General features: G+C 39.4%; 1 protein-coding gene across 1 annotated transcript; it reads right to left on the bottom strand.

The window, feature by feature from the left end:
- Positions 1-24,254: 24,254 nt before the first annotated feature.
- COL14A1 (collagen type XIV alpha 1 chain) lies at positions 24,255-220,207 on the bottom strand. Its single transcript, XM_004580703.4, has 48 exons — positions 220,103-220,207; positions 207,672-207,796; positions 197,213-197,329; positions 193,706-193,849; positions 188,632-188,718; positions 164,305-164,460; positions 163,270-163,389; positions 161,950-162,114; positions 156,516-156,677; positions 152,348-152,499; positions 151,131-151,260; positions 149,335-149,480; positions 145,837-145,966; positions 143,283-143,422; positions 138,158-138,284; positions 136,445-136,584; positions 135,844-135,976; positions 134,174-134,233; positions 132,545-132,696; positions 127,028-127,157; positions 123,843-123,965; positions 121,452-121,601; positions 118,114-118,230; positions 109,812-109,958; positions 105,879-105,935; positions 102,057-102,196; positions 101,350-101,473; positions 101,020-101,163; positions 99,175-99,339; positions 98,582-98,620; positions 98,279-98,417; positions 94,909-95,051; positions 92,697-92,806; positions 88,773-88,931; positions 80,771-80,848; positions 78,448-78,534; positions 73,441-73,494; positions 69,498-69,593; positions 68,339-68,392; positions 67,923-67,976; positions 59,171-59,224; positions 58,602-58,673; positions 50,785-50,820; positions 49,708-49,774; positions 46,095-46,283; positions 28,283-28,360; positions 26,597-26,752; positions 24,255-25,103 (listed from the first exon to the last, which is right to left on the bottom strand). Exons 2-48 carry the CDS (start codon positions 207,757-207,759, stop codon positions 25,024-25,026), a joined length of 5,391 nt encoding a protein of 1,796 aa, XP_004580760.2. The 5' UTR covers positions 207,760-207,796; positions 220,103-220,207; the 3' UTR covers positions 24,255-25,023.
- Between the last annotated feature and the right edge of the window lie 26,062 nt (positions 220,208-246,269).

Here is a 246,269-nt window from a genome sequence, read left to right on the forward strand (position 1 = left end):
TAGTTTATCCAAAACACAAAGAAAAGAGGACTACAGGACAGTGGGCTGAAAGTTTGTAGGTGAGGCATGTTACAATACAAGATGACGTTGAGGAAAAGCTTGAGTATCGTGGCACAGTACGTTAAGCTGCCTCCTGCGATGCCAGCATCCTACTACATGAGCACCAGTTCAATTACTCGCAGTTCTCTGCTAATGCACCTGGGAAAGCAATAGAAGGTAACCCGGATGCTTGGATCCCTGTACCTACATGAGACCCGCAGGACTTTCCAGGCTCTTAGTTCGGCCCAACCCTGGCTTGATTAGGTCGTACAGGGAGTGAACTGGTAAATGGAACCTCTCTCGGTTTTTCCCTTTCTCTGTAACTCTGCCTTTCAAATAAACAAAAAAATCTCAAATAAAATCTGAAAAGAAAAATTTATTTGAAAGAGTTACAGAGAGGAGAGGTCCCCATTTGCTGGCTCGCTCCTCCAGTGGCTGTTGAGAGCGGAGCTGAGCCATTCAGGAGGTAGGCGCTGCTTCCAGGCCTGGGGAAAATAAGTATTTGTCACTATAGTTGACCCTTACCAGGAATTTTGAACTATGTGGATGCACTTATGTGTGTACTTTCTAATGGAAAATTGGAGGAACAATTTGAGAAAAAAATCAGAATAATTGTTTAGCTTGGAAGTATTGAAAAGTTAACCAAAAATTAGGTAATGTCCATAAATACCTAAGGTTCACAAATTACTCCCATAAAGTAGACACAAATATATTATTAAAAAGTTGATTTTTTTCAAAACTTTTGAAGCACACACAGAGCATACATAAAGCCACTGCACGTGACAGATGTAAATAAATGTAAATATGCAATATTTAGTCATAACTGCATAAAATTAACAGTATATCTATTATACTATGGTAGTAAATTCCTAGACTTCCTATAGCAATTACTGTAAGCTCAAATATAATGGGCACCCACTTAAAATGCCATGAGACACTAACATCTCCATTGGTGACATCTGTCCCTCAGTAAGCTACCTATCACAGTAAAAAAATATATATATATCTTTCCCATTTCTTATGTATTTTTCACTGTATGTAGTACATACTACACACAAAAACATGTAGTGATTGTTACTGAGGCTTCCAATTAGCAGCAGACTGGTAGGTGCTGAATTTGGAGGGAATCAAAAGTAATGTTTGCACTTGCCAATTCGGGGTGTAGATGGGTCAGCATCCCTAACACCAATCTTGCTCTAAAGTAGATTCTATTTTTAATGCTGGGCAACTAAAATTCTTCCCTCAAGTCTTTGAAAACTTTGAAATAATTACGGGCATGTGGCGAAAAATAAGTGCTCTTTTCGGAAGTATTTGGACATCTATACTTCTGGAACCAGACTCAGAAAAAGCGTTGCACCTTAACTGGAAAACCACATGACAGCTGCTAACACCCCTCTCGTAGTTGGTCTAATTCTTTGACTCTCCTACACAGACTTTTCCCTTTGCATTAAATATCATGGACCTGGGAGTTTTGCCCTAAACACCATATGATTCTTCTTAATGATCTGTACATATGTGCCACCGGTTCTTGGCATTATAATGATTTCTGCAGATATTTCTATGCAAATGTGCTTGCTGAAGTGTAGGCTCATCTGTCAATTTCTACAATTGGACATCTCCTAAGCTCGTCAAATGTTGCAGGAAAAGCAACCACTTCTGTCTATGTTTCTTGCACAAGTCATAAATTTGAGATACATTTTTAAGTTTCTCCTTTAAATCTGTAGAAGTCAATATCCATCACTGCTAATAAACATGGCACATTGAAACAGCACACTGTTGTTTTAAAAGTTTTTATTTTTTATTTACTTGAAAGCCAGAGAGAGAAACAGACTTCCCATGATTCACTCCTGAAATGTTGGAAACACCCAGGGCGGAGACAGGCTGAAGTCAGGAATTGGGGATTCAATCCAGACCTCCCATGTGGACAACAGCAACCCAAGGACTTGAGCTGTCGGTGGCTAGCTCCCAGGCTGTGCAATAGCAGGAGGGAGCTGGAATTGAAAGCAGAGCCTGGAGCTTGAATCCAGGTACTCCGATAAGGCATGTCCTAAGCAGCATCTTAACCAGGCCCACCCCTGGCCCTTGCTACTGTACTCCTCTGTAGTTGCTGTGGCCAATCATGAGAGCTCTCCTAGTTCCCCTAACAGGCCTGCCCCCCGCCCTTCTACTGTGCTCCTCTCTAGGAGCTACAGCCTAGCATGGGAGCTCTCCCAGTTCCCCTACCAGGGCTGCCCCCGGCCCTTCTGTGCTTCTCTGTAGGAGCTACAGCCTAGCGTGGGAACTCTCCCAGTTCCCCTACCAGGCCCGCCCCCGGCCCTTCTGTGCTCCTCTGTAGGAGCTACAGCCTAGCATGGGAACTCTCCTAGTTCCCCTACCAGGCCCACCCCCAGCCCTGAATTTCATTTGTGCCAGTGGGTGCCACAGTCCTGCTTAGCATGTTCCCCACCCCACCCCAGTATTAACCTTTGCATGTGCCGATGGGCGCTGCAGCTTGACCAAGCTGAGCCTCCTTCCAGCTGCAGCTCTTGCAAGTATCAGGTAGGTTCCTTTCAGGTGAATTCCGTGGTTTAGTCTGGCCTAGCCCATCACCACCCTCAGCTTTCCATGCAAACTGTTGAATGCTGCAATCACATAGAGGTGGACACACAAGTCCCTTACAAATACTGTCTCCAGACCAGATCTGGTTCTATCACATTCTGGTGGATGTTACAGCCAACCGTTCCCTGCATTCGCCGCATATCTGAAAAAAAAAAATAGGCAACTGTTCTGGCATACAGGTATGGTTAACACAAATTTGGCATTATCCAGGCCCAGAGTGCCCGTCAGCTATTGTCTACCCTTCTCTAGCAGTTTAATACTTGACTAGGTACAAGACAACATTGGCAATTGATTTCCAGCTTCATTCTAAAAACATGTATGTACTGTGTCTGGAACAAGAAGCTCCTTGGGAATCAATGAAGTCCATTTGATGTGTGGTGTGCGTTAGCTCTGTTTGAGTTTCTTTCTAGTCAATCTGTCCATTGATGACACTGGAGTGTTGACATCCCCACTATTATTGTACTGGAGTCTCCCTTTAGATCCACTACCAATTTTCTACATAGTCAGGTGTACATAAACATTTATTATACTCCTTGTTGCACATGCAGTCCTATTTTTACACTGCCCATTCTGGTCATTCTTAATTTTTAACATTTGCAAAAAAAAAAAAATTTCAGCATTCTTTTTATTAATGCTTGAAAACAGTGCAGCTCTCTTCTATTGAGCCTTCTTCCACCATGTCTCGTACATCTCAGTTCTCCCCAGGCATCCTTAGATATTTTCCTCCATAATGTTTCTGTTGCCTGTTTGTATATGCTTCATTACTATTTCCTTGTTGTGTTATAATCATGTATTGTTTCACTGGCAAGCTGCGATTGTAGAGGGCAGAGGCTGCGTCCTATCTTTTCCACCTCTCCAATACTTAGCACAGTGCCTGGATCTTAGAAACATCTGCAAGAGTACTTAGGACCAAGCAGCTTCACAATAAAAGCTGCATTAATGATAATACCTTTGTTAGGTTTGTTAATGATAGCTAATGTAATTAAAAAAAAAAACATTTCTGAGCTGTTACAATCAAGGGATTCAGGATAAGTCTTTCAGCTTTCCCAGAGTCATTTAAGACCCCAAACACCTTCCATCCTTAAGGCTCAGCCTCCCAAAGGACCTTGAAATTCTGTTTATTCAGATTGCAAATGAAAAAAAGCAACAAGTGGAGGAGAAAATGACACTTAACCCCCTGACTGCCAGGTAGCATATCTCATTGATGAGAACATGTCGTGTTGCCATACAGAGGAGTCCCAAAATTGTGAATCTAATATATACCCACGAAGAGGAGAGACTAAATTTGGCAATAGATTTCCAACTACAGTACAACAGCAAGTAGAGTTCAGACGTAGCAGCCAATATGAAATTCTCTATGACGTGGATATGACCACATCTGTATTAGTACCAGTGTTAAAGAGATGAGAACACTAACCCTTGTGTTAAGGAAAACTGTTGGAGCCACAGCTACAACCCAATATTGGTACTTAGTGAGCAACAAACCTGGTGTTTGAGTCCACTCCACATACATCTGGTTTTGCTGCAGTCAGTACATGTTCTAATAAAAACATGTACATGTGCCTATAGCCATATGACAGGAATCATTAGCAATTCTGCTGCAAAGCTGTTGGATTGATGGGAGCTGAGTTGTTGATCACTGCAGCACTCCTCGGCACTCCTCATTCTTGAAAGCTGTTTTTACCCACATAGGTACAGATCCAATTGCTTCAGAATGCAGCCATAGTTATGGCTGGCAGGTAGATATTTCAGGAGAAGGCAAGTAGACTTCTTTAAAGCCAGAGAATGCCAACAAAGTGATATTACTACATGAACAGAAAGTTGTGGCTTTGCGCAGTCTCAGGTTACGACTTTGCTGGTTTAATAAAACAGGTTCACACATGAGAATGGCAGGAAAGAGAAAACCTGTGTGCCCACTGCAAGAATATCAACAGAGAATGGAGATACAGGTTGCAGGAATTTTACTGTGGTATCCAAATCTGATAGCTCGAATGTTAGGAAAATGAACTTGTGAAGTTAAATCCTTACAGTTCAAGGCCCAATGTGAGTATGTGTATGGAAAAAGGTAAAGTAAAAACATGAATTTCTACAAAACCGATTTCCTTTCTTCAGATGCATCCATTCAGGATTTCAGCACATTGAAGTAACAATGACTTTTCACCATGAATCATTATTGATTTTGTGACATGACTTTTAGTAACCAGGAGAGATTTATGAGGGCTCACTATATTTGTGCCACATAATAATACACTGAAAACTGGAAATTCATGCCTTCAGTAAGTTTGTTTTTGTGTCTTACTCATTATTTTTGCTTTGTTCCCTGTTTATTTTATATTCAAATATGTTTTTACTGCTCTGAATATAATTAGTTGTGGATTTTACCACCTTTATTTTTTTTAAATCAGTAAGATAAATGAAATAAAACATATATGGCTATTCATGACAACATTTTTATTACATAGTAAGATAGAAAAAATATCTAACAGTAAGCTTCATGTAAAGTTCTACCCAAAGTAAGCAAATTCTGGTAGTGTTTTGTTGCTCTTACTCTAAAGTTAAAGTTGTCATTGACATTATTTCAAAATGTCAACAGCCCATTTTTCTTCACACTCATTCCATGGCACTCATTAGTATGATATTACAAAAGCAATGTATTATTTTGTAAAGTTAAAATTTATCATAAAATCTTATTTTATGAGCAAAGCTTCCTGATGGCAAAATATTTTACTGGAAATATTTTTTAAACAATAACAAAAGAGTAAACACTGAAATTGAAGTGAAAAGACCATATTGTAGCAAAGGTATCTATAATCCCATACCAGGATATAATCACAGTTAGCATCTGGAATCCATTCATTTTAATGTTTCAATAAGAATAGAGGAATGGGTAAAAATTACATAGATTGCTGCACAATTAATTTTCTCATTTAATATTTTATATTTGAGTATCTAGTCACTTGAATTTCTAGGTAAATTAGATAGTTTTACAAATGTATTCATTTGCTTAGTTTGCTAATAGCTATTCTACAGTGTATGGAATAGCTAGAACTTTGTGGCAAAAGTTCTTTATACTTAATAGCTTGTCTAACACATATGAACCTTTTCCACCAGGATTTCCAATGTCACATCAAATTAAAATGAGAAGTTAAACATTTTTAGCCAAATATTTTGGTTCATACCTTGGAAACCCTTATTCTGATTTTGAACAGTCTGTTTTTTTTGAGGATAGACCCAATATGTTTAAGCCCAGAATGGCTGTCACAGCCTGAATTAATCAGATAAAGTCCTGTGCCCTGTTCTTATCCTCCTTAAAACTGTATCTTCTGCTGCTAATCTTATTCTGGAAAAGGCAGAGAAATCTCAAACATATGAAAATTGATTTCTCTCCTTGCTCAAGGTTTATATTAAAAAAAATCACTCATTCCATTCTCCCAAACTTTTGTTTTTAATTTTGTATTTGTGAGGGAAAGTGATAAAGTGAGCTCTATTCTCTAGTGTCTGGTTCACTGTGGAATACCTACAAGAGCAGAGGCTGTGCTTGGGTTGAAGCTAAGGATTCAGCCTAGGCCTCTGTGATGCATGATGGGACCCCACTCTTGGTCCATCATGTCTGTGCCCCAGGGTGTGCATTAGCAGGAATTGCTGCCAGGCACTGGCACCGGGCTTCAGACGCAGGCTTCTTTGGTTTTTATTTTTTCCCCCAAGAGTGGTCATTTTTTAATGTAATTTTTAATTCATTAACAGTTTCAATGTGAGATCTAAATACATTTTTAAGAACATAATATTCTGTTCATCCCTTCCTCTCACTCTTTCCTTTTTCTAAATTGAGATAACATTTTAAAATTTGTATTACAGTAAAAAAGGCCTATACTTCAATATATAGGAAATTTACCAAGTCAAATCAAAAGGAACCGAGATTAGTAGGAATATAGGCAATGGCGAAGAATAATAATTGAATGGAAGAAATGACCATTTTGCCCATATGGTGAACTTTAAAATAATAATTCTTTTAACATTGATTTAATTTTATTGGAAAAGCAAATTTAGAAAAAGACCTTCCATCCACTTGTTCACTCCCCAAAGAGCCGAGCTGATTTGATCCAAATCCAGGAGCCAGTACCTCTTCAAAATCTTCATGTGGGTGCAGGGTCCCAAGGCTTTGGGCCCGCCTCTATTGCTTACTCAGGCCATTTGTAGGGAGCTGGATCAAAAGCAGAGAAGCTGGAAATGAACTGGCACTCATGTAGGATTCCAGCACTTGCAGACAGAGGATTAGTCAATTCAGGCACCACACCAGTCCATCAGAACAATTCTTTACCATTGATTTCATTGACATTTAAATAATGTTTTACAAAACTGTATTTGCAGCAGTACTGAAACATGGATATATCTTGTGTGTGCTTGACAATACAGGGTTTGGCACAGTCTGTTGCACACACTGGTAGTTGTAATTGCCATGTCACTTCTAGCTCCAGCCCTGTCTTCTGTGCAAATCAATGAGTGTTGGAGTTCATCCCAATCCTGCCCACCACACACTTGGCCCTAATGCAAACCAGTGGGAGCTGCAGCCTAGTCAGAGCAACCGCAACAACCCCTACTAGGCATGCCCCTGCCCTGTTTCCTATGCTTGCCAGTATGTACAGTAGACTGGTCCAGTCTGTACACCATCCCATTCAGCTCTTATGGATATTTCTTTTGTTTAAATATTAACTCACATAAAAAGAACATGTGGTATTTATCTTTTTGGATTTGGTTTATTTTACTCAACAGGATTGTCCTCCAATTGTGTCCATTTTGCTGAAAATTTTATAATTCCATTATTTTTATAACTGAATAACATTCCATTGTGTGTATATGATATTTAACATTTTTATTAGGATAAAGAACAGATTGAAAGATGACAGCCACACTTTGCTCATTCCTGTGCTCCACACTAATAACTCTCACTTCACCCTCCCCTTGATTTTCGCAAAGATAATCTTGTAGTGATAGGCTTCAATTGCCACTAATCCTGATATTCAACAAGTAAAGAGTAGGAAGACCAAGCCACTGGAGTATAAACATGGCCTAAAAATGGCAACCAAATCCCAGTGACCATTTCATTCCTATACATTTGTATTCCATATTAGTTGCATTATATGAGAGAAAACATGATCCTGTGGATTTTAGACTGGTTTATTTCACTAAACATAATGGTTTCCACTTTCATCAATTTTGTGGCAAAAGACAGGAGTTCATTCTTTTCTAGAGATGAGTATTATTCCATGGTGTATGTATAACACATTTTTTCTATCCAGTTATCAGTTGATAGATACCTGGGTTCATTCAATATTGCAGCTATTGTAAATTCAGCTGTAACTAATATGGGGTTACCAATGACTGTTTCATATGCTGACTTCATTTCATTTGGCTAAATTCCCAGGAGTGGGCTAACTGGGTCATATGGCAGATTTATTTTCAGATATCTGGTGAATCTCCATGCTGTCTCTATAATGGTTATATAAGTTTTTATTCCCACTAATAGTAGTTAGGGTACATTTTCCCCTGTATCTTCACTAGCATTTGTTGTTTTTTAATCTTTTTTTGTATAATAGCCATTATTTTAAAAATGAGAGGTGAAACCTCATTGTGGTTTTTATTTGCATTTCCCTGACGGCTAGTGATTGTAGGCATTTTTCCATGTATCTGTTAGCCATTTTTATTTCATCTTTTCCACACTGCTTGTCTGTGTCCTTTGCCTGTTCTTAACTAATTGTTTAGTTGATGTTGAGATCCCTGAGCTTGAATCGATTCTGGATATTAACCCTTTATGAGTTGCATAATTTGCAAATATTTTCTCCCATTCTGCCAGCTCCTTCTTCACTTAAATGAATGTTTTCTTTACAGTGCACGGCCTTTTTAGCTTCATGTAATCCCATTTGTCTATGTTCACCTTTAGTGGTTGTGCTTCTGGGAACTTTCCAGAAAGTCTTTGCCCATACTAACATTTTGTAGAGTTTCCCTAACATTTTCCTCTAGATGTTTGATGGTATTGGGTCATAACTATTGACATTTGGTTGATTTTGATAGAGATTTCTGCATGAGGTATAGAGTTCCTGATGATACCTCTGAAAACCCAAAACCAATTTTCCCAGAACCTTTATTTTTAAGAAACTGTGCTTTCTCCAAAGATTGTTCTCAGATCATTTGTCAAGGGTTAGTTGGCTACAGATGTGTTAATTAATGTCTTGAGTTTGTTCTGTTCCGTTGGTCTATATGTCTATTTTTGTGCTAATGCCAGGCTGTTTTAATTATATCTGCATTGTAGTATGTCTTACCTGCTGGTAGCATGATGCCTCTGTTTTGTTTATTTAGGATTGTTTTAGTTAACCAGGGTCTTTTTATGTTTTCAGATGAATTTTATAATAGTTTTTTGCCCTTAGATCTAAGAAGAATACTGTATGTGTTGTAATTGGGATTGCATTGAATCTAAATATTTCTTACAGTTGTCTGAACATTTTGATTCTGTTCTTCCAATCCACAGAAATAGAAGATTTCTCCACTCTTTTTGTGTATCTTCTATTTCTTTAATGTTTTGTTATTTTCATTGTATAGATCTTTCACCTCTTTGGTGAAATTTATTCCAACATTTTTTTTTTTAATTGGCAGCTATGGTGAACGAGACAAATCTTAGAAGTTGTATCTCACCTATGGGCTTCTCTGTGTAGAAGGCTACTGATATTTTGTGTGATGATTTTATATCTTGCAAGTTTACCAAATCCCCGTATTAGTTCCAAGAAGAGTTCAGTAAAGGCTTTTGGATCTCCTAAATATAGAATCACATCATTTGCAAACAGATAATTTGACTTCTTCCCTTCCAATTTGTATCTCTTTTATTTCTTTTTCTTGCCTTGCTCTGACTAGATCTCCCAGAACTGTACTGAATGTAATGCTGAACGTGGTTATGCTTTCTAGTTCTGGCTCTTAGCAGAGATCGTGCCACATTTTCCATGTTCAGTATAATGCTGGCTGTGGTTTCGCTGTATATGGCCTTGATTATGTTGAGCAATATTACTTCTGTATCAAATTAAGAATTTCATCCTGAAAGGGTTTTGTATTTTATCAAGTGGTTTCTCTGCATCTATTAAGGTAATCATATGGTTTGTTTTGCTTTGTTAAAGATTTATTTCATTTTTATTGGAAAGTCAGATATACAGAGAGGAAGATCTTCTGTCCATTGATTCACTCCCCAGGCGGCCACAATAGCTGGAGCTGCACCAATCCAAAGCCAGGATCCAGGATCCTCCTCTGTGTCTTCCACAAGGGTGCAGAGTCCCAAAGCTTTGGACTGACCACAACTGCTTTCCAAACCACAGGCTGGGAGCTGAATGGGAAACAGAGCTATCCAAATTAGAACTGGAGTCCATATGAGATCCCCGCACATGCAAGGCAAGGACTTTAGCTGCTAGGCTACCGTGCTGGGCCCATCATATGGTTTTTATCTTTAGTTTGTTAAAGTGGTGTATTGACATTTATGGCTTCATGTATGTTGAATGAGTGGTGTCCTATATACCAGGAATAAATCATATTTGGTCTAGGTGAATAATCTTTCTGAAGTGTTGTTGGATTTCATTAGCTGTTTTGTTGATGGTTTTGTATCTGTTCTTCAGGAACATTGGTCTGTAATTCTTTCTTCACTGTATCGTATTTCTTTGGTTATGGAATTAAGGTGATGCTGACCTCTTAGGAGTTTGGAAAGATGGCCTCCCTTCCAATTGTTCTGCACAACGTGAAGAATTGGAATTGGTTCTAAAAGTCTGCAATGAATGCATCCAGTCTTGAGCTTTGCTTTGTTGGGGTGGTTTTAATTATTGATTCAATCTGTCATGATTATTGATCTGTTTAGATTTTCCTATTGGTATTTTTAAGTGTCCAGAAATCCATTTCTCCTAGAAGTTCTAATTTGGCATAAAGCTGTTTTTGTAATTCCCAGTTATTCTTTTTATTTCTGTGTTAACCATTGTGAAATCTAATTTTATTGTCAGATTTTATTGATTTAATATTCTCCATGATTTCTGCTTGATTTTGGCCACTGGGGCATCGATTTTATTTATTTTTTTAAAGCCCGTTCTTCATTTAACTGATCTTTATTGCCTTTTCCTCTTAAATTTGTTTATTCTCTATTTTCCCTGCTGATTTGGGGTGTGACTTGTTGTTTCTTTGATCTTTGTGATATATTGATACATCATTTACTTGGTGTCTTTTTAATTTCTTGAATGTAGGCACTAATTGCTTTTGATATTCATTTGATATTCATTTCCAGAAGCTGCTTATTTTTTAATTTTGGTATAAACAACTACTTATTCAGGGTTTTGTTGTTCTACATATTGTGCCATTTCTAAAGATTCTGCATATTTCCAGTTTGATTCCGTTTTTGCTCAGAACAGATACATGGTATGATTTTAATCTCTTTTTAATTTGCTGACACTTGCCTTATGGACTAGTATATGGTCTGTTCTAGAGAGAATAACTTGTAATACTAATATATATATCAACTGTGGGATGAAATTCTCTGTAGATACCAGGTCCATGGGGCCCATAGTTGAGACAACCTCTGTTTTCTGGTTTCTGTCTTGTTGATCTGTGCAGTGATGAAACTGGGGTGTTGAAGTCCCCATTAGCAGTATTGTATTGGAATCTGTTCTTTTAGCTCCCTTAATGATTCTTGAAATAGCCAGGCATCCTGACATGGAGTACAGATATATATGCTACAATCATATCTTTCTATTGAATTGATCCTTACTGATTACATAATGTCCTTTTTTGTTGCTTCTGACAGATTTTGTATCAATCATTTTCTTATGCACCTACACCTCAAACCTCACATTGCTAATCAGGCCCACATGGTATGCATTCCTCTCAACTATATGATCATTGTTAAAAATACAAATTTTAAGAAACAATTTATTAAGATACTAGGATGGTTACACCTCTGATTTTTTTTCTGTTAGCCAAGAATATCTTTTTCTATCCTTTAAGTCTCTGTGAATTCTTAATTTCTAATATTTTGATTTGATTTTTCTTCAAAGTTTCTCTCACAGGAAGTGTTCATTCATGTCATATATAGATTTTCATAATTCCTACATTTGCTTCTCAATGTTTTTGAGTAATATTATGGTCATTTTAAAAAATCCTTTTTTTAGGTACTTCCTCAATCTCTTAATCTTTGTGTTCTAAGATTGTGGTGGCATTGTGTTCCTGGGAGAAGTTATATTTTCTTCCTAATTCATCTTGCTGATGTGTCTGTGTAATGTTAGGCATTTCAGTAAGGTCTTGTGGGCTTTCTTCTCTGACAGTTTTTATCTTTTAACTGTGGCTTAATGCAGTAACTATTCCTTTAGTGTATATCTAAGGACGCATGTTGACTGTGGGCAGCGGTCACTACTCAGTGCTCCCGTGTGGGCTGAGAGGACGACCCCTGGGCCGGCCATGGCAGATGGCCTCTTTCATCTGCACAGGGGAGGCAAAGATCAGGACTGTTGCTGTGAAAACCACCTCCCCTCTACTCTTTCAAGATAATTTGCATTTGAAGTTATGCTGTAGTAGCTGTGTCCCCCACCCATGTTAGCGTAAGAGATCTGCGCAGTGCTCTCTGCTCCCTGGGATCCAGCAAACAAACTGCACTCTACCATTCAGCAAGAGAATTTATCCAGTTTTTTGCATGTCAGATGCTGACAGTCACAGGGTGCTGAGTGACCACTCCATGAGACTGCCCCAGCCCTGGCAAGCAGGCTGTTTTGGGAAAGTTACCTGTTTGGCTAAGCTACTTGATTTGGATGCTCGCTCCTCAGTCCCTAGGTAGTTTCTCAGTCTCTAATGAGTGCATGGCTCTTTGCCCAGTGGCTGATCCAGTCTCTAAATCAGTGGGGGACACTGATCTGTTTTCTTGATGGAACCAGCAAGATATGCTCGCTTTGGAGGTAAGCCTCTGGAGAAGCAGGCTTGCACACACACAAACGCAGGGGTGCTGAGGTTGCCACTGTTGCTGTGTATTCTTGTGATCTCAGTAGGAAAAACTGTGCTGGCTGATAGGGGTGCCTGCCAAGATGGTCAGCGAGTCTGGGCACTTCATAACGTTACAGAGGAGAGAACATGTACTCCACCCCACACTGACCAGCTGGGATCTCATTCCTGCATCTTGGCCCTCACGTGAACCTGGAGTCTGTGTGATCCTGTAGGTTTTTATATCAGGCAATGTCAATGTATCTGCCCCAGCTCCCACTGTTGCACCCCTATTTCACAGCCACACCATCTCTGGGGCTTCGTGGTGTTTTGGTGTCTTCTGCACCATTCCTCCACTGTATGCTTTACCTCTCTCCAGGAGTGCACCTTGTCCTTCACTCTCACAATCCCTCCCCAGCCAAAACCAGCATGTCTTTTCCCTATTCAGCCACCTGGGAAAACCCCAGTATTTGTCTTTGGGGGACTGGCTTATTTCGTTGTTTACAGCTGGATCTGTTTTTGTGGCAAAAAAGATTTCACTCTTTTATGGCGAAGTAGTATTCCGTGGTGTAAATATAATATTCTCTTTATCCAGTCATCAGTTGGTGAATATCTGGGTTGATTTCACATCTTAGCTATTGTGAATTGAGCTGCTATACACATATGCTGACTTCAATTCATTGGGATCAATTTCCAGGACTGCTGGGTGATATAGCAAATCTATTTTCAAATCTCTGAAAAATCTCCAAACCATCTTCCAGAATGGTTGCATTAGTTTACATTCCTGCCATTGGCGGATTTGGGTACCTTTTCCCCACATCCTCGTCAGCATTAATTGCTTTTGGATTTGGGAATAACAGCCATTCAAAAAGGGGAGAAGTGAAACCTTATTGTGGTTTAATATCTGCATTTTCCTGATACATAGTGACTGTATTTTTTTTTTACATATTTGGCCATTTGAATTTCATCCTTTGAAAAGATTATTTTGTTGTTGAGTTTCTTTAGCTTCATATAGATTCTGGGCATTAATCACCTATCAGCTACATAGCTTATAAATATTTCTTCCCATTCTGTACTGTGTCCCTTCACTTTGATGAGGTTTCTTATGCAGGACAGAAGCTTCTTAGCTTCATGGAATCCTGTTTTTGCCTGTGCTTTTCCAAGAAGTCTCTGTCAGTGCCAATGTTTTACAATTTCCTTGATGTTTTCTCTAGCAATTTGATAGTATCCAAGCATGGATTTTACATTCTTGATGCATTTTGAGCTTTTGTATCAAGAATAAGGTAGTGGTCTTAATCATATTTTTGCATGTACTGATCCAATTTTCCCAATAGCATTTTTATAAAGATCCTTTTCTTTCTGTATATTGCATTCAGTAGTATGGATATTTGTTAAGATTTACTTATTTTTTACTTGAAAGAGGTAGAGATCTTCCATCTGCTGGTTCACTCCCCAAAAAGCTACACTGCCCAGAGCTAAGCCAATTTAAAACTGGGAACCAGGAGCTTCTTGAATGTCCCATGTGGAGTAGCAACCAAGCCCTTAGGCTATCCTCTGCTGCCTACCGAGTCCATAAGCAGGGAGCTGGATCAAAAGTGGAGCATCCAGGTCTTGAACCAGCACCCATATGCAAATGGCATGCCAGCACTGCAGGCAGAGGATTAGTGTGCTAAGCCTCTGAGCTAGCCCCAGGATAGTATGGACGTTTGATTATGGTAAGTTTCCAATACTTGTACCTGGAAAACTCTTCCTTTTGTTTTTCCCAATATTCATTATAATGACATTTTACATGCTAGGGTAGAATTACTCTAAGGTATTTAATTTTTTGGACCTACAGGGAAGGGTACTGATCTTGCTAGTTCTTTCTCAGCCATGTCATTTTCTGTGCATATGAGAGGTATTTATTTTTCTGTGTTGATTTTATATGTTGCAACTTTACCAAACTCATGAGTTCCAACAATCTCTAAGTAGAGTTTTTGTTTCCCAATGTATGAGATCATGACATCTGCACAAAGGGATAGCTTGCTTTCTGTCTTGCTGATTTGTGTTCCTTTGGTTTCTTTTTCTTGCCTAAGAACTATATTTAATATAGTTCCCAAACTATATTAAATAGCAATGGTGAAAGTGAACATTCTTGTCCGGTTCTGGATCTTAGCGGAAATGCTTCCACTTTTCCCCAATTCAGGATGTTGCTGGTTGTGGGTTTGTCCTATATGGCCGTGATTGTGTTAAACAAATAGGTGCTGTAAGGAACATTCCTTAAGGTTTTATCATAAAAATATATTGTATTTTCTTGAATGCTTTTTTCTGTATCTATTGAGATAATAGTAAGGTTTTTTATTCAAGTTGTTAATGTGCTTTATGTTGATTTGTGTGTATTGACTCATCCCTGCATATCAGGGATAACTCCCACCTGTTGCAGGTGAATGATCTTTCTGATGTCTTGTTGGATTTGATTTGCTTGTATTTGTGAGGATTTTTGCATCTATGTTCATCAGCAGTGTTGGCCTACAATTGTTTATTTTTCTGGTTTTGGAATTAAGGTGATGCTGGCCTCCTGGAAGAAGTTTCAGAACATTTCCTCTTTTTCAGTTGTTTTGAATAATTTAAGAATTGGAATTCTATAATGGTCTGGTAGAATTCAGCAGTGAAGCCATCTAATCTTGGATTTTGGTGGGGGTAATCTGTTACTGATTGATTCAATCTTGGTCATGGTTTTTCATCTATTTGGGTTTTCTAGATCATGGCTCAATTTTGTTAACTATTAGTTCAAAAAAAATCTATCAGGTATTTGTTGGCAAATAGCTTTTTTAAAATTGATTACATATTTTGTGACACAGTTTCATAGGCTCTGGGATTCCCCCAACCCCTCCCCAAACCCTCCCCCCATGGTGGATCCCTCCACCTTGTTGCATTATTACACATCAAATTCAGTCAAGATTCTTTCATTGCAGGCATATACCAAGCATAGAGTCCTGCATCTTATTGTCCAGATACATTCAACAGTTTCTTGGGGAGACCATCTCTGGTCTGAAGGCTGAGCTGGCAGAATATCGTCCCAATCAATTAAAAGCCCCAACATAACATCAACAACAATTTACAACATTATGGAATTAATTGACATGGTGTTGAGTAACCAGTATGTTTTTTTAAATTTATTTTATTATATTTTTTACAATCTTTACACAATTAATTACGGTAAAAAGGTTCAGGGGCTGTAGGAAAGTGGGTAAGACAATTATGTCCATATTGTTTCCTTCTTGTATCTGAGGTGAAGGGGAATATTGAGGGAGAAGCCCCACCCAGTTTCCCACCCACCCCAAGTCCCGGATGTGGGGCATGCTCTGAGATACTTGCTCGAGTGGTTTTAATAGTTTAACAGTTATGAATCGCTGCGAGTTTCGCCATTTTTCCCACGAGGAGTAACCAATATGTTAAAAAAATGCAGGTTATTAACCACATCCTGTGACTATTTCATTGACATTTCAATTTTAATTTATATACAACCGACTTCAGTACACCTTGAAATAGCTATAGGGTACTATTCAGCTGTCTTTTGTCTATTTTCATTTTAGTATTTAGCAGTTTATAGTGTTGAAGCATAAATTTGGCAGATTTTAGGGTAGTCTAAACTGGCTTATAACTCTAACAAGGCATATGTCAACAGTTCAAGTGCAGAACAGTTTTAGGAGGGGTGTGCAGAGAAATCTTCAATGCCTTAGTGAGGAGTAACTAATCTTTGTGTCCCACCTAGTAAGGTATGTGTGAGTCCACGCTGACCATTTCCTATCTGGTTCTAAGCCTTCCTTGTTCTCTGTCTATTCTAATTTTTTTTGTTAGGGGTGGGGCTCAGGAGCGACCCTGATGGTCATTGCAAGACAGGGTGGAGACCCAAAGTTAGGACCAGAGAAAGCTCATTTCCCGAGTTCCGGAGGAAGTTTACTGTGCTTCTGTTTGTGCAGATCCCTCAGGGTTCCTGGCTGTTGTTCTGATGCCCTTGGATCCTGCGAGGAAGGATTTGGGCTTCTTCCATTCCATGTGGTAGATCCAAACTGGAGTGAATGACCTCAGAGTTCTCAGCCTCAGAATGCACTCCAATTCCCCGTGGTCTCCTTGGCAGTTGGAATGTAATCCTTGGTGCCCATACTGATAGTCCTTGGTGAGGATCTGGGAGTCTTCAGGGTTGGGATACAAGCCTCCTCCTGTCCACCTGCTCCACTCTGGGGTTCCCCCCTGCTCTGTGCATATGAACTCCTGTTAAGAAGTTGTCAGGATCGCTCTTGATTTCCCCTGTATGTCTTTGTAGTTGGCAAATAGCTTTTTGCAGTCATCCCTGGTGATTCCTCTTATTCTTATATTTGTTGTAATATCCTTTTTATCTTGTGTTGATTTGTGTTATCTTTTTCATTAGTTGGGCCAATGGTGTATCAACCTGTTCATTTTGTTGAAAAACCAGCTCCTCATTTCACTAATCTTTTGCCTCATTTTTTTGTTTCAATTTTCTTTGTTCTTTAATTTTCTTTCCTACAATAATCTTAGGTTTTGTTTATTTTTCTAGGTCCTTGAGATTAATTGATAGATCATAACTGATGCCTCTCTAATTCCTTGATGTAGGCACTCATTGCTATGAAAACTTCCCTCTTAACACTCCTTTGGATGTTGAGGAACATTGATAAGTTTTGATTTTTCCCTGGAGTGTATGAGTCCAGAGAGGTGGAATGTTCTTAGATTCCTTCCTATTTCTCCAGGTACATTCCAGTGGCACCAAGAGATTTTGGATGAACTGGTAGTTCTGGTATTGCAGAGTATAATGTGGTCAATTCCAAGATCTCCCAGGGTAAGAGTTGCTTTGTTTTGTTTTTATGGGCTTTCCTGATGAAGTCCCAGCAGCTAAAGTGAATACCCTGGCTCATGTAGAATGCATGAACATAGCTCTTGGACTAATTCTCCAAAACTGCCAGAGTTGCAGAATGCAGGTGATCTGTATTTCATCCCATGTGCTTCCTGTATTCTGGCTGTGATGCTGGTAGGAATAGAAGAACATACTGTGTAGGCTTTATTGTTACCATCCCTGCCTGCTCTATGTGGGGGGGGGAGGGGGAGGGGGAGGGCAACAAGTCTTCACTGCTCCCAGCCTGGCAGCTGCTGAGAGCCCAGTCAACGCTCCAGGCTGAAGTAAAGATCAGTGGGTGTACCTTTGTGAAGTGTCTGCCCATTTCCCGTGCCCATTTCTTGAGTGGGTTGTTTGTTTTGACATTTTGGTTGTTTTGTAGCTCTTTGTATATTCTGGATATTAGCCCTCTATCACCTATGTCGTGTGCGAAGATCTTCTCCCATTCTGTGGGTTGCCTTTTTACTTTGTTGATTGTTTCTCTAGCTGTACAGAAGCTTCTTAGTTTGATGAGGTCCCAATTGTTTATTTTGGTCTTGATTTCTACTGCATCTGGAGTCTTTTTTAGGAAGTGAGGGCCTACCCCTAAGTGTTCCAGTGTGTTTCCAACATTTTCTTCCAAAAGTTTGAAGGTTTCTGGATGTAGGTTTAGATCTGTTATCCATTTAGATCTGATCTTAGTGTATGGTGAGAGATGTGGATCTATTTTTTTGTTTCTGCAGGCTATCAACCAGTTGTCCCAGCAGCATTTATTGAACAGACCTTCCCATTTGCCTGGGTTGTCGTTTGTCTTTTTGTCAAAGATTATTTGGCTGTATCTGTGTGGGTTTCCTTCTGGCGTTTCTATTCTGCTCCATTGATCTTCCTCTCTATCTTTGTGCCAGTACCACGCTGTTTTGATAACCACTGCCCTATAGTATGTCCAGAGGGCAAATAAACATATGAAAAAATGCTCAAGTTCCCTGGCAATAAGGGAAATCCAAATTAAAACATCAATGAGGTACCACCTAACGCCAGTAAGACTGGCCCACATGAATAAAAGCACCAACGACACTTGTTGGCGAGGTTGCGGGGAAAAGGGAACCCTACTCCACTGCTGGTGGGGCTGCAGGCTGGTACAGCCTCTATGGAAATCAGTATGGAGAATATTCAAACAACTCAAATTCAACATACCGTATGATCCAGCAATAGCACTCCTAGGAATATATCCAGAACACTTGTTCTATGAGAAACCAACATGCACTCCTATGTTCATAGCAGCACAATCAGTAATTGCAAAAACATGGAAACAACCAAAATGCCCATCAAAAGAGGATTGGATAAGAAAGCTATGGTTCATCTACTCCATGGAATACTACTCAGCTATTAAAAAAAACAAAATGCAGTTCTTTGTGGCCAAATGGGCCAAACTGGAAACCATAATGCTAAGGGAAATGAGCCAATCCCAAAAGGTTAAATACCACATGTTTGCCTTAATTTAAGATGATATGATGTTATGTATAACATGTTATGTTTTGAATGTTATATGTTGTGTATAAACTAAAATTGAAGTATAGGTGAGGTGGTCACAGAAGGTGGCTGGGAACCCGCATTTACTTTTAACATATTGGTTACTCATTACTATGTCAATTAATTCCATAATGATGTAAATTTTTGCTGATGGTATGTTGGAGCTTTCAATTGACTGGGATGATACTCTGCTGGCTCTGTCATCAGACCAGAGAGGGTATACCTAGGAAGCCGTTGAACTTGACGGGACAATAAGATGCTGGACTCTATGTTTGGTATACGCTTGCAATGGGGAAATCTCAACTGAACTTGAACTGTGGTTATGCAGCAAGGTGGAGGAATCCACCATGGTGGGAGGGTTTGGGGAGGGGTGGGGAGAACCCAAGTATCTATGTAACTGTGTCACATAATACAATGTAATTACTGAAGTTAAATAATAAATAATTTAAAAAAAAAAAAAAAGATCAGTGGGTGTAAAGCTGTGAGCAATGGGGCCCACAGTGACTGCTTACTACCTTCATGTTTTAGGATGGCAACTCAGCTAGCAGCAGGCTGTGCTATGTGTCTGGATGAAATGGTGTTTTCTTCTCTAAGCGTGTCCTTAAAGGTCTTTTTCTTTTCAATCCTTTGCCAAATGTTTTTTTCTTTTAGTTAGACCTTCCTTTTCATAACTTAGAGCAGCTTAACTTAGTGGCTATACCCTGTTCAGTCATCTTGGTCAGGACACCGGCCTCTGGATTAGTATATTAGATGCCTGCCACCTACACTTAATCATGAAGTCGTTCTGCCTTCCTCATGTCATTACCTCGTATCCCAATCTGCATTAAGTTCTGGCCACAATATTTTCTCGGAAATACTCAGAGCTGACTCTTCCTCCTCTTTGCCTGCTGCTCTGATGGAATCCAGGAGCTTATCATTTGCAACACAGGAAGCACAGTATATTCAGGAAAAGGGTCACAAATTTGGGAAATGAACCAATGAACTGAAATCCCTGCTTTGTCTCTTCTGTGTGTCAAACTAGCTATACTTGAAGATAACCACTGGATTTCCTTTTCCTGTGGCAGAAATCTGTACATCTTAGCAAGGGGGAGTTCTTCTACAGTTATAAAAACTATTTGCTCCAATTTATAGCAGAAACTTAGAGACTGTCTGTGACATTCTGATCATTTTTCCTTCTCTAGCAATCTAATATAAGCCTAAACTCGAGGCAAATGTAATTTAAATTTTTATGGGTGTGTCTATCCATGTCTGGAGTGGTGGACAAGTATGTAGATGTATGGAGTGAATACCTTCAAAGTAGCTCATATTTAAGTTTTGCTTGCTGCAGTTGTTTATGGCCAATCAGAGTCCAATCTTAAATGAAGATTTTCATAATATACAATTCAGAAGTTGTAGAATCTGGCATGATGAACTTCTGCATCATTCCATTCTCTTCTGGCTGGGACATTACTCATCCTTGTGTGTAGTCTTTCAATGCTGTGTACTTGCGCTATAGTCATTTGTAGCTAGCTTGCCTTTAGGTTGATTTGTAGTAGCACAATGCTTTGTAAATTTGATACTTTGTGTAATTCAGGAATCTAGTGGAGATATTGGAACGCATTCCTCAGATGGGGGACAACTGTGGAGGAAAACAATTTAAATGTTTCCTTCACATTCTACCACATTTAACAGGTATGAGCTTGAAAGTTTCCATAGAAGCTGTCTCACAAGTTTGCTGCCTTATATCTAAATAGAACTCTTCCTACTATAAGCAGAATACATGATTTGACTCCAGTTATAAATTGAATTGTTAGAATGAAATACTTAATAGTATTCTACAGTCATTAATGGAACATAATGTGACAGTCCAGAAGTTAGACCCAACTAGAAAATGGAACTCTGTTGTCATGGTTGTCAAAGAATATTAAATTTGCTCAAACCAGAAAGAAAATTCATTATGCATGTTACAACTAGTTCATTGTTATTTTAGTTTGGGAAATATTGAGAGGAACTATTTAATCATAATTAATAAAAATTAGGAATAACCAAGTAGAATTTTTGGAAACAAAAAAAATGAAAGAGGAATAGGATTAAAAAACATGCATTCCCCAACTGTTGTTCTTGCCCTCAAACCATATTCTCTAGTCTTGAAATTCTCCCTGCATACTAAGTCAAACTCTTCCAGCTTGCCTATATGACACCTTATAATCAGTTTATCTCCAGACTGAACTCTTCAGATTCCCTGCCCCAAATCTCTAACTCCTATAGGAATATGTTCCTCTCCACTGACTCAGTTGCTTGTGCCAGAAGCCTGGTTATCCTTGCTACTCTCCTGTCTGAACTTCTAGTTGATTAATAAGCACTGAAATCAATCATTCCAGTAGCTTAGGTGGTCTTACACTATCATGTGTCACAACATGAGCGTAACAAATGCTCTGTCATCTGCCCATTCTCCTCTGCTTTCTCCCCAAGCAGTGCTTCTCAAGCTGTAGCCACTGCTTACCTGTGGTGCTCAGTTGGACAAAAATCTAGGTATCTGTTCTCAGATAAGTGAAATAGAAATTTTGCCATAAGTTCTCAGAGTGTAGGAACTTTGACATAAGATTGAGTTCAGGAATCTGCACATTAATAGGCTTATTTCCTTCCTCTTTTTACATTAGAATCTAAGAATTTGCCATTAAAATTTGACAAACACTCATATGGGAGGCAGGCAGGTTCAAAAGTGAAGAGTAGATACCATGAGCCAGATTGTCTAGCTTTTAATTTGAGCTAGGACTTTGGACAAATAACTATTCTACACTTCTCCTTGCTGAGGAAATAGTGAATTAGCTTTTGAGTGTTGTGAGGAACAAATGAATAAAACTGATAATGGTAGCTTATACTGATTCTCACCAATATATCTGGTTCTCATACTGATTCTCACCAGTATATCTGGTTCTCTTGTTTCCTAGGACCTGAGCAAGTTATATGGCCTTGCTCCCACAAAACTAAATGTGATGTATTTAGTCCAAAGAAATAGAGTGGAGGTAATGTAGTCACTTATGAAGAAATCTCAGGGAGGTGATTCTGCAGGTTCCCTCTCTGCCCTGCCAGTCATGGGAGTGCATATAGATACGGGAATGTCCAAGAAGAGAGAGTATAGAGCCCTGAGACAAGACAGAGTGGACAACTACCCTGCTCTTATATAAGAGAAATAAGTAATATTGCTCCAACCTCCTGGAATGTTAGATTGTTGGGTTATTGTTAGCAGTGACAGCCTCGCCCAACATAACCAGCACAATTTTAAAGTTCTTAGAGTTGGCGTGATGCAATTGCTTCATGACTTCAAATCTTGTAACATGTTTTGAGGAGGAGAAAGTTCCCCTTCACTAACTTAATCCTGTCAGCTCAGGACACTGAGGTGAGAGTCCTTTGATTGCTTCTAATGGAGTTTAATTAATGCAGTACATATAGCCTGAATTACTTTGCTCTCCAGCCTCATCTTTTTCACTTTTCTGCCGTTTCAGTTCCTTGAACTTGACAAACAGCCATCTTGACAAAGAGCCTTTGCACTTTATAGTCTGTTGGCTTGAATTCTCCTCCCACACCTTTTGCCATTTGCATGTGTTGGCGTTACTGTCGAGTCTTTGGAGAGGCTTTATTTTGTCCATCCATTGTGAAGTAGATGCTCCTTTGCATCCCTTGCTTATCTTACCCCTGGCTCATGACTTGTTCTGGGTATTTCATGTTATTCATCAGCATTTGTAATTGTGCCCTCATTTCTGTTTCCTCAGCACCAGGAAGGGAACTGCAAAACGAAGCCCCACTTCTCTTTTAGTCTCAGAACTGTAAGAATCCCTGGGACATGGCTGTATAAGATGCCGAGGGATGGCTTTGCGGAAAGAGTAATAGGAATGACAGGATTGTCTGAATGATAAAATATCCCCAAAATGATCATGCTTAAAAGAAATGAATTTCTAAAACAAAACCTTATCAGTTTTGAAAAATAGTCTACACTATAAATTAAGATAAACATCTTGCTGCCAAGTAAGCAACTCAGTAAAAATTCACATTAAACTCAGCTTCTATTACAGCAACACATCATAAACACATCAACCCAGACTGACTTGCACTTTTTATTTTGGACACTTCACCCTAAAAATCTGAGATTTGATCCAACTAATGACACACCCCAGACTAATGAAACTTTCCTGTACTGTAAACAAATTTAGGTCATCAAGTAAAATCAAAACCAAGTGTATCTGTACAATTCAGTGATGTAGAGAGTTTTGAGTGGGACACTGCTAGTGTTTGGTTTTAGGGGAAAAAAAAATCTAAGACATAGAAAATCTAAGGCATAGAATGTCTTCTCTATATGTACTTGTTAAATATCACAGACTGAAATCCAAAACACCGAGTGACCAAGCAAACTCCAGACATTTAAGTGAGAGGAATTCTCTGGTGCGATTCTGGGTCAAGCCAGCTTGATCAGTTTCATGTAAGGTTTCCTCTTCATCAGCACTGTTGCCTGCAAGGGGAATCATATGCCATAACTGAAAGAAATTGGCTATCAGTTTCTCTATTACCAAATCTTTTCATTCCCTTTTAAAAAAAAAAATCCCTGGGATTTCCAAAGTCATGCGAGTAGACCCTCTTGTTTGAACCCCTTGGTTGAAGAGCTCTTCTTCCGCCTTTGCGGTGAGAACACTGAGAGAAGACGAGGAGAGTTGAGAGGAAGAGGGTCCCAGAGCCTGGTGATCACACGCTTGCTGCTCACAAGCTTTTTCCTTCTTCAGAAGGAATCCACCTTCTGGCTGCAAAATACCCCCCATTCCTACATTTTAAAATTAGGAAGAAAAGGATTTGTGGTTCTCTTTAATTTCTATTTTCATCCGGCAAATGATAGAACTCAAATATTTCTAAAATATCCAGATATTTCTTTTGTGTGTAACAGACTGTAACCTTTAGGCTATAATTTATCTATTAGCTTCGACTTCATTTTATTTTTGCTTTCTAGAGATTTTCAGGCGCTTCTGGATACCTGGGGAAAACATTTAGCCGTAGTTGTATTTTTGTCCTGCTACTGCTCTGTGGCAGGTTACAACAAAATTCTACTAGTCCTAGTCCCAAATTATTTCTTAAGTTTCCTACTACGCTCAGAGTGAAAGAGTCAAAGTTTGAATATGTGCATAACTAGACAAGCGAAAGTTGCTTTTCTTTGACTAGAAAATTAAGACTAGAAAAATTTTTATACATGCAATAAAAAAGAACCCAAATATGTTTTACATTTTATTTGCTTACAAAAAGAATAAAAATTGGTTTGCAGTTATCTTCATGTACAAAGTAATCCCTGTAGACAAGGAGAGGCAAGGCCTGGAACATATGGCTGGACAAATCATTCATTAAAAGTGGATCACTTCTTCATCAGTGCTGGTGGAAGTCATTGTTTTGCATCAGACAAAAACTGGAAAACTATCTACATTTTAAATCACCAAATTCATAAAGATTACATTGTGACACTTTTGGATACCCGTGAAACCAGTTACCAAGCAATCTCAGAGAAGGATAGATTAAGCAAGAGGTAGTTTCTCCAATAATACCCCCCCTTATTTCCCCTTATCCAGATCATTTCCAAAAGTTGTGGAGTAGAGGATATAATCTGAATCTCACTGAATTCCTTCTCTACTTGAATCCCATTTTCCTCTAATAGATTCTCACTTGTCTTGTTCGTTTCATCACTTGAGAGAAAGATCTGAAGGGTCAATTTTACTTTTCCCAATTCCTTTTTGAGCAGTCTTCTCTGGAAAGCAGTTTTGATCTGGGACGTCATTGAAATCACAAAGGGCAAACATCTCAATGGTGCTATAGATTAGGGTGATTTGTTTTTTTTTTTTTTATTTTTTGGTGAGTCTCTTCTTTGGAAAATTTTATTAAGACTGCTAAAATGAGTCCTCCCCAAGTTGCATACAAACCAAATAACAACAGTTTCTTGAAAAACGTTCCTTGAGAGCTTCTAATGTAGGACTTCAAAGGTCTCCTGTGGCCGGTCAGATTCCTGGGGCCCACAGTCCCATGGCTTCTTCCTCGTCTTGCACAGGGGTGAATTCTGGCTGATCCGGATGGGAAGCTAAGGAGGAAAAGCAGGGGGGTGGGGACATGATAGGACCCAGACACCATGAATTGGTAGCCTCCCCCCCTGTGAGTCCTTAGAAATGTGGATTTGGTCAGTAAATACAGAAATCCCCTGTTTGGCTGCTTGGGTAGAAAGCAGTAGCTGCCTTAACCCGCCACCCAGCTTGTACCTTCCCTGTGGGCTCTCCGAAGATTAGTAACAGGGAGAAAGAAATGTTAGAGGAATTGTTTGAAAACCAGAACCAAAGCCAACTGCTTACTTACAAAAAACTGTAGACACTCAGAAGAATTTTAAGAGAAAAATAAAATTATAAACAATCTCATGTTAGAAGCCCATCACCAGGGGAGATCAGGAAGGAGAGGTGTCTGGTGAGGAACAGAGAGCAGGAATGTCAGTGCCTATCAAGCTTATGTGGGAACAGGAGAGATGAGAAGGCACATTTGAGTTAAACTTACAGAGCCTTCAGAAAGGGGAATTTGGGACAAATTGCTGGAACACAATCAAGCTTCTATTCTCTAGCTGTCATAGAGCAGTTTCTATTTCAATGAACATACGTGACTTGGTTAAGATTGTGATTGCTGCATTGTGTCTGGAGCAGGGAGAAGAGACTTGGTCATGGAAAAGCAGGGGAGGCAGAAAAGCAGAGTGGCCATTGTTAGGGATAGCTGCTCAATGGTAATGGTGCTCAATGGGACAATTCCACATCCACAGCCAAATGCCCAAGCTGACATAACCCAAGTAAAGGAGTTTCACTTCAGTGCTGGTAATCATTGTAAGGGATCAGATCTTAATACAGGACAGGAGGATTTGAGAAAGCAGGGAGGGGGGAAGATGAACACAGAAAAACACATCAGCAAAATTTTGACCAACGTCTCTGGTAAAATTTCTCTTGAGGCAAAAAAAAGTCAACTCATTGACTAATAAGTTAATTGCTCCCCATAGCAGTCTGTGAAGAGCTCCCTGGATGCTTCTAAGAGTGACTTCTAAGGGTCCCACTGCACACCAGCATGCAAATTGTAGTGGTTCTTCTGAAGCATATATGTTGAGAACCTCTGAGGCAAGGGACTTTCATGGCCACTTTGGTTCTCTTTCAAACTATCTCTTACCACCTAAGAGGTGGCAAAATGTGACCCACAATCATGTAGGGGGCTGGCCCATCATGGAGGAAGGTTGCCACAACAGTGAACTTTTATAATATTTCATGGCCACACCATAATAGTAACATAGAATAGGGGTACCCAGAGAGTGTTTGATCATGTCCCTTACATGATCAAACATGAACTCTCAAGCCAAGTCTACGGGAACCCTAAATCTGTTACTTAAAATAAAAACTTAGAGGAAATTTCAAAGAAGTAATCTGTAGGGTAAATTTAAGGAGATGCCTCTGGTTAAAGATAGTAAATAGCTCAATCTCCATTTACCTCTGTACTTTTCGCTACTAACCATAGTAACATACTTCTCAGAGCCCTCCAAAGGCTAGGACTTACCTCCCACGCCATAAGCAGAGCATGAAGAAGGGTCACAATATCCAGGCTGACCAGAAGGACCTTGAGGCCCAGGAACCCCCAGATGACCAGGTGGACCCCTTGGTCCAGGAGAGCCAGGGGGTCCTGGGCTACCTGGCCGACTCTCTCCTGAAGGTCCTACAAAGCACATACAAATGAGAATGGTTGGCCTTTTACCACAGCAGGTTTAGTCTTGAAACCACACAAAAGTAAACGAGTAGTAACAGGAAGCAACTGTACATACTGTGTCTCTTAGGATAATCTGCCTTTTCTCAATTGCTTTTCTTAATCTTTACATTTTCTCTAAACCCATTCTGTGGGCAGAGGATCATTTCTGAAATCATACATTCTTCTTGAGGTCAATGCTACTGATCAGCTAAGGAAACTGGGAAGTTTCAGATGTGTTCTTTCCTGTCATCTTTGAGGTGTCACAGTGAAAGGATTCTCTGAACTAATGGTCTTTGTAGAGTTTTTCTCAAACAATTCCTTATGGGCAGTTTATACACACATACATGCTCAAAGCAAACTTCATTAATCAGAATAGTCATGTAAATTAGTATTGATTTAGGGCCCCAGACAATTAGAATAAATTAATCTGAGTATGAAAGAAATTATCCTGGAGGAAACCAACAGTCTGAAGGCAGATCCAACATGAAATCCAGGATTTCTTCAGGCTAGGTTCCATCAGTCGAGAAGTTAGGAAGTTTTTTAGGCTAATTTTGCAAAAATTTTAAGTTCTTTGGGATATGCTTGTTTGGTTTTTGGCCTAGAGTCTAATCGGACATTCTTCAACTAGAAATGAAATTGTTCATGGATAACTGAAATGAAAAGAACGAATTCCCCCTTACATTTGTATAGTGTAATGTCTAATTCCATTCAATCAACACTCACCAAAAATGCATTCTATTCTAATGCACATGCTAGATCAAGTCTCATAATCTATACTTATGAAAGTATTTATACTCAAACACACCTCTTGCATTAAGTATCTCTTAGAAGTATTCTTTTGATTCTGTGTGATGAAGATTAATCTTATTTAACAGGATTATAAATTTCAGTCTCAAACATCAAAATTGATCATCTAGGGATCATTTAAAAGGCACATAATAATGTGCAGGAAACTTCAAACTTCCACAAAGTCCACTCAGTAATAGTACCATGACAGAAGCTCTCAGTGCTCGCCAAATAACCATGTTGGCACCAGGTTTCATGTGTCCCGTGCAATTCATGTGAGGATGTGACTGGCAACAACCCATGGATAATGAATGAAATGACCTATAACTCTCTTTGCAAAGAAAGTTAAGACTGGTTTGCTCCCCCTACCTTTCTGTGGGAGGCTCTATGACCCACTAAGGAGGACACGTTACACACATAACATGTAAGTGTGCAATGAAGCTTGAGTGTGCCAATCCAGTAAGAGTGTGGGATTTGCTAATATAACATTAGCAATCCTATTTTAACTCCTGCAGCCAATAAGACACCCAGAATATTTGATAACTTTGGGGGATTTTAAATTGGGAGAATTGTTACTAACAAAATGGCCAATCAAGGAAAGGAAAGACAGCCAAACAGATCTCTAGGACAGAATAGGGCCATTCTTCTTATCTGCAACATCCGGGAATTCAAAAGTCTGTACCCTGCAGTTTCTTGTTAGGTGGGAAGACGTACCTGCTGGTCCAGGGGGCCCTCTTGGACCCTGAGTTCCAATGCCTGGATTTCCTTTTTCTCCTTTAATACCAGTTAGACCTGTTCAAGAAAAAGAAGAACATTTTCTTATAAAATAAGATCAGGCTGGCTAATTATGTTGTTTACTAGGTTTCAAAAGTTCTTATTTTCTGAAAACAGTTAAATGGGTTAAATAGGGTTATGAATATCATGGGACTTTTAAATTCTGACTCTGGTAGCTTCTGCAAAGTCACATTCAGAAGACGGGCTCTGCCTTGAGCCTACTGTGTGTGTGTGTGTGTGTGTATGTGTGTGTGTGCTGACAAACAGCAGATACATATATATACATACATATATATATGTATTTTTATTTTTTGCTGTCAGTTTATCTTTGTCTTTCCTACTGAAGTATCCTAGACTGCCGGGAATTGACCTGAGTCTGCACATGGCAGTCCATTCGGCATATGCAGTTGGCACTCCACATGTAACAACAGAAATCACAAATGAATACATCTCACATTTTCCTTTTGGTCCACCCTGTAATGTATCTGCAAGAGGTATGAATTATAATTAGGCAGCAGAATTTTGAAGAGCCTGAGTTTCCATTAGAAACTTGGAAGCTTCAGGAAAGCCTGTGTTTGATTTGGCTGATTCAGCTCCATAAAAATCTAAACCTATTTGTGTTTCTTTCCCATTGAGCAGCCTTCTTTCCAGATAATTTACAGTAGTATTAACAAATGACGCAGCTTCAAAGGCAAAAGACAAAATCCCAATATCTCATCATGTGACAGGTCCTCTTACAGGATCACCTAGAAAACGGGAACGTGTATTGAATTGACTCTTAACCCAAGACAGGGTTCATCAGAGTAGGGTCCAGCTTATCCTGCCTCATATCCTAGACAGTCTCAGCTGTTTTAAATATGCAGAATGCTTAGAGCAGAATACAGAAGTGCTTCTGTTAAGTACAGATGCTGAGAAATGATGACACATTAGAATCACCTTAAGGAAAATGTAAGTGAGAATAGCCCATTTGATGGATTTTAGGCACACAATAGATTAAAAATTTTAAATTACAAAGAACTTCTCCCCCTCCTTATAATATTCACTGTGGACAAACTAGAAGACACAAGAAACAAGATTCCAGTACTCAAAAACAGCCACAGTTATCATCTTGGCTATAACTTCCAGAAAGAAAGGTGTTGATACAACATTCTGGGGAAATGAGCAGGTCACGGATTTTGTGTTGTTTTTCACATGTTTCACATAAAATGTGCCTTCTACAGTTCCGCTATTGTCATTACTTTAGTAGCCAGTTACTGGGATCAAGATGTAACAAAATCTTTGAGCGCTAGGGGACACCATTTTCCTTGATAGCCAGTTTAGACTGCTCCAGCCACTGGTATATTTCCCAAACTAGTCCTGGTTCACGTACACTGGTGGTGTTACCACTATTCCTGTGACTTCCTATTAAGACGTGACTTTTTGCTTCACACCAGTGGGGAAGACAGCAAGTTCTTAAAAATACATTTTCATATGAGTGTTTAAATCACACAGGTAACTCTGACTAAACATTTCATGCTCTTTCTAATCAAACTGTTTAGATAGAAAACTTTTAGTTCAGAAGCTATTAGAGACAGCACGTTTCCTCATAGGTACTTCCGCCCTGGCCAATGCTTGTGTCCTAGTGATTTTACAAATATCTTTTTCTGTTAGAACTGGCATCACATGGTGGGTGATGTAGCAGCAGTTAAGTTACTGTTTGGGTCAGCTGTGTCCCAAATTAGAGTGCCTGGTTGGAGTGCAGACTATTGTAAATGCAATCCAACTTCCTGCTAATGTGCATCCTGAGAAACAGCAGATGGACAATTCAAGATCCTGTGAGAGGACTCGGGTTCCTATAACCCCGGCTAGAGAACATTCTGGATTCCTAACTTCAGTCAGGCCTGGCCTCAGAGCTGCTGGATGCCTTTAAGGAGCGAAACCAGTGGACAGGAGATCTCTCTCTCTTTGCCTTTCAAATAAAATAAAAACAAATAAAAATTTAGGAATTGGTACCACATTCCTGTAGGGAACCACTAATACGAATTAAAGCATAACAAAATACACCGATGACTAAGAGCAGGCTGCTCCTAATTAACCACACAGTGACACAGAGGCCTCTCTCGACCTCATGCTGCACAGCTGTCCCTACCAGGACAGCCTGCCAGCTGATCCCCCACCAGTACAACAAGAATTAGGCGGCTCAGGAGATCCATGAAAGTCTCCTTGAATAACTCTGTAGGCTTACCAACTTACCCCTTGATTATTCGTCAGAAAGCAGAGGATGGAGATTGGGGAGTCAGAAATCTTATTTTTCACTATTTAAAATAAGAGGCTTTTGCTAGGCCCTTCATATGCATCAAAAAGGAAACAAAATATAAAGACACAAGGCTGTATTAGCAGATAATTTTAGATTTTGTTCTTGAAATTATAACATGTTACAAACTACATGTAGGCTAATGTACTAACAGCTGCCCATATGTTCATAAATGGTTCTAATACTGAAGGAGTATTCATGTCTATGTTAGCTTAACTTGGCTGTAGATCTTTAGTTGAAATGAAAACCATGTTGAAAATTAGTGTTTAAGCTGAAAATTAAAGACTGAGAGCCCTCTAATCTCTGAAAAGCAAACTTAGATTTTTTTTTTTGATGAATATTTCTTGAAACACTATTAGGTTAAAACATCAGCCTATGATTGTTCATTAGATGCCTAAGGCAACCGAGCCACGGCAGAAAGTCATTCTTCACAAATGAAAAAAAAGTTCTTATCTATCGTAACACTTTCCTTGCAAAGCCCCAAGCTGGTGCCATTTGTTGCTAAGATGGAGTCCCCAAAGATGGGTGCTATCAGCCTTTCCATAAAGACATTAAGTCTCATAGGCCCATGGGACTCCCAGGGAAGGGGTATTGCTTCCTGAAATACCTTCCTGAAATACCATTCCTAAACTACTACTCACCATTCAGGACACACTCCAAACTTCTTTAGAGCTACAATTAGCAGTGCCACAGTAGATTCATGAAAGATTATTCACCCCACTCTTCATTATATCCTCAACATTTATATAGTGTCTTCCACATAGCATCCAATAGACAAATATTTGTTGCATGAACAGATGATTGAACCAATGATGTCTGATTTCATAGTATTTGATATCATACTATTTGTACCTACTTAGGTACCACCTATCTCTCAACATTGCTAATTCTTATGCCCATCAGCCTCAAAGCTATAAAGATATGGCCTGCAGATCAGTGTATTTATAACTCTAGCATCAAATGCAAGGAAAGTCTGAGAATTAATAGGTGGCCAAGCAAATACATGAAGGCTAGCTAATGAACAAATGCCTAGACCAATACTTAGCTGCTGTGAGCAAGCATGACCTTTAAAAGCCCAAAAGACACATCATCATGGACTTAAGCTTTGTTTTCACTTTTCCTTCCTGGGTTATGTGAACACTGCTTTTTAAACAAGTTCCATGGAGGTACCAAGTGTTAGTGCATTTTAGAGATACATAAAAGGTTCTGTGACTGTTTTCCACAAGTATAATTAATATAAACAAAGATGTAACTTACCCAAAATAAGACTCAATGAAAATTAAAATGCACTTAGTTTTCTATGGAGTTACCACAATTTTTTTTTGCTATCAATACCCCCTCCTTCATTGCTATCAATGGGAGTCTCATTGGAAACCTTTTCAGCTCACCTAATTCCCTTTCCATGGATTAACAGACCTTCCAATATTTTTTTTTTTTGATCCACAAAATCAGGGACCTGTTGATGATTTTCCTTTGAATTCACAGTGTCAGCCGCATATTAAGCAGTTAAGAAGTATCTAGCAAATGTACAAATGACAGATATCAAGTTTGATTGTGAACTTTGACAAAGCAGGAAAGTGACTCTCAGTATAGCAGCTATGCCTGTACATTATACCTCACTAGAATTTTAATCCCAAATACTTTGGAAGTACAAACTCATTTAGTTTTCATAAGAACTATGAGGGTAAGCACTACTATTAACCTTGGGTGAGGACTGGGATATAGAAGCCAGTTCAATGATCAGTCAAAATTTCATCCCAGGTTGATTGGCATGGAAGTATCTATTAATTAACCATTGCACTTGCTGCTTCTTCATCCTAAGCCATACAACAGGCTCTTGTCTTTTCTGCTGTAGCTGCAGTTCCGGAACTGCCTGCCAAATCGGACTGCACTGCATGTTTTCCCTGGCCTCATGCTCAACCCCAGGTTTCCTCAGCCACTTCCCCTGATTGCACACTTGCCCTTTATTGTGCAACACTGGGGGGTGGTTGATTTTAAGGGAATGAATCTTGCTCTCACTGGGAACACATATCCAGGGACTGATCCCTGGTTGTCTGTTTCCTGTTATTTGGCCTGTTGGCCTTAAGGTTGGAAGATTTTGCTCATTTCTATGGTTCTCTGGCCACACCAAGCACTCCCGATTCTGGAAGCTCATGCTATTCCTTTTTGATCTCAGACATGCAGAGGAACTCGCAGGATTTATAGCCAGGAAGATATGCAAGGTCTGGGGAATGCTTTCATTGTAATTGTACCAAGAAGTTGCAGAGTCCATGGAACAAGGCTTCAGCTGTGTTATTGTCTGTTGCCTGGGAAATGCTGGCAACGAAATCAGGTATAGTCTGTTCTTAATTGACTGCATGATTGAATCCCTACTAGGTGCAAAATACTGAATTTTCTATCTAGCTAGAGGAAGGTAGACAAACTGGAATCAACATAAGTATTCCATAGTTTTTCCATGCCTTGTTCTTTCTGCACAGTTGGTACATAGGACTATAGTGAACCACCATGTGAAGATCTAGGTTTTGTATTCAGGTGCCAAGGCTGGGGAGGATGTATTGTTCTAAATGTAAACTGTCCTTGCAATTAATGACTATGGGTCGTTCTATTGCTTTCTTCATGTGATAACTGGATGCCTACTATGCCTCTGTAATTCAGGGTTCAGAATAGGAAACATGAATGACCCTAAGTCCTTCAGGCTCAGAGGACTTAACGTAGTGCCTGGATATTATTAGCGACAGAAGGGCTTATTAGGAGCCAAGTAAAGATTCAACTCAAATTAATAGCAGGAAGCCACTATCATCCCAAGAAGGGTGACAGTAAGAGCAAAAATTGGTGTGTTTGGAGCTCAGAGTGTGGCATTCTGTTAAGACACAGAAGGGAAAAATCGTTTAATAGGAGCAGGTGCCAAGGCAGGGGTGGGGTGTAGCCATAAATGGAACTGCAGAAGTGGCATGGGTGGGCTGAAGGCAGAAACAGCTTCTTTTTTTTTGCAATCTCCAATCTGCCTTAATGCCTTCCTTTGGCTGATCCTGACTAGGAGCAGAGGCCAAAGGGCTTGGACACATAGCAACACACAAGCAAACACAGGGAGAAGGGCAAACCAACCACTGCCTGGCCTAGTCCCAGTAGACCTGAGAATCAAGAGCCAAAAATGCATTTCCTGCTTATACTAGATCATCATGTAGGAGGGAAAGCAGATGGACCAAAAGGACTTATGAAGTGGCATAAGAACAGCTCTATGAACGTGAGAGCACAGCACCCAGGCTTCCAGGAGGAATCAAGGTGTTCCGTTATAGCTGACCCTGAAATGAAGTCATGAAGCGTGGGCATTAACTGTGTGGAGAAGCAGCAGATGGGATTGTGGCAGATGGACACACATGTGAACTAGGGCCCACCTGAGGAACTAGGAACAGTTTGGTATGTCTTGGCCGCTTCATGTTGGGAGTAGACAAACACAAGGATAGCCTTGAGCAGCTCATTACAAGCTTTATGTTACAGTTTGGATGTGGCATGGGCTATCTTCAATGCATATTATCTGTTTTTCTTTCATAACTTGGTACTGTCCTTCTTAAAAGAAACTGTAGATGTTTAGGCTTCAGGCCTCATGAAACCTGGGTCCACTCCTGCCAGGTGCTACGACACAGTATATTTGCATTAAGGCAGAGTGGGGTCCTACAGAGCTCAACTCCAAAGATACACTGTATTAGTCTCATATAAAAGCAAGAAGGAAAGGTACTGAATCATCAGGTGGTCACTGGAATGCATCAACCAAACCAAGCTCAGATTTTTCTCTGTTTCCATGAGACAAGACAGTATGGGCAAAGGGCTCTATTTTTACTTTATACGTTTAAATTTGGGCAGTGACAAGGAGAAAGGATGTGCAGCAGTGCGAGAAGAGGTATAAGAGGACAACAGAACGGGGAACAGAAGAGAGGGAAAATAAGTGGGGTGCATGGTTGTCACTGCTCACCAACCCACCATACCTTACCAGAAGAAGATGTGGTACAGAAGAGAATAGCGGTGACATCAGAATCCCAACTTTCATTCCAGGGGCTTTGCTACTGATGCCATAATGTCTCAGGTACATAAAAACTTTAGTTCAAATGTCAATCTATTCCTTCAAGCTCCAAAACAGTGATTGTTCCTTCTCAAATATCATGGTTTCTAGTGCCAATTTAAAAAAATTGTGAATTATTCAAAATTAGTAGAAAATGCATCAATTTCTCTGACTTAAATATAGACATTTCAGATTACATAATATTCAATCAATGGGATTTCAACTGGAGCATGGTATTGGTTCCTTGCAGAACTGAAAGAATGTGATGCCCCTGAGCCTTAATGGAAGTGAGCTCTGTGAGGACCCTAGAGTAGGCAACACCTAGAGACTGCCAAGAGAAATGTCCAACAAACCATCCTAAGTGATAAACATGAAGGACCCAATATTAAGATAAATACATGTAGAGCCAGCATGTGGCACATCATATTAAGCCAATACTTGCAATACAGGCATCCCAGATGGGTTCAGCTGTTCTACTTCCAAATTCAGCTCTCTGCTAATCTTCTTGGGAAAACAATGAAAGATGGCCCAAGCACCCACACTCCTGCAACCCACATGAGACACACAGATAGAATTCCAGACTCCTGGCATCAGCCTGGCCCAGGCCTGGCTGTTCAATCATCTGGAGAGTGAGCCAACAGATGGAAGATCCATCTCTCCCTCGATAACTCAAATAACTTCTTAAAAAGAAATATAAGTACATATAATACTTAATACCATCATCATGTTCAGTATTCTACAAAAATATTTTCCAGTAGGTGCTACTCTTATATTTCCCTCTACAGTGCCCACATATGGCGCTGAATGACTTTGAAGGATGCAAGAGCAAAAAAACACAGCTAAATGGTGAAAACAGGGCAGACACAGAGTGAGCCAAGTGTCTCCAAATCCCCTCATTTTTCAGCACTCCAGAAATGACCTTGCTTAGAAATCACTCTAATGGATTAAACTGTCACTGTGCTTGCATTCCAAATCCTAATGGCATTGGCTTGAGGGTGACTGTAAATACACCTTCACAAATTTATTGATATACCTGCCTCCAAACTGTACACTCCCTAGCTCCTCTGTCCTTGAGCATGGACTTGACTCAGACAGAACAGTACTACCAGAGTGGTGAAAGCAAAAGTTTGCATCTTAGGCTAGGTCAGATAACATGTCCTGAATTCCTCCTCCTCCCTTTCTTTAATATCTCATCTCTGCCTTTGAAGAAAGTAGCTGCTATGTTCTGACAACACTCACGCTCTCCTGTTGAGAAAACTCAGCCCTCTGTCAATGGCCAGACAAGCCCCGTGACTCCTGCCACGTTCCGGCAATGGCAACATCTGGAAGCTTGCCCTCTATCCCTCCTACTCAAACATTCCAGATTGTACAGCCTTAGATGACAAAGGCCACTGAGCCAGTGACATCCAATGAATTCTCAAATCTCTGGCCTGCAGAGACCACATATGCTTACTGGTTTAAGCTAATAAAGTTTAAGGTAACTTGTTACATAGCAACAGATCACAGGTAGAATTTCTCTCTGCAAACATGTTCCAATGTAAAGAGTCACTGTGTAATAGGATAAAGGTGACGATAACATACAATGTAATGACAAGAAGAAAGTTCAGTAATTGCCAAAGCCCTACTTGAGCTCATTAGATTTTAAGAAATATTTCCATCAAATCTTCAAGGAAAAGCCTTATTCAAATTGGACTTAGAGGAAAACAATTTCTCTCAGAAAATGAGAGGCATGGGGGAAGCGAAAAAAAAGGACAGCAGAACTCAGCAGAATTTAAAAGCAATGGAGAGAAAGAACATATGTGTCACAGGACTATCAACCGCAACGCAAAGTCACATGGAGGACTTGCAAATATTTAAGCCACAGCAGCAAATCATGATAAAAACTCCCCAGTACTGTAGCTTTAATCCAGCTGACCAGTCCTGTTCATGTCATTTTCCATGGGGCATTAAGACATGAACAGGACTGACCCTCACTACTGTGGTATTCCTGAATCAGAGCTGCTGTTTTTATTGATACCTTAACAATCTTCTGTCACATCAGCTCCCACAGCTCCTTTGAACCACAGAAATATGGAGCCCAAGAACCCAGCTTCTCTTTCCAGGCTTTAAACCCATTCGGGTCTTAGTTTTCCCCAGACATCTGAGCCCCTGGACTCCAGCACAATCTCAGTATCAGGAATGCAGGCTTGGCTGGCACTCAGGTGTAACTCCACCCTGCCCTGCCTTTGCTGAGTATCCAAAGGGTCAGTTATTTATCTGTGTTGACTGAGCAAGATTCATTCCTTTTCTACTTGTGTTTGTTTCATGGAATTCTGCTTGCCAGTGAGCCTTTTTGTGGCCAAGAAGTGAGGATGAGATAATTCCCATTTATTTGCATAATGTCAATGTGTATTTGTTAGCTCAGACCTTCATTCAACAGGGAGAAATGTAGATTAACATAAATCTCTCTAATGGCAGTCTGAGGTAGGAATTGGAGACTTCACAGGACTCTTACAGTAAAGTTCAAATTCTTCTAAAAATTGTATCTTTTTAAAGATTTAACAATTTAACCTTACACTGTATTCATTGCAGGTGTAGATATTATATGTACTTCAGACACATTTTTCCTTAAATTAGAATATTAGTATCTTGTAGCAGGATTTTATAATGGTTGTAAAAAAAGGTCATATTTTGTAGATGGCATAGTTCAGTGAATACAATATTTGTGACTATAGAATATGACATCTGAATGTGACATCTTCAGATTTTTATATTCTTTCTATATATTAACTTCCACTTAAGAAAAAGATATGTGGAATTTCTGTGTCTGGTTTATTTCACTTTCTCTTACACAGACCCCCAGGGTGTTGGCTGAATCCTTTGGCCTCTGTCTAGTCTTCTCTTGTTCTAGGCTCTGTCTCCTTCCTCACCCAGCTCCAATTTTATTATTCCTCTACTGTTGTTCAGAGCAATGGTCCTCCTTTGTTATGCTAGAAAGTCACCGTTTCGTATCTGCTACTTACGTGTGAAGACTGGTTTTATTTATTACTTACGAAGTTCATTTTAAAGCAGTGATAGCATTGTTGTGAAAAATCATCAGATGTCTCACAGAGTTAAGAATCATGATTTGAAGCCCTTCTCACTCAGTATCTGTGCATGCGCTATTGCTCCCTTGGCCTACAATGTTCACCCTTAACTCTCACACTCCACTAACCATTCAGGTATCAGCTAAAGTAGGACTGACTTCATAGACTATTTTGCTTTCTGTGCTCATATATCATCTTGCACTTATTCAAAGAATTTATCACAACTGAAATGAAACTATTCATGTATTGGTTGTTTAGTCTCTTATCCTTCCAAACTGAAAGGTACCATGAAAGTCAGGTAAAAGGTATATTACTTCTCACTCTGTTGTCAACAGCCAGCTCCATGCCTAACATACTGTCAATGTAATGTGGGTGGTGAGTCAGTGAGTGAATGAAGATTTGGAGAGATTATGTTTTGGTTCTAAGTAGTCAAGATTGTATATGTCATAAGTAGTAAGGCAGAGATACTACATAGGATTGAGGCCCCAAACCACATTCTGTTCATCTCATGTCTCATCATGTCACTTCCAGCTAAAACAGTATCATACACAAGTAAGGTGAAAATGGTTTCTCTTCTAAAACACCAGAAGTTAAACAGAATTGAATTGCATCATTGCAGGTTTCTCTCCTCTTTGCTACCAGGGTGAGATACTCTAATACAAGTATAATGTTTAAAGGTACATCCAAAGTGCTGGAGTCATGAGCAGTTTCTCTGTAGATAACCCCTGTTTTTGGACCCCTTATACAGCCTGCATCCATGCTGAAATCATAGAAGGTCAAGTGTCAAAATGTATCACAAGGAAAATATTTTTAACACAACCAAATTTACCCCAATGGAAAATGTTTTTATCTCATTCATGTTTATCCAGTGGATCACCCAGATTTACTGGGTCACTTGCCAAATCCAAAGGCTATCCAAAAATACAGTAAGATGGAGTACACAAGGAGCTTGCAAACATTCTAGATAATTCAACAAGCCACATGTTTTAGATTTGGTTAAGAATCACCCAGAAAAAGAGAGTTCAGTTTCTGCACAGCCCTTGTCTGTCCTTTGTGACACACCCATCAAATGACTGAGGGCAGCAATTCAGATTAGAGCAAGCACAGATATTATGGAATTAAACAGATCTGGATTTGAATTCTAGACTGCTTATTGTTCCATTATGTGACCTTGGACAATTAATGTTCAGTGCAACCATAGTTTCCACACAGGGAAAAGGGAACGAAGCCTGCTCCCCTAAGATTATTAAAAGATTTGCATGACATACTTGGTAACTGACATGTACTAGCTGCCCAAGAAACACTAACACACTTTGTTATCCAAGTCCACATGACAACACAACTTATTTGGTACCTAATTCATTTCACATTTGCCATCTCTGAAGTCTTACACACAATGTTTTGTATTCCTTCTTTGTTCTAATTAAGTCTTCTTTTTTAATCAGACAAGTTAAGACTAAACACAATTAGCAGATTCATTTGGTGCTTAATAAGTGAAATCCATAAACAGCAGTATTGTCTCATATACTGCCAAGCAAAGGCTTTATATAAACTCAATATTAAATAACTTCCCACTTAATGTACAAAAATCAGCTAGACATGAATCCCCTCTGCTATGGATGCACAACATCTAAATGAGAAAGTTTGGCAGGGTCTGATCCAATAATTTTAGTAAAATCATGAAAGCTGAAGGAGTCAATGATGACACCAAAACAATTTCTAGTTCTTATCCTGTAAATAAGGAACCTTAATTGTATGAACTGTAAATGAAGTAAAGATGAAACAAATCATCTAAGAATGACATACAGTGGCCAAAATTAGAAATAGTTATTAAGGGGACCTAAGCTGGAATGCTATGGTTAGAGAGTAAGTTTAACTCAGAAGAGACAGAACTTGAGCAATGCTTAAGCATTAGACTTGAATTCTGAAATTATGTGAAGTTAACCTGAAGACTTGGTAGTGTCTAATGGGAAGAGGTGACCAAGAAGTAGCCCATGGCTACATTATTTTAACATAAACCAACAGTGACAGGAAGCAGGTAAGAAATTGGTCTGCATTTCAGTGTTACGCTACACATGTCAAATCTCTTAAATGTACACACCAATAATTATAGAGATAACCACAAGTTGGGGCTCAAGTTTTAGATAGAAAGCTTCAGATAGCAAACATTTCTAAAACCTGAACATTATGGTCAACAGGAAATCACTGAACGTCTAAGAATTTTCTTTGTATTGTATTCTGCAAGAGTTAATTAGAATCCTGTCATCCACATAAATTTGCAAAGAACATATTGTGGAAATTTTAAAGTAAATGGGTTAAATAAGAACAGACAGGACACAGTCTTCTGACAGGTAAGAAGGAAAGTTGTGAAAATCATGCTATATCTAGTACACAGAGAATATTTTTTCTTCTGCTTCCTAAGATGTATATACTTTAACTCCACCTTTATCATAAATGACAAAGATATTATGGCAGAACAGTGTTTTTGTAATGGAAGTAATTAATTATCCTCCCTTTCAGGAAAATGAAAAGCACAAAATGACAGTATCTTGTTTTCCCTTAGTTACATGTGCATATTACATGTATACTATACAATATATATTACATATATACTGTATCATGATGTAAAATATACCTTTACTATGTATCATCTTTTTAAAAGTTTGAGGTATCTGGACGATCCAGAAATGACTGAATAGGGGATAGCCACACTAACCTAGGCTGTTCTGGGATATGAAATGAATGAAGGACTGGGTTTCCAGAAGCTGGACAAATTTTTGGCAAAGATGTTAAAGAAAAGCAGTGGATGCTCGATGGGATGCCAGGCCAGAGCTTGTCAAGAGCAGTAGCCATCAGCAAGCCTCAGCTCACCACCAAACTCAAGTGAGAGACACTGTGGAAAAAGAGCAGATACCGAGAAAGGGGAGGGCAGACCGCATGGCCAGAGTCACCGGCTGCATTGCCTGGTGTACAATTTCACTGACCACACTAATTCTGGGTCCAGGCAGGAGGCAGAACAAGGGAAGCATCCTGGCAAGTTGTCGTGAGGAAGGAGCATACCCATTTTTCTAATTCTCCTACAAAGCGCCTTGACTGGCAGTAAGAAGCTACTGTTTTAAAGACGACCTGGTCTTGCTGGGAACAACTGCTGCTGTGGGACAAGTTAAGGCTCAGCAGCTTCAGTGGCCTTGGCATGCACCTGGCTTCTTCACAGGCACACAGCTTAGGAGGTTCTATCAAAAGGATAAATCTGCATTCCCCGCTGACTCTGGGACAGTGGCCTGGCAGTGGGCAGCACCTGCATCTGGGAATTGGAAGCACATACACATCCTGATATCCCATGAGTCCTCAGGGGAGATGTGATAGTGTATGCTGGGAAGGCAGAGTACTCAGGGGTAGTGGGTCCTGGAGATGCCTCTGCTCTCCTTGACTGAGACACACTCATGGGGCTGAAGGGAGCGTCAGTCAGCACCACGTGAGCACATCAAAAGATACACACCTCACCCAACAAAGACACAGATGTGCTGAGAGAGACACACTTTACCAACAAAGATACAGAATAAACATGAAAGATACTCCATACCAACTGAAAGAAAAAAATCAAACAGATTTTAATACAAAACCATTGGAAGATAAACAATGGCATTATATAATGATAAAGAATCGATTCAACAAGAAGAGGCTTGAGTAAATATGCACCTAATGCCAGGGCACCTGACTATTTAAGACAACTGTGAAAAAATATAGAGGGAGACATAAATTCTAATATAATAATGGAGGATTTCAACACTCCACTATCATCAATAGACACATTGACTAGAGAGAAAGCCAACGAAACAACAGCGTTAATCTATCCATGAACCCAAATGGTCTTAACTGGCACACAGAATACATACATAGTATATAGCACTTCATCCCACAGACACAGAGGCACACCTTTTTTCTGGTCACGGAACCTACTCTAGGAAACAAAACAGGCTAGGCATAAAGCACATTCAAAAACCAAAGCAACCAGATTTCTTTTCTGACCATTAGGGAAAGCAGCTAGAAATCAGCAACTCAAGAAATTATAAAATAGGTGAATACATGAAGACCGACTAGCATGCTACCACACACACAGTGGGTCATCAAAGTAACCAAAAGGGAAACCAAAAACTTCCTGAAAACAAATGAAGATGACAGCAAAACACATCTAAACTTAATTGAGGTCCCAGCACAGTAGTGTAGCAGCTCAAGTCCTCACCTTGCATGCAAAAGGATCCCATATGGGCATCGGTTCTAACCCCAGCCAACCCGCTTCCCATCCAGCTCCCTGCTTGTTGCCTGGGACAGCAGTGGAGGGCGACCCAAAGCAGAAAGGTCAACAAATGTACATTGAATTCTCTCAGCACCATGTGCAAAAGTATCATTCATGATCTGAAACACACCTCTTACAAAAATCTACAATCAATCAAGGATCTAAATCTATGACCATAAAAATACTTAGCAAAAAATACTAGTGACATTTCACAAATACAGGCATGGGCAAAGACTTCTTGGAAAAACTCCCAGAAGCAGGCAATTTAAGCAAAAATAAGTAAATGGGATTATAAGAAGCTTCTTCACTGCCAAGAAAACTGTCAACAAAGTAAAGAAGCAGCCAGCAGAATGGGAGAAAAAAGTTGCAACTGCACAGCTGAAAGAGGATTGACAAGCAGAATCTACAAAGAGCTGGAGAGCCTCAACAACGACAACAAAAAATGCAGTTAGGAAATGAAGAAGGAAAGACATAGATACTTTTAAAAGAATCAAAATTCAAATGGCCAACAGACATGAAAAAATGATCTCTTGCTATCAGGAAACAAAGCCTTGGTGAACGTTTCACCTTCACCAAGATATCAGACAGCGACGAATGTTGGTGAGGATGTGGGTGAAAAGCACCCTAATCCACTGTTGGTAGGCATGTGAACTAGTGCAGTCTTTATGGAAGAAAGTACAGAGATTCTTCAGAAATCTGAAACTAGGTCTACCAAATGACCCAGCCATCCAACATCTGGGAATTTATCCAAAACAAATGAAATTAGCATGCCAGAGGTATCTGTACTCCTATGTTTATAATAGTTCATGAACAAGTAGCTAAGTTATGGAATCAACTCAGATGTCCACCAATTGATGACTCGATAAATCAAGTGTGGTATCTATACACTGTAGAATACTTTTCAGGCATAGAAACAAGAAATCTCATATTTTACAACTAAATAGATCCAATTTGAAACCATTATGCTTAGTCAAACAAGTCAGTCTCAGAAAGAAAAACATGTTTTCACTGATCTTTGATGATAACACAGTACGAAAAAGATGTAATCTATACAAGTGAGACCCTGGGTTTTACTGTTTACAGACTCTGTCTATCCTCCTGAGACTAGTAGTTTTTCATACTTTCTATGCATTGATATCTTTACTAAATATAGTTTGAGAGTGGAAAGTGAAGTGAAAATAGGTAAAAGAAAATGAGAGGTGTTGAATGTAGGCAGAAGGAAGGGTGGAGAAATATCTTGTGAAATAAATAAAATTTGTTCACATTATAAAAATGTTTTGGAAAAAATGCTTTCATAGAGGAGGCAGTACTGCTGATGGAAAATTAGCTAAATGAAATGGAGTCATGCATTCTTTCAAAAAGATTCATGAGAGACTTATAGGAAGCCTCAGAAAAATTGAAGTTTGCCTAAGGCCTCTGCCAGGGTCCACAACATATCCGCATTTCTCTTTGTCATTCTGTCCTAACTTTCTGTATCGTCTAGGAGTAATACCTGATTTTACTCATTATAAATAAAATCCTTTTATTACATTCCAATGATTGTATTCTACACAGAGGGTACAAACATCGTGTCTGGTTTTATATCTCATCCTGCTATTGGCTAACCTTGATCATCTTGTTCATCTTGATATTAGCATTATACATCCTTGTATACAAAAGTAAGGGATGACTAAGGAACCTTCTGGATTAAAAGTCTAATGTTTGGGAGCTAGCATATAGATACAGTGAGCTAAGTTGCTGTCTGCAATGACTTCACTTCTGCTTCAGCTCCCTGCCGATGTACCTGGAAAAGCATCAGAAGTAGGCCCCAGCAGTTGGGTTCTGCCAATTAACATGGAAGACATGATGGCTTTCCAGGTTCCTGGGTCTGGCCTGGTCATTGAAGCTATCTAGGTAATTAATGAGCAGATAAAATCTCTCCCTCTCTCTCTCACACCCCCTCTCTCCCTCCATTCTTTCCTTCTCTCTCCCTTTTTAACTCCGCCTCTCCCTATTGGTTTCCCTTTCTGTCTGCCTTTCAAATAAATATCTTCCAAAATTTTTGTTTTTGCTTGTAACACAAACATTTTCCAATTTTATCCTATGATAAAGAATTTGGTTCATGAAGCTAAGAACAAAACATCACCACCCACCTTTTGGTAATGAATCCTGGGTGTAACTAAACTACTTCCCTGGGAATAAAGAGTTGATTGGATGGTGGCCTATAAACTCCAGTTTACAGTCTTGACACCACATTCCCTAGTTGTTAGTCACTGAAAGCACATGTCCCCATGCTTCCAGGACACTTAGGACTTTATTTCATCCTTTCTGGACTTCAAAAGGTTTGTGGAAAATGATGATTATGAAACGATGCATGGATTTCTAAATGTTTTTGCAGCAAAAAAAAAAACTTACATTCTAATTCTGTTTCCACAAGAGTTTTTTTCAATTACCCATATATTTACGAAACAGGATTTGGATGTGTCTACTATAGTCTCCAGGAACATACACATCATTATGCATTTAAGAAAATTATACCATGGAAATTCATGCTTGCAGTGGTTTTCTGGCCCACTGTTTGAGAACTCCCAGGTGATTTTCCCTGCGCTAATCATTCAAATGGTCTCTGAGAACAAGACATACTTGGTCTGGCAAGAAGAGGACAGACACATACAAAAAGAACAAAGACAACTTATGACTTGCTGGGAGTGACGCAGGTGCTGGCTCTGTCCTCCCTGAATCACAATTTCTCCATCACCAGCATGATCACAGAGTGCCCTGCTGACATAAGTGGCCACCTTCCAGGTTGGCTAGATCTTTGGTATATTGCTTTAAAATGATGTCAATCTCTGTGCCCTAATGTAGGAAAAAATCATTCAGAAGGAAAAAAAGTAGAGTTGGATCATAAATAATTTACTGAGTTCATATTAATTCAAAGCATTGTGCAAAGAAAGAGGAGTTATCTGAGACTTGAACTAAGAGTAACATGTATGACAAACAACAAAAGGAAATTTCCAAACAGGGAAAAGAATATACACATACAAATATGGAGGCAGAAATGCACATGGATCAAGAATGAACGTGAATTACTGTTTTTATAATATACACTTTATATCCCAGGTTTTATATGCTACCCATCTCACAAAAGGAACATGACCCAAAGGTATACAGGCGATAATTAACTTGACCACAACTGTATTCTAGAAATTGTGTTTTTAAAAGTTCTTTTAAAAAATTATCCCTTTCTCATCACTTTCCTCAGGGTTAATATGGAACTCTAACTTCACATATCTCTTATCTACTAGATTTGGAGATTTAGGTTAATGACAGAAACCAGACAAAATTCAGACAGCAAAATCCTAATCCTCATCCCTTCCCACCATAATCAACTATGTAAACACTATCAAAAAGAAAATTTAAAAACAAAGGTTTACCATTTTATCCAAGACACATGGATGATGACAGAAAAGGCAAAGTAGGATTTCTATTTCAGTCAAAGTTTAGCAGAAAAAACAAAACACTAGCCCAGGAAACTCCTAAGCCATCCATCTGCATCATAGAGCAGTGAACCACGAACAGTATTTGAATTCCAAGGTTAGAGCTGACATAGTCTGCATTAGGATATGTGAACTATATGTCCATGACTCAAGACTCCTCTCAGAACTGCCACGGACTGTTGCTCAGAATGAGCATTGCACAAAAAACATCAAATCCACATACCAAATGAGCTCTCACACTATGTGATGCCATGTTTTCCCAGAGTGGGAATTCATTCCCCAGTTCTTTCATGTGGAAGAAGCATTCTGTCTGAACTGGTCTGTCTAGAGGGAATGTTCTTCTATCAGTTCAAAAGCCTTTGTGTGGAGTGTGGAAGTTTCTGACTCCCCTCTGTTCTATAAGCAGACGCAATTTTGTCAAACATGTTGAACACTGTTCTTTTCTCAACCTTGGGGATAGATAAGATACAGAAACTGTTGGTGGAGAAGACAAAGCATTATGGCTAGGCAATGTCTCATGACACTCGTTTCAAGCAATGCTGCTATAGGAGTGACCCAGCTTACCTCGCTCTCCTGGGGTCCCCGGCATGCCTGCGCTTCCTGGAAAGCCTGGTGAGCCCGGTGGCCCCTGTTCTCCAGGCGTTCCAGGTGAACCTGGTCTTCCAGGCTCCCCAGGAGGGCCCTGGATGGTCCGGATGGATGAGGAGTGGCTGGGAATCTGGTTGAGAATGGCTGTGTACCTGGACATGTGACCTGAGGCATGAAGCATAAAGATAGCCTTCAAAAAGCTGTCATGAAAAGGGAGCCCTGGGGGTTATGGTTTGTTAAGGCTTTGGATAATTCCATCAGACACCCACCAAGGGAAAAACACGCCCCTCTGAAATATGTTGATTTCCAACTTCACATTTTTTTTTACATTTTACTTTGGACGACATTAGCTGCTGGATTTTATTCAAAACACATCTCATGTATTTGGAATTCTGCAACCCACGTCAGCATCTCAATAAACACCATTGAGCAGAAGTCATTTATTTTATTTTTGCCCCTAACATTTATCTGACCACTGAACCTTGACCCAACTTCACTCTTCTCTAGAAATTTTTCCCAAATTCTTTTTTTTTTTTCCCTAAGTCATAGAGCCTGCTCCCCCCTCTTGTCACAAATCCCCAGACAAGCACTCTGTCTCAACTCATCTCAGCTGCCAAGCTTTTCTTTTAGGAACATTTACTTGGGGCCCAGCTGCAGAAAAGTTTTGAAAAAAAAAAAAGGTTCTCAATACCATAACTTATTAACTCAATTATGCCTCGAAAATGTATTTTAATAATTTAGGAGTACAGATTCATAAAATGATATTATGATACCTCATTTTTCCAACATCATCATCAGGATATTTTTCTCAAGTGAATTTTCTAGGTGATTTAATTTATATGTTTGCAAATATTTAAATGAAAACTAGGTACAGACATTTTCCCTAGCAATTAAATTGCAAGTTAAGATAGCCATATTAGACATCATCAGTAAGTTTGGGTTTCATTCTGGCCTCTGGCCCCCAATTCCAGCTTCCTGCTAATACAGGCCTAAGGAGGGAGCACCAATGGTTTACATGATTATGCTCATGTCATTCACATGGCCGACTGAGTTCCCGGCTTGTCACTTTGAACTTGGCCCAGTTCTGGTTGCAGTAGGCACTTGGGGAATGAACCCAGAGACGGATGAACACTTTTTCTTTCTTGATTTAAATTAAAAAAAAAAAATCAAAGCAAAATGGCAGCCATGTTTTGAGGAACCATTTCTAGAATATATTTTCACTGCATTCTTAAACATTAGAATATGATAAAGTAGGATCCCCTCCTAAGGTCTTGAAGCCATGAGCAGCCATGTTCATGGCTTTCTGGGCAGGTAAAACATTTCTAACTGCTTTACACCTTCTCTTTCAACAAGGGGGGGATCTTTTATCATTTGCCAGGTGGTCAGCAGTTTGATCTTGTAATTTTCCATCAGCCCTTTTTCCTAATTTCTCTGAAAGCCAGATGACTGAGCGTGTAAGAAAGTCATAGGCTAGCCAATTAATCAAGTCCTGAGGGACACCCCAAGGAACAAAATAAGCACGGAGAAAACCAAAGCAAACATGGGAAACATGGTTGAGGTGTGCAAAACACAATCTCTTAATGGATTGGATGCAATATTTTCCACTTCCTTCCCTATTCTAAAAATTTGAGATTTCTTGTCTTACTTCCTCATTCTACCTCCAAGAAGTCAGTTACAAGAATCTGAGAATTCTTAAGGGGAAAAACTCAACTGTGAGCTTCAATTTTTAGGCATGTTTTAATTATACTCAAGTTTTACATTCTATAGTGCACTAAGAAAATATGAAATCTCCCTCCTGTTGGTGTCCGTGAGTCAGAAGATTTAACCCTTATATTCTCTTAAAATAATAATCCATTTATTTGCACAGTGCACTTGAAATGAGAAACTTATAAAATAATCTAAGATACAGGCCAGATTTGGATGAATTATACTACAAAAAGACCAATGTTCAATTTCCCTTTTATAACTCATTCTATATTTGTAGATTCTATATTGAAATTAATTAGTATCATTTAAGTGACGAATTATCTCCAATACTTACATTTCATTTGGACAACACATATAACGTAAAATGACAGGGGACATTACCACTGTTGTGTGACAACAGGAGGTTTGTATTTGGTTTTCCCTGAGACTGTATCTTAAGGGTGACATTTAGATTTAACTTCAGATCAATGATTAGAATTTTGAGTCCAATCCACAGTGCCTTCTTAGACTCTGACAGCCATCCCCTGACCTAATTCCCTTCCTTCCTTTGTTGAAATAAATACAAGCCTGAAGCTGACAAGGAGGCTATCCAGGTAGAATCAGCCCTCATTAGCTTTGGAGAGGGCACTTGGGCTGGAGGAGTGGACAACAGAGCTGGGCCAGGGCTGGATAGGTTTGAGAAGAATATTTCATGTCTACTGGCTATAGATCTTCACACTGAACTTTATTTGAAAAAAGAAAACTCACAGTAGAAAACTTCTGGTTAGATTGTTGAGAACAAATAAATAGTCAGTAACCCTGGCAGAAAACATTCAAAATGGAGAGCATCTAAGCAGATGACCAGCAATCAGTCATCTAAGCACAATGGTGTTAAAATGTTCAAGATTAAAATGGAGAAAAGGGACAGTCACCATATGTAGTGTGCTCCAATATAATTTTTGATACAAAATCCAAGTGTCATGTGTTTTATCAGACTTCACATCAAGACTGTGCCAACATATGTGAGAATGTATGTATTTTGTCCTAAAGTCTAAAGAATAAATGGAAGGACTGTAGACTAAAACAGATGTGAAATGAATTTTAAAAGAAGATAGTGACTTAAATATTGTGAGTCTATTTAGCCATTTGGCCCAGCTATTAAGCCACTAACAGGATGCTTGATCCCCATGTGTGTACCTGGGTTTGTGTCCTACCTCTGGCACTTCATTCCAGCTTTGTACTAATATCCAGGATGCAGCAGGAATGACTTGGATACTTCCACATGGAAAGCCTACGTTGGGTTTCCAGCTTCTGGCTTCTGCCCTCTGGCCCTTTTAGTCTTTTCTGGGTGAGCTGGCAGATGGTAATTCTGTCTCTTTGCCTCTCTCTCCAGTATATATACCATATATATATTGGAGAATTGGATATATATATATTTTATATATATACAGAGATTATATATATATATTTATATTTAAATCTACAACTGTCTTTTTGAAGAAAAAATGAAAATAAATCTTGCACGTTAATAGACATCAATGTCATGTGTCATTTTTGAAGGTAGTTTCTGAAGACATAGTCTAGAAACACCCAAGTGCACATCATTTGAGAAAATTATTTGGAGAGGGGAAAGAAGAGAAGGTGTGCTCCAGTCAGTCAGGTTAAATCTACATAGGTAAGCTGATAGTTCTAAGGTGGTACAGGAATCTAGCTTCTGTACCATCAGTGGCAAGCTATGGAATAAAATGCAACAGTCCTTTGATGGGTTAGCAACAGATAATCATCAAGCTTACACATTCACATCAAGACAAGGCTTCAAAGGACCTTAGTCCTATACTCATGGGAAAGGCAAACTCCCGTTGGGACATAAGGGAGCCACGCAGCACAGCCACAGTGCACTTACTCTGGATGAGCTGTTCACATACTTGACGTGCCACTGCTCTCACCATGGCTTGAGACTGCAGGTCACCCTGGAAGAGAAGACAGAACACACACTCCTGACTCTCGGCCACAGGCCTGGCCACGTAGCCAGACTTCGGGGGTGTGGCTCTGACTTGAACCCATGGAACCCATCAGGGCCCTTTGACTCCTCACAGCAGACAGAATGGACCACCATGTTGCATGCATAAAAGTAGGCAATTGAACAGTCATGGCTTGAGATTCTCAAGGGTCTTATTCAGATGAAAAAAGTGTATGGATTTCTAGTCCTAAATTCTAAAAAAAAATTAATAGTTTTGAAACCAACCCATATATATTTTATGCTTCATTTATAACTCTTTTGAGCTTATAAAATTTAGCACTTTCTCAAGCAGTGGCTCATTTAATAGCAATAACAACTCTGAGGAAAGATGTTAAATCCACTTTTTATAGCTGAATGGTGTGCAACTCATTGCCCCAGGTTTAACAGAGGTAACCCAATGAGCCTAGAAAATGTGCTGCTTATATTACAGCCAATAACACACTTTTGTTAGCAGCTGCACCACTTCTTAAAGGATACAAAAGGCTCCAAAATACACTAACTGAAATTTGGAGGTCAATTCGGTTATTCTATTCCTGTCATTGTCTTCCTGTGTGGCATGAAGGGGCCACCAGGAAAAACATGACTCCTATCCTACTGTTTGGCACTTGGGAAAAGCTTGAACTTTCTGTTGCCCTCACCTCCATACAATCCCCTTCTCAAATTCACTTTGTGAATTGCATTGGTTCACTTCTCCTCACTTTGTCCTTAAGAAGCCAAGTCTAGTGCCATGGAGTGGACCGTAGCAGAAAAGCAATAGAAAATAGAAACTAGCTCTTCTGACTTCAAGGCCATACAGCATTTTCCACTGAGAAATATGCTCACATTCAATAAGGCAGGAGGAAAATGAGGAATGGCAAACATCAATGAATAACCATGGCAGGAAGTTAGCCTTTCACTGGCCTATGCATTGGACCGTGAGCAACCAACTGCAGCCAGTGACCAGACCCACAGGACACTTACTCGTTCTCCTCGCTCTCCTTTGGGCCCAGGGACACCCTAGAAATGATAAAATCATCACATTACTTTACAGAGCTGAGAGAATCATGCATCTTATTTTACTAAGACCTTTTTCTTATTGTAGCAATTCTGCAACAGAAATAGTTACTCCACAACAGGCATAAGACAGAAAAGAACCCATAACCTGACAGAAATTAACTCCTTTGAGCATTTCAGTCTTTTTATACAGATAAATTAGAATCATGCAGTATTGCTGTGTAACCCATATCTCTTTACTGAATATGTCCTTTATCTTTTGCCACACTTCAATATGCTCTACAACCACTTTGTGCCTTATTTCACATATCTCATTGAAACATTATTTCAATTTAAAGGAATATTTGTAAAAGAAAGAAAAGCTCTCTCAGCCCAAAGAAATCAAGAGATGAAATCACTGAAATTCCAAAATTCACTCTGCTGCCTGTCCTGCATGACAGCATACCACTCTCCCTAGTTCTCTCAGTTCAAGAACTTGTAGTTACATGAACACTCAGCAGAATTATTATTTTATAATGTGGCTTCACTACTGCTAGCTTCATGGCAAATCTTACTTTAAAAATTTACTTAAGAAAAGACATTTGCAGTGCCTGTTTAATAAATATTGCATTCATGACATAAAACGTCTTCAGAAGAATTGCATGTTTTATTTCCACTTGGGCAAAGTTCATTATTAAATAAAACTTTATAGTTACTACTCCAAGAAAAAGTGAATGAACTTTGCACATGGAATGTGTTACACCATCTGTTAGTCTGTCATCAGTTACTATAATCTCAACATGTCTACCAAAAATCTGAGTTCCCCCAATTTCTATTCTGTCAACAGTTACCCAAACTCAAAATTCTGGATTTATTCCATGACAATGTAAGAAAACTGGCTACCCAGGAAAAAAATATCATGATTTCCAGCATTTTCTGACTTCAGATTTATAAATATTGCTACCACTGCTGGTGTCCATCTACGATGGCTTTGTCTTCAATGATGGAGGTGGGAAGGGGAGAGAAGCACACAGCTGATTCTCTTGAATAGGTACAAGCAGACACTCCTAGCACCTTTGCCTTGCTACTCCTTCATGTCTTCAAGTACGTAACACACAGTATCTCTTTTTTTTTTTCATTTCCCTGCACTGTACTTCCTTTCATATTCATCCCTTCTATTCCAGCAATCCAGGTAACTACCATTGCCATCTCCTATCAGGGCACTTGCATGCAACAACCTTCCAACTGTTCTTAGTGACTGACATCTCAGGTAGTCCATGCCAGTCTACCCTGTTGAGACCCACTGCCCTCATCTCCCTCCAATCCCATTCGCATGCACTCGAGAAAGCTCAGTGACTACTCACTGATGGCAACCTTTCCGTTATTCAGGATCACTCAGTGGTTCTCAGACATTCATGTGACAGTCAAACTCCTGGCATTCAAACTATTTTGTGACTTAGAACCTCCCTTCACCTACCCTTCAAAATTATACTTTCTCATTTTTACAGAACTGGTTTACTCAGCATATAAAAATGTGGAAATGTTACAGTATTAAAGATATATTTTGTTAATTAAATATCAACAGAGAAACAGTCTAATGAAGTATGTACCTTGAGCATATAATATTTGACGTTGAATTTTATTGTTATACATTTTAACTTCAAATCAATGAGTGGATTTTTCTTCTCTAGTAGGGGAATAGGTTCCTAAAATGGAGAACCATAACTTGTGTTTTATTTTTTCCAAACCCCCTAGCCAATTTCTTAAAAGTGCCAAACATTAATTCCAACATGGAACTGAAATATTTATTACAAAACTAAGACTACCATTTGCTTGCTTTGGCCTTGGGCTTCCTTTTGCTTTATTACTAAAATGAAAATATTAACTAACTTCAACTAGAAGTATACACATACTTCAAAACATTTTTTGAATTAAAAGATATTTATACAAAAGTAAAACTTTCACATTTGTACATATTTTCTTTGTAATATTGTGCATGAATTTTTGGAGGATTTCTCACACTAATCTATCCTTTTTGTGACTCATGGTAATTTTTTTCAGGTTATAAATGAAACCATAACCACAGACTTTTGTTTAAAAACACACTGTGTATACACATAATGATAGAATCTTGATGTCAGGTATATGTTGCCAACTTTAAAATGCTTTCAAATTTGTGTATATTTGGAAATACTCAACCTAATACTAATATTATAGGGAATGTGATCTGAAAAGAAAGTTCACATTTAAATGGCTTTAAGATGAGACCAAAATATATTAAACAATCTTATGGGGTCCTTTCCAAAGCTCATTGTCATCCATGATATGGTCACTGCTGGAGCAGGGATAACAAGATAAAGAATAATACAGAGGCTGGTCTTACTAGGGAAAGATTCTCACTTGAACAGAGAATAAGTTCTACAAGACTAAGTCTATGTCAAATTTGTGGGCTGCTGTATCCCAGTTCCCTAGGCAATGCCTGGGACATGGCAGGCATTCAGAAAAATGTGTTAACTGAATGAATGGATGGATGAATTTCAGGTCAACTCTGGGTAACAAGCCAATTTGTGCTTCTTTTAGCTACACTTATTGAAAAGAAAGGAAAAAAGTATTTAACACATATCCAAGAAACGGGCCTCCAGAGCACTAGAAAAATTATTCTGTTAAAAAAAACCAACAAAACAATTTACATTACAAAAAATTTCTGCAAAAATAAGATTTACATAGCACTCTCCCTCTGTCAGACTAAATTCTCATTGCAACTAAATGTACTGGCCACACCCCCTTCCCTCATTCGTTAGACCCCACAAATGGACAACTACCAAATAAGGCAGTCATGTCCACTGGTAGGTACAAATAGAGATAAACATTACTCCTGATACTACTAATTCAATCCTTAACAGGAGCTGCTTTTCAAGTACTGGATGCAAAACAAAACCAAAAATCAGTCACTGAAATTTTAAAAAAAAGCCATATTTTTAATATAATGAAAAAGCTGAAAATACTAAGAGTTAATATTTAATTAAGCTGCTTTCCCCACACATCAAGCATGATTCTTGGTGCTTCTGCCTTGTTAAATCCAATGATTCCCTTTTATCAAAACTTTTTTTTAAAAAAAATCAGGTTCTTTTTTTTTTTTAAGATTTATTTTATTTTTATTACAAAGTCAGATATACTGAGAGGAGGAGAGATAGAGAGGAAGTGGAGCCGCCGGGATTAGAACCAGCGGCCATATGGGATCAAGGCGAGGACCTTAGCCACTAGGCCACGCTGCCGAGCCCTATCAAAACTTTTTAAAAATCTTTCATTTTTACCTAAATGCTCAGAGAAAAGAGACAGGGAGACATGTTTCCTGTGCTGATTCACTGCCCACCTTCTGAAAATGCAATGGCTGAGCCAGGCTAAGTCTTGGAGCCTGGAACTCAATCTGGTTCTTTCTTCTCAAGTATGTAAGCCATTCCCAGGGTGTGTGCTAGCAGGAACTAAATGGAAACAGAGTAGCCAGGACTTGAACCATGTATTTTAACAAGGAATACAGGTTTTCCAAATGGTGTCTTGGACAATGTGCCAGATGTAACACCCAAATCAACCTTTATAACAGCCCTGTAAGATACTTCATAATACTCCTACAAGATTTGTTCATATATTCCTTGCAACAAATAGATAATATATTTTACAGATTAAGAAAATGCTGCAGTGAGAAGTTAAACTGCTTGTCCAAAGTCACACAATAACAGTAGAATCTGAACCCAAGAGTGGGCTTCAGAACTTGTACACCTTGGAGAACATGCCACTCTACTGGGAGATGACTGTTAAATGTGCCAGCCAGAGTCTCCTACTCCAATGAAGATGTTTTTTTCCTAATTAAAACAGAACAAGTTCAAGGCAACATGCCATCCCACAAAACTACTGTTAGCAATTCAAAATTAGGTTTTAAACTGGAGTCATATTTTAAAATACATTGTATCCTAAATGTTTTCCTTTCTGTGCCAATACACTTCTGACATTTCCATCTAACATTTGTTATACTGTCCTGTTTGAAAATCTTTCAAATTTAGATAATGAAGACACAGTGCTGACAGACGAAGTGATGGGGCAGCGGCAGCCATCGGCAGTTGGGCATGATGTGCCTAGTTGAGCCTGAGGAGATTCCTCATACTCAGGCTCATGGTGGATTTTCTTGAACAGCTAAAGGGCACAACCAGGAGAACTTGGGGAAAGGTTTTTCTTTTTCTTCCAATCTCTTTGGACATTTCTCCCTTGATTTTTACAAAGCAAAACTTAAAAAAAAACCAGAAACCCAACAAACCCTTATTGCTAGACCCCAGGAACATCCAGCCTCCTTGAGCTGTGGCTGCACAACTCCATCCTTTCAACTTGGGGTTCTTTCAGCCCCTTTTGCTCTTCAACCCATACACTCTGCCCCCACACTCACTTTCATGGCAAATTTCTTGTCTCTCCCTTAAAAGCATTTCATACTTTCAGCCTTTTATTATAGTTTCTGATATGGAGCCACCATTCTATCTAGAGTTTTCCACAATCGTGGAAACATGTCTAGAGTATCACATGTAGAACCCATGGATCCTACATCTAACATAACGCTCTTTAAGTGGCATCACACCACTCCTGTCTACTTATGTGGAAATTAAGATGCACTGTGTGCTGGCAGGAGGCTGCTTTTTCTTTCACAGCCTTCTTAATGCATCTTCCCAGCAATGAACATGGCACTGCATTCAAGCCCGTGCTTAAAACCCAGGCAGGAATTAGGACATCAGCTGCAGCACGGCAGATTCTACCCAAGCAGTCAGCAGCTAAAGGGAGAAGGCATGAAACAAGCATTATTGGCACCGGCTTTAGCAAACACATGCCAGTTTCCACTGGTGCAATCTGTCCCACTTGGTCTCTTTTTCTCCTGCCTTCCTAGACAGACATTCATGGGAAATTAATCAAGCCCTGAATACTAGGGTACCAAGTGTGCTTTAATAGTCACACAGGTCTGGCCGCCAGCAGGCAACTGGGAGCTGTCAGTCAAAAGACAAGGACAAGTCAGGTCTGAACAGCTCAGAGAACGAGTTGCTTCTGCTCGGAAATTCCCAAATCTACCTTGGTGTGCCCACTCAGTGCCAAAAGCACAATGATATTTGTCTGTGACAGAGCTGCTATTTAGCTTGGGACCTCTTCAAAAGCCCTTTTCTGCTGATCCATAATCAGAAGTGTTATTAGTAAATGTTTTATTTGTGAAGAAATGTATTAGCATTCATGTATGTATTGTTTTTAGAGTATAATCCAGGGGTACAAAAAGCCAGGTGTCTAAGCAGGTGGTATCACAGTCAAGGTGCTCCTGGTCTCCCTCAGTCCCTAAATACTGCATTTTGACTGCTCAAGCCCCCAGAGCCTGCTGTTCCTTCTTGAGCTCCTCCCATTCCATCCGTCTTAGATCAAGCTCCACCCATGACTTGCCCTTTCTTCATTTGGATTAAGGAAAACTAATTGTAGGTGACACATCTAAAATTCCAAAAAAATGAAGTGACTTCTTGCACAAAAAAAAAATGTTTATTATACAAAGAACTTAGACCAAGGTGGGGTTTTTATTGTTTTTTTTTGTTTGTTTTGCATTTTCTTGTTTTACATTATGGTGCCTCGAAGACTTTTAGCATAGTAAAATCTCCTGTGATTTGCACAAAGTTAACCTGCATAACCACTGACACTTTTTAGAACCTTTTGTTCTATAATTGACATTTTTCATCTCTATCTCCCAAGAATACATCCTGGGAAGCTGACCGAAGAAGTAGAGTGTAGAATAGCTTAGAAGCAAATAATGAAACAATCATGTTATTTTTGGTAACCCATATTAATCTGATTTTAAAAGAGGAAATATGTGTTTTTGAACAGTGACAATGTAGCTAGAATTGAGCATGCAGTTTTGTAAAGTGATGATTGGCATTATATAGCATTGGAATATTAAACAGTGTTATATAGTAATACTACATGGTTTTATTACAATATATGTTTGCACAATTTGGGCTACATTTGATAGAATCAAGGTGCATTTTTTGCACATATCTTGTGTGTATGTGTGCATGCCTTATGAATGATAGCTTAGAGAAGAATCTAAGGATGGAAGAGATTTTTGTTTCTTTTTTAAGATCTATTTGAAAGGCAGATGTAAAGAGAGAGAAGAAACAGAGAGGAAGCTTCCATCCACTGGGTCACTCCCCAAATGGCTTCAAGGGTCAACACTGGATTTGTCCAAACCAGAAGCCTGGAGTTCCTTCTGGGTCTCCCATGTGTGTGCAGGGGCCCAAAGACTTGGCTCATTTTCCATGCACTCCCAGGGAGCTGGATGGGAACTGAAGCAGCCGGAACTTGAACTAGTGCCAACATGCCAGGATGCTGGCTTAACCCACTAAGTCACAGAGCCCACCCCAAGGAAGGATTGGTTTTATTTTAAAAAGTTGCAAGATTAAACATTAACAAGTCTATCTCAGTGGCTACAGAAAACAAGGAAATCTTTCCATTGTCTATGTTTCTACTGTGTCTATGGTTACTGAATAGGCAGAAAAAATGTTCTTTCCCACTGCAAATATTAATGCCCCCATCCCCAGAACCTGTAGACGTGTTGCTTTTCCTTGCACCTAAAAGAGTTTTACAAATGTGAAGGATTTGGAGGAGATTATCAGATATGTAGTAGGCCTGAAAATAAACACACAGGTCCTTAAAAGCATGACCCATTGCTGTAATCAGAGATGGATGTGCCTGTGGAAGAACTGGTGGAGAAACACAGTATCACCGACTTTGCACAAACCAGTAATTGTAAATATCCCCATTCTCTCAAGCCTCCAAACAAAAAATCACACCCTGCTTTCCCAAAACAGTGAGATCGAGCCACAGAACTTCCGATCCACAGAACTTTCAGATAGTAATTCATGCTGTGATAAGCTACTGAGATTTTGCTAATTGGTTAAACAGCAATGGAGAGGTAATTAATTGCCTTCTTCTATGCTCATCCATCATATCTCACTCTCCCACATTCTCAGCATGTTTGCCGTAAATGCCTTTGCTTCTCTCAATTATTTTAGTTTGATGTGCATCAATTTAGGAACCACCTGTACTATCAGAATGCCCATTAATACTTTCTTATAGAAGAAGCCCACAAGTCACAAACGATGCTAACTGCCTCCTGAATCCAAGTAACCTTATCACCCCATTGTACAGATGTACAACAGGCCTAAACAAAGTCTTTGTTTTTCTTTCATCTTCCCCCTGCCTTGTCCCACTGACCCCCTTACGACTGCATTTAAACAGCAGCCTGCAGGACCAAACGTTCAGACACATAGATGACAGGTCTCCTTTATTGTGTTTTCATTCATGCCTTGGGTCACTAATGTGTGAGTGTGTATTTTAATGGCCAATTTGGTCTTTTGGTGCAGAATTTAAAAAACTTTTCCATTATCATAAATTTCTCATACTCAATATGTTCTTTCCTTGGAAGTCAGTCATGATTGACACAGCTCCTATACCCAATTCTAAAATCTGCTCAGCTAAAAGAGAGAACATCACAAACAATGAAACCTGTATAAGCAAACACATGATTGATTACTGTGTTAGGACAATCTGATGTTAGCCACTGTATATACAGTCTTACACTAATTTTCATCTTAAGAGCTTCTCTGCTTTCCTTCATGAAGTCCCATATGGTTTAATACTGAATAAACACGCCACCAATAGAGAAGCTGATAAACCTTAACACATAGGAGATGTAGTAACTGACATGCATTCTGACCAGCTACTGCTGCAATACTTACAGGTGGCCCCAGGGCGCCTTGTGGCCCTGTACTTCCAGTGATTCCTGGGACTCCGGGGGCTCCAGGAATGCCCTACAACAGAGGCAGGAAAGTGGAACAAGCTGAGGACTCACACATTCTCCTTCTTATTAATGGCATCCAGCTTTCACAAAACAACAAATACCATCACTACACTCTTTCCTTTTGTCACCAGGATTCCAGGAGTGATGGAGCTTTCCTATTCCCAACTACCAAACATAGAAGGAAGGTTTGTTTTTGCTTGTTTATTTTTGTTTTTTTTTTAAGTCTGCACATTATTAGGTACAGTTATTTCAAATTCAAGATCTTCCTGTGTCTGATAAATCCAGATCCATGCAGGTGATCTTATGGGGAAAAATGGCTCAGAGATAGAAAAACTGAGCATATTATTTCTTCTTGCAGTTTTGGGGAAGGCTCTGTACCAAGTAAAAAATCGTTGCACTATAGCAAATTTGGCTGCTGAGGAAAAGTCCAGTAACCAAAACAATCTTCCCAAAGAAATGAAATGATTTAAAACAAAGTATGACCCAGCAATTTCTGGAAATACTCACAATTGGCCCTGGTGGTCCTGGAGGGCCAGATGAGCCATCCTTTCCAGGAAAGCCCTGTGGAAAAGAAACAGTGTGTCAACCAAACAGTGGCATTCCCTGGCCTTCTGAGCAGGTTCTCCTAATTCCTTTTGGTATTTGAGGGGACAAGTCCTGCCACTTGGTTTGGATGGCCAAGGATTCACTGCTGTTAAACTCTTGTTGATAATTGTACCTGGCAAGATTTTCGTGTCTGTTGGCTCCATGAAATTGTCCAGTGTAAGAATTTTAAGTGTAAGAAATGCAACTCTCACACTTGAACAGGAACTTGTTTCCCAAAGGTGTTTTTTAATTGAATCTAGGATAGCAAAGGAGAAGGAAACTGATTCTTAGTCATGCATGATTGGACAGAAAGATGAACTAGTGTCTTTTACCGTTTGAGAGAGTTTGGGGCAAGGAATCCTTATTATCAAAAGCTATACCACATTAGGGGTACTCTACCATGTCAAACCATGAGACTCTTCAGGAACAGGCTGGAGAACTGAGGGAACTTCCTGCCATAGTGACTGGGATTGGACTTTGTATGGATTTGTTGAATGTCTGTTCCTGGGCTTACAAATCGCTACATGTTGGCTTCCCATTCCATGTTGGAATCATTTAAGACAGAAAGTAAAAGCTGTCTTTACAAAGTCTTCCTAAATTATTAAATAGGTGTGTTATTTTAATGTGAGCATTAAAAATATGTAATAGCTAGAATAACTCACTTTTAAATGGCTATAATTCTTAATTGTGAATACTGGCTTTTTCAATTCAGTTAATATATGAGAGATCTTTCAATATAACTTTTGTAAGAGATTCAAAAAATTCTGTTTTAACAATCACCTTCTACTAGACAGAGAAAGAGATCTTTCACCATAGGAGTTTTCTTCTTCTGGAATAATCATTTCCCAGCTCAAACCGACTCAAACCATATTCTCCCAGCTGATGGTTTCATGTCATCATGGCAGCTGACTTATTATAAAAGAAAATTGGAAGTATCTTGCTATCTCTGGCCATGTGAGATCTTCTGCCATATTACTGTAGCAAGAAAGTCCTCAACAGATGCAACCTCTCAGACTTGGATTTCGCCACTTCCAAAACCATACAGTGATAATTTTGTCTTGTAGATGAATTACCATATCTCAGGCATTTTCTTATAGCAGCATGAGACTGATTAACAGGCCTAACACAATGGTCTCCACATGTACACAACACTCAATACCAGGAGATTGCCTTCTGTGAGTAAGCAGGTAAGCTCTTACAAAGGCAGGGCTCACACCTTAGCTCATTGCTGTATCTCAGGATAAGTTACAATGGAGAAAGCTTTTTATTATAACAGCAACAAATGTGGTGAAAATTGTTGTGAAATGACTTCATTTTACCATGCAAAATCACTAGTGCTGAATTCTAGTTTTGTGACTCAGTTTAACTGTAAGTAATGTTTAAACAGTATTTTCAATATATTAAAAATGCATTTGCATTTATCAAAAATTTCCTATGTATGATTTGCATTCAAGCAGCTAATCTCAGAAAATGTATGTTTGTGGATTAATCATCCTCATAAAAATTTTAAAAAAACTTTAAGGAATGCAGATTGAATATTGAGAAATTGATTTAAAATAGCATACACTCAAAACAGCATAACACAAAAATTCATTGAAGATAAATGAATACATTTTTTAAAGCTCATAAAAAAGCCACCCACAAACAGGGAGATTTTATCACGTGAATAACTGTGGGCATTTGTTTCCTTTTCACTATTCCCACATGAAAATATTAATACAGATCCACAGCCCACATTAAAAATAATTTTATTGCTATAAAACTCAAAAGGATTTTTATAATTTTCTTGTGAAAACATTTGTCTATGAGTAATATTGAGTTTTTGGCTACTATGGTTTAGAAGCAAAACAAAATTTAATCTACAATTTCCCTGCAGAATCACTAATATTTGAATGAACATTAAATGTAACCAGGACTTAAACTGGCAAAGCATATTGCTTTACAGACATTTAATAAACACTGATCCATCCCTGTTTTTCAGTTTCTTTTCCAAATGCTACAGTAAATACATATGATAGATGCTGTTGCTCCCAAGTCTTAAGGAGTCTTGTGTAAGTTCTTAAATGTATATTCCAGGCATTGTGCCTCTTGTACCCAAGAATGAAATCCCCCTTCTCACAACTAGTGTTGAACTGAAACTAAAGTCAGAGCTAACATGAAACAACAAGCACAACTAGAGACCCAGCTGTTCATCACCCGTGGCTTCTTTGACGTTTACAATGGTAAATCATGGGAAACAGCATTAAGATTCTAGAACACAGACACTTGTGAAGGTTCTTCAATCAGTGCATGCACTTGTGGTTTCAATGGGATCCATAAGAAGCTGGCATCTAATGAGTTATTTGAAAGGGGACAGACACAAACAAGAGGCCTAGAAAGATGCTTCAAGAAGTCCATGCAGCACCTGTGGCATGGCCTGGACCTGCTGAGGTCAGGACAGTGTGGCAGGCGGCCCCAAGAAATAAGGCTGCACTTGGAGCAAAGAATGAAGAACAACCATCACATTAAGAGGCCAAGCAGCAAAAACCACAGGCTCGCACACTGGCTCCCAGTGGAGACCCAAGATTAAAACCAACGCACAATACCAAGTGTGGTTGCCAGAGAATTTTAAGTGACACAAAACCCAAAAATGTATATTTAAATATATATATTACAACACACACATACAAGATTTATAAGAGGTATTGATTTTACACACAACTTAAATGGACATATAACATTGATGTTTGTAATTTTAGTCTACAATGATAAGAGAATTAAACTTAAGTTAGCAATATTCTGTCATATTACTCTGCCACAGAATACACCTTCTACAACATAGGAAGGGTCTTTTAGAAGTTCATAGAAAATGCATATCATGAAAAAACTAGGCATGGATTTCATTTTTTCCTTTTTCACCAAAAGACAAAATTTAGACTTAATTTCATTTTTCCAGAAAATTCTGAAGTTCTCTTGCTATGTAGCAATTCTGCAACCTAGCTAGTTATCAGACTCCAAGTTTTCTTAAAATGTACATTTTCAAGTTATGCTTAAAATCTTTAGTATCTATATTTCTAAGAATGGATCCAGGCATTTGTATTAATATGAAAAGAGAAAACACCAAACTACAAGCTGTTGGTTTGAGTTGTGGGTTTGCCGTCTATACCTGACCTGATTTTGAAGCGTACAGCATTGGAGCCAAGAGTGCAACACAGATGTCACTGTGCCTGTTACAGCTGTGTCCCAAGAACACCACAACCACAGCGAGGGATAACCTGAACCAAAATGTAAGTCACTGTCCTCTTTCAAAAGGGCGCAGATGCCCCAAGTTCCAGGTAAAGGTGCAAAGCGATCAAACAAAAAATTCTATGGGTAGAGTGTCAATATTTACTTCATCAAGAAATGGAGATCCTTCTACTCAAAATAATGCATGAAACGCTTGGAGTGTCAAGGACCACTTTTGAATAAATATCTCGTTTGTGGAAGACTTTTCTCATAGCCACAAGATCCCACAGCAATCTTTATTAACCTGATTTTGTAGACAGTGTGCAGTGTTGGAGTCACGGAGATGAATTAGGATTCTAGCTCCACCACCTTCTGTGTGGTGTTGCTCAGCTCCTTCAATTTCAAATTCCAGGAAACAGGGCTTCATATTCCTGGGAAGTCTGATGTTAAAAAGTGGACATGCATAAAGCACACATTCAGCGCAAATGGCAGCGGTTGCTGCTCCATTACCATCACCTGCCAACGGCAGCAATGGCATGTGCTATCACAGACTGTGGGTGACTGAGAATGTTTCCCTGGGGTTTTATGAAAAACCTTGCAAATCCACAAAGAAGAAATTTTACTGCTTCTCTTCTTTCTAAATGAAGAAGATGCTGAAAGAAGAAATGTCGTGGACCTTAAGATTTCACAAAACATCGGTTAGGTGGATTTTTAATCACTACCTAGTAAGTTAAATCTAGACAGCAGAGTCAAGTTCAGTTTGTCAAATCTATATTTTTAAGTGCAACTGACCTTTGATGAGATAGAACATTTATCATAGTGTGGCCTCTGTGCATCTGGATATAAACAAGCATGTTTCAAGTGCCTTAGCAGGCAGAACTCATTTGCTTTTTCTTTAGAGAAATCTTCATTTCTTTTCAATCTCCCAGGATATCAAGTATAGCCATTACAAGCTATACAATATTCTGGCTCACTAAGATCTCCCTAAAAATAGTGATTATTATTAATGCTACCTTAAAATGAACTTTTTGTAGGAATAGTTTAAAAGGATTAATCTTCACAGCAAACTTATGAAATCAACTTTTTTCATACTTTACTGCTAAGGGAAGTGGAGCTTAGAAACATTTATTGACCCAATATCACACATCCAGGGGTCAAGCTCAGGTCTGCCTAGCAGCAAAGTGTAGGCTATTCACCACAGGCCAACTTGCATCTAATGACCTTCCAAGTTCAGCAGAATTCAGATGCAGAAATGTGTTTATAGTACTTCAGCTTTTACCACTGAGAAAGGAAGGCTGTGGTTATGGCATAGGGCAGTTCCTTGGGGGAAGGAAACGCTCTAAATTAAATTTACTTGAATCTTAAAAATGAATGTGTTCTGCACCATGAGCCACTACTATCTTCCAGATGTTATAGAAGTATACCTCATTTCCATTTTTACTTCTTGTCTCTTTGGCTTTTTATATAATTGTATTCAGAATTGGAAAACAATTAATTCAATCATTTCTAGCTGGAGCAGTCGAAGAATACTGGTGGTCTTGGACATAAGTGATCCTCAACCAACCAAAAAAAAGCTGTTTTTTCCCTTTTTGTTTATTTTGTCTTCAACTTTTACTATCACTTTATAATGTGTCTACAGTTTCTCTAAGACATGGATGTCTACTCAAGATAAGAACTTCATTTCCATCACAGGAGTTTAAAAACTCACCACCTAGGCCCTGAGCTCAGAGATACCAAGGACAGAAGGAAAAAGAGGCAAGAGGGAGGTGGCAAGGTTTACAGCTGGGATGGGGATGCTTGGGGCAGGAAGGATTAGACCAGAATGATTTTGGTTGGAATAGCTCAGAATAAAAAGTAGTTTTGATGACACACGTTTATTGTCAAATCTGCATGTCCACTGTTGGGTTTTAAAGTATGGTCCTCACCCATTGTAAAACTAGAGGTGAGGGCCCAGTATGGTAGCCTAGCGGCTAAAGTCCTCAACTTGTGTGTGCTGGGGTTTCGTATGGGTGCCGGCTCTAATCCCGGCAGCCCCACTTCCCATCCAGCTCCCTGCTTGTGGCCTGGGAAGGCAGTCGAGGACGGCCCAAAGCCTTGGAACTCTGCACCCACATGGAAGACCCGGAAGCAGCTCTGGGCCGCTGGCTTTGGATCAGCGCAGCTCCAGCTGTTGTGACCACTTGGGGAGTTTGCTAGAGGACAGAAGATCTTCCTCTCTGTCCCTCCTCCTCTCTGTATATCTGACTAGTAAAAATACAGTAAATCTTTTAAAAAAAAATAGAGGGGAAATCAATGGGGGTGAGGGAAGCGGGGGAGGAGGACAAGAAATCCCAGAGCTTATCGAACTGTATCGTAAAACAATGAAAAAATAATAAAAAATATAAAACAAAACAAAAATTGTGGTCCTGCACAGTGATTCCTTGGCTCCCCAGGAGGAATTGAAACTGGCTCAGTGTAAGTCCAGCTTTTTCTGGACTTGTTTATGGCCTCAGGCCCAGAACTGAGTAAGAGCTAACTCTAAGAGTCCTAAGTTCCCCTGGGAAAATCCAGAATAAGCTAGAGACATCAGATTAGGAGGTATTTTGTCTTTTATTTTTCATTATAATTACTATTATTACTTTTTGTTGAGCTCTCCCTTCCAGTCTAAATTCACTGGCATGGTCTTCGGGAAAGAAATGTTAACCTTCCCCCGTCCCACTGATGCTGCTGGGTTTGGGCTATCGACTCTCAGTGGACAATGAGAGAAGACAAACAGCCAAAGGAAGAAGCACCAGCACGGAATGGTAACCTCACTCACCTCTTCCTGGGATTCTGAGACGCTAGAAGCAGGGATTGGACATCCTCACACATACTCGCTGCATCTTTCCCTGCCTAGAATAGGCTTTACTCACCCAAGGTGAGGGGAAATGTGGACACAGCATCAAGAGACTTCACGCTCAATGTGAAGGAAAAACCTAACCTGCTTTCCTGATTCCCTGGAATGCTAAGCTTAACTCGGGAGTTTTCTGGAAGTGGCTACCCAGGTGTTTTAACAGTGTCTCTTCATCCAGTGTTTGTTCCCAGGCTCGTTTATGGCATGGCAAATAGTAATATTGGTTTTGTTATGTTTTTCTGAATGTAGTTTGCCTTTTGGAATGCCTGAAGCCAAACTGGAATAATCATGTGTACCCTTGCTTCTCTTTCAGGAGCACCAGCTCTCCCACTAACTAAAGAGACCTGCACCTCCAGTGGAGTCGTCCTGTGCAATATCCCCACTTGCCTCTCTCCACTTAAGTAGGTCCTGGCCTTCCAACCACATAGTCCCACTAAGCAAATATCTAGCTGATTTAGATTTTCACTATCATAATGCCCCTAGATCACTTGACTCAACAGATCCGAACTGGTGAAATAACTTTTCAGCCAGACCCTGCCTTTCTTTGTTCCGACTGTCTCAGAGGAGAGCCTGTTGTTTGCCCTGCCCTAGGGAATGATCATGCTCTTGCCCCACTGCATCTGTCCATCTCACCTGGGTAAATGGTCTGCAAATTGCCTTCCTAATTTTTGGAATATTCTCCTCATCTGGATTCTTCACTACAAGTAATAAGGGACAACCCTTTCATAAATCATGGCACACTGTATGTGATCTGTTAGAATATGGCTGAATATGTATTTCTTTTCTCCAATGAGGCAGCCATGTGGTGCCATTCCAGGAACGAGCATCATTGTGTTTTACTCCATGTGTTTTACTCCCATTGAGTTGTACAGTAGAATGGCATTGCTCTCAAATATTTTTCTAAAACAATCATCACAGGATTCATAAAAAAACTGCTGTAAGGAATTGGTATCCTCTAAATTCAGCTTAAAAAAGAAAGCAACTTTCCATCCCAGAAGTTTTCAAAGGAATCAGATACCCCTGACCATTTATTACTTACTGGAAGAGAAGGAAATATAAGACCTAAATAGTGATATCTGGTCAGTTTATCACAGCTCCACCACTTATACTCATATAGGAGAACAGAACACATTTAGAAGAATAACAAAAAAAAATACATAAAGCTTGCTGGTATGTTGGTTATAAAAAAAGTATTCTAAAACCAAATGATCCAAACATGAATTCAACATGTTTGCTTTTGGAGTTCTTTGCCAAGACTGGGCTCCACGCATAGATAAATCAAACAAACCCACTAAACCAATCTTCAGAATTGCCATTTTCAGAATGCCAGGAATCACAAAAGAATTTAGGTGTGTAACCACACAGGATCTTGACTGAAGCCCATGGCCAAAAAGCATAAATACCTCTACATACTCTTTCCATATGTACAAGAATTGTATAATGACCTAACTTTTATAGAAAGGAAAAAAAGCCCTCTTCAAATGCATTTACCTAACCATGTTTTGCAGGCAAATTCCATTTGATAAAATCCACACTGAGATTTTAAGCAAGTTAAAGTCCGGTGTAAAAGCAAGCAAAGAAAGAAAAGAGAATTTAAGATCCCACATCTACACTTCTATAGATAAATAATTCATGTTCCTAAGTGGTATAGTCACCCTGAACTAAAGATAACCTTGCTTGAATAGCAAAATGAGTCCTTCAGGCAAGTGTTGCTGCTCTGGTGGTTACACTGCACTAGAAACCCCAGGCAATGCCAACTGTGTATCCTTAATCGAAAGCGATCTAAGTGGTTGTCACCCTGTATAACCCAGTCTTTCTAAATCAGTGATGCTTTAACAAAAATCAGCTTTTGTCTTCCTTTCTAAAAGTTCAGTGATATACACTACTGCCTGCAGGATATGCTCAAAATCCTCAGCAGAAAAACAGATGCTTTCAGTGAATTTGTGTTCACTTTTCCAGTTTCATCTCAAGTCTTCTCGCGTCTAAGAAGCACACACACACACACACACACACACACACACACAAGACCATCAACAACACTGGAAATGCACTTCTACTTCATTGTATATCATACACTCTGCTTAGAAAAGCTTTCCTTCCCTTGTGTTCTTGGCTACCTTCTACCTTTCAGTTAGAAGCCCTCTGGCATCTTCCAGTACTGGCTCTGTTGTCCAGCCTTTGTGTTCTCATAGGGCTCTGCCCCCCAAGGTTAGCCAGTAATAGAGTTTCTCATTTAGTCTTATTTCCTCTCAGTACAACTGTGCTGACTAAACACCGGATGCTAACTTATCCATCCCTGACTATCTTTATGACTTATTTTATTGCTAATGACTTTAACAGGTGAAAAGACTTGATAACTGAAATATGCCTCATAAATGGAAATTTCTGTGTGAAGATATTAATTTTACTTAAACTGTAATTAAAGTAATTCTTGATTTCCTTTAAATCTGTGCCTTAAGAATATAAAAGGGTTGGAAAAGAATCTAATGCAATGTCCAATCTGACTAATGTACAGGGAATTTGCGAATGGCAGAGTGACTTGGTTAGAAGCTTACTTTGCTAAGAACCAATCAGAACAACTCCTGGGCAAGTCCTTACCCTTGGGCCTGGTGAGCCATCACGCCCAGGTGAGCCAATGCCTCCTGGCATACCCTAGGTAGAAGAGAAAGAATCAGATTTGCAGAAATATGTCACTATCACTCACTTCCCTGAATAAGGTCAAGGTATCCAAACAAACATAGCAGCACAACGGTGGCCCTAGGTGATTTAGAAATCAGCCCTGGAAATTATTTCTGGAAGAGAAGTTTAGCATCATCCCCCAGGCCTCTTCCAGGGAGCGGCAATGTGAGGTTCAGGAAGAGCTTAAAAGGTAACTTAATTCAGGCCAAGTCTTCAGCACTCAAACACCTTGTTACCCAAATCATAGAAACTTCAGAAGCTACAGCCTCCCCACTTCCACCCTCACTTGGCTAAACTAGAGCTGAGACTGTCAGACCGAAAAATAAAAATATTACCTGTGGGCCTGGAAAGCCAGTATCTCCTTTCTCTCCTTTTTCACCTGGCATTCCCTGAATATCCAAAAATAGAGAGTTAATTTCACATAACGAAACTCTTAGTCATTTATTTCCCACTTCTAACGTTAGGATATTTTCAACGTTAAATTGCTTTCACACTGACATCCAAATAGAGCATATTTCACTGCGCACACACACTATGCCATTTATGTAAACATTCCTATGAAGCTGAACATTTATAGCCAGAATAATTTCAACATGGAACATACAGTCCAATATTGCTAAACAAATATTTCAAATCAGGAGAAAAGTTGAAATTTTCATATATCTTATTATTTGGATTTTAAAATCTCATACCTAAATAGATTTAATTTTGTTTGGGCTGGAAAAATGTGAAAAGAATTTAATAATGGAAAAACAAACACAAAACCTCAACATATATGCATTATTTGTATTCATGATTATAGAAATTCACACAATAATGCTTTCTAAAGTGCAAAAGTAATTTTGTAGAGAGATACTTTTCTGCTAAGGACAAAAGCTCCACCTGCAGAAAAAATACCAAAAAATGTTTTGACAAGAAACTGGCTTATTCAATTATTAGCTAAAAACATAATTTTATGCTTTAAATATAGATGTCTATGGTGAAATGAAGGAGGACCATGAATTGAGTTACGCTGTCTTCAATGGTACAAAATAGCTCTTCAAAGAAATGTAACCATTTAACACACACCATCTAAATCAAAACTTTTATAACTGCACTGCACTGTGATGCCTGCTGTAATAAGGCTTATAAATAAATGGCTTTCTAAAAAACATCCAAAATTACTTTCGGTGTAACATTTGTTACAGTCCCCTTGTTATCACATCTATCCAGAATTTAGCGAAACAGAACAAGCTACAAAGTAAGCTGTATTTTTTTTCTACAGACATAAAGCTTGTGAGCGACTCCTCTATCCTGCACATGTACCTATTTTAAGAGAACACCAACACTGAATAAGAAAAGGCAGCTAAGGAATACAACTAAAGAAACTCTCAAGTCAATCATTACTTTGAAAGGTATTGAGGCAGATATGGAACAGAAGACAAAAGTTCCTTTATTTTTTCAAACTCATGGAAAAATAGACAAAATACTTCTGAATGTTCACATGCAACTCACAGGCATTCCTTGGATGGATAAGCCGCTGGGTCCTTGAGGTCCAGGAGGACCCTGCGGGCCTGGGGGACCTGTTTCACCTCGAGGTCCATCTGGGCCCTGGCACACAAGAGAGAAAAGTCATTGTAGAAATCAGCTAAACTCTAGGATGCCAAGAAGATATTTCTGCTTAGGGCACTTGGAGTTTATTTCCTTATACAGTTTTTACTAATACAAGAAACATGCAAAGGATAGCAAGACACGAAGCCCCAAATGATTCCCCTTGCAGCAGGATGTCATCAGTGAGCAGACATACAGTGAGTGCGCCAATCACTACTTTTTGCTTGTTGCTCTAAATGAGAAGGCTGTGCCAACTACGTGAGTAATTAGATCCCCCACATTTCATAACAAATCTAAAAGGTGTAGGTGCCTCAAGACCACCCTCCTGGTCTGTGCAGTTTTAACCACCCCTCAAATGTAGTGTGTTCTATCCATCATCACCACAATCAACTACCAACCTCAGGAGCACTCCTCCGCATTGACCGAGAGAACTGTGTACCCAGCCTCCATTTACTAGCTCGCTTGAAATGGCCTCCACCCCTTCTCTCCTCAGCATCTGCTGAACGATCTGCTCCAGGCTCGCTATTACTTCCTTTCTGTTCTTTTTCAGGACAAAGTATCCCTTTCACTTCTGTACCCTTTCTGTGGTTTGGACTTTATTGTTGAAACAATGCCACTGGTATAATCTTACACAATTTAACTTACCTTCAACCTCCTCTTTTCATCTCATTCTGTGAATCAAATTAAAGCTATGTTTTATGGCATTAAAATCAACACTTGGAAATTGTCTTACTAAACTGACATAAACATGTATAGTTACATGGTATCTTTGATGGTTTGGTACATGTACACATTGAATAATATTAACCCAATAATATATAGATTATCAAGCATTTACAATTAATTTGCAGTAAGCATCCAAGATACTTTCTTCTGGATTTTTTTGGAAACATTTACTACATAATTACTATCTCCAGGCACCCTACTGTGCAGAGAATACCACAACTTCTTTCTCATATCTAACTGCAACTCGATGTCTGTTTTCCAAGCTTACTCTGCCCTCTTTTCCCTGTACTTGCTGACCTCTGATAACTACTGTAATACTCTCAAGTTTCAGCAGATCAACATTTCTAGATTGCACATTTGGATGACTTTTGTCTGACTTTTCCAATTTAACCTAATGACCTCCAGCTCTATCCAAGGTGACTCAAACACTGTTATTTCCTCTTTCATGGCTGTGTACTATTCCACACAATATTACATTCTCTTTATCCATTAATTAATTGATGGACATTTAGGCTGTTTCCATTTCTTGGCTATTGTGAATAGTGCTGCAAAAACTAAGGGCACGCAAATGTGTCTTTGACATATTAATTTAATTCCCTTTAGATATATTGGGTGAGTATCATCACTGGCATGAACTTGGAGAATCCACTACTTTGGACAAAGAATACAGAAGAAAAATCAAGATAAGTAAGGATAAATTAAGAAAGAAGATGAATACCTCATAAAATTAAATAAATGAGGGAAATTATCTGGAAATGTGCATTGTTTAGCAGTCAGCTAAGATCTAGGTTGAATTTTGGTAGCTGACGGCATGGTCTTAGGTCACGTTATTAAGGAAAACTTGTGGACAGAGTGAAAGGGAAATACGATAAATATCATTTGAAAATCACATAAGAGGGCGAAAAAGAGAAGCACTGGATATACTCCAAAATGAGAAAGGCTAGGAAGTGAAGACAATAAGGTGTAACGGGTAGCAGTGTAGAATGGGCCAAAAGAAGAGAAGTACTCAAACAATAAGATGTCTAATTGTGACAGATGTTATAGCTGTCACAAGTTAATACAGGAATTAAACTGCAGCCAATGGAACTGGTAACGAGCAGAACTGTGGTGACTTCTAGCTAACTGTAATGACAGGAATTTCTCAGGGTTTCTTGGGGACGATAGATCATGTGGGCTGAGAATTATTTGGGAGGTGAAGAAGTAGAAACACTAAATAGCAACTATTCCTAGAAGCATGGCTTAAGAGTAGAGGAGATGGAGGTAGCTAGATTTTTTTAAAGTATGAAGGAGGAAATGAAGAGGCAACTTATTAACATTATTTAACATTTATAATGGTTTAATATATAGATTATATCTGATTAAGGAACTGAGATGAGTATTAGGATAAAAAGTAGGTGGTCTTTTTATTTCATAAAATACGAGGGAAAAAATGATGTGTAGAAGCCGGTTGCATGGTTGCTTTGTGTATCCAAATTCTTGTTTTCTATTTGCTGTAACAAAACTTTCAAAATACATATTGCTGCTTCCAGTATCAATAATGTAGTTTATCAGTTCACACACTATTGATATCAGCGCATACATTAACATCCAACAAAAATTTTCAAAACTATCACATCCTTTTTGGTTAGTAAATCAAAAATATCATATATAAATAAGTGCAGCAATCTTGTGGAAATGGATATTTGAAAAAATGGATCAATTTGGGGGACACCAGAAATCTAGGAACTAAATTTTCTGCATAATTAGAATCATCATTTAGAAAAACAATATGATCATGCTGACAGCTAGAATAAGGAAGTCAGAAACTACAGGAGCTCACAGGCACTGCCCTTGTCAGAAACCAAAGACCACAGGCAGCCCTGCTTGACAAGAGGCCCCCAATCACAAACCTTCAGCACCATGAGTGCTGGAGCCAAGTAAGGTTCATCAATTGTGTCTCAGAACACAGAAAACAATGATCAAAACAGCAGAAAACTTATGAGCTGAGTGTTGAACTAATACCTGCTTAACTATCTTCAACCTTCTTTAAGTTACTTTTTTATCTTCCTATTTGTTCCTACTTTGCTTCATCTCTCTCCAGGTATAGAGTAACAAGTTTTTAATGTTTTTTTTTTTCCCATGAGTAAATATGCAAATCTAAGAAGTAGCCACATTGAAGCAGTAAGTCCAAGAAGGTTGGAGAAGAGACCAGGTGAAACAACCTGATGGAGATGGGCAAGCACGGAATGGAAGACTTTGAATGCCATGCCAAAGAAGATGAACTTTGTTCTCTTGACAATAGCAGATAACTACGTCTTCTGAAGAGTTTGAAATGACCCAGCCTAGACTGTAAAGAAATTAATCTGGGGACAGATGTGAAAAATCAGCAAGTCACGCCACTAGAGACAGGAGACCATTAAAAGATTTGCCAAAACTCAGATAGAAGAGGCTGAGGCCTGAACTCAATTAGTGGCTGGGATTCTGCCAGCCCTCAGATGCCTGTGTGCAATGCAGAAAAACGTGTCTTGGCATGGCTTAGCATGACCTGGTCCTCTCGGATGCTGCCCTTGTTCAAACTGGACCACTATATTGCATGGTTTGGGTCAGTGACGATGGGAAGCAAAGATTCAACCTTGATTATACAGAGTTGCAAAGCAGAAGCAAGAATCCAAAACCTGAGAAATTACGTGGCAGGGGGCTGATACTAACCTGTGAATCTGTAGGATTCCGCTAAAGACACATTGTTGTTGCAGATAGAGCAAGAGGAGAAATGTACCAGAGAAAGAATGATCCTGGAAAGGAGGCAACCTAGAACACTGACATGCTTTTTGAACCCAGAAAAACGTTTCTATTTTGAAACATTCTCTTTTGATTTAAAAGGACATCTTCAAATATAAGGAGAAAGGGTGCCACGTGACTTGCATTAGATTATAAGAAGCTTTACGTTGCAACAGTGGAATAAATCATAATTAGTTCCAAAATGATGATGAGTTTTAGAGGGGGAGAGGGTGTTAAGAGGGTAAGAGTAAGGGTGAAAGGAGGAAGGGAGGAGGAACAGGAGGAGACGGAGGGGAAGCAGGAACGGAGGGAGAGCAAGACGGGAGAGGGAGCGGGAGGGGAAGAAAGGAAGAGGCGGCCGTACCTTTGGGCCTTGTTCACCTTGCTGACCCTTTGGTCCCCGGAGTCCTGGACCACCCTGGCAAACAGATGTTAGGGATTAGCTCAAAGGAAACTCTCAAAACAGTGTATTTCATTCATTTTCCTTAATCATATGGATTATGTCATTATTACTATGAAACCCACATATTCTGTAATGATATGCGCGTGTACACCATCACAGTCCTTAGCTGGAAATCTGCCACCAGGCTTCCATCTTGCCTGTAGATGAGCTCATAATCTGAGAGAGCTTTCTATGCCAAATCCCTTCAAAGCTTGAGAAATTAACGGATGTATATATTTTAGTAATTATGTAAGACTTTGATGATTAATGGATGCAGAAAATAAAATATGCAGTTGCTCTAACATTGGCTATGATTTTCCACATAACTTGGAAATTAAATTATACAACTACATTTTAAAAGACATATTAAAGTAGCAAAGGTTATTTTTGCTACACAGAAATGGTTAATATTTCTGAAATTTCAGTCAAAATTTCCTCAAAATTTTAATTCACCACCTACTTTAGTATTCAACAGTTCTCTTTACCTAGGCTTATTAACACATACATAGAACATGCCTAAGCCATTTGCATATATGCTTAATGTGTCAAAGCATGCATATATGTTTATACACACACATTCTGAACATTTTGATTATTTCACTTAAACACATTTTAAAAGAAAATGAGCATTACAGCAAATGGATGAAAATATCACTCACTGAAGAAATGAGGTCACCTTTGATATACTATATATAATTTTACCAAATTTAGTTACATTTTAAAGTCTGTGAGCCAGTAGTGTGCTCATAAAAGGAGATGAACAAGTGTTGGGAGGGCCGCAAAAAGAACAGGTAGAATTTCTCCTTCACCTGCAGAGCAGGGTTGAAAACGGGTATGATTTTGTGTATTTCCAGTAGAAAACTTACATCACTTGGGAAAACACTGGGTCAAGGTATCCTTATGATTTCTTCCAACTTATTTGAATCACTTAAAGTTACTCCCTGTTAGTTATATTCTCATCTTTCATATTTATTAAATGCAACTATAAAATTAGTTTATTTATTGCAAGTGTATAAAAACTATTATTGTGGTTTTATTCGATGTGTATAGTTTACATACATGGTGTCATGCATAATTCCAATTTTTAAGCTTAACTGTTGCAGTTGTCCAAATTTTAGATATATAACAATTTATTAAGTTGTTCTGTCTTTGGAAATTCAAGTGGTTTCCTTCGCATTTTTTTGGCGTTCAAACAAATCTCATCTTTATACGTTCCTTAAAGTTGAAGTTTTAATGTTTCTTAATAGAAGACACCAAGAAGTAGAATTATAAGTGAAATGTGATGGGTACGCAGGTGTATTACCAATTATACTCAAACTTGCCTTGTAAGTTATATACCTGCCGATGATTTGAGAGTCAATGTTGATAAGATGCTGGACTCTCTGCCATTGTCCACACCTACAATGTCAGGATGCACTTAACTAGCAGAATGATGGACTTGTGACTCTTTTTGAAAGACTACACTACTGTAATCAAAGAGAGGGGAAATCAGTAGGAGGAGGAAAATTGGGAGGGATGAAAGGGGAAATCCCTGATTCTATGCAATTGTATCAATCAAACAAAAAGAGTCAACATCAGATACTATCAACCTACATTTTTACCACTTTGTCAGAAAAACCCCCTTAGTCTGATTTTAATTTTCCTGGACATTACTGTTTGCTTATTTGTTGTAACTTTAGTACATTTTTGTTGAACCTTCATGTGAGTATTGTTTATGTACTTAATCCAGTTTTTTACAAGGGCTCATTGTTTTTGTCCTTAATGGCTAGAACGTTTTCATGTTTGAGTACTGTAATTTTGCTGTGTGTTTCATGTAATTAATCACAGATGCTGCATGTATTTTTCACCACTGTATGAAATACTAAGGCCCCATAGAGCCTTTTCTGACCCCTTTGTTGGTTTTATATCTGATGTTACTTTCCACATTCCTCTTTCCAGCCAGGAGAGGTTGTGCTAATCTGTTTTTGGTCACTTTGGTCGAGAAGCATCAAGCCTACGAAAGGCAATATGGCAAGCTAGAAGGACTTCAGGTCCTGGGGGAAGTTATTCACCAGTCTCATCTGCCCTCATTTGTTTCTAAACATTTTACTGAGCAAACCATCAATGCCCTAAGAGTGTACATTACTGTTTCAGTCAACTTTTCTGTTCCTTGCAGCCTAGTGCTTTCCAGTTAACCTACTTGTCTGTCTGTCACAACTCATTTGTCTGTCACAATTTTTAAATCTTAAATGTGCATCTTAAATGACCTGTGTCTGTCTAATGGAATGTTGTACTCCAATGGGACTGTCTCCCAGGTATGCATGCCTGAGGCACCCATTTTCAAAGCCAGGGAGAATTTTATATTATTATTTCTCCTTCTTATCCTTGGCTCTCATCTCTGAGTACACCACTAGAATTCAACAAACACGGCTGGGCTAAAAACATCCACACTTTTAATAAGTCAGTCAAAGGAAATGCATATGGTTCTTTTCCCCATGTCTTCCGTTTTAAAGGACTTCTATGGTTGTACTGGCTCATCCTATTTTGTGAATGGTTGAATGAGAATATATTAAAAAATTATGTTCCATCACCGGGTAGGACTTACTGCATATTGTTTGTGATATCATATCTTAAATAATGTTACACTTTATATAGAAATATTTGAAAAACTTCTATAGTTCTCTCTTATTTTACATCTTGTCCCCCCCCACAACCTAGAATTGAACACCTTTTTTTCATTTTTCTTCTCTCTTTTCTCATTAGAGTTTCACTCTTAGGTCATAAATAAATAAATATTCTATGAGTCGCTCTAGCAGCACTGTAGATGAAAGAAACTTCAAAACCCTCCAGCTACAAACAATTATTAGTGCTACTTAAAATAAACATAATTGTAATTAAGAGCTGAATCCTTAAGTACCAGGAACAAAGAAGAAACAAAACACTACAGCAGGCACGAACAAGGAGGTTGCCCTTGGGGAGGAGGAGGAGGAGGAGGATGGTTGAGGCTTGCTGTGAAGCTTATGCCCACAAGCCCATGCAAAGCCTTGCAAAGTGCACCTACACCCACGGCAGGCAGGGAAAGGACTGGCTCTGAAATATTCTTTGAAAACAAGAAACTTGGGGCTCAGTGGTGTGGCCTAGTGGCTAAGGTCCTCGCCTTGACCCCATATGGCCGCTGGTTCTAATCCCGGCAGCTCCACTTCCTCTCTGTCTCTCCTCCTCTCAGTGTATCAGACTTTGTAATAAAAATAAATCTTTAAAAAAAAAAAAGAAACTTGAAAAGCCACCTTCTAAAGGACATAGAAGGAAATAATGGCTCACTATGTGGCAGATGACCAAATGCACAGTGAGTATTTTCAGCTATGAATCCGCAAACTTTCAATATTATGAAGAGAACCCTCTAACACTTTTCATGCATCAGTAGTATGCCTTATGAATGTTGACTGCCACACTGCCATGTTGGAGATTCTATTTTTAGCAAATATTCCAGATAATCAAACCAAGCAATACCTTTGTAAGCTATAGCATGTTATACTGCTTGTTACTATTCCGAAGTTGGAAGGAAAAATTTAGCACCCATTTGAAAATGTTTTCAAGTTCTAGGCTAAACTGCATGTGACACTCTACGTTTGATTAAACTTTTGCAACACACAGAGCATATGCAGGCATATTATCTTCCTTAACCCACTTGATACCTGTAGGTCCTAGCACTATGTGTTTTTACATGACAAAGTTCATGGTCGTTTAGTAGCCTGCCTAGTGTTATGATTTATATGTAATGTTTCTACCATTATTCTGATCTGCTTCAGTGGGATAGAGCCTTATTATTATTATTATTTTCTTTAAAATTAGGCATTACATCCAACACCTGAAAAAATGATCAATGTGTCAGAGAAATTTTGAAACATATTTCAAATACACCCAGCAAGTGCTCAGAAGAATGCATTAACAGGTGAAGGGAAATTATGTCTGAAGAGTTGACGTGGTGTGACTGTTCACACTTCAAGCGAGCTGTCATCACAGGTTCTGTGCCGTGTGGGCACTAGCCATGTGGCTGCTGCTGGCCCGTGACCACACAAGGCCAGGCCAGGCCTGAGAACGTTCCTCCACGTGGTCTGGGTTCCTTGACTTGCCCACAATATTCTCCTTGTTTGGTCTTTCTGCCTTGACACATTTGCCATTTCCTGCTTAACACCCACATTTTAAAGAAACAATGTAAGTCCAAATTAACAAGAAAGAAATTAAACACTTAAACATGAAAAAATGAATCATGTTAAAGACCCAGACAGTGCAATTGTTCACTGTTAATATTTTACAGAAGTGTTCTCTCTTTCTCTTTCCTTTCTTCCTTCTCATCCTCCCTCCTTCTTGGCTTTTCTCTTCTTCTCACATAAAATTGACAGAAAATGTACAAGAGTGACCGTTTCATGCTCAGGTGGATATTATTCCTGCTGAATCAGAAAACCCCTTTCATATACACAAGTGCTGATACAGAATGGGCAGGGGCCATAGGTATAAGCAGAGGTCCAGTGTTTGCAACAAGCATTGTAGCAGTACACCACAAGACCTTTAAGGAAGGACCCAAGTACACAGCATCGGGAGAGACGGTCTGCCTGCTGAGGGAAAAGTCTCCAGTAGTCTCTGAGAGTCCTCAGCTAATTCACTGAACATCTCTTCACCTCACTTAGCTTACAGGATTTGGTGTGTATAATAGCCATTTAAAATGGGTTTTAAAAAGAACATGGAAACACAGCTCAAAGATCGGTTTATTTTGAAGAAAAAAAAATTGAAATCCACACGTGCAGTCCTATCCTTCAATTCCATTTCTGCACCAACTTTCCAAAGTACTCTCTCACACTGCGATGATGCTAGGTGCAAGAAATGATGGCCACTAACGGGATTAAATTACATCTGCCACCCCCCCCCCTTCCCGCAGGGTGGCAGACTTACCGGTGGACCTGCTGGTCCCAGGGCCATTTCGTTGGCTTCCGAACAGGAGCAGGAATGAGGAAGATCTGGGCAGGATTCTTCATCTCTCTGCAAAGGGAAAAATAAAGTGTGAATGCCAAGGCAATTCAGACATGCTGCTATGGACTCCACAAGCTTTTTTATTTAAAACATTTTAAAATGTTTTAGTCTAGAAAGGTAATGATAGTCATTTGCGATCAAAAATTTTTTTTTTTTTGGATCGTTGTAGTCACTGTTTATCAAAGGATGTTGTCAAAAGCAGCTTGAGATCGAAGTGAGTGAAAAGAAAATCAACAGTGGGTCCCAGGTATTCCTGGTTACTATTCAATTCAGTTGGAATAATAGTATCCTATAAATAAAAGTCTCCGAACTTTATGCTACAATATTTTGTTTCAAAGGATAAAAGAAAACCTACTGGTTTGCTAAATCAAAACAACTATATTCAAACAAAGAAATGAGGCGAAACAAAACCAGTGTTTAAACAAATCATCAATTTCCTGTGACAATTTCATCAACTGCTTACATCCTGTGGCTGGAAAGAAGACAGGCACATGGTCAAGCTAAAGCTTTGAGGTAAGGATATTGGTTTTTTCTTTCTAGGAGAACTGGGTTGTTACATGACATTACCAGACAGATGACTGATGCCAGGATAAGCGTATCTGAGTTACTGGAATGCAAAGGAGCTGCTGAACAATTCATAAACATCCTATTTGGAACATCAGCAAAATGAACTCGCCTTGGGCTTTAAAAAAAATCTATAAAATTTTGAGAGTCCATCTGTGTCCTTGGATAGACAGAAAATGAGCTTCATAATTAAAGACTTGGTGGGAACAAAAACGGTTAGAGCTGAAGAGAATATAGGTGATAGTGAAATGACTAAACTGAAAAAAATCCGAATGCTTGTCTGTACATGTTGGACCATAGCCCAAGATTTCAGTTCAGTCCCTCAGCTCATGTATCTGACCAACTGAAATGAAATGAAAGCTTAGGCATGTCTGAAAGATACTCAAAGCAAAGCTGACATCTACCCTCTTGACTACAGAACCCAATGGTTTTGCCATTGCTGCGAACTGTGTCTGCCTACTATGGAATTCATACGTCCTCAGTGTCCTTTCCAAGACAAGTGACCATATTGTTGCTTGATACAACAGAGAATTCAGCACTTTTTCCCTTCTGATTTCCAGTCTATCTGTGCTAATCTCACAAGAAATTTTTTGTAACGAAGTAAGAGTATGGACATTGCTTCCCTCTGAATGTTGGCTGTCGAGATTTACTGCTTGTAGTAGATGCTGTGATCTGTGTAATAGTCTCAGACTTTACAAAGGCTTCTCTAGGCTTCTGCTCCATGTTCAATTACTAAGACAGATCTTCAGCCCGGGCATGACAGCATCATCATATCAGCTCAATTTCTCTAAGAATCCTATAGTCTGAATCTGCTTTTCTGTTATTATATAGAGTGAGACGGCCCCACAATTCACACTTTGTACTAATGAGAAGAGATGTAATTTTTTAGCAGCATCACATAGCTTATAGGAATTATAACTATAGTTCCAAAATTTCATGCCATCATTCCCTAGGGAATTATAATGCACTCCTAGGGACAATGCGACTGTTTTAAAAACTCAACAGAGACAGCAGTGTTTCGCATCCATTAGATATCACACGAATGACCAGCTCAAGGCATTTTCAGTTTTAACATCAGATTTTAAAACACTTTATTGTGATGATGCACAACATTAGTACACCTAGTTTTGTTTTTGTGTGTTGCTTTTTTGTTTTTAAGAATGCTATGATAAAAAAAAATAAAGTATGGGGAAAAGCAAGGTGGAAAAGGAAGGGAAGAGAAATCCAATTTAATTTCAAAATGTAAGACGTGCTGTGGCATCTTATTTGCACACACAACCCCATTAGTAACTAATTATAGAAAAGAAAAAAAGCATATTTTTATTTAAATTCACATGTATTGCTTTTTCACACAATGATTGAGTTGCTAAGACAAATATCCAATCCAATTTTCTAGTGTGATGATTTCACACATGGAGCTTCTTTTGCCCTGGAGATAGCATAAAATCTTGTAGACCCTGAGGGCTTTGTGAATTATGACAAGGAGGTCACACCATGTGGGAGTGTGTGTGCTTGTGTGTGTGTGGCTGGCTTTTGGTTTCAGACATACCACCTTCTTAACATTGTCCTAGTTTTAATTACTCACAAGATGAATGATTTCTGAATGCTGAGACACAGCATCTCCATTTCATAGATAAATGACATTTATCATAAATTTTGATAAAGGCAGAAGAATTCTTACCAAGCCTGGAAGTTCACAGCATTTGTCTTGATTGGCCCATGATGTAGAACAAACAATATCAAACATCTGCAGCTGGAACTGAGATCAAAAAAGAAAATTGTCATCCACTACATGAGAGATATGTGAATTATTATTTGTAATGAATATTATATAATACATGGAACACCAATACATTAATGTTTGTTATAAATTTTAAGTGACTCCTGCAATATCAAAGTAATTTTATTTTTCAAATACACAGTGATCTACAATTTTGTCTCTAATTAATCTCTCATTCAAATCCCCTTCCATGTCACAATGTTTGTCTGTTGGTGCTACACAGAGTAGGATCTTGGATGCTCTGGGAAAGCTGTCACAGCTATCCACAAAAGCACCTGTTATCACACAACGCCCCATCTTCTCTGCATCACACTCTACCATACAGCACAACTGTTTGCATGAGTATTGTCTCTTACTTAAACTCTTCCAAGGACAGGGAGAGACGCAGGGAACGCTTTTCGACAGACATCACATGTGGCATATAACAATATTGATGGGAGCCTTGTTGAATCAATTCTTTCTCCATTCATTTCTGTGCATACTTGCAAATTTTTAGTGCACAATGTAAACCAGATCCTGTTACAGTCCCGGAAGACGTTACAGACAGATATGCAGGCACATAGCCACTGCAAACAATGAATGTCATGCTGGGACAGATTCACATTTGGCATTGTGAGAAAATGAGGACGCATGTTTTCATTTATGGTATTGATTATTCTATAAATTTTTGGACAGATTTATTCCATCCCTGAATGTGATTGATATTTCAATGTATGTTTTGAAATGTATGTGTTAAAATATCATAAAAACATTAAAAGCTAACACTAGTTTAATGGCCCAACCAGATATTATTTCCTGTATCATTTTCAAATACTAAGTTTCATCAAACACTTGAAAATATTATTCTTACTAAGTTAGTCCCTAAAAAACAATTATCATAGATTTTCTTTTATATGTAATAGGTAATCTAAAACATATAAAAAATTCTAAAGAGTGAAGTGGAAACCTTTGATTTGATTGTTGTCTTTACCCATTGCTAAATCTCATGTGGAACTCTAATCTTTTTACTCTTTACTTTTTGAATATTATAGCTAACAGGGCATCAAGCCTGTGATTATAGAGTAGAAAGAAATTATGTTTTTGCAAAAATTAAAGAAAAAAGGAAGGAAAAGGAGGAATTAGGAGGACTGTGGGAAGTAGAAATGGAAGGAGGGTAGTATTGTAGCTATGCAATACGTGAAACCAGTTATCTTTGTGTTAGTAAAAAATAAATTTTACCAGCTACAGAGCTGAGATAAAAAGAAATTCTGCTAATTTTTGAATTTTTAACCTTCCTCCAGCAGAGGCTGGGTCCCCGGATGCCTTACTTGCCTCCCGCTCTTGACCACGGTGAGAGGCCCAGAGAGTGCAAGTGAAAGGAGCTGCTGAAATGTGCACAGCACCGCAAGCGGCTCTGACAGGTGTTTCAGTCAGGATAGTCAAGAATTTCTCAGCTTATTGCAGCATTAGCTCCAATAAACAAAATAATCTTTGAGCACTGAAAGCTGATGCCAAGTCCGTAAGTCAAGGTATCTCATCTTCTTGATGCTATTGAGGCATCTAAGGGTTCTGTGTGCAAAAACTTGTGCCTAGCTCAATGCTTTGATTTGTGTAAATATTTTAAATTCTCTCCTAACAAGGATGGGGTACTTGGGTCTGGGTAGGGCAAGCACACAACCAAGTTATAATCCATAAAATTTGCATTTTAAAAATTTGGAACATGTTTTTATTTACAAAAAAGGAATAAACCTCATGTATTTCATATATATTAGTTTTAAGATCATAAAGATACTTCTTACCATACCCTCCCTCCCTCCCTGTTTTCTTATATTTTAACTTTTGTAATGGCATACAAAAGTTAAAAAATATAAGAATAAATAAAGAATTCCACAAATAGTAAATAGAAAATATACTGTTCCTCAGGAGTGTGGACAGGGACTATAAGCAATGATCAAATCTCAGAATGTCAATTTTGCTCACATAAGTACATACTTTGTACTGAGGTGCCACAAAAGAAATGATTTGGGGGGTTGGGGTATTAGTTTATTAGTTTATTTCACTAAGCATAATGGTCTCCAGTGGCATAAGTGGTTAAAACATTTTCAAAAGTAAACTGCAGAAGAGTTGTATAAATAGCAATATCAAGAAACATTTTAAAGAGCATAAGGACTAAGAGATAATGAGGCTACACTCCTGGAGTATAGTCATTGATGAGCTATTTTAAATAAATTATTTCATATCAGAATCTCAGTTTTCCTATATGTATGGATTGATATAATAACAGCATGTTGAATATCCCTGATCCAGAAATCTGAAATTAGAATATTTTAGAACCCCACAGGACACAACAGCAGAGTTAGAGTTGGTGTGAATAAACATTTTCATGCATAGTCCTTTCATATATTATATGAACATATATATTATATATACCACATACCTGTTGTATTTATGTATGTGTGTGTATGTGTGTGTTGCAAAGATACCAAAGAAGAAGAAACAAAATGAAAGTGGTGGTATTGAAGATAAAAATAGAATAGTACTTGTTTCCACAGGAATAATCTTAGATATATAATGTTACAATGGAAAATAATTTCAGCAAATAATATAAACAGGAAGCAATCTGTTAAAAACCTGTACATGACAGGAAGCATCTTAAGCATTTTACATGTCATTTAATTCTCAGAATACCACCATCTGAGGTTGGAAAATCGTATTGTTCTCTATACAGCACAGGAACGGGGAGGCAAAACTCAAATAATTTAATCATGTGCTGAAAGCTCAGTTCTGGTTGGGATTGGAACAGTAGATCTCATTTTCTTGTGGTTTATTTTGCAACAAAAAGATCCTTGGTCTACTGTTTAAACTCTAAATAGTCCTAACTTTTCAATGACATTTCATCGGGGGACATTCATTAAATAGTCCCATTATGACAGCATTAGATAGATTCAGCTAAGTCTGAAAATCAGTCATCCATTAAGAAAGTCTCCATTTATGAATAGAGCTCTCAGTGTAAAAATATTTTCATGAATGCAAAGAGTTACTTCAAGCAAAGGTCTTTCCCTACTTCAGTAAGCACTAGGCTTTCTGGAAGTTTTTCAAATAAACATTCACTTCCTAGTCACCTGTAGCAGCACAGTGTCTATATACAGATCTTAAGCCAGATCCTTGCCCTCTCCGGTTACTGGATTATCAGCTCAGTGCATTTGTTTACGGGACTAAATGTCTGCTGAGTACAGAGTGAAGCCAATACTAACACCTAAGGAATGAGACGTGGGTTGCCTTTCTTTTGCGAGTGCTATGAAGTCAGCAGCTTGCTTGTTAAGCACAAAAAAAATTATTCATAATTGTTTTGAATTTTAATATTTTAGATTCCTCAGTTTTTATTTAGAGGCTTCTTTTCCCAGATATTTCTGGAGAATGACTCTAGCTTTTATTATAAAGCAATGGCATATTTGTACAAAATAGACAAGAGGCAGTACAGAGATGGTATATCCAAATGTCTCATATCTGAAATTTCTTAAGAGACAAAACAATGTGATCCCAAATACATATTTCAAGTAACTAATGCAAGATGCAGCCCTTTTCTACTTTTGTGATATTTTTCCTTTGCAAATAATTGAAAAAGGTAAAAGATGTTTGGGGGGTGGCACAGTTTTGTTTCGATAAATGGAAGCAGTGAGGATGAGTTGTATAAAATCCTACCGTTTTAATGATCTCCAAGAAAATATGCAGCCAATTACAAGTGCTCATTTTTCATTTTTGGACATTTTTGCCTGGGTGTTCCACAAAAGGCAAGTCATTTGGGGTCAAATGTTAACATGAAAATAAGATTAAAATATTTGTCAGTGGTTGTCATTTTGATCTGTGAATGCAAATTAAAATGTCTCCCTGGCTCATATTCCACGTAATACCATTTTTCTCCCCTGATTTTTTCGATATTGTAGCTTAGATCATCATTTTAAGTCAAGTTCTATTAGAATTCATACAAACATTTATAAATTTCTCCATTGCACAATAATCCTATACAAAGAGTGGGCAGACAAGCCATCTTATTCTTTCAGCCTGGTGTGTACTTTCTATGGACTCCATCTCAGAACTAAGAGTAACCAAGATATTGAACATGAGCATTTTCATTTGTTCTTTGTCAATTTGCTGAATTTAAAGGAAACCATGAGGATAGTAATTAGGTCAAAGTTTATCACTGTCGACCTGTTGCACTTTGGGGCTGTAATTCAAGGAGCAATGAACAGAGTAGGTGGCCATTACAGATTGCAGTCTATGAAACTCAGAAACCGACCCAAGGCAACAAAGTGCTGCATTTAGAGGCAGAAGTCAGGTTTGGTCTCTCTTCTCACTACCCTGACTTTCTGAAAGCAGAATCCTCCCTAACTTCATGTCTCAGTTTCTGCATTCACAGAGAGGATGATACATCATCTTTTCTGGATTAAAATTATGAAAGTAGGTTATTTACCATTTTAATTTTAAGGATTAAAAGATACAGTCCCTGTGAAAATGTACTATCACAGATGCTTTGATAACTTATTTTGTGGGATCATTGACTAGCTGTTGAGTTCTATGCAAACGCTTTAATTGAATGACTAAGATTATAAGCCACCCCACAGCAAAACTTGTACTCTTCTTTTTGAGCAGCAGAGAGCTAAATAAAGGCCAATTATATAACTACTTGAGGTTAGATTGGAAGAAGAAATACGGTAAGACATGAACCTATGTCAAAAGTTGAACAGTTTTCTACAATCATTTTTCAGTCATCAAAACAGATGAGGAAACTTCTTACTAGGAAAAAGTTTGAAAAGACAGAGCACAGAGCTTAAGCTTCTTTCCACGTGTGTTGTCACGGCTGTTACATCTGCTTATGAATTTAGTCTCACAGAGAACTTTCACTACCTATAAAATCTTCCACTGCTGAACACAAGTTATTTTTATTAAGATTGTGAATAATTTCAATACAGTAGTTACTGTGTCCTTATATCCATTAATCTTTCTTCCATTCAACTACTGTTTAAAAAGTATGTATTTTCTCTACATACTGGAACTTTAGAATCTTCCACCATCTGGAAATTCCACTGTGGAATTTGGCAGGTAATGTTGAGCTATAAGCTACTAATCTCTCTCAGATGATAATTACTCCTTCTGGAATAATAGAAAATCACACATCCCTTGTTGCTGGGCATTTGAGTACAGGTATAGGCATATAATTCTATACACATAAATATATATACACATATGATATACACACAGATACACACACACACACACATATATATATATTCTGTGATTTTCAAACTAAAAACTAAAGAAAGAATCAGGTAATACCCCACATCTGAATTTTCAACCACATTCTTGAGATCTAACTTAACATCATCCATTTTAACATAATCAAATTCTTCAGTAAGTGGGTAGACTGAAAAATCTATACAGTAATCCTTTGTAGACATTTGAATTTCTAACAAAAGCTATGACTTTTTCCCCCCTCCCACATTACAAAGACTTCTTTAATAACTAACTTTTATAAACTGCCCTTTGTCAACTACTGGTTGGAAGTCACTACAGTGGCTGCTCTGTTTAACTGCTTTCCCTTCATGGTTAAGAAAAAGGCATGGCATCAAGGTGAAGGAACTCACCATAGGGGAGGGGTCTGGGGTGAAGGGGGGAGAATCCCAGTACCTATGAAATTGTTTCATGTAATACAATGTAATTAATGAATAAATGAATAGAAAAAAAAAAGAAAAAGGCGTGACCATCACTATGCCTGAAACCTGCAGGCACCTTTGCTTACAGAAAATAATGCTTTGACACTTAACTGGTCACATATTTGGTGACTATGGTATATAATTTTAAATATAATTATAATCATTATACAAATTATAGCTATAAAATGTAAACTAACTACGGTTAAAAGAATATATGATACACATTATTGGATTATTGACAGTATTACACATTAAATACAACAAAGTTTTAAGAAAAGACATGACACAATTAAAATGGACAGTGTTCTATTTAATTTCTGCCCAGTGTTTCTTCCACAAGAGATTTTCTTATTCTCAGTAATGCTAAACGAACTTAAAGAACTCACTCTGGACACGGGAATTTATTGGACATTGTGGTATAGCATTGTAGCAGTGGATTCCAGTGAAGAATATGACAATGGCTTGTATTTCTGGATAATTTATTCTGTGGCTAAAAGGGTGAAATGTGGATATATGAAAGTATAAGAAAATAACGTGTGACTAGCTGTAATCAAATGTTGAAAGCCTATAAAAGGTTAAATAGTTTGTGGAAGGTATTATTGACTTCCTATAATAGTAAACGTTCATAATTGAATCCCTGCTAGGTGTCAGAGATTTTATATGTATATTTAAAAAAATGTATATATAATGACTACTAAGTGATCTGCGTCCAGAATCTAATACACCTAGAAACGTGCACTTACTTCATATTCTGTTTTCAAACACCTAATACATAGTTCTTCCTGGCAAATTAGGAATAAAAGAACTTTCAAAGCCACTTCAAAGCTAAGCATCAAACTAACTTATCTGCCTATCAAAGTGTGAATGCATCAATCATTTCCTACATACCTAGGTGCTTTTAAATTTTATTTTAATTGTTTTTTTAATTTTATTTCAAAATCCACTGCTGCATAGAACAGTCCCTTTTCCTGGATTCCAGTTTGGGTGCCTTCCACAATACGAGTTGTCAAAAAATAAACACATGAGTTCTATTGCTACCACAAAGACACATAACGCAAAAGTCACACTTACTCTCTAGGACTCTGTATTAGTGAATAAAGGGAGTGGATGTTCCTGGAGTAGTAGGATTAGAGTCGTGCTCCTTGAAGGGATTATTGGAAGGTAGGAACACCTACCATTTCAATACTTTTTTTTCCATTTAATCAGCATGGGTTCATTTTAACATTATTTATTCACTTGAAACAATATCAGATTTCATTTACACAAAGTGATCTGCAGCATAAATGGATTTTGAAAACCACCGGATCTTTTTGAGGTCCCATACAGCCAGCTAGTTCTACAAATCTTTGAAAGCTGAAGACTGAAACACTGATTCATAATCAACTTGATTTATGGAACAGAGCTTGTTCCATAAAAATGCAGAGAATAATCACAATTATCAACAAGAATAAAAGGCTACTAATTATAGAATGACTCAAATTAGAAAATGAAATTAATTAGCTGTGAAAGCATGGTGTTAAAAAATACTGTATATACACTATTCTTTTTTAGTGGGTGAAGAATTCATTTATTAGCCCATGGGAAGTCTCCTAGACTTAAATTCCATGTTTTAAAATGAAAAAAAAAACAAAAACAGAGTATCTTACAAAGATTTGTCACTTCAATAAGTGTTAACTTTTAAAAGGTGAACGTCACATTAGTCATAGCAAACAACCCAGTAGGAAAATGTTGAGGTCTTCCAAACTGTAGTTGTGTGTCAACTTACTAAATAAGACAGTCACAAGTATTGTGTGGATTTGTGTTTGCTTGTATAAAATATTGATTAACTGTATTAATAAAGTTTAATTCCCACTAACAAAAGCATCTAATGAACATTTCACTATTAAAAATCAAAACTAGGGAGAGTATGGGTGCGGAAGTATCAGTAAGCTCTTAAATCAGGATTGTGCTGCACAAGTGAAATTTGTCCACTTCGTATCAACACATAAAAATGTATTTAGAATATAAAACAGTGCAATTCCTGAAGCATTCTCTTTTTTAATACAGTAGAATCCTACTGCTAAGAGCTTTGCAGGTACATGTTTTAGATATTATCAATTGTCTGCTTATAAATCTGGGCACCAGCCACTTAGCCATTCCTCTAACAAACATTTCCCTGGAAAGTAGCTTAAAATACATTCCATCAGAATCACAGAGCTTGTCTGTCCACTTACTGATGCAGAGTTTCCATTTGGTCCTCTTGATCTAACCATTCTCCCAAGCACCTCCACACCGTCTGCTGTGACGTTGGCCGACACGTTTATTGCCTTTTCACCCACTTCTTTGCAGTCAATAACCACTTTGGCCAAAGTCTTGCTGACAACAACATGAAGCTGAATAATAATAAGAAGTTTCAACATGTAGCAATCAGAAAGAAACATCAACTAAATTTATATAACTTAGTCATCACTAAAAATACAAAGGAGAAGGGTAGTTTGTCACCATATATTTTAGGGAGGAAAATTTTGACTTGTGCCACCTGCATGATAGTCCCTCACTGAAGGACCACCCTATTTTTATTTAATAGTTTACTTGTGTTTAATGTTGTACTTGAAAGTTACAGAGGGAGAGGGTGAGACAGAAAGAAGCGGAGGGAGAAAGAGACAGATCTACATACTGATTTGCTCCCCAAATGGCTGCAACAGCTGGAGCTAGCCATTCTGAAGCCAACAGCTTCATCCAGATTTTCCACATGCTTGCAGGGCCCAAACACTTGGCTCATTTTTCTGCTTCTTTCCTGGCACACTGACAGGAATCTTGATTGGAAATAGAGCATCCAGGACTTGAAGTGGTGCACATATTGGATCTTGGTGCTACATGCTGTGGCTTAACATGCTATGCCACAGTACCAGCCACAATAATTTTCTTCAAGACTGCTTTGTAGGGATTCATGCTAATCTAGCCATCCCCTAAAATAGTAACATCTTTTTAATCATTGGCTTGCCATGCTAGTTATGGGTTTTCTAAATACACCTTAAAATAAGCACAAATTTATTCAAATTTAAAAATACTTTGATACCAAAAGTCATGCAAGGTGCAGCCTTAGATTAGTTGTCAAACCACGAATCAAAGAGATTTCTTAATTTAGGATGCAGAGAGATAAGTAGGAATCAGGGTAAAGCAAGAATGTTGTCTGGTGATTTAAGACCAAATAATTAAAGTCCTTTGAATCAGTGTATGATGTAATTTTCACTAACATTTCAAGAATCTGGAAAGCCATGGTCATATTATCAGGAGTCTATATATTCCTTCTATGAACTTATAAAATTGGTGATACATTTATGTTACCGTCAGAGGAAAGAATATTATAAATGGACCAAATAAATACATTGTACCCAAGTTGTGCCACAACAGTGTAGCAATTACAAGTATATCTTAATTTTGATGGAATTTGCTTCATGAGAACTACTTCCTTGGGGCAGGCTAGTGAATTCAAAAAGGAGTAAAACTAATAGGTATATGATTTCACTTGAAGTGAAAGGTAGACGAAGTTACAAATGCTTTCTTAGGTAGTCTTCCATGCACGCACACACACGAAGTAATGGGCAATACAAGTCAAGGCTTTAAGTCATAGCAGCTAACATTGTTTTCACATTAGAAGCACTGGCTGGCGGGTTTTCATATTGAAATAGTTATAATTCATTCTTGCTAGCTTTATTCAATATTTTTGTTTCATTGTTGCATGAGATGGAAACATATAGATTTCTATAAAATTTTCTTAATAATTTAAGTTATATCACAATAAAATAAATCAAATCAGGTCTCCCTCACAGAAGAGCTAAGTAGAGAAGTAGTGCTGGAGAAAATTCTACCACATTCCTTGCTTCTGATTAACTTCTTTATTATGAAGAGTAAGATTTGACTTTTTTGTGTCTTTGAGCCTTGGGACACTTTTTATTATTATAAATCCCAGAACTTTGGAAGCTGCCTGTTATGAAATCATGCTTTAAAAACTGTCCCCATGTGGAATTTATTCACACATTTTAAACACAATAAAGCAAAACAAAATATGTTGTGCTTTACAAAAACACACATTATAGTTTTCAAAGATCTTCGTTCAGTTGTTCTTAAAGGCCCCTTCATATAATTAATCATTGCTTCTGAAGAGACTGAGCCACACTTCACACCCACATACAAAGCTAGAGCCAATTAAAAATCAATGAGTTGATAAGTCTATGAATTTGTGTTTACAAATTACACTTGCATTGGTTTTTCCATTAGGAGATCAACCTTAAAGGAGTTTATTCCATGCTAAGAATTTTTTTTCCTCTTCTGATTTTTTTAGCTTTGTTAACCAAGGAAAATCTCTTCACATAGCATAACACCTTGGAGGTATTACAGTTTTAAAAAATATTTATGTTACTTATTTGAAAGGACAGTTGCAGAAAGAGTGTGTGTGTGTGTGTGTGTGTGTGTGTGTGTGTGTGTGTGTGTTTCATCTGCTGGTTCATTCCTTAGATAACCACAGTGCCTGAACCTGAGGCATGGGGAAACCAGCAGCCAGGAGCTTCTCCCAAGTCTCTCATGGGAGTGGTCCTTATTTTTCTTTGCTAACTTTTTCAGTTCTTCTAGGACATAAGCTTCTCTTTTAGGAAGAGAAACTTAATGTTCACCAAAGACTCATGGTATTCTCTAAAATGAGAATTACAAGCTCAAGACTGAATCATACAAAAAGATGACAGTGCTTCTTTTAACACTTGTGAAATTTCAAGTACTTTTCATCTCCCCTGTAATTTTTCATGATTATTTTACAACAGACTCTGCATAACTAAGAAAAGAATCATGCCAAGACAGACTTGTTAAGTCAATGCTAGTAAGTGCAACAGCTGCCAATAAGACCATGTTGAGTCATGAACAGTTTTTCAGATATCTTTACCTCTGCTAGTACGGTCTAAAAAAATAGGGGAATAAAGTTTTCTAATGGAATTTTTGTTAAATACTGAAGTGCTCTGCAGTTACAGTATTCAAACAGAGTATACCTAAGGTGTATCACTCAGATCTGATCATGTTCTAGGTCCTAAGACTATGATGCCACATTTTCCCTCTAGGGCAAGGAAAGCCTAATTCAGGAGCAAGTTCCTTCAGAACCACCGGGCAACGCGTCGCCCATCCTGGAGACTGGGTGCTGCATTTTGTAACTACCTACAAAGGAAACACATCTACCCCACAAAGTGTTCCCTGAGAAATCAGTGTTCCAGTGTGGAGATCTGCTGTAGTGCTAAGTTACTGAAATTAAAACAAGCCAGGTTAGACTTAGCTGTTTTCCCCAGGATAACTTACAGGCTAGCATTGATAGGTTGTCTATTTATTTTATAAAACTATAAAATCAGTTCTATGTCTCTTCACCTTTGAACAAGATTTGACTGATTTCAGATATTTAGGTAGACACATGACGGAATAAATGAGCAACAATCCATGCGGGAACACACAATCCCACCATCTTCCCTTACATTGTTGCTCCAAAGGAGAACCTGAACTACCTCTACCAAAATCTCCTTGGGTGTCTGCTATAAAAATACATTTCAGAAGTGTGACTCAGAACTACCCAATTAGAATCTCTGGGAATTTTTAAGAAGTTCCAACTATAGCAATTCTTCTTTTAAAAATTACATTATCTTGTTTATATTTTTCTCCAAATAGTAATTCTTTTTTAATGGGAAAGATTTCTTTTTAAAGATTTATTTATTTTTATTAGAAAGTCAGATGTACAGAGAGGAGGAGAGACAGAGAGGAAGATCTTCCATCCGATGATTCACTCCCCAAGCGGCCACAATGGATGGAGCTGAGCCGATCTGAAGCCAGGAGCCTGGAGACTCTTCCAGGTCTCCCATGTAGGTGCAGAGTCCCAAAGCTTTGGGCCATCCTCAACTGCTTTCCCCGGCCACAAGCAGGGAGTTGGATGGGAAGTGGGGCTGCTGGGGTAGGAAGCGGCACCCATATGTGATTCTGGTGCACGCAAATTGAGGACTTTAGCCCCTAGATTACCACGCTGGGCCCTCCAAATAGTAATTCTTATTGCCACTGAAATTTGAATTTAAACTCTATTGGGCTTTTCACAGCAATAAATAAATTATATACATACACAAGACATTACTAACCTTATGAAAGCTTCCATAGAAAATTTTCTTAATTTCAGGTCCTTCAAAAGTAACTGTTTGAAAATCTCCAGTGTAGTCATAGTTGAAGTAAGTTAGAGTTTTCCCACCATCTAGTCAAAGAAAAGTAAAAACATTTTACGAAGAATGGAAAATCAGTGGGTGATTGTTGTCCCCCTAAATTTTATCCCTAGGCTAAACTAATGCACCCACTGGCTGGTTGTGTTTAACAGAGATAGACAATGAAGCGATCCCTGATCTGAGTTCTTTCAGGCCTTTCAATGGCTGCATTATCTAATTTAACTGCATGCATGTGATGGTGACAAGAACCCCAACACACACTTTATTTTCATTACTCTCTTGGCAAGACCCATAAAAACTGGAAGTTCAGACAAGGGGAAATAAAGTTGATCAAGTCTTAAGAAATTGAAATCAGGCTGTTTGCCTTATTAACTCACTGCAATGATTAACTGTCCCAAGGCAGGCAACTTTAATCACCTAAAATATGTCATCTATGATGAACACAGCATTCTTGGGCCTAATTTCTTATAAGGAACATTTTATTTTGAATAAACAGAAACATTTTCCTCAGTACCTTATTCCTATGATACAATTCTTTACTTTGTATTCAAAAGAAACAAGTTAATTTTCAAGATCTATTGATTTATGTAAAACAGCTAGAGGAGGTAAGGAACACAGAGAGACAGAGACACAGAGAGATGCAGAGAAGCAGAGGCAAAGAGAGAAAACTTTCCATCTGATGGTTCATTCTCCAGATGGCCACAAAGATCAAAGATGGGCAGATGCAAGCCAGGAACCAAGAACTTCATCTGAGTTCCTGCATGGATGCAGGGGCCATCTCCCATTCTTTTGCCAAGCTCATTTTTCAGGGAGCTGGATCAAAAGTGGAGCAGCTGGGATACAAACTAGCACCCACACGAGATGCTTGCTGGTACTGCACGCAGCAGCTTCACTTGCTATGTCACAAAACCAGTCCCAGGAACTAGTCAGTATCAATCAAAAGTGAAAACATATATATATATATATATATTATTGAGTTATATATATATATATATATATATATGTACGTATATATTGAGTTAATGACTTATGTCTTCTTAATCATCAGTTTTCTCCTAGTTTTGAATTAAACACTAAACATGTTTACAATATCCTATTTAGTTGATGACTGATTCCCATATATTGAAAAGTCCCCTTGCAAATACTCCTTTGGAAATAGGTTTAAAGCACTTGCCTTATCCAAATATTTGGAGTAGGCAGCTAGCAATAGTGTTTCAATTTTGAAATATAGCTTCACTGGAATGCTAAACTGAAATAAATTCAAAAGACTAAATAATGGCAACTGAAAACTTGATGGTCTTCTTAAGAGACCATCATGTGCAATATCTAAGAGCCTAATTTTGAGATGCTTCCTTCATAAGTTCTTCCTCAACATTCCAAACTCCAAAGACTGAGGCTTCCCTGGCTTTAGGTTTCATCTCTTGCTAGACTCACATTTTTGATGATTCTACCCAGAATCGTGGCTTAGAGATCACACACACACACACACACTATTTCCAAATGTATCCCAGAATTCTTCCTGATATCCTGTTAACAACCTGACATCTCTGGAATAGGAAACAGGCATCTGCTAGATGTCATATCTGTTGGTACCATTCCCTTACACTCCTATCGATCATCTTTGCTCTTCCTCTGTAAACATTCTTTCTTCATGTTGCTTACCGCTGTATTGCACAGCCCAATTATGGAACTAAAGGAATAATGTTCTATGGATTAGTGAACAAATGAATCAGCTATTTAATTAATTGTGTAGGGACAGTTTAGTGGCACAGCAGATAAAACGCTAACACCAGCATCACCTATGGATGGCAGTCTGAGTCCCGACTGTTCTCTTTCTGACTTGGCGCTCTGCTAACATGCCTAAGAAAGCATCAGAGGGCAGCTCAAGGACACTGGCCTCTGCATCGACGTGGGAGACCTGGCTCAGCTCCAGCCCATTTGAGGCATGAACCTGTAGATGGAAGACCTCCCTGTTGGTCTCTCCCTCTCTGTACTTCTGCAGTCTTGAAAGAAATGTAGTGCTTACACATTGTACAAGATTAGTGAGTTCCTCTGCAACACACATGACACTTGAGATGCCATATCACACATACATACTTTCCAGTGCAAACATTATATAAATAAATATACTTACTATCTAAAATGATCCCAACTAACGGATCAGAGTTTTTATTTAAAATTTCCCAAAGAGCAAAGGGCTCCTGTGGTGTGTCAGGAAGAATCCGGAAGAGAAAACTGATTGTGTAGTCAGAGGGTAGGCCTTCTGGGTGCAAATACCTGAAAATATCAAGAAAATCATGTCTCACTGTGTCCTTGCTCAGAATTAATTTCTCTGATAATAAAACAATAAACTTTAGTTATTCAACATTCAGGAAAAAAATCAGAAAAGAAAACCACCTTAATCTCAATTAGATTGATGTTGTTGGTATAGCGTACATTTTCTCCCAGGCTTTGTTAAGTGCTTGCCTTTGACCTAGATTTTCTTAGCATTATTTAATATATAATTGCTTTCTTAGGTACTTGAAGAACATGATATTTAATGGCTGCACAGCCTTTTCTGGTTGGATACAATACTTCTTGTTGGACATTTATCAATAGTTTTAATGTAATAACTAATGTGTAACTATAACCATTCTGTAAAGCACTCCATGAGCCTTTCAGGATCTTTGTCTTGACTGTAAGAGAAGTGGAGAATCACTAACAGATTCTGGCATGACATCATCTGATGTAAAAATCATTCTGAGTGCTGCTGCTGCTTGTAGAATAGACTAGAAGAGGGTAACGGCTGAAGCAGAATGGCTAACGAGGAAGCTGCTACAACAACAAGATAAGGAAGCAATGGTGGTAGGGCCAATGGTAGTAATGGCAGTGGAGGCCATGAGATGGTACAGAGGAGAGGATTTCTTCGTAGATTGGACATGGGACAAGGCAGAAAGAGAAGTCAGGGTGTTTGCCTGAGAAAGTAAAAAGTGTTGCCATTGATTAGTATGGAAAAGATTGTAAGTAAAGCTAGAGAGAGGACCAGAGATTAAATGTTGAATACTTATAGGCTTTCAATTGCCCCCTGGACACCACGTAGAAAAGCCTAGGAAGAAACCGGATATGTGGGTCCAGACTTGAAGAAATAAGCCTGTGCAAGAAATAAACATTTAGGAATCTTTGGAAAACAGATAGTGGTTGACATTATGATGCCACAAAGATCAATATGATATGAATACAGAGAAAGCAAGCAGAGCAAAGAGCAAGAGACCAACCCTGAAAATGAACAGTCAACACAGGGAGAAAGTCAACAAACAGCATGTCCTAGGACCCGGTGAGGGAGTGAATCCAGAAGTGATCTGCCGATCCCAAGTGATGAAGACATGTCAAGGAAGGTAAGACCTGGGAACTGATGGCCGCATTAACCAAGGTGAACAGTATGACGGACTGGATGAGTGTTTCAGTGATACCAGAAGGCGAGATGTTAGCAATCCTTACTTTAGGCTAGGGTTCCAGGTGATATTTTAAGATACCCATTTTCATAGCCATCACAAGATAGTATGAAAAAGACCTGCTACAAGGGAGCACTGGACTAGGGGTTGTTCTAAAACTACACATGTATTTTGTAATATGAATACACATTTTTAAAGAAAAGGGAGCTATACCTACAAGAAGAAATATTTTAATTATTAGAAAAAAAGCATCTAAATATGATGTTGATGGGAATATAAACGAGTGCAATCATTGTGGAAGACAGTATGCCTATCCCTCAGAAATCTGAATATCAACCTATGAGACACAGCCATCCCATTACTGGGATATGAAATCAGCATATTAAAGTATTATCTGTACCCCCATGTATATAGCAACTCAATTCACAATAGCCAAAATATGAAATCAACCTAGATATCCATTAACATTCACTTGTTGGGCTGTTTATTTAGTGGAGGATTGATTTTTGTGATTAAATTGAAAGTATACCAACACTAAATTTAAGTGAAAAATAAGAAAAGAGGAAGAGGTGGGAAATTTCATTATATGTCAGTTTTAAAACTATATGCATAACATACATGAGGTATGTTTTCTTTATCTAAATAAGTTTATTAAATCAAATTAAAGATCTAATGAAATAAAAGGAATAGTGTAAATGAAGGTCTGGCATATATTATCTTCATAACTTGGTGATATGCATAAGACATTTCATTATTAACTGATCAAAAAAATTAAACTCCTTTATTTTACTAAAACAGTCTTATATAAACAAGTCTTACATAAATTATTTGATATGCAATAGTGGCTACAGTAAAACAAAACCTAAAGAAATTAATAGAAAAGCTGAACTTATTCCTCATAATACACACAGAAGAATTTTGAAAATAGGCTAATCTTCCATAAATAAAATTTCTGAATATAGAAAAAACATTGTTTGATAAATTGAAAAGTTGAAATTAAATTTCTAATAGTATCTCCCATTTTTCTGTGTCACAATACATCATAATACAAACACCCTGAAAACACTTCCCATGAAATACCAATGGCATTTTAATATAAAAACATTTTTTGAATGTGGGGAGACAGCATTGTGGTGTTGAGCCACCACAGCTTATGATACCATCATCCCATTTTGGAGTGCTAATTTGAGTGCCAGCAGCTCTGGTTCCATTCTAGCTTCCTGCCAATACACTTGTGAAAGGAATGGATGATGGGTCAAATTCTTGGGGCTGTGCCATTCACATGGTGGACCTGGATGAACTCTAGGTTCCTATTTTATCCTGGACCAGTCCCAGCCATTGGGGGAGTGAATCAAAGGACAGAAAATCTCTCTGTGTCTCTATTCATTTGCACTCTACCTTTCAAGTAAAGAAGTCTTCACAGTAGACAAAAGCAAGTGTTGATTGGGAGGCTAGCATACCTGAGGTCTGAGGGATGACCCCTACAGCAGGACCTCTAGGCCCTTAGAAATCTACTCAGTCACAGAAAACCACCCCATGGAGACCCCTCTGCCCTGTGGACTAGCTGCAATGTGGCTAACTAATGTGACCTTCACATAAATTTGACACTGCTCTTTGACTCTCTAGGGTTGCTGTGACTTCTCTAGGGTAGTCAACTGAATTGTGGCACTAGTGTGAAAAGGTCCAGGGCCTGGCCAGACTGGACGATCTAATACAAACCTAGTTCTTTGTGCTCCAGTTTAACCCTTCCTAAAACTGAGATAACAACCAATGCACACAGTTGTTTAAGGCTTGAGTGACTGACATACAGAACCATTTAGAACAGCATCTGATGTGTTGTAGTGTTGTATAAATATAAATTACATTTATATGTTTTCTCTAATTAATAATGTTACAATTCTGCTAATGCTACGTGTACATCTAGCATTTTTAAAATACAATTACATAAACCTCTGCACTAAACACCATGGAAATTCCACCAGGAGTCATTACAGCGTATTTTTAATTGTGACCATTTTCATTCTGAGATTCAATGAGCAAATGATAACTTTAACATCTTACAACACAACCTACTTGGTTGGCTGGGAAACCAGGGCATCTTTATGGAGATGGTAACAAGGATACACATTGAAGGTACCAGGCTCCATAGAAACCCCTTCCACCAATGAAAAATCCTTTTCAACCAAACCAAACATTTCCATCATCTTAAATCCTGAAAGAGAAAAGCGAGACAACAATAAACTGACACTTCAGGGTTTTACATTCCAAGACTTTTTTCTAGAAAGAATTTAAAAACAAAAATAAAAGTAGAAACATGGACCTCACATTGGAGCTATGTAATATATTTTTACTTGGAAACATTGAGATGGTGCGTACCTGCAAGATCAATGCCATCCTTGTGCAACAGTGGGCAGGCTGGAAAACACAACAAACAAGGGACATGGCTAATTCAAATACTTTCCAAGCATATTCTCATCCTGTGAGAAGGAAACTAACAGACTTTCTGGAGGTCTTGTGGAGGGACTGCACATCTGATGTGGCTTTCCGTGGTTTCATAAATATGAAAATGCTCTAAAGTAGTCCCTTGCTAAAGACAACACGCGACAGCTTTGCTCTCCCTTCTGTGGCCTATCAATGTCAGTGGCTGTCACTGACAGCACCTTCCAAAAGACAACACACCCTAATTCATTTCCCAATACATTTCTGAAAACATTTGCCTCCATGTTTAAGCCCAGTTGCCTGTAAACGTATCCTCTCCTCTGATTAGAGAAAGTCTCTATCAACTTAAAACTAAGCGAGGCGGACAGCAGGTTTACTCCCAATGTTCAACGTTATAAAACTTCATGTCTGCTTCATAAACAGCTCAGGAAGTCAATATTTCTTTCTCAGATGAACATCAGCCTCATTTCACCAGTGGTGAGTTTAAGCCTTTACACAACAGGATTAAATGCAAATTCCAAAGAACTAACTTGCTGATGCAGTTTCGCAGACAAAAGTAATTAATTCATCTTCAATTTTCTTAAAGGCATCAAAGTCGTCCACAAAGAAGACATGGCGCGCACTGGGCTTGCTGCCAATGCTAACCAGCTCCGAGTAATCTGCATCAGCCACACCAATGGCAAAAATGTTGTAGCCTGTGGCAGAAGAGGAAGACATTTCTGATTACTTTAAATCACACAAAATACAAATATTGCATTATCAGACAGGTTCAAATGCTGAAAAGTGTTTATTTAGGAAGGCTTGTGGGGGTGTATAATTCATTCTTTACAGTTCATTAAAATTCTATACACACTCAGTTCATTATGTGATAACTATGCTATCATTCCTCAAAGAAATTTTCCATTTTAAAAACACTCAAAAAGGCCAATGACCCAAACACTGCTCGAGCCCAAGCAGTTCCTTTGTAAATAGCATTTCTACTGTTTGCATATTTTCATTGAGATGGAGAAACTAAGTGTACCTCAGTTTTTATCTAACATTTACTGTAAATCCATGCATATTTCAAGCAGTTTGCACTTTTATCTTCTTTTGACATTTTAAATCAATTGTGTTTTTACGTACATTTTAAAATTTTTATTATAAAAGTAACAGATTTTACGTATTCCATATGTGCAGCTGACGACAACCACTCTTCCCCCTCCCTGCTCCCTGCCCCAATGCTTCTCTCTCCCTTTCCTCTCTTCGCAATGTTTGCACGGTCATCATTTTAATTCTGTTTATAGTCACAGAGTTAATTTGGATTAATCATAATGTTCAAAAAGTAAAAAGACTACAAGAACACATATCCACTGTAGTATCAACACAGGCTAAAAAAATCACAATTCTACCCCAAAAGAACTGTCTTATCCCTGCACTTTTTTGTGTGTTCTGTATCAGTAGCCACAATTCAGAGAAAACAGAAGTCTCTTTGAGATTGGCTGATTCCTGTAAGCATAATGGTTTCCAGTTGCAACCATTTTGTTGCAAAAGATCTCATCACTTTCATTGCTGAGCAGTATTTCACATCTCAGTTTTTATGTTTGTGCGGTTATTTTTAGTTTTCAGAAACAGAAATGAAGAAGTTAATTGACCTGGCAACCTCAGTTAAGTCAGCCTTCAACACTTGGCAAATAAATATTAAATGACTATTTCCCGGGTGTATATTTTTTTAAGATTTATTTATTTTTATTGGAAAGTCAGATTTACAGACTGAAGGAGAAACAGAGAGGAAGATCTGTCTGCTGGTTCACTCCCCAAGCAGCTGCAACAGTCAGTGTCAAACCAATCCAAAGCCAGGAGCCTTGAGCCTCCTCGGGTTCTCTCATAGGAGTACAGGGTCCCAAGGCTCTGGGCTGTCCTCCGCTGCTTTCCCACATCACAAGCAGAGAGCGGGAAGGGAAGTGGAGCAGCCATGATATGAACCAGCGCCCATTTGGGATCCCAGGCATGTAAGGCAAGGATTTTGGCCACTAGGCTACAGTGCCAGGCCCAGGCATATCACAGTCTCACAAGAGGCCTGTGGGAATCCCTATTTTACAGGTTCTACAGTGAGTTCCTTTCCCTGGTCGCTTATATTAAGTTTTGCAATTAATTGATGGTGATCCTTAACATCAGGCATCCTGTATATAATAAGGGTGTGAGAGAGGATGATAAATTTTCTCTGATAAAGCAAAGTAATTACACATTGATAAACAGAGGTTTTAAAAAAATTACATTGTTCATTTAAAATTTAAAAATTTAGAAACATTAAGAAGTGCCAATGCAGCCTGCAAGTTGGTGTTCAGGAAACAACAGCGTTATTAGTAATTACTATTGTTTGTAAACATAAAACTTACCATCTTCTTGCATCTCTTTGGAGATTTTGTTCACATCATCTTGTGATCTTCCATCAGTTATAACCACAATAACCTTTGGGATTCCTCTTCTTGTACCAGATTCTGTGCTGAACAGGGTATCTCGAACATGCTTAATTGCTTTTCCTGAAATGAAGAAAGGCAACAGTTCAATTTCATTTCCACCATACCCTCCCTACTACCTGTTTTTGTCTTTAAGAAACAATTCTTAAAGAATCTTCTTTTAAAAACATCTGCATCTAAAACATCATGTCAGTAGTTAATAGCAGTCATTACTCGGGACTCAAGCTGTTTTTTTTTTTTTAATCTCACCTGTTTTTGTGTTTCCCCCTTTATATGAGATACGCTTGATTGCATCAAGAAGAGTCTCTTTCGTTTGATAAGCATTTAGTTTAAATTCGGTTCTGGGGTCATCAGTGAACTGAACCATTGCGACCTAGAAAGATAAATGGAATCATTTCTACATTTGCAGACTTCTGCTGGGTCAGAGGAAAACTACACCACAAAATCACCTGCGATTTAATTTCTTCCTTGATACATTCTGCATTCCCATGGGTTAAATTTCCTCACAAGTTACTTATCAAATTTGAAAACAACTAGGATTTTTTCCATTAAGTCTCTCTTAAGAAATACATGTAGTATATGTGTTACACATGTATATAATACATATACTAGACCTCCATATAAAATGCATGTTTAAATATACTTAAATATATTTAAACACACATATATACACACACATATATATATATTTTTATACACACACACATATTTAAATCTCTAAGGCATATGGGACTTCAACCACCTCATTTGACAGATGATAAGCAGCTGTCTAACTTCATTTAATCCGTACTCAGTGAAGTACTTCCAAGGGTAGGCTTTTATCCATCCTGCATTCAGAATTGAATCCAATCATTATTATTCTTTATCATATCTCCTGAGAAGGAGCCATAATAAGAGCTGAAGAAATAAGGTTTAACTGCATAAGAATGAATTAATGGTTGCTCTACTCGACTTGCCTGAGTTCCATCTGCCCCAATTTTGTCCAATGCTCCTACTGTGCTATAGAGAAAGTTGATGATCTTATTGAAATTATCATCTCCGATGCTCCAGGACCCATCCACCATAAACACCAGGTCTGCCTTGGCAGCTTTGCATACTGGAAGACGAAGAATAAACTTTAAATTGGAGAAAAGGGGAAATAGAGTAGTTACTGCATCAATAAAACAGATCATGTTTTTCCTCTGTAACTAAGGCTGTCTTTCGAAAGAAAGGTATGAAGCTGTTTATTGCAAACTCTTGCTCTCCATGCTTCTACACTAACATTTCCCTTCCACACTCCAGGTTCCTGTATAGGACTAAAATGCTTCTATCAGGCATGGGAAAGTACACGGCAAAAAGTGCATTAATTCCAGCCCCAAAGAGTGAAAATGAGCTAATCATAGGTTGTGGTTAGGACTTGCTTTTTTTTTTTTTTAAACATACTGGTTACTCAAAACCATGTCAATTCCATAATATTGCAAATTGCTGTTGATGTTATATTGGGACTCTTAATTGACTGGGAGGATATTCTACCAGCTCTAACTTCGGACCAGAAATGGTCTCCCCAAGAAACCACCTTCACAGAAGGTGGTTAAGAACTTGCATTTACTTTTGCCATATTGGTTACTCATTACTATGTCAATTAATTCCATAATGATGTAAATTTTTGCTGATGGTATGTTGGAGCTTTTAATTGATCGGGATGATACTCTGCTGGCTCTGTCTTCAGAACAGAGAGGGTATACCTAAGAAGCCGTTGAACTTGACTGGACAATAAGATGCTGGACTCTATGTTTGGTATATGCTTGCAATGGGGGAACCTCAACTGAACTTGAACTGTGGTTATGCAACAAGGTGGAGGAATCCACCATGGTGGGAGGGTTTGGGGAGGGGTGGGGAGAATCCAAGTACCTATGAAACTGTGTTATATAATACAATGTAATTAATGAACTAAAAATAATAAATAAATTTAAAAAAAAGAAACTGTTCAACCCATCTGGACAATAAGTAGCTGGACTCTATGCTTGGTATATGTTTGCAAGGAAAGAATCTTGATTGAATTTGAACTGTAATACTGCATCAAGGTGGAGGAATCCACCAGGGGGGAGGGGAGGGGGAGGGTTGGGGGGATTCCCAGAGCCTATGAAACTGTCACATAATGCAAAATAATTAATAAAAAAAAACGAAAATGAGGGAATGGGAGACAGTGGAACTAAAGAATTTAGAGACGACAGCAAGAACAAAGCCTGTCTGCTGCCTACTAAATGAAGAACAGCCAAGTTGCCACACTGCACACCCTGTCCTCTGTCTTCTCAGTCAGCCAGTTAATTTCACAGACCTTCCCTGAGAAGGAAGACAAGTAAAACAACAGAAATAGATTAATCTATAATTTGATATGCATTTGGGCTGAGGCCTCAGGCAAATTTTAATTCTACACTTGCTCAAACATTGTCTATTCCTTTCTGCTGCACCCATTGGTACATGTCAGTAAATGTATACTCATGCTAGCCAGCGAAGCTCTTAGTAGGCACTAACAGAGAAAAATGCAATCGGCCTACTCTATCGAAAGCATTTTTTTAAAAGTCCATTTTCACTATCATGGGCTGTCTCAGATTATCTGTACCTCTCCCTCCCCTCATTAGTGCAAATCACTGTTTTCATGAAGACACAAACAATTTAGTCTTCAATAATCTGAATTGTTCCATCTTAGGCTAGTTGCACACAAAGATTCTATAACACGCCTTCGTCTTTTCTTCCACACACTCACACACACACACACACACTCTCACGGTGTTTATCTTATTAAAAACAATTTTGCTCTCGTACTAGCTGTTTATAATATGAAACACACCATCTCCAACTAAAACACAGCGCAAACTGCGGGATTTTAAGGACCTGTTTAGGTTATTTTCTTGAGTTCTGCAATTTACACAATTTTACAAACTTGTAGTTTGAATTTAAAACTAAAAGGAATCACAGAATTTGCTAATTTGAAGTTCATTAAAAAAAAATGAAGTCCTCTATTTCCAAGGAATGATTGAGTAAAATTAGGCTTCAGCTTCAGAAAGAGTGAAATCATTTACCAATGCACTCAAAATTAAAACATTGCAGGGTAGACCACAGAAAAGAAGGAATACATCAATATGCATGAAAAAATTACCTCTTGCACACAAAGCTTGGTTTTTAATTTTCTTCCTTAAATTTTCCCTACTTTTTAGTTTAACATTTAGTAAACATTCAGCATTACTGTAATAAGATTTATAAGATTTTAAATTAAATAAACTCAGGGAAAAGAAAGTACAAAATGAATAGTGCGTTCAAGTTGCAAAGGCTCCACTTTATAAACCACCACAAAGAAAATTTCAGAATCTACATTTTTTTGCTTTGCTAATATTTATTCACATAGGCCTTTCCAAATCACCTAGGAGGCCCAAGAGAATTCACGAATGTCTAGAGAACGGTATTCAAGTTCAGCTATAAAAATATTCTGACCACTGAACATTCTCATAAATTCATCAATTCAGATTGTTTTCAGTGTCAATATTGAGAAAAACCAAATTCTTAGAATACAGATGGCTGGATATTAATATGAAAGAAGAGTTTGGCATTCTAGGTAGTGTGAACATAATTAAAAAATATGCTGGGCAGCGTAGAATGTGCCTGGAGAATCTTCAGTTGTACAACTTTGTCGTCACACAACACAGTCTGGAGAAAACTGCCAACATCGGTTGACTACAGAACACTCGGCATGCCACAGCAGCAGAAAGTTTACACTGTCTCATTGTCTCTGCTTCTCTAACAAGTCACTCTGACTCTGCTGACTACAGCTCCTGTACAAATGACACGGCGTACATTCACTTACATCCATGGATGTAGGAAGCAATATATACATGCTCTCCCCAGTTCAGCCTTTCCATTCCAGATCTCACTACCATGATACGCATTTCTCTTCCCATGCCATGTCCTAACTCCTGATTCTGGATTATAAATCAATTTACAACTCTATGCTAACGAAGATTAGGATATGTGCCATACTGAAATATCTAGAGTTCCCACATTGTACACTTGGATTACTTTATGAGTATTTTTCATCTCCTTGTTTATCTCTAAAACCCATTCCTCAAAATGTAGCTTAAATTCCTCCTCCTTTATAAGCCATTTGCCTTTGACAGCCTTAACTATTTTCATTTCTGTGCCACCACAGCACAATCTCTTGTTCACTCTCTTTAGTAATCAAATAGGAAAGTACCCAATTCTCTTGTAAAATTGAAAATAAGCAGAGAGTAGTAACCATGACTCATGGAAGAACGCTGAAAATGAATTGTAGCACTAATAAATGTCCATTCACAGAACAAGAAAGAACAAACTACTTTGTTGGGAGGCATTTTAAAAGTTACTCTCACAGCTTGGATAAAAAAAAGTTGTAAGAAACTATTGTGATGACAGAAAGAACAAATGGAAGGGGCATTTCAAAGGGATACTGGAAAACCATTACTCTTGATTGCTGAATTATAAACTGGATTTTCATCCAATTATGCAACTATTCTCTCTTGGTGAACTTAGTACTCTGATACTGTCAATACTAATCCATTACATTTTAAAAGCAACTGTATGCATACAAAATTCATTTTCTGTGGTTAATTCTTTCAAATGATCACTTTATGGCTTGGCAAGCATCAGTGATACCAGACTATAATTAGCACAATAATCACTTATTAGTAATGCTCAATTAAAAGCCCAGAGAAAGCAGCAGAAGCCACAAAGCTGGAATCACATTATTACTATATGATTATTTTTACCTTCTTTCGCTGGTGGAATTGTTGGAGGAAATGTTGGTGGCTCAGTTGGAAGGGATTCTGCAAAGGAAAGAAATGACATCAATTACCACCTCATCTCTGAGGAAGTAACTTTCAGCGGAGTCAATGATTTTGATAATGTTCCGCTTTGAGAATTTAATGATGACTATAATTCAACCACAGCCCATGGAAGCCAACTCCATCCATCCTCAGACTAAAGAGCTGAAATGCCATTTTGCCACGATTCAGTTTATTCAGCAGGAGTGAATGCAATCAAACTGTCAAGTACAAAGTGGTTTTGATACTGATTTAAGGCAGGAATCCTGTCAACCCGTTTCAAATTTAGTGTCTGGCTGCTTTTATACATACAATTGACTTCATTCTCATTCTGCCTAATCAAGGTTGACCATCAATCCTTGCTCAATGGCATTTCCCCTCTTCCCAGCATGTCTCCCAAAGGAATGTTGGCTACCAGTAGACTCTGATTCACTTTCTAGTCTGCTTGCACCGTATCTGGAAGATGTCTTAGAAGTCTTGCAGTTCTGAAGGCCAAATGTAAACATCATCAGGATAAATTTGCTTAAATATTTTCAACCTGAGTGATGAGGGTTGAGATGTCTACATATTGTAGAGGTGTCTGCACAGTTTGGCTACTGGAAATCATGGTGTTACTAGGTAAAAATATTTTTATGTGTTCACTAATTGTTGTTATTTGATACTAAAGATTCAATTACAAACTGAGAAATTTCTACTCATACTCCAAGTTTAATATACTGGAAATCCTTCTGCTAATCAGAACCATTCACAAGAGGAGTGTCCAACCTCAACAGACAGCAAGCACCACTTAGCCAGCCTGATTGTGTGTCCAGAATATTACTGAGGGAATCTTCTTGTTGGTAAGAAGTTTAGATGAAGGGAATTTTAAGATCTGTTCCAACTCTAAAACCGAAAATAAAATCATTTGAATAAAATAATTTATCTTTTAAAAAGTGCAGTAACAATATTAACAGTGCTAGGAAAAGCAGCTAATTCTTATTCAAAATAGGAGAATATCATAACATGAGCTCATTTGTAAAATATAGAATACAAACACACACACACACACAAAATTAGAATTTCTTGAAGGAAACCAGGGTGGTAGAAATACATATTTCCAGAAAGGAAAAATGAATAAAGAGAAAAAAGACAAAAGCACTTAATACAGTTATGTTTTACATCTATGTCACTATTACTTATGCAGATAATCCTTTGAAGCTAAAAAGGTTCAAAAGTAAAAATCTGAGAAATACAAGCAATAAAACTTTCTTCTAAACTGAGATTTTATTTGTTTTAAAATATGTGCAAGTAGTAGTTCTTTATAAATGTGCATGTTTTTTAATGCGGACAATTGAGGCATATCTACAGTTTGGTCAATGAATCTTCAGTGTGTGGTTATGGCAGAGAAATGAAGTTTGGGCAGATCCTCTGGACCAATCTTTTGGGTGCAAAGAATCACCATGAATGGTTGACACATGTTTTTATCTGTTGCGTGGCATACAGATGGTCTCCATCTTCAGCTGTGTGAGGGGCTGTGACACACAAGTAAAAACATTCTTGCTCTGCGTTACTTCAGAAGGTTGGAATAGAGTCAATGGGCAGAAGACAGATGTTTCCAACATAAGGGAAACATTTACATCAGAGCTATCCAAATTGGAATTAACCTAGGTTTGCAATCGATAGTTATGGGGGTAAGATTAGGGGAATTTGTAGTATACCAGGAATTGTAAACCTGAATGTTTTCACAGGTCATATAATCAAAGGACTTAAGCAAAATAGCAAACCTGAAAGCTTGTGCACAACAGTTAATTTGCTCTAATAGTTTGGCACTATGAAGACAGGTGGGCTCTGTATTGCAAAATAGTTTGAATTTTCAAAAAAACACTAGAAGTTGAAATTAAAAAGTATGAATCAGAGCAAACATAGCTAATCGTGAGACCTAGCTCCATCAGCTTGTGATTTCTAAGATAATAAAGGTGATGACAAGAATATCTATTCAATAAAATTCAACTTGAAGAAAACCTCCTTAATAACAAATTTTTTTCATTGGATCTTTTCTGTTATTACTGGAGGTAAAATGGCAGATATTTACAATTAGTTAGAAATAAAAAGATGCTCAGAGACATTTAATTTCCCAGGACTACATTGCTAAAGAGAAGAATAAGAGCTCCAATAAAACCTGCTTCACTCTAATAGATCTTGTATAACCAGGCCCCTATATCACTTCATCATTATATGATATATATACAAATTGGAATTCTAATCAGCAATAAAAATAAGCAAATCACTGATACTATCTATAGTATGGATAGGCATCTAACAAATATAAAAGATTACATATTGAATTTTCATTTTAATATTTATAATGCATTGCTATTTATTTGTAGGTGAGTGAGAAAGACAGGCAGACAGAGGGAGAGAGTGATATGTTCCACCTGCTTGTACATTCCCCACATGGCTGCAGTAACAGTGCTGAGCCAGACCAAAGCCAACAGCTAGGAACTTATTCTTGGTCTCCTGCATGGGTTCACAGGCTTAAGCACTAGGGTAATCTTCTACCTGTACACATATGGAATGCTGATATGGCAGTGCAGGCTTAACTATGCTACAGTGTTAGCCCAACTTATTTCCTTGTTTATTCAATGCCCAGAAAATGCAAGTATATGATAAAATAAAGTATATTACCTTGGGCAGAAAATGAGGAAACAAAAATGACTGAAGAAGTGCTAAAGTTATCTTTGAGATGATGGAAACATTTGAAAATTGGATTATAGTAATCATTACATACTTACTTTTTAAATTATATAAAAATTATTGGATTGTATTTGTGAGATGGTATTTAAATTTCAAAATATGTAAAATACACTTCAGAAGTATACATAAAGTGTTGACTTTCATGCTCTTGAAGTCTTCATATTACAAAAAAATTACTATTGTCTCATTGTGTTTTTGAAAGTCCTATGTTGATTTTTTTCCCTGCATGTGCCAAAGAGGCTAAAATCTGTCAGGTCCTGAGCAGGGATCTGGATCAGAAGTGAAGCAGGTGGGACAGGAACCAGTGCCCATAAGGAGGTCAGCACCCACAGGCAGAGGGACTTGCTCCGAATGCCACCGCAAGGCTCTCAGGTAGCTGTTTCTAAGAGCCACATACATGGTAAAAGAGATAGCCAGAGAAGACCATTACCCATATACAACTGAGTCACAAGTCCTCAAAGATAACAAGTTCCAGATACTGAGTACAATACACTAGGTCCCAAAGATTCACCACAATTCAAATCATTCGACATGTGTCTCCTCCAGATCAGGAATCCTTAATTAAAAGTCATTCCAAGAAGTTAACATCCTCCCTGCACTTTAGAACATGTGAAAAAGTGCTCTGTTTCCATCTTACACTTTGCCTTTCCCTAGGGTGTATCAGATCTGCAGCCAAGCTGGAACAAAAGCACAAGAGCCTCTTAAGCTGGCAGCAACTCTCGGGTCGGTCAGTTGGAACATCTTGGCCCCATTCCCACCCTCATGGCTGGGGTAACATGCCATTGCTTTACTGGCAGGACCCAGTCCTTCAATTCCATTTCACACTCCGCAAAACACAAATGTTCCTTATGGATATGGGGTCACAATAGAAGTCATTATTTCAAGTCTTCTGTCATCACACACTCATATAACCCCTTGGAAACATACATAGAGGGTGGTAAAAACTAAGTCGTTGATGACATCAGTGAGCCACATGCAATGAACTCTGGGGGTGAATAAGGGAAGAAAAACGTGTATTACATATCTTCCTGTGTAGAATCAAGTCATATTCCTCTGCATGGAATAATATATTTAAATTGAAACAGGAGGCTGATGAAACAATTTGCCTGTGGAGAGGCCGATCAGGATGGGATACCCTTGACTTACGTGTTTTTTCCATTATGCTCACGCCAGGTCCCTCAAGCTCTTGGAGCTTCGTGTAAATGCTGATTTTATATTCTGAATCAGGCTGAAGTCCATAGAAACAGTGCCTGGTTGTCCCTCCACCCACAGTGGATTCTTGCTTTTGTGTATCTATGATAGAAACAAAACACAAAACACAGATACTTTGGAAAGTTTTGAAAACAGCCATCAGCAGCTGATTTGCCTCTAAAATTCTTAGTATGTGTGGTGTATATCAAGTAACTCCATAGTAAATTATGCTTTTGTGAATTATACTGTTTTTTCCAAAGTTAATATAACCACTTTTAGTTAAGAATCATGTTTAATGTGCATAAAAATACAACTTACTATTAAAATACTCCTGTGAACTCTACTGAATAAAAAACTATCAATGATCATAACTATGAATACATATTTTTAAACTCTGCGTTGGACAACTGTGGAATTAATATTTTAAAATCTGAATTGCCCTTAGCACAATTCTCTGAAATACAGTAAAATAATGATAAAAAGACATGGAGGAATCCGTGCTTTGGGTACCATGCAACCTGCTGTCATCCAACAAGATGCCTTTCTAGCCTGAGGACAAGACTAGAAAGCTGCAAAACACAGCATCCGGGTAAGCCTCATGCATTCAGTCTAGGAGTTAGGGCTCTTGGGTGTCAAAAGTTTCACCCATGGGCTCAGATATTTTTCAAAGCTGCCACACGTTCAGGCAAGAGCTTGGAGCAGTCCTGGGACAATCAGGGAGTCTCTGCTCTGTCTAATGTCCTCCTTAAACCCTGAGTATTAACTCACACCTATGATTTCTTCCATTTACACAGGAAACACCTGGTGATATCAGAAGAAGTCCATGGATTTTCCTGAATCCACTCTGAAATTTCTTTTCTATTCCTTTAAAGTGATAATTGAGAAAACAGAATATGGTGCTGAAGTGGTTTAGGGTTAGAACTGTCTCCCAATTACTGGCCCCAAGGTTCTTCTTATTCTACCAAGGAGATACATCAGTGATAGCCAATCCCATGAAGCATCTCTCTGTTATTTTCTGCATTATGACAGAATCACAAGGAACTCTAGGAGTCTAACTCTCAGTTCCTTTCTTCATTCCCACAACCACAGCAAAGCTACTGTCCTTCTCCTGGCAGAGTTTGTGCCAGCCCTTGAGCCTAGAGATGTTGGATTTTCACACCACCTCCAGTGGAGACTGTGTGAGAAATCACCAGGCTGAGACAGAAGCTTCAAGGAAGGATGCCTCCTGGATTTGGCTGCATCTCTAGTGGTCTTTGTGTTCCTCGCTGTACTCTCTTCGCTCTTATCTTTATGGCTGGAATAATGCTATTTATGCATGGCGAAGGCTCAATATACCTTTATAGTACTATGAAGCCTTCTGACGGGAGATTGGACAAGGATTGCAAGCAGTACGGAATAAAAACTATCAGATCATTAGCTTTAATAAACCTACCTGGGACTATTTTTGAGGATTCCTAAAAGATTATAGTAGAGATCTATGGAAAATAAAAACCATACAGGAAGAAAAACTATGAAAAACAGACAGGTTAATATTAAAATCAATGTAAGGCACAAGGCACAATGAGAGCTAACCGCCTAATGATTAAAACTGCAACTGGTGCCAAACCGCATCCAGAAACAATCTTTTCTCAACATCCCCACTTACCTCCCTGGAATAATTATTTGTAGAAATGTAACCACATGAATAAACAAAGAAAATGTCCCTTCGCAATCATCTATTGTATATAAGTTGCTGCCTTGCTTTTGCAAAATGCACTCAGATACAACTGCCTTGAGTTGTCGTGTCTGTCACTCGCTGAATTTTGCCCACCATCCCCAGGGTCCTGTTCTGTCAGACTGATTGCTCCCAGCCAAGCCGGTCCGTCGCAGGATTGATTACAATCATTTGTGGAAGGCTTACTAGACATCAGGTGCTGTTTGTTTTTTTCAATGTTAACAACAACAAAGATGATAATACCCAATCTTGAATGAGTGTTCATCACATGCGAAGAAAGTCTAAGGATTTTATCTGTACTAGCTCATTTGGTCCCTACAACCTTCGCAAATCATCCTCAATCTAGAGCCCAGACTGAAAGTCAGAAAAATTGTAACTTTCCACTTGGCAGAACTGAGATTTGATTGTCAAATTCTAATTCCTCGTCAGAGAAAGTGTGTTATAAATTCCACTAACACATTAAAATGCAACCGTTTGAGAGCTGCTAAGTGTGTAGTAAACATACAAACACGACAGCCAGTGATGGGAAGTGCTAGGACTCGACTTCATCACTCTGTTGGACACGGCTACCTTGGGAGGCTTTAACTACAGATGATTCTCAGGGAGGCTTCGTCATAGGCATACATTTTTAAAGTTTTTTTTTTTCCAACAAGGGATGCATGTGGCTGAAAGGCAGTCTCACTACCACGAAAAACATAAAAGTTCACATTTCTTCCCACACTTATCTTCCTTCGGTCCATCAGTTACATCTGTTTAGGCAAAGGCCTATGGAGTTTTGCTTTTTGGAGACTTAAAATTTGTTTTAAAAACTACGTGGCTCAATGTGGACTTGTCCTGAATATATTTTCAAATACATTCACAACAAGGAAATGGATTTGTGCATATTTTTGGTTTTACTTGTATATAAACAGAAGATGGGGTGATTATTTTATCTACAAAGTAATTTAGATTTCCAGTTTTCTAATGTGCCTGGGAAATGTGCTAATGGGAAAAAAGAAAACGTCATGATTCTTGGTGAAAAAATGATATTCTTCAAATACTTGTACTTATACATAAGTACAAGAGGTACAAAAGGTATATTGGGTCTTATACATAAGTACTTATACATACATGGTTACAAGAAACTATTCTGTTAAATGATATTTGTGAAGATGTCTATTAAAATAACCGAACACAGGCATGATGCCTCATTTGGCTATTCCTCTACCTGCAGGCGCAGGTATCCCATATTGGTGCAACTTTGTGTCCTGGATGCTCCACTTCCCATCCAGCTCCTTGCTTGTGGCTTGGGCAAGCAACAGAAGAAATTTCAAAGCCTTTGTACCCTGCACCCACAAGGGAGATCTAAAAGAAGCTTCTAGCTCCTGGCTCCAGTCTTTGGGTTGGCTCGGCTCTGGCCGATATGACCGTTTCTGGGATGGAAGATCTTTCTCTCCTCTGTGTAAATCTGCCTTTCCAATGAAAATAAACTAAAATAAAAATAACCCAATACAAATGTTTAAGGAGATAGAAATGCTAATTATCCTGGGTTTTTTACACATACGTGTATCAAAGTATCATACTATATCCCATAGATATGAATAAGCAATATGTGCCATTTAAAAAGTTAAACAAAAATCATAATACATAAAAACATAACATTTATTTTTCAAATGAAAAAACGTCAAGTTTTTAACTACTGTGAAAATATGCTATCTAGTTAGATTTTAATCTATATTTTGATACATATAAAAACAATGTTTCTATAATATGCATAATAGAATACATTTCCCACTTCTGTCTGTAGATGAATACTTAAAAATATAATTAAATTCAAGATGCTTGTTAAACGCCATTCATTTATTTCAGTTTTCAATGCGATCTTTGTAATATTTATTAATACATTTGTTTGGAATGAAACACTGTCTTCCTTCATCAAACCTTTGTCATACCAGGTGGTAGGTAGGGTGTTGGGGAGCTCATGCTTTGCAGGAAGAGAAGTTCAACAGCAAGCAAGCGCTGTGCTCCACCTGTCTGCTTTGCTACGGTCCCGCTCCCTCGGTGCCCAGGCTCACAGTCCTGCAGTGACTGTAGCTTTCTCACCTTTCCCCAGAATCACAGCCGCTCCAAGGCCTGTGTGCCACTCCCTGACATGCAGGCCCCAAATCCTACACATGCATCAGACCATTGCTGCAGATTCTAGCCACTCTCCAGGAACTGATTCTAGAAACGGCTTTTCTGTTATTTCCTATTTCCTATGGATACCCATCCTTTCTGAAATGCTTGAAAATACTGTATTTTATTGCTAAAAATAAATACATAAATCTTACAAACCATTGGAAAACTGAAAAAGGCATGATAAAATTAATGGCAAGCAGTATCAGTTTGGTTCCCAATACTAAGAATGAAGGGTCACATGAGTGGAGTATATCCATGCTGCTTTTGGCTTGTGCATTTCAGGTCTAATGGCACTGCCTTAAAGAAAAATATTAAAGTTTTTCAAATGATGACTAATACCTTCAGATGTATTAGGGTCTGGTGCGATAGCCTATCTGATAAAGTTCTCGCCTTAAACATGCACAGGACCCCATATGGGGACCAGTTCTAATCCTGTCGGCCCTGCTTCCCATCCAGCACCCTGCTTGTGGCCTGGGAAAGCAGTTGAGATGACCCAAAGCTTTGGAATCCTGCACCCACGTGGGAGACATGGAAGAAGCTCCTGGCTCCTGGCTTCGTATTGGCTCAGCTCCTGCCATTGTAGCCACTTGGGATGCAAACTATTGGACAGAAGATCTTCCTCTCTGTCTCTGTTCCTCTCTGTATATCTGCCTTTCCAATAAAAATAAACAAATACATCTTAAAAAAATGCAAAAACCAGCCAAGGCAAGGAACAGAACTCAACAGCCTTTGTAGAACTAATGGGGCTCGGACAGGGTTTTCACTCAGCCATGATAAACCAAAACTCTCTCACTGCAGTCTGTCCTGAAATTAACCAGAAGTCTTTCATTTAATTTGGCAAGTGGATGGCTGACTCAAAGGAATATTTTATTTCAGTTTCTCTTGAGAGGAGTTAGTCCTTCTGGTATTCTTAATTTTTTTCCTTCTTAGCCATAAAGATGTCATAATATTTGCATGGGCAGAGGACATCTGTTGTTTTTGCCTGTCTTGCATCTAATCCCTCTTGCTTTGGATCCATTTCCTCCCACTCATGGTCTTGGGCGTTAGAGAAGATTGAATTTCACCACCATCACCACCACCACCACCACCAATACCAGATACATGGATGGAAGGCAATCCGCTCCAATCAGTCCATTTCTTTCATGCCCATGAACTCAATGACAGATGTAAGGGCATGTGACCTGAACCAAGCCAACATGACTCAATTCCTGGATCTCTCTGGGAACTATTGAGAAAGAGAAAACTCACTTTTCCATAAAAACTGTTAAGCTGGAAACTGGAAAGATACACTTCTGGCCCTGACTAGAGCTCACTCAGAGTCTATTTGAGAATCAAAGCCCAAGACAGCAGAAAAAGATGCAGCACAGCTTTTTCTCAATGATGCTGCTTCAATACTTTCGACCACCGGTGCCTGAATTTGGATACTTTAGGACTTTTTAAATACAGAAGCCAGTAAATTGACCTTTTTGATTAAGTTCCTCTTATCTGGGTTTCTGTGACAGACTGGCCACTTGATCCACAAAACCTTGGACATCTGTAAGTACTGCCTTAGCCTCAAATGAATTAATTTCAGAGAAACTGAAGCAGAGAGGAAAGTTGTCCAGCAGTGTGGTTACATGGAGAGTTCCCCACTAGTTCCAGCTTAGAATGAAACACACATGATCAGGATATGAGAAATACAACTTTATGGAACAAACCACTGGAAAGAATTGCCCATCCAACTGTAGAAACTTGGCAGACATATTCAAAAACTGGTCACCCTAGGATAAAGCATTTCTTTAGCACAAAGAGGCACTGGGTCCCATTTCTCCCCAGTGTCTCCTCTGATGAAACTAGAGAAATTTCTGCTGAGACCACTTGTGCAATCAATGGAAGCTAGGACAGAGCCAACCCACCTGGGGCTGCCCAAAAGGATGCACATTGTACCACAAGCCCTTCAATGAGAGTAAATCAGGATGATAACCACATGTCTCAATAAAGAAAAGCAGCCTACCTCCTGCCTAGTATGAGTAGAAACACCTTGCTTTGAGCCAAATTATGTAAACTCAAATACCTCATCATGTTTGCTACTACCAGCTCCCCTCATTCCCTCACCAAGCGTCCCTTTTTGTCCATTAGAATCTGTTGCTGAAAAGTGATATTCAACAAACTGGGGGATTGCGATGTGGGCTAACTTTGCTTATTAATCTTTAGCTATAAATCTTGGTGACAAATAAATTGAATGATATTTTTATCCCTCTTGTTTGAGACCAGAGAGGTTCAGTTGAAATATTCTGGCAGCTTGATAGCAATACTGAGGGGATGCAGGTTTGCTGGACTTGAGGGTATAAAGCAAATATGGGTTCATAGGGTTTTTCTTGATATTTAAATATCTTGGTTTCAAAAAAGAGCTTACTTCAGTGTTTGGTTACCAGATCCATTTTTATCACACATAACAATCACATTCCATGGTATGAATCCCAAACCTGCAGTGGATATCTGACAGAGCAGCCACTTGAGATGGCTGCATCTTCCATCAGAACGCCTGTGCTCCAGTCTGGCTTCTGCCTGAGTTCTTACTTCTTACACATGCGCACTCGGAGAGGTAACAGGTGATGACTCAAGGACGTGGAGCCCTGCCACCCTCTTGACAGTACTGGATTGAATGTCAAACCCTACTTGGTGTGGGCATCGGGCATTTGAGAAATAAACTGCCAAATGGGAATGCTTGCTTCTCTCTCTGCCCCCACCTTTCAAATAAAACAAATTTTAAAATGTTAAATATCAATTATGCTTTGTAAATATTAAACTATAAAATGCATGAATCAAAATTATCACTTGTAACTAATTTCACTGATAAAGCCATATTCTAATACATCTTTATGTCAATCTACATTTAACAATAGTAAACGTCTATATCAAGAGGCCCATGTGCCTTATTTCATGTTCTTAAGTGAAAAATAAACATCAAATTATTATGGGTTACTTTGGGACTGTGATTATCACATTTTTTAAAAAGGTAACATATACCACTATTTTCCACATGAAAGTATGACTATAAAGAAACATGAAACATATGAAGATTTTATAGTTGTTTCTCACATAGTTGCATATTTTTCCTCTACTTCTGCTTCAGTATTCCATAAATCATAAATAATGCAACCATAAAAATCCATATGACCTGTTGTAACTTCTCTTCGTTGGTGTTTCTTCTGGATTACAGCCACTCCCATGTATCTAATTTATGTCATGTTCCAGGGACTCTTACCTTAGTGGATCAAGGATGTAATGGCATTGAAAGGCTATCAAGACAGTATCTTATCCAGGGTTGGTAGGAATTTCTTCCAATGCATTACTCCTATGTCAACTCATTCATGTTCTATAGTGGTATGCACTCAGCATTCTCCTAAACTGTGCATTACACTTTAAGAGTTGGATCAAAAGGTGAGATTTACAGATTTTTAATATATTATGGGTTACTAAACCCAGTCCTATCCAGGCCCCCCAAATTAACTTCTCCTTCTTTTCATTAACTGAGCAAACTAAGATTATTTGTCCAGAAAAAATTGGCTATGTTTTAAACAATTTTACTGCCAAGTTTGTAAGATTAAAAAATATTTTTAGATTATTTAGTTTCTTATAATCTCCACAAAACAACAAATAGTTTATATTCTCTACTGTTTATACAAATCAGATCAAAGTGTTTTTCATCATTTGAGTAGTCTCTCAGTTGATAATGTAACATGAGGATTAACAAGCCTAGAAACTCACTTTTGGGTCATCAGCTTTCTGTGGTTGTTTTTACTATTTTTAATCATGACAAGGAGGAATCTTTCATGTCTGAACCTTGGAACAAACTGTAGACATGCCTGAGAACTGTGTTGTTCAATGATCTGTTCATGAGGGCAGAGATATATTGTACCTGATCCAAAAGGAAAGTATGTTGTTCAAACAAAAAGGTATAACTACACTAAAAAAAAACCCACATTCAATACAGCTAATACCCAGAAAGCGAATGCCAAGATCATGGCATTGTGGCAGTGTAATGTATGTTAATCTTGGCTATTTGGATGCAACCACCAGCAGCAGCTCCCATTTGTAAGGCACTCTTTCTGTGCAAAAACACTGTTACAAGTTCTTCACAAGACCTATCTTACCTGAATCCTTATGAACCTTCACACAGTAGCTCTATAGTTAACACTAGCTCTTGTATGAGAAAACAGTTTCAGAAATGTTGTTATCCATCTACATAGTCAATTTAATCACACATACAGTTTGATCCCACTATACAAAACTCTTCAATGAAAAATTTCATATCCAGTGGTAGCTATGTGTTATTCAAAATTATTTGCATAGAACCAATCATATTAGTGCTTGACAGAAACACATGTAAAATACTGTACTTACCCTGGAGAGATTCTAGAACTACCCGGTAGGCTGTGGCATGACGTTGCACCTGCCACTGGGCACACAAGCTGGTCATTTCAATTTGGTTGGCTTGGAGATCAGTGATACCCAAGAACACTGTAATGAAATACAAACATAACTGCAGAAAATGCCACAAATGTTCTCAAATTAGATTCTTTGACAGTAAAATTACACTCAAAGCTTTACACCACAGGAAGTGAGAAATCCATTCACTCCCAAAGGTTAGTGTGTAAAGGGTAGCCATTTTATGATCTGAGAAAACAGGTTGCAAAACATCATTAATGGTATTGTCTGTCTGATACCTATAAATGAAAAGGGGGATACAAATGTTCCCAGTAAAAAGATCAGATGCAAGAGTTATTTTTTAAGATTTTATTTTTTATTGGGAAGTCAGATATACAGAGAGGAACAAGAGACAGAGGAAGATCTTTCATCCAATGATTCACTTCCCAAGTGGCTGCACAGCTGGAGTTGCACCGACCTGAAGCCAGGAGCTCTTCTGGGTCTCCCACATGGGTGTAGGGTCCCAAAACTTTGGGCTGCCCTCCACTGGCTTCCCAGGCCACAAGCAGGGACCTCGATGGGAAGTGGGGCTGCTGAGATTTGAACTGGCGCCCATAGGGGACTCCAGCATGCAAGGTGAGGACTTTAACTGCTAGACTTTCACACTGGGCCCAAGTATGAGTTATTTTTAATCCTCCATATTTACTATCTTTTCTAAACATTTTGCAATATATAAGTTCACAATAAAATCTGTATTCATCAGGCCCAGCGTGATAGCGTAATGGTTAAGGTCCTTGCCTTGAATGCGCCAGCATCCCATATGGGCACTGGATCTAATCCCGGGGGCTCCACTTCCCATCCAGCTCCCTGCTTGTGGCCTGGGAAAGCAGTCAAGAACGGCCCAAAGCCTTGGGACCCTGCACCCATGTGGGAGACCCAGAAGAGCTCCTGGCTCCTGGCTTTGGGTTGGTGCAGCACCGGCCATTGTGGTCACTTGGGGAGTGAACTATCAGATGGAAGACCTTCCTCTCTGTCTCTCCTCCTCTCTGTACATCTGCTTTTCCAATAAAATAAATAAATGTTTAAAAAAATCTATATTCATGAACACATTGCATAGTCATGACTTGAAAGGAAAAACAAAGCAAATGCAATGGAATTATTGTATTTTCCAAGGCCAACTCTTCAAAACATGACTGACTTTGAATGAAAACTTTCAAAAATTAAAATTAAATTGTTTATACAGACAACACAAATTATTTAAAACTGTATAAATTGTTATTAATCTTAGAACACCATGACATGAAAACACAGTTATTTATGAAACAAAAAATATTGCTTCTCCAAGACAAGGGAGAAGTAGCTATCTGCTGTTCATTATTTAGATTCCAGTGAAAGAGCAGAAAACTAGTTTCCTTTATTACTTTGAACTTCCAAACATACTATGTTTCATAGTGAATTTATGAAACACCTTATAATTATTATTTCAACACAGTAAAAATTACATTGTCCAGTCATAATTTGACAATTAAAGAGCCAAATGATGAACAACAGCCTTTCTCTCCCCACAGAAAAAACAAAATCAACAATGATCTTTATATGATTATAGCTATGTTAAATTTAGAAAACTTTAATTTGTTTAACATTGTGTGAGATTATTGCATATAGAAGAAAGAAAATAGTAAATTCACTGAGTTTTTTACTTTGAGGGTAAAAATACAAAATAATTCAAGATTCTAAATCTTTTAAAACAGGTGTGCAATGCCCCACATGTGTGTTAAGGAAAAGGGAGAGAATGAAAAAAAAAGGCAGATAGAGAGCAAAATAACAAAGGCAGAAAGATTACATTTAAAAATCAGAGACATAAAAAGTGGCAGGGACAGACAATTTTACCAGGAATAAAGATAAAGCGGAGAAGAAAGAGGAGAAGGGGGTAGAAATGTGCAGTTTGATATTATAAGGACGGAAAGACTGGGTCTGTAATAGGACAACAGAGGGAAGTACTTGCAGGTTACGTGGTAGCCAGAGCAGTGTCTTATGAACAGCTAAGTTCAAGCTCAGACCCACACGCCAGGTCTTCCTTGGTTTTTTGAACACAGAGAGCGCTTCTTTTGAGATGAAATGTGTCCAGTATCCAGTACTGAGATCTCAAGATACCTCCTAAAAGGAGTTTTGGGAAGAGTCCTGCAATGAAAGAGCCTTCATCCAGGGTGACTTGGGGTCTGTTTAGTGAATGCCTATTCTTGCCAGGTAACATTTATGAGTTTAATTATTTGATTTAGGAGGAGGATGAGATACAGGCCAAGGGTAATAGGCATAATTATTACAATAATAACAGCGGTTGCCATATGGTAGACACTTGATATACCTTATCCTTTTCATCTTCAGAATCAGCCTAAAACATGATTAGCAGTATCTTCATTTAGTGTTAAGGAAGCTTGAGATTAGAAAAGTTAAGTAGTTTGCCGAAGGCCATAGCTAATAAGCAGCAGATTTAAAGTTTACTCTTTTGATTTTACCATCGCTATCATTCTTAAATGTGAAGCAGTCATTTTTGATAGCTATCAAGTCCAAACGTTTTTATGTTGGTAATTTATGCATTATCTTTAATGTGTACTAAACATTTTGGTTTGTGTTGAGGGTAAACACATGGGCTGAAACCTACTTAAAACTGTAAGATGGTTAAAAGAAATTTAAACAGATGGTGTAGTGATATAATAAACCTCAGGAATATGAAACACACACTTCTGAAATCTGGAAAACATTGCATTATTCCTCCAGTAACAGAGAACATTTTACGTCGAGGAGAATTCCCAGATGCTGTGCAGACAGCAAGAAAGCCTCTAAGGAAGGGAATCTTCCGAGTGGTGTGCTATGGACTTTGGATGCATGCATGCATGGATGGATACACACACACACACACACACACACACGCGAGCACGCGATTATCCAGGGTGGGGCAATGACTTTGAAAAATGTCAATTTCTCTGGACACAAACTCTGGCTGGTATTGATGCCAAGTCAGACTATAGGGTGTTTGGAAAATTTCACCTAATTTAAAAATGCCAACAAAGATTTTTCCAGGAGGAAATCTTCTAGAGACCAGGTGCTAACCTACAGCCTGCCAAACAAGCTTCTGAACTACCCTGAGCGAAAAACACATTGTACATCTTTTTTCCATGCAACAGTATCCATAACATGCACCACTGAGAAAACGAAAAAGCAGTGGCCAAACTGAAGGAGCAGCTGAGTAATGTGTGGTAATGAAAATAAAGCAGCAAAGCCACACACAGGGCTGATGCAGGTGCATGTCTTACATGTTTTCACCACGCCTGTCAGAGCATCACTGAAGCCTGAAGCCTGGGAGGCAAATATCTTCACGTTGTAGTCCATTCCGCTAAGGAGGTTGGTGATAAGAATGGTGTTGATGTCTGCTCCCACAAACGTTTCCAAGGTTGGGCCAGGGACTGCAGAAGAAAGAGTACATGTGGAAGGTACAACACAACACAGGAGGAAAGGAAAGCACTCCTGGAGAGAATGATATTCCCTCAGCTCCTTTGTGGCTGCCCAGGTTTGTAGAACAAGTCAACATCAGCACTGAGGTTGGAATCTAATCTTACCCAAAGCTGAATCTGTGACATGCTTGATCCCAGCCAATAGCTTATGTTTGGGAACCTACTCTTTTTTTCCAAATATTGTTTTCTCGCTCCTGTGCTTATTTGAAGAAGCTAATCCACCTTGCAATCCACCATCTACCATATTGTGAGCTACTGTGTTACAAGACAACAGAGCATCTACCTAACAAGGAAATAACTGTAAATAGTTTCTTTACAGGTACCCAACTTTGTCCTCGACAGGCATGCAACGGGCAGTATCAGCAAGTTGTGTGCTAGACACCAGATTGCCACACAGGGAACCAGTTGGAATTATCACAATAGTTTCGCCTACTGTTTTAGGTGGATGAGACTGGTATTTTAAGGCCATTTGTTATCTCTGTTTTAGGCCTTTACCTTTTCTCCCCTGTTTTAACCCAGGCAGATTGAATCAAACATCATAACATCCATTGCTAAATTAATCATTTAAAAAACACATTGCTAAGTTCTACATACATTTATTTACCTTCTGTCTGTTCCCATATATGCCACTCCTTCAACAGCCTTCACTTAGTGATAAGTTCCTAAAATCCTTATCATTTCCTTCCAGAAGCCTCTTTTGACAGTCTTTAGTTCCTTGTATCATAGCTGTGTCATCTCTGCAGGAATATTCCCATCCTCCAAACAAGAAGTGCAAGGCTCCCTGAATGCTTTTCCTACTCAGCCTAGAACAGCACTTGTCAGTCTCAGCATTGCTCGTGAGTGGGTTAGTACTGTAAACTGAAGTGTAGGCTGTTTACCAATACTCAGTAGAGGCCAAGGGCAAGACCCTGCTTCTCCCATCCAGTTGTGATAACAACAACAAAAAAAAGAACAAACACTCTCCAACGGGGAGCAAACCACACTAATTGCGATGCCAGAAACCCACAGCAAAGTTATTTGTGATGAGCAAACCTGATAAATATTCATAAAACAACCCAAGGAGCAAATTTGATAATGATATCTTGCCAATGAACACACGCTCCAAACCTAAAATCAAAGAATCAAAACCATTGGTAATGGGCCTCAGGAAATGAAGCTGGAACAGGCTAATACACCCATGGTCCATTCTTGCTATTTCTTTGAAAGGATTTGTAAGCTGACTGTTTGGAGAATGTCGGTGGGGCTGCTTTGGCTGGGTTGGCCTGAAGACAACAGCACTTGGATAAGGCAACACACGGAAAAGGCTGAAAAGTATCACACGGAAAAGTATCTGAGAGGAAGTCTCAGATACTACGTTAAGACTAACGGAGTCCTAGAAAGAAGAAAGCAGCTTCCAAAAGCCAAAAAGATTTTTTTTTCAATTTTCCTAATTCAAACTACTTGAGAACACCTTTTGTGCTCACCAACCAGCATTTTAAATCAAGTGCAGGTCTAGAAAACTGAGAAGGCCCTTGCAACAGTCATTTTAGTTTCCTCTTTAGTTTCATGAGAAGCCCACACACCGGGAAATAATACTGTAGAAGGCGCTAACACACAATGTTCCTCCTCACAGGTCTAGCAACCAATAGCACAATCACCCCCAACTGACATCACTCTTCTACCTTCAAGATGCTCTGATGAGGCAGTCAAGAAGAGTAGATCTCCTTATCAATTTGACTATAAGGCTGGAGGAAAACTTTTAGTACCTTGACTATTCACCCACATAGTTCCCACAAGGAGTCAGAGAATAATGGCATTTTCCCAATCAATATGAGACAGACGAGAAATGCAAAATTACAAATGACAAATGATCAGCGATCATATACCCCTTGAGCCGTAACACCTATTCTTACAGAGTCTAGATCCCCTTACACTGGTCACTCAGGAAGGCTGTGAGGAGCTCACATGAGCACCAAGTTCACAGTGCCTTCTGCTCCGTTGCTTCCTAAGCCAGCTCACAGTCTCACCATGCTGACAATACCTATCTGACATTGACCCCACTAGAAAGACTCTTTCCCAAAACAGATAAAAGGTCCTCTTTACACCTTCAAATGATGAAAGAGCATGCACTGAATGAAAACTGGAACAATTCATTTCAAATGGCATTTTAGCTCCACACTCATGGCACTGGTCATTCATGAAAGCATCACTTACCACTGACAGGTTTGTAGACGATCCGATAGCCCTTCACAGGAGAAGGTGGAGGGTCCCAGGTGATCCGCAAGCGATTGTACCATTCCTCAGAGACCCTTAGGTTTTGAGGACCAGAGGGTGGCACTGAGCAGGAAAGAAAAATAAGAGTCCATGTGGTTTTCTCCTTTTATAGCATACACAGTTTCCAACAAAAGCAATGTAATTTTTCTCAGGGGTAAAGTTAAAATTCACCAAAATACACAGTAAGCCCCAGAGAGCTTGGGGATGTTTGAAATATTAAACACATGGAAACTAATTCCTCAAAACAAAACACTTTTCTCTGAAATGCATAAGCTGATTGAATTTCCTGCATTTTCTTCATTTTAAGTGAAATTAAATTGAATAGTTTACTAAAATGTCCTGCCAACATGCCATTCTTTCCCACTATCAAAGTGTACCTGTAGAGTAGCATTGCAACTGGTGCTCACACATATTAATGATTATTAACACACTCAAGGCCCTGATTTTGTTTTGTTTTCATCTTCATATGACCTACTTTATTTGAAATGTTATATTATCATTTGTTTATTTTATTAGAACATTCATTTAGCGAGGACTTTTCTAAATTATCACACGTATTGCCAGGTATCACTTTGTTAATAGAATTTAGTTGTGTGCATCACTGCTTAAAAATGTGCAGCATGTCAGGCTGTCATTTAGTGTAGCAGTTAACACACCTTCTGGGATGCCCATGTCCCATGCCAGACTGGCTGCATTAGATTCAAAGCTACACTATTGATTCTAGCATCCTGCCAGTACCATACTGGGAGGCAGCAAGTGGTAGCTGAAGGGACTGGGGTCATATTACCTTTGCGGGAGAACTGAAGTGATGGCCACATTCCCCTCTTTGGCTTACCCCAGATGCAGCTTTTTCGGCTAATTAGCAAATGAGCTAGCAAATGGGAGAGTTTTCTCTCTGCTTCCCCCTCCAATGCCTCTCAAGTATATGAAAAAAAAAAAAAAACCAGAAAGTAGGCCAATCATACTTTGACTTCTGAAGTGTGAATTAAACCCTTTTTCCATAGTAGCAGTCTTTGTTTATGTGAGGTAAATACTGCTATATTTTCTTATTCAATCAGTGTTTACATCTGTGGTTTCCAAGTTAGACATTCCAATGTTTGAATCAAATCAAGATGCTGATGTGCTGCCATGTTGATAGTCACACTGTACACAGTGTGTGTAAGAATCCAAAGTAGAGGTCAAGTCAGGGTGTGAGTGTCCTGGGGAAGGCAGAACAAGAGGACGGTCTCCGGCAGCTCTACTCTGCCCTTTCCCTCTCTTTCCCACATAGTCCCTAGGAAATGATTAAAGAAACTCTGAGAGATCACAATGCCTTTGGTGACCTTGAACAAAATGTTCAAGTTTGGTGGGATCCTGGGCAGGGGCACATGAAGCACGTGCAGGGTAAAGAGGAGACATCCGCATTGTTAAACAAAGACGCGATACCTGTGGGCTCGGCTGAACAGAAACTTAAATACGTGCACAGACTTAGTTGAGAATGCCACACTGAGGTGACCAGTTACATAACCCAGCCTTTGACACCATTCCATACTTAGTCCCATGTAACCCTTTGCTAATTACAGTGGATTAGTGATTTTTTAATCTCTTTTCATGGAGAGGTAGACTCTATGGCCATTTGAATCTGTGACTTGACTAGTAAGCCATAGTAGAAATGACACCACTGATTTTCAGTAAAGCCCCATTTTAAATACTTAGAGCTTTTGCTGGAGTTTCCAGTAAGAAATATGACTATTCTGCCTCAGCGAAAACACAAAGATGTTCTGAGGCTGATGGACACAGAACAAGCTGGGTACAGTCATTTACCATCCCTCCAACATGCCAGTCACGGGAATAGTTGACTTGGGCCTGTTTCACCAATATAGGACCCAGACGAGTGATGCCAGGTTGTGCTATCAGTGCCATGTGGAGAATAGTAACCCAGCAATCTGATCTAATTTCCTGCTTCACATAATTTGGAAATACAACAAAATGTTCAAATGATTTTAAGCCGGTACGTTTTTGAGCAGTCTTTTTGCAAGGACAGACAATCACTAACAGACAACGAAGACCTTATTTCTAACAAGGAGTTTTCATGAATACGCCTCATCTGATGAGCCAGGGCAACTCATCATCAACAAGCATTTTATGATGCTGCATGTATGCATTTACTGTTGCAGGAGATTGGCACATAGACGTGAACAGCCTAGGTAAGGTCCCAGGCTCTCCTGATGTTTGCCATCCAGGAATGGAAAACATGAAGCGCAAACACATAACAAGAAAATATTAGATAGTAAATTATGCCTTGACATGACCAAAAGCTAATCAGACAACTAATCAAACCAGAGCCATGTCAGACAGTAAGAGCTACTTTGCACAAACTGATCAGAAAAGGTTGAGGGGGTGACACTGAGACAAGAATGACAAGAAAAGGCCAGGCATGCAAACATCTGGAACAGGAAATTCTATCTCGAGTGTATCTTGAACTATCCCTGAGTGTGCAAGGCCTAAGGCAGAGACAACCTTAGAATCCCCAATGAAGCACAGACAGACAGGAACAGTGGTGGAGTTGGTGTAGGTGCAGGGGTTATACGGAAGTGAAAGCAGAGATCAGCAGATCTTTGTGTATCATGCACATTGCACAGATACAGTAGGTCCATGGGAAGGAGATCAGATTACTTGAGTATGCAGGAAGCTATTGGAAAACCTGAACAGAAGGGGTGCTGTGAGATGACTATAATTTGAAAATCTTTTTGGGCTGCCGAAGGCAGGAAGGAACAGAAACAGCAAGACCTGACAGGAGGGCCAGGTACCCAGCTTGGTGAGAAAGTGTGGCCTGGAGTGGGGTGGACTCCCTAGATGTGGAAAGGAGGAGAGCTTTGCAGAACTTACTTCAGTGAATCAACAGGATTTGTAATGGCTTAGATGCCAGAGGAAAAAGATGTAGCTGCTTTTCAAGTCTTAACTTTCACACACAAGGAACCAGAAGCCCAGAGCAGTTAAGCCACTTGCCTAAAGTCATAAAGGATTTTCAGATTTTCAGCTTCCACATCTCTTTGTTCATCTACATATGTCAGTGTGCATTTCAAAGCACAAGCTTTCCCCAGGCCCGAATCAGCCCTTATGCAACGGGAGGCGGCTTCACTTACAGGTTTTCCCTGGAGCAGAGACGCTGACACCTTCTCCATCGGTGTACATGGGAGTCACAGTGACTTTGTATTCCGTATTTGGAAGCAGGGGCTTCAAAAGCAGACTATTCTGCCTTCCAGGCACCATGACCTGATGGGACAGTGAAGGATATGCTCTTAGTAAGACACTCTGTTCCCACTGATGGATTGGTGGAGCACAACTGGAGGCATTTGGAAATAACCAGATACAGAGATGTGCTTGGAGAGTGAGGAGAGATGAGAGGCCATTCATGCAAAAGCGTTTCTCTTTCAAGCTCCCCTCTTCCTAACCCTAATCTATAACCACTAATTCAGAGCACTTGAATTTCAAGCTCTTAAGATTCTGAGGAATATTCTTCCCCCATCATCTTTGCAGCATTTGCAAAGGAGCCAAAAGAGGGAATAATGGCCTATTTGGCTAGTGGCTGTGTGTAGGCTTGGATTGTTCCCTCTATAATCCAGCCTACTAGTTATCAGTTTTCATTCAACTTCTTTTTTGCAAAGGCACAGCCAGCCTTGCAACTTTTCCTTCTTCAGAGATAACCTGCACCCATCATCTTATTCTTATCATTAAGAAGAATGGATGGCAGCCAAGAACAAGAAAGCCACACACTGAAGCCAAGCTATCCAAGCCAAAGCGTATTTCCCAGCAATGCTAAAAAAAACCATCATAGCTCTTTTATTTCTGAAAGGAGATGTCATCCTTAGTCTGGAATCACCTCCATCCCTCTGTCAATAGAAGGCTGCCAAAAACACAATGTGGCTGCAGGATGGACACTGCACATGTTGGATGCGAGGCACCATGTGGCACAGCAAAGAGAATTCATGCCCCTCAAAGAAGCCACATGCTCTCCTTGCTGACACCACACATGCTCAACGCTGGCACATCTTGGGGCCATTTAATGAACTTAGTTGTGGCTTGGAAAAAAAATGCTAAGATATGAGAACTCAAATGGGTTGAAGGCAGCCACAAGAGGACAGCTGGAGAGGTTTAGCCTGGAAGGCTGGGTAAAATGCCAGCAGGCCCAGGGCGGTGCTACTTCCAAATGAAGGAAGGAAAGGATAAATCATGGAATAAGCCCTAGAAAGCCTCCAGATGAACCCAGTAACAGCTGTTGCTAAGATATCCCTAAGCCCCAAAGAGCAATTTTCATAGGAAAGCTGGTGATCTGAATTAGGTGACTTTGTATTTAATTACCCTAATCTTTGCACCAGGTCTTGGGAGTGGGAGTTCCACAAAGGAGCTCTGCCATATCTAGGATGAGTCTGACATCCCAGGCTCCAAGGACCTGTGAAAGCATCGTGGCTGCCCAACCTTACACCTCCCCAGCAGTGTGTTTCCTGGGTGTGCCTCTTCTGAGCATCGCTGCTCTGCAGCACAGCACCCACAGTTGCTTTCCAAGCTGTCTAGAAACCACCCAGGTCGATGTTCTGTAACCCAGGTCATCTCACACTGAGAAGCACAGGGTCTTGGAACCACTCACATCTACATTTCGTCTAAGGAATGCTGGAAGGCAGGGTGATCATTTCAGAGCAGTCATTCAGCTTGCCAAGAAGTAGTTGCTGTGGTTTAGACTAATAGCCCTCATTTACCTAGCAATTATGATGCACCAGATGCTGCTGTAACTATTCCAATATAATAATTCACTTAATCTTTGCTAACAAGGTTTTCCAGGTAAGGGATAGCATTACACTGGATTTACAAATGGGGAAACTTAGTTTCAGTTTCTCAGTAATAGTTCATTGTTTTAACTTGTGCTCTGTAGGACTACACTGCACAAGCCCTTGACCCTAAGCAGACTCATTCCCCAGAGTAATCTCCTCTTGTGTATGCAGAGTTGTTCTTGCTTGGTCTCTGCCTGCTTGGACTAAAAACAAATGCTACAGGTCACAGCAGATGGTGGTTTAATGTAAAATAAGTCTATAAAAGATGCTGATGATTAAATGGGATACAAATATACCCAATGTTTTCCTTTTTTTTTTTTCTCAAAAATGCATCTTCTCATCTGGCCCTATTATTATCCAGAGCTCTCTGGATCCTGAGTCACATCCAATAAGCTGCTCCCTCTAGCAGAAAGGGGATCCTTCATGTCTCACAGGGTTCCTAGCTGGAACAATTCTGTTTCTAGACTCTCAAACTATCTGCTGTGTTTACATTGGTATTGTCATGCTAAGTCTACTCCATCACAGACTGGAACTTTGCAGAAAATACAATTCAACTCAATTCCTCCCAAAAGTAACCAGTTTGCACACATATTTAAGCAGAATTCAGAGTCCATCTTTTGAAATATTATGCAAGTTGTCTGTTTCAAATCCTTCAAAAACGCATTCTTGGAAACATGTGGCATATTTATATCCAGAAAACACATGAATACTGTACTTATCCCAATTGTAGAAGTAAATTTTAATTCATCTTCCTTTTCATATATTAAAGCTGAACTCTGATCTGCAAAATGCTCATCAAAAGGGACTTAAAAGGTAATTTGTTACAAAATATTTTTAAATTTTTGTATATTTTCTTCATAACATTTTCTATAAATTCATGAAGACCACTCCTAGCTATGCCATTCTTTAACTACAATGATATATGTATTCTTGGCTCATGTAAATTTAATCAGATTTCCTTTTTAAGAAAATTTGGGAAAAAAAATGTCATTTTTCTAATCTGAACACATTTCCACTTTTGAATTTTTTATATAAGGGTATTTCAAAAGGTTCACAGAAAAAGAGGTAAATGATGTTTACTTCAGTACAAAAAAGGTTGAGATCTATACAGAAGTTCTTCATACTTTGCCTTTTCCATGTGCTCTGTGAAGATCCCAGCCTGCATTTTTAGCCAGGTGCCTTTCACTGCTGGGCACCATTATTCAAAAACATCCTTTGCAGGCCCGACACAACAGCATAATGGTTAAGGTCCTCGCCTTGAACGTGCCAGGATCCCATATGGATGCAGGTTCTAATCCCGGTAGCCCCACTTCCCATCCAGCTCCCTGCCTGTGGCCTGGGAAAGCAGTGGAGGATGTCCCAAGACTTTGGGAGACCCGGAGGAAGCTCCTGGCTTCGGATTGGCACAGCACAAGTTGTTGTGGCCACTTGGGGAGTGAGCCATCAGATGGAAGAGCTTCCTCTCTGTCTCTCCTCTCTGTATATCTGCCTTTCCAATAAAAAATTAATAAATCTTAAAAAAAAATCCTTTGGTCCATGTGATTTCAGGTCGCTGGGATCTTACAGTAGGCTGGACTACAGCTGCCTGCCCTACCTTAGTTGCACTATCCAAGTTTTTGTGTGTTCCATTTTCTTACTCTAATAATATAGTACATTGCATTTGTATAGCATTGATACTTCATGAAACAGATACAAATGCTCAACTGAGTCCCTGAGCAAGTACTTGTAAGCTAAGTATGCACAAATCCAATTTAATGAGCTTGGTATTTAAGGAATTTTACAGTATTTTTCTGCATATCACAAAAGATAAGCTCACTTCTGTAAACAACCACTAAATTTATCAATATTTTTCATTTTTCACTAAAGTTTATTTAACTGGGGCAGACCAGTTAAGCCTTTTGATTTTTTTTTTCCCCCTCTATCTAGGTATTTCACAAACACAGAGTATCTAAGTGTTTTAAAAGCAAACAGTGTGAAGGGAAAAAATTAGTAAAGGGCAAATTATCTAGAGAAAACCCAAAGAAAATGTTATTATTATTTTACCGTAGAGCTTTGTGAAATGAGATTAATTTGTTGGTCTTTCCAAATTAACAAAAATACTTCACCAAGAAGCTTAATGTGTTTCTTGGGAAGCGTAAAAATGAAAAAGCAGTAACAAAAATAAACTCGCACTCTGGGAAGTTTTCACAGTTCTTATTTTCAAGAACTGAATTACCATATGAGGCTATTAACAGGGCAAATAAAATATTTCAAGCTATGTCCTTAACTACCATCCCTAGGCATGGCTTGAATCCCTTTTTGAACTGGCGCATCATGAATGATTTACAATGTACAGTCGGAGTGATTTCCGAAGCCCATCTGTGCTGCCCTCCTGCCCTGTACATTTCCCCACCACTCTCAGACCACTGTCTTGGATCGTCATGCTGTCCACAGTGGATGTGACTACGTTTGGGATCAACCCTTGTTCTTCACCATTTCTTTTCTCACCCAGAAATAAAGGATGTTCCTCAGCAGGCTGGGCTTGGGTAATGGTTTACATAAGCACATCAATAGCAGCTTCCACCCAAAACCTTATAAATAAAGAAGTGAACAAAAGGATATTTTGGATTCATGATGAATTTGAGACTTCCTTTCTAATGTGGCAAAAAAAAAAAAAAATGCAGTGGAGCACAAGAAATGCAAATAATGCAATTTAAAAAAAAAAAAAACTTATTCCCTACTAAAAAGAAAAAAAATATTGTGGAAGAAAACTGGAGTTCTCTAGCTCGAATGAAAACATATCTAGGGAAAAACACTCAGGTTCTGGACTAAAGGAACTGCTACAGTACAAAAAAGAAAGACTATGGAAAGGCTGTAATTAAGCATATACGGAACCTAAAGAAAACTCAACTTGTAGATATATAAATCCCTGAAGACAGACTCCATGATTAAGTCAGAAATGACTATAGATCTCAAGATGAATTTATGTTGGTGAAAAAAAATGTGACTAGTCTTTAAAAAAAAGTTCATGGAAAATGTATACTATTATTTAAAAATATGCATGGATTTCAAATTTTCTCTACATAAAATGAACTTAATTCTTTGCTGAAAGGTAAAGAGAGATTGAAAATGATTCTCTTTCAGCTTACCCCCAAAAGGCCTGAAATAGCCGTGGCTGAGCCAGGAGCCATGAGCTCTATCTGGATGTCCTTCAAGGATGGCATCTTTTGCCATCCCAAGGTACCATCTTTTGCCATCCCAAGTTACACATTAGCAGGTGGCTGGAACTGAGAGTGTAGCTGAGACTTGAACCCAGGGACTTGGATATGAGTGGGCATGCCAAGAGGTATCTCTGCTAAATGCCCACTCCATATATTTAACTGCACACATTCAATGCATTTCCAAGAAGTTTTTTTTTTAAAGTAGTGTCTTGTTCATGGATGCCATTATATTAGGAACTTTACATAAAAAACCTTTTCTCTGTGTGTTTTGCTCAAGAGCTTTTCATAAAGTTCCCACAAACCAAATAGTTGTTAACTACAGGTATAATTGTATATATGCACATACAGACATAAGTGTGTTAGAGCTCATTCATAACTCAACTTTATTATGTAACAGGTGGTGAAGGCAGCAGAAGCAATGATGGAGGGGAGGCTCAGAGTCTTGATCTAACTCCAGTTTTGGAGCTAGAAAGGTCATCAAGAAATGAGCATTGAAAGTTGGATTAACAAGAGCATTAGTTTCTAGAAATGGCAGAGAAAACAGAAAATAGTAGCAAAAAACCTTTGCCAATAGCCTTGTTAGGTCTGTTAGGAAAGTCTGTGGGGTTTTCTAGATAGCTGAACTCATACAGACCGTTCCTACCACTTCTTCCGCAGGATCCCCTTGAGCAGTCAGGTAGGTCACCCTAAACTGTTCCACATTGCTGTCAGAAATGTCCCATTTTACCCGCAGGCTAGAAGTAGTCTCCTCATCTACAACCAGGTTTCTGATTCCTGTCTGGAAAACTGAAACACAACCAAGGATTAAAAACTTTTAACTCATCATATTCCAAACATTGAATGGAAGCCCCACAAGCAGCAAGAACAGCTCAACTCTAATGACTCCTGAGAGTCATGACAGATAAGTTCAAGACCACAGACCCCCTCAGAGCCCTGAGTTCTGTACATATTCATACATTTGCAAGGAGCACTGAGTGCAGGTAACTGGACTAGCAAGCCAGCACAGAAAGTCCAAAAGGAAGGATGGTCCTGTGAACCTTACACTAGCGCTTTGCTAAGGAGACAGATTGGCTCAGCCGGGTTGTACAATCCCATACCCAACATGCATCTCATCCACCTGACCTCTATCTTAATAATTGCCACACAAGCACAAATCTATCTCACACAACCTAACTTTATTCATTTGGTCCACGTGGCTACTTTCTCTGATGCTTGCCTAAACTTCTTTGAGTTCTGTAGTACATTCGTTCTCATCTTCTCGGATGACTACTCCCTCCTTTTTTTTTTCCCATTTTTTCCCCTCTCCCCTCTGCCCTCACTTCCTCTCTTTTTGTCTATCTTTACTGAAACTCTATCTCTTCATTCATTTGCTCAGAAAACACTCGTTGAATTTATCCTATATGTCAAATCCTATTAGGTCTTGGAGATATCCAGTGGTTTTCTCTCTACAAAAACAGCAAAAGTGCCACAGAGGACATAAGAGACTGCCATTCACCTGGAAAAATGGTTGGGGGGAGGTTTGCTGGCAGTGGTAATGGGGGAGGACTTTTCATATTCAAGGTAAGGAGTTCTGGGGCAACTTAAGAAAATGAGGAATGCATAAGAAATATGGCTGAGATTAGAAAGGAAGGCCAGAATCAAACAGGAAGGCTTCAGAAAGTTATGAGAAGAAGCCTTTAGGGCACAGAGCAAACCTCAATAAAGATTAATTGAAACATGAGTGAATGAATGGAGAGCCATTGAAGTTTGTCAGGTAAGGAAATAACTGATGGAATCAAGTGATGAAATCTGAGAATTGGCAGGTGTACCTCAGTGGAGGGCAAAGCTGGGCTCACAGAGGAAATAGCTGATGAAGGAAGAACAATAGAGCAGCCACGTTTCAATTACCGTAGAAAGGCACAGAAACTGAGATATGAATAATCATCAACAGAGAGCAAGAGAAGTCACTTGATAAAGCAGAGGCCTAAGACCTATGGGGAAGTGGGTGTGGTAGCTGAATTAACATCCTTTGAAAGCTGAATGCCAGTCCAAGACAAGAATGGAAATGGTCAAGAGAGGTAACAGCAAGATTCATGACTTAATTTAAGGACTGGAATTTAAAGATGGGGAGGATCCAAGAAAATTACTTATAAATCTGCCAGAGAAGGAGAGGTGAGCACTGCTCAAAGGAAAAAATATAAAAAGAATTAAGCTGGTCTAACACAACCTCTGCTTAAACCAAACCTTGTATTTGTTAGAAATATCCACTCCCATGTGTACTTACCTGAAGTCACAGAACTGGTAGGTACTATGGTTGTAGCTGGTTCTGTCCAAAAGCTATCAACTATAAGAAAAAAAAATCATTACTTTCAAATTCTGTAAAGATAGAGATAATGACAAATATGAGCAGAGTTGTTTACACTTTCAAGATAAACCACACCTTTATAATGACACCTGCTTTCCACAATAAGCTTCACTGGGGATGGAAGAGTGTAAAAGTGTACTCTAGGCAAAGCAGACATATTTGTTCCCAAGAGAAGGAAACTGAAACTCAACAGTGTTTAAGTGTCTCATCTCAGATACTAAACTTCATAAGAGCATTTACACCTACAAAATTGTGAAACCTCTCAGCTACTTTGAAATAAGGTATAACCACAATAATTAAAGGAAATTAAACAGTGCCTTAGACCAAGTTGTCAAAGGGCTGCTAAACAAGACCACCAAGGAATCATGTGCTTGGGCAAGAGGTGCTTTTTTATTTTTCTTAAGAAGATAGGACTACAGTGAAATGGAGTATTTGTGGTGTTCTGTCCAGATGCAACACTGACTGCCAATGGCTCACATCTCTGGAAAATGCGTCACTTGAGATCATAACTTCTGTCAGAGCATAGCTCACATCCAGTGACTGGAGATGCAGAGGTGCCAAGGCCCAATCCTTTGGCCTCAGTTTGGGACAACTCAGAAGGACTATCTCAGCTCTACAGCTCCAAGGAGGCTTTGCTGAAGGTTCGGGTTCCGCTTCTCCCTATGCCCCATCCTGTTGTCCTCAGTTCCTTGTGTAAGTATCTCCCAACTGCACCCTTCAATAAACCTTCTGAGTGCAATATTCTGTCTCAGAATCAGATTCCAAGGAACCCATTCGAAGTCAAGCTAAATTGTGGTTAATATCTCCTATTTTAAAAATGAAGGGATGAACAAATTAGTGAGTAAACTCTACACAAGGTTTTAGAAGCAAGATCAACCTAGAAAATTCCAGAAACTCTTGGACAAGCTGGCTCAAGTTGGTTTGCCAATATACACATTTATAAGTTGTCCCATGCATCCACATGTACATCATCCAATGAGCATAATGTAGTTAAAAGGTGCCCAGTAGGGGACAGTTTTATGGTATGGAAGTTACGCCACTGTTTCCAATGCAGGTATCCCATACTGAAGCAACAAGTCAATTACTGGCTGCTCCACTTCTGGACCAACTCCTGCTCACATGCCCGGGAAAGCAGCGGACAAAGTTCCAAGTGCTGGGCTCTACCACTCACACAGGGGACCTGGGTGAAATTTCTGGCTCCTGGCTTCAGCTTGGCCCAGCCCAGGCTATGGCAGTAAATGGAAGCTTTCTTCCTCTATGTCTGCCTGTCTGTCTCTGTCTCTTCCTTTCCTATAAAAAAAAATATTTTAAAATCAGAACATACAGTACTGACTATTATGACTTTTAAAAAAATCATAATATGATTTTTAAAAAGATATGGTCCCATCCCTCACAATGATGATAGGGTAGATGCTAAGATGCTTCAAATCCCAACTGGTATGTGAAGACATAGCAACAATTCCAGAGGGGAAAGAGGAATTTCTGTAGCCAGGGATCAGGCTGATGATGAAGGACCCAGTGGGGTGCTGAGGGTGCCAGAACACATGGGAAACATTTCTGAAGCCTGTCATTGGCAGGCTGAAACTTACGGGTGGTCCCTACAGCAGTCACCACCTCGCTCTCACTTCCATCATCAAGCACAGCCAACAGTGAAACTTCATACTCAGTGCCGGGCTCCAAGCCTTCAATCACGTGCGAGTCCTGTTCTTCCCTTAGGATGACCTGAAAAATGTTTGGTGCTTAGTAACTAGGTTTACTTGGATCAAAAGAATGAAAGTAATGTCCAAAAATACAGAAGTAAAAACTATAATCCTTAGTGTAAGAAGTTTTCAAATTTAAAGGACTCCAGGGTGGTTGATGTCAATTTGTAAAACATTTTATTCCTTTTGATTCCTCCAGCAAAAAAAAATTATTAGAATTGAAAATTAACACTGTGAAAATTTGCCAGATGTTATTTGTGAAAGTTAAAGACTCTGAAAGTATGTATAATATAGAATTATGTTTTAACAACATTGAAGTTTAACTTCAGAAAAAAATTGACATTTATAAAGCTTCACATCTTGCAACATATCATCTACTCCTGGGATTACTAATTTGCTTTAAAATCAGAGCTACTTCAGTACCTCAGTAGGCATTCATTTCCAGGTCGCCGTCTCAGGATTTACAGTCAGTATGTTCCAGAGAACTCACCTCTTGGGTCTTTCCACCATAGACTGGAATCCACATTAACTTGTGCTGCCCCTCATCAGCTGAGAGGGGATGCCAGGTCACTCTGAAACTATCTGTCGTCACCTCATCGATTTCCAAGTATTGCTGGGCTGGAACTTCCTCTGTAATCCAAGGAAGGAGAATCCGGGAAATGACAAGGTGAGAAAGCCAAAGCGCAAATGGTCCCCGAGAGGCTAAGGGAGAGAGGACTCCAGGACCTCTTGCTTTAGGAAAGGACATAGAAGGAAGGAACGCACAGATGGGCTCAGGGCAGCATCGCGTTTGCTTCCAGCACTCCCCAGCAACAGAAATGACAAAAGCCATGGAATCACAGACATTCAAAGTCTTTTAAGAGTTTCCAAACTTTTTAAAAAATCTTATTTACTTGTTAAAGAGAGCAAGCAAACATACTCTCATATGCTAGCTTGTTTCCCAATGGCTCACAACAACAGCAACAGGGCAGGGCTGAAGTCAGGAGCTAGCAACTCAGTCTGGGTGTCATGAGTGCCTGGAACAGTCACTTGAGCCATCACCTGCTGACTTAGCAAGAAGCTGCAGTCAGGAGCCAGAGGCAGACATCAAATTCAGGCACCGGAGGTGGTACACTGGCTTCTCGCCTGGCAATTTAACCGCCAGGCCAAATGTCCACCCTACTTTCCAAAAGTTTTAACTTCTCTCTACAGCTTTTTTCACTAACCATAAAAAGAATGTCACACTATTTTTCAAAGAAGTTATTTTCCAAGTACCTTGAGGAAATTAACAAATGGTGCCTGAGAAGCCTGAGAAATGCTACCTTTTAGCTTTATTTGCTTTAGCAGTAAATGTTCCCTAGAAATAAATTAGTTGTTGCTGAAGAACTTTTATCCTTTTAACTTGTTCACACCGCTGTCATCAGCAGTAAAATGTAATTTATCAAGCCTTCCACTGTCACAACTTACATGTTTCTGAAATGTACAATACAAAGCTTAATACATCCAAAGTAAATGTTCAAGTCCCTCATTTTTATTTTTCAAGATCAGAGGTTTTAACATTTTACCAGGACACTGAGAATTCCAAGGAGAGTCAGCCCTCAGGAAATTTTAGGAAAATTACTGAACTTTTTTCTGCAAACACTATGTCTCCATCCAGCTTTTTAACTCTCTCCAAATTGCCATCTCATTTCCTCAATGTAGGGGTAAATTTGTATATAAGTGCAGGTCATGAAAAGTTCAGAAAACAGAAGCATTTCTCGTCTAAGCATCAACAACAGCTTCTATTTATTGAGTGATGATTGGGTACATTCAGAAAATGAAGATAATGTATTCTTGCCTGATGTTGCAGAGATTGTAGGTTTCAGGAAAATGCATTATTGGATGCAGATTGATGTATTAGGTTAAAAAGAAACTTGTAACTTCATATGCACACTCATGAATAGAAGATGTAATCATCTCGCATTAATAAATAAAAAGATACTAGATTAGGAGAACAATGGACATATCTTAAAACCTGTGATCTTTTGAATGTAGAAGTGCTGTCTCTGTTGCTTACTATGATAGAAAATAAGCCAGCACACATATTTTCCAATTGTTCACTTGTTAATAGCAAAAATAAAAATTACAGTGAAATGCTTTCAAAATCCCAGTGAGCAACGGTGTTTCAGGTTCTGATTTCAATACAGTTGCTTTGGAAACCCTTTCAGATTATCATGAGGCTCACCAGTGGTAAAACTTCCAGTCAGGGGCTCCGACTGCCCTTCTTCGTACATGGAGAAAATGGCTATAGCATACTCCGTGAGGGGCGTCAGGCCTTTCAGAGGGAAAGTAGTAACAGGATCCACCTCCACCTGCAGAGAGTAGACACAGCTGTTACATCTGATGCTTGTAAGTGAAGCATTGTTTCCTTATTGTCTGCAGTTTATATGGCTGGCAAATAAATACTGCCACCAAACTGTTGCGACACCAGTCAGTTTCCATCTCTACACATTTCTAATCCTGCACCCTTAACACATTACCTCCCAGTTAACTCTCTGGGTAACTTTGCCACCAATATCATCTCCTTGACCAAAGTATATGCAATGTTACTAGCAGATGTAAAGAACTTGAAGGTTTTTCAGCTACATCTGCTAAGGAAAGCCAGTTCTTGGTCTCAGCTAAGCAGTATGCATAACTTCCTATAAGCGCTGGAAAGTTGAGTGGAAACACAGAAGGAATGTGAGAGTAGCAATGCTACAGAAAATGGTACATATTTGAAATATGCTTGCAACTTCTTTTTTAAAGACTTATTTATTTTTATTGGAAAATCAGATATACAGAGAGGAGGAGAGACAGAGAAAGATCTTCTGTTCATTGATTCACTCCCCCAAGTGGCAACAATGGCCAGAGCTGTGCTGATCCGAAGTCAGGAGCCAGGAGCTTGTTCCAGGTCTCCCATGTGAGTGCAGTGTCCCAAAGCTTTGAGTTGTCCTTGACTGCTTTCCTAGGCCACAGGCAGGGAGCTGGATGGGAAGTCGGGCTGCCGTGATTAGATCTGGTGGGATCCTGGCACATGCAAGGCAAGGACTTGAACCCCTAGGCTACCACTTTGGGCCCAGGCTTGCAACTTCTAAGGAGAGATGTGTTGGAGGATAACATGGACCAATCTCTCTAGTGCACATATGAGATGAAGTCCTATGCGTGAGTAAAAATCAGAAGTACAAGGGTTGAAAAGGGAACTTAACAACATTGAACAGACTTTGAAGAAGAAAACCACAAATTGAGAGGCAAAGAAGACAGAATCTAGAAGGCAGCGTACTGATCAAAGTCGCCTGCGAGGGAAAGGAAGAACAGACACAGCTTTCTCACTGGGAGGTGGGGTGCTAGGTAAAGGAGCTGCCGCAAACAAAGAGTATATTGTGGACCATATAAAGGGCACCCACACCGAATGCTTCACATACCTTCTTAATTACTCCTCACAGAAACTTCTAATAATTTCCTGTAACACACATGGGGTCTAGGGATCCCTTTGAAAACTGGAATAATTATGCTTACCTGAGAAAAGATTCTCCCCAAATAGGTCCCAATTAAAATGTTTCCAAGAGGCATTTTGGAGCAATATCAATAAGATCTCTTATTTACAATACTATCAGTGACTAATCTTGATGCTATCAAAGTGAGGAGGAAGATGACTAACTCACTGGCTGTGTTGGCTCATGGCAGTCAAAGAAACCTTTACCAAACTATAAATGTCATTTTCCTACTTGAAATGTGCTATCATCTGTTTTTTTAAGTAAATAGAATTAATAAGAGCAAAGATACAGGCATCAGAAAGCATTTAAAAAAAATAAAAAGACACTGTAAACTGACAGCCATTTCATAAGCACCATATGTCTTTAAGATATCTGATCAAAACAGTATAAACCAATGTGGAGAGGGCCCTGTACTTTGGATGCCTGTATCCATACTGGAGTACAAATTCAAATCCTAGCTACTCTGCTTCCAATCCAGCATCTTGCTAACCTGGAAAGGCACAGGATGATGGCCCAAGGAGTTGGGTTCTCTCCTGCCATTTGGTGGACCCAGGTGGAGTTACAGGCTTTAGCCTGGCCCAGTTACAGCTGTTGCAGGAATCTGGGAGTGAACCACTGCATGAAAGATACCTTTTTCTTTCTGTTATTCTGCCTTTCAAATAAAAACAAAACTAAGCCCTTACTTTTTGAAGAGAAAAAAATAATACAACCCTAATGAGAACAGCTTCCATTTTATCATATTTCAGCCCTGAGCCATTTGGCTAAAAAGGACCAACCCAGCCCAAACCCTTTCACCCCAGCTAAGGTCCAGACATGGAAGTGATGTCATCTTGGGAGTTCCAGCCTAGCCAAGCTCCAAAAAGAATGCAAGAGTCACCCTAGCTGACACCACATGGCTAAGGTCTGCTCAAATTGCACAATGATGAGCTGCTATTTTAAGCTGTGTGTGGGTTTACACAGCAATAATTACTGAAACTATGCTCTCTTCCTCTGAATCAAGAATCTATACCATTCTAAGATACCCTTAGCTCTTACCATTACCCTAGTCTAAGCACTGCCTGCATGTTCCGTACGCATTAACTGATTTAATCCTTTATATACCTTGTATTACCCTAACTCACAGATAAGAGCTTAAGTAGCCTGCCCAAGAATACCATGACTGTGTGTTTTACCTAGTTTACTTATTAAAGCATTAATCTGACACTTAACACATTTTATATTATTTCAGCATCGATTATTTTATTTCACCAAATAAAGAGTTACAAGTACCTTTTGGTCTTTATTATCATAGTTTATTAGTTCTGGAAATGAGCTTCTTTTTCTGGGTAGTATTTTTTAAGACACAGAATTCAAAGAAAGGGTAACAAATGACCATGACTTCATTGTCATGTAATCAATTTTGAGAATCAATTTTCAAAGAAAATCAAACAGCTTAACTTCAGCCTAATTTGGGGAAGGAATAGTGAGAAAGTCCTTGATGAGAGCTAAGGGATTTGAGCTTTGCCCCGGGCTCAGCTTCTGAGTCATGACTGCTGGGAACTGGCCTCTAGCCTCTGAGTCCAACACTGTGGTCTTTGCATTTGTAAAACTAAAATGACAGCCCTTTAACTCCATGATGTCTGCACACCTCCCCAATCCTTTTCCCTACATGCTATGCAAGATGGCTTCCGTCCTTAACTTGACAAGGCATGCTTTGCCATAAGGAATGCATAAAACCCTCACTGTAGAATCAGTTCCTTGCTCATGGTATGTGCTCAACAAGTGTTAGCTTCCATTATTATTATTATTATTATTATTATTATTATTATTATTACCACCTTCCTCATCATAACCACACCACTGCCTGTATCATCAACATTTCTGTGTTTGATTTTATGTTTATTCTTTGGTCTTCATAAAGTTGGAGAGAGCAGTAATACAGCAAAGATAAAGAGAAGGAGGAACGTGAGAAAAAGAGGAAGGAAAGCAAAAAAAACCCATTGTGTGCAATGCCAAAGGTTTAACCATTCATTATATGTATGCACAAAGTAGATTTAGGAGATACATAAATGTTCATTCCATGATATTCTGGAGATTTCCTAGGAATCACACTGATGTATTACTCCAAAATAGAGGCTTATTAAGTTCATAAAGTTAAATATCTGATAGGAATATCCAAACTTAAAATCATATGCTCTGAAATTAGGTCAAGTAATACTCCAGTTAAATAAAAACATTTATTTAGCAACCTCAAGACTCCTTCATGAGCAAGAACTTAAAATAAAACACACACAGGCAAAAGTTGGATTTAGATATGGGGCAAAAGGAAGGTGGGGAGTATTAGTTATGACCATTAGAGTGGAGGCACCATGCTGAATTCCGATGTCTTACCAAGAGGGGAGAACCAGAAGACACACACACGTCTACTCCCAGTCCCTCAGCACATGATACCCAGTACCACCCTGAAGTCGGCCGGAAAAAGACCATCCCCAGATGTGGCTCCCAGCTTGTACGTTCAGAGACATGAGCCCAAATAAATTGCTGTATTTAGTCATATCTAGTTTGTTATTCTGACAGAAAATGGACTATTACAGCGCAAAGTCCCAAAGATGAGAACATTCTTGTGAATCTCCTGTCTTAAGAAGAGAAAAAGAGGGGAAAGTGTCTTTGCTATACATTTGATGGCATGCTCCCTCATTTATCCACCTCCTTGCCAACTTCACTGTAAACTATAGGAAATTATTCTGTGACTGGTAACAACGAGGGCCCTCTAACTTGGCTTTTTTTCCCCTTGTTTTACCGTTCTAACTCCCTTCTTCAGAAACAAAATGAGTTCTTCACAACTGTTTTCGCTGGGAATTTAGGAAAGTCTAATAAAATGTATTAAACAGTGTTTTTGCATGTTGACAAATGTACACTATTATCCATTCATTATAGGGAGACATTCTGTAAAGTATCGGTTGGCTTTAATTGCACAAAAGTTCACCTCAGCATACAAAATACCTAAGTTATTTGTTCAGAAAATAGAAATGATGTGATTCAACATATTTCTTTCTTATTCATACCTTCCCAAATCGAGATAAGAAAGCGCTAAAATAACCTTGCTATCTTGCTAAAACATTTCCAAGAATTTCTGAAGGTATTAGGCACTTCATGCATGATACTCTATCTTCAACAGTTTTAATAACCTTTATCATTTGAAAGTATTTCCTACACAAAACTTGAACTATAGTTTAATTTAGGCTTTTTTAGCAAGGGTTTTTCAGACGCCAGTTTACTCAAAAATGGAAAAGCGGGCAACACAGATGTTATTTTAATTGATATTTCTATTAACACACAATCTCCAACCCCCTTCCAGAGTGGCAGAGCCTCTGAGTATTTTCCAAAGATGACCACACCAATGTGTGTCTCCCACTCTGTATCATTCTCTTAGCAGGGCACGGATGTGCTACCTACTATGGGTAAGATTTACTTACTCCCCAGCACGACCCTGGGCAGAGGCTGACTCTCCTGCTACAGCGGGAGGTGACAATGACAAGACACCTCTGATGCCTAGGTCAACTCCTCTGCAGCTACATACTGGAGGGCTCATGTGATGTGCCTAGCTGCAGGTTCAGCCTTCTGCTGCATATCCCAGTTACTCCAGCCTCTCCAGATTAGCATCAGACACATGAGAAAGAAGGCACTGACATCACACCAGCTCAGTCACTTTCTGCAACTCAGGACTCATCTCCAGACCCACATAAACTGAGAAAGAAAATAAGCCATGTTCTTAAAGCCACTAGGTTTGGGGATGAGTATTTCTATAGTTACACAATCACCCAAAAAACCATTCTTTATCCCACTTCCACCACCTACCTCATTGATTTCAGTGCCATCTGCGTTGTTATACACGATTCTGTAGCCAGAGATCTTCCTTGAGGCTGGGTCCCAGGATAGCCGGGCACTGTTTGAGCCAATATTGGAGATTCTCAGGTTTCTTGGTGGACTTAATGGCACTTTGCAAGAAAGGAAATAGAAAAAAATTAAATGTTTAAATGACATACATAGAAAAATGATCAGAAACACATTTTTAGCTCAACTATTTACAGATAAAAAATCTCACCCAGGTAATCATTTTGAAATGAACTGAATAGCAAATAGTCACAAAAATTAATAAACTAACAAAACACTTTTCTTATAAGAATGAATAATAGCGATAAATCAGACATGCCTAGAAATAAATAAGATTTAGGCAAACTTTCTGTGCCTTGTCATCTCTGGTTCATCCTGTCATTACAGCCTGAGGTAAGTAATTAACCTAACAGAGTAAGACACAAGGTCATCAGAAATCCGGTCTTAGCCATCCCATCGCATGTTCTTCTGACTCCCTGTCTCCCTCCCGGCCTTACTTTCTTTTGCACTGAACACTTTGTTTCCTGCTTCTTTCACCTAATAGGTCACCATCTCAAAAGGTTAGGAAATTTGGTTAGATTAGATTGCCGTGTTTATCTGGCAAGTAATAAATATTTATTGAATGAACTAGTAAATACTTTTCCTGGATAAATAACAGTGGGTGGCTTTGTGAAACTAAAAAATAAATCATTGGCTGCTTCTTTAAAATGACATAGACAAGCATGGGTGGTTTTGCAGATTCCTGTCAATTCCTTATTTTTTGAGCTTCTTCAATGATGCACTTATGATTCTATAATTGCTAAAAGGCTCCTAAAATTTTGTGATCAAAATAATGGATTATAGCAAAAATAATTATTAATACTGAGTGTATCCCATAAGTCTGATACACGTGATCTCATTAGAGCTTGGCATTTGGCAGGAAGGATGAAGCTGCAATTATCCCCATTATATTAATGACAAAATGTAGGTAACTTGGCCAAAGTCAAAGTTAATAAAATCAGAGAATAGGTAAGAATTTAATCCAGGAATTTCAATAACAGAAAAGTATCTGAAAACTTCAATTACCATGAAACTTATATTATGCTTTTCCAAGTAGAAAGGTAAAGAAAAAAGCATTGTAAGCATTTCACTTGGTTGCAACATCCACAGTCTACCTGGATTGGGTTATGTCTAAAAAGACCACTGACAGAGCCAGTTTTTTAAAAAGACTCCTTTACTTATTTGAAGAAACAACATAAAGAGAGAGAGAGAGAGAGAGAGAGAGAGAGATCGCTCTTCAATCCATTGGTTCATTCCCTAGGTGGCTACAACAGCCAGATCCCTGCCAGGCAAAAGCTGGGAACCAGCAATTCCATCCTGGTCCTCCCACATGAGTGGCAGGAGCCCAAGTACATAGATAGTTTTTCCACAGCTTTCCCAAGAACACTGACAGGAAGCTGAAAGGAAGCAGAACAGGAGGGATGTGAATCCACCTTCTGACCCAGGATGCCAGCATTGCACCACAACACTGATCCTAAAGCTGTCTTTTAATGGGGTGTGGTACGTATCACTGGTATGCCAGAGTAGCTTTTCATCTGCAATGCACATTTTAAAAGGAGATACTACACAATTATAACAATTATATATAACTTAAAATATTATACAATTCTAACATTCTACCCAAATTAGCATTCTCCATAAAAATTTACTCAGCCTTTAAAGAACTGTGACTGGTGTGGTGACTCAGTAGGTTGAGCTATTGCTTGCAATGCCAGCCATCATACTAGAATGCTGGTCCAGCTGCTCCATATCCAATTCAGTCTCCTTCTAATCCGCCTGAGAAAGCATCAGATGAAAGCCCAAGTATTTGGGTCCCTGTCACCAAGTGGGAGATCTGACTGGGGTTTCAGGCTTTTGGCTTCACCTGGGCATAACCCTGGTCATTACAGCCATTTTGGGATGAACTAGCACATGGAAAATTTCTCTGTATCTCTGAGGCTCCTTCTCTCCCTGTAATTACTTTAAATAAATAAGTCTTAAAATTGAAAAAAATTATTATAATAGTAACAGACTCAGATAAGGACAGCAAAGATATTTTAAGAGAAGTTATTCATTTTGATCCAAATGGGAAACAGATACTGAGTAATGTGTGCTAAGTACTTTCACATGTACTGCTCTATTTAATCTTACATCAACCGCATGCCATAACATCACTGTCCCACTTTTTCCAAACCCAGAGATGCATCCCTAGGCCTACTTCAGTGTAGCTTGAGCTCAGATTCTCAGCTGCTACAAGGCCAGGTGCTAAGCTCCTCACTGCACATTCTGCTCTAACATTTGGGTTTAGACAAAGACCACGTTGGGACCATCTGCAGAGTACTAAGGTTCGTTTGCAGCATCATGTCCCTCCTAAGAAGACAGGACAAAAAAGATACTTCCTGCACTGAAGAAACATGGTTTCTTAAGATACACTGAGCTAACATTCCAATGGGCACTAGCATTTGCAATGTGGGGTCTCAGCTGTCACTGCTCTGCTCACACGTGGTTTCCTGTCCCGTCACTGGGTCGCTGGCTTCTTCTCCAAACATGGCATACACCGTGACTGTATACTCCGTATTGGGTGACAATCCACTCAATTCAATATCTGTGTACGTCTCTCCAATTTTCATCTGAAAAGGACACACAGCGTTAGCACACTTGTCAATATATCCATCATGCATGGGCACAAAAGCGATCAGAGGTGAGGCTGCATGGCATAAAACTCCTTACAACCCCTTCATCAACAAGCATCAGGCAGGATTTATTTTTAATTGTCTCCTGTTGTTTATTAAGAAAATACGATGAGCCACAGACAACAGAGCATGCTGTACTGGGATAACTCTTACCATCTGAACAAACAGTAGCTGCAGCCAGAATTGGTGGCAAGTGTATGGTCACAAAAAAAAAAAAGTGTGGATGGAAATGAATCAGAAATCTGCCTAGAGTGTGAGCTCCGGGCCCACATCCTGGCGGCAAGGACAAGTAGGCATATGACACCCAGTGCTTTGGCTGGGTGCCCAGTGCTGCTTCAAGTTCAGCTGGGCTGCGCCAGTTTCCTGCCCATTCAACAAGGGGCTTATTCAGTTAGAAGACAAATCCTTGATGGTGTAAGTTATACCTAGGTTGCAACTTGATGTTTTGATCTGGGGATAACTTTTCTGACCCTAGCAGTTGGTCAGTCCATGAAAATTGTCAGTTGTGTGGCACCCACAGGCCAACAATGTACAGGCAGAATAAATTCTGTTTGTTGACATTTTACTATGGCCACGGACCTGAATGGATGCTTTCTTGTAATATGTTTTCCATATCCATATCTAAACAATGGCATGTATCCTCAACATGAAGAAATACTTCAAAATATTCTCTCAAGCAGCTGTGCCAAATGGCATGAACAACAGCAGTGTGGGAGTGCAGGTTTCGCACAGGTTCACTAATGTAGGATCTTAATCAGACAACACTAAATTTTTGTTAATCTGTTGGTTATGCACTAAGTATTTTCTCAAATTTGTATTCTCCTGTTTCCTAGCAGATGGTCTCTAACACCATTTTTAAATCTTTTCAGGCAAAATATTAGAACCAAACTAGTAAGTTAACCCAGACCTGAGAACGCAGGATGTCTGCCACATGTTCTCTGGCCTTGGCTTCCAGATTCACTGTATTTTTTACCATAAAGATTTGGTTATGGAAGCAGATTGGACATTTAAATACCATGAAGCCTCTCCTAGCTATCTTACCTGCCCAGTGTAGATACTTTTTTAATTCCTTAACTGTCTGTGTATTATAGTAATTGCCTCCCATTACAAGTGAGCAATAATGGGCCCAGCATGGTAGCCTAGTGACTAAAGTCTGAGGACTTCATCCCTTGCATGTGCCGGGATACCACATGGGCACTGGGTCCATATCCAGTTTGCATCCAGCTCCTTGCTTATGGCCTGGGAAAGCAGTCGAGGACAACCCAAAGCCTTGGGATCCTGCACCTGCATGGGAGACTCAGAAGAAGCTCTGGGCTCCTGACTTCAGATTGACTCAGCACCAGCCATTGCAGCCACTTGAGGAGTGAATCAGCAGATGGAAGATCTTCCTCTCTATCTCTCCTCCTCTCTGCATATCTGCCCTTCCAATAAAAATACAATCTTAAAAAAAAGCGAGAAATAAATCATGTGAAAATCAAGGATTCATCAATTATAATGGAATAAATGCCAAATATTCACATCATTGAGATCTGTTAACCTCTGAAATGAGTAACAAAAATTAATTCAATGTATATGGGGGAATAGGTGTTTATAAAATGAATATAGCAAAATTCATTACATAAAATTTCTCTAGGGCCAGGCATTGTAGTCCAATGGGCTAAGCCACCCTTGCGTTGCCAGCATCCCTGTATTGACACATCAACTGGAATCTTAGTTAGTCAGTCTCTGTGTCAGCTCCCTGCTAATGTGCCTGAGAGTTAGCACTTGAGGGCTTGCATGTATAGACCCAAGTCACTCATGTGGAAGACCTGAGTGGAATTCCTGGCCCTTAGCTTGGCTTGACCCAACCCCGGCTCTTCAGGTCCTTCATGGGTAAACCAGCTCATGGAAGATCTTTTTCTCTCTGTCCCTGCATCTGCCTTTCAAATAAGATAAAAACAAATAAGCTGTTATCAAAATTCTCCAATTTGCATGCCCTTGTAAAGGAAACTTCACTTACAGAAATTAATCCTAAGAAAAAAATGTTAGGAACATTCACAAAATATGTATTTACAAAACAAACTATCCAAATGTTCCATGACAATTTAATAAATATGATCTGCATAACACTGGAATACTATGTTGATACTAGTGATTATACAAGACAATCTTTAGTGGTCTAGAAAAACTATTCATCATAAATAAAATGCAAATAATGGGCCACAAAATCTTTCCATCTATTGCATCAAAAATATATCAGGGAGAAAATAAGTATTGGGTCTAGCACTTAAGATATCAGGTAATGGGGCTGGTACCATGGCGCAGTAGGCTAAGCCGATGCCTGCAGCACTGGCATCCATATGACAGCCAGTTCTGGTTCTGGCTGCCTCACTTCTCATCCAGTTCCCTGCTTATGGCCTGGGAAAGCAGTGGAGGATGGCCCAAAGCCTTGGGACCCTGTGCCCCTGTGGGAGACCCACTGGTTTGGCACTGGTTCATATTCGGCAACTGTAGCCGTTCGGGAGTGAATCAGAAGGAACATCTCTCTCTTTCCTCTGTGTAATTCTGTCACTCAAGTGAAATAAATTTTTTTTTAAAAATTCAGGTAATTCATCCTAAGCCCAAATCAGAACATCCAGATTTGGTTTCCAGTGCCAGTTTCCCTGCCCAAGCTTCTTGCTGGTGTGTACCACGGGAAGCAGCGGCGATGGGTTCAGTAGTTGGATTCCTACCTCCCTTTTGGGAGACCTGCATACTGAGTTCCCCATTCCTGACTTTGGTCCCAGGATCTTGTGGACATCCGTGGAGTGAATCAGCAGTAAAGATAGTTCTCTCTCTTAACTAAGTAAGTAAATGTTAAAGTACACTGAGAAAAACTAATAATCCCTAGGTGATGTTTTTGTGATCAAAACTTTCTAAATTACATATATTACATTTGTAAAACTTTTTTCTTTTATTTGAAAGGTACAGTTACAGAGAGAGAGAGAGAGAGAGAAAGAAAGAAAGAATCTCTCATCTGCCAATTCCAGTCCCCAAATGGCCTCAATGGCTGAGACTGTGCCACAACAAAACTAGAAGCCCCGAGTTTCTTCCAAGGCTTCCACTTGTGTGCAGGGCCACATTTCAAGTGTCATTTTCTCCTGCTTCCCCAGGTGCCTTAGCAGAGAGCTGGATGGGAGTGAAGCAATTGGGACATGAATTGGTGCCCATATGGGACGTCAGCATTGCAGGTGGAGGATTAATATGCCTGCCCCGTACACTCCATTTTTAGAGTAATACATTTTAAAGTCAGAGATTCCAGGACTAGAGTAGGAAGCACAGGTTACCTCCTTTTCATCTCCAGCCAGACCTTCTGTGAGAGGAGCATAGAGGATTAGGTAGCCCGAAGCTCCAGGCACCGCAGCCCATTTGACCCGTAGACTGTTCTCAGTCACATCATACAGCTCAAGTTCAGAAGCCATGGGTAAAGCAACTGAAAAAAAAAAAAGATTTTTTGAAAGACATTCAGACACTTGTAAATGCCCTTGAGGAAAAAAAAAGGAATAATCAAGAAGTAAAACTGACCATTTTTGAGGTGTACAGTTAAAGGGATTAGAGATAAATTGTGAATTATTGCCAGTAAAACAAAAGAGCCTTTGTTGTTTTCAATCACAAAGCTTGGCTTTTCAAAGCATGGCCCTGCCTGATTGCCTTAGCAAAACGTCAACTTCAGAAACTTGTAGCTCTTGGTATATATTTCTGTTGAAGTACCACAGCACTTCACTGCCCTAACTTGTACACTTTGTATCCTCCACCCTTAGCCAGACTAAAGCAACCTTGAAAGTAGAAATTGTCACAAAAGCATATATACAAAGTAAGGGTATTGACACCTGCTCCCAGATTCCTGCCAGGGATAAACCCACCATGCATACAGTGATTGGGGCAGGGGACTGCACATTGTTGCTCTGCTGTTGGTGCTGGCTGTAAAGAAGGCACATTTTTAACATCAATTTTTCATTGATACTAGCGAATTATAGGAACTCAATGTTTGAAAAAATGGTTATCTTTTCTTAAGATTATTTTTATAGGGTCTGACACAATGGCTCAGTAGCTAAATCTGTGTCTGCCTTGCAAACTCTGGGATTCTGTATGTGCAGTGCCGGTTCATGTCCTGGCTGTTCTACTTCCCATCCAGCTCCCATGTGGGGAGTAAAAAAGTGGATGGAAGATCTTTCTGTCTCTGCTTCCATCTGTATATCTGCCTTTCCAATAAAAATAAATAAATCTTTAGAAAAAAAAAGATTATCACTTATGGGTGCCAACTCCTGTCTAGCTGTCCCATTTCCAATCCAGTTTTGTCCTTATGGCTTAGGAAAAGCAGAAGTTGGCCCAAATGTTTCCACCCATCCACATGGGAGATTTACTGGCTATTGACTTCTGCCTGGCCCAGTTGCTGTCTACTGTAGACTTCTGGGGAGTGAACAAGAAAATACAAAGGATTTACGTAAGTATGTATGTTTGTCTCTTACTCTGACTTACAAAATAAATAAAAATTTTTAAAAAATCATCTCTTGTGATTGTGTGAATATGTATATGTGTTTCATGATAATGGCCAGGGGGGATATTCTTACTATAAAAAATGGGCTGCAAATGATATTAACAATGAATGTATAAAGATACTTCAAAACTGGGAAAAATGGAACTAGAAGATGGTTATTTGGTGCAAGAATTTAAAGCCCATGCACAGATGAACACATTTTCCATGAATTACTGAAGATGCCTTATAAATGCCATCTGATTTCACTGGTGTGTTATTGAACAAAAAGGCTACAGACTTCCTGCACAATTCTTCCAATATATTCAAGTGTAGCAACAGTTGGTAAATTAATGAGCATATTTTGTACTCTCAATCACCAAGTTCTGTCTCTCCTAAATATATCAGAGATTTAGGACATCCTTCTCAACACACAACACCTGCAAAAACTGAGCTGTAGCAGACAGGAACCCAGGAAGCTTCACAGCAACTTGCTATGAAGTTGATGCAGGATGTCCATCCACACAAACTTAGTGGAATTCCAGCTTAGCAGAAGGCCACGTAAGCAGTGCTACTCATTGTCAGACTATGGTAAAATTCAATACATACGTGTAGTTTCACTTCCCCGGAGGCCTTCACTAGCCGCGTGGGCATATACTGCAAAGACTGCAATCTGATATTCGGTGAATGACATCAAATTTTTCAACACTGTGGAAGATGCACTTCCGTCCACCACAACCTATTTAAAGGACAATTTGAAGAATGAGACTATAGAACATCTCAAAGGTAGAAAAGAAGCTGAAAAGCTAAGTAATCTTCAGGAAAAACATTTCATTACAAATTTCTTATTTGGGTCCCACCCTCCTTTCCTTGAATATGAAGTGGTCTGCATTTCATGGGATACTTTCAGAAATTCTTATTAATTTATATCTTTTGGTCCCTGTCTAACTATTATCCCATTAATAACAATAGAAGCAGTATTTTTCCATGGAGGTTTGGGAAGCACTATAAAAATGATTGTTACAGAAAGATAGAAGCGTTGGAATCACCCTCACTTACTTTGTCTGGGTCCAAAAGATTTAAAAGTCTCTGATCCACTTCTCTAACACTTTACTAAAAAACAAACCATAAATCTTTCTATAATAGAGAAGAAAATTGTGAAACATGCTGAGGTCAATCAGAGGTTAGAATAACAAAATTAAGGGGATTCCATCGTGTTCTCATACATTCTCTGTGAAAAGCTGTATCAAAGGTAGGAACTGGGTGGAATCCAGTCATCTGGCAATAGGATTTCTCTTCTGTGTTGGCCAAACCATGAAAAATGTTGGCCACACCATCACCTTATTATGGCTCTTCCATTACATTAATCTCTCCAACTGTCCAGGAAACTCCAAGCCCTGGAGAACTCCAGTGCATTTATAGGACCACACCATTTGGAACACACAGACTTCAGTTAAGCAGAAAGCTCAGACCACTCCCAAGTAGAAAGAATGCAAAACTAGCAAAAGAGAGCCTGGCCAGTAACTCGTTAAGGAGACCTTTGGCTTCAGAGCTCATTAATTATAAACAGCAAATGGGTCATGTTAGAAATGTCTATTGGGCAGTTCTGAGGGTTTTTTGATGTAGACATGAGAGGAGCTGTAGTAACCACAACCTGGAGAGTTCAGAGAACTATATGGACACGTGGAAATGTATTTCAGTCAAGCCATGTAAAATATTGTTGACAGAACAATCTCTTTATGTATACATTTCCATCTTGTTCTCTCTACTGTGGAAGATGTGACAGAATGAAAAGAATGGTTTGAAATACTGTGGCTCCTTCTTACCTCCTCTGGTTTTCCACCCCTGGTAGGATAATACACAACCCTGTATCTTTGCACTTTTCCTGGGGCATGAGTCCAGTTAACCATAAAGCTGCTGGCAGTCACTTCAGAAGTAATCAACTCTGTAGGTGGCCCAATGGTGGTAAGCGCTGAGGCTAAATTAAGGAAACACATCAAATAAATCTCTTTCCCAAAGTTATTTCTTATGAACCTAAGATATTCCAGTTGTCAAAAGGGACTACCAGTTATTAGCTGTCTTTAATATTTTTATATTTAGAGAAGTTCATTCGCTTACTCATTCTCACCTTTGTTCACACAAATCCTTGCTTGGATATTAAGTGTCAGGCAGATTCTGAGGCTATAAACTTAGGTAGGACACAGATCAACTCCAGGAAACTTTCTTCAATTGCAGATAAGCTTAGTGAACACTTAAAGCAACACTAATTTGGCATCTGTGTATGGTAATCTACTGAGATCTTTTTTAAGTCTCATATGATTTCAATGGTTACTATCACTGTTCATATTCTATAGAGGAAAGAACAGTAGAAAAAAATCTAAAACAGAGCCTGTATTGTGTAAAATAATAATGACAATAAAAAATAGAAGAGAATAAAGACAAAAATAAAACAGAAACATCCAAAAGAAAGATAAATTGAGTTGTTTCTTAGAGCTCAAGATAAAGAAAGGAGGATAATCAGAAGAATAATGGAGAAAGAGGAAGAGGTTGGAGGAGCAAAGCCCTAATCTGAAAAAATAAAACAGAAACAACAGAAAATGCAAAAATTACCCATACATCAAGAAAGAGAAGGTATCATTGAACTTGCATTAATAAAAGGATTAGTAACAATGATAGGAGGAAGTCACACACTCATTCTGCAAGTTCAATGAAAAAGGTAAATTCATTGTAAAAGACAACAGATTTATATGACCTGAAGAGAAATCAAGCAAACAACTCTGTGAAGAATGGGCAAAGGAAACGAACAAACATTTTCCAGAAGAACAAATTCAAAAGACTGACAGACATACAAAAAATCATCAGGGGCCCAGCACAGTGGCCTAGAGGCTAAAGTCCTCGCCTTGAATGTGCCAGGATCCCATATGGGTGCTGGGTGCCGGTTTTAATCCCAGCAGCTCCACTTCCCATCCAGCTCCCTGCTTGTGGCCTGGGAAAGCAGTTGAGGCTGGCTCAATGCCTTGGGACACTGCATTTGCATGGGAGGACCTGGAGAAAGTTCCTGGCTCCTTGCTTCAGATCAGCACAGCACCGGCCGTTGCGTTCACTTGGGGAGTGAATCATTGGACAGAAGATCGTCCTCTCTGTCTCTCTTCCTCTCTGTATATCTGACTTTGCAATAAAAATACATACATACTTCAAAAATTATCAGGCTCTGTAGCTACTAGTACAATACAAATAAAAACCACATTGAGGTTCCATCTAACTCCAGTGAGATTGGCCTACTCAGAAATCTACTAACAACACCTGTTGCATTAATGTGGGAAGAAAGGTAACCTCCTTTAGTTGGTGGGAGTGTAGGCTAGTACAGCCACTACAGAAATCAGTGTGGAGAGTGTTGAGGCAAAAGAAAATTGATCTACCATATAATCCAGCTATCCCATTCCTGCAAATATGTTCAAAGGAAACAAAATCTGCATATAAGAAAATGATTTGTAATGCTATATTTACAGCAGCATAATCTACAATAGCGAAGATATGGAAACAACCACATACCTGTCAGAAGAGGAACGGATAAAGGAACTGTGGTACATCTACTCTATGGAATATACTACTCAGCCATTAAAAAGAATGAAATTTACATTTACAACCAAATGATCCTAAGTAGAGACAGTGATACTTAATGAAATAAGCCGATCTCAAAAGAACAAGTATCATATGTTCTCTCTGATATGATATAACCTTTATGCAAAATCAAGATCCACACATATAGCGGTAAAAATACATGTAGATAGTAGATACAGTCAAGTAGAGGAATTGCATAATAGAAACCACCATATCGAGAAGTGAGGATACATTGCAGTATGCATCTCTACTTCTGAATAAAAGAAGGATTCCCAATGAAACTGTTAAATGTATCCTGACAGTAGGATGCCGGACTGTCATTTTCTGCACTCATATTTGTTATTGGAACACTTACAGGGAAGAATGATGGACTTGTTACTGTCGAAGGACTAAAGTATTGCTGTAAGATAGGGAAAATCAGTGGGGGGATAGTGAAGGTAGGAGAGGAAATCCATGAGCCTAAGAACTGTATCATGAGAAATAAAAATTTTTAAAAAATCATCATAAAGCAAAGTTTTCCCCCACAATGGAGAGTAAGGCAGCAATATTCATTCTATACAGTTTTATTCAGTATGTGCTAGAAATCCTATACTATGTGATAAGCAAAACAAGGAATATAAGGCACAGAGATTAAACAGCAATGAAGCAAGCCATCCTATTTGCATATGATGTGATTTTCTACAAACAAAATCTCAAATTACTAGTTTAAGTAGTGAGTTTAGGTAAAATCACAGTACACAAGCAATGAACATATATGCACTGTAATTAAAATACAACACAATGAAACTATTTCAAAATAAAATTAGGTAAGTATGAATTCATAAAACTTGTATAAGAGTTGTATCATGAGAACTTAAAATGCTGATGAAAAATCAAATAAGGATCTAAATCAGCAAAGAGATCCACTGTGTTCATGGACTGGGGAAATCAACATGGTAAAAATCAGTTCTCTTCAACTTTGTATTTCACACTCTATGTAATGCAATCCCTACTGAATTCCAACAAATTCTTATTTTCTGAAAATAAAGATTTTTTCTAACACTTACCAAAAAAGTAAGGGAACTAGAAGAGCAAAATCAATCTAAAAGCAACGATCAAATGAGAGAACTCAAGTCTACCCAATTTTGAGATTTACTATGAAGCTACAATAAATCAAAATGGCATGATATTGAAGAAAACCAGATACACAGGCCCGATAAAACAAAATAGAAAACCAGAACTAAACTCACACAATTAAGCCCAATACTTGACAATAAAAAAAAATACAAATTTGAAGAAAAGACATGAGCAGACATTTCACACAACAGGATATACAAATATAAAAGAAGCATGTGAAAAAAATACCAATGTAATTCATCACATATGAAATGAAAAATTAAAGACACAATGTTAAAAAAGTTAAAAACCTCAAAATGATATCTAACCATATGTCAATCAAAATGACTAAAACAAAAACACCTGTATACCAACAAATGATGGCAACAGATGGAAACTGAATTATTCACAACATCATTAATAGGAATACATAATGTTATAACTTTGCTGAGAAATAATTTGGCAGTTTCTTAATGAAAACCAAATTAAACACGCGACGAAGATATGATCCAACCACTGTAATCCTGGGCATTATTCCAGGGTAATGAGAACGTTTGTTCATATAAGAACTCACAGAAGCTTTATGCATAATGGCCCAAAATTTGAAACAACAGGAATGCACTTCAATAAGTGAGTGGTTAAACAACTTGTGTCACACCCACACCATGGAACATGATACATGCAAGACTTCGAATGCATCTCCAGGAAATTTATCTCGCATATAAAGCCAATCACTAAAAGTGATATAATTCCATTCTCATAATATATTTTAAACAACAACAAAAAGATGGAAAGCAGATTAGTGATTTCCGGGGTTTAGGGAGAAGGTGAAGGAGGAATATCAGCAGGAATGACTATCCAAAGGCAATGATGAGGGGTTTTTGTAGGATGGAAATGTTTCATATCTTGGCTACAGCAAGTTCCGAGTCACAATACTGTGACACAGTTTTGCAAGATATTACTGTACGGGCAACATCTAGTAAGCCTAGTAAGAGCATACTGGCTCTAACTTATTTCTTACAACTGTATATAAATATATCACAAAATCAACTAAAATTTTAAGAGTAATGGCCTACATGTAATTCAATTGAAGTAACACCATTTCAAGAATCCACATCTCACCCCAAAAGGTCTGCCAATGAACTCCTTTTTCCACTTGGATGACTCAGATCTTAGGAGAAAAAGGAGCCTTTAGAAAGCCGTGGTGCATGGGAGTAGGAACATCCCTAGTGCGCAACGGGGCCACACCCACCAGGCTGCTGCCTGTCACATGTTCACCTTTGATCTCTCGGTCCTGTTCTTCCACCCTGGAGCACACCGTCCTCGTTAGACTCTCCACCACGGTGTGCATCAGGTCGAATTCCGCCACGTTGTACACGTGAGTGCTGTCTGGTTCAGAGGCGATCTCTTGCAGTTCGTTCACATCCGCGTTTTTCACCCCTGGTGTTGAAAAGCGCAAGCAGGATGGTCACATTCAGACCTCACCAGGAAGAGCACCTGCAGGGGGCTCGACCCAACCCACCCCGTTTCCACTGCACCCCAAGCTTCTGCTGCCTGCCTAGATTTCCAATGCGGAGTTCAAATATAAACAATGAAATTTTATTTTACAAAGGCATGTATGAAACACATCAATGAAATGAAAACTACAGTTACGTCTTCTATTACGTAACAACAGTTCTGATTTTTAACAAGTTAAGCAAATAAATATAAAATAGAACAAAAAGGAAACATCAAGAATATGCAGCAGGAACAAAGCCCAAGCCACTGTGGGCCTGCATCGGAATCAGTGGCCCTCGGGCCTCCCAGCTCAGAGGCTGCTTCAGTTGCCCTCTCTCTCCTACCAACAGACATGTCAGTCTAGCATTTTGTCAAACACACCTGCTAATTGAAAGAGATGCGTTTCAAATCAGATTGCTTGGAGCAAGATTGCTTACATTTTTATTGGATTATAGCGTAGAGAGACAGCAACAAGCAGCCAGAGAACTTCCCTCTGCTGATTTATTCCCCCCAACTACCCACGACAGCTGGGGCAGGATCAACTCCAAGAACTAGGAGCGCATCCGTGTCTGCCATGTGGGTGGCAAGGGTCCAAGCACTTGTGCCATTGGAGCATTAAGCAGGAAGCTATCAGAACCAAAGCTGGGGCTCAAACCCAAATCATCTGTTACAGAACAGGCGTGTCTCAAGCAGAGTCTTAAGCAATTGCCAAATACACCAATTGCTTTTTAAATGTTGGCTTCAGGGCCTGGCGCGGTAGCCTAGAAGCTAAATACTTGCCTTGCACATGCCGGAATCCCATAAGGGCGCTGGTTCTAATCCCTGAAGCCCAGCTCCCTGTTTGTGGCCTAGCAAACTGGTTGAGGACTGCCAAACGTCTTGGGATCCTGAACCCGCGTGGGAGACCCAGAAGAGTTCCCGGCTCCTGACTTCAGATTGGCTCAGTTCTAGCAAGTTGTGACCACTTGGGCAGTGAATCAATGGACAGAAGATCTTCCTCTCTGTCTCTCCTCCTCTCTGTATATCTGACTTTGCAGTAAAAATAAACAATTTTTTTAAAGTTGGCTTCAGAAATCTGTAAAAGATTAAATACTGGGTCTGGCACAGTAGCCTAGTGGCTGGATCCTCGCCTTGCATGTGCCAGGATCCCATCTGGATGCAGATTCAAATTCCAGGTGCTCCACTTTCCTTCCAGCTCCCTGCCAGTGGCCTAGGAAAGAAGTTGAGGACAGCCCAAAGCCTTGGGATTGTGCACCCACGTGGGAGACCCAGAGGAAGCTCCTGGCTTCGGACTGGCACAGCTCCAGCCCTTGCAAGTGTTTGGGGAATGAGCCACTGGATGGAGGATCTTTCTTTCCATAAATCTTCCATTCAAATAAAAATAAACATACCTGTAAAAATTAAACATTCCTTTTTCTCTGTACGTCTTGATAGGATGACTTGATAAAGCTAAGTTCTTCAATGAACATGTCAGGAGCCATCATAATCAGTATTCTATCAACAACTCAGCTTTGCGTTTCAATCAGATGAACTTACTTAAATTGAGAGAAGCAAGACATTCTCTCTCTCTCTCTCTCTCTCTCTCTCTCTCTCACACACACACACACACACACACACATCTTATACCATTAATCCAAAGAAAGTTTAGAAAAAAATTTTAACATATTGAAATATAGTTTTTGTCAAACAAGCACCTCAATTCTAATGCATGCAAGGAGGTGCTGGTCCTTGCACAGGACCTAAGAAATTCCATCGCTACAGCTCATGCATGGTGCTGGGTGTCTGAAATAGAGCAACAAGCAGAGCAAACGGCCAACCATGGGTGCCAAAAGCTAGTGTGCTTCTCAGGCTCCAAGCACTGTAGTAAGAATTTTACACACATTTTACATACATTTAATCCTCGTGGCCAACACTATGAGCTTGACACTGTTGTTTCTGCCACTTTACAGAGGAGTAAACTTGCAGAGAGGTTAATAAACTGGCTCAAGGATGGTCAGTTACTCGGTGTGTAGCTGTGATTATCCTATATCCGGTTGCCTCTTACAAGACTGTACATTAAAATATGTCAATATTTACCAATGAAATCAGATTACAAAAGAGAGGCCAAAGGCAAAGTAGATTTCCCTTTTCCAAGCCTGAGCAAACAAGGAGGATTTAACAAAAATTGTTTCATTTCAATCATCTGAGGGTATGAAAAGGAGGTACTATAGAAGGAAGAGAGATTGCCTGGGGCCACAGGAATTACTTCTTAAAAGCCAGTTAATTTAACTTCCAACCTCAACTTACTGAGTAACAAAGCATTAGTTGTCTTTGAAATGTTTGCTTTAGAAAGTTATAAGATAGTAAATGTGGCCGATTTTTCAGGTTATTTCCAGCGAAAAAGCCAAATCATTTCTCAAAGAATTCACTTAAACTTTTGTTTAAATCCATTCATTATTAAAAAGAGCAGAGCAAAGCGGGGAAACATACAAGTTAATCTCTCCAGTCACTTAAACTTTCTACAGACATTTCCTTTTTGAATAAAAAAATAAAAATAACAGAATCCACTGCTTCTTGCCTGAAGGACTTGTACACTGGCATCTAAAACACACATCTGAAGCAAGTTAACACTGAGGGCATGCTGTGGCAGAAACCTTCATGTCCCTGCTTCTTCATGGCTCTCACTCATGTCAGAGTATTCTAGGAAACAGTCCCAAATCAATCTAAATATCTCTCTTCCTTCCTCCCTCCCTTCCTCCCCTAATCCTTGCTCTCTCCATCTCTCCCGATTTCTCCCTGTCTCCCTCTCCCCATCTTTCTTTCATTCCCTCTTCTCCCATCACTCATATTCTCTTCCTTCCAAATAGAACGGTTTAGCTGTTGCAACTGCATGGAAATAAACAAACACCACCACTTTGAAGGATTTGGTAAGGATTTTGCCTGACTCATCTTTGTATCCTTCCGCCCAACACAATGCTTGGCACACAGTATATAAACATATAGTTGGACAATGCCTCCTGTAGAGTACATACAGAGTAGCGAAACTAGGAGTGGGTCAGAGGAATCCCCCATTGGCAGCTCTGAAAGCTGTGCTGTTAAACCACAGGGTAAGAAATGCTGAAGTCAAGCCAATGTGACCGAGGTTCCCAGAGGAGTTCAGATTCAACAGTGAAATGAGCATATGGTTAAAATCATTTAGTTTACTGTATATTTAGGTTCCAGGGGTCTTCTGGTAAACATGGCAAATATTTATCAGTCAGCTTTCAGCTTTGATTTGTAGTGTTTGCCAATTTATTTTTAGTATATATAACCCACTCTGACATTTTAAACTACCAATGTGAGGTCAAGGACACAGATGTGGGAAGAAATGTGCAAACTTGGCCCTGGCCATCTGTTATGAGCAGGATCCTGCACATCAGTAAGATGCCATATGGACCTCCCAAACACACACACACACACACAATTAACAAGGTGATAATTTACCAAAGTGTGAACAGAACATCATTTTCCACCCTGCATTTCTTTGTCTTCTATTCTATGAAACATGCCTCAGTAATAACTATATAACATAATACATTTGACTAGCAATAATGTATGCCACTCGCAGGTCTGAATTAGAAACACTTTGAAATTTAATATTAAGAATTTTAGTTCATGAATTTTTTAGTTCATAATTAGTTCATAAATTCTCTAAACTATTCAACAACTGGAATTGAATACTCATTGGAAACCTGGCACGTGATGAGCATGAACTGCTCAGAGAAGCTGCGAGAATAAAGAGAAAGAGATGGAAGAACACATAGTAAGATCTTCCAATAGGTTTACCAGCAGCTCTCAACCCTGAAGAACATTTTTTTCAAGTACAGAACTGGATATTCCAGATTCCCAGGGCCCTTCTCCTTGGATATTCCAATTTCACATGACAGTAGCAGGACCTCGGAATCTGTACTTTTTCTATGGGCACCAGCATGTGCCTCCCATGTGGCATGTGATTCCAACAAGGACAGTGTATTCTCCTGATGGATAAAAAGTCTCATAGGCAGTTTACAAACACAGGACTGCACACCATTATTGATAAATTACAGAAAGAAATGCATGTAAGGGACTAAAGACTGATAGCAAATAAAATAATGCAATACACATAACAATGAAAACGGACCATGTTGTAGTGTTCTATGGGAATCAGATTTTTTCTTGACATTCTGTTTATCTCTTACCAAGCAGGTTTTCCTATTCCTTAAGAAAATATAAAAATGTATCTAAGAGCAAAGTTGCATGATGTAAATATTTTGCATTTATTCTAATATGTGTTACATACCTACTTATATATCTTTATCCACAAGAATGATAGTTTAAATAAGTTGGGAGGAGGGAATATGGGGAGGGTATAGGGAAAATCCCAGAGGCTATCGAAGTATACCATAAAATTAAAAATAAAATAGAAGAGAGGAACAAAAAGAATGATAGCTTACAGAGTTGGGGTCAAATAAATAAAATACATATCTAGAATTTTATCATTTCTTGAAACACCTTCACGTCCCTAATTCCTTGAAAATACTAAGTTGCTTTACTCCTGTATGATCAGAAAATATATAGCTATACAGTGAGGCTAAGGAAAAAACACCATTATTACTTAAATGGTAAACAGTTATATATGTGACACACAGTAATATACGTAAATGCAGTTAAACATATAAACAGTTATGCATGTAAACGCACAGTTAGCATCATTCCTTTTAAATTTTAACCTGACGAAGCTAGGCTCAGATCACAATGCTGGCTGCAGTGTCGGGACAAAGCGAATGCTCAGTTCTAACTATTCGCTGAGATACACTGTTAGCAACTGTGTTATCTCTGGCTCTACGTGACTGAAGTATGATCATAAAGAATACATGCCTAATCTCTACTTCCAGATCAAAGATGGACTCCCAATGAAACTATTAGCTGTATCTTGACAATGGGAGGCTGGACTCTCTACCATTGTCCATGCCCGCAATGATGAACATGTGACTGTTTATGAAGAGCTTTGCCATAATAATAATATAGGGGAATTTAGTGGGGGAAGGGAACATAGTGAGGGGTGGGGCTTCTCCCTCAATATCCCCCTTTACCTCAGATACAAGAAGGAAACAATATGGACATAATAATCTTACCCACTTCCCTATAGCCCCTCAACCTTTTTACCGTAATTAACTATGTAAAGATTGTCAAAAAAAAAAAAAAAAAGAATACGTGCCTATAGCAAACAGCTCTACTCCGGAATCACGAAGGTTTCTGGATGGTGGAATAATATCATCTTGGGATTTTCCATCTGTGATTAAAATTCCAATTTTGGGTACTCCAGTCCTTGATCCTGCTTGTGGCTTGAAGCTATTTTCAAAAATGTAGTTCAAAGCAAGTCCTAGGATAAAACAAGAAAAAATAAACATTAACCAACCATCTCTAATTAAAAAAAAAAAAAACTTCTAACTGTAAAATGAAACCGCAAGATGGGTAACTTACTGAGCTAAAAGACTTTTTATTAGATGAGAATCTTTATTTCTATAATGACCTTGTATTTGATAAAAATCCATCAGAATACAACTAATTAATGCATCATTACTGAAACTAACATTCATAATGAACACTGGATTCATGTCCAACAGATGTTAATAGATTATATATACACAAAAATCTAAATTTTTCTACTTAGGAATGAAGAATAATTCCCCACCCAAGGAGATACTGTCCCCAAAACTTTTCATCTCTCTCCTTCTCTCTCCCCTTCTCCCCCCGCCACCTCTCTCTCTCCTAATAGTGGAAGAATTATAATTATATTCCTGCATTTTGAGTGTGATGCTTTTCACCACAAAATATAAGAAATGCTGCAATACTGTTACAAGATATGCATTTACATTTAACGACCTTTTCTCTGTGTTAGCAAAAATTTAATCGATCACATCAACACAGCAAAGCATTTTTCAAGATCTCAGTGGTTCACCAGAAGTGTGTAAGACCATCTATATTGTTTGAGTTGAGCATCTATATCGTTACCTACAGAAGTCAATACACAATTTGTGTGAGGTTTAAAATCTGTACAGACTCCTTAAGACTATGCCATGGATAATTATATGTAAATCTCCTTAGTTTCATAAAAAAAATTATGGTGAGTACAAGATCCATATTTTCATGGTAATAAGTAATTACAAAAAAGGGCAAAGAAAATATTTCTATGGAAATAAGGCAAAAATTTGTTTTCATTTCAATGGCAGATTGGCCGGAAAGGAAAACAGAGGAAGATAAATGCACCGACCAACTTTAGACAGTGACTAAGGCTGCTGGCCCCGTGGATTCCTGCATGGTCTAGGCCAACCATGTTTTCCAAGGGTGTTAGATTCATACCATGAAGAAATGAGATACCCACTGTTGAACTCTTAATGCTGAAGTTAGAAGAAGTGCTCCCTAAGAATTGAAGGCACAATTAATATATTCAATCTTTAAAAATGGGAAAGAAAGAAATATACAACTATTGTTGGACAAGCTTATGTTGCTAAAAATGTACACTGTGCAAACATACCTGTGAGGGTATTTCCTCCCTTGTAGGGCAGGTTTCGGACTGCTTCAATCACCTCATCTTTCGTACTGAAGGCGTTCAAGTGCCATTCTATCCGAGGGTCTCCGCTGTACTGTGCAAGACCTGGAAAAGATCAGTAAGAAATCCCACCACAAGTGAGCAGTTCCTCAAAGACTTAATGGGCTCGGGCAAGAAACAAGAATGATGAAGGGACCCTAATATTTGTTTATGGCCCAGCCATGTTCTTACAAAAAGATTTTCTGACATCAGTTAACGAAGTCAGATTGTGTCTAGCTGAGGATAAGCAGAATGCACTGTTGGAAGGCTTCAAAAACCGTGTGAAAATTCAATTAGAAGGTAATGTGCATTTTCCAAGAGATTTAACCCTGTTTACATGTCCTAAACTGTTCTAGAAGTGAGCACCCAATTGGGTACTTGGCATCAAAATAAAGTCTTAATGATGTCTGCAGATAAAAAGCCTAGGTTTGTTTGCTATTGTTTTATTTTCACAGAAATTCTTTTCCTCAACAGTTATTTAAGAGCTAAACTAAAAGACTTTATATAATAAAAGCATATTATTTATTTTTCATAATACTGGCCAAAGATTTAGAACTTCTTTCGTGTTTTGAATTGGCTTGTATTAATTTGGCAAAGAGAATCCTGAACTCTAGAACTATTTCCAATTTTCAATTTCTGTAGTTCAAGATTTTCCTGGACCCAGTTGTTCCTTCTTTTAAAGAAGTACTCTGTGACAAATCCTTAACCCAACTATAACTTTAAACATTGCATTATTATTATCAACAAAGAATATTTTGCTTTTCAGAAAATTAAGTGTATTCAATAATTAATTGGATGCCAGTGTCATAACAAAGGCAAATGGGGATAATTTTTTTTAATTCATACATGGGCTTTGGAGAGCATCAGTATAAATGATTAATACTTCTGAAAGTCACTTTATAAAAGTTTGGAAAAGCCTTTAGAAGCTTTGCAGCTATTTTATATTCACAGCTGACTGTCGCTGCTAGTAAGAGGATGTACCGACTCGTGTCTTCTCTGAGCCCACATTGAATGCTGTCACCAGGTTTTCCAAGAAAAGCCGAACCAGTCTGAAGTTGAATCTTCCAATACTCCACGAACCATCAACCAGGATTACAATGTCAGCAATAGCTGGAGACTCACACACAAATTTCACTTCTGCAAAGCACAAACCAATAAAGCCCATGTGTTACAGCTGGAAGTTTTGAGAGAATGAGGCTATTTTTGCATCTTTCAGAAAATGTAGTGCTAAAAATACAATAAAGCTGCCATTAATACATCCAACTTCTTCTAACCTTTCCCTTAAATGCATTTTCACTAGCAAAAAAAAAAAATTGTAGTAGTCACTGGCATCAAAATCAGAGCTCTGGAAACAGTTAGCAAAAATACTGGCAGGTTCACACCATCCTGGCAAATCAGCCCTCTGCATGTTTTACAAAGCAGTGTCTATCCAAAAACATCCGCATGTGACTGTCACCTGCGGATTCTTTCCAGGAAAGGTCTTAGCAAAGCCGGTGTGGGTCAGGCAGCCTAGATGGGCAGCTGGCCAGGAGGCAGAGAGGCGGCTCTCCTGCGGTGATAAGCCCACGCTACAGGAACTGATAGAAGAGAAACAGGCTTCTCAAATTCAAGGAGAAATCAGGGCCACGTGTTTTACCTAACAAAGCTCCACAGACCTGTGCTCAAGTGGGAGTGGTGTTGGAAAGAAGACCATCGAGAGTCTTCAACGGTCTCCCCATGTTCAAAAACCACTTGTGTCTTCTGTCTATGTATGAGGTTTGCACTAAGGGTCATTTCAGTAACTGATTTTTTTCAAATTTTTTTTTTAAATTTTATGGTACATTTATGTAGAGTCTGGGATCCCTCCCTAAGTTCCCACCCCGTCCACTGACTGATTTTCCCCATAATTAAGACTCAAGAGAAGGACCTCAGTGGTTGCAGCTGTGTCACATAAACTTCACCAATGATGTACCCATGTGCACTGATGCTGGGGGAATGCTGAGGGCACGTGGTTAACTCCCCTCCCCTCAAAGCAGGGAGGATGCCCGATCCACTAGTTCTATTCACATGGAATCCCTTCATGAATACTGGAATAGCAGAAATCAATGCGTGAAAATTGAATATTCTTAGAAAATTTTAAGAGTCTTTCAAAGTGCCACAGGTTTTCTAATGTCTTCAGTAACACTGTTTTATATTCTAGTTTGTACTTGCACAGGGCTGTCATTTGTAGAATTTTGATGCTGCGACTGGAGGTCATAGGTGCATACGTATGCTTCTGGCATCCACTTTAATTTCTTGCAGACCCAAAAACCCTAGTTTTATTTTTACTATTAATATGAAAACACAAAATATCCGGAGTATTATTTATATAATGAAAACCAAAATACAGACATGCTCATAAATCAAATACATTTAGAACTTAAGATGTTTGTACTATTGTGGTTTACATAGGCCATTTCATATAATGTGCCTCTCTATATAACTTACCATAGTTTGCTTAAACGATCTTGGTTTTATTTTTCCAGACAAAAATATTCGAGGGTATACCTAGATGCTTTCACCAGATGGAGACAAACGCATTTGCCAATGAGATAGTACAGTCCTCATTGTGAAAGCTCAACAGTGCATCTTAATTAAACATCCACACATTGCGTTTTCGGCACCAAATTCCTCTTTAAGAACCAAACACCAAGCCATTAGTTTCTGATTTTGCAATCAGCCCTACTGTAACACTAAGGAAAACTCCGAAACAAAACAGGGCAAGGAGGCATGGTATAGAAATTATTTTGGTTTTTGGACATGACCAAGGAAAATCAAAGTCTGATTATACTTTCTTCTTTGGTTTTCATGGAGAAAAGTTACCCTCAGATGGAGACTAGGTTTTTTTTTTTTTCCTTTTGCTCTCTGCCAAAGCTACTGGAAATATTATTTTACTTTTTAGTTTGGAAACAACAAAGAAGGGATCTTAGAAAGGGAATACTTTAAAGGGGAAATGGAACCAGTATTTTTTAAGAAATGATTTTCAGCAAAAATAGTATTTATTAAGTTCATTTAGATAATAAATGACTTGGGGATATAAATTCTAATGAGTAAATATAACATAAATTAACTAAATTAAAAGGCTGAAAACTACAATTTAAACAGTAACTCATTAAAAAATACCTTAAAGAAAATCAAGATAAGTGACAACTTGGAGAAAACATATATAATATTTAAAAGATGAAGCAATTAATGCTGAATGAATATATAAAATATCATGAGTAAACCCATTAGAGGACAGATGATACATATGGCTAATAAATGAATGAGGAAACATTTAAATTAGTGTATGCAGAAATAAAAACTGAGGTCACAGAAGACAGAATTTATATTCATTCAACTGGCCAAGATTAATAAGTCTAACACTATTTATAATTGCCCTGAACACAATGAAATACATAGGCATTCTTAAAAAATAAAGGCATGTACATGATCATTGTACTAAAAATCACAAATTGTATAAGAGCAACAAGGAATTTAAATAGAGAAATGTGCTCTAATCATGGACTACAAGACTCAACATAATGAGATTTTTTATTATTACCAATTTGATCAATAGGTTTGTTATGTTCCCCATATTATCTCGAGTAGGCTTTTGCTTAGGTACATGTTTATTCTTTCTTTAAGATTTATTTATTTTGGGCCCAGTGTGGTGGCCTAGAGGCTAAAATCCTCGCCTTGAACACGCCCCGGGATCCCATATGGGCGCCGGTTTTAATCCTGGCAGCTCCACTTCCCATCCAGCTCCCTGCCTATGGCCTGGGAAAACAGTCGAGGACGGCCCAAAGCCTTGAGACCCTGCACCCTTGTGGGTGACCTGGAAGAAGCTCCTGGCTCCTGGCTCCGGATTGGCACAGCACTGGCCGTTGCAGCCACTTGGGGAGTGAATCATTGGACTGAAGATCTTCCTCCCTGTCTCCTCTCCTCTCTGTATATCTGACTTTGTAATAAAAATAAATAAATGTTTTTTTAAAGATTTATTTATTTTTATTGGAAAGAATTTGTAGAGAAAAGGAAAGACAAAGATCTTCCATGCACTGGTTCACTTTCCAAATGACCACAATGGCTGGAGCCAAGCTGATCTGAGGCCAGGTGCCCTTCCGGGTCCCCACACAGGTGCAAGGTACCAACGCTTTGGGCCATCTTCCACTACTTGCCCACGTCATAAGCAGAGAGTTGGATAGCAAGTGAAGCAGCCAGGATGCAAACTGGGGCCCATATGGGATCCTGGTGCTTGCAAGGGGAGGATGAGCAAATTCTGCATTTGTGTCAGGCCCAGATATATGCTTATTGTAAAATTAGTGAAAAATGCAAATTCTGAAATCACAAGAACCAGAATCTTTGTACCCAACATTTAGAACACCAAATAGCATTAGTAGTACTATTGTGTGGTATTTTAGAGGGCTAGACAGATACACATCAATAAAAATGACAGAAACCGCAAAGATTAATAAAATATTCTCAACTGATTTCAGACGAAAGCATTGTTAGAGATGATGCTGGGAAAACTGGAAGTGCATGAACAACAAAACCATCTCCACCGAAGCCTCATACTTCATACCAAAGTAAATTAAAACTGGACAGTGAACTTTAATGTAAAACACGAAGTTACAACAATGCAGCAAAAACAGCATAAAATCTTTTAAATTTAGCGCAAAGCATTCTTAGAACTGTCTCAGAGTAAAACAGGGCCTGGCACGGTGACCTTGTGGCTAAATTCCTCGCCTGGAACATGCCCCGGGATCCCATATGGGCGCTGGTTCTAATCCCGGCAGCTTCACTTCCCATCCAGCTCCCTGCCTGTGGCCTGGGAGAGCAGTCGAGGACGGCCCAAAGCCTTGGGACCCTGCACCCACGTGGGTGACCTGGAAAAAGTTCCTGGCCTTTGACTCTGGATCGGCACAGCACCAGCCGTTGCGGCTCACTTGGGGAGCGAATCATCAGATGGAAGATGTTCCTCTCTCTCTCCTCCTCTCTGTAAATCTGACTTTGCAATAAAAATAAATATTTAAAAAAAGAAAGTAAAACATAAAAGAAAAAAGTTAAACATAAAATGAAAAGTTGATAAACTGGACCTCATAAAATAAAATATTTTTGCTGTGCAAAACCTCATATAACGAAGATAAAAAGACAAGCTATGGACCAGTACAAATATTTATCAGCTGTATCTCCAACAAAAGGCTAATATAAAGAATATATAAAGAGCTTCATAATAAAAAATCAAATTAGAAAATGAGCAAGACATATAAACAGATCTTTTAACTAAGAAGACAGACAGCTAACAAATAAAACACATAAAAACATATCCAAACATCATGAGCCACCAGGGAAATTAAACCCACAAGGAGACAGCTCAATACTGCTGTAAGAAAAACTAAAACAGCAAGAATTGGTAAATATGTGTAGAAATGGATTCATTCTTACATTGCTGGTAGAATCAGGGCAGGCAAGCTGGGTGACCTGGTCAGCAGTGGACCTCCTGAATGGCATGAGTGCCTCTGGAAGCCTCGAGCTCAGGGATATGTCATAGGCATGTAGTCTGAGCACAGAAAACAGGATGCAAGACCACCTTTGGGAGTGACTTCAGAGAAAGGATGCAGGACATAACCAGCCCATGAAAGGTAAGACAATTGGCTTCCCCAATCCAACAGAAGACATCAAGTACCTCCTAAAGGGTGTAAAGAACAGCAGTGGCACCACACTTCAGGCCAAGTTCTACAAAGAGCATCTAGGCCTGTAGATAAGGAAGCCAACAATATCCTAGAGAAATCATGATGATGTTGGGGACACCACCACAACCACTGAAAGGGAAGATTCCAGCCAACTTCAAAAATCCACTGGATGAGGGTAGGAATTGAAACAACTGTGCAGCAACCTTAAAGCTGTAGGCTGCACCTCCCCAACAGTATGTCAATCTTAACCATCTTCCACTGAAGTAAAACCACGCCAACAAAGGCCCCTGAGATGCCATGAAGAAAGGACCTCTGGGGCCTGGCACAATAGACTAGTGGCTAAAGTCTTCACCTTGCATGTGTCAGGATCCTATATAGGTGCCAATTCATATCCCTGCTGCTCTATTTCCCTTCCAGATTTCTACTTGTGGCCTAAGAAAGCAGTCGAGGACAGCCTAAACCCTTGGGACCCTGTACACTCATGGGAGACCAGGAAGAATCTCCTGGCTCCTTGATTCGGATCAACTCAGCACTGACCATTGCAGATGGAACCAGAAGATGAAAGATCTTTCTGTCTGCAAATCTGACGCTCCAATAAGAACAAACCTTTAAAAAAAAGAGAGAGACAACCTCTGTCCCCCGGCACTAACGCAGTATAACAGGGAGTGATCACTCTCCTGACCCTCCGACACACATTTCTCTCCCCCCGATCTACCCCGACCCTCTCCATCTCAACCATTGGCCCACAATCCCCTCACCTCCATAATGAACATTACAAATTTTTTAATATTGTAAAAATAACTTCCATAAAAATGTACTCATGTGTAGTCCTGCAAAGAGAACAGGCACACACATATTTCCCCACAGCCAAACCAACAGTGAGTTTGTCTTTTATTATCTGCAACAAGTATCGTGTATTTTGAGACAGTGTGTATCTACTCTATTGTACATTAATAATAAAATTAATACTTCTCTTACTGTTTTTAGAGGTTTGGGAGAGAACTATGGCGCCAAGGACTAGTGATTCCAACTGGGCAAGCAGGAAGAAAGGAAGCATCGTTCTTCAAAGCCACAGCAGGGCATCATCATGGGGATCTGCATACACGGATACTCTGAATGCACAAGCATACACATGTGACCAAACTGTAAAGACTTAGCTGTGTTCATAGCTGGGCAGATGCAAGCCCTGTGCTCACACACTTAGACACAAATACACAAAGAAGTGCACGCAAAAGTTTGGTATTATGAATAAAACAGTAGATTACATCAATATGAGTATCCTAGGAAGACGGTGATCTATGGTTTTGTAAAACGTAAGTATTGAGGAAAACTGGGTAAAAAGCATGCAGGATTTCTGCTATTCCTGATAACTTCATGTGATCCAACACTCCCCTCAAAAGTCAACCAAAAAGCATAAAGAATAAAAAGTAGAAAGTCTAATAATACCAAGCATGGGAAAAGAGATTTTCAGGATTTCTCATACCTTGCTGGCAAAATGCAAATTATTGTAAATTCTTGGCAACATATTGTTGGAATTTTTCATTAAAGTTGGTGACTTAGGAGAAGGAGAACTTAGGGAGGGAAATGGGAAATCTCAGAGCCTATGGAACTGTATCATGAAACAAAATAAATAAAATATAAAAGTTGACAATAAAAGAACTTGAAAAACAGCACTACTCATGACAACAAAAAGGCAGAAATAATCAAACATCTGTCCATATGACAATGAACAAGAAACTTTGACACAAAACAAAATACTGTACAAGAGTAAAAATAAGTGCAGCAATGAAATGCAGGAACTCAAATGAATCCTCAACATACTGAAATTTGATGGGTAGAAATACCTGATGAACACATTTGTTCAAAAGTGTCGCATACACTTAGCAAGATCTTGAAGAAGTAAAAATGAAAAATACAAAGACACTTTTTATAAATGTCTATAGTTGCCAAGACCAATGTACAAAGAAAATCAAAGCCGTGACAGAAATTAGGATTGAAGGTTGTAATTCTGAGGGGTGAAGGAAACAAAGGACCCTAAGATGGCCAAGATGTCCATTGAATTTGGAGAGGGAGAAAGGTTTGCATATTTCCGGATACTTTATAGATAACCAAAGCAAGAAAAAATTCTATGAAGGTTGTAGAAAATATTATCTAGAAAAACAGCTTTATCATAAATGTGAATACCAAGCACCTTAAATACAAGCTATCATTCAGCATGTTTTATTTGAAAATAATATTCATGTCCTTTTTTCTAATGTATTAATTATATCAGCAGAAATATGCCCTGTTGAAGGATTTCAGAAGTTAAATCTTGCGTTGGTTTTGCATTTCAAAGTCTGAGCTTTCTTTCAAGAGGAGTATACACTCACTTGAAAACCGGGAAAATGGTCTTTATTCCAAATGCCCTAGTTTTTAGCTCTAAAATACACCCAAATGCACTGAGCCCTCATGGCTATTTCCAATTGTAACATACACAAAGGCAGTGTGTCCTGCTCCAAGAAGGTTTGGTGTAGGCAGAAGTTTCTATTTATAAAGTAATGTTGGTCAACAGAATCGCCAGAGCCAGAAGCAGAGATGTTCAACTACCTGGACAAAGAGGCACGTGAAGTGCAATAAATACACAGCATGAAGCATAATCCCAGTTGTTACCATCTTTTAAGAGATAACTTCATCATTTTACTAAAATCAGCCCCAATTTGAAACCAAAGACAAATGTCACTTTCCACTGGCAGTCAACATTATCTACTTCACTATTCTCAAATGAAGAAACACTAATCAGAAGAAAAAAATCAGTATTTCAGTTGTATGTGTGCAACAAATCTGGGAGGTAAAGGATTAAGTGATAGAAAATAAATTCAAACGCACCTAATTTAAATCCCGACTAAATGAGAATAAGGATATGATCTGTAATTTTCCTTAATTTTCTTAATTAAGCTTATTTTGTCTCCTTTTTGTCTCCAACAGTTTTTAAAGTGAAAGCATGTGAAAATGTTGAATATTTAGGGTTTTTCAGATGATTATACCGCTGTAAACAGTGCTTTAATCAATATCCTAGTAAAAAAAATTTTGCATACATTGAAAAAGAAATCAAGCAAAGAGGTGCAGAAAATGACATCTTCAACTGCATTTTAATTCTGTTCAAATTCACATGGCCTCTCTAAAATGCAACTCTAAGCAAATGAATGCAATTCAGAGGAAGTATACCTTATGTGATGTGTATCACACAGCCAACAACATTGTGACATTAAACAAAATCAGAGGGAGTGATTACACAATGCCAGGAAGAACAGAATACATGCTGTCCAACGCCTTTGTGAACTACAGGAGGCTGCGGCCCGGGAGAACAAAAGACTCCTTTTCACAGCCTGTTTGGAAGTTAAGAACATCACTGTATTAAATGGTCTGTCCTCCACACTTCTCTACTGCCTTCATTCAGGGAAACAGGCCCACTGATAGTAGACAGGATGACATAAAAGGGCTCTGTGATTTGCCCAGATTGTCACACAGCTAAGAAGTGGTAAGCCTAGGAGTTGCCATAGTCTTGGCACATAAACACACGACTATACTAACTCAAGGGAAGCGCTTTACACTCCAGAGACACAGAAGGTAGGATAAAGCAGCCTCTACTACAAGGTGACATCTCCACTGGGTTTGTCCCAGTGTACTTTTCAGTAGCAATAAAATGACCAGCTATCTCAGTTTGCCCAGACCAGAAAGTTTCATGGGAGTATTAAACCTGACATAGTCCTGAATAAACCAGGATAAGTTGATTACTGCAACAGTATCCAAATTGTCCACAGTAAGCTAGCTGTTTATACACATACCTTTATTCATTGAGAGCTTTGTTTCTGCCCAAAGTATGCACTTGGTAGTGAAGCATTCCATGTAAAATGCCATCTTTTATTGACAATTTCACATGAATTTAATGTAAGTGACATCATAAAAAACTCTAAACTTGTATTTATGAATTGGTAGTATGCAACAGAATGAACAGAATCCACTTACTAAATGCATCTAGTTAGTGCTTACTGTATACCAAGCACTACCAGAAGCAGAATAAAGTTCCTGCCTTCTGACAGCCTACATTCTCAGTAAGAAGCAGGATGTCACAAAATAAGCTCCAATTTTTAAAAGTGCTTTATAAAAACAATCATATAATGGGCCAGCACAATGGCTTAATAGGCTAATTCCTTACTTTTCAGTGCCAGTATCCCACATGCATACTGGTTCAATTCCAGTTGCTGCTCTTCCTTTCTGGCCTGGAAAAGTAGAGGAATATGGCTCCAGTCCTTGGGCTCCTGTACCCATGAGAAACCTGAAGGAATCCCCCGACTCCTGGCTTCAGATAGGCTTAGCTCCAGCCATTTAGCCATTTGGGGAGTGAACCAGAGGTTGGAAGATTTTTTCCATCTTTCATTATCTCTGTAAACCTGCCCTTTCAATAAAAAAAGTGATTTTTTCAAAAAGTAACTATGTGTAAGCTGTGTGGTACTTTAATAAGATATTACCAAATTGATAGTTTTTCTTTTAAATCATATTATTGCTTTTGTCCAAATGGTATTAATATTAAAGGTCAAACTATGGTTTATACACTAACGTTCACAATGTACTTTGCTGAAAGATATTCACCAATAGTTAATGAACGTGCCGAAAGAGGAACTGTCAGAAGGTACTTTCTGCCAGGTAAACTCCTACTCCTCCGACCCTGTCAATCTTCCCCCATTACTGAGATGGGACTCCTTACTTGCCACTCCATTGCCTCTGCATTTGCACACGATTTGTTGTCCTAATCATCGGGGGTGTAAACATTCACTTCCATTTCTATCTCCACCACTACACCATGAACAACTTGAGGAGTGAAAGCTTTCACGTCTTAGTCCCTTTGTTCCTGCTTACTTCCTGGCATTCAAACAGCCCATGGGGAAAAATGCATTAATATATAAGTACACTCTGGTGGAAAATACTTTTAAAACCCATTCATAGATTTTTTTCATAACACGCATTTTTATATTCACTTTTTGAAGATTCTGCCTGCATGGATTTTCAAATCTTTTTTAAAACTTCTCTTTTCATTTTCTAGAAATGTTTTAAGTACCCTCTCATATCAATGAATGTGAAGTAAGCGGAATTGTATTATGAAAAATGAATTCCTCTTCTCAAATAACTGATACGTCTCCCTCAGCACATTACAGAAATGAGCCATGCCAGCCCAATTACTGTGGTCTCTCCCCCTACCCCAGCACACTCACACACTGGGAAGGCAGAGAACAGTTATTTAAAAACCAGGGAGATCCTATCAGAGTTGCCTGTCTTCCCTGATATTTTCTCAAAGCTGGAGGCAAGGGTGAATGAAAGGGGAGTGTGTACTACTTTTACTCACACTGTCTCAACATGCAGACAGAAAACCTCACAAGGGTTTCACCACAACTGCTCTAGGATTCATTTGGTGGCTTCGAATTAGTTTCTTCTATGCCAGTAGCAAAATACCTAGCTATGCCATTCATTCATCGAGACATCTGAAGGAAAATTGTGGTCACAGAATGATTTTTCATTTAAGTTGCCTGTGAGGTTAAACTCAAGTTTCCAAGAGTGAAAGAAAATCCTAGGAGTCTAGAGCAGTAAAATTTTGGGCAACTTGCTGTTATTAAGTACAGATGGGCTCCAGCAGCATCACTGATTTACTTGAGACAGAGCTCTTCTCCACTGGTTCACTTCCCAAATGTCCATTATGGCTGGGGTAAAACCCAGGAGCCAGAAACTCAATCCAGGTTGGTGGTGTGGGTGGCAGGAACTGACCTTCCCAAACCATTAGCAGGAAACTGGAGTCATTATTTGGAACTAGGACTCAAATCCAGACAACCTGCCATGGAATCCTGGCATCTATCTGCTAGGCTTAATAGTTCCTAGAGGGTTTTGGGTTTTTTTAGTAGCCAATATCATTTTATATTTTCTGAAAGGGCTTTTCAATACGCTGACACATTCTGATTCTCATAGTATTCCCATGAGAAAGCATTATTGTCTCTATTTGCACAGAGAACCAGCAACAGACTCACTGCTTAGCAGCAGTGGCAGGATCTGATGTCGGCCCATCTAAATGTGTGCCTCCAGATGCCTTTTCCCACGTTGCAGGCTATCACACGCTAGTACAGATGTCTTTAGTGAATGCAGCAAGGTCAGTCACTGTAATAAAACCTCTAAGATAGTTCATCTAGTGGAACTGAAATAAGGGGCTCATGTCTGATGTGGTTTTTGCTTGCTTTTTAAAATTGTGTTTAGAGTTCACACTAATCAGAGTGAGTTTAATCCTCATGCAAGCCCATCTTAGCCAAGAAATACCTTTTCAAGCAACCTAACTAGGTGACGACCATATCTAGAAATAACACTCCCACCTTCTCTGTTCCTGGCTCTCATCTTTCCATATGGAATGTCCTATTCAGGAAATACATAATGTGCTGGCTGGTTTTCATTTCTTTGTACATGTATGTGTGTGTTTGTACAGTAACTTTATTGGGTCGCTATGGCCCACAAAGCTGGCCAAATATTGTTCTACATATGTCTGACTAGTTTAGGAATGATATTTGTCTTTTTTTATAAAGATTTATTTATTTTTATCACAAAGTCAGATACACAGAGAGGAGAGACAGAGAGGAAGATCTTCCATCCAATGATTCACTCCCCAAGTGAGCCGCAACAGCCGGTGCTGCGCCAGTCTAGAGCCAAAGGCCAGGAACCTTTTTCCGGGTCTCCCATGTGGGTGCAGGGTCCCAAAGCTTTGGACCGTCCTCGACTGCTCTCCCAAGCCACAAGCAGGGAGCTGGATGGGAAGTGGAGCTGCCGGGATCAGAACCGGCGCCCACGTGGGATCCTGGGGCGTGTCCAAGGCGAGACTTAACCACCAGGCCACCACGCTGGGCCCAACAATGATATTTGTCTTAACAGACTGGACAAGGCAAAATGTCCACTTTACAATGGGTTCACTAGAATAATTAAAGACAACAGAGGGGTTGGCACCCCCTAGTAGGTTAAACCTCGCCAGTGATGCCGGTATCCCATATGGGTGCAGATTTGAGTCCCAAGGGCTCCACAACTAATCTAGCTTCCTGTTAATTTGCCTGAGAATACAGCAATATAGCACAAGTCCATGGGCCCCTTCACCCATTTGGGAAATTCGAAAGAAGCCCCAGGTTCCTCATTTCAGGCCAGTTCAGCTCCAGCTGATAAGGCTACCCGGAAAGTGAACCAAGGCAAAGGAGATTCTATCTCTCTCTCTCTCCCCCCTTCCTCCCTCTCTGTGTCTGTGTGCACATTTGTGTGTGTGTGTGTGTGTGTGTGTGCGCGCGCGCCTCCTTCTCTTTGTAAAACTTCCTTTCAAATAAAATACATACATCTGTGTTAAAAAGACAATGAACAGAAAGAATGAGTTGAGGCTAAAAAAAAATCTTGTATGCATATACTATGAAATACTATTTGGCCATAAAAAAGAATGAAATCTTGTCTTTTGCAACTAAATTAATCCAATTGGAAACCATTACATTTAATGAAATAGCCAATCTCACAAGACAAATATGTACTTTTCCTGATCTGTGAAAACTAATACAGAGTACAGAAATGACAATCTATATGAGTGAGATGGCATCTTGAGATTTGATTATTGTTCACAGCCTCTATCTAGTCTCCCGAGGAATAAGATAGTAGGCTGATCATTTCTTCTACTTGCTACATGTTGATATGTTGCCTCATAGGGCGCTAAGGCTGTGACTGTGAAATGAGGAGAAAACATGCCATCATAAAAATCAGGGGAAACCTCAAAGTTTCTTTTGAGATCTCCCCAGTCGAAATGGCAGACTTAGAACCCTAACCAAGAAAAGACAGGAGAACAAGTCAATCAACCACCTCAACTATATGTTGGCAGCGAAATACTGGGCAGAGACTCTATGATGGACTATGTCAATCAGTGGGTGCTTCGACGACCTCATTGCGCTTGGAGTGGCGAGACTGGCAGCAATTCATAACCGGTGAACTATCAAACCACTTGAGCAAGACCCTCAGAGCATGCCCCACATCAGGGACCTGGGGTGGGTGGGAAACTGGGTGGGGCTTCTCCCTCAATATCCCCCTTTACCTCAGATACATGAAGGCAACAATATGGAAATAATAGTCTTACCCACTTTCCTATAGCCCTTGAACCATTTTACCCTAATTAACTATGTAAAGATTGTCAAAAATCAAAAATGAAAAAAATTTTTAAAAATCAGGAGGAAAAGTGAGGAAGGAGGAGGGTGGGTGAGAGAGGCAGGCAGGTTAGGGTGCAAGCTGTATCATGAAATATATGAAATCTGTTCACTTTATAGAAGTAAAATTTTAAGAAATTTAAAGATGAATAAGAAAAAATTCTGTGTGCCTGACTGCCTTGAGCTGGGCCAACAGCTTCATCCACTTTCCAGAATGGAACTAAACATCAGCTCAGTTGAAGGCTTTGAGTCTTCAAGTTTTTTACCTGAAACTTACACAACTCTCCTGCTTTTTGAGCCTTAAGTCCTGAGTCTTTAGTCTGCATAATCATGTGATCCATTTTTTTTATAATACATCTTCCTCTACATGTAAGCTTTCTATTTAAGTCCTGTATGAATTGCATAAGGTACGAATTCTCACATCATAAAGAACCATTCATTAACCAGGGAGGCTAAGAAGTTTGCCTACTGACACTTAAAACACGTGGAAAAGCTGAATAGAAATCCAGGACTGACAGCGAAATCTTAATCACTAAGCTGTTATGTTACATAAACCCTATCTCAGAACAGAAATATTGTGAGGAAGCCAGGAAAGGAGAGAATGAGCAAGGGTTGGTGGCAGGGAAGATGGAGGCAAGAAGCAAAGGAGGGAGGCAGGGGTTTCCCTTCCTAAAATTAATTGCAAAGGAACCTCAAATATCCTCTTAATTGGTTGAATTACATAGCGCTTAAAGGGACATTACTTTTTATGATGATTTTTCCTATCTGCCAAATTAAGCATAAATTAACTGCACTTTTCAAAGATCACCATCATTTAACTTTGTTGATCTATCCATATTAATTAATTTCTTATCATATCCTCAGGGGAGGAGAAATCACCAAGACTTATGATTAAATGCAGCATGAAATCAAAGCCATACTCATCTGTCCTATATCTGACTTGAGAAGAATAACATGTCAACTCACAGGAATGTGGAGCCCAAACTTTGTACCACTGCCAAAGAACATTTCAGATGTCCCTCAAAGCCATGCAGCTTGACAGCAACTGACAATCCTGCAACCACATTTATCCCACTCCTCTTTGGCTCTTCAAGGACTGGAAGATAACGTGGCAGCTGTCTGCCAAAGTTGGAAGGGCTGTCCTATAGAAGAGGGATTATAACTTCTGTGTGCCAACAAGGAATGTGCAAGGTGACAGATTTTTAATTCAATTACAGATAGGATGTCCACAGACAATAGTAAGATCTCTGTTAGTAAGTGAAAATACAAAACAGCCCTTCATACAAGGACCAAGGAAAATCAGCAGCCACCTTTCCTGGTGGAACTACATGGTTCTTGGAAGGACTCCCAACACTATGGTCAAGTTTTTCCTTCACACACCTATCAGACTCGCTCTAAACTACTGGCTGTTCTTTTCAAAGTTCTCCATAATTCCACTCCAGTAAGCCGTCCATACTTGTTTCTTGCTGTATCCTCAGCCACTTTCCTCTCCTGGCAATGTCATCTCTGACCTTTGACTCAATCTTATACTCCCACCTCTATCTTTTCTTATGCATATTTTGCAAATTCTACCTGCCACAATGCAAGAGTTGTACAAGTGTTTCTTACTCTGAAAATATGCAAGATTTATACAGCTTGTTTTAAATATTTTTTTGTTCAGCTATCTAAGCTGCTATCTGATTTTCTTGAGTCAACTGATACAAACCCAAGGAGAAATGTATCATATTCCCACTTAGCTTTAGCTATGCTACAGTAAATACAGAATTCTGTGATAGGTTTACTTTGGTTGTTTTAAACAATTCTAATCAGAATACAACTCAATCATCCCTGTTGCTGCAATTTATTAACAAAGATATCCTGACCCTCTGCCATTTTTAAAGTCAAAACATGTGCTCTATTTGATGCCAAAAGTCAGTCCTGCATGTATTGAAACAAGATGTTTAGCAAAATATTCTCAGACAAGAAAGTGGTACCAATCAGACAAGTTCAAGCACTCCTATAAGACAGACCCTGACAAATTCAGTAACAGTCCTCAATGCTATAAGGAGCTGATTTTTAAAAATGATCCTTTAAATCCTTTTCCAAAAATATACTATCTCTATACCAAAATTTAAAAAAATATCTTAATGATATTTGGAAATTTCTTTCAAATAGAATAATTTTTTTTAAAGATTTGGTTTTCTTGGGAAAGCAGAATTACTATGAGAAGGAAAGACAGAGAAAAGATCTGTTCACTGCTTCACTTTCGATTTGACCACCATGGCCAGAGCTGCTTCTGGGTCTCCCATGTGGGTGCAAAGTCCCAAAGCTTTGGGCTATCTTCTACTGCTTCCCCAGGCCACAAGCAGGGAGCTGAATGAAAAGTGGTGCAGTCAGGACATGAACTGGTGCCATATGGGATTCTAGTGCTTGCAAGGTAAAGAACGTACTCACTAGGCCATCGCGTCAGGCCCAGATAGAACAATTCTTACTGCTCAAGAATGCACAGGATGGGAATGATTAACTGTTAGGAATTCAGATTAAGGGGAAATATGTCAGCATTCTTTAACACTGTCCTAGCATGGCATTGAAAGAAGTAGGGGGAAAGTGGAGGTCTATTGGTAGCAGATAACGCCAGGAATGTGCAGGTGCAGCAACAGGTACAGACTACTATCCAGATGTTCGACAATCATTTTATGAATAACTGCTTCTGCCATTCATTTCTGGAAAACTGCTGGATGCATAAACCATGACGCTTGTCATCGAGTAAAAACAGGCATCTTTCTGCTTTACTAACAACTTTAAGTAAGACAGAATTTTATTCTCCTTGGGAATTTTAATCCCTTTCCTTGCGTCTAAAACACGCAAAAATTGTTCCACAATTGTTGAACATCTACAAATGATCTTTGAAACGATCATAGCACAACGTGCTTTAATTTCAATTTGCCTCTAATAATTTAAAGTCGCTTCATTCAATGTAAGACACTATTGGGTTCTGTATGTTAATATTTCCCTTTAGAAAAGGCATCCAGAAGTATCACTATGCTCCCAAATCTATATTGTTGAAATGTGAGAAATTTGTTCACATTATGTAAATAAGTTATAAAGATGAAGAAGGCATCAAAAAAGAAAAGAGACCAGCACAATGGCTCAACTTGCCAATTCTCCATCTCCTTTATCCTATACTATCTCATACGAATACAGTTCATTTCCTGGCTGCTCCATTTCCACTCCACACGACCCTGCTAATGGTCTGGAAGAGCAGTGTAAAATGGCCCAAGTCCTTGGGAAACTGCACCCATTGCAAGACCTGCAAGAAGCTCCTGGCTCCTGAATGTGGATCAGCTCAACTCTGGCTGTTGCTGCCATTTGGGGAGTGAACTAGTAGATTGAAAATCTTTATCCTCCTGTCTGTAAATCTGCCTCTTCAATAAAAATAAGTCTGCATATGAGAAAGGAATCTGTAATTCTATATTCACAGCAGCAGAATCTACAATAACAAAGGCATGGAAACAACCCACATGTCTATCCAAAGAGGAGTGGATAAAGAAACGATACTACATCTACTCCATGGAATACTACTCAGCAATTCAAAAGGATGAAATTTTACTACTTGCAACCACATGGCCCCCAATGAAAGATTATTATGCTCAGTGAAATAAGTCAATCCCCAAAGGACAAATATCGTGTGTTCTCTCTAATATAAGGTAACCTCCTTGCAAAATAAAAGCTCAGTAGCCCTTTTGATGCCATTTTCCTAGATCTCAGGGGATTTGATATTTTTGTTTTTATTTTCATTCTTTTAAGAAAAGTATTTATTAATTTCAAAACTGACTCATAAGTCACACAATAGCATTGTTTGCTTCAGAAACGTCTGATTGTTATTCTGTATCACAGAATATCAAAATAATTTTAAAAATAAAAAGAAAAGATAAAGAGTAGAAAAAAGGGGTAGAAACTGATTTTCCAGAAGTTCATATCATGTACATGGCAGGGTACATAACAGAATGAATTCTCTAAAAACTTCACTTGTTCTAAACACCCTCACATAGAGAATGTTCACATTCATGAATATCATGCTCATTTCTCAAACACAGAAACTTATCCTCCAGAGTTAACATCGCAACGTCTATGCCACCATATAGGAAGCAAATGAAAATTTTACTTAAAGGGACGATTGACCTAAAAAATGTGCTGAAGAACAAATATTGCATATTCTCACTCATATGTGGAAAATATAGTGTTGGTTTCAGGGAGGTGGAGAGCAGGACAATGGTCCCTGGGAGTGAGGAAGCGCAAGGAGAGAGTGAACACCAAAACACTGGCGTGAATTCCAGGCTCCTACAATACACTAGGATGATGACATATACATACGTTATGTCTAATAAAATAATAACGTATTTCATTACAATCTAGAATAGAGACGTTAAAGCATTCTCATCGCAAATACATGGGAAATATTTCAGGAGCAGACAATGCTGATCACTCTGATTTGACCCTCATACACCGTAACTGTGCAATAATAATCACATTTCTCATTATGTGTGTTAGAAACAGTTGTATAGTGTCTGTTAAGCCACACAGATATTAATAACAAGAACAACTATTATCCTAATATGGAGCTTTTTTACAAGTGTTCCCTTAACATATCTTCATAAAATTTTAACATTGCAGATATACTGTATACTTGTGTATGTGTGTATGTTGTGTGTGTATATATGTGTGTGTGAATACATTTGAAAAAAGATTTTTATCCTCTGCCCCAAAAACAGTTTTTGTCACCATAAAGGCTATATTATCCTCAATAGAAATACACATGTTGAGTTATTACTTTGGAAGAAGACTGCTTTTTTTCCTGAAACTTGGTGCAATTTAAGGCATTATTATAGGGAGGATCTCCTCCACCTCCTCCTCCTCTTCCTTTTCTCTTCCTTCCTCCCTCCCTCTTTCTCCTCTCTTTTCCACCCTGCCTCCCCTTCCTCCCCATTTGCCTCTGCTTTGCCTTTTCCCTCAGTCATTCCACCTTCTAAATAAATAATTTTAAATAAATAAAACAAAGTCATACAATTCTGAGACCACCATTTTTCTGTCTTCTGACTCTTAGTCATGGCGCATGGCTAACTCCTATGTTCTGAAATTTGGGATTATAATTCCTCCTTTACCTTGATTTATTGGTGACAATTTAAAATTTTGGATCAACAGGGCCCGGCACAATAGCGTAGTGGTTAAGGTCCTTGCCTTGAACACGCTGGGATCCCATATGGGCGCCGGTTCTAATCCTGGCGGCTCCGCTTCCCATCCAGCTCCCTGCCTGTGGCCTGGGTGCCGATTCTAATCCCGGCAGCTCCACTTCCCATCCAGCTCCCTGCTTGTGGCCTGGGAAAGCAGTCGAGGATGGCCCAAAGCTTTGGGACCCTGCACCCGTGTGGGTGACCTGGAAGAGCTCCTGGCTCCTGGCTTTGGATTGGCTCAGCTCCAGCCATTGCAGCTGCTTGGGGAGTGAACCATCAGATGGAAGATCTTCCTCTCTGTCTCTCCTCCTTTATGTATATCCACCTTTTCAACAACAACAAAAATAAACTAAAATAAAATTTTGGATGAACACACCAGCCCCAAATAAGTTGTATGTTTGCTCATGCCAGGCATCCCACTCTGAGCAATTTTTACAGTAATTTCTAGAATGGGAAGTTCCCCAAGCACATGATGAATGTAACCATGAATGAAATGTGCAAGTGGCACAGGTCCACAGTTCTGCACTCACAAGAGGACTTTTTCTGCAATGCTAGCTACAAGCATAGACAGAAAGCCAACCTCACACCCTCCAGCACTGATCAGTGGCTTTCTAGTCTGCCCTGGCAGTACAGCTAGAGCACCAAGCCAACAGTCCAGAAGCAGTAAGTACAGTAACAACGAAAACAAGAAGGAAAAAGTAAGCTGGAGATACAGAAGAGGAAAGGATAGAAGGAGAAGCACCAGGAGGTGGAAAAGAGACAGCAAGAGATGAAAAGAACAGAGCATGCATTACGGTCCAGGCATCCGGCCCAAATCTTTAATGCATGACTTCGAGTACACAACTCAAGTTCAAATTCCCATTTATACATGGCCCATTTCCTTCTCTCTCATCTCCAAGAGTGGAGTCAGGTTCCAGTCAGCATCAGCCTACAAAACCCACCCATGCCCCCATGTCTCTGCTGATCTTCTAACTCCATGTCCAACTGAAACTAAAATCCCCGTTGGTCCTATCCTGCCAAACAGAACTCACAGTCTGAAGTTTGGCAACTGTAAGGTCCAGAACAACTAGTGGAAAAACTGACAAAATTTCAGATCAGTCTCTTAACTATGAGTCAAGAGCTATAAAAGTACTCACAGGGGCAAGTGATCTCATTAAAATGCTAAAATACATTGGAATAATAATTGGCTAAACTCAATTATGATATGCATAATTCAGGACTGAATGTTCATGGAGAAAAGGCATTGAGATATATGCTAAGGCCCATGGGGACTTAATGCTGTGTTCATCCTTAATCCCCAAATTCAGTGCTCAGCACCAGGGGCATTCGTCAAGTCTACCCAGGCATTTCTTTTTCAATCAAGAACACATAAGATTGATCCACAATATTATTTAGTGCAAATATGTGCTCTTCTGTCAACAGTCAATACTTCACAGAAATGACTGTACTCCAGGCACTTTATAGTTATCAACACATTCAATTTCTACAACGAACTCTTTGAAGTTCTCATGTTTCTGGTAAAAAAAGAAAAAATCATCTGTGAGAGTGCAAAAAGCAGAATCTTGTGATTAAATATATAGGACAGCATATCCTAGGTAATTCTTTTACAACAAGCCAAATAGACCAGCTTCCAGGAGAAAAACAAGTAGCCACTCAGTTTAATGAGAGATTGTGTTTCAATGCATTCAAAAGTTTTAAACATCTTAAGGCAGGATTAAGCACACTTCACTGGAAAGGGCAAGACAGACAATAGGCCACATGATCTCCACTGTAGCTACTGGGCCCTGATACACCAGGAAAGCTGCCACAGGCAATATGTAAAGGAATGAGCAGAGCTGCGTTCCAGTAACATTTCATTTTGAAGTATCCAGAGGACCGGACTTGACTCGTGAGCCAAAATCTTCTGACTTCTGGAAAGGATGGCTTAACACTAAGAACCTTCCTTGATTTTCTCAGACTAGAAAACTAAAATTTAAAAAAGTAAAAGGACTTTTCTTTTATAAAACAAAAGAGGATTGGTGATCTGAATTGGAAAATATCATTAAGGGAGAAAAAAAGAAATCCTACACTACATTCCTTATATATCTCTTCATCTGTGTCAGATTCTGCGTTCTTGTGCAGAACTCCAAAAATAACTACAGCAATCTGTTTAAACAATAGAGGAATAGTCATTTACGCAAATATGCCAATATTATGCTCAAAGGCAAATACCATATCTGTTTTGGATTACTGAAGAAACATGTACAGTAGATTGAAAACAAGTAACTCTTTAACTGCACAGCAACCTCTGATAAAATCTTAGCTCTTTGCATTGAAACTAAAATTCTGAAGTATGTGAACTATGCATGATTCTATCTGAGCCTCTATCAGTGTAGCCTGTTGAACCAGAAAATTGCAGGAAAAGCAGAATAGCACAATAGTTGTGACCAGTGGGCTCTACCACATCTCAGGAGAGGGGCTTATGTTAGGTGCTATGCAAACACCTGGGTGGGGAGGAACTGTCTCTACAAAATCCCAGCAAACTTCTGGAAGCCCTCGCTCTTGCCTGAATGTCTGAATGTCACTATTATTTGTAATCCACCTCTCAAGACAACGTGTTCACATAACCAGGACCCCTGCATTGTCATCACTGCTTCTGCAGTCTCCTGTGTTCACACACACACCTTCCTTATGGTGGCCCTACATGGAAGAGGAAGCCTTTTTTTTTTTTTTTTTTTTTTTTGGTCCTAGGCCAAGTCATCACCAGTACAAGAAACCTTCAGTCAGATAGCACCCTGGAAGGGGGTCCGAAGAGACCCCCAACATGAGCTCATCTTCAGCAAGGAGGCACAGGGACTTGGATCTGAATATCTCTTCCCCTGTCATGCGCATGCCTTAATATCTATGCAAACCTTGCAAACACTATTGCACAGCCTGCCTCAACTCATTCAGTCCTACAGTATAGAAAGCAGAGTTTAGTCCAGAGTAACCAGTGCCTTCAGTAAATGTCAATGAGTTCAAGTTACCAAGTGAAACACAGAGATAGTAAGATGAAACTGTTAAAATGCAAACAAAGCTTCACAAACAGAAGGAAACTTGAAAATCAGAGGACCACTGCAACATGTCGGTACTAAACAACATAAAGAAGGGATACCTAGTCAAGTTACTCCCAAAGTTCTTGGGAAAAGTTTTCTGAGAAAACAATTAAGTTTGTTTCACGACAAAATCGTGAAATTCATGCACACTTTTTCATAATGTGAATTTTTCCATTAACTTTTTTCAACACATAATGTCCACTTAATTACTTGTCAGACCTTGATAGGTTTTTATCTGTGCCGTTCCAAACAAAGAAAGATCCATTAACTTTTTCAAGGACGTTAGATGATATAGTCTGTGAGGCAAATGCTTAATGATTGAAGATGAAAGAAGTCATTAAGAAGTAAAACAATACTCATGAAAATAAAATTCTTACACTGTATGTATATTGTGCGTAAGTTGTTAAAGTAAAATGATAACAGCTGAAAATAAAATTAGATGATTTTCAGTGAGGAAATTAAAGCAGACATTTTTTATCAAGGACCCAGTGAACAGGTTTAAAAATTTACACCACTGAAATAATGAAATATCTTAGCAAATTCCAAAGAACATTCTTACACACCACATTCTCTGACCACAATATTATGAAGATAGACACCTAAATTAAATAAAGATCCTTTAAAAATTAACTTTTACATATGTTTAGAATTTAATAATTCTACCTCATAAGCCACCGAAGAAAGTATCATTAAAATCAGAAATTAGAATGAGCTATAAAAATCTATCTGATGCCCCTCAAATACACTTGGCTATTTGTAATTTTGTGTTTTTCAAAAATGCATCTTTTAGCAGGCATCATGTTGCCACAAGTTAAGCACTGAACTTAATGTGGCATCCCAGACCCGGGTGCCGCGCTGAGACCTGGCTGTTCGGCTATGTGTTCATCCCCTTCTAACGTGTCTGGCAAAGCAGCACCAGAAGCCTCAGCGCTCGGCCCTGCTCCCCACATGGGAGATGCAGATGGATTTCCAGGCCTCTGCTTGTACCTGGTCCAGCACTGTGCATTGAGGCCAGTGGGGAAAGTGAATCAGCAGGTGGAATAATCTCTTTCTCCCCCATCAATTTTTAGAAAAAAATAATAATAGAATTTTAAAAATAAATACATACAATTTTAAAAGTGACAAAATACAAAATATGCATTTGGGGTGGTCCTGGTGGTGCAGTTGCTTAACCGCTATTTGGGATGGGGATGCCTACATCCCGCTGGAATGTGTGGTTTGGGTCCCAGATACTCCTTCATGGCCTAAGTACTCGGGTTCCTGACTCCTGGCTTGCCTGGCCTGCTCCTGGGCTCTGGGTTTCTGGAGCGTGAACCAGCATATTGGATGATCTTTTTCTGCCTCTCCCTCTCTTTAGGTTACTCTGCCTTCAAATAAATAAGTCACAAATAAAGCACAGATCTAATACAAAAGAAACATTAAAAGCCAATAAAAAAATCATTAATTTAGGAACCTAGTGAAAGAAAAAGAAAGAAGTGCTAGATTATGAAAACATAAAATGGATAATTTGATTCTGTGGTATATCGGCTGAAGAAATTTTGTTATACACAGAGATATAAACAAGGATTTTATGGCAACTTAACACAAAATACAAATGACATGGGGAATATCTCTGGTGGAATTCTATTCTGCACAGAAAAAGAAATTAATATATTGACACTGTATAAATCAACATTAGTAATTCAAATAAAAATAAGTTATAAAAGCATATAATAACTATGATAAGATTCATATATAATTTAAACCTTGAACTAATAAATATGGCACAGGGCCGCATTTATAAATTAATTAAAATAAAAGAAGATATACTAGAATGCTAACCACTGAATCTGTGGAATGTAGGACTACCGCCTCCAACGAGAAAGAAATGGAAATGGACAGAGGTGGAAATAGTGAGCTACCATTATACTGTAACATATTAGTTTTTATAAAATAGAGAAAGTAAGTTTATTATTTTTTTACATTCTCCTACATCTGACACACCAATAATGAATCGTAACATAAAAACCTATACATTAGAAGAAAAATAAGAAAATCTCCCATAAACTAAGGAAATTACAAACTCAAAAAAAAACTATGACCATTATAAATTTATGAAAATGTGTATTTTGAAGCTTCATCAAAATTATTTCCAAAAATATAACACTGAAAGATGCATGATATTCCAGGATTAAACCTAATATAATAGAAAAGCATTTCATCAAAATTTGATTTTTTGCACATTAAAAAAGAACATAAAACAATAAAATAGTTACTAAAGATTTTTTAAAGCGCTCAATCTCACTGGAAATGAAAGAAATGAACAATTAAGAAATAAAGTGCTATTGGGAAAGGTTTTAAATATTGAGGTTTGCAAATGTTGGAAAGGATATATAGAAATATGTATTGCTACGTATTTTTGGCACATGTATGAATTATTTAGAGAAATATAAGTCAATTATTTCAGGTTATCTGAAGACTAAAACATATACATATATATATAAATTCACAATGTCTGTGTTAGTGAACAATTTAAAGACACTCACATCTATCAATAGAGGATAAATTGCATGAGCCTATCCCAGAGAAATCTGAGAGTAAAGGAATGAGTTAGACTGACAATAATATTTAACATTACTAAATGTTTGGCATGATTCCAAATATTCTTTATATGTCAACACATTCCACGTCAAACAACTCTAGGAGTAAATCCTATTTTCCACCTTTTAAAAATGAGGACACAGAGATATAATAACGCAGGTAACTAGCAGAAGATCACTCAAGCTTAAAGGTGCAAAGCAGGTTTTCAGTTCAGCCTGGCAAATGGGACAGCCAGCGCACCTTACCATTGATGGTCTTTCCTCCTCAATCTAATAACATGGAAGGCCCCAAATACACGTAATCCACACAACAGGGATTATGACGTGGCAGGCTGTGCACACACTTGCACAGTCACAGAAGAGTGACAGCAAGGTCACACACTAAAACGCTGACAATCATGTGTCTCATGGAGAGAGGCCGGATCATACTCTTCTTCTCATGAAACCAACAACCATAGCTGTGTGTTGTGCCTCTGCAATCACCAAATTGAACACCACAGTGAGCTAATCAAACAATATCTCACCTTCTGGTGAAAACGGCTTACTTCCATTTCCTTTGTCCACAACTTTGACTCTGGGTTTAGGATCCTTTCTTTTTTCCAAATCCTTAACTGGAAGAAAACACAATACACTCAGTGAAACAAGCCAATCCCCAAAGGGCAAGTATTATATGTTCTCTTTGATAGAAGGCAACATTCATGCAAAACAGAAAACCAAGACATAGAGGAAACGTATATACATATATTGTCACAATAATGGAGACTAGCATACCCAAAGTGATTTTACGTTGCAGTATGCGTTTATACTCCCAAATGATGAGACACCTACCTACTGATACTGTTAAATATACCTTGCCAATATGATGCTAGATTTTCTACCATTGCCTGTACTTACAATGTAATATGCTTAATGTTTATTACACAGAATGTTGGACTTGTGACTGTTGAAGTATATACTATTATAATAATACAGGGAAAATAATTCAGGTGGGACAGGAAATGGGAAAGAAGGAAGAAAGAAGAGGTGAAGGGTGGAATCCCTATATCTACAAAATTATATTGTGGAAAATAATAAGTCAATAAAAATACAATAAAAACACAGAAATACTGTATATACAAGCTGAAATTAAATAATCAGTGGGCCTGGCATGGTAGCCTAGTGCCTAAAGTCCTTGCCTTGCATGGCCGGGATCCCATATGGACACTGGTTCATGTCCCAGCAGCCCGACTTCCCATCCAGCTCCCTGCTTGTGACCTGAGAAAGCAGTCGAGGACAGCCCAAAGCCTTGGGAATCTGCACCCACATGGGAGACCCGGAAGAGGCTCCAGGCTCCTGGCTTCAGATCGGCTCAGCTCAGGCCGTTGTGGGCATTTGGGAAGTGAATCAACAGACAGAAGATCTTCCTCTCTGTCTCTTCGCCTCTCTGTATGTCTGACTTTCCAAGAAAAATAAAGAAATCTTTAGGAAAAAAAAACCTAATGAATGTTACTGATACCCTTGCAAGTCTTACACACATACTAATAGAAATGAGCTCCGGGTGCAGACTTAGCCCAAACTATTAAAACTGCAACTTTTTTTTAATCAAAGAATATGTAAAAGGCACATAAACAATGTGGTCAATTTGGACAGATGTATTAAATAAACTAAACTACATAACCGCCCTAAAACCACTGTTTATCACTATCTCATATGCAAGAGAACGAAAGGCCAGGGGACTAAAATCTATCCCATAAAACCAGCAAAAGCAGGCAAGAATGCAAGCCATTATCTTCAAGGCTCTGGGTTAGAGCTATGAGTTTGGCCTGCATTCCAGAAAGATCTGAGCTATGAACATCCTTAGTTGGAATTTCTCTATTTGCTTGGGAAAGTACACAATCCTATAAAAATTTTCTTTTAAACTGAAAAAAATGCTTATTTTTAAAATGATAATGTTTGTCACCTCATTGAGTAAATATTCAGTAACAAATAAGCCCTTGCTCTTTGCATACATTCACCCCGATCTACACCATTAGCTTAATCTTCCAGTGCATTTTCTGCTTACAACTCCTTTGCAACTTTCATGCTATTGCTTGGCATCTTATGCTACTTGAAACAGCCAAGACCACCATCACAAACACTCTCCAGGGTTTCTAGACAGATACAGACAAAATGCCCTGTGACAGTGCAGAAACAAGCTAGGTCAAGATGGATCATTCCATCGCTACATTCACTTCCTGTAAATCAGTAAATTTATTAGAGGGAGGACAGTAAACAGGAAGCAAGAATTTACTCGGAAGCATCTTTGCTGTCTTGGCATATTATCCCATCCCCTTTCTTGATCACAAGTTCTTTGTCTCTCCCTTGATGCAGGCCTTTAATGAAAGGCTTAAGGCTGCCACCAGTCAAGGCCATTTCACTTCAATTCCAGTATACCTTTGCCTTGACCCTATCTTATCTTGACAGTAACTGGAGACTAAATTCCAACGTTTTAAAAAGGGGAATTGGAGTGCCTTCGGAGGCCAAGAACTCAGGTCATCCACTCCTGCTTGGATCCACCACATGGGATGAAAGAAATCCGAATCCTTCCTCGCAGGATCCAAGGGCATCAGAACAACAGCCAAGAGCCCTGAACAGTCCGCAGAAACAGAAGAACAGTAAACTTCCTTCGGGCCTAGGGAGGGGAGCTCTTGGTTCCAACTTTGGGTCCCCACCCTCTCTCGCAATGACCATCAGGAACAATCCAGAAAACCCCTCAAAACACACAAACAAAACAACAACAACAAAAAAGCACTAAAACACAAGATTTTTCGGTCCTGCTACACCTACCGATCTAACTTTTTACATTCTTTTTCTTAGACTTTATGCTCTAACTTTGTAAGTACAGGTACCTTGGAGCACACCCTTTTTAAAAGACCACTGTGGTTTTTTTTTTTTTACAATACTTTATTTTTAATGTTAATGCATTAAAACAAAATAAACAGATGTCCTGGAATTCACTAACTCCACATTCATATTTTTCTTTAGACCCTTTGTTTTCATTCCTGAAAAGACCATGTGCTGAAGTTGCCGTGCACCTCTGGACACCCCTTTTGTAATTTCATCTTCCCACAATTGAGATTCTCGTCCTCCTAGAGATCACTTGTAAATCTACATCTTCAAGCCCACCCACACACAGGTTATGACCCCAAATGGTTTACATTCTCTAAATGTCCATTTACATCTACAACTTTAATATGAGAAAAATTGTACTGTGGGAATAAGATACAGATCTGAAAGAGATAAAGAATCCCAGATACCAAGATTTTGACACTGGAAAGGCAGTATTTGAGCCAGACTTTAATAGCGAAGCTAGATATTATAGGCAGAGCATGGTAAAGCACCACTTCAAAGAGCAAAGGTTGAAAGTCAAGTTTATAAAAGTGGAGCCACAACACCAGGCTACAGATAAGCAAGGATAAGTAAGTCACTTAAAGTTGGGCCACTGCACCACATTTAACAGGTTTAGGATCTATGTAACAGCAAGCCATTGTCCTCCTGCAGGAAAAAAGTCAGAAAACAGAGTGTTGCAATGGACATGACTGACCATCACCACCACTATGCAACATGCCTTCCTATGTACTGAAGTCAGTTCATCTGTACAGGCACATGTCATCACCCGCATTTACCGATGAGAGCGCTGAGATTACAAGTAGCTGAGTCGCTTGCGGGAGATTTGGAATGTGCACAGCCAGTAGTCCAGGCACGCCTTTATGTCCTTGAAATCCAATGACTGTTTTGCATGCTTCCCTTTATACATTTTTTAAAAATGGGTTCATAAAGAATCCAAACACTGGAATAACTGTACTTCACAACCACAAGATTTTGTCTTGACCACAATCTCCTAGATTCAACGAGGAAAGGTTTCCAGGCAGGAGGAGTCAGACTTGCATGCCATCTTACAACAGAGCAGGATTGTAACTGCAGTGCAACACGGAGAAGAGGCCTTCCAAATGAAGGTATGTTAATCACTCTTCTACAAACCGCTGCTTGGGCAGAACTAATCTCTCTAGACCGTCAATAAAAATAGCATAGACATGGGCAGATACACTACCATCAATAAAAATAGCACAGACATGGGCAGATACACTACCATCATTTATCTAACTGATCAGTTATGTTTTACTAAGACCACCTCGTGGCGCACAGCAAGCTGTAATCAAACTAATTTCCTTCAAAATGCTTTGAATAAGTAAGTACAGGAAAGGTTTCTTAAAGGTTCCTTTGTTTCTTTTGTGCTCAATCAGCGGACTATTCAGAATAACTATGAAAAACCTATGGTCTCAAGTAAAAGGAATTATTTCTCCTTTCACTACTTCTCCCAAAGTTGAAGAGAGTTATTTTGGTCATGTAGGAATGCTAGAGGCCAGAAGTGAAGGGCAGTGCCAATAACATAAAAGGTTGATTTTACTGGAAATCACATCAAAATGTTTTCTATGTTCTTCTAAGCCATATGCTCTCAAAAGAATGTAACATTTATAACTGCTCTTTGTCCTGCTAACAGGTGAATTTACCAAATACCTTTGTTCAGAAGTTTCAAGAGGCAGCAGTTGAACACTTTTGTTTTGCTTGAATGTTTTAGTAAGGCAAAAAAATTTAAAAAAAGAAAGAAATGCCCACAAACCATTGCCTTGGAGGAAAAAAAAACACAAAGTTGGGGGAGGGCAAGAAAGTCCAGAGCAAAAATGGCTGCAAACTGGTGGATTCTTTTTGTGGCAAGATTTTAAAAAAAAAGTTTTAAAAAGGAAAAAACATCCTTTTAAAATGATAGTAACTTTCTCTCTCCCAACCAATCTCAATTTTTTTTTTTGACAAAAATCAGCAGGTGTATGGAGTGTGAATGGAACAAGTGTATATCGCACAAAGCTATCCATGAGTGACTAATCGCTAAAGCCAGATGGTGAACACTTACGGATTCATCACACCTGACTGTTTTTTGTTATTTTGCTTAAAATTGTCCCTAAGAAAAGTGTCTTCAAAAGAGCCTATTTCAGCAATGAAATAACAAAATTGCTATGAAGCAACTCCCCGCAGTCTTATATATGTACCTTTCTCTAATAATTACCACTTGTACTTATTTATTTACATGTTGATTTGTCATGGAGATTGTCACTTAAAAACTCCTTAAGAAACATTAACTGATAACCTATGATGTGGGCATCATAATTCAGAATTTCCATACCTACTAATTGCTATACCAGATGCATAACATGCAGTTGCAGTAAAATGAGAAGTAAAAGTAACCAAATCCCTACCTTCCCATAGCTGGTAGGGTTCTTAGAGACGCAAAGCAGTAAAAGGACCACTGCAGTGTGGTGTTAAGGAACAAGTGGAGGAGATGCTATGAAAGATATAACTGGTTAAAGATTGAGAATATGTCAAGAAGTACATTCAGAAACTAAAATATAGGTAATAGGAAATAATCCAGCAAGAGACAAAAGACAGAACAGAGAATAAGATGAATTCATAGAAAGCTGAACTGAGTCTTTTAAGATCTTTACAACTCAAAAAAAAATCTAGGAAATTAAAATATATAGCAGACTCAAATCAAGTGCTGGAACAGAATGCCTAAGTGGTACATACTTCTAAATTGGCCTTGAGCTGGCTTGCTTTCTTTGTCTTTATTGTATGCAATAATTTGAACTGTGTAATTCTGTTCTGGCATAAGACCTTGAATAATTGCTTTTGTTGCAGTGTTCTGGAGATTTAACTGATTGGTTTTTCCACCTATAACAAAAGAGAAAGAGAAAATTTTTAAAAGGTTAGCTGTGTGCATTAAGAAATTTTATGAACGAATAATCAAGATATTAAATGGTGAAGACTTTTAATTATATTTCCAATGTACAGCATATTTTTATATACATTAAAAGATTAAAATGTGGATAATGTCATTTATCATAGCATGGCTTCATCTTCATTTGTATTCTTCATTAGAGAACTGAATCAGCTGTCTCAAGTGGGAAAAACACATTCACAAAAATCATCCTACATAAACACACTCAAGAAAGCCCCAATGCAGGCTTACGAGACATCAAACCCCGATCATCAGATATACTTTGTGAGGACAGAATTCCATCTAAAAAATGAAAGGGGAGACACAGGAAGGCTGAAAGTCATTACCCATGCTAGAATCTTTCATACAGCCTCTAAAAGGGAGTCAAAGGACCCTTGAAACATGAGCAGTTTAATTACCTAAAATCTTACCATCAGTGGCCCAGGATGCTGAAGGAACCACTCATTGCCTGGCTACTTGAAAGTTCAATTTTAAAAAAGTTGCTGGGAAAGCTCTATATAGGGGCTAGCACAGGGGCGACAGGCTGATCCTCAGGCCTGTGGAGCTAGTGTCCCACGGGGGTGCCGATTCACGTCCCAGCTCCTCTGCTTCCCATCCAGTTTTCTGCTTATGGCCTGGGAAAGCAGGGGAGGATGGCCCAAGTCCTTGTAACCCTGAACCCACACGGCAGACTCAACACAAGCTACTGGCTAACAGCTTTGGATCAGCTCAGCTCTGCCCATCACAAGCATTTGAAGACTGAACCAGTGGATGGAAGACCTTCTCTTTATCTTTCCTTCTTCTTATACAAAATCTGCCTTTCAAATAAAAATAAATCTTAAAAAGTAAAATAAAAAAAATAGACCACTTTGTTCAAGTCCCTCTTTGAGAGTCATGAGGAGTATCATTGTCATAATCTCAGTGTAAATTCTGCAATAAAGTAAATTTTATTTATTTATTTGTTTGTTTATTGAAACGGTAGATGTACAGAGAAGAGACAGAGAAACATCTTCCAACCACTGGTTTACTCCCTAAATAGTCACAGTGGCCAAAGCTGAACCAATCCGAAGCCAAGAGCCAGGAGCTTCTTCCAGATCTCTCGTGCCGGTGCAGGGTCCCAAAGCTTTGGGCCGCCCTCTATTGCTTTCCCAGGCCACAGGCAGAGAACTAGAAGGGAGGTGGAGCAGCCAGGACACAAACCAACGTCCATATGGAATCGCAGTGGGTGCAAGGTGAGACTTTAACCACTAGGAAAGCAGACTTGTTCCCACAATAAAGTAATTTTAGATCAGCATTGCCTAAATTTCCTTTTCATTAATACATTTGATTACAGAATAGCATTGAATATTCCATGGAATATTATCACACATGCCTTGTGAAATATTGGGAATGCTTGGAGAACATCTCACAGTGATAAAACACTTCTAATTATTTTTGGTAAGATGTGTTTATTACTTTTAATTCACTATATTTAATCAAGTAGATACCAGAAGTCAAGACTTTAATCGGCTGGAGCAACTAAAGTAAGAATATTGCGTTAAACAATCACAAAATTTCACCGCAAAATAATTACCTTCCATCATTAGTTTTGTCACTGGAAGTGTTTAAATAAGTGCTTGATTTCTACTTTGGGAACACATTACTGGAAAAGGGACTGAACAATCAGAGTGACACTTGGTTCAGGGACAGTGAAGTCATTACTAACATTTAAGAATTCCTCTATGACACCTAGTTGTACTAGCAACTTATCAGAAATAGTTAAACTATCGATTTCCTGGCAAGAGAAAAGTTACCTTCAATCAAATGTAAGACATTCTGAAATATCATACATTAGTAACTTGTATTTTGATCTTTAGAATCATACTGAAGTTGTTGAGTTTAAATTTCCTAAAATAGTTTGTTACAAAGTAAGTTTTAACTGTCAAATACACCACAAATTTGGCCCATACTCCATAATGAAAGCTCTTGAACACAGCTTGAGATTTAATTATATTTTCTAGATAAATGAATATGGGAAAAATTGGCATCTGGTATACTTGATTGGACATCATTCTAATGAGCTTATGTGTAATATTTCTTACCAAAAATATCAATTTTCATGACCAAGTAAGCTTGGCGTTTGATATGCTTGTTTTTTGGGGGGACTTAAAGCCAACTATTAGATGTGATGTCCAAATTTATGAATAACAGAGTGTCTACCTCCTTTTATTAAATGGGTTGGAAAAGATCTGCAACATGAAGAGATCCTGTATTATACATCTTTGTCATCAAACGTTAAACATAATTATATTTGTATGATTATATATTTGTATAAATGTTATATTCATATGTTGTTATTAAGTGCTTATGCAACTTGTAACAATGGAACCCTGAAGTGAGTTCCAATATTCTAAAGAGCATCCTCGTAACACTCTTAGGTACCATTTACTGAACAGTTACTATGATACAGTCATTGTTCAAAATGCTTGTCCTTACACTCAGTGTTGCCTGATTTTCATGTGAATTAGAATCACCTGGGAATCTTCTCAAACTCCAGTGCCAGCTCTGGAGGCTTGGGGTGGGTCTCAACATCGCATCTCTAAGAAAATCCTGTGTAATATCAAGGCTGCTATCATTAGATCAACCTAGATGTGCAAGATTATTAAACCTCCATGAAGTGGGTATCAATATTGTTCACATGCTTTGTCAAAAGCAAAACCAACAGATCAAAAAATGTAACTGAAATATAGTATTTAACAAACCCAAAACAGGACTGAAATGCAAGAAATTCTGCTGTTAAACTGTATGTCTCTGTAATTCATGTATCAGTGGAAATTACATCTACGTTCTTGACTGTTTTTCATTTACTGTAATTGGGTAAGAAACAAAGTGAGAAATAAAAACCTCAGCCAAAACCTAAATGTTTCCACATTACTACTTTATATTTACAACCAATATATCTGTTCAACCTATGACTTTTCAGTGTTAATTCATTAGTTATTTTCACAATTTCTAATAATCTTTATAGTTTAAAAGGTTAATCACAATTTCCTTCAGGGGATTACAACTGTTAGGCACTCAAGTGTTTTGTGGTTTTCCAATCCAGCAGATCAAATGTTGTGAAAGAGCAAGACTTCTTGACAGCCCAGCAGTTTGGAAGAAAATTAAAGTTATCCAAGAGCCATAATTTTTGAAACAATTTTTCATATAATATATACTATTTATATCAAAAAGTTAAATAAAAAGCTTGCAAATAATCCAAAATCAACAATTTTTTTATTTCCAAATGATTATAAACAGTTGCCAAAATTCTAAAATCCACAAACAATTATTTTTACCTGAAGCCGGAGTCACAAGAAGTTTGTATCCACCAAATTTTCCTCTTGGAGCCTTCCATGAAATTTGTATACTGTCTTGAGACAATACACTGTATCTAAGCCTCGTGGGTGGAGCTACTGAAAAGGAAAAAACAAAAATGGCTTAAACATTGAAATATGTAAGCTCCGTTGTGAAAATAAAAATTTGAGGTAATGCCAATAAAAAAATGCCTAACACTTTAAATTCAACCATAAATATATTCTTTCTGTATCTTCATGATTGGATTGGTCAGCTTTCAAAAATGGACATAAAGAGCTCCTGTTTCTTCCTCAAAGGGACAGCATTGGTCAAATTGTACTGCTTTTTTTTCAGCTCTCAGAATATTTAATACTTTCTTTATATATATATATATATATTTATTAATTACATTGCATTATGTGACAGTTTCATAGGCTCTGGGATTCCCCCAACCCCTCACCTTACCCTCCCTCCATGGTGGATTCCTCCACCTTGTCGCTGCATTACATTTCAAATTCAGTCAAGATTCTTTCATTGTAAGCATATACCAAGCATAGAGTATAGCATTTTATTGTCCAGGTAAATTCAACAGGTTCTTGGGGAGACCATCTCTGGTCTGAAGGCAGAGCTGGCAGAATATCATCCCGATCAATTAAAAGCCACATCATAACATCAACGACAATTTACAACATTATGGAATTAATTGACATGGTATTGAGTAACAAATATGTTTAAAAAAATGCAAGTTCTGAACCACATCCTGTGACTTCTTCATTGACATTTCAATTTTAGCTTATACACTACTGGCTTCTATACACCTTAAAATGGCTATAGGGTACTATTCAGCTGTCTCACATCTATTTTCATTTTAGTATTTAGCAGTTTATAATGTTGAAGCATAATTTTTACTGAACTTGGCAGATTTTAGGGTAGTCTAAACTGGCTTATAACTCTAACAAGGCATATGTCAACAGTTTGGGTGCAGAACAGTTTTAGGAGGGGTGTGCAGAGAAATCTTCAATACCTTAGTGAGGAGTAACTAATCTGTGTGTCCCACCTAGTAAGGTATAAGTGAATCCACGCTGACCGTTTCCTGTCTGGTTCTTGTATCTATTCGTGTGTGTGTGTGTGTGTGTGTGTGTGTGTGTGTGTATGTGTGTTGGGGGGCTCTGGAGCGACCCTGATGGTCATTGCAAGCGAGGGTGGGAATCCAAAGCTGGAACTAAGTAAGGACTAGAGAAAGTTCCTCTCTAGTCCCAAAGGAAGTTTACTGTTCTGTTTCTGTGGACCGCTCAGGGTTCCTGGCTGTTGTTTCGATGACCTTGGATCCTGCGAGGAAGGATTTGGGCTTCTTCATTCCATGTGGTAGATCCAAACAGGGGTGGATGACCACAGAGTTCTTGGCCTCTGAAGGCACTCCAATTCCCCGTGGTCTCTTTGGCAGTTGGGATTTAGTCCTTGGTGCGCATACTGATAGTCCTTAGTGAGGACCTGGGAGTCTCCAGGGTTGGGATACAAGCCTCCTCCTGTCTGCCTGCTCCACTCTGGGGTCCTCCCCGCCCCCGCTCCATGCATATGACCTCGTTAAGAGTTGTCAGGATCGCTCTTGATTTCCCCTGTATGTCTTTGTAATTTTGCTATTGTCTAATGCTGATTTAAATCATACTGCTCTTATGACAAAGAACCATGACTTAGAATGCAACACTCCAGTCTCATTCAATCATGGAAGCCAATCTTGTAAAATTGTTTCCGTTATATTACAAGGTTGAATTTTCCGAAGGAACATGTGAGTGTCCGTAGTCTGTCCTACTGATGTCTATTGTATCCTTTACACTGTTCACTGCGGCAATGCAGGACAGACGACTGGTAATAAGATACTCATTTAAAACTGTTTGAGAAAGAGATTATTCAGGCATTCAGAAACAAACAGAAGTTAACTGTGTTTTGTAACCGTTGATCCATTTTACAAGTGTAGCTGATTTATACCTGTCAGAAAGCCACACAGCACATGGGCATGACTCAGCTCACAATATTTAATCCTTCCTGACAGTTCACAAAGATGAGTAGGTCTGTTTACTTTTTGTGTAAGTCATTCAAATTTCAAAACACATTTTTTGGCATCCTATGCAAATATTCCAGAATTTCAAAAGTACTCCAGTAAGAAGACTTTTTTTATGTAGTATCTAAGTTTGTTTGAAAAAAAAAAAAACAGAAAAGCTAACATTTGACAAATAACTCAGCACTCAATTTTCACTTTTATGATCAACCTTTTTTTTTTTGTCTTTTTACTTTAGGAAACAGTATAAGGGAAATTAATAAACATTATCCTAACTAGACATATAGCATTATCATATGTGGCTTCAACATTACTTTCTCACTTCTGCCATTGATTAGGTAAATAATCTTGACCAGGTGATTATTTCCTCAAAAGCATTGTAGGAAAGATTATAGCACTATTTTCTGCAAAGGAGAGATGGCAAATTTAAATGGGATGACACATATAATGCATTATAGTTAGTGGTCAGTAAATATTTGTTCCTCTTCTGCCTTTTTCTAGGTGTTGAGCTTAAAATCCCATTTAATCCTCACAAATATACTTTGTTATTCCAGTTTTATAGAGCAAGGAGCCAAGGAGCAGCTAAGAGACTTGCCCAAGCATACATACTATTGAAAAGCAACCTGGGGGACCCGGCAGCGTGGCCTACCGGCTAAAGTCCTTGCCTTGAATGCCCCGGGATCCCATATGGGCGCCGGTTCTAATTCCGGTAGCTCCACTTCCCATCCAGCTCCCTGCTTATGGCCTGGGAAGGCAGTCGAGGATGGCCCAAAGCCTTGGGACCCTGCACCCGCACGGGAGACCCGGAAGAGGTTCCTGGTTCCTGGCATCAGATCGGCGCGCACCAGCCCATTGCAGCTCACTTGGGGAGTGTAACATCGGATGGAAGATGTTCCTCTCTGTCTCTCCTCCTCTCTGTATATCCGGCTTTCCAATAATAATAAAAAATCCTAAAAAAAAAAAAAAAGAAAAGCAACCTGGGAACCCTGTGAAAAAGCATTATTTCTTTGAAAGAAGTTCCACATTAAGTCAACCTCCACTTAGCTAGGTGAGGGAAGAACTTCTGACCCTAAACTATCCACTCAACTGAAATTGGTAAACATGAAAGGAGATAATCTTGAGTAATCCTTCTTATCCAGTTGTCTTTCTCTAAGTAGAGAATGCAGCCATGCAGTGCCAAAACATTACAGTCTTATGCCCAACTTGACATGAATGAAAGAAAACATTTACTTTCCTAGTATCAGAGAAATGTATCAATCTATCTTAAGACTTTTTTTCTCCTTGAGGATTATTTTTGAGGCCAGCAACTATGGTATACAAGCAAAGCCACCATCTGAGGCACCAGCATGCCATATGGGTCCCAGGTCAGCCAGATGTTCTACTGCCAATATGGGCCAAATACGTGAGCCCCTGAAACTCATGTGGGAGATGCCAGTGAAGCTGCAGCTCCTGGCTTCAGCTTGAATCAACCCTGGCCACTGATATTACGTAGAGCTCTCTTTCTCCTCTCCCTCCCTCAATTCTTCCCTTCATTCCTTCCTTCCTTTCTCTTTTCTTTCTCTCACTCTCTCTCTCTAAAAAATAAGTATTTTTAAAAATCCAAAACAAATAACAAATACTTTTTTAAAGATTTTTAATTTTTATTACAAAGTCAGATATACAGAGAGGAGGACAGAGGAAGATCTTCCGTCCGATGATTCACTCCCCAAGTGAGCCGCAATGGGCCAGTGCTGTGCCAATCCGAAGCCGGGAACCAGGAACCTCTTCCAGGTCTCCCACGCGGGTGCAGGGTCCCAATGCATTGGGCCGTCCTCAACTGCTTTCCCAGGCCACAGGCAGGGAACTGGATGGGAAGTGGAGCTGCTGGGATTAGAACCAGCGCCCATATGGGATCCCGGGGCTTTCAAGGTAAGGACTTTAACCGCTAGGCCACGCCACTGGGCCCCAAAACAAATATTTTTTACATAGAAGAAAATGACTTTCTAGTTGCCACAAGTGGCTTAGCAAGCTAATCCTCCTGCAATGTCAGCTTCCCATATGGGTGACAGTCCATGTCCCAGCTGCCCCACTTGCAATGCAGCTTCCTGCTCTTGGCCTGAGAGAACAGCAGTGGATGGCCCATGGAGAACTCCCTGGCTCCCAGGTCTGGACCAACCCAGCTGTCAGTTATGACCATCTGGGAGTTAATCCAATGGATGGAAGGTCTCTATATATCTCTCTCTCTCCTTCTCTCTGTATGTAATTGAATTTCAAGTAAAATAAATCTCAAAGAAAATAAAATTACTACACCTGGCATTTGGATGAACAGATCATCTTACTACTTTGTTTATTCTTCAACATTGATAGAAAAATCTCTGTATAAGTTCCCTAGCTATAATGCAATCAAAAATCACAGTGAAGTTGCATGTAACCCAGTGAGAAAGACTTACATACATAAATAAGTTAAACAGCAAGTTTTGGAAAGGATGTAGGGAAAAAGATACCCTGATCCATTTTTGGTAGGAATATAGTCACTTTGAAAGTCAGTAGAGAGAGTCCTCAGAGAACTGAAAATTGATCTACCATTTGACCCCACCATCCCACTCCTGGGAATATATTCAAGGTAAATGAAATCCACAAGAATGAGACCTGCAATCCTATATTTATAATAGCACAATTCACAATAGTGAAGACATGAAACCAACTCAGACGCCCACTAACAGGGAAATGGATAAAGAAATTGTGGTATATCTACTCCACAGAATACTATTCAGCCATAAAGAGAAATGAAATCTTGTCACTTACAACAAAATGGTCCCAAACAGAAACTATCATGTTTAGTGAAGTTAACCAGTCCCAAAAACATGGATATCATAGGTTCTCTCTAAGACAGCCAATTGGTAAAGTACAAAATATGAATATATGAGTAAATATGTATGTGAAAATATAAATATATATGATACATGGACTGTGCAAGGGAGACTAACATATTAGGAGGTAAAGGCATTATGCAGTATACATCACTACTTCCAAATAAACATAGGCCTCTCCATGAAACTACATTATGACACTAGATTTTTTACTTCTACCTGTACTTATAATGTCACAATACATTTAAATATCAGAAAATCAAACCTATAACTTAGACTTAGGGACTATATGAGTATGATAATACGACGAAAATGGCAGTGTGAGCCTGGGGAGGGAGGAAGGGAGACAGAGACGAATGCCTTCACTCACAAAATTGTTTCATAGAAATCAATTTAAAAAAAGGGGGGGAAGCAAAAAAAAAAAAACATATGTTCTTACCACTTGTGGAAGAAAGAAAAATTTAAAGTAAGAATTTTTAAATGTTAAGCAACGTATAGAGGTATCTGAGTAAAATCAAATCAGTGGACTGGTAGATATCTTCTATTTGCATCAACACACAGGTGAAAGAAAACCATATTCCTGCATGAATCATCAGGAGCGAAAGATGTAACCAACAGGATGGAGGCTTCAGACCAGCCAGTTACAAGAAGCTCAACCAATTTTGTTAGCACTCCAAATATATTGACATTTTTCATTTTTATTACTATCATTTTATGATACTGTTCTATAGGTTCTGTGATTTCCCTCACCCCTCCTCTCCACCAAATTCCCCTATATTATCACAATAGGATAGTTCCTTATGAACAGCCAAAAGTCCATCACTGCAGAAATGGACAATGGCAGAGAGTCCAGCATCTTACTGTCATGATATATTTAACAGTTTCATTGGAAGTCCATCTTGGATCTGGAAGCAGATCCAAACACTGCATTGTGTATGTTGATATTCAAGGAGAACAAATAAATGAACAACATGCAAGATTCCCAGGCTGACAGAAAACTTCAGAACATTTTTCATACATGCTAAGCTTGTTTAAATGTTATCTCAGGTTTACAGCTCTCAACATATCTGTAACAATAGTTAACCTACTTAACTTGCATCAGAAAATAATGAGAAATATATGGGCTATGCCCAGAAAGCACAGATGGTGCTATTGAATCCAGCACTGGCTTCTGCCGAATTACTCAAGGCAACACAATGTGAACCAAATGTAACAAACAAATCCATCAATATTCAATCTTTGAAAGATAATCTACCAATGAGTCATAGGACAAAAGCCCCATTATAACTGCTAACAAAAATCAGTACCACTATAACCTTTTATCAATAGTCTTGTTTTCTAAGCTATCAGCATAGATTCTTACAAATCATTAAAACAAAATCTTGTTTAGACACAAAGTTCACATTTTCTTTAAAATTTTGCCTTTAGGGGAAAAACACTGAAGAGAATAATACTAGATAAGCAATAAATAGGCATACAATCATTTTTTTTTTCCTTTTCAGAGGCACTGGGATGTAAGCCAAAGCGAGGACAGCAGGATTGACAGAAACATTATAAGTGCATAGAGAAAGAGCTGCTCTTATCTCATGGAACAAAAATGTGTGTATATCTAATACCAGACGCATGATTTTTCTTCGCAAACACAAAAGAAGTACTTTCTATCTACATACCTCGTCCTTAACTTCCAGGAATAATTATAAATGCTTGCACGAGCTTGACTCACAAACTAATTTGTGTCAGCTCAAATACTAATCTTTTCAAACAAAGATCAGTGGTAAAGTTTGATCCCTGGCACACATCAAGAACTCAGAAGAAGCCAATGAACGCAAACTTTGTATGGTAAAGTCCTCTGTTTTCTGTGAGAGTAAGCTCAATATTGCGGTTGTGAATACAAGAGCTCTATCCCACAAGGGGACTGAGCTAGAAGACTGCATAACCGCAGCATTCAGTTTGTTAATGAATGTATAGGAACATTTTTTTTGTCTATTATGCTATATTGTAAGAAATGTTTTCTTTAAACTCAAAGAATTGTACAGCAATGATTCAGAGAAGACCATGAAAATAAACTGTCCCTCAATTTAACACTGTTCAACCATTTAGAGAAATCTTATAAACTGTCTACACATTAAAGAGCTAATTTTCTATTTCTTCCCCCCCCCATTTGTTCCTTCTCAACTCAAAAAAATCTTGAGATCTTGTTATTTTGATAAGTAACAAATTATGCGAAGATTTACTTCTAGTAAAATGTCTCACAGGACACCACGAGGGACACCTTCACTACACACAACCGTGTCCTCTCCTCCTAGCCCGACACCACCACTGGTTTCCTTCAAGGTCATCCTCTCTCCCCGATCACTGCTTAGACTTTCCGCTGTTCTCAGTCAGACATCATTTCCTGGCCAAGGAGTTGAAGCAGCCCAGGTCAGAGCGACTACCCAATGAGTCCATGGTGAGCAACAAACGGATGGACAACAGCGCGAAAGAAAGAGGTCATTGGCCCTAACACTGTATTCCAAGTAGATTTCCTGATGGAAAATGTAAGGCTCTATCACTTAACTTCTACCTCAGTTAAAAGCGTCACAGTATTATCTACCACTTAACCCAATGTTCCTTTGCTAGCTAGGGAAGCCTCTTTTATTGGCAATCAAAATGTCTCCCTGATAGAGAAAACAGTACGGTCACACTGAGATCAGTTTTCCCCCTTAAACTATAACATAAATGGGTAGAAAAACATATTTATTTCACAAGGAACTTTAAACAGCAGAGAAGTATTTGGTTGTTTTCCAAAAAAAAAAAAAAACTTAAAACCTTCACTTTACACCTCATTGTCTCTATTAAATGCATTGCCCGAATGCATAATACATTATGCATTATCAAAATGGCAGCAAGGAAAACATTCTGAACTTTCAAATTGGTTTGACTTCTATTCATACCAGAAATGTGTCCATGTGTTAACACAAGGGTCTTTTAAAATCAAATCGAGCCCCACATAATGTCTCCAGTTTCATTTGCCTTGACGTTTTTAAATGACAGTTACTTTACCTTCAGTGACTCCTTGTAACTATCAAAAAATCACATGTATTTACTGTGAAATTCTGTAGAAGTATTTATACTGTAATTCTGTCATTGTTATATATTTTTTCTTGCAATCAACACAGCAATACATTTTCTGAATTGTTCATTTAACTTATTTTGAAAAGAAGATTTTGGAATAATCCAGGTACAACCATCAGGTTTGGTAAGGGTTCACAGTACCTGAATGGAGGAAGTTTTTCATAAAATATCAATTCTGTTGAGGAAGGAAAGATAATTCAGTCCTTTTCTGCTGTTTAATATTAACCATGTTAGATAACTATCGCTGTACAATAATTTTGACAATCTTTGTCTCAAAACCAGTGACATTTTCTGTCTTACAGTCTGTGGGGTCAGAAATCTAATGGTTCTCTTGGTGCTAAAATCAAAGAATTGGAAGGACTGCACTCCTTTTTGGAGGCTCTAGCGCAGAATTCATTTTTTTTGCCTTTTCCAACTTCTAGAAGCTTCCTCCAGTGCTATCGCCAGCATAAAAACCTAAAGGTTCAGATATTTTTCCAGGACTGAACTCATTAAATAATTCATTCATTAATCTTTCCAAAAAAACACCTGCTAAGACTGAAGTCTTGTTCTGTCCTAGAAATACAGACATTAGAAAGAATATCTCTGCCTTTATGAACTGAAGTAACCAAACAAGGATGAGTCAAACATCAAAAATGGCAACAACACAGGGCTTGGACTTAACAGTCCCTTCCACCCTGGCTTCTAGCAGAAAAGTTTCAGAATTATCTTAGATGCCTCTTTCTTCTGTCTCCACACTGAATCAGCAAACCAGTTCTGCCCCTTCTTCCTCTTAAGCTATTTATTGGGTTCATTCATTTCTCTATAATACCATTCCCTACTCCAAACTCTCAACATTCATTCATAGACATAAATAATTTTACTTATTCTCTTAAATCCCTGACTCACATATGTATCAATACTGCTACCAAAATGTTTTCATAAAAACAGCTGTTGACAATCTATAAGGTTTCAATGTCTTTCTACTTTTGTTTTTTGTCATAGCTCATATAATTATAACTTACCTGTTTCTCTTTCCCTAGTGTACAGTATGTTCTTGAAAGCAAAGAGAAAATTCCTATTCAGCTTTGCATCTTGAACTCAAAACCTGTGATGAATAACCTATTCCTACATTAAAATAAATTAAGATGGAAATCCTGAAGGGCTTAGCAATTTTTGTCCTTTATCAAGTGTAGAAACCAAATTACCCAGGATTTTAGTATCACTGTTACAACTGAGAGCATTCTTCATAAATGTAAATAAAATAAGCAAAATCTGTCTATCTCACTGCCTTCTAATGTTTAGTGAACTGACTGGAAATGTCATCATTAACCCCAGGTGCACAAGAGCTATTTGAGTAAGGTCAAAATCCACTTATTTTCAAACAAGTGTGCCTCACTAAAGAAGGGTGTGAGGGTGCATACGTGTGCTTTTCATACCAGCCTCTATCTTAAACATTAGATGTTAACATTCCTAAAACCACCTTCTTGTGTTTATTTTGCTTGGCTGACGAATGGCATTTCATACCCACACCTGAGTCTGCAGGAGCAGCATGCTTTTCTGGCAGGGTCATGTTGTGCACTGGTGTGTACTATGCACTGACTTCGATGGATAGCACTTTTTTTTCTGTAAAGGGTCACATAATTAACTTCAACTTTACAGGACATAGCTTCTTTTACAACTTCTGAACTCCATCATAGAAGAAAAGCAGTCTCAGACAATGTGTAAACATGTGCGTGGCTGTATTCCAACAAAACTCAATTTATAAAAAAGCAGGCCACAGGCTACAGCCGGCCCATAGACAGTCACTTGTCAACTTTGGATTTCCTTTAGAAAAACAGATAGAAATTTAAAATAAAATTGTATATCCCAGCAACAAAAACAGTAATTTTTTCAAACTAAATTGAATTTTTAAAAAACCCTTCAATCATTTAGAGTACTTAAAATGTCAATGGCAAATCAGTAACCTGTGTCAAACCCTGAATAATTTTTAGATTAGCAGCTAAGTCTTTAAAGAAAGGAGTAATATTAAGAAACAGGTACCAAGTAGTAGAAATACTTTGCAAATACAGTAGTAGGTAAGACACAAGACACGATTAGAAACCATGTACACACTCTATATTTGATATGACTAGGACTAGTGTTCTAGTTTTCTGTGTGCAAATTTGACTTACTGATTAAAACTGTACAGCCTTTTCAGAAGTGCTTTGAGAGAACTATTTAACCAACTTCCACAAAATTACTACGCTCAGTCAAAAGTCACCTTTGCGATCCTTAAAGCTGGGACACATTTCTACAGTGCAAACCATTGGTAAAGCTTAGTAAAAGCCAACATAGGACTCTGCCCAGAAACACAGTTGAACCAAAGAAGTACTATTTGAATAACTAAAATAAAAAACAACAATCAGAACTAAGATAGCTGGAGTCCCAGGCCCCACTGATTCTTTTAAAGTTTCAAGTTACCTTGACCATGGACAATAGCGCAAAAACAAGCAATTGCCCAAAAAGCTGGAAGCAGCCAGTATCGCTTCTTGCACTGAAAAATCTTCATTTTATTTCTTGATTTTTACATGGATTGTAGCAGTTGCCTAGAAACAGAATACAAAGACAAGTTTGAGAACACTGAAAATAAAATCTGTACAGTTACCTAGGTCATGCAGATACACCAACCTGGGTTAACATGTCACGATGCAATCAATTCCCATGCAAGAGTTTGAGGTTGACTGTATCACTAGAATATACTTTACCATTTCATTTTCTGAACAAGCATAGTTCTTCCTGATACAGAAAGCTGAGACCATTTTTCCCAGGTTTCATTTGTAAAAGGTCATTACACTTTATGCATCATAAAATTCATTGAACCCTTGCTACACATGAAGGCTATCCTATTTATTTCAAATAAACACGTCTCCTCACATGTGACCACTCTGATGAAGGCATGGACTCCAGCACTGGTGTTGGGTTCATCAGCCAATCTCAAGCATTTCCTGGACACTTGCTGTAATGAATCCTCCACAATCCTGTAAGAGGGAAGCCCACTGGAAAGCTGACCAGGACCACTTTGTCACATCCTATCTTTTTTTTTAATTTATTTATTATTTTTAATTCATTAATTACATTGTATTATGTGACACAGTTTCATAGGTACTTGGGTTCTCCCCACCCATCCCCAAATCCTCCCACCATGGTGGATTCCTCCACCTTGTTGCACAACCACAGTTCAAGTTCAGTTGAGATTCCCCCATTGCAAGCATATACCAAACATAGAGTCCAGCATCTTATTGTCCAGTCAAGTTCAACGGCTTCTTAGGTATACCCTCTCTGGTCTGAAGACAGAACCAGCAGAGTATTATCCTGATCAATTAAAAGCTCCAACATACCATCAGCAAAAATTTACATCATTATGGAATCTTAACCATCACTGAGCGTTTCCAAAACAGCAACCCCCTGACGGGATCATGTGACTCACAAAGGGAGGTTCAGGACAGGGCTTCAGTTTGTCGCACAGAGAGCCTCACTTAGGAAAACAGCCCTTTGTTGCTGTGTGCTGTCCCAAGATTCCTGGAACACTAACACACTGAACTACCTGGATCTCCTGGAGACAAGACTTGGACAGTGATCCGGGGACTCCAAGGCTCTGTCCACCTTGGTTCTGCCTGTGCAAGCTGTTTACTGCCTGGCCCCTTGCAGTTCTGGACTGAACTTGTACAGCTCACTGGATCTTCACTGAATCCCTGTCCACCACTGCCAGTCAAAAACTTCCCAGAATCCAACAGTTCCTCAGGGGGACTCTCATACCGACTCACTTATCCGATGATAACTGCACAGTATCTAACTTTGTGTTTCATATAACATTCTGTTTGCATAGCTAAGTTTTGAAGTTAATAACTAACCTACAACCATTACAGTTTGACATCAAAACCCTTTATGAAGAGCAAAGATAAGTTTCAGAAACGAAATTACAAATCTTTCTCTATTTTCATAGTTTTATAGTAGTCCAAGTTGTATTAGACTGAGACATGGGAAATGAGGTAAAAGGTGAATAAATTGGATGGATATAGGAGGAAATACCCCAGGACATACTTAGGATCCTAATTCCACAGAGACACCTGAAATAAGATTAGTGGGTTACTCAAAGATGTAAGCAACCCTTGACAGAAGACAGGCAGGCAAAGCACTTGACAGGTAGAGCTTCAATTTTCAATCCTATCCGATCAGTACATCAATCAGCCATTACACATTCAGCTGTTTATGACACTCAAAGAGAAATACAGTAGCAGAATCACTCTTAACTCAAAGGAAATATTTTTGAGATTCTGGGTCCGAACATCATTACTAAGGGTTTCAATTAGAACAAAAAGAGAGGAAAGCTACATCTGACCACGTTTGCCGTTTGTCATTCAACTTAAGATCTTAGGGTTAGGGACCAGCGCGATAGCCTAGTGACTTGCACACACTAGGATCCCATGTGGGCACCGATTCTGATCCCAGCTGCTCCACTTCCTACCCAGTTCCCTGTCTGTGGTCTGGGAAGGCAGTCGAAGATGGCGCAAAACCTTGGGACCCTTCACCCACATGGGAGACTCGGGAGAGGCTCCTGGCTGCAGATAGGCTCAGCTCCGGCCATTGTGGCTGCTTGGGGAATAGACCAGCAGATGGAATTTCTTTTTCTCCTTTTATGTATCTGCCTTTCCAATAAAAATAGACATTTTTTTAAATTTTGTGGTTAAAGGTAAATACCACATGATATACTATTTCAACAGCGATGGGATGGAGATGTGGGTGGGGGGCCCTTTACAAGTCACAGTCCAATAGACTTTTTCCATTTTCATCAAAGCACTGAAGTTGTGTTGAGAATGTAATTAATGTGCTACATTAGAAGTTAATGTGCACCTCACATATTTTAGCTAACAAAATAAGTAGATGCTACACGAGTCTTGCCAAGTTTTCTTGGAAACTGAGTGTTATTTACATGGGGGAAGAATGTGGTCAGGACTGATTTTTAAGTTCTTTTTTTTTCTTCTGTTGTTTATTTTAAATTAAGATGAGCAATGCCATCTTGGGAGAAGCACGATTTTCCTTTACTCAAGCTTGTTTGCCAAGTCCCCAGATTCCTGGAAGGAACAGTAGGGGCAAGGAAAAATCAGTTCTTATTCAAGTATCATGAGTTATTTTAACATTGACTAAAATGTCAAATACGAATCTTTTGAAAATCTGCCCATAAGTCGGCACAAAACAAAATAACTGACTTTTATTGGGGGGTGGGGAAGGGTGAAGGGATTGGGTCTTAAAACATAGCAGAAAAGCTACTTTATAGTAAGTTCAGAAATTACAAACCACATTTTTAGAAACTGATAATGATTAGAACAGGTTTTCTCAAAACACTCTCACATCTCTAAGATCAGGAACCTAACACTAACCCCATTAGTGCTAATTTGCCTTGTTCTGTTTTGCATATTTTTAAAGTGTAATCTCACTTATTCTGCTACGATTAACAAGGAGCAAAGACCTTGAGTGCAACATTAAAATATGCACACAGGCATGCAACTCCAAATCTAACATATGGCTAGTTTTATCAGAATTTCTTTAAAATATTTATTTGAGTTTATCACACACACATGTGTGTACACTCTTGCCAAAACTCGTACATACACACATCCAAACTGGATAATATTCAATTTAGTCACTGCTGATCTCCAAACACAGCTTAAACAAAATTGTTGAAGCCACCTGGCACACCATATATCAGCAATTCCATGTTTTGAAAGAGAGTGTTATTTATAATGTATTGAAATGTGCATTTCAGCAATCACTATTGAGAGTTCAGCCATAAAACCAAAGCACTGCATTTGACAATAAGGAAGCTATAGAACTTCCACAACATGTCCCCTTCGGTGGGTTTACTTGCAATGAACTGAAAAGAAATACTGGCTGAAGAGCCCTCAGTGAGCTCTTACAATTTAATTTCAAAGGAGAAACACAAGCATTCACGTTGCAAAGTTCAATAAGCGTGAAACAGAGTGAAGAGTCAAAAGAAGATGGTCAGGTCAATCATCAGGAATCAGGAGGAACTGATGAGAATTTGCAGAGTCCTCAACTAACTCATCTAACCTCTCCATGGCTCTTTATCAATGAGCTGTAAACCAGCATTTACTTTTAACATATTGGTTACTCATTACTATGTCAATTAACTCCATAATGATGTAAATTTTTGCTGATGGTATGTTGGAGCTTTCAATTGACTGGGATGATACTCTGCTGGCTCTGTCATCAGACCAGAGAGGGTATACCTAAGAAGCCGTTGAACTTGACTGGACAATAAGATGCTGGACTCTATGTTTGGTATACGCTTGCAATGGGGAAATCTCAACTGAACTTGAGCTGTGGTTATGCAGCAAGGTGGAGGAATCCACCATGGTGGGAGGGTTTGGGGAGGGGTGGGGAGAACCCAAGTATCTATGTAACTGTGTCACATAATACAATGTAATTACTGAAGTTAAATAATAAATAATTAAAAAAAGATAGCATCTATGTTTTGACTGTGATAAAATAGACAACATGCTTGCAACATAGATAACTCTCATAAAATTCTGATTAGTAGCAGCTTAGCAACAAGTTAGAAAAACTTTAAGGAAAGAGGGATGGCAATAACCAACGGATTTGCTGTTTAGACAAAAGCTGAAGGAAAGAGAAAAATCATATTAACATTGTGTGACCATCCTGGCAAAAGAATTTAGCCAAAAACTGGAATCTCCAGTTAGTAACAGAGGCAATAATTATTCACATGTGGGAACTGCTTTAGACTTTTCCAAATACATTCCTATCCATTTTAGCAATCTCCTGAGAATAGCTCTTTACAAGTTTAACATCATTAACCATGCAAAGATGTAAAAGACTTGAAGAGTAAATCACAGGGCTAGAAAAAGAGCAATTATTAAGCATATGTTGATTTTTTAATCTTATTATTCCTTCGGCAATACAGATGGAAAGAGTAGGAGAGGGGAAGATGAATAAAATTTTCATCCACTGATTCACTCCCCGTAACACCGTAGACTAAAGCCAGCAGCCAAGAATTCAACTCAGGTCTCCCACATGAACAAGAACCCAATTACAGGAGCAGGGCCTTCCACTGTAGCAGAAAGTTAGAATCAGTTGGAGAACCCAGTTCTCTGAGGAGGTAGAGAGTGGACACAACTCTTCAGCTACTGATCCCTTAAGCCTCTTCCAGGCAGGGGAAAGTAAGAATCATCCACACAGAACAGGTATCTTTCTACATCTGAAAAGCTTCCATGACAATATCACAGGACTGTCCTGCATAGCTTCTGAAAGCAGAGCTGGAACCAGCAGATTGATCCAAATTCACGCGGACACGAATTTAGAAGTAAATACCCCCCTGTGAAGAGAAAGACAGCAATGACAAAGTGTGCCTAATGTAGGATAGTCAACGTGATGACTTTCTGATCTTCCAATAGTTTGAAAGTGATGTGCATTGGATAAAAACTGTACTTTCAGCTTGAATTTTAAATGTTTTTCCCTGAGATACGCAATAATAGCGTCTCTTGATGCTGGGCAGCACAGCAAGTCACAGCTCCCAAAGAGAATATTCACGTGACCACTCCCCACAGGGTGCTGCCTGCTGAGCCAAGATGAGTAGGCTGTTTATTGAGCTTCCATCTTAGAATACCTTCAGATGCGTCTCATGGCACAGCCCCATTATAAATCAGGGGGCAGCTGTATTATGTGGATGCAGCATCATGACGGGGTGAGAAAAACTCTGGCCTGGGAACCAGACCTAGATTTGTCATGGTTAGCTCGGTAGCAGCCTTCACCTCTGAGAACTATCTATGCACTGCTTGGTGACCAGCATGAACGGGAAATCAGAAGTTACCTTAACCTAAAGTGCCAAAAGGTAGAGTTTAGGTTTACATGCGAATCTCGGAACACAGAAAGAAAATGACAGAAAAGAGTGAGCCAAAAGAGGTGAGGGTGGAGTGAACTCTGTATATAATCGGAAGGGGCCCGGCGGCGTGGCCTAGCAGCTAAAGTCCTCGCCTTGAACGCGCTGGGATCCCATATGGGCGCCGGTTCTAATCCCGGCAGCTCCACTTCCCATCCAACTCCCTGCTTGTGACCTGGGAAAGCAGTCGAGGACGGCCCAATGCTTTGGGACCCTGCACCTGTGTGGGAGACCCGCAAGAGGTTCCTGGTTCCCAGCTTCGGATCGGCATAGCACTGGCCGTTGCAGCTCACTTGGGGAGTGAAACATCGGATGGAAGATCTTCCTCTCTGTCTCTCCTCCTCTCTGTATATCTGACTTTGTAATAAAATAAATAAACCTTTAAAAAAATCTGTATATAATTTTAAACTTTGGACGCTTCAAAACGGTAAAGGAGTAGTTAATCAAGACTTCACCATTAATATGTTTGCACATATTAGCGCTTCAATATATTAATACACAAAGCAACAACTGATAGAATAAAGCAGTAAGACAGTGCTAGGACTTCTCTCAGAAATTAAAATAACTGGGAAGGCCCAGCACATTGGCCTAGCAGCAAAAGTCCTTGCTTTGAACACACCAGGATCCCATATGGGCACCGTTTCTAATCCCAGTGGCCCTGCTTCCACTGCAGCTTCCTGCTTGTGACCTGGGAAAGTAGTTGAGGACAGCCCAAGCCTTGTGATCCTGCACCCATATGGGAGACCCGAAAGAAGCTCTTGGCTCCTTGCTTCAGATCAATGCAGCTCTGGCCAATGCACCCACTTGGGGAGTTAATCAGTGGACAGAATATCTTCCTCTCTGCTTCTCCTCCTCTCTGTACATCTGACTTTCCAACGAAAATAAAATAAGCCTTTAAAAAAAAGCAACTGGGAAAAATTTCAGTAAGGATATAGAAGATGAAACTAATTCTATGAAGTGATATTTACTGAACATTCACATCTTAAGTGCATTATGTCTCAGAAATGAAAGACTACTCTAATTTTTACAATAATCAAACTTAACATACTGATAGACAAAAAAAAAACCCTCAATAAAAGCAGGAAATACTTGAGAAAATCCCAAATCCATTCATGGTTATAAAAGAAAAAAAAGAAAACTTGGGGGTAAGCATTTGGCACAACAGGTCAGACACCGCTCGGGAAAGCCCGTCCCCGTTGTGGGGTCACTCTGGAGTGCCTGGTTTGAGTTACGCTGCTTCTGATCTAGTTTCCTGCAAGGGCACACCTTGGGGGCGATGATGCAAGCGCTAGCGTCCTGCCATGCAAGTGAAGCCCTGGAGCAAGCCTCCGCCTCCTGCCTCTGACTGGCCAAGCCCTGCCTATCATGCACCTCTGAGGAGCAAAATCATGAAAGGAAGATCTGTGTGCTATCCTGCTGTCTCTCAAGTAAAGTGTACAAATGCTTTATAATTTTTGTGAAAAAAAATAATCTCAGCAAACTTAAACAAGACTGCTTCAATCTGAGCACAATGGTTCAATCAGCTAATTCCACCCATATGGATCCCACATGGGTGCCAGTTTTAATCCCAGCTGCTCTACTTCCCATCCGGCTCCCTGCTTGTAGCCTGGGAAAGCACTAGAGGACAGCCCAAGGCCTTGGGACCCTGCACCCATGTGGGAGACCTGGAAGAGGCTCCGGGCTCCTGGCTTCGAATTGGCTCAGCTCTGCCTGTGGCAGCTGCTTGGGAAATGAATCAGTGGATGGAAGATCTTCCTCTCTGCCTTTCCTCCTCTCTGTATATCTGACTTTCCAATAAAAAAAATAAAATCTTTACCAAAAAAGTAACCTCCCCAAAAGTATCAAGTCCTCTTGGTTTTGTAATTGAATACTACAAAAAATATAAATAATACCAATGCTTTTAAAACGGGCAGTACAGTACACAAACAGAAACTTTCCGTTATTTTTACAAAAGCCAGCAAAATACTGGTATCAATATTTTCCTTAGTATAATAAACAAAACTCATGTCACTCAATAATCTTACTATTATTGGAGCAGTTACTAATCTGAATAGCATATTAGCAAGCAGAACCAGGGAGAATGCCAGCTTGTAAGTGGCAGTTTAGCCCAATGTGCCAAAATGCTGGATCTACATGCTGCTTTTAAAAAGACAAAATTGAGAATCAAATTCAGAGATTTTTGCTTAAAGGGAAACATCAAGAAGGAAAACTATCATGATAGGATAAGAAGTGAATGAGAAGCAGGAGGGAAAACAAAGATGATGATGAAGAGGCACAGAAAAAAGAGCAGGAAATAAATTACTGTAAATGCAAAAAATTCACAATACCCTCCCATTCCAGATGTGAGACACATCATCTGGATCAGACCTAGTTAGCACAGCTGGTCTGGGAGCTGTCGTTGCTATACAGTGAAAGTGAGGTTATGCCACAGTCAGTCAACACACTGCTTTGTCAGGAATGCTTTGCTATGGAAAACATCTCAGCTAAACTGACAGTGAGCATACATAGTGCACATTAGTGACGTATTTCATTTACATCTTGGCACAGTTCCATCTCTTCAAGGACTGGTGTCAGCCTGTGGATGGGAGCAAGCTGGCAGCAGCAGCACACTGCAAGCTTCATTCAGCAGATCTCCAAGAGGCTGCACGCATCCCTCATCCCGTCACAACTCCTGCTAACTTTATGGCCTTCCCTGTTTCGACCTCCTGGATTTTAAGCACTACAATCCAGCTCACTAACCCACATGCAAAAAATGTTCAACTCACATAGTAGCCAATCCATGAATGCTGACTGATTGGATGGCCAGTAATAAACGAAGTTGCCTATACAGTTCTCTGCCACTGAACTGCACTGTTTGCATTTGGCAAACTGAAATGATGCTTGAAGCTTGGGGACACTCTGTCATTTACGCACTCCAGTGCAAAGCTCAGAAGAAAGGAACCATTCCCCCTCAATGGCATGCACCTACCCAGAAAAGCCACCTTTCTCTGATTTACAGAAAGACCCTGTTTGATGGTTACCCACATGCAAAAGTCTTGACTGCAAATTAGCCTCAGAAATGCAGCTGCTTCAACAGCTATAAATTCTACGGAATTCTACAGATACAAGACAGATCCATCCCCAAAAGTAGGGCAAACTGGAATGACAGTTCCTTGGCACAGGAATGTTCCCTCACCTATCTCCTTTCTTACTCCTTAAGGGTTGGCACTGTTTCTCTATCAAAGAAACTGAGCCTTATTTATAACAATCACTCCAGTAATCAGAATAATGGCTGCACGCACTTCTTATCACAGATTTCCTCCCATTCAGGAAGGCTCCTCCAATCCCCCCCAGAGTCAGATTCTCTTCCTCTGGTTCCAACAGAGGTGATCTCTGTTGGCCATCTCTGAAGCTTGCTGTCTGTACTCTTAATCACCAATGTTATTCTCATAAATTTTGAATGCTTGCACATGGCCAGTACATTGCAGGTGACAGAGTTGGAAAGCAGAAGGAGAACAAAAAAAAAAAACCACTTAAGGTAAAACTTATGTTATTCATACATAAGTCAAGGTGCTTTGACAAAGCAGAGACAGAAAGCATCCAGGAACAAATCCTCATGCAATAAAAACCCCCTAAGCATTCTTGGATGTGAACATACCCTAAGATATTCTGATGGGTTTGGCAAGTCCCATCCAATCTTTAGACAAAATTTTTATATGTAACCAAGATAATTTCTGGGACAAAAGGCATTAAATACTATTCATTAAATTCAAACTTAGAAAAGCCTACCAAGATAGCTTCAACAAAGACACATGGGCAGAAAAGCATAATAAGATTTTGCATTGGAAAAAATTCCCTGCACAGAGCAGATGTTTGATGTAGCAGCTAAGATGCTACCTGGTGGCCTGCATCCCGTACCTGCAGTGCCTGCGTTTGTGTCCCATTCTGCTAATGAGCACACCCAAAAGCAGAGTTCATGGTCTAAGTCTCCATGTGGGAGACAGGTTGAGTTCCAAGCTCCCAGCTTCCACCTGACCCAGCCCTGGCTACTGCAAGTACTTGGGAGTGAACCTGAAGACAGAAGAGGGCTCCCAGTCAATTACTCAGTCAATAAGTCTTTTATAAAAGATATGCCAAGTTCCATAGATATTCTTGTTATGTATCTGTCACTTGCCTTTGTCACCTTGGACAAGAGCACTGTCCTCCCTGACATTCCCTGACCTTCATAACTAAAGAAGGAATGATATTTATTCCCCAGGTAATTAGGAGTTTCAGCATATTTCTCAAGGCAAAAGGCACAGATACCTGATAAGTAGTTAATAAACACTCCAATTCTCCCAAGTCCCCTCCCCTCCCCTCTGCTCTGACCCGCTCTCCTTCTCTCATCAAACCCCACTGATACAGGACGCATTTCAATCTACACCAACAGCTCTGTGTATCTTGAAGAACAGCTGTATCTCTGATGCTTTCATTTACTTATAGAAGAAATAGAGAATGCTTGGCAGTGAATCTGCCGGGAAAAAAATATATATACCTTTGTCTCATTCTTTTAAAATTTTTTTCTCCCTAACCTGTGCTGCAAGTTCCCCCAGGGGACTGCTAATGTCACAATCCCAGAGAGCTTGTTAGCTCAGTGGGGCCTGAACTCCACCATCCTCAGCCTGCACTAACTCAGGGAGGCTCTTGTGCTTTGAAGGCATCATCAGTTACATGTGAAACCCAGGCACACAGCGTTCATTTGACTGAGTTGGGGTGAAAGTGACTGCAAACGGAACCCAGAGTGACATCAGTAGAGATACTGCCAACTGAACAGACAAACGTTCTTCCAGTTTTAACTTCACGACCCCAAGAAATACTCGCAGGCCAGAGAGAGCATAACCCACCAGAAGAGGGGTCGTTTCAGGGGCTTAGAGTGTGTCTTTAGTGACCCTGAAATCATAGTTTTCTCAGGCATTCTCAATGGCAGCCTGGCTGGTTTTAAAAACCAAGTCATGTTTGGAAGGCCTTTAGAGTTGTCCAATATCCTGTGCTGGACAGTTAGCAGAGGAGAGGGCCAGAAAACTCCACCCTTAATCCTGAAGCCTGGAACCCCTCCAAAACTGCTCCAGGAATCCTACAGGGTTCCAAGGAGTTCTGGCTCAGGACATTTCTAGGAGGCCTCACTAAGTGTGTTTCGTGTGCTGACGAAGGGGCCTGCGGGAAGTCATGGCTGCAGCAGAGGTGGAGGTCTCTGGCTCAGGGTTCCTCAAGCAGATGCTCAGGGCTGACTCTAAGGGCAAACAGGTGTGCTGTGATTCAGGGACGAACCTTGCCTGCGCTTCCCTTGGAGAAAAAGCCTGTTGCAAACGACTGCAACCTGTCAGACCCTGAGAGACTGCCTGGCTACTGGGGGGGGGGGGGGGCGGGAGAGGGATGAACATTACTGAAGTAGCAGGTTTCTTTGCAGGGCAGGGGCTTACTAAAATATTCCACAATGCTGTGCATCTACTCAAAGCACTGAATTGTACTTTGCAGGAATAAAATAATATGTGAATTACATCAACAAATCTTTTTTTAAAAAGAAAACAAATACAACTATGCTGCAATCACTCCTGATGAACAGATCATTGGTTCCAGGTGAGACGATCCTGGTCACCTTTTTGAACAATCAAAAACCCAAACGTTATTCATTAATTCATTCGTCTATTCATACACTGACTCTAAATTTCCCAGTGAGTTCTCTGCATGCAAAACCGGGCCATGTTCTCAGAACCACAGGCCTCCTCACTGCTCCCACACTGGGAAGGGCCTTAGGTCGCCCTGCACGGAATTGCTACTGCAATCTCCAGCCCTCTGTGGATGAACTGCCAGATCTTAACAAGCGAGAGACAGGAAATCTGCTATCCACAAAGCTACTCCCATAATTTCTTATCCCTACATTTTACCCCTAGTTCTAGCCCCTTTTAGCCCATGCCAGCGACGGACTCTCCAAAACATTAGTAAAGGCGTTGCAAACTTCTAGAAGGAAAAGGGAAATCCAGACACACACACACACACACACATACACAGAGCACACTCCCTTCCCTAGACCCTTTCATTCCCTCAGGGCAGTATAAAACCCGAGACCAGCAAACCTGAGCTTACAGGACGCTCCGCCTACAGAAGACTCTGAGCCCAGCTCCAGGATCCGAATGTCTGAGGTGCGGCACCTGTGGGCAGCCTCAGGTCCTGGCACAAGCCCATGGGCGCCAAGATCCTCAACTCAACTCGGGGCGCCTGAGCTACCGAGCCCAACGCAGTTATTTGCTGGTCCGCCCCCGGCGAGATCACGCCGCAGGGATAGAAAAGCTCAGGTGGAGAGAATTCACCAACACCCCAGGTGGAAAGATCAGCCCAAAGCTTCGGGCTTCAGAGCTGAGAGGTGCTAAGCTTCCTGGCGAGGAGGCACCGAGGCGAGCCCCTGACTCTCACTACTCCCCGTCGGTGCGCCCTGCCTGGAGGCTCTCCTTAGCGTCCAGCGCTGCACCCTCGGCTGCCCACATACAAGGCCAATTAGCTGAATTCTTCCTTCATTATCTCAATGAGCTGCTCTCCCCAACTCTTCAAATACAACCTAAATAAAAACTCCGCTCTCTATGCACACTGGTTCGCTTAACACAAATTCCTACACTTCTCACCCCGCCCCCCTCCCCAGCCAAACCCAGCTTCTTCCCACCTTAGCTTGGCTTCCAAGCACCAGTAAAGCCCTTGGGAGCACCACTTAGGATCTGCACTGTCACCGCCTTCACGCACAGAGGCGTCCAGGCGCACCTCCCAGTCTCACCCCCAAGTCCCAGGTCCGTCCCGGGAGCGCACGTGTGGATAAAGTGCGAGTGATTACGAAGAGTCTGCAGGTGCTTCGCTCTCCACTTTTCCTTCCTCAGAAACAGCCTTGTCGAAGCTGAACCGAAGAGGTGCAAGGAGAGACAGACACACCTACCTGTACAGTGCGTTGCCCCAGTGCAGTCCGGATTGGGTATCTCTCCGCACCTGGGGAAAACGCGAGCTTCGCCGCGAGCTGTTCTCAGCCGCGCGCAGCCCTCGCTCACTTCTCTCCTTGCAAGGGCGGAGTCTCTGCTACTCCTTTGCCTTCTCGCGCTCCCTCTCTCCCTACTGCCCCCACGGCCCGCTGCTCACGGCCGTGCTGCAGCCTCTCCAGCACTCTGCTCACCCCAAGGGCCCAGGATCAGATAAGAGGGAAGGCAGGCCCACGGGCGGCCAATTATAGGGCGGAAGGTGGCCTGGGGGCGGGGAGGGAGAGGGGGGTAGGCAGGCCTAAGGCCCTAAGGCTCCCCCTCCACTTTCCCCCTCCTCCAGTTCTGCATCTCCGCCCAAAGGGCAATGCTTAGGAGGCTGCCCGAGCCTCCGCGCGCGCTCCCACTGCAGACCTGGCTGCAGCCAGGTGCAGCGCGCCAAGGGTCCTGGTGGCCTGGGGGAGAGGGTCTCTATCCCTCCTGCTTTCAGTTGCTTTATGCCCACCACCCCCATCCATCCTCAAACACCAACACCACCTGGCTGCAAACGCCCCCAGCAGCACTGTGTAAACTTCGGAGCGCAGGAGAAGCACCTGCGGTTTGAAGTGGACCCTTTGGTAGGATGTGGAAGTGCAAAGCTGGCCGGCTTCCTGCGTTTGGGCTTCGCACCTGCGGAGTCCCCGCCCGCAGAGATTCGGGCTGTGCGGGGCTAGGCGGAGGCCGGGGACTGCCCTTACCCAACATCCCAGGGGCCCCCGATCCACTCACCCCCCCCCCCTTTGGAAGGCTCTGCCCTGTAGGAGGGAGAGAAGGAGCCGTCAGGACCCCGCGCGGGGTCCCCAAGGTCCTGAGCTCTTAGATCTGGATCATCTTTTCACCTCTTTTAGAACCCTGTGGACGAACATCCCCACTCCACCCCCCGCCGCCGCCCTAGTTTCACAATTTAGCCCGTTACGTGCACTCAAATGTTGCGGGTGGGGGGGCATCGACACTAAGAATTCAGCAAGCTCACGCGTTTTGTGAGAAAGTTTCTAGCCTTCAACGAAGACTGTCCCACCGCCGCCCAAAGCAGGCGATGGGGACCAGAGCGAGGGTGAGGGCGCCAGCCCTCCTGCACGGATGAGAATCCAGGAAGGGGACCTCAGCGCCACGTTGGAAACCGTTAGGGCGGGTGGCACGGCGGGGAGGGAGAGGTCCCCGCCAACATCCCGGCTGCTGCGCGCCGCCCCCTCTGCGTGCCAAGGGTGTGCGTGGTGTTCGCAGAAGCCGACGCTCCACACTTGCAGCTCGGCCCTGCGGTTGTCTACAAGGCCTGCTTCAGACATCACCACTGGCCGGGTGGTCTTGGTGGGAGTTGGCTTCGGCTTGACTTCAGGGCGCGCCCGCAGCCTGACGCAGCTGGACCTCCGCGCTGCACTGAACGCGCTCCTCCGGGCTCCGGAGGGTCAGCACAGATTCCAAGCGCTAGGGCTCTCGACGCCGAGCTGCAAGGGAGGCAGCGCCATCTCGTGTCCACACGGGGAGGAAACTGCGAAGAGCCCCTCATCGTAAATCGACACCTAAGAATTCCTCAAAGTAGCATTTCCATTTTGCTTAGGTCTGCCTCCCTCTGCCCTCAAACCAGTGCGTTTATCCTCATTGTCTCTGCCCCATTTTCACCAATACAATTTTCACTTAGGTTTATTTTGACTAGCATGTAACTGAGCAACATTAAGCCTTTCTTTTCATTCTCTTACGGGAAGCAGTTATGTACGTTTCTAGATGAAACTGCTAGAAATATAAGGTTTTTTTTTTAATTACAAAAAAAATTGGGAACGAGAGATTTCCAGAAGATCTTTCAATGTAAAAAGGTGTACCAAAAAATCCAGATACAAACAGACATGCTTGTTTGAAAAATACCAAGTGATGGTGTACATTGATATTGTTATCACATGAAATATTATTTTCAGGTGTTCTAACTTGCCTTCAAAGTGTTCAACTTTTGACTTCTTGCCGTACCCTTTCAGTGTAGCTCGGCTCCAATTATTGTTGAAGCAGAGTAGCTGGTTGCAATCAGCTCCCCATTCGTCTCAGTTGTGTGTGAATTTCCAGCCCTTTTGATAGGGCTTTTCTTCCAGCTGCTGTTTAAGGTCAGCCATTAGTGCTTGGTAGAGCGTGGAGGGCTGAATCATACAACAGACCGGAAGACCTCCATCCACCAAGAGGCCCCTCCTTGAATCTAGTGAAAAAAAGAGAGAGGGGGGAGAGAGGGAGGGAGATATGAATATCTAGGACCTTTCCAAAAATCAACAGAGGTTCCAGCATGCCACAGTAATCGATTCTTGGGTCCTACAACTCTACCCTAGAGTCCCATCCACAGCTTGTGGCGCAATGATAGCTCCCTTCCTCTGTGTACAGACATACACACTCAGGGACCTCACCCTTAAGCCCTTTGCCCATGGCAGTACTCTCCAAAGGAGTCCTTTTGGAGGATTCTCTCTTCACCGTCTACCAATGAGGTGCTGTTGGCATTTGGGGCATGACAGCATGACTAACCTAGATTCATAAAAATATTTGGTATCTCTGGCCCCATCAACCAAATCCATGTAATACCACTCCTGCTAGTCATTAAGAACAGTTAGAATGACAGCACATATCTTGGATGATATAGCAAACCAGTTTCCAAATGAAGGAGTTATGTATAGTTCTACTTTAAGTCCTCTATAATAATCAGCTCTGGCCCCTGTGCCCACAGCCCTCCCCCCCGCCAATAAAAGGAGCCCTGCATCAGTAGGCAGACATTAGCTGACAATATACCATGGATCAATTCCCTGCTCCCTGTTCCCTTGTCCGTGCCTCCATGGTCCCTTCTGATTGACAAGGGACCCTGTCACACCAGCTGTTGAGTACTCAGCCCAAAATAACAGCTCTGGATTCATTTAGGAAATTGCCTCCACTTCATAGGACGCAGTTGTTGGAGAGGGAAGTTATTATTCAAGGTGCCCTGTTTTTACCTGTTCAAATGTAATCAAAAATTCTAACCCAAGCTGACCAAACACTCGCTCTGAAATGTATTAAGGGCTGTGACACACAAAAATACCTAATTTTTACCTAAATTCATCCTAATGAAGATATCTGAACCATCCCTTATCCCCCAGACACAGCTCACACCCAACACAGAAGGACAGCTTGCACCAACAGAACCATTAACTGCTCCCCACTGGTTGTTCATTGCTGTTATCCCACAGCTCTGAATGGCCCGTCCACTATCACCATCCTGGATCTGCAACTCCCACTGTTCCTTTGGTTCAATGACTGAAAGTTGACCAATGAGGCAGTTGATGGCCTCAAAGTCCCCGCTCAAATGTGGCTCCTGGCATCATTTCTACCCACTGTGATCGTGCTGTCTTTGTACCACCCTAACTGTTCAAGCTCTCGTAACCCAGCCCTGCCCAGAGCCCCAAATATCTCATCCCTGTTCTTTTATCTCTGTCTCAGTTTCACCATAAATCCCATTTGTGCCAGACTTGATTTCTTTTCCTGTTAACAAAAGAACATCAACCAAGCCGAGCTTTAATTCACCAATCCAGAAGCAGCAGCAATGGATTTGTCCAAGCTGACCCATCAATAGAAAAGTCAACACTAGGACTCAAAAGTCTTAAATTCCAGAACAGAACTTTTCCATGCTAGCATGTTGACCCCTTTCTAAACAATATCAGTGTGCCCCATGCATCTAAATGTGACTTTGCTTCTTAAATGTGTCGATTCACATCACCCTATTTTGATACATTAGCTCTTCAGATATGAGTAATTCCAGAGGCTGGAAATGTATTGTCCTATCTTGCTTGTAGAGCAGAAGTCCCTCCTTCTCCCACAATTGCCTTTCATATTCTTGAGCTGTAATTAAGACATTCCTCATACTTTCAGCTCCATGGCCCAGATCAAAGTCATGATTTTAACTGCAGCCAAGATTTTCATGTGTGACAACGCCCTGTCAGTGTATGCATGCTTAATAAAAGGTCCTATTCACAGAAAAATAGTGCTAGAGCAGGTCTATGAGATGTATCAAACCCACTTCATTCTACAAATACAGAAACTGAAGTCAAATGAATTAAAAACCCTGTGCTAATCCCACCAAAAAGGACAGTGGCAGCTATTTTTAGATATAAAAGCCAAGATGTCTTCCAACAACAATGATAACATCATAATAAAAAGATGAACCTTTATTTTTTTTAAGATTTATTTTTATTGGAAGGGCATATATACAAGGAGAAGGAGATACAGAGAGAAAGATCCTCCATCTGTTGGTTTATTCCCCAAGTGGCTGCAATGGCCAGGGCTGAGCCAATCTGAAGCCAGGAGCCAGGAACTTCTTCCGGGTCTCCCATGCAGGTACAGGGCCCCAAGGCTTTGGACTATCCTCGACTACTTTCCCAGGCCACAGGCAGGGAGCTGAAAGAGAAGTAGAGCAGCTAGGACACCAACCGGCGCCCATATGGGATCCCAGTGCATGCAAGACAAGGACTTTAGCCACTAGGCTACTATGCCCGGCCTAAGATGAACCTTTGTTGAAGGTCTTTTGGATAATAGATAACAGCTGGAAGAACTCACATGATCATTATTGTTTTAAATCATTATTTTAGGGATTAACTTTATGGCATAGTCGGTTAATCTGCTGCCTGCAATACCAGCATCTCCTGTAGGTACCAGTCTGAGTTGTGGTTACTCCACTTCCAACTCAGCTCCTTGCTAATGTGCTCAGGAAAGCAGCAGAAGACAACTCGGGTACTTAAACCCTGCTTTCATGTGGGAGACCCAGGTGACGCTCTTGTTTCCTCTCTGCTCCTGGCTTCAGCCTGGTCCAATCTCGGCCATTAGCGCCATGTGGAGAGTGAATTAATGGATAGAAAATCTCGATCTCTCTCCCTCTTTCTCCCTTTCTCACCCTCTCTCTCTCTCCCTTCTCTCTCTGTCACCCCTCTCTGTATCTCAGCCTATCAACATAAATATACAAATCACTAAAATTGTTTTGTTTTACCAAGATAATGCATTTATGTGATTTTTATAGCCAAGTAGCACTGAGAATGCATATAATATTACTTGCTCCCTAGAAGTAATCATTTTGACTCCTCTGTAGCTTTTTTTCTGACATCTTTAAATTTTCACCTTCTAGATAACATTTCTGTGCCATGTGCCCATTAACTAATTCTAACCCCCCCCCCACACACACACACACAATTAGGTAGAAGAGTACAGGCTCTTATTGTAGCATCACTTCTCCTCTGTCTTCCCAACACAATCAGATTAAATCCAAACTGTGTGTCCATTCACATGCTATGAAAACATCATTCACGTTAAAGTACCATGTTGTGTGATAATTATTTCCCCTTTCTGTTTTTTGTCTTCCCTAAGTTGATAGTTACCTTGCTTTATCATTTGTCTAATTTTCTATTGCTTTCTCCCAGCCCTTCCTATCATTTCTCATTAGGGCATTGCTCCATAGCTCTGCTGAACTGGTTGAATCTTTTTCGGAGAATACTCCTTCTCTGGGCAGTTTTCCCCTTAAAACTGTTGCCCAGTTGTCTTCCTGCCTTTGTTTCTGTTGTCCTGGGGATTCCCTGTGCTTTTCTCCAAGACTGGATTCCTTGTTTCCTGGCTATCCTGTCCTCCTCTTTGTCCAGGTGAGTCCAGTACATCCTTAAGCAGTTCCAGAGGGTTCAGCTTGGTTCACATTGCTGCAACCTGATTGGCTGCTGTCTTAGTTCAGCTGCATAATCACATCTCAGCCCAGGCCACTTAAACAACAGAAGAATATGGCTCACAGCACTAGAGACTAGGAAGTTCATTGCTGGGTATCTGGTGAGGGTTCAGTTGTTAGTTTGCTGACAGCTGGACTATGAGAAGATGAATCATCGCTCTTCATCTCTAATCTCATTCACAACAGCTCCATCTTCATAACCTAATCACCTCCCAAAATTCTTCCCTCCAAATACCATCCCACTGGGAATTTTGCTTAAACGTAAGTTGGAGAGGGCACACAAGTATTTGGTCCATAGCCACTTCTCTCCACACCTGAAGCACAAATATTGCTCCATAGATTCAATGTCCTCCATTTATCTGACACCCTGCTTTCAGTTTTTAACGTCTCCCTAGAAATTATTTTTACCCCCTACTTTGAATGAGATCACTGCCTAGTGGTATCTTAAGATAGATACATGTGAGGGGCAGGGGGAGATCATTTTTTGTTGGTTTTTTTGGTTGGTTGGTTGGTTGGTTGGTGTTTTGTAGGGGGTATTTTTTGGGTTTTAGTGTTTTTAGACCTTGTATTTTCTTGCCCTCACATTTCACTACTAGTTTTTCTTGGCATAGATTTCTAGCTTAAACATAATTTTCCTTCAAATTTTTGAGGTCATTGCACTCTAATTTTTGGTCCTAAGCGAGCTGCATCTCCACCAATCTGGAAACCTGTAGAGCCTTGTTTAGTTGTTGTTGTCTTTTATGTTTTGAAATGTCACAACAACTTATTTTGATGTGGCTGAATAACTTTATTAACAAAATCCTTTGCTCTATCTACTTTCTCTTAATGTTTGCTTATAAATAATAGACTACAGAGAATAATGCTAAGTTTTCTTGATGTTTTTATTTCCTGTTTGCCATCTCCATCTTTTTATTGCACTTCTGAATTTTGTAACCTTATGCTTAAATTTTATTTTCTAATTTCTGCTTCCATTTCATAATCTAAGATTCCCATTTTATATTCCTTAATGGTTTTTCTAAAATTATCATATTTTTGTTTCATGGACACAGTCTCTCTGAAGCTATTAAGGCTGTTTCTTTCCTTACACTATCTTATCTCTACCTGGATCTTATAACTTTCAAGGGGCTTTTGTCTCTGAGATTCCATTCTCCACATTAGAAACTTCTATTTCTTATATTGCTTGCCGATCTGATTAGTATTAAGTTTAAGAAAGTGTCGCATAGCTTAGCGTTGCTATTGCCTTCCCTCATCGCCTTCCTTGCCCACCCAGTTCCAAAGGATTTGTACAAAGAGAATACAAGATGTGTACGTTCACTCTGCACCTCAGCAAAGCAGCATTTCGAAAAAGAAAATCTAGGCAAGGTTTCCAAGATGGCTGAATAGGGTGTAGCCATACTAACTTCAATTGCTCCGAAATATGAAAAGAACGAAAGAAGGACCACTTTTCCAGGGGTCTGACTGGTAGAAATTTTCTGTGAAGAATGAAAAAAACAATGAAGACTTCACCGAACAAGATGAGAAAAGACAGAGACACGGCTGTGGCTGGTAGCGTTAGGCTGGGGACCGCCATCTTACAACATCAACATAGGCAGAAATTGCTGCACATCCTGCCATTTGGAGCGTTAGCTCATACACTGAGTCTTCCCTCAGCCTGGGGAGCTGGCTGGGGTCTCAGTAACTGCCTGGCTTAGAGCGGGGAAGCTGCTTTGTTTCCTTCCCCACCCCAACCCCTGCAGAACACCACACTCTAGGGAGGAGACGTGGGCTCAGAGGGAGGTGCAAAGAGTCTGCGGCAGCCTGCCTCACCTCTCACATCACCTCAGGGACAACCATGTGGACCACACTCTGAGTCAGCGTGGAGGATGGGAGAGTGGGAAGGTAGCATGGGAAGTATCAGTATGCTTTAAATCTGTGTAATGGAAATATATATATATATACAGGAAAGAAAGAAAGAATGAATGAATGAATTAAAAAACAAAGCAAGAGAAACAGTCTATGAGTGGTCCGATAAAGCTCCCTATTTTTCAAAGACAAAGCATTGAGACACATTCATGTCATCCTGAATGCCTAGCTTAGTGACATCAGGGAAAGCACCTGTAAGGTAAGTGGTATGACGTCCGTGGCAAGTGACAAGTGGGCATCAGATCTTCGACAGCCTCGTATATTTAGGCAAGTGCCTTGATTTCATCTCAGTGTCTGTAGAAATTCGAGTGAATGAATGAAATGAGCAGTGGGGATGTAAGATGTGAGTCATAGAAACCCTTCAATGATTCCACCAGAGACAAGTTTTCAGGCCAAGACTCTGTACTTACCCAGAGTGAACCTGCTCTCCTCCCATCCCTCGCCTGCTCTGAGCTCCTCACCCTGCCTTACTGATACAGGGTCAAGCAGAAAGTATGTTATCGTAGTCATCAAGTTCCTGCAAGCCTGATTCAGACTGACTTTCCTGTCTTCCGTTCACTCAACCTAAGACAAACTGTACATCGCAGGCAGTCAGAGGTGAACCTGTCACTCTCTCCATATTCTGCAGTGATGGTGACAGTTGCTTTTCAACACGTGTAGCCGACTTTGACAACATACTCAAATCTTATTACTTAGCACTTAGTAAGCAACTTCTGAAACTCAGTTGTAGCATTTACATTTTTCCTACCGTTCCCCCTTTTTAATTTTGTCCCATTTGAACACTTCCCAATTACCACCCACTTAAATAGACCCCACCTTCAAATTCCTGCTCACTTCCACTCCAGGCATAACTTCCCTTTCCCTCCTTTGCACACTAGCAGGAACTATTGTGTTTTTAAAAGAAAACCACATAGACTAATTTGAAAGCACCCTTCTATGGATGCCAAGTATGAGGGATATTTAATGGGCTTCTTATTATTGAATGTGCCCAGGTAGAATAGGCACAGCCTTAGAGGGAACCTGAGGTACTGACTTCAAGCATAGATTTCTGTGTAGAACTTTGGCACCACTACTAACCTTGGACAAGCTACTTAATGCCTTTGCTCCTGTTTCTAAATTGTTGATGACAGTTAGTAAGGGTATCCAGCTCACAGGCTCATGGTGACTGTTAAGTGCATCGGTTCACACAATTTGATTAATCCACCCAAGTCCTTATACAACTGCCAGTCACACAGTAAGTTCTCAGTGTTAGCCAGAATTAACTGTTAGACATGACTTTCCATCGTCCACTACTTTAGCCCATGTCTTTTGGACACTGGTGTCCTAAGGTAATGTAGGCATTTAAAAGATTACTGCTATAAAATGATGTAGGTAAGTATGCTATAAACGAACTATAACACCACCTGCAAAAAAACAGTGCCAAATGGTCATACAATAATAAGGAGAAGATGGGATTTTCTGACTGAATTTTGATACATATTCTTTCTAATCTCAATTGCAAGTGTGTTAAACATCAGATGTTATGGCTATAATGAACTTCTTTATTGCTTTAATATTTGTACATCTAGGAGCATTCAGTTTAATGCAGCTCTGTGAAAATATATGATAGTATTCTGTATCATTGGCCCAAGTTCTTTTCCCTGAGTGTTTGAGTGTTAGGATTATTATAATTCAAAGCTTAAAAGCATGAGGTCCTTGTGAAGTGTTTCCACAGACAGCAGCAACAGCCCAAAACCTTGATTATAATGTAGCTTGTCAAATTGTGTTGATTTAGAAAGGAAACAAAGCGGTTTGTAAGTATCTGGCTTTCTGCTGTGTGTTCCTTGTGCAGGTTCCATCGGTTGTAAGCCTTCTTCAGAGAAGCAGAGTGCTAGAATCAGCTCCAACTTAGGATCTTCTCCATCATAGGGGCTGGTGAATTATTGCCACATTGAATCGAATTCAATTAACCAATTATGCCTCTTTGCATCTTGTCAGATCACCCTCAGTTTTAAGCCATCCATCAAAATGCACGTGTGTAGCACCATCTGTGTGACCAAGAGGGCAGATGGCAGGAGACGCCAGAGTCAACTACTTATTTACACATTCACTAGAATGGGAAATACTCATTCACTCATTTGGCCTGCCAAGTGAGATTCTGGGTATCGGGGGGACATGTTAGGATTTTCCTGTTGTCTTGAAGCCTACTTATAGTCAAGGGGATGAAGAGCAGACTGCAACATGTAGCAGACAAAGAGACGCCATAATAATCACCAGGACACTACAAAGGAAAGGATCAGGTGGTGGAAATTAACTAAAATTATGGAATGTTCAAGGTGACTCTGAGGAAGGGCATTTGAGCAGACACTGTGTGAAGGCTGGGAGCCAGCCAGCCAGAAAACCAAGCATGGCAGGGGCAGATGGATCATCAAGCACCAGATCTGCTGATGGACGAGCTGCAAGGTACAGGGAGAGTATGTAGCATCATCCACTTAGGAAAACAACTGGGATAGGTACCTGCACTCCTGCACACCCAGCCTGGACCTTCGGGGGCCCAGGCAGGCATGCAGGACCCCAAGCCAGTTCACTACCCCACTGGAACAGTGGGCTGAGAAATCTGCATTTTGAGGGCTTGGGATATGTGGATTGCTTAGGCCCCTGCACTTGCAGCGCATTTAGGCCTGCAGAGGACATTGAGTGCCATGTAAGAAGATAGAGAGCCTAAAAGGTTGGACAGCTTTCCTGCCCAAGCTTTGGCAGCAAGGGACAGGTAAGTGGATGCACCAGGGTTAACTCTGTCAGCCAACGGACCTTGGAAGCATTTTCTCAACCTTGGAGCAACAAAACCAACAGCATCTTGGAACTATCCAAACCACTCAAGCAATGCCTTCAGAACATTATTCTCCACATCAGGGTTCCCCTTCCTCAATCATCCCTCCCTTCCCCATCCTGCCCCCAGACACAGGAGAAAAAGGAAGAAAAGGTAAAATCAGAAGCATTAGTCCCACCCACCTTTTCCTATGCCTTGACGCTCTCCACCCTCATCAGTGATCCTCATGGGCATCCTTGTCAACTGCAAAAACATTAAAATTTTTTTTTAATTTTAAAATGAAAACAACTGAAGACATGAACAACTTACCCACGAAAAGGGATTCTGTGACAGTTTAGCAGATTGTCTAGAAGCACCTCCACACCAGGATGGGGATCCACTTGCCTGTATTTCATTGGTTTAATTTTGTAAGCACCACAGAACCCTCCTGTCAGAGCCCCTGAGGAAGACTCAGGATCCTGAAGGCTTAGGTAGTTCCTTGCTCAGCACAGGCACCAGGCCTTCACCACAGGAGAGCAGTGTTGGCCAGCCTCCAGCTCATTCCAAACCTCCTGTGAAATGACCCTGCCAACTCAGATATGTCACCACCTGTGATCATGAAGTAATTTATTATGGTGATGATAGAGGTGAACAAGGCTTGAAAATCTTACTACACAGGGAAAAAATGCATTTTTAATGAAAAGATTTCAAATGAAACCACCATTTCCATCTGATCTTTGGAATGAATACATAGAGTATGCTTGATTTACTACTCGCTGCAACTAATATGAAGACGTACCACTGTAAGAAATATAGGCACTTTTGTTGAAAACCTAAACTCAACAGCATTTTGGAGAATAATTCTGTTAGTGGGGGTGTGAAATTATGATAAAGCTGAATCATATTGTAGGAGAAAGTTCTCTAAAAATAACAAATATTATTTACATATTTCCATAACTGAACTTGACAATTAAAATGATTGCCAGTCATCATCAAGTTTCTGGGATAGCTTGAAATTAAAGAACTGACCTCAATGATTTTATGCAGGTTTTCCTTTTTTATTTAATTTTATGACATATGCAAATGGAATTTTCCTGGAGTCTCAAGTGTATTCTTTTTGTTTTCCCAATTTTTTCATTTTGCAGGAACAGCTGTAAAACAGTTGATCTTATTGGAGTGACATTTTCTTGCACATTTGCCCAGAAAAGAGACATATTTATTGTATGTCCTCACTGCTCATGAGCTATTGGTTTTTACATTGACTTTTTGTCAGTATACTTTCTTGATCAATTCTAGAAAGACTCACTAACAAGATTAAAAGAGTCAAAAGCTCTACAATTCTTCATCTGGAATTTGTTATGTTTTCTATGATGAGGTAATGGGGAAAGAAATGAGAGATAATTTCAGCCAAGGGACACTCCCACAAAATAACAGAATCATCTGCTGGAAAGCATTTGGGAGATTATCTCCTCTATTTTCTGCTTCCAGAGAAGACATCAGCTAAGCCATGTCAACTCCTGAGAGCATCCTCTGATTCTGGAAAGAGTCCATCCAAGGGAATCACACCCTGTGCTCCCTCTCTGCTGACACTCTACTGAGTAACACTTTGCATCTTGAAAAATAAAATATGCAAAGTACAAGGTTTTACCCAACTGATTTTTCACAGATTATCAAACATACATGCGTTTGTGTGTGTGTGTGTGTGTATATATATATATATATGAAAATGTTTGAAATTCATCCATAGCTTTTTTTATAACATGCATTTTTCCTGAACTTTCTGGAGATCCTTCATACAATGGATTTAAGGTTTTTGCAATGAAATAAACTTATATTCGTAATTTCATTTGCATGAGCTTTTTGAACTTTTTCACATATAAAAATAAAACTTTAAGCAAAACTATAAGATTGAAAATTATAGAAAACTCTCAGAAGAATTAGCATCCTTTTTGCTTAGTGTTGGTATATACTTCATTTTCAATACATCTGACACTAAAAATATTTTTAACCAAATAATTCATGCTGATTATGAAAAATTATAAAAGAGGACATTTTTAGAAACTACTTATAATTCAAAGCCTACGGAGCTACTAATCATAACCACTTGTATAAAGTAATTTCCTCTGCATATGAAGATCTCAGAGAACACTTTGCTGGATATGTTGAGAGGTTTTATTTAAGACTTTGGAAGTATTTGTTCTCACTGATCATTAGATAACTCCTAAAGATTTTTCCTTGAAGACAAACAAACAAACAAAAAAAGCTTTTTAATGTATTGACAGCCTTTAAAATGCATCTCTAAACTAGCAAGAAATTTTTGAAATAATAGTAATAAACCCTTAGATTGCAATAAAAGTGTTTTTTTAAGGATTTCTTTGAAGAATAGAGAGAGAGAGAGAGAGAGAGAGAGAGAGAGAGAATGAGCTTCCATCCTTCTAGCTTCTAGCTGTAATGGCCAGGGGCTAAGACCTTCTCTGGGTCTTCCATGGGAGCTGCAGACCCAGATCCATCAGCAGGGAACTGAAGCAACCAGAACACAAACTCGTGCCTGTACAGGATGCCAGTGTCATAAGCCATGGATTAACCTGCTATATCATAATATTAGCACCCCAATTTTTCTAAATGGCAAAACTCCATGCACATGACAGACTCCCAACCATGCCTCAGTCCCTGGGCTTCTCCCACACTCTAGAGACAGGTCCATGCTTCAAAAGCCTCTCGGGCTCCACACTGAGATCTAACAGAAATTCTAGCTCTCCTGTATGGTACTTGAAGGCTCCTGGTCACACTCTCAGTGAAAGGAACCAGCTCTCAGGGCAGACAGTAGTTTAAAGGCAGTCTCAGAGCTGAGGGAACGGGTGGCAACGGATTTCCCCCACGAGCATATAGCCCTCACCCAAGTTTGTGCCTTGGGTTCCTATTACCTGTATGAATTTAAATGACTCAAGGCTAAGAATTGTTTTAATTCATATCAGGTTGATAGTGACAATGTACACCCTTCTGAAAGAATACACTTTAAATGTAAGATTCAAATAGTTCCATAGATAGAATACCACAGAATTAAAAAAAAAAAAAAAGCTAAAAGAACGCATAAAGAAATGAGACTAAAAGCAACAGCCAGCAGAAATAAGTGGGAAACAGGATCTAATTAGCAAAGATTTTACATAGTGTGGTTAGTAAGCACAAAATTATATTTAAGGAAATAATCAGAAATATGAGTAAGATTATAAAATAATTGTCAATTTTCTAGATTCATAAAAAGCTCCATTAATCTAGAAAACCAATAAAAAAACACATAATTATTTTTGAATCAAGAAGACAGGAGCTGTATAGGCTAAGTCTCTCCCTGGGGTGCCAGCACCCTATATAAACCCCTGTACCCACCTGGGAGACTCAAACGAAGCTCCTGGCTTTGGAATGGCCCATCTCTAGCCATTGTGGCCATTTAAGGAATGAACCAGAGGATGGAAGATCTCTTCCCTTCTCTTTCTGGTTCTTTCTCTGTAACTCTGCCTTTCAAATAAAAATAAGATAAATATATATATTTTTAAATCAGACAGTAAGAGGTAAACTAACATAATATCCACTACACTTCCATTATGCATCCCCTTAAATACAGAACCTGTATACACAGTCCACAACAGGGAGAAAATAGTAAACTTTCATCAACGTGAAGTTAACGAAGATGCAAGAAAAATACCAATGTGTTGCTAGAGTGATGAAAAAGAATCAAAAACCTTCGTGGCGGAGCAGATGGAAGTGCAGCAGAGAATGACACGTTCAGACAGAGAGCAGCGTCTCTATGCACACAGAGCAAGGATGGATTCCATTGAAATGGCTGCAGATGTCCTGACTGTAGGAGGCTGAACCCTCTGACATTATCCATGCTTACATTGTTAGGAGCATGATAGACTTATGACTGTTCATATAAGATACACATTATAAAACTAGAGGAGAAATCAATGGGGAGGGGATGGAAAACCCCAGTGCCTATTAAACTGTATCAAAAAATAAAAGTAAAAAAAAAAAACCTAACATAGTATCATTACCGTCCATATACACACATAATGGAAAGGAAAATTCATTCACAATAGCAACAAGATATGAAATCCTTAAAAACAACCTTAACATGAAATTTCCATAATCCAAATGATGTAGAAAGTGAGAACAAACTCTAATGTTCCACTGCATGTTATGGTTCACAATAATGCATTCTGTTCACTTTAAAATTCTGGAGGAGAGTTGATAGACTCTACACTCAGAGAAAAGATAAAGAAATGGAAAGGCTAATTGTCAGATTTGATCAGTTTACTTTGGATATATTTTTTTGAATACTGCATAGAACTGAATAAAATGCATAAGTATTACACACTAATTAAAACTTTAAGAAAACAAAGAAATCATAAATGATAAAAAACTAAAGCTTTTATTTTAAAATGAGTTAATATTAAAATGTACGTGAAAAACAAATATATAGAAATAATTAAGAAAGCGCAGTAAAATGTTTGGAGAAATAGTTCATTTCAGGAATGAGAAAAAGAAAATACAAGATAAGCTTGGGACATCTTGTTCCAGAAAGTAAAGAAACTGTTCAAAAATGATGAAGTCATGTCCAAAAGGATAGAGTCAGTTTAAACAATTCCACTGGCTAAATATGCAATTATGCATTGAGTATAAAAGAAAGGGGAGTGGTGGGGGCAGGGAGATATATGAAAAGCTTTCTTTTATGTAGTATACCAACAAATAAATGTAGGACTCTGAAAATTTCCATTTTGCACCCAACAGTAAAAGCTGACTTAGTAAGAACCATCATTGGAAACTGAAGTTACCAGGGGGTGAAACTTCATGAGAAACATGATATTTATATAGTTAAAGATTGTGCTGTTGGAAAACTGCAAATCAGGGAGAAATTGGGAAACAGTTGGCTGGGGAAAGCCGCTATTTATCAGCAACTAAGAGCATGGATTCCATGCTGAAGGATCTGGCATGGAACACTTGGCTCTTCTGCTGGCTTTCCTTGTAATCTTGCACAAGTTGCTTAATCTCACAAGATTCTGTTTCCCTGTCTATAAAGTAGGAATAATACTGCTTATTTTCTAATCATATAGTTATGAAAATCAAATCTTACCATTTGTAGAACATTAGAGAAGAGTTCAGCATGCTAAAAGCACTAAATATAAAATAAATTTGGAAAAGTAATCACAAAATTTAGTCATTGATTTCACATCATACCAAAAATGCATCCTTGGCAGACCAAGGATTGAAATGAAAAATTATAGGCTTAGTATGTTATGAGAGTGTACATTTTTACTTCTTTCTAAAATATTTTAAAACTTTACAACATTTCCCACATACTTAAAGGTGTAGTTACTTATGGGATACTACATGATGTTTTAGTTTCTGGAGAAAGGTACAAATAGTGCAGTCTATAAAAGAAAATATTCATAAACCAAATCACATTAACATTTAAGAGTACAAGAGGCATTTAAGCTCAACCAGTCCAAGTTTTTAGACCTCTTTTACTAATGTTTAGCCTCAGGAAATGGGACAACTATTCAATAAGGATCAACCAGAGACCTGCAAATAATTCTTGCTGCCCCAGTCTCTCTTGAATTCCATGGTCCTATTCATCACCAAGACCTTCCAACATGCCCACCAATGTGTTTTCTAGATGAAGTCAAGGTGAAGTAAAATATTAATCCCAGGGAGAAGTGGAGTGGGTGGAGGAATCCCTACACCTATAAAACTGTATCATGGAAAATAATAAAAATAATTTTAAAATAAGAAGGATGAAAAAGAATGTGAATCCCAACAGGTTATGCTCTATTTGATATCCTTCAATTATTTTCTTACTTTTAGAATAAAGTCAGACATTCTCCGCATGGTCTAGAAGGTTCGCCGTAGCACAGTCACACCCGTCCTCCCACAAGCTCCTCCCTCGCCGTGCTCTCCCACACCACCTCTGCTCTGGTCCTCACGCTTTGGCTTTCCTTTCCAGCCCCCTACTTCCTCTTCCTGCAGGCTCTTATTCTCATTTTCTTGGTGTCTCCCTTCCCACTAATCTAGTTAGCTTCTGCTTTTCCTCATATCACAAGCAAATCTCAAAGAAAACCTGAGTCTCCAGAATGAAGCCCAATCCCTCCCGCCCCTTTTAGAGTACTGATTTCAGCTGCTCCATAGGACTTGCTCCCGTTGCAATTTCACATTAGTGTAGGTCTTCTCCAAATGACTAGGAACAGTAACAACCTCCCACCAGGTCCCAGATACTAAAGCTCCCAGACCTTAACACTGCATCCTGATATGTTCATATCTTGTCATTGAAGTCAAGATTTTTCTGCTACTGTGTGGCTTACTTCATTGGCATAAGGCAACTGTTAGACCTGAAACTGTTCCTCTTTCCGCTGGGCCTTTCTTTAGTTTCTGGGAATTCCCAGAGCAGGTGCATAGTTAGCTACATGGTGAAGAGTGCCAGATAACCTGCAAAACACTGACCTAAGATCACCCTGGACAGTTGGATATCAGAACAGCCTGGATCACGGGAACTTGTGTTCTAGCATATGTTCATTGAACCAGGCTGATCCCTGCTTCACCTCATTTTACATCAACCTTTCTTTCTTAGCTGCCTTGCAAACTTCAAGTGCCAGCATCAAACTGAAAGATAGTGGTATTGGGCCTGGAGCGGTAGCCTAGCAGCTAAAGTCCTCACCTTGCACGCACCTGGATCCCATATGGCAACGGTTCTAATCCTGGGGGCCCTGATTCCCATCCAGCTCCCTAACTGTGGCCATGGAAAGCAATTAAGGACAGCCCAAAGTCTTGGGAGCCTGCACCTGTGTATGGGAGACCCAGAAGAGGGCCTTAGCTCCTGGCTTCAGATCGACTCAGCTCCGGCCGTTGCAGCCATTTGGGGAGTGAATCAGCAGACAGAAGATCTTCCTCTCTGTCTCTTTTTGTAAATCTCATTTTCCAGTAAAAATAAAAATAAATCTTAAGAAAATAAAAGACAGTGGTACTACAAACATTCAAGATGTCTCACCATACTCATAATAGTTCTCTTTTTCTGTATCCTAACTGGCAAAGTAGGATGCACTAAAGAAATAAACATTGAGGTATATGTAAAGTTTCACCAGTTAGATTTTTTAAAGTAAAATTTGATATATATGGATATGCATGTGATACTTTGTTTTTTGCTTCAACAAGTAGACCAAACATCTCGACTATCTTGGTATTACTCATGTTTTATCCTAGAAAGTGCTGTAGTCTGGGACAGTGTTTTAACCTAACAGCTAAAGATGACTGCTCCACACCAAAGTGTGTAGGTTCAGTACCCAGTCCTGGCTTCCAGTTACGGCTTCCTGCTAATGCAGATGCTGGGAAGCAATGCTGATGTTACATGATGGCTCATGTACCTGGGTCCCTGGAGATCATATTCAAGATCTGGAGTAAATTTCCAACTCCTGGCTTCAGCCTTGACCAGTCTTGGTCATTGTAGTCATCACCCACATGGAAAACCTGGATTGCATTCTTAACCTTCTCATAGCACAGCTATTAAGGGTGTTCGTGGAGAAAACCAGAGCATGGTCACAGGGGCTCTCTCTCTCTCTCTCTCTCTCTCTCTCTGTCTCTCTGTCTGTCTCTCTCTCTCTCTCTCTTTTTTTTTCCTCTTCTCCCTCACTACCTGGCCTCTCAAATAAGTACTTTTTTTTAAACAAAAAACAACAAAATATACTTTTTTGTGTCAGAGAAACTTCTACAGGCAAATACTGCTCGACCATTTTTTAAGAGTCTTTGTCAAGTTGACTTGCTTACCTTTTGCTCTCCAATGGCATAGAAAGTTCCTGATGTTTCCTTTTGATAACAAAAACCCAGGCCTCTGAATGCTTTCAGTGCATCACTGACATGCACTTCCTGGAGGCTCTCTCCCAAGATGCTGCTACCCATGTGGGCTTGGCTCCACTGACCTTCCCACTTGGTTCTCACCTGTTAGCTGTCACAGCATCTTTCTCATTCTTTCCACGCATGGGGCATCCTAAGGCTGTTAATGGACCAGATCTACCATTTGACACGGAGTCTGACACATCTTTGGTAGGGAAAATATTTATTCTCAGAAGTATTTTGTCCAGATGGTTCATTCTTGAGATCTAAGTGCCCAAGCTTCAGGGAGATTTTTGGCAAGGAAAAGACAAGAAGGTCATCTATTTATGGTGAAATGGACAAGATTTAAACTCAGAAGGAATTTGAACTCCCTTTTGGCAAACATCTTTCTTTTTTTTTTTTTTCTGGGCTTACTGTCAAATACAGATTTAACCCTCCTCTTGCAGGTGTCTGTGTGATATGGTCGGTGTCATTTCATAGGAATCGGTGGGAGGAGCCCTGGCTAATCATCAAAACAGAGAACCCAAGGATGTGGAGAAGTTCCACTGCTTAGTGCTGCTCCGCTTTCATTTGCAACCAGTTCCTCTTCCCTGGAATTTTAAATTCAACGCCTAGCGTAGAGGACATGGTCCAACATTTTCAAACCAAGATTCCCAGGAAACTTTCCAAAAAAAAAAAAATACTAACTTATTTGTTTGAATGACAGAAGTTGACAAATAGAGAAACAGACACATTGTCCATCATCTTGGTCACTTCCCAAATGGCCGCATCAGTCAGGCATAAGCCAAGAACCCAAACTCCAGGCCTCTCGTATGAGTGGAGCGGACCACGTATTTGGATCCTATTTTATTTCTTTCCTAGGCACTTCTGCAGCGAGTTGAATTGAAAGTAGAGCAGCTGAGACTAGAACTGAAGTTCATAGGGGATGTCTGTGTTACAGGCTGTGGCTTAACTTGCTGCGCCACAATGCCAGATCTTCACATGAAACTTTTAAAAAATTAAAATGTCTATAACTTTTTAAAAAAGATGTTCACTGTAACTGTAATTTTAGAGAAAGCAATAAAATTAAGTATTACAATGGACTTTTGATGGTACGTAGTATTTAATTTGGGGAAATGTGTTTTTTTTAATTTGGAAGACCAAGTGACAAAATGAGATTTTTCACCCTAACCCTTCACATCCCCAATGCCTGCAGCATCCAAGGATGGCCTAGCCAAAGACAGAAGCATGAAGTTTGAGTCTCCCACAAGGTTAACAGTGACCTCAGTCCATAAGCCATCTTCTGCTGCTTCCCAAGGTACATTCTAGCAGGAAGGCAGAACAGAAGAGCCAGGACTTACCCACAAGCACTTTCATTTAGCATGCAGGCATGGCAAATAGCACCTCAGCTGCAATACCATACACCTGTTTTTGAACTGCATTTATTTATTTATTCTCTGAGCAACGGGTTTTCACACTGCTGCGAGCTTTTCTTTCTCTTGTGATTCATGAGACCAACACAGGAATGTAAAGGATCACAGGGTTTAAGAATATACAGCTTTATGAGACACTACAAAGAGCTGTCCCCACTTAGAAGGCCTCTAGCAAATTATAACAGCTTTTTAATGAGCACATCTTTCCAAAGCCTGGTAGTGGGCCTCTTAATAATTACCCATTCTAATTTTCAAATCACCAAAATAAAATAAGTACATCTCATTTTCACAATAGTATATTAAGCACTATTAAAAATTAAACATAATAATATATATATAATCAAATATATAATGAATAAGTTAAGGAATGGTAAAGTAGCCAGAGATGGCCCTATAGACGTACAGCTTTTATGCTTGAAATAAAGTGATCAGGAAACACATTTCTTTTTGATAGCAATCTTAATAGCAACAACTAACAGGTACTGGTTTCCTCTGCATATTTATATACATACAGGATCCCAATCTTAGCAGTGAGATTTATTACAAAAGAGATACAGTGTCAGTGGAAACTGTGCTTTAAATCCCAAATCTGGATCTTTCCCTGGGTTAGCCAGGGGCAGCACAGTGCCCTAGCACAGGGCTGGACGGGCAGCTGAGCCTCAGCTCCCAGTGTGCCCTGTGGTCACACAGGGAAACAACCGAGACCCTGAGGAATGTTGTGTGGCAATGCCACCATGTTTGGTAGATTTGGTATAGTAAAATGCACTTTCAACTTGGGATATTTTCAACTCAGGATGAATTTACTGGCATGCAACCACATGGCCAGTTGAGGAGACTGTATGTAACACAAATATGCGAAGAAGAATTTACCAGACTCACTTTGTAGAAAATTGAGATTCAGAGGGTTAAATAGCTTGGCCAACGTTTCAAGGCTATCTCATGCTAAGAACTAGGATTCAGGGGCTGGCACGGTGGTGCAGCACATTAATCCTCCTTCTGCTAGTGCCAGCATCGCACATGGGCATCAGTTCATGCTTTAACTGCTCTACTCATGATCCAGCTCTCCACTTTCAGCCTGGGAAGCAGCACAGGATGGCCCATGTCCTCTGGCCCTTAAACCCACATGGGAGACCAGGAAGAAATTCCTGGGTCCGAGCTTCAGATAAGTTCAGTTCTGGGGGTTGTGGCCATGTGTGGAGTGAACCAGTGAATGGTTCACTCTATATATTCAAAATTTACCATTCAAATAAAAATAAATAAATCTCTTTTAAAAAAAGAGCTAGGATTCAATACTAAGTTAGATTGATTTTCAATGTGCCCAATGCAAGTAAGACAGTTTGTCAGTAAGGTTTTCTAAGCATCAAAAACCTAGGAATTTGAACGTGATGGTCACAAATTTCTACCGAACTGGTAGCATTTCACTGTCTAAGGAGAGGAGATAAGAAAAGAGTAAATTGCATAGCATGGAGCAAAAAGATGATGTTAACATGTTTTTACATTTCCTGCTTTCTCTGTCTCTTTAAATGTTGTTATCTAATTTTTAGTAACATCTTTAAAAGATATACGGTTTCCTTCCCTTCCAAAATTTCATCAATGAATACTAAATGGAATTACACAAGTATTGTTTTGCAATGAGAGCAAGAACAATGCGTGAGATGACAGCTCACCAACATTCACAGGAGCACCTGCAGTCATGTGATTCTTCCATTGTCTGCAACCCTACAGCTCCATAGGCACTGGCTTAGGTGACTACTGAGCAACTCGAATGTGAAGAGAGCAATTTTCACTTAGCCCCAAGGGACAAGAGGCTGTTTCCTGAATTCTAGGGTTTTCTGTGTCATGATAGCAAGTACTGCTCCACCTAGTGGCTGCTCCCTCTCTCTCCCAGCGGACAGATGATTTCACACCTGCCAGAAAGGGAGACTCAGATTTTTCTCTGTGTGAGGAACTGTTTCAGTAGCATAGGCTTCCCTAACTGATGCAGAACTAATGAGACCTTTAATAGACGTATTGGGACCAAGGATGGTTCCAACGACAATGGTGGGGCGGTAGTTCTATGTCACATGCAGACACCACCTCTTTGTTGTCCTCCTCCTGATACTTCGTCTAACTTCCCCTGGAGGGACAGTAAAACGCATACATGGTTTGGTCCAGTGTGAAGTCCTGCTCCACTGCTTAGTACTGTGTAATGCTTAGAAAAGCTTTTCCATTCTTATTGGCTATTAAATAGAAAGAAAACCGGTCCTTAGTTTATAAGGCTTTTATGGGACTAAGTAAGATCAAGTATTTGGACTGACACACAGTAGGTATTCTCAGATCAGAGATCTCTTTTTCTCAGAATGTTAGTTTCTTTCTAAAAAATTTTTAAAAGATTTATCTATTTTTATTGGACAGATATACAGAGAGGAGGAAAGACAGAGAGGAAGATCTTCCGTCTGTTGATTCACTCCCCAAGCGTGCCAATCTGAAGCCAGGAGCCTGGAGACAGGAGCTAGGAGCCTCTTTCGGGTCTCCCACATGGGTGCAGGGTCCCAAGGCTTTGAGCCGTCCTTGACTGCTTTCCCAGGCCACAGGCAGGGAGCTGCATGGGAAGCAGGGCTGCCGGGACACTAACTGGTGCCCATATACAGGATCCCGGTGAGGACTTCAGGCACTAGGCTACTGTGCCAAGCTTCAGGGTGTCCTTTTCAACATATCCAAGGAATCAGTCACAAGGGGGCACATAGAATGGGAAATTTCACACACATCCCTAGCATTTGTTAGCTATCTGTTCTTAAATTACATAATCTCTTACAGGTTACTTATTTCCAAAATGGGTAGGAAAGCACTGAACTAGATGGAGTGCTGTGTTGGCTAGATGAGTTAATTAGTGCATGTGGTGTGTCTGACACATAGTAGGTGTTCAATATTTTGTAGCCAAACCTTTGACTTTTCTTCTTTTTACTCTTCTCCCTACTCTCCTTTAACCTCTCTCTCTCTCTCTCTCTCTCTCTCTCTCTCTCTCTCTGTGTGTGTGTGTGTGTGTGCATGCAATATGCATTTCACTCTCACATTTACACCAAACCTGGATGCTTAAGCCATTCCAAGTTCAGCACACCCTACCTCATGTGAAAGGAATCAATAAAGGTGAAATGTGATCTAACGGCAGAACACCACGGCCACAATTTAGCCAGCCTTAAAGGAACACTAAACCTGACTGTTGAAATTTGCAAGCTTATGAGATGGAGAAAACAAAAATTTACTAGTATTCTATGTTGGGAGCAGAATCAGTCTGACCAGACTTTCCTGGAGAGAGGCAATGAGGCCTGGGAATAGGGCCACTTTACTTGGCAGGACAAAATGCAACTTAAAGAGCAAACCTACAAAAATTGTGGAAACCCAAGGAATAATCTCCAGAGCATCCATTAAGCACATGAAATTCCAGGTGTGATAGGATTTGCACATCTCAAAGGGAAGGAGTAGAAAGTTCTGCCTCCAATCATCATTACGGTTTAGCCAGATAAGCCATGATACTGTGCTGCTGGAATCCTGAATGGACATTAGTGTGGGTTCCAGCTGCCCTGTCTCCAATCCAACTCTCTGTGAATGTGGCCTATGAAAACATTGGAGAATGGTCCATGTTGCATGAGTGGCTGCTCCCATGCGGGAGACCTGGATGAAGATCCTGGCTCCTGGCTTCAGCCTGGCCCAGCTCTGGCTATTGTTCACTCCCATCTGGGGAGTGAACCAACAGGTGGAAGAACTCTGTCTCTCCTTGTCTCTTGTAACTCTGTCAAATAATAAACATATACATCCTCAAAACAAAAATGCTGTTTCTAACTGGAACTGTTCGGATTGCACGAGACAAAAATAACTAAGTATCATGTAGAATTCTGAATAGATCTTGGAACAGAAAACGGAAAATAATTTAAAAGAATTGATGACACTGAAATAGGGTCTGCTTTCCAATTCTATAACATGAATTTTCATTTCTTCATTTTGATAATATACCGTGTTATATATGTGATTAATGTAAGAGTAAGATTGTTTGGGACTAGTTCTACCACTGGGAATAAATTCAAAGATAGAATAAAAAATTAATATGTAATTCCCATGCAGCAAAATACACAAAGCTTTGGTAGAGAGCTCAACGTGTTTTTATGCATATAATACAGCCACGTGGCATCTGCCTACACACTCAGACATTGTCATATTGTACACTGTGTTGCTTCCTGCCACACCACTATCTTTGGTGTTAGAAGACAAGTGAACTTCACACACCCAAGTCTGTCTCAGGAACCTGAAAGATGAGTATCATTCTAAAGTCCTTAAGTGATCTTATCCGTGGAATTTTGTCTGGGACCTGTTTTCCCCAATTTCCCACAGGACAAAGTGCCCCCAACGTGACGTATGGATTATAATGGCAGTTCATCTGCATAGCTTGAACTTCAAATCAGGTTGGCATTTAGAAGGGGCCTTTGCTCTGTTCTGAATTAAATATTGGGAAATGTATTCTGCAATGGGTATTGAGAAGGCTCAAGAAGCCCATGTCATAGATCCAAGTGTGACTGTTCACAGGGCTGGGAAACTGTGGTCACTGCTTTTCTTTAGTGACGTTTTCCTAGGGATACACTAAAAATTTTAAACTGAATCATATGCTGTTGTAACTACGTTATAGCTACTTGCTTGATTTTAGCAGAGATGATGAGTGAATCAAAACCTAAAACCCAAACAACAGATCAACGCATTTAAAACTGAGAATCTGAGTGTGAGCATTTAACCTACTTGTTCAGACACTGTCATCACCCAGCACAGTGCTTGCACTTGACACCCGACACCAACTGTCACTCCAGCTCCCTGTTCACTCACATCCTCAGAGGCAACAATGATCCTTCAGATAATTGAGCTGTCCACCCCTGCGGGAGACCTGGATTGTGTTCCAAGATCCTGGCCTACTCCAGAGGAGTAAAAGCAGAGACTCGCCCTCTTAAAATAAACAAATGAGTGATAACTAAAGATTTGAATTAAAAATGTATGTAAAATTAAATACAGAAAGTAGGTGCCAGTCTAGTGCCATAGCAAAGTAAGATACCAGCTATGAAATCAGTACCACATTGGCATCCATCTCCTGCCACCCATAGGGCCGTCCTGGATAAAACTCCCGACATCTGGCTTCTGCCTCTGACCTGGCCCAGCCCTCGCCATTGCTTCCATCTTGGGAATGAATCTGCAGGTAGAGGATTCCTTTCTGTCTCTCCCTCTAGTAACTCAAATAAAACTAGATAAAAGAGCCATGTAAAAACACAAGGGGGCAGCATTTCCTAAGAGTATCAATAAGGATTCTGAATAAGTGATTTTAACCAAACCATAAATGAATTAGATGTGGATCTTAAAGATTGTTTTATCTGCCAAGGAAACTATATCCTTAAAGAGGTCATTAAATGAGTCATTGATTAATCACAGAACCCCAAAAGTGGTAAAACAAGGATCATAGCAAGTACTTCTCGACTGTGGATGGGATGCTAACCTATTTGTCGTCTGAAATGTGCCTTCCCGGATCACAGATCACTTGCTGCATGCTGAAAATGAGGGACTTCTCACAGAAAGACGCATGGCTAATGTCTGCATTTTCTGCAGACACAGATTAAGGCTCAGGCATGTAGCAGCTTGTTTCTAAAGAGGAATCGTTTGCTTTGAGTAAAATATGAACCAATTTCCAGAACAGAAATAAGATCGCAAGGTAATTATCTGTTCATCTTCAACATAAAGGCAGCCTTAAGGGAATGGTTTGGTTGTGAAAGTTTCAATAAAATGCTGGCAAGTGTGAAAGCTATCTGAGCTTTCCTGTTGTTATACTGCTTCTTTAAAAAGCTTTATTTTTATTTAAAAGGCAGATTCACAGAATGAGGCGAGACACAGAAAGAAAGATTTTCCACTTGCTGGTTCATTCCCCAAATGGCTGCAGTGACTGGAGCTGGGCTGGTACACAAACAGGTGCCAGGAGCTCCCGCTGGGTTTCCCACATGAGTACAGGACTTGTACCATTCTTTGCTGTTTTCCCAGGAACATTAACAGAAAGCCAGATCAGAAGCAGAACAGCCGGAACTAACATGGGTACCCATGTGGGATGCCAGCACTACAAGCAGAGGCTTGATGTACTATGCCACAGTTCTCACCCTTCTAATTCTTTTGAATGTCTACCTGATACATTATTTTTTATTCATTAATTACGTTGTATTACATGACACAATTTCATAGGTACTGGGATTCTCCCCCCTTCACCCCAAACCCTTCCACCATGGTGAATTCCTTCACCATGATGCATAACCACAGCTCAGGTTCCGCTGGGATTCCCTAATTACAAGCTAACACCATACAGAGTCCAGCATCCCACTGTCCAGTCAAGTTCAACGGCCTCTTAGGGAGACCCTCTCAGGTTT

This window comes from Ochotona princeps, chromosome 9, assembly GCF_030435755.1.
Source record: "Ochotona princeps isolate mOchPri1 chromosome 9, mOchPri1.hap1, whole genome shotgun sequence".
NCBI lineage: Eukaryota > Metazoa > Chordata > Mammalia > Lagomorpha > Ochotonidae > Ochotona > Ochotona princeps.

What these genes read in the sequence shown, in the direction of transcription:
- COL14A1 (XM_004580703.4), bottom strand. Translation starts at nt 207,759, where the DNA reads ATGAAGATTTTTCAGTGCAAGAAGCGATACTGGCTGCTTCCAGCTTTT. An exon ending in AAGGCGCCCTGGGGCCACCT is followed by an intron (nt 50,821 to 58,601) that starts GTAAGTATTGCA and finishes TATCATTTCTAG; the next exon opens with GGTGTCCCTGGGCCCAAAGG. An exon ending in AGGGCCCCCTGGACCAGCAG is followed by an intron (nt 26,753 to 28,282) that starts GTACGTCTTCCC and finishes TGTGCTTTGTAG; the next exon opens with GACCTTCAGGAGAGAGTCGG.